This window comes from Mesocricetus auratus, unplaced genomic scaffold (assembly GCF_017639785.1).
Source record: "Mesocricetus auratus isolate SY011 unplaced genomic scaffold, BCM_Maur_2.0 Super-Scaffold_100004, whole genome shotgun sequence".
NCBI classification, from domain to species: Eukaryota; Metazoa; Chordata; class Mammalia; order Rodentia; family Cricetidae; genus Mesocricetus; species Mesocricetus auratus.
The window spans coordinates 53,053,106-53,272,972 of NW_024429189.1; the positions used below are offsets into that span (position 1 = coordinate 53,053,106).

The 219,867-nt window shown below is 43.9% G+C and overlaps 9 protein-coding genes and 1 long non-coding RNA gene across 37 annotated transcripts; 3 read left to right on the plus strand and 7 right to left on the minus strand.

Annotated features, from left to right (window-relative positions):
• Window positions 1–6,252: 6,252 nt before the first annotated feature.
• Window positions 6,253–84,547, minus strand: Ctnnd1 (catenin delta 1). 26 transcript variants are annotated; one of them, XM_013121231.3, is made up of 21 exons: window positions 84,335–84,547; window positions 57,995–58,114; window positions 56,510–56,798; window positions 54,233–54,304; window positions 52,941–53,093; window positions 52,016–52,551; window positions 47,510–47,973; window positions 46,569–46,752; window positions 45,079–45,196; window positions 44,187–44,340; window positions 43,814–43,831; window positions 43,316–43,384; window positions 42,034–42,161; window positions 41,785–41,935; window positions 40,821–41,013; window positions 40,145–40,259; window positions 39,520–39,607; window positions 36,414–36,476; window positions 34,271–34,374; window positions 33,799–33,885; window positions 31,396–33,502 (listed from the first exon to the last, which is right to left on the minus strand). In XM_013121231.3, exons 3-21 carry the CDS (start codon window positions 56,702–56,704, stop codon window positions 33,491–33,493), a joined length of 2,904 nt encoding a protein of 967 aa, XP_012976685.1. In that variant the 5' UTR covers window positions 56,705–56,798; window positions 57,995–58,114; window positions 84,335–84,547; the 3' UTR covers window positions 31,396–33,490. The 26 variants fall into 26 exon arrangements, with proteins under 26 accessions (XP_012976682.1, XP_021087843.1, XP_021087847.1 ...); XM_040745708.1 differs by having other exon boundaries at window positions 31,396–33,499; window positions 33,799–33,882; window positions 56,483–56,798; XM_040745707.1 differs by having other exon boundaries at window positions 33,799–33,882; window positions 56,483–56,798.
• A 6,105-nt stretch (window positions 84,548–90,652) lies between these two features.
• On the plus strand, window positions 90,653–99,308 carry Btbd18 (BTB domain containing 18). 2 transcript variants are annotated; one of them, XM_040745715.1, is made up of 4 exons: window positions 90,653–90,984; window positions 91,669–91,753; window positions 93,004–93,169; window positions 96,674–99,308. In XM_040745715.1, the coding sequence occupies exons 3-4, from the start codon at window positions 93,046–93,048 to the stop codon at window positions 98,725–98,727; spliced, it is 2,178 nt and encodes a 725-aa protein (XP_040601649.1). In that variant the 5' UTR covers window positions 90,653–90,984; window positions 91,669–91,753; window positions 93,004–93,045; the 3' UTR covers window positions 98,728–99,308. The 2 variants fall into 2 exon arrangements, with proteins under 2 accessions (XP_040601649.1, XP_005065155.1); XM_005065098.4 differs by lacking the exon at window positions 90,653–90,984 and having other exon boundaries at window positions 91,663–91,753.
• A 284-nt stretch (window positions 99,309–99,592) lies between these two features.
• Window positions 99,593–101,262, minus strand: Selenoh (selenoprotein H). The gene is made up of 4 exons (XM_005139316.4): window positions 100,971–101,262; window positions 100,736–100,881; window positions 100,487–100,617; window positions 99,593–99,765 (listed from the first exon to the last, which is right to left on the minus strand). Exons 1-3 carry the CDS (start codon window positions 101,066–101,068, stop codon window positions 100,517–100,519), a joined length of 345 nt encoding a protein of 114 aa, XP_005139373.2. The 5' UTR covers window positions 101,069–101,262; the 3' UTR covers window positions 99,593–99,765; window positions 100,487–100,516.
• Window positions 101,263–102,397: 1,135 nt separating this feature from the next.
• On the minus strand, window positions 102,398–109,871 carry Tmx2 (thioredoxin related transmembrane protein 2). Its single transcript, XM_005065096.4, has 9 exons — window positions 109,756–109,871; window positions 109,317–109,620; window positions 107,189–107,249; window positions 106,837–106,950; window positions 106,191–106,267; window positions 104,708–104,814; window positions 104,262–104,327; window positions 104,033–104,162; window positions 102,398–103,543 (listed from the first exon to the last, which is right to left on the minus strand). The coding sequence occupies exons 2-9, from the start codon at window positions 109,503–109,505 to the stop codon at window positions 103,397–103,399; spliced, it is 891 nt and encodes a 296-aa protein (XP_005065153.1). The 5' UTR covers window positions 109,506–109,620; window positions 109,756–109,871; the 3' UTR covers window positions 102,398–103,396.
• Med19 (mediator complex subunit 19) lies at window positions 109,796–120,305 on the plus strand. Its single transcript, XM_005065095.4, has 5 exons — window positions 109,796–110,107; window positions 117,189–117,445; window positions 117,576–117,672; window positions 117,954–118,048; window positions 119,098–120,305. Exons 1-5 carry the CDS (start codon window positions 109,891–109,893, stop codon window positions 119,164–119,166), a joined length of 735 nt encoding a protein of 244 aa, XP_005065152.1. The 5' UTR covers window positions 109,796–109,890; the 3' UTR covers window positions 119,167–120,305.
• Window positions 120,306–120,835: 530 nt separating this feature from the next.
• Window positions 120,836–150,177, minus strand: Zdhhc5 (zinc finger DHHC-type palmitoyltransferase 5). Of its 2 annotated transcripts, none has more exons than XM_040745716.1 (12): window positions 150,032–150,177; window positions 146,046–146,602; window positions 137,338–137,459; window positions 131,108–131,265; window positions 127,638–127,810; window positions 127,390–127,492; window positions 126,229–126,320; window positions 125,625–125,757; window positions 125,152–125,275; window positions 124,001–124,113; window positions 122,539–123,398; window positions 120,836–122,120 (listed from the first exon to the last, which is right to left on the minus strand). In XM_040745716.1, exons 3-12 carry the CDS (start codon window positions 137,402–137,404, stop codon window positions 121,955–121,957), a joined length of 1,989 nt encoding a protein of 662 aa, XP_040601650.1. In that variant the 5' UTR covers window positions 137,405–137,459; window positions 146,046–146,602; window positions 150,032–150,177; the 3' UTR covers window positions 120,836–121,954. The 2 variants fall into 2 exon arrangements, with proteins under 2 accessions (XP_040601650.1, XP_005065149.1); XM_005065092.4 differs by having other exon boundaries at window positions 145,450–146,602.
• Window positions 150,178–156,523: 6,346 nt separating this feature from the next.
• On the minus strand, window positions 156,524–161,232 carry Clp1 (cleavage factor polyribonucleotide kinase subunit 1). The gene is made up of 3 exons (XM_005065090.4): window positions 161,050–161,232; window positions 158,568–159,195; window positions 156,524–157,604 (listed from the first exon to the last, which is right to left on the minus strand). Exons 2-3 carry the CDS (start codon window positions 159,171–159,173, stop codon window positions 156,933–156,935), a joined length of 1,278 nt encoding a protein of 425 aa, XP_005065147.1. The 5' UTR covers window positions 159,174–159,195; window positions 161,050–161,232; the 3' UTR covers window positions 156,524–156,932.
• Window positions 161,233–166,550: 5,318 nt separating this feature from the next.
• Ypel4 (yippee like 4) lies at window positions 166,551–171,156 on the plus strand. Its single transcript, XM_005065089.4, has 5 exons — window positions 166,551–166,797; window positions 169,107–169,431; window positions 169,577–169,620; window positions 169,935–170,043; window positions 170,218–171,156. The coding sequence occupies exons 2-5, from the start codon at window positions 169,291–169,293 to the stop codon at window positions 170,305–170,307; spliced, it is 384 nt and encodes a 127-aa protein (XP_005065146.1). The 5' UTR covers window positions 166,551–166,797; window positions 169,107–169,290; the 3' UTR covers window positions 170,308–171,156.
• A 4,016-nt stretch (window positions 171,157–175,172) lies between these two features.
• LOC121140413 lies at window positions 175,173–176,556 on the minus strand. Its single transcript, XR_005877245.1, has 2 exons — window positions 176,270–176,556; window positions 175,173–175,500 (listed from the first exon to the last, which is right to left on the minus strand). It is a non-coding gene; the product is annotated as an uncharacterized LOC121140413 (long non-coding RNA).
• A 17,385-nt stretch (window positions 176,557–193,941) lies between these two features.
• Window positions 193,942–204,504, minus strand: Serping1 (serpin family G member 1). The gene is made up of 8 exons (XM_013122156.3): window positions 204,424–204,504; window positions 203,861–203,935; window positions 202,175–202,838; window positions 200,630–200,764; window positions 198,048–198,251; window positions 197,724–197,860; window positions 195,821–196,040; window positions 193,942–194,428 (listed from the first exon to the last, which is right to left on the minus strand). The coding sequence occupies exons 2-8, from the start codon at window positions 203,909–203,911 to the stop codon at window positions 194,175–194,177; spliced, it is 1,665 nt and encodes a 554-aa protein (XP_012977610.1). The 5' UTR covers window positions 203,912–203,935; window positions 204,424–204,504; the 3' UTR covers window positions 193,942–194,174.
• Between the last annotated feature and the right edge of the window lie 15,363 nt (window positions 204,505–219,867).

Below are 219,867 nucleotides of genomic sequence, written 5' to 3' on the forward strand. Positions count from 1 at the left end.
GCTTCCCGAGTGCTGGGATTAAAGACATGCGCCACCAACGCCCAGCTTGCTGTGTGCTTAATATAAAACTTCAAACAGTCTCTTTAAAAGTTGTACTGTGGCTGGGCATTGGTGGCGCATGCTTTTAATCCCAGCACTCGGGAGGCAGAGGCAGGCGGATCTCTGTAAGTTCGAAACCAGCCTGGACTACCAAGGGAGTTCCAGGACAGCCTCCAAAGCCACAGAGAAACCCTGTCTCGAAAAAACAAAAACAAAAAAAAAAGTTGTTCTGTGAAAAGGAAACATAAAACTCAGTGGTGGGAAAAAAGAAAGACTTAGAAATATTGGCAAAGCACTGTTAAACAATTATGAAGTACATCTGAATGAACAGCCCACAACGGCCAGATCACAGTAGCACATAAAACAAGAATTCCAGTTGGTAAGGGGAAGGACAAAGGGGCTGGCAGGACTTATGGAGAAATCCTGGGAGTGCTTTGTGGCTGAGTCTCAGAGTACATCTGTGTGGCTGCTAGCCAAGAACACCACAGCTGAGAAGTCTTCATAGGTGTGTTCCTAAAGGAATCAAAGGGCCATCTGAGGATGGGGTGGGGTCAAACCGGATTAGATGGGAACAAAGCCCTGACCATGAGGACAGAGTGAGAAGGGGAAGACTGGGAAGAGGAACAAGAAAAACTCATTTTTCTGCATAGCAGGATCCAGGAACTCAATCTAAAAATATTGCTGCATATGACTTTATGTATGGTGTGTGAACACGATGGGTTGCTATCCTAGCAGAGAAAAACTAAAGCAATGCTGTTTATCATAGAGCAGATACTCATGGGTGGATGGATGGATTTGGGCAGAACTAAAACCCCAGAGAAAGTCAGTAAAGTAAGAATAAACAAAGATGATGCATGAATGCCTGGGTGAAGAAGAAGCCAGAGTGTAGAGCAGAAAGCTGGCTTTGCTAGGTTAAATCTCAAGACTAATACTGGGCTAGGATTCAGCTACTCCATCATCAAGACCCTCGTTTTCAAGGTTCCCATTCTGACCTTTACAACAGCTTGATAGTTAGAAGGTGTGGTGGTTTGAATAAGAATGCTCCACACAAGTTCATGTATTTAATGCTTAGTCAGTGGGGAGTGTGTCAGTGGGGGCGGGCTTTGAGGTTTCAAAAGCACACACTTGTCCCAGTTTCACAAGTTCATGTATTTAATGCTTAGTCATTGGGGAGTGTGTCAGTGGGGGCGGGCTTTGAGGTTTCAAAAGCACACACTTGTCCCAGTTTCCCTTTGTCTTCCTGCTGCCTGCAGATACGAATATAGAACTCTCAGCTACCTCTCCAGCACCATGTCTGCCTGTGTGCTGCGATGCTCCCTGCCATGAAGGTAATGGACTAAACCTCTGAAACTATAAGCCACCCCGTTGAATGTTTCCTCTTATAAGAGTGGCTTTGATCATGGTGTCCCTTCACAGGGATGGAACAGTGGCCAAGGCAGAGCAGATGGAGTATTTCAATGGGTTCTTCTGCGGTCACACAGTCACTGTCAGCTGTGGGAGAAAAAGAGATAACAAGAACAGAAAGATGACTCTGGAAGGTTCAGGGAACTAATTAGTTCTAAGATCTCTGCTTTCAGTCTGGGGCTGTGTTTCCCTGAGATTAAGTAAAGACTCTTTGCAGGGGTCGGGGCACATTGCCAGAACCTCACATCCTAAAGAATGCTTCTTTGACGGAATCACTGGGTTTGTTTCTCCCCTCTCACAATTGCCTTCCTCCACTTTTGGAGAACTTTCTCAGAGGCCTTTCATCACCATACAGAAACTTTCAGGATACCAGACAGAAACATGTGTTTAAATGACTTTAATAACAGACTATTAGGCCTGGCAGTGGTGGCACATGCCTTTAATCCCAGCACTCAGGAGGCAGAGGCTGGCAGATCTCTGTGTTTGAGGCCAGTCTGGTCTACAGAGGGAGTTCCAGGACAGCCAAGGCTACACAGAGAAACTCTGTCCCAAAACCCATAAATAAATAAATAACAGATTATAAAATCCATTAAAGTCATATGGATCTCTCTCAACAAAGAAATCAGAGGGAGACTTCATATGCAGACATGATAAAATATGAAAAGCAATTTCTGATGGTACATCATTACATAATTCTATAAGGGTTATTATTTAAGGGGTACAATGACTTGAGTGTCTTTACCACAATAGACACAATAATATTCATTTATGCTAACAAAGTTTCTCAGAATTTACTATTCTTTACTGTCTGTTGTCTGTTTTTGAGACAGGGTCTCATGTATCCCAAGCTGTCCTGGAACTCACTATATAGCCACCATGACTTTGAGCTTCTCCTTCCCCTGATTCTCCTTCCCAGGTGTTGGGATTACAAATATATACCACCATACCCAGCAGGAATACTACTTTACTTCCAAAATAGTTACATGATATTACTGCTGTGAGTAGCCAAGTATTTGCAGGAAGCTGGACAGCTCTAAAGTTGTCTATTACAATCAAGTATAAAGTATCTTTTCTGTTTGCTTGTTTTTCCAGGTAGGGCTTCTCTGGGTAGCCTCAGCTGTCCTGGAATTTGCTTTGTGCATCAGGCTGGCCTTGAACTCACAGAGATCCACCTGTCTCTGCCTCCCCAGTACTGGGATTAAAGACTACCACCAACTTAGAATGTCTTTTTTCTAAACAATTTTTCTGTATTCCTGGCACACACTGATACAAAGGTCCATACTTAGGCAGGAAGCTGAGGAGCAAGGTAGTCACTGGAAGACCTGATGTGACCTCAAAGATCCTTCATTCCAGACCTTTACTTGGCAGGTGTAGAATCAGAGACATAGAGAATTGTCCAAGGCAACAGAGCAAATAAGTGCAAAACTGAAACGGAAAAGCAGCTCCATCTTTTAGCCCAGGGCTCTTTCTGCCCTCTCCTACACCAATTAAGACAGGTGGGGAAGGTCTTCTCCCATGGTCTGCATGGTAACACCACTTCCCCCTTGTCCTCAAACAGAAACCTGTTTGACATGAATGATTCGGTTAGTGAGGTTCTCCTGTGACTAAATTCAAGGACATATCCCCAACCATTGAAGAGGAAGGTTTGAAGGGTCAGAAGGGAGTGGAAAGTGTGAGGAGCAAGGAGAAGGAAGACATCTGAACATTGCTGGTACTTTCATGAGTTAGCATCAGGCAAACCTGAAGTGCATTTCCAAAGTGATCGCCTCTTGGGTGATCAATAGATTTGCCAAGGACAAGATCAGTGTGGCACAAAGGAGGGCATGTCCTGAAGAATGTTCGAGTATAAGACGGAATGAATTCTGATATGTACCAAACCACAGATGAGACCTGAAGACATTGGCATAAATGGAAAGAAACCAGATACAAAAGATCATATATTATATAAATCCATTTGTGTGACATTTCCAGAATAGACAAATCCATGAAGACAAAAATAGATTAATGGCTAACAGAGAACCAAAGAAAAGGTAGAGTGAAGGACAACTAACAGGTATGAATTTTACTGGAGCAGGGGTGAGAAAACTGTTTTGGAATGAAATGTGATGTTCACACAACTTTGTGGATATACTAACATCCACTGAATTCTATACTTTACAATCATGGATTTTATGGTGGATGAATTATATCTTTATTCAGAAACAGGATGAAATGGGTGTCAAAATGACCTATGGATGTATATACAAAGAAGGGCAAGAGACTAGGGAAGACGCCTGACATTTCTTGATTATCGACTGTACCCTAGAATGCAATTCTTTCACATTTGACTTTCTCATTTAGGGCACAGAGCAACCCTGAGAACTAGGCATATTTTCTTCAGTTTACAGATGAAGAAACCAAGGATTATAGGTACAGTGTAGCCAAGAAAACACAACTAGTTAATGCCACAGCACAGTTAGAAATTAAGTCTCCTGTGCATGGGGGCACATGCCTTTAATGCTAGCACCTGGGAGGCTGAGGCAGGGGGATCACAAGATGGAGACCAGCCTGTGCAACACAGTGAGTTCCAGACCAGCCTGGCACATATAGTAAGACTGTGTCTCTTTATTTTTTATTTTGTTCTGCTTTTTTTTTTTTTTTGGTTTTTTGAGACAGGGTTTCTCTGTGGTTTTGAAGGATTTTTCTGCTTTTTGAGATGGGATCTTATGCACTCAGAGCCAAAGCTTTCTGCATCCTAAGCAAGCACTGTAATAAGCTAAGCTACCCCTGGAGTCCCGGGACCATGAGTATATGTATATTACAGACTCAGGTCTATTTGACTTCAGAGACCTTGTATTTCCCACTCCAGTATGATAGGTCCCATTAGCTTCACATAAAAGAAACCTAGTACTTGTTAGGTGTCCTCCCTCACTGTGCCTTCCACTGCAGTAAACACACTCAGAAAGCACCATCTAACGCCTCAGCAGTTAAGACCATATGCTGCTCTTACAGAAGACCCAGGTTCAGTTCCCACACCTGCAGTAGACGGCTCATAACTGTCCACAACTTCAGCTCCAGGAACATCTGATGGCCTCCTTTGGCTTCCTTGAGTACTTACGGTACGTGATGCATGTACAAACAAGTAGCCGTACACACAATACACATAAATTTTAAGATAGAAAATTAAGAGATGATATCCATGTGGCTATCAAGTGTCACCTCTGCAGATGACACCTGGAGAACTAGGTCCTACAATAACAGGCACACCCCAGTTACCAGGTTCATCTTGCTGGGATTCCCCAGTTTCCCAGCTCTCTTTGGGACCTGTCTGCTCACTTACGCCATGCAGTGGCAGGCAACTTGGGAATGATGACACTCACCTTCACCGACTCCAAGCTCCATTACACTTCTTCCTCAGTGTCCACTGTTTTCTTGGTATTTGTTACTCTTCTGTGATGACATCCATGTTCTTGGTAAACCTCCTGGCCCTGCACAAGTCCATCTCTTCTGAGGCCTGTGCAATCCAGCTGGCCATCTTTGTGGTGCATGTGACAGCTGAGAGCTTCCTGATGGCCCAGGATCATTTCACAGCCATCTGCCAACTCCTTTGTTATGATTCTGTCATGACTAAAGGGACCTGTCTCCAGCTGGCAGCTGCTTCCTATGCATTTGGTGGACCGAACTCTGCTATTCAGACTAGGAATGCCTTTGTGGACTAAAATGCCTTTCTGTGGACTAAACCAGGTAACACTATGTCTGTGACATCCCATCTCTCCTGCCCCTGGCTAGCGCCAACACTGCTGTAACAAGGTAGTCCTTTGTAATTTTTCTGCCCTGGTTACCCTGCTGTGTGCCGCAGTCTGGAGGATGTGTAGTTCCTGGTCTAGAGAAGGCTCTCTCCACATGTGCCTCTCACTTCCTGGCCATTGCCTTTTTCTACGGCACTGTGCTTTTCATCTGTGTTCAACCCATGAATCTGTTGGTGACAAAAATGGCCAATTAGAGCTGGGCAGTGGTGGGGCTCACCTCTAATCCCAGCACTAGGGAGACAGAGTGACGTATTATTTATTAAAGCTTGATTGAGGATTCAGAAAAGCAAAAGCCAGCCTCAAACTATAGAGATTAGGCAGTGGTGATACACACTTTTAATCCCAGCAGCCAGAAGGTGGTGGTACAGACTTTTAATCCTAGGACTCAGGATTAAGAGATAGATCTCTGTGAGCCCAAAGCCACCCAGATCTACGAAAGATCGAATCTAAAAGAGAATTATAGCTCACACCTTTAATCCCAGGACTCATGAGAGGTATATAAATCAGTATTAGGATTCAGTATGAGGCGTTCATTCTCCAGCCACACTGAGGAGAGGCAGCAGTTTGCGACCTGGTGAAGAGCTCGTGCATGGATCGGCCCTTTCAGTCTGAGCTAGAGGTGAGAACTAGTGGCTGGCTGCTTTGCTTCCCTGAGCTTCATCTTGAACCCCAATATCTGTCTCTGGGTCATTTATTTTTTGTGCTACATCTCTGTAAGTTCAAGGTCATCCTGATCTACAGAGTGAGATCCAGGACAGCCAGGACTAGAACTACACAGAGAAACACTGTGACGGGGGGGGGCAATTAAATCTTCTACACCATAACAATACCAATGCTCAATCCCTTTATCTACATAACAAAGAGATGAGACTCCTTGCAGAGGAACCTGGGGATCAGCATCTCTCTGAGCTGAGCCCTATTTGGCTGTCGGTTGGAATAAGGAGGCCATAGCATCTTTCAAGGTACATTGTGGGTTGACCTAACAAGTTCTGAAGAAAATGGAAGTAAGGAAGACAATAAGTAACATATATTATTTAGTTTATAAAGCATGTTCTTATCCATTATCATACTGAACCTTTTCCACCATATAATTAGCAGCCATTGTTACAACAGTTACATTTTACAAATAAAGGATACATGGCTGGGGAAATAAGTTAACTAGCTAAATGCATTAGGAGATATGTATTTGGACTGGCAAGGCATCTTAGGAAGTTCACGTGCTTGCTGCTAAACATTATAACCTAAATTTAATCTCTGGGCCCCACATAGGTGAAGAAGAGAACCAAACGACGGAAAAGCTGTCTTTTTGATCATCCATGTGTCATGTCCCCCATACAAATCCATAAATAAAACAACATGAGAGCAAGAGGGTGTGTGTTCATCATCATGAGTTCCACAGCAAATAAGGGGCATTTCAGTTACACCACAACTACGTTGAGGTTTGCGTTATTGTCTTATCTCGTTTCATTTTGGAGACTAAAGTGTCACTCTAGCTTGAGTGGTCCTAGAACTTATCTTAAGTCTTTATTGTCTCTCTACCACAACTCCCAAGAAGCTTCAGATGAGGGACCACACAATCATTGCTCAAGTAGTGAAGTGGGCAACTCAGTTCTTCCCTCTGCAAAAAGAAAGAACAGCGGGATAAAGGTGTGTCTACATCTTGTCATAGCTGCGTTTTGTCTACATGTCTTATTAGAACACAAGCATCAACAAATTACAGAAACCAAGGTCTTCCGGATTCTTCCTGCTGGCTGGTTCCCACCAGAACTGGCTTGGCCATGAATTGGTGCAGTCTCTCATTTTAAATGAGCAGTAAGTGGCAAGAAGCAATTTTGGAATGACTAGATATTGACACAAGTAAGTGATATAAAGCAGTTGGAGTGAGAACCTGATCCACCCAAGCCACACCATGCCCAGGTTCCTGCATAGCTGGATTTTCTTTCCGAGAGAACAAAAGGAGTCCACCCAGTGGCAGAGTTTGCCTAGAGTGCATGGAGTTCTCAATTCAACTTCTAACACCACAACAAATAAATAAAAGTCAGTATCAGGAGACTTTATCTTGCATTTCTGTTTTCTAGAGAGATGTCTGTGCACGTCTCATAACTGCCAAGGGTGTGGGATGTGGGGCTTGTGTAGGTGTGTGTGAATGGTGTCTGGGAAATGACAGCATTATGTAAGACACTGTGTTTTGGAAGATGACTCAAACCTCTTAATATTTGTATCAGCAATAAATATGTATAATACATATATAAAACATAAATACATATATAGAGAGAAGTGTAAGCATTAGTATTTTAGAGAATCACACAAGTAAACTTGAACTCAAAGATCTAGCTGTGAGTTGAACACTGGACAAAAAGGCACGATCCTAGCTGGGCCTAGTGGCCCACACCTTTCATCCCAGGGAGGCAGAGGCCAGCTTGGTCTGCAGAGTGAATTCCAGGACAGCCAGAGCTACAAAAGAAACCCTGTTTCAAAAAACCAAAGTTGGAGGGTTGTAAAGAGAAGCCTTCCCGCCAGCCTGGTTCCAGAGCCGCATCAGTCCCAAATAAGCACACAGGAGGCTATATTAATTATGAAGCTGTTGGCCTTGCTTGTTTCTTACTGGCTAGCTCTGACTTAAGTAATTACCCCATAATTGTTAATCTAAGTATTTCTCTTACCGGAGAACTTTCCGTGCTTCTTATCCCTATGGCAGTTACATCTTGACTCCCTGTGTTTCTCCTACCCAGAGTCCTCCTGGACTCCTAGTCCCACCTATCTTGCTTCCCTATTGGCCAACAGTGCTTTATTGACATATACACAAGACTTCCGCATCAAAGGGTGAGGAATAATACAATAAGAGGTTTTTTAATTTTTTCTCAAAACTTTTCCAAAATTAAGAAAAATACCAAAATTTAGATTTGGTTTTTTTTTTTTTCAAGACTAGGTTTCTCTGTAGCTTTGGAGCCTGTCCTGGAACTCGCTCTGTAGACCAGGCTGGTCTCAAACTCACAGAGATCCACCTGCCTCTGCCTCCAGAGTTCTGGGATTAAGGGTGTGCACCACCACTGCCCAGTTCAAAATTAGTTTTGATACTTTATTGAGAAAAAAAGAATAATTAAGGCCAGCGAGATGACTCAGTGGGTAAGGGCAATTGCTACCAAGCCTAAATACCAAAATGCAAGCCCCGAGCTACATGGTAGAGAAGAGAACTGTCTCCCAAAAGTTGTTCTCTGACCACCACCACACACACACTCAAAACAGAGAAACGTATGTAATACACAGTTATAAAAACCCTTCCCGCCGGGCGTTGGTGGCGCACGCCTTTAATCCCAGCACTCGGGAGGCAGAGACAGGCGGATCTCTGTGAGTTCGAGGCGAGGCTGGACCGACAGCCTCCAAAACAGAGAAACCCTGTCTCGTAAAAACCAAAAAAAAAAAAAAAAAAAAAAAAACCCTTCCCAGAGCTGAGTAGGCACATTCCTCCTGTGCTGCTGGGGATCAAACCCAGGGCCTTGTGAATGCTAGGCGAGCACTCTGCCACTGAGACCCATCACCCGCTACACTTTTAAAATGTATTTTCCTGTGTATGTGTGTGAGAGAGTATAGATGTGCGTCACATGAGTACAGAGCCCATGGAGATCAGAAGAGGCTCTCAGATCCCCTGAAACAAGGGTTACAGATGGCTGGGAGCGGCCATCTGGGTGCTGGGAATAGATCCCAGGTCATTTAACTGCTGACCCATCCCTCCAGACCCCACCTTTTGGAAATATAAAAGTCAGAAACGGGAAGTTTGGAAAGTTGAATGTGCGTATGACAACTAAGTAGACATTGAACAAATATTTATAGGCATCTAATCTAAGGCGTGATGAATGGTTACTCAGATGGACTCGCCTTCATCACCAAGCCTCATGCTCCTGCACCACCCCCGCATCCCTCACCTTCAGCCCGAGGCAATAAATGAGTGCTAGTGAATTCATCCATTTCTCATAGTTACGCTGCAACCTGATGGACCAGAGACACAATTAAAGCAGATGCACTTTCAGAACCTTGATAGCTTGACCATTTTTACTGATGTGTTTGGGGGTTGGGGCTGCTCTTCTGAGTGGCTGTGACTCTCAGTGCCTCCTTTAATAATACATAATGCTAGCTGGCTACGGGGACGCACAACTGCAGCCCCAGCATTCAGGAAGCAGAGGCAAACGATCAAACCGTGAGGCCAACCTGGGTGACACGGTAAGACCCAGTCTCAGACAATCAAGACACACAGTGGTTCCCAGACATGTTTTTCTAAAGTACAATGCCTGGTGCTTTAACTTTGCGCTTCAGTGCTTGTTTTGGTAAACTAAAAAAGAAGGAGGGGAAAAAATTCAATCCAAAGAATTGAGAGAGATGGAATAAGCCGCAGGAGAAACTGAGTGATGAAGAACTCCCCCACCGTGAATTAGGCCCTGTTTGATCCGTAACACCTGCTACACGCTTTTAAAACTTTTTGTCAGTCTGTTTATGCCATGTGTGCAGTTGCCCATGGGGGCCAGAAGAGGGCATCAGATTCCTTGAAGCAGGAGTTACAGGAGGGTATCTGGGAACTAAACTCTGGTCTGGAAGAACAGCAAGTGTTCTTTACCACTGAGCCATCTCTCCAGCCTCCATACTTCTTGTTTGTGATACCTGAAAGTTCTCTTTTTGACCTCATCATTCGGCAGGTGACAAAAGCATACTCAATTCAGGGCAATCTCATTTAAGTCAATAACTAACCCTTAACACAATCCATACATTTCTTCCCCGTCTTGGGGACTGTGGAGTGCCAAGGAAGAAGGATGGGATGCACAGGGATCCTGCCTGGTTGTCTGCCTCTATCGGCATCTACCACCACATCCTTCCTCCCATTTGGTCCCCAGTGGGCAAATAATGAAGATTATAGTCATAGCACCACATCTGAGTCAGGTCAGTAGTATACAACAATAGTCTCAGTACTTAGGAGGTGGAGGCAGAAAGATCAAGAGTTCAAAGTCATCCTCAGCTACCTATCAGGTTCAAGGCCAGTCAAGGTTACAATCATAAAAAAACCAAAACAACAAAACAAAACAAAAAACTTCCTCATTCCAAACAAAACTCCTGTAGGCTCTCAACTACTCCTTGGTCTCACACAGGGAGCTTACATGTGTCCATCCACACCGTGTTGCCACTCTGGCTCTGAGGGGTTGTCTCAGGCTGTATCTGCCTGACCCTGCCACACACTTTTCTTGTCCTTAGCCTATACCCCTCAAGGATTTCCTGGAGATTTGCCAGGAGTGAAGCTCACTTCTTTGACTTTCTTTGCTTTCCAAGCTTAGAAAACTTTTCATTAAGGCTTTGAGAAAACGCCAGGCACTGGGGAACGGGATCTGACTGATCATATAGTCTTATATGCTTGTGGTTAAGCCATGACTTTCTGCCCTGGGTTATTGACAGATTTGGCATTTGAAGTTCAAAAGCTTTTAATCACAAAGGTTTTATCTCTGCCTTCAGTTTCCAAAACATATTTGTAACCTCAAAGGCCAGAGATTGACTTTTTTGGTATCTGCACTGTGCTATAACAACTGTACCCTAGGTCTGTAGCCAAGAAGTCAGGTTTGAATGAGGAAGGAGCAAATATAAATGTATGTATGTATGTATGTATGTATGTATGTATGTATGCATGTATGTATGTATTCAGGGATAAAAATCAGTATATCACAGTAATTCACCATGTATACTTGTAAAGATCCAGACACTTGCTCTATCATTACACCTTCTTTTTGAGCCACAAGCTCTGACATGTAACATTTTGTACATGTGCTTCAGGTTTGGTTGTTTTTCCTCTATAATTGAAAACAGTCGCCAGACTCAAATTCAAAAAGGATCAAATTTACTGTTTTGGTATAGTTGTAAAATCATTAACATCAGCACTTTATTTTTCCATTTTCCACTAACTTTTATAAATAAAGGCAAATATGCTATAAAATGCCAAGTAATTGCAAAACAATGCCATATCTAGATAGCAAAGCTGCTTGAAGAAAGCTATGGGCTGGCAGGTGGTGCATCATAAGGTAACTTGATAGCTGCTTGTTCACTGAAATGGGAAAAGTCAAAATTTGATACAGAACTTTAGAAGTGTTTGTTGCAAACATGATGCATGGTACTGCATGCCTGTAGAGCCAGACCAGGAGATGAAGGGGTAAGGATAAGAACGCTCAAGGATATTCTCTCAACATGTGCAAAGTCAGCTCAAAGTCAGCATGAACAACATAAGACCCTGTTTCAAAAGAGGGAGGAAGGGAAAAAGGAGGGAAGGAGAAAGAAACAGTGAAAATGCTCAAGGGTATCCTTGTTATGTGCAAAGTCAACATGAACTACATGAGATTCTGTCTCAAAAGCAGTGGGGGTGTTGGTGTATATCTGAAAATGCCAGTTATTATTTGTATTTTGATTTGTTAATTTTGTTCACCTCTCACTCATCCTAATATTCCTGAAATATAACAATGCTTTGAAATTCATTTGTATGTGTATGAGTGTTTGCCTGCATGTATGTATGTGTACCACATGCACACAGTGTCCACAGAGGTCAAAAGGGGCTTCAGATCCCCTGGAAGTGGCCTCAAACTAACAGGTCTGCCCACTTCTGCATCCTGAATGCTTGGATTAAAGGGGTGTGCCACCACAGCCCAGCCTACTTTATTATTTTTAATGCTGCTATAAAGGCAATTGCATTCACACACCTAGATAAATTTTTACTATTATTTGTGTGTGTGTGTGTGTGCACGCGCACGCATGTGCGCACATGCATGGACATATATGCCATACAACATTTGTGGAGGTCAGAGGATAACTTTGTAGAATCACTTGTCTCCTTCCATGTTTACTTGAGTTCTAGGAATCAACTCTGGTCCACAGGCCTGCATAGCAAGTATCTCTACCCAATGACCCATTATATATTCTTATTAACCCATACCTTGGTTATTTTAGATGGGGTCTTGCTATGTTAATCCTGAACTCACATGCTCCTGCATCAGCCTCCAGAATTTGGTATTATAGGAGTGTGTCACCATCGCAGCTGGCCCAATAGTTTTCTTTTCTTTTTCTTTTTCTTTTTTTTTTTTTTTTCGTTTTTCGAGACAGGGTTTTCTGTATTGTTTTGGAGGCTGTCCTGGAACTCACTCTGTAGACCAGGCTGGCCTCGAACTCACAGAGATCCACCTGCCTCTGCCTCCCAAGTGCTGGGGTTAAAGGCATGTGCCATCACTGCCTGGCCAATAGTTTTCTTAATTTCTGTTTCAGGCTGATCATTGCAAATGTGGAGAAATACAGCTAATTTCTAGACCCTTTAAGATATAGTGCACATTTCCACTAAAATCAAGAACAAGACAAGGTTGTCTTAGCTAGAGCAATAAGACAACTGATGAATATTCAGAGGGATATAAATTACAAAGAGGCCAAAGTATCTTTATTTGCAGATGTATGATTTTACATATAAAAGACACTAAAAACTATACCAGGAAAATTCTGCAGCTGATAAACACATTCAGCAAAGTAGCAGGATGCAAAATTAACACACACAAATCAATACAAAGAGTACAAAGGGTAAAGAGGGGGAAAAAAACCAACTACAGCAGCCTGATCTACAGAATGAGTTCCAGTCAGAGTTACACAGAGAAGCTACGTCTCAAGAAACCAAAAGCGGGGGAGGCGGTGTGACTGGAGAGGTGGCTCAGCAATTAAGAGCATCACTGATCTTCCGGAGGATCTGCATTTGGTTCCCAGCACCCACATGGCAGTTCACAACTGTCTGTAACTCTAGTTCTGGGGGATCTGACACCCTCACTCAGACATACATGCAGGTGAGACACCAATGCACATAAAATAAAAAATAAATCTTCAAAAACAAATAAATTCTTAAAAACTGAAAAAAGAAAAAAATCATGAAATTTGCAGGTAAATGGATGAAACTAGAAAAAAAAATCCTGAGTGAGGTAACCCAGACCCCAAAAGACAAATATTGTATGTTTTCTCTTACATGTGGATGTTGACTTTTAAATCTTTGATAGGCATTTAACACTCCATATAGCCACACAAGTTATGTAGAGCAAGGAACTGGGGGTAGGGGTCCTCTAAGAAAATAGTATATATAGTTATGGAGAGATGAAGAAAGACTGGAACAGATTAAATGGACAGGATGAAAGAGAGGGATAAAGAAGGGAATGAGGGGAGAGACAGCTACTACTAAGAGCCATTTGAGGATCATATGGAAATCTACTATAGTAGTAACTTCCTAAATGTATACATATATGAAAGAAATCTAAATGGAGTCACCAAATAATGGGGGGACAATGCTGCAACTAGATATCGAACAACCCAGTAAAACCAGTAATGGGTCACATCTAGTTGAGTTGTTGTTGGCCAAAGGGTCCCCATGAGAACCCCCAAACTCCTCAGTCTATTACAAAGGCTGGTTGCTCTCCACAAACTGATGGTAATGCCCTATTGCTGTAGACAACATTCACAAATCTCATTGAACACAGAGAAGTCAAACTGGTGCTTAAATAGAGGCTTCACCCCTACTAATTAGCATTCATGGTACTGGAAGGTACTTTACATTCTACTCATGGAGAAAGGTAACCACCAACCCCACTAGAAACCTGCAGCATAAAACAGTGATCTGCCTGCAAGACATGCTGATGTAATAGTGGCCTAAACATTGTGGGAGTAATCAAACACTATCTGATTAGATTTAAGGCCTACTCCACTAGATGAAACCCATGTCTGACACTGCTTGGGTGACCAAGAACCCAAGACTGGATAGGCCATAGGCCTAGGGAAAAGAACATAGCAAGTCAGGCAGTGGTGGCGCACGCCTTTAAAAACCGCATGATCATCTCACTAGTTGCTGAAAAGGGCTTTGGCAAAATTCAACACCCCTTCAGGATAAAGGTCCTGGAGAGACCAGGGATAACAGGAACATACCTAAACATAATAAAGGCAATATACAGCAAACTGACAGCCAACATCAAACTAAATGGAAAGAAACTCAAGGAGGTTCTTCTAAAATCAGGAACAAGACAAGGCTGTCCACTCCATATCTCTTCAATATTGTACTTGAAGTTCTTTCTAGAGCAATAGACAACAAAAGGATGTCAAGGGGATACAAATTGGAAAGGAAGACATAAAACTTTCACTATTTGCAGATGTTACGATAGTCTATGTAAGTGACCTGAAGACTTCTATCAGGGAACTCCTACAACTGATAAACACCTTCAACAAAGTGGTAGGATACAAGATTAACTCAAAACAATCAGTAGCCCTACTATATATACACAAAAAATGTGCTAAGAAATCAGAGAAACATCACCCTTTACAAGAGCCACAAACAACATAAAATATCTTGGAGTAATTCTAACCAAACAGATGAAAGACCTGTATGACAAGAACTTTGAGTCATTAAAAAAAAAAGAAATTAAAAAAGATATCAGAAAATGGAAAGGTCTCTCATGCTCTTGGATAGGTAAGATCAACATAGTAAAAATGGCAATCTTACAAAAAACAATCTACAGATTCAATGAAATCCCCATCAAAATCGCAGCACAATTCTTCACAGACCTTTAAAGGACAATTTTCAACTTTATATGGAAAAACAAAAGACACAGGATAGCCAAAACAATACTGCTCAATAACGGAACTTCAGGAGGCTCCACCATCTCTGACTTCAAGCTCTATTAGAGAGCTATAGTCCTGAAAACAGCTTGGTATTGGCACAAAAATAGACAGGTAGACCAATGGAATCGAACTGAAGATTCTGATATTAACCCACACACCTATTTTGACAAAGAAGCTAAAACTATACAATGGAAAAAAGAAAGCATCTTCAAGAAATAGTGCTGGCATAACTGGATGCTGGCATGTAGAAGACTTCAGATAGATCCATATCTATCACCATGCACAAAACTTAAGTCCAAATGGATCAAAGACCTCAACATAAATCCAGCCACACTGAACCTCTTAGAAGATAATAAGATTGATGACTACCTTATATGCCGTCCTAGAGCCTTCATCCAGTAGCTGATTGAAGCAGAGACAGACACCCACAACTAAACACTGAACTGAACTCCTGGAACCCAGTTGCAGAGAGGGAGGAGTGATGAGCAAAGGGGTCAAGACTGGGCTGGAAAAACCCACAGAAACAGCTGACTTGATCAAGGGGGAGCTCTTGCACCCCAGACTGATGACTGAGACCAGCATGCGACTGATCCAGGTCCCCTGGACGTGGATGTCAGTGAGGAGGCCTCGGCAATCTATGAGGCCTCGAGTACTAGATCAGTATTTATCCTTGGCATAGGAATGGACTTTGGGAGCTCATTCCACATGGAAGGATGTTCTCTCAGCCTGGATACATGGGGGAGGGTCTAGGCCCTGCCCTGGATGATATGATGGATGATATGACAGACTTTGGAGATACCCCATGGAGGGCCTTAGTGGGGCTGGGAGGGGTAGTTAGGGAGCAGGGGAGGAGGGGAGGGAGAGGGAGCTGGGATTGACATGTGAAGCAAGCTTGTTTCTAATTTAAATTTTAAAAATGATATGAAAAAAAAAGAAAATAGCAATAAAATTACCCCTAATGACTTTCTGCAATACCCATAGATGAGTGTCTCAGTCAACCCTCACTAGCTTCTTCTTGCAGTAAATTGGAACAAACACAGTGACCCCCAATCAGACAATATGCAGAGAGGGAGACTTTGGAGCACTCAGTCTTAAATGGACGTCTTACCAAACCCCTCCCCTCAGAGAACTATGCGGAAGTGGAGGTGGAAAGAGTCTAAGTCAGAGGGGATGGATGACTCCATGGAAACAGTGTCTTCCAGACACAGTAAAACTGATGCACATATGAACTCACAGAGACTGACGGCACCCCCCAGGGCCTGCCCAGGTTCAAACCAGATGGGGATCCAGCACTGAGAGAGAAGAAAGTAGACATGGGCTCCCACCCTTGCTTGCAATGGAAAAATTTATTTTCTCCAATGGACTCTCACTGAGTATATTAACCCCACTTCAGGTGGGCCCCATGCTCAGGAGCAGTTGTCCAACACAAAACAAATTCAATGGTATTTTTGTATACTTTTACATCATTCGCTCATTTTTTGTCTTACTGGTCTTTTGCTTATATATTTTCTATTCCATTTTTGTTTTTTTGTGGAGTTTGTGTGCTTCTCCCTTTCATTGTTGGTTTGTTGTTGTTGTTGTTGTTTGAGACAGGGTTTCTCTGTATTGTTTTGGAGGTTGTCCTGGAACTCTCTCAGTAGACCAGGCTGGCCTCGAACTCACAGAGAATCACTTGCCTCTGCCTTTGCCTCTTGAGTGCTGGGATAAAAGCCCAGTGTTTGTTTTGTTTTTTAAAGAGAGAGGGGTGTGTGGGATTGGGTGGGTGGGGTGGTGGGGAAAATCCGGGAGGAGTTGCAGGAGGGGAAAAGATAACAGCAACATTCTTGGCACTGATAGGACCAGAGAGGAAATAACAGTAATCAAAGCAGTCAAAACCCTGTCACAGTCACTTAGGCCTGAATGGTCCCTGAAGGTAGGTGACCCAATAGCACTGTGCTGCCAGGACAAACAAATCAGACTTCAAAGGAAAGGCATTCTACTCGCCTTCCATCCCTCCTGATGCAGCACTGCTTCTGTGAGCCCCTTTAGAGCATGTGTAGTTCAGCCTCTAAACTTTGCTAAGATGGACATTTCCACTGAGGTAAGCTTTCTAGAAAACAGCTTGGCAATACTTAACCTAGAGAAGTTACAGATGAATAGCAGGTAGATATGATCAAAGAATATTGTATAAATTATGAAATTCTCAAATAAATAAAAATGTATTTAAAAGGGAATTTAACCAAGCAACCCCATAAGCTCCGAGGTTTTCCTGATGCATGAAGCATAAATTTAAACTCTCAAATTGTAGGCAAGTCACTGTGTATCTGAATTGTTTTAGAAATGTTCCATAACTACCATCAATCAGATTCTCAAGGTATTCCATAACTCAAGAATGCTAAAAACTGTCTAAATGAGTTCAGAATTTCAGAACTGAGGAACCCTCACTCAAGGATCGAGTTGGAGGGACAAGGGAATGATGAAAAGACACACACAGTTATGGAATGGAGTGGAGTAGAAGCAAGCCTACAATGTTGACAGCTTATTCTCACTAGACCTGGGCAGCTTGTCCCATGAAGGTGTATCCATGCACTTTAAAAAAGACACAGGGTCCAAAGAGACGTTAGTGCTAGGAGAGATTAACAAGTCCATGGCTTTTCCAAGGTGGAAAGATTTCAACTTTGAAGAGAAGAAGGAAAGGATGGTCAACTGCTGGAGTCTTGCAGTCTGGAATTTAAACAACTATCAGGTACAGTGGGTTGGGGGAGAGGGAAGGAAATGCAGTGGCGAATGTTACTAAGAGACATGGTAGCGTGTATGGAATTGTCAGAGGCTAACTTTTTTAAAGGTTCAGTGCTATTAAGAAGGTGTGATATGCATGAGAAGCAGCCATTGCTGAAAGAAGGGCGATTATAGTGGGAGAAATTGCTGCAAGCCTACTCACCAGGCACCATTCCCTACCGTCTAACCTGATCAGTCACAGTGCACAGAAATCCATCTTCAAGACTACTCAAAGACACTGAGACACAGAAAACCAGCTGGGGTCCAGCCCATACTACAGCTGCCCAGAGTTTTGATGTTTTGAGATATTAGAACATTTCCATACCAACAACCCCCCTCCTTTACAGAAACAAATTATTATATGCAAATTCACCTCCTGGGCCAAACCTTGATTAGTTAAATTCCTCCTCAAAACTAACTCTCATTCATTTGTAATACTGTGATAGCCTTGTGGCCAACTTTCCTACTTCATCTATTCTCTACTACAATTTGCAGCAGTATGTAGCTCAAGTAACAGCCTTTAAAATATCCGAACGATCTATCCATGGTCATAAACAAAATTTTAAGTCTTCTATAGTCATGCTTATAAGTGAAATGCTATCAACAAACCAAGTTTAACAAAACTTAGAAGCGGGCTGTTCTTGTTAAAATGTGATAGGGAGTCTCCTTGATTCTGCCTCTCTTCCATCCTTATGGATGTTCAGAATTCCTTACCCCAGACCTTCAGTCCCGTGGAAATCTGAAACCTACCCTCTGCCTGCACTTGGCAGGAAAAGAAACTGTATAACCTAAAACCCACCTCTGCTGCCACTGCTGCCCCTATTTTGGCCCTGTTTCCTGATGTTTGCATGGAGATACTAGTTGTCAAATCCATATATTATTAGTATAGGGAATCTCAAATCCACACAAAAAACAAATAAAATACTATATATATTTTAAAAACCCACTTCAACATATATATATATATATATATGCTTTGATGATTAGCTCATAGGCAGCCACATTTCATCTACTCCTCCATAACAATACTTAAGGCAATTTTCCCCATCATGGCTTTTCACCCATGAACATTCCAATTCATTGCTGGAATTGCAAGGATGCAATTAGACAGATGTGGTGGCACACATGTCTAATCCCAGCACTTGACAGGCAGAGACAGGAGGTGCTTGAGTTCAGGGCCAGTCTGGGATATGTGGCAAGACTGTCTCAATAGTGGCATATGCCTATAATCCCAGTTCTTATGTATAGAGGCAAGAGCATCAAGAATTCAAAGTTATTCTCAGTCACAGAACAAGATCAAAGTCAGTCTGTTTTGTTTTTTTGTTTGTTTGTTTGTTTCCAAGTTTTGTAATCCTGTATGTCAAAACCAATAAAACAGGGGCTGAAGAGAGGTAGCTCAGTGGTTAAGAGCACTGGCTGCTCTTCCAGAAGAGCCGGGCTCATTTCCCAGCACCCACAGCTCACAATTGTCTGCAACTCCAGCTCCAGGGGTGTTGACATACAGACAAACATGGAAGGAAAATGCCAATGCACACAAATAAAAAATAAATCATTAAAAAAGTTGTAAGAAAAATCATAAAAATGAAATAAAAACCAACCAAAACATCCTGTCTCAAAAAGCAGAAAATACAAAACAAAGGGGGGATTATAATTCACAAACTCACACTTACAGAATGATCATCCCTTTGTAACAAGTATGTTATGTTTTTTATTTGGTTGGTTGGTTCGTTGGTTGGTTTTTACGAGATAGGGTTTCTCTGAATTGTTTTGGAGGCTATCGGTCCAGCCTGGCCTCAAACTCACAGAGATCCACCTGCCTCTGCCTCCCAAGTGCTGGGATTAAAGGCGTGCGCCACCAACGCCCAGCCAAGTATGTTATGTTTAAATGTCCAATTATCTCATTAAAATGTCCCTTTTTGAGGGGAGGGCATGGTTGAAATATGGTCTCATGCAGCCTAAAATGATCTTGAACTTGATTTACAACTGAGAACAGCTGTGAATTCCTGACCCTCCTCCCTCTTTCTCACAAGTTTATAGGCATTCATTGGGACTACAATCTTGTAATCTATAGGTCTCCCTATATTCTTTTTCTTATTGTAATTAATTTATCAAAGAAATTTGGTCATTTTCATAACATAGTTTAGTATTTCTCCTATCTTATTTCTGGTTAAGAGTTAGATCTAGGGAGGGCACGGGAGGAGGGGAGGGGAAGGGAGAGGGACCTGGAACCGACTTGTGAAGCAACCTTGTTTCTAATCTAAATTTAAACTGGAAAATAAAAAAAAAAAGAAGAGTTAGATCTAGAGGCTTGATCAGACTCAGGAGAGGGTTTTTCTTTGCCCAAATATGTGAGACAAGAACTCCATCACTGAGGCACATCCTCAGATTTTTTAAACTTCACGGGTGGTACCTCTTTTTGTGAAATGGAACACTGATGTTCGGTGCCTAAAAGACTCAGCTATTAGGGGCTCCACAATGATGACATTCTTTTTTGACTACTTCATTTATTAGATGAAATGTCTCTACAAAGAGAATCTCCTCTTGCCCAGTTGGTGCCTAGTGTGCTATATTCTTTTTACATTTCTGTAGTTTTTGCATAGTATTCCATCCGACTTCGATGACTTCAAATCTTCAAGGGGAAGAATCCTAGCTATCCTTTAATAATCCAGTATACCTCAAGGAAGGCTTGCTATCCTTAAAAGGTTGTCATTATAACAGGTCTTCCCTCACTTATTTATAGCCTTCATCATAGAATTGGAACTCTTCGAAACAGGAGTCTTAAGCCCAAGCATCGGAATCAAGTGGTTGTTGGACAAATATTTGCAGGAAAATGAAGTATGAAATAAGTTGGGGTTTTATTTATGAGGTCATTTCCTCTTTCTTTCTTTTTTTACAGACAAGGTCTCTCTATGTAGTTATAGCTGTTTTAGAACTCACCATGTCGGGCGGCGGTGGTGGCGCACGCCTTTAATCCCAGCACTCAGGAGGCAGAGGCAGGCGGATCTCTGTGAGTTCGAGGCCAGGCAGGACCGACAGCCTCCAAAACAATACAGAGAAACCCTGTCTCGTAAAACCAAAAAAAAAAAAAAAAAAAAAAAAAAAAGAATTCACCACGTAGACCCATCTCCCATCTGAGCTCACGCTCACAAAGATCTGCTGCCACTGCCTCCCAAGTGCTGGGATTAATTAAAGGTCTGTGCCACAGCGCCCAGCTCAAGATCATTATTTCTTAAATGGTCCTATTGTAATGCAGTTTACACATTACTGAGATGTAAGTTACCAGAATTAAAGGATACTGTGGGAAGAAAAAGGTAGAATTGAAACCGGGTTATCAAAGTATTCAGCCAGGCACTAACCATGCCCAACAAGAAAAGTGTGAGGCCTCAAAACTACTCAGAAGACAAGGTGAGAACCAGGGTGAGCTGGTGTCCTTCCTAAGGATTCCATCAGACACAGGTTAGAAGTAGATAGTAGCTTTCTAGCAATCAGGTAGGATTCAATGCCCATTGCAAACCCTCTCTTGTCTCTGCACTCATGCAATGCCAGACATGTTAAAGCTGAGGATCTTAGGTAGAGAAACCCTTATTTTCAATGATATAAGGGTTTAAAACAGTTAAATCCCCTTTGAGGGCTGAAAAGATGGCTCAACAGTTAAAAGTACTTGCCACTCTCGCAGAGAACCTGAGTTCGATTCCCAGCACCCACATGGCAGCTTAGATCTCTAACTACAGTTATAAGCAATCCAAAGCCTTCTTCTGGCCTCTATGGTACATAGATATACATGCAAACAAAACACCCACACACACAAAAAAATAAATGTGTAAAAGAAAACTGTTTCCCTTTGTTATGTTCTGAAGGAAGGATGCTTAACATCTCTGACTGGGGGCATAGAACAGAAGCAGGTTTCCTTTCAGTCTTCTGGGGAGGAAAGGAAAAGGACTAACAAGCTGGACCATACCGAGAGGTGAGCAAGAATGGTTACAACCTAACCAGAGGGTCCTGGGTTCCAGAATGAGGAGACCTATCTCCTGAGGACTCAGCCTCTACAGTTTCCATAGTGGACATAAATAGGGTGCTTCAGAAGCAGGAAGACAGCAGGACTACATAAAGATGTGTAAAATAGTCAGTCATCAGGAACATAAAGCAGGAGCATATACAACCATTTATACAGATGTCCATGGCATATTTTATGAGAAAACCAGACCATGGAATATGTAGAATATGTGAAGCCACTGCTCCAAGCAGGTCTATGTTGTGGGAACAGAGAGAAAAATGCCTGAAAGCACAGACAAAAGGACAATGGGAGTGGCACAAACGAAAAATTTTAACTCTCCCATCTGCTATGTTAATTTTCGCTTTAAAAATACGTATGCAAAGCCGGGCGGTGGTGGCACACGCCTCTAATCCCAGCACTCGGGAGGCAGAGGCAGGTGGATCTCTGTGAGTTTGAGGCCAGCCTGGTCTACAGAGCTAGTTCCAGGACAGTCTCCAAAAACAATAGAGAGAAACCCTGTCTCGAAAAAAAAAAAAAAGTATGTAAATGCTTACAAGTAAGAATTTGTGTGTCTGACCTGGGTATTAAACTCAGGGGACCATGCATGATAGACATTTACTCTATCAACAAACTACATTAGCTCCTCAGCCAGAATTCTGCAAAAATAATCAATATATGAAGCAGTGTGGAGTTGGGATATGACAGGTCTGAAGATGCATGCCTTCTGCAGGAGAAGAGGAATCAGCTGATGATGGGCCTGAGAACAGAGGGCACCACACATTATCTCTGCCATCACTGGAGGTTACTGAGCACTGCCATGTTTGGGACCTACTCCACCTTGTGTGGGGTATTGCAGTGGAGAACTACATGGTAAGGGCACACCTGCAGCTGCATTGGTCTCATTTGACCCCAGTAAGTTTTAATTGAGTGGCAATAAGTCTGCTGGGACTCAGATGAAGCACAGATTACAAGTAAGAGATCTGTGAGTCCCTACCCCAGTGTGCCAGCCTTCCACTGTTGAGAAAGTGGAAGAGAAATGAAAAGATGGGGGGGGGTTATAGAAAAAAACAGGATGAAACAGGACAGCCCGGGACATGGCAAGATGGCTATCCCTATTTTGGTCTCTCAGAATTCTAAACCCCAGTTTATATCCAAGGGAAAGAGTAAAACAGGGATTGAAATCATTCCCTCTGGGATTCAAGACCACAGACTGAGATCAATATAGAACAGACTATAGGAAACGCATCACATTCAAACAGGGTGAAGACCAGCTCCCGTTTTAGAACCTCATGTACTTAAATACATAAATATAACCAGAGTTGGAGCCTAAACCCTCTGCTCTTAGGGAACTCACTCGGCACCACAGCTCACAGTACAGCCCAAAGGCTGCCCAGCAAATCTCTACGTAGATCCAGCCCTCTCTTGAGCTCTACACATACCCAACTACCCATTGTTCCTGCTCAGTGTCTCACAGTCACTTCCAACTATTTTTTAGTGGTTGGTTGGTTACAACATCTTGTTAGGTAGCCCAGACTGGCCTCAAACTCTAAAAAAATTCTCCTGCCTCAGCCTCCCTAGGGCTGGGATTAGATATGTACACACTAAGCTTCAAACTCAACTTAAACCTCTTCTAGTCACCTTGTACTCAACACCATTTCCTGTTTCAGTCCGTGGCGAATACCAGCCAGCAACTAGGATATCACCCTTAACTCGTCCTCAGTGCCTCACCATGTGTTCCATTAATTCTGCCTTTTAGGTATCTCAAGCAGTTAGGATTGGTAGTTTTGAAAGACCCCTACCCAGGACCCCCTAGGAAAAGAAAAGCAAGGCCAGGCCGTTGCCTGATGAAAGAAACCCAGACCAGGTGCCTCGCCCAGCTGGCAGGATGTCAAACAGGATCTGTGGTCACCAGAGCAGTCATGGGACCCGGATAATAATTGCTGAAGCGTGCCAGGGTCTTTTATGTGGCAATACCAGGACCCCTAGTCCTTGGCAACTACCCCTGCCCCCAGTTGTGTCTATGATCACCATAGTAGTCATGGGACCAGGATAATAATTGCTGAAGCATGCCGGGGTCTTTCATGAATACTAGGAAACTTAGTCCGTGGGAACTACCCCTGCCCCCAAGATGAGCCAATGAAATGCCTGTTACTTACGTAACCATTAAAACTCTATAAATATTGTACTCCCTGCAAGCCCGGTATGCTCTGCACCTGAGTTGCAGTAGCATCCACAGGCGCCTGTGTACTCAATAAATCACCTCTTGCATTTGCAGCCAGTGGTCTGGCCCTGGTTCTTGGGCAGAGGGTTCGGTTCAGTGCCCGGCGCTTTGATGCCAAGGTCTTTCAGTTTAAAATACAAAGGATTTAGTATTGGGCATGGTGGTTCTGAGAATCTGTTAGGCATGGGAATGAGGACTAGACCAAAACTGGTACTAAGATGTAGCTCTGTTGGTAGAGCACTTGCCTAGCATGCACGAAGCCCTCTTATCCAATCCCCAGCACCCCGAACCAGACATGATAGTGCACATTTATAATCCCATTACTCAGGAGGTGAAGACTCAGCCTTGGTTACATGGTGAGTCCAAGGGATGTCTGGGGCACATGAGATCCAACTAAAATGTGACCTCAGGCAGGTTAGTTGACTACTTTAAATCTCATTTCTTTATCTCTAAGATATGGCTAATCATCAAGTTGTAGTAAATATTAAACAGGAATAAAGCTTTTAACACAAAGCCTAGCCTTAGGATTATTTTGTACTACAGGTTCATGTCATTACCGTCTACATACAAAGGATTTGAAACAGCATCTTACACAGAAAGAACTAACAGGGTGTGTGGGTGCAGGTCTGGAAGTCCAGTTACTACGAAGGATTCAGTAGGAAGGTCACAGCTTCAAGGATAGCCTGCAACTTAATGACATTCCATCTCAAAAGTGAAAATGGGTTGTGGATGCTGGAGAGGTTGCCTAGATTCACTCAAGGCCTCAAATTCAAGTCGAGAGAGAGAGAGAGAGAGAGAGAGAGAGAGAGAGAGAGAGAGAGAGAGAGAAAGGAGAGGAAGACAGAGACAGGGAGGGAAGAAGGAGAGAAAGAGAAGGGGGAGAGACACTAGCTATTACTATCATTTTGCATTGGTAATCATTTTTTATAATGTGCCCCAGTGGCCTAAGGTATCATTATCTCTGCCCCAAATTATGCAGCTTCCTGTAGTTGATTACGCAATCTTTCCCACACTACACTCTTCTCTGTAACATGATCTAGTGATGTTACTGTTTCAAGTTCTTCTTCAAGGTCTCTTAAGGAAGGCACCCTGTGCTCATGATAACCTTTACAACAAGAGTAAGTTCTAGCATATAGCAATATACTTAACATGTAGCTTTTTATGTGACTTCATGAAACTAAATCTTTTCATAGCTCTCATAGGCGCTGTATTCGGATTACTGCCCAAGGATCAGACATCCAGAAAAACCTTGTATCTGAAAAGAAAAAGTTTTTTTTCCATCCTGTTCAAAAGGCCTATTATCAAAAGTACTACTAGACTGAACAGATGCTTCCACATGGCCTTGCCACAAAGTAATCTCTAATCCTTAACTTGAATTCCTGCACAGATCATTTCTAATGGATATTCAGCATAGGACTTGGATGAAAGAAATATATATATATTGGTTTTTCGAGACAGGGTTTCTCTGTATTGTTTTGGAGGCTGCCCTGGAACTCACTCTGTAGAACAGGCTGGCCTTGAACTCACAGAGATCCACCTGCCTCTGCCTCCCGAGTGTTGGGATTAAGGGCGTGCGCCACCAACGCCCGGCTTGAAGTATATCTATTAAATAATGTTATTTCTCCTAGTCCAGGAGCTCAACATAGACGCTACTTATCATTTCAGGTTGTCCTTGAAAATCATCCTTTAAGTAGTTGGACATAACTTAGCAAAATGATCATCTAATTAATATAAACAAATACATATGCAAGCACAGATACAAATAAATGCAAAAGATGTAGCAATAGGTATAATAATAAAGTCATATGCTAGGTATGGTGGCTCATGCCTGAAATCACAGCAGTAAAGAAGCTGAGGTAGGAGGATTATTGTGACTTCAAGATCAGACTGGGCAATAGAGGCTATCTCAAAATAGTAGTAGTAGTAGTAGTAGTAGTAGTAGTAGTAGTAGTAGTAATAGCATACTTGGTATATGCTGATTACAGTTTATGTATTCATAATTTCATTTTATTTTCATCATACATACCATTCAGCTCCATGGTGAGAGGTACAAAAGATTAAGAACTCTGACAAAGAGGGTTGGTTTGGCATGAGGTTCCTTGGTAAGTGTGCTTGCTTAGTATATGCAAGGCTCTAGGTTCAACCCCCAGCATGGAGCAAAAGAAACATACCACAGACCGCACAGCTATGATAGTGAGAATTTGAGTGCAGGAAGCCAGGGCACCAGAGTCTGAGCTTGGTGCTGAGTAGTTTTATATACATTACCATTCTGAATGATCTCAAAAGTTCATGAGCTAGATCTCAGACACTAGCCTCAATAAAGACAAAAGAAGATTTTTTTTTTTTTTTTTTTTGGTTTTTCCGAGACAGGGTTTCTCTGTGTTGTTTTGGAGGCTGTCCTGGAACTAGCTTTGTAGACCAGGCTGGCCTCGAACTCACAGAGATCCGCCTGCCTCTGCCTCCCGAGTGCTGGGATTAAAGGCATGCGCCACCAACGCCCGGCAAGACAAAAGAAGATTAATCAGCATTGAATAAGACATTGAATAGCACAGCTAGAGTCCATATAAAATCTAAGCTAAGCACCATGGATAGGCTCCACTTAGGAAAGTGTCTGTTACACATGTCTCATGATGGAGCATCAGCATTCCAAAATTTCACCTAATGGCCCTGAGAAAGACTTTGGAGGCCAGGAAATGCTGAATGGCGCTGAAAAGACCTGGAACAGCACGATGCTCCTCACTGACCCTCTTACCTTAAAGCCAGCAGTCTCTGAAAGAAGGTACATCTCACAACTGAGGAAAAGTGCTGGTTATGCAAGCATGACAAGAGTTCAGAGTCTCAGCACCCATGTTAAATCCAGTTATACATCTCCCCAGCACTAGGGAATGTAGATGGGTTTTTCTCAGGAGCTCATTGGCCAACCAGTGCAGTCAGTCAATGAGTTTCAGATATAATGAGAGACAGCCAACCAGCGAGTTCCAGGTTCAGTGAGATACTTTCCTCCAAAATAAGGTAGAGAGCAATAGAAGAAGCCACCATGGGTATACATGTACACACACACACACACACACACACACCTCCATCTTGTCAAAGGGCTGCTTACAGTTTTAGTTAAGCTGTAGGATCAAGCCCTGTTAGAATGTGGGAAGCTAGATTTTTGTAATATAATCAATTTAGAAAACGACATAGCAAGACTTCAAGTATTCCATCCTAATCCTGTCTTTAAATTTACATGACCAAGGCACTTGGCAGCTACTGAAGCTTTATTCAGCTAACTTTGCCTTTTTGGAAACTCTTTCAGACTTCTTCCCGATGTCTACACTTGCTTTCCACCCTTACTCTTTTCTGCACACATCTGTTCATTTGTTGGATGCAATCCCAGCACTAAGATGACACACATCCCTTCTGTATTGCTGTAGCCCTTAAGCCTAGCTCATTCCATCAGATGAAATACCAATTTTAAGGACACCTCTGCCCTTCTGTTTTTCTTTGGAAGTTATACGCTCTATTTCTATTCTTTGAACAGAGATAATATGGACACTTAGTTTCACAAAAGTTTTGATCAGTATCTTTACTTTTCTCCCAAATGCCAAGAATCTGAGAATTCTGCTCTAATTACCCCTCAACATACATGTCATTGTCCAGCATTCTGATTTCCTTTTGTCCAGCTCCTAATTACATGCCACCTTTATGTAAAGCTTACATTTGCATCATTTACCAGGGCTTTGAATAGTAAGCCTTCTTGAATCTGCATTCTACTGGGACTCACTGGCCCTCAGCCATGTCTTCTATCCCCATTTATACGCATGTAGCACCTGGTCAAAGTCTGAGTTGTTTCTGAACCCTTAGAGGAAACACACTGACTTCTGGAAACCATCCAGAAATATGGCCATTGGAGTACCACCCGAAAGTTACTATTTACTGTTTTGTGAGTCACACAGGTAGCTTAAATTTGGCTTTCACATCCTCCCACCTTTATCAAGATCAGGGCAAATTCTTTGTTGTCTCCCAAAGTGGGTTATTTGTAGTATAATAAATGTGCACATACTTTGTGTGGTCAGTTTTCTCTTTCCACATTTATATGGGTTCCAGGCATTGACTCGGGTCACAAAGTTTGCATAGCAAATCATCTGATCATGAGTATTTATTCATCCTTGTGCTGGGGGTATTAGCTTTATGTGGATTCTTTCCTTTCCACTTTCCCACATTCTTTAGAAGCTTAAAGTATGCTGTGCTTGGCAATAACTCTGAGTAAAGTTGGTTTATCAGATACTTTCAAGGATTCCAGTCTTGGCTTTGTTTAGAAGGTCAGCTTTCTCTTGTGCCTCTTCAGCAGTGTGTTTAAGCAGTTATCTTTTTTTTTAATACACAGCTAGATGCAGTTCAGTTTTAGAGTGTTTACCAAATGTGTGAAACCCTGAAGTAAATCCCAACAAGACAGAACATTTTTTAAATAAACATTTATCTAGTATGCTACCTCTCTCTGCTCAAAGTTTCTCAGAGAATCTAATCTACCACACTTCCAAAAACAAAAGCCTGAATATTAAAAAGGAATATCCTATAAGGATTAAAATGAAGACAAGGAGGGCCAAAGGGTTGATAAAGATGGGTGAAGAGCATCAATGAAACAATTTGTTTGAAAATGCCATAATGAAACAAAACAAAAAGATGAAGACAAGAGGTATATTGGAAGTGACTGGAACATAATCAGGAGTCCCACCAAAACTCCTTTTCCTCAGGTACATTACAGCATTTGGACTGTGTGTCCATTAGCACTAGAGATAGCAGGGAATGGCAGCAAGACATAGCCTATGTCTTCAAAGTGAAAGTGGCTGTCCTTAGTTGCAACAAAACTAGAAATGGATAGACAAGGGTAGTACTCGAAAGTACTAGAAAAAGACCAATTGTCACATGCTTACAAAAAAACTTGAAATTCCTACAATCACAGCAGCATGAGCTGTCCATGAAGCTCACTTGTGGCTCATTGGCCCTGGTCACTGTACACTACACAAAATGAAAACTCAAAACTGTCTCAATGGCAATTATCTACCTTGCTTCTCCAGCTTTCTTTCATGTCTGCCAGTAATCCTGGGTGGAACAGCTGAAGAATTAGTATTTTAAGGGAGATTTAGGTAGCAGAAAAGTCAAGAAGTCTGCTCTATGAAAAGAAGCTTGCTTCAGGCAGTATCTTATTCTTTCTTGTTTATGTTTTCTTGAACTAGGCCCTCTCTCTGGAATGATTCATTTTCATACCTGACCTCTTTGGCTTTGGACAAGCGTCACTTGCTCCCTAGTTGAAGTACCCTTTTGCAGACAGAAGTAGTTCATTAATTCATTATAATCCAGGACATTCTTTCTGCCTCAAAGTGTACCATATTCAGGGGCAACCTGCCCTTGGAAGCCTGGGAATTACCTGGATGACCTGAAGGATAGAGAAATACTAGAACTCACAGCCTCTGCACTCCCTTTAAAACAAATGTTTCCTTTTATCAATTATCTTCCTATTTTATCATCACCACATTATCTATACTCACTACTATCGCCGAGAGTTAGTCCATCATCCCAGGTTATACATAGAAAATAAGTGTCCTAGAGCAGGGTTTCAAGATAGATAACCACATACATCACATAACCTGTCATTCTACAAGGTTCAGATTCCCAAGACCAACCTATTATTTCCAAAGTGAAACATAGGACTGTGATGTTGGTATAGTACCTATGGTCTTGTGCCTGTAGGCAAGTCCTCTAGTTTAGAGCTACAAGGCCCATCCCTCAGAAGTCTGGGCAGAAGGTTGATCTTTTTTATTTTCTGGGATAAGAATCTGGCAGTACAGCCCAGGACGGTCTGTAACCTATAGGAAGCCTGCTTCAGCTTCCCAGATGCTAGAACTAAAGACATATTTCACCACAGCAAATTTCTGGAATTTATATTTTCAACCAACAGGCCAGGTATTTTTTATGTACTCAGGTTCGCAAAACTAGATCTACTGAGAGGATCTGGTACACACACACACACACACACACACACACACACACACACACACACACACACACACACACACACACACACACGGAAAAAACTCTTTAACATTACTAAAAGGGGCAGAAGTTGAGAGCATTGGCTGCTCTTCCAGAGCACCCAGGTTCTGTTCTCAGCATCCACATGGCAGCTCACAACCATCTACTGTAACTCCAGTTCCAGAGGATCCAACACCCTCTTCTAGTCTCTTTGGACACTGCACACATGTGATGCAGGCAAAACACTCATATAGAAAAAAAAAAACTATTAAGAAGAGCCATGAAGGAACGAATTCCAAAGGTTTCTAATGTAAGCAAGAACTATCAAGAGGCATAGAAAGTACCATGGCGTCTGTCATGAAACTTCAGAAAATCAAGCAACAAGGCACAAGCCCAGAATCTCAGCACTTGGGAGTCAAAGGCTTGAGGACTGATCTACATAGTGAGTCCCAAGTCAGCTAGGGCTAGAGTGAGGCTTTGTCTTTAAAAACCAAACAAACCAATTCACATGATCTAGATCTCTGAAAATGTGTGTAGCTGAACCTAGTGATATTCACCTATAACCCCAGTACTGAGGAGACAGGCAGGAGGACCATATCTCAGGCCAGCCAGAGGTATGGTTTCTATCTGCCATAATACCAATGGCCAGGGTTTTCTACATGGATAGAAATCAAACCTTGCTGCATGTTTTTGACTTTGTATTTTATTCTTTAGATCTATGACTACAGGCATTAGTGCAAATCAAGCCTTAATGTACACAGCTAGTGTGCTGGAGTTGCTTGGTCTCACAAGCAGAAAAAAGTTCTCATACTTAAATTTAGTATAATGTGGTGATCCTAGACAGCCAAATGATTTTAACTGAAGATGTGAGTATAGAATAAGCATTTTACACAAATGCTCTTTAAGTTTTTAAACTATATGACAGCACATTAAGGGTCCTGTAAAAGTGTCTTCCTATGAGTCTGAATCTTTGGCATCTGCCATAAAGATATCCCTCAGTAATCTAGTTTCTGTTAACCAGCCATATACAATTTTGCAGGCTATCCTATCAAACAGTCTGACCCACTCCATGTGGTCTGTGATTAGTGCACATGTGCAGAGGACTTTGAACTCTTTCACATTTACTAAGGTGGCAATTGGGATTGCTGGTTTTAACCCTCTAGATTCAATGCATTTTGAATTCAAGAGAGCCATGCATTCAGTGCTGATCTTTGTCAAATGATGTGAAAAAAACCAAGAGAATGAGGAAGCTATCAGTCTGCACTCTTCAGTTTCTATCTCTATTAGCAATAAGTTTTTCTGCTCTACTTTAGTCATTGATTAAGACTCTGGGGTGGGGGTTGTTCCAAAGAATGTTCCTTGATAAGAATTGGGACCAAAACAAAAGTAAACCCATCCTGAGACAACTTCCTTCTGGTAGCCCTGAAAAGAAAAAGAACACTGATACCAAAATGACTATGATGAAAAAGGAGGGAAGAAATACAGCTCGAAGTGAAGAAACGACACAGATCTCCCACATACACACTTTAAAAACTTTATTTATATAAAAAACTCATTTGTTTTTAAAAGCATTAACAAGAGAGAAAGAAAAAGAGAAGATACAGAGCAGAAGACATGCCCCTTAGTAGTGTTCGGTGGGAAGGTAGGATTTTTGGTTTGCTGAAATTGAATGTTTAGTGTTTTTATAAATGAAAGAGGAAAAAACAAAACAGTTAAAGGTCCCCAAAATCCCATGGCTATTCTAGTACCCACACCCCACCGAAAACAAGAGCACCAGGAAGAGCAGAGGAGAACAAGAGAAACTGAGAACAGAGCCAGGTCTGGGTGGGGGAGGCTCCCTGTGCAGGGTACTGAGGGTCACAAGGAGAGGCTCCTTTTTGCCAGAAAAGGTGGATGGGGGTAGGAAGAAATGGAGGGAAGCAAACAGGAAAAAAAAGGAGGAAAAAAAAGGGATTGGTGGGTTGTGCACTTTTCTCCTACCCCATAGCCTCAATATATTAAGGAACAGGACAAGAGGGATGAAGAATTCCAGTTGCATTGAACAGATTTTTTTTTTAGATTAAGGAATGAGAACAAATAAGGAAAAAAAATAAAAAACAAAACAAAACAAAAAAATACAACCCACATAGTAGCTGATTCTCCAGCCCAACCTGTAACATTCCCTACAATTGGAAAGGGTATAATGGAGGCAAAGGAACTGGCCAGAAAGCCTTAATTCCCTATAAGCTTTCAGAGATGATGGGAACAGGGGACGACTAATAGAGTCATGGCACTCCTTCCTACCAGCCTCACTTTGAGACTTAATCAAGATGGGATAGTCACCAATCCCTACTGTACACCGTTGAGCAGAAGCCTGCTGTGGCTAACCCAGAGGCTATAACAAGCCCCAAAGGGACTTGAGCTTCTTTAGGTCATCACTCCTCTTCTTCCCTTCAGCTACTGAGGGTCAACAGTGGTTAAGAAAATAAAATCTAACTTGCAAAATCATGAGAAATGAGACTGCAAAGGCAAAGAAAGGCACGTGGAAGAGAGGGAGGAGATGCACCCCAGGCCAAAGGCACAAAGAGGAGGCAAAGCCAGGGCAACTCCTACCTTAGAAGGGCAAAGGGGGCAGGAGTTATGTACAAGTCTTGTAGTTGGCCAACAAATCCAGGGAGGGAGAAAAGGAGGGACAAGCCTATAAAGGAAGAAAAGAAAGGGGGCGGGGAAGGTGGGGAGAGCCAGCCTTGAAGCTTCCTGCCAGTCTCAGACTAAGGGCTTCATGTACATTCCTTCTACTTCCTCCTAGAGGTTCATCTTCTCCCCAATAGACAAGCTTTCTGTTTCTTCTCAAGCAAGAAGTGTTCCATGGTATTCTCTTTTCTACATAGCCTCTTGCAAACAGTCAGGTCAAGTTAGCAGATTTATCACAGGGTAAGAGAGGAGGGTTGAGGACAGCCTTGGTCAGGGCAGCACCCCAAGGTTGGCCTGAAGCTGACAGAAGAGATGGAGTCTGTAAGGTCCTTTGTGGTCCCTGTCTCAGACAGGACAAACGAGTTCTCAATCCCAGTTTGAGGAGTACCTCGCTTACTCGAGGGCCCTTGCCAGGTGGAATGTGCCAATATTTCCAGCCTTCTTGGCTTCAAAAACAGCCACTGGATAAGGGAAGAACTCACAGTTCCCATTATCCAAAACAAAATTAAAAGTTACCTCCCCACCAGAAAGATAGTCTTGATTAAAAGTCATCAGTTGGTCAGAATGCTGAATGCAATTTTCAGTTCTTCCCACAGCTTCCAGCGAAGAGTTCCATTCTCTCCCTCCCTCCCACACAGGCCAACAGTCCAAGGAGGGCTGGCAAAAAGAGCTAATCTGCAGCAGTTTCTCAAGATATGCAAATAACTGAGTCAAGTTTCTTGGGGAAACTGGAAGTAGGGGATGGGAGGACAGGACGATTAACTTCAGTGGAAGTTTGGGAATTGATGGAATGAAGGCAGCCACTCTGGGCTTTAAGGGTAGGAGGCAGCCTGGCAGTTGGCACAATAGTCCAGCGAAGAAAAGAAAAAAATCATCAGTCCATTTCACCACCAAAAATAAAAGTAATATATTATATGCTCAGATGGAGCAGGTAGAGTGGTGCTAAATCTTCTGCTGTAGGGAAAAAAAAAAAGAGAGAAAGCTGTTAATAAGGTTGAGAACAGGAAGACCTGGAGGAAAAGAAGGCAACTGAATAAATCTGGAGTCAGGAAAGCAGCACACAACAGAGAACCAGATTACCCACTGCACCCCAGCTCTGTAGAGGTCAGGGTCACAGAAGCAGAAATCCTTGGGCCCCACATGGCTCAGACAAGTTTCTCAGGCCTGATCAGATCAGCATGATTAGCAAAGAGTAGGCACACAGAGGCCACCTTCTTAAGGACCATTTTAGGGGTAACTGTAGGACATACCATGGGGGAGTAAGACACTTGGTCCCCCTCATCATCCAAAACCAACACATCCAACTCTTCCTCCAAAGATTCCTGCCCCTCGTCCTGCTGTGAACACATGCAATTTGTTAGTAAGAGAGCCAAGTTAAGAACCTCTAACTGTGTGCCAGTTATGAATATGCCAAAGTTTGTAAACAAACACTGTTAAAAAGTAAAAAGGTAAACACCCTCAAGGTAAGTGCAAGAACAGGATAGGAGAGAACAGATTAGTTCATGTTAGTCACATCAGTAACACTTGCAAAGACTTTCTCCAACACAATGAAGACCATCCCAAGAAACTTCAAGATGCATCAAAACCTCTACTTTTTTCCTGAAAATACCTACCAAAGAAAGATACTGTCTTTCTCTTTTCTTTCCCCATTTCATACATCATACAGTTTCAAAGTATTATCAGTCTCCTATACACAGCAGTAAGTATATAACAAGGATTTACCATCAAGGGTGCTCCCTTCAATGGCTCCATATCACCCAGATCCCCAGATCGATCCAGTGTTCTATTATGGTCTCCTCTTTCATTCAGTGTGGAATAGTTGTTATCTAGAGAAAAAAGTACACAGAAACAAGATAGTCTCTCTAGTATACAATGTATATGAAGTGGGCATCTCCATAGAGAAGTGAGCTAGCTAACTGGAATATAATGAGGAAAAGAATGTATGTGAAATATCCAGTACTAGGGATGTAGTTCAGTGGTAGTGGTTAGCCTAGACTCAATTCCCATCACTGTAAAAACAACAAAAGGAAAATAATGAATAACAACAATGTATCCTATGGTGGGTAATACTAAAAAGATTGGGCTTGCTTATAGACAGCTCTGAAATTAGGAGAAGACAGAAGTAAGCTGCAATTGGAAGGAACTGACAGAACAAAACACAACTTGAGCTCAGCCTTTGGGAATGAGAAGAAGTTAGAAGAGCAAATGGGAAGGACATTCCAGTAGAAGACTTAATATACCCAAGGTTTTTTTTTTTTTGTTTTCTTTTTTTTGGGGGGGGGGGGGGAGGTTCAAGGGTTTCTCTGTGGCTTTGGAGGCTGTCCGGGAACTGGCTCTTGTAGAGATCTGCCTGCCTCTGTCTCCTGAGTACTGGGATTAAAGGCGTGCACCATCACTATTCAGCTATACCCAAGGTTTTTAAATAATGCAGTCTGTTGGATGTCCTGACGCAAACCTACAGTTGCAGCACTTGGGAGGTAAAGAGATGAAGATCCACAGATGTTCAAGGTCATCCTCAGCTATATAGTGAGCTCAATGTCAGTCTGAAATATGGGCTACCCTAATAATAACAAATAATAAAGTAGAATGATGAGATAGAACAGCAGGTAGGCAAGAGGCTCAAGAATTGAAGACAATCCTCAGTTGTATTATAAGTTCACAGCTAACCTGGGCTACGAGACCCTGACTCAAAAAAAAAAAAAACAAAAAAACAAAAAAAGAGCAAGTAGATCAGCTAAACTGAAAGGAGGGAGGAGGGGAGGGAGGGAGGGAGGGGGGAGGGAGAGAGGGAGAGAGGGAGAGAGGGAGAGAGGGAGAGAGAGAGAGAGAGACAGAGACAGAGAGGGGCACATCAAGACTTTCTGAGAGAGCCAGGCATTGGTGGCGCACGCCTTTAATCCCAGCACTTGGGGAGGCAGAGGCAGACGGATCTCTGTGAGTTCAAAGCCAGCCTGGTCTACAGAGTTAGTTCCAGGACAGCCTCCAAAGCTACACGGAGAAACCCTGCCTTGAAAAACCACAAAAAAACTTTCTGAGAGCATGTTAGGAGGATCAAAAGTTCAAGGTCAGGGGCTGGAGAAATGGCTCAGCAGTTAAGCACACTTGTTGCTCTTGCAGAGGGGTCTGGGTTGGCTCCCATCACTCACACAGTAGTTCACAACTGTACCTACTAAAACTGTACCTAACTCCAGTTCTAGGGAATCTTACCTCTGAGGGCATGAAGCACCACACATGGCAAACAAGCATACCAGCAAAATACTCACATGCATAAAATAAATAAGCCAGGTATGTTGGCAAACACTTTTAATCCCAGTACAGGGCAGGCAAAAGCAAGTAGAATCCTGTGAGTTCAAGGTCAGTTTGACCAACAAATTAAGTTTCAGGACAAACAGGAATATACAGAGAGAATCTGCCTCAAAAAATAAAAATTCTAAAAATGGTTTTTAAAAAATTTTTAAGAGTTTTAAGGAAATTTAAGAAAGGTCATCCCATCCAAAGCAACATGTGAAAATGTAGATAAGAATAGATTGATCAAATTTTATTATATTTCCAGACATCCTTTCAAATGGAGACTATTAATCATAATACTTCAGGGATGGCAAATGATAAGGGTATTTAGGGGGGGTAAAAAGCTACAGAAAAAAATAGGCCAGGCATCGTGGAGCTATCTATAATCCCAGCACTTGGGAGGTGGAGGCAAGAGGATCAAGAGTTCAGGATCAGCTCAACTGCAGTGAGTTCAAGACCAGGCTATGTAACTTGAAACACTGTCTCAAAAAAGAAAGGAAAAAGAAAAGAGGAGAAAATACCTACTCACCCCAGTTAAACACTATTCTGCAACATTAGACGGGAATTCATCACCTACCTAATGATTTTGTGTTTGACCCCATATTGCTCATTGGAATTTCTTCCCGGTCAGGTTTCTTATCTATATGGAATTAGAAAGTTATCCAAATCAAAATCCAATACACCAAAATCTATATAAAGAGTAGACATTTCTCTCTGGCATGCCATTCTTCCCTGCCCTTTCAAATAACATTTTACTCAGCACATACAAAGGGCCAAGTACTAGTCACAACCTACAGTTACAGGAAAGCCCTCACAGAACATTGATCTCTTTCCTACAAAAACCTAAATACAAGAAGATTTCAGAGGCCAGAAGACAGCTCAGTGGATATAAGTACTTGTTTCGAAGCCTGATGGCCTGTCTCCCCTGGAATCAACTTGTGGAAGGAACTGACTCACATAAATTGTCCTCTGACCTCTGTATATGCACCTACATATCTAAACAAAATAAACAAATAAAAAGCACTTCAGCAATCTGGGCCTCTTTAGTCTTCAAAATTATGAAGGTCTAGGTTAAAGATTGGCTCAAAAGTGGGTTAGGCATTAGCCATCAGAAGCTTAGATTCTGCCCCTAATCACACACACAGAATAAATTAAGATGCAAAGGACTTTTATCAGTGTGGAACAAGTACATATTACTATATTCAGAAATGTAAACATCTATTCTACTTAGAAATAAATTTATTGCATAGTCATAATCACCTTCAATTTAAAAAGCATTGTGTGTGGACTGCAAAGGCGGCTCATCGGATCAAGCACTTGCTGTGCAAGCCTGACAGCCTGAGTTTGATTCCCAGAAGCCATGCAAAACTACAAGACCCAGCATCACAGTTGTCCCCTGAGCTCCACTTGAAAGCCAAAGTATATGTATGCTCACAGCACATACCACGTCCACAATAATAATAAAATTGAAAGACAAAAAAAAAAAAAGTAAGGAGCACTGTTTAACATTTTGGTATACCTCTTCTAACTTTGATTAATAAGCACACCCCCATAATTTTAGCACTTAGAAGATAGAGGCAGGGGATCACTGATTCTATATAGTGAGTTCCATGTCAAGGCCCTGCCTCAAGAAAAATCATAAAACATAGATGGGTTAGCCTGTCTTGCCTTTGAATGGAATTATTTACTCATACAGGATTTTGAAAATATCACGGCGTTGTCTCCCTGCAAGATAATGGTTTACAGATATGTAAATGTTATAAAATTAACACATTTTAGTATGCATGTGTATTTTTAAAACATTTATATCATCACTTTGTGTGTGTGTGTGTGTGTGTGTGTGTGTGTCTCAGTCGGTGTCCATCCATACCATGACATGGATATGGTGGTCACTTCAAGAGTCAGTTCTCTTTCAGGGATGAACTCAGGTTGTCAGGCTTGGAACAAGTGAGTTTACCTACTTAGTCACCTTGATGGCCCTACAAAAAGTCTTTTAAGTACTGGGAAATTATCAAGCCCAATGACATGGTTTTAGTCTATTCTGCCCCCCCCCCCCCCCAGTGCCAGGATGAGTCACCACACTCGGCCAAAATTATATTGTTAATTGTTTACTCAGGTAGCAAATACTGTCAGTTTTTTGTTGTTGAGGTTTTTTGTATTGCTTTGTTTTGTTTGTTTTTCTGATACAAGGTTTCTCTGTATAACCTTTGGCTGTCTTGGAACTCCCCTCTGTAGACCAGGCTGGCCTCAAACTCACAAGAGTTCTGCCTGCATCTGCATCTGCCTCTCAAGGACTGGGATTAAGAGTGCGGTGTCACCACCACCTGGTTTTGGCCCCTGTTTTTTAACCCAAGTGATAGTTTCCACATTTATTTTTGAGGAAATGCTTACCAAATAAGCATGTTTCAGCTGCTTCATAAAGTAAAATAGTACTGTAAATAAGTAATACCTACAGTCTGCCTCAAGACAGCCACAGTGGCTCCCTACACAGCACAAGTGCTGCCCATTTCCTCATTAGCACTACACATCTAAACGATGCGTACTCAGGGTATTAACGTTTATGGCTCCATCAAGGGTGCTCCTGAGTGAAGATGGCTTTTTATAGAGTATATGGTAATGAAAATAATTTATTCAGCAGTGTTGCCACCCTTATTCATGTTGAGCAACCAGCAGCAAGCACCACTGTTTTTATGCCATCAGCACGTATGTCCAAGAGTCTTGGGACCCTCACACCACACTCCAAAGCTATGGGCCAAATCAAAAGCCGAAATCATTAAGAAGGCTTACAGTACATACTTTCAGTGAAAGAGAAAAATACATACAATACAAAATATAAAATTCATCTATGGTAAAGTGGTTTGAAAAACTCTAATTCAGTTAAGAACATATAACACTTGCCTAGAAAGCCCTGGGTTCATTCCCCAGTACCACACAAACATAATAACACAAGCGCAGCACGCACACGCGCGCGCACACACACACACACACACACAGAGCTATAAACTAAAATAGTAATGGTGTTTTTTTCTCTAGGTACTAGAAATAATAGATTTTCTAGTTGTCAGTAGTTTTTAGTTAGTAATAACTAAGTACATTAATCAACAGAACACAGAAATTTAAGAAGAAATTAAACAGAAAAACTAAGCGATACTTTCTTTTTTTTGAGACAGGGTTTCTCTGTGGCTTTGGAGCCTGTCCTGAAACTCGCTTGGTAGACCAGACTTGGTCTCGAACTCACAGAGATCCACCTGCCTCTGCCTCCCAAGTGCTGGGATTAAAGGCATGCGCCACCACTGCCCGGCTTAAGCGTTACTTTCTAAATTCACAGGCAAATAAAGGAGCCACACTCAAGCTCACTGATTGCTTTGATTTTGGTTTTGTTTTCTTTTGAGACAGAGTCTCATGTAGCTAAGGCTGGTCTTGATATCCTGATCCTCCTTCCTCCACCTCAGAGTCCCGGACTGAGATTACAAGTGTGCACCACCACACCTTTCCCTGCCTGTTTTAATTTCTAAATTCAAACCTATTCTCTTACACATTATACTCCAGAGGCAAAGCATTACTCTCCTCTTCAGAGTCTAGCTCATTCAGAAATGAATACATATACCACTGCTTAGTTAATAAGACATTAAATAATAGTGGGAGCACTAAAAAGAGAAGGGTGCACCTCTTGGATACTATACCTGGTTTTTGGTTCCGATCAATGAGGGGGAGAGTGCTATCATCATATGAATGGCTGCTCTGGCTTCTAGATGCATTATTTAGATTCACCTGGAGGCAAACATAAAACCCAATATCAGAGAAACATGAATAACCACTTCTTTCTGTCACCTTCTCTTAACCATGTACTTCCTGATTCAGAAGTTCTTAAGGACCACTGATTTCCTTCTCCATCATCTGCCCTAGTCCTCACTCATACATTCTTCCCCTAATAGCTTAACTCTCTAGGTTCCCACTGACAACTATAATTCTTCAGAAAAAGGATCTGAGGCTAGGCTGTGGCACATATCTATAATATCAGTACTCAGTGAACTAGAGGCAGAAGAATCAGAGAATTGTAAGCACACGGAAGGGTCAGAGTAGATGGGAAGGGGATCACAATGGCCACACATCATCACTATTTACCACCGCCAGCATCTTCCACATTGAGAGATTGTGGGCACCACTATTAAGAGCTAGTGTGGCAAATAAAGTCTTCACTATCGAAAAGACTTGGATTTAGTTTGATAGTGAAATAGAAGAAACCAAAGACAGAGGCTCTAGCCAAAGGAGAAGAAAAGTCAAAGCTTTGGTCAAGAGTTATTGCACCTGGAAGTCTGATTTCTTCCATCCTTCTTTTTCCAATGGCTTCCGAAGTTCCTTATAGCCCCAGATCGTCTGTAAGACAAGAGCTGCTGCCCGGACTTCTTTTTCTGAGCGATTCCTATAGTTATAGAAAGCAACACCATACAAAGTTTGGCTGAAGACCAGGGAATCTTGAACCTGTACCCTTTAACACAGCAGTTCTCAACCTTCCTAATGCACAACCCTTTAATACAGTTCCTCATGGTGTGGTGACTCCCAACCATAAAATTACATTCCTTGTTACTTCATAACTGCAATTTTAATACTGTTTTGTATTGTACTGTAAATATCTGTGTTTTCTGAAGGTCTTAGATAACCCCCATGAAGGTTTATTTAACAACCCCAAAGGGGTTGAGAATCACTGCTTTAACAACACAAGAATATAAAAATGTAAAAATGGGTGAAATCAAATTTTCACCAAATTGTATATTCTGTCTGAAACACTGATATAGGCTAATTTGATGTAAGAGTCTATTATCAATTTATAGACCAACATTAAGAATGAAAATAGGTCAATACCTCTCCACAGGTCACAGGGTAATATAAGGGGAAGTAATCTCACAGAACAGAAGAGGAGATCTCCTTTCTGAAAACTCTCTCACACTCAAAATCTTCCAGTTCTGCTTAAGTATAAGCTCACCCTGATTTGTTGATCAACACCAGCTTCTCAATACCCTGGGTCTCTCGAAGCTTTTTGGCAGCTTCCAAGTTCTCCGCAATAACTTCATTGATGGTATTCAAAATGGAGACCACAGTGTCTTCAGAGAAATTCCAGGAGGAGTTCTGCTGACCTCCCGGCAGATTCTTTACCAAGTTAGGAATGGCATGTTTCCCTATAGCAGTGAGACAAAAGTAACACATGCAAGAGACAAGGCAGTTAGGCCAGGAGGGGCCTTACAATATCCTTTACAGTAATCAGACCAAGCGTAAGTTTTGGTCATACAAATCAACTTCACTATTACATAAGACTATTACCAAAGGGGCAAAGGGCATGAGATAGCCATGAACTCACTTCCCCTCCTCCTTCCCTTAAGTGCACTAAGACAATGTGATACTAGATATCAAAATACCCTGCCTGGTCTCTTCACATAGTGAAAACAGTTCAGTACTATTATATGATAAGTCAATGGAACAGATTCTTCTTTATGAATTAAAAAAAAATCAACAAGTTAATTAACTATATTAATTCTGGGCAAATGAAGAAATAGAAAAATTCTTAACAATGCATAGAGAAAGAGAAAAAAAGCAGATATTCAACAAATAATATTTTTGAAGAATCATCACTTCTTGCTTTTTTAAGAATCACTAAACCGCTGGGCATTGGTGGCACACGCCTTTACTTTAATCCCAGTACTCGGGAGGCAGAGGCAGGCAAGTTCGAGGCCAGCCTGGGCTACAGAGACAGCAGCAGGATAGGATCCAAAACTACACAGAGAAACCCTGTCTCGTAAAACAAACAAACAAACAAACAAAAAATCACTAAACCATGAACCTTCACCAACACTCAGATATATAAACTAAGGAAGATCCTATTCTTCAGTGACATCAACAAATGACTAAACATTTGCTGGAATCCAGGCACTGTGCTAGGTTCAAATCCTTACCAATTAATTCTTTGTTCCGAGCATCCACAGCCAGGTTTCTCAGTGCCCCAGATGCAGCTTTCACTACTCGTTCATGTTCACTGGTCAGGAGATCAGCTATGGCCGAGAGAGCCTTCTCTTGACGTAGAGCAGAGCGGATGTATCGACCATACTAGGAAGCACACGGGGAGTGGTGAAAAGATTACAAGTGGCAGCAAACTAGTTAGCTAAGTTCCCTATCTCCAAATACATTTTCTTAGAGGTACTCACTGTCCAGCGCCCAGCACACAAGTTCTGGATAGCTCCAGCAGAGGCTTCTAGGATGGCTGGTGTCTTGCTCTCCTTAAGGAGTGAAATGTATATTCGCACCACTTCTGGCTGAAATAAGAGTTCATAGCCTGTACAAGAAAGGGCAAGAGAGAAGATGCCAATCAATGCCTATAAACCAGACTCTGGCTGCCTACAGTTCTACATCTCCATCATTAGGCTCTTTCGACTTCACTATCAACTCAAGAGCAAACTCAGAGGCTTGATTCCTTGTCTCTTTCTTCTTATGTTTTGTCTTTTGAGACAGGGACTTGTAATGGCACACAGACTGGCCTCAAACTGCTAATCTTCCGGTCTCAGCCTCTCAAGTGCTAGAGTAGCCTTAAGTGCCAGGACTATAAGCATGTACCACTATGCCTAGCTGACCCCATGCCTTAAGGATGGCTAATCTAGCCTGAAGCAGTGTACACACTTTTCATCTCAGCATTTGAGGCAGAGGCAGAGGCAGGTGGATCTCTGAGTTTAAAGCCAGCCTAGTCTATAAAGAGTTCCAGGACAGCCAGGGCTACATAGTGTAACCCTATCAAAAAAAAAAAAAAAAAAAAAAAAAAGACCTAAAATAACAACAACTAGTCCACGGCAAAAATAGAATAGACATCAATTTTATCATATTCAATTCCTGTCTGCTTCCTCCTTGACTTGCACCCCATAGCTAACTGAAGCCTTGTTTTTACCATGAGTAATCAGGCTTAATGATTCAACCTCTCAAACAAATTATTTCTAATATAACTCAGTAATTCTCCCCACCAGGAATATGACTAAACGAAAGGACAGCCTGAGATTTATCATTTAACTAACATCTTTTATATTTATGGAAAGCTAGTTTATATTTATTAATACAATGGGCCCAAAAATCCAAGCTGTGATAGATTTCTTCTAAAAGTAAGGTTCAAGATCCAAAAACATTAGCAACTTAGCTAGCTAAGTTTCTGACTTTTTTTTTTTGAGGTGTTCTCTCACTCTCTACCCCAACCCGACTTTGAACTCACAGCAATCCTCCTGCCTCAGCTGCCCAGTACTAAGTTTGCAGGCAGGTACCATTACACCCAGCCTAGCTTCTGACTTGAGGCTAGATACCATGAAGTTTCCCAATACTTTCAACATCACTTCAAATACAACAAGTCAGAGATAATTGTTAATATAGTGCTACCATGTGCACTAGTGTTTCCACGTCCAAAATCGTTTTATCTGAGATCTCTGGAGACTGAGAAAAAGGAAAACTTACCTCGAGCAGGACTAGTTCTTTTAGGGAAATCCACTGTATCATTTGCTGGATCCTCTGTGGGCTTTTTCCCTATAAAAAGGGGGGAAGGGTAGTGAGAATTCAGTAAAGAAGTTTTAAAGGAAGGAAAGATTTCATCTCAGTTTTTCATCCTTCAGTCAGAATCTTCAGATCAGAGATGCAGTATCGAAAGAAGGGAATCCCACACATACCTGTCCAAATAGGAGTGGTGCAGAAACAAGGACCAAAACCAGGCAGAGATTGGTACAAAAAGGATAACCACTCTTGCTGTTAGCAAGAGTTCTGATAACAGAGACTGCTATCCAGAAATAGCATGTCAAAACCACAACCCAGAAGAGCTACAACTTTCAATGCTTTTCCTCAACTAAAATTTTCCTACATGCATCCACAGGGAAGGGTTAGACAAGGAAATATTAGGGAAGGTAAAAACCAAAACATGCAAATTAGAAGAAGATAAGCGCCTTAAAAGATTGCACTCACCTCTGGAGAACCACTCATCTTCCAGCGCATCACCAAGGTGGAAAGCGAGGAGAGAAATGAAGGAAGAAAACGCAGGAGAAAGATGTCAACAGGATCATGGGCAAGTATACAAGAAAGCAGAGGAGGAGAAGGAATAGGGAGGAAGGCCCCAGATTAGTTGAGTTCTTGTCTTTCAATGTCCCATTTGCCAATACACTAACAACCATCACCACCATCACCATCACCACCACCATCAAAGCATCCAGAACAAGGGGAGCAGCAGCAGAGCAAAAGGACAAGTCACTGCTAGGTAGACTTCCCAACTATTTGTAAGTACCTAAAAAGCTAAGTGTTCCTCCCTGTCCCATATTAAAGAACAGGAACTAAGACTCACCTTTGCCCTTCTTGGCCCCAAAGCAACTGGCAGCATGTGGCCCAGTATTGTTAGCCACACTGGGAAGTGTCTCTTGGTAACGTTCTGCCTGTGGGATTTCTCGGTGAACTTGGTATGATAAGTTCCGAAGGAGGCAAACACAGTTCTCCACAAGCTTAGGGACATAAAACAAAAGGCTCAATTATAAAAGAGAATGTCTATGGTGATTTCCAAGAAATCCTGTCTCTATAATTTGACTATTAAAATATCAATCCCAAAATGCTAACTCAATCCATCTTCTCTCAGGTTGCTTTCTCAGTGTCCCAGGCTCCTCAAAATCCATGTTATCTTCATGCTAAGAGAAGATCTGATTACAGACATATAATTTAACTGCAACTATTTAAATGATGTGACAATTAGGTCACTGTTTTCCCTACTTAGAAAATGTATAACTTAGGAACATTAAGCAGCTTAAATATATATGGGAGAAGAGGAGTAGGCTACACGCATGATCTTGAATGTACCTGTAAATCCAGTGTTATAGAAACAGAGACAGGATTGCTGCAGTATATTTACTGCCAGCCTAGCCAAAGAATACAGCCTCAAGGTGAGACCTTGTCTCAAAGAGTAGGGTGGAGACTGCCTGAGTGACAAAGGACACCAATGGTTTCCTGGTCTCTGTTCTTGTGCACTTGAACACAACAACACACAGCACATACACGCATTCACACAGACACACAAACACACAGACAGACGTGCACACGCGCACACACAAACTTTGCTTCTTCTAAATTCAATGCCCATTTGAAGGAGATGGGGTTGACATAAGTACTTTATATTATCTGATAGCCTGGAGTGGAAGATCTGAACTAGAGTTACTTTGTGAACAAAATTCACTCAGTCATTAACTTACCTTGCTGTCTGAATCCTTCTGCCCAATTTCTGCCTGAACAATGAAAATGAGGGCATCAACTAAGCCATCACATTCCCGAAGTTTCCGGCGAGCTTCACTCCTCTCTGAGCTTACATTTCTAAGGGAAAACACAAAGTTCTGAAGATGACTCAAGTCCCTGACATCCTCTCTTCATCTATATCTAAAGCTTCCTTAAAATCTTTTCTATTGAATACAAATAAACAGTTAATACTTATTAAAAGCAAGGCACTACAATTGGAAACTGACTGATAGTCTGTCTTCTAAACTTTTCATAAGCTTGTGGAGTTATGTTGAAAAATGTATACCAGGGGCAGGAATGGGTAGTCAATCCCCAGCATGACCTGGTAGTTCAAGCCCCAGGGGACCTGACACCCTCTTCAGGACTCCTCAGGCACCAGATACACATGTGGTGCACAGATAAATATGCAGACGAGACACCCATACATATAATTAAGTGTTTTTTAAAATGTATACCACAGCTCAAAATGGTAGTTCACACCAGCAATGCCAGCACTTGGGAGGCAGCTGCAGGAAGTTTGAGGCCAGAGTGGACTTATTAGAAAGCAAAATCCTACCCACCACCACACACAAGCATGTGTGGACTGCATGCATGTGCTCATGTGCATTCACGTGTGAATGAACATTATGGGTAGAGATATAGCTAAGTGGTTGAAAGCTTACCCAAGCACATACAAGGCAATAGGTCCAATACCCAGCACCACAAAAATGGAGGTTTGTGAGAGGGCACACTAACATCAATAAATTCAGACCAAAGAGTCATTTATTATACAGAAGTACAAATATAGGAAATGATAAGGTGAGACAGCAACTAAGACATAGACAAGTCCAGAACCAGATAAGAAGCTTGTAATGTGGGAGGTTCTAAACAGGTATTTACCTAATTAGATGAATAAAGTCAAAGAGGAATAAAAGTGACGAGAACGGGAGGAGGAAGGAAGTAAATACAGAGTGAGTAGGTAAACATGGTGCACACAAGAAAGCAGCAAAAGTAGGTAGGCTGACGTCAAGCACACCTTGAACAGAAGCTTGAAGTAGAGTAGAAGCTTGCCTAGCAAACGCAATGCCTTGAATTTGGTCCTCAGTACAACAAAACAATAACAAATAAAAAGAGCAAACAAATACCCACCCCCCAAAAAACCCCTCAACTTCTAATTTAAAAACAAGAAAAGAAAAATTGTATCACTCCTCAAAAGTCAATATTGGGGTGCATGTGTATATGTGGTATTGAAGACTGGACACAGGCAAGCACTTTACCACTAAGCAAATAAGCTAACTTATCTGCTGATAGAGTACTCCTTTTTTTGAGCTTGTCTTACAAAGCTAGCCTTGTACTCACTCTAGCACAGGCAGGCTACTGACTCAGCCTCAGACAGGTTTACAGGCTTGCACTACCAACCCCAGCAAAAATTCAATCTTTATAAATCTCAAAAGCGAAAACTTTCCCTTACCTAAGGCAGCCAGCTGTGTTGGTGAGCACTGACTCCCATTCAATATGCCGTGGCTTACAGTCCTCATTAGGCTCTCTCTCCCAACCAGAATGTGGAATGATCACTTCATCTGTCAAGGCGTGCAGTGCATGATCCACAATCTCCATTTTGATTGAATCATGGGATGAGAGGTTCCACAGGGTTCCTGACAGGGACAAGTCATCAGAGAGTTCTCCTCCAGTACCCAAGACAGTGTGTCTGAAGAGTATCAGAGAAAGCCCTATTCTATTCCTTCTTAGTTGTCCTCAATAATCACAGAAATGTCCATTATGGAGTCTATATGATCCCATATAGTGTTAGTCAGGCTGCTTTCTGCTTATGACCTATGGTAAGATATATTTTATTCTATACTTCAATACAGATACACAGTCATGAAATAAACTTTACTGAACAGTATTTAATATAATCTATGCCCAATAGTCTACCCCAGTTTCTTTATATCAGCAACACCATCACTTTGGTCCACATAATTCTTTGTTATGGGAAGTTGTCCTGTCTATTGTTGTATCCTTACCAGTTAACCAGTATCCTTAGCCTTTCTTTATTCATTAGATGCCAAGGACTCTCTACCCCACCCCAAGTTATGACAGCCAAAGCAACTCCAACAATGGAGATGTCTTCTGGAGGTCAAAATATCCTGCCAATCAAGAATCAGTATTATTTCTTTTTCTTCCTCCTGGAATAGTGATTATGGTAAACAAAACTGTGCTCAGTTTACACTAATAGATCACCATGCAAATCTGGAAATTTTTCATTCTACAGAGTGAGTTCCAGGTCAGGCTTTAAAGCTACACAGACAACCCTGTCTTGAAAAACCAAAACAAACAAACAAACAAAAAAAGTAATTCTGGAAATCTTTAGATCCCTGCCACGCTCTGAAGTAAGAGTGAACCCCAACTCACCAGTAATGACTTCAGTCAGGTCCATATCGCGAGCCTTTCGGAGCAATCGGACCAGGGCAGGAACACCATCACAGTTTTTTATGGCAATCTTGTTATCTTGGTCACGCCCAAAAGAGATATTCTTGAGAGCTCCACAGGCTCCAAGGTGCACTTCCTTTTTGGGATGGTCTAACAATCCTACCAACACCGGGATACCCTTCAGCTTCCGCACGTCAGTCTTCACCTTGTCATTTCGATAGCACAGGTGCTGCAGGTATGCAGCTGCATTGGACTTAACAGCATCCAAGCGGAAGCCTAGCATGGCAATCACTTCTGGCAACTCAGGCTGTCTCCAGTTTGGAGGTGGGGGAACTCCCTTTCGCAGACTATCCAAGCTTGCTAAACTTCCCCGCTCATGCTGAGCCAAAGGAGCCCAATAGTACTGATCTGGTGGCACTTCCTCTCCAATCATGTCTTCATAGCTCCTGCAGTTTTGAAAGAACCAAGAACCAAACAGTTAAATCAGGATTCTTGGACATTCCTGTTAACCATTATCTTCAAGGGAGGATCAACCCCAGATCTACAAAGAGATCATCTATCTCCTTAAATTTTTTGTGCAAATGTAAGTCTTCTCATTGGCCCTCCACCTTACTTCCGGAGACAGAGTATCTCACCAAATCAGAAGCTTGCTGACTGTCCTGCAAGACCCAGAGATCCTCTTGTCTCTGCCTCACCAGTGCTAGGATCACAAGTGTGAGCCATCACAGAGCTCAGCTTTTTATGTCAGCACTGGAGCTCAAACTTCAGCTCCCATGCTTGTGGGGAAAGCATTTTATTAACTGAACCATCTCCCTGCCCAACTTTAATTTAAAGATCTGTATTTAGACTAAAACCCTCTCTCTTTTTTCTTGTGATGTTTGCTGATTAAGAAAGACAAATACGCCGGGCGGTGGTGGCGCACGACTTTAATCCCAGCACTCGGGAGGCAGAGGCAGGCGGATCTCTGTGAGTTCGAGGCCAGGCTGGACCCACAGCATCCAAAACAATACAGAGAAACCCTGTCTCATTAAAAAAAAAAAAAAAAAAAGACAAATACTTGGAAATATTAATCACAAAAACAACAATCCTGATTCTTTAATATTTACTTGAATGACATTTGACAGCCATTAACTTCTATGCAAAGAATGAAATAAATCCTTAAACAGAAGAGTTAAGCAAGGTGACTGATTCCATGTCACATAAGTAAGCAAGCAAAATCTGAGAACAGGTAAGGCTTATGAGCCCAGCACTGAGGAGGCAGAGACACATGACAAGTCTGAGTCCAGAGAAGTCTGCATAGTAAATTCCAGGCAATCTAGAACTATAAGCCAAAGTTCTATCCCAACACATTCTCCTCCCATCCCCACCCTCAAAAACAAACAAACAAACAAACAAACAAAAAACCCTGAGAATAGTTCTTAAATCTTAACTGAACAGTACACAAGGCATTTGCACACAGGAAACATGAAAACAAGACCACTAAACACATTTCATATTTAATTTTCCTATTTTCCTTGCCCTATTTTGGAAATTACAAAAGAGGAACTGAATTAATCAAGAAAAATGGAAAACTTCTTGCTACATTGTTGAGGACTTGGCTTTAGTACTAATGAGGTATAAACTTGAACATTAATTGTCATAGAGGTCAACAATGACTTCCATCCTCCAATTTGTAAACACGAATTCTGCCAAAATAGCATCTACACACCAACATCTAATCGGAATGTCCCAGCTCTTGGATCAGAGGAAGAAACTAAAAGAAGTCAAATGAAAAGCAACTTTTCTTGGGTCAATATTACCAACAACCACTAGAGGGTGAGCCTGTCATACTATTACTTATTCATAACTACCAGGAAGAGCCCCATTATTTGTGAGCTCATCTCACCCTGTAGGAGTCACAAGGGAGAAGAGAATCTATTGTGTGGGACTCTCCAAGAAGACTGTTGTTTGTCCTATAAGACCACTCCCACTGTCATCAAACACTGAAAGTTAGCCTGATCAGAAGGCCTATCTAACAGGTACAAACCCTGACTGTTAAACAATGAAAGATTCAGTGGGACAAATCATTTAGTTAAAAAAAATCTTAAAAATCACTTTAAAATTTAAAATGTCATTGAAACAAATTGTTTTAAAAGATCACACACACACTTTTTTTTCCTCTTAATGAGAGAAAACAGGACACACCTAAGGAAACCTCAAGGATACACCAAACTGTTCTTCATGAAAGGTGTTTCAATTTTTATTTTTCTTGTGTGTGTTGAGCAGATTTTACTCTTCTTGTTTAAGATAAGCAACTACAAAAATAATTGCCATTGCCAGATTTTTTTTCAATCTCTCAAGGAAATCTATATACTTCCTTCTTTCAGAGGCAATAGATCAAGATTCTTTCCTATGAGGCAGCTCACAAATGTATGTAGCTCCAGTTCCAGGGGATTTGACACCCTTACACAGACATACTTGCAGGCAAAGCACGAATGCACATAAAAATAAATTAATTAAAAATAAGTCTTTTACAAATGACAAAACTGCCCAAATGTTCAAATAACTCGCTTAAGGCTATATAGATAATGGTAGAGGTGCAGCTACAGCCAGTTTTCAAGTTCAGTGGTTTTCCCACTACTCACTGCCTCACTGCTTAAGTTTGACCTTGCAACTGTTCTTGTAGGCCCAGAACAGGAAGCAGAAGATATTCTTGCTAGTCAAGCAGGTTTCTAAGCCCAATGCCATCCTGGAGCAAAGCCAAGAACCAAGCCCCAAATCCTTTCTATGTGAACTGCCACTTCATGGGACAGCGGGAATGGCCTGGCCATCCACACCCATCTGTGTCTAATCTCTCTTTGCTAATGAGGAAGTCAGAGTAAGCAGACTTACATTCCAGTCCCACTCCCTGGGCAGACTATTCCAATGATAGCTGCTATCTACCCCTGGCTAGCTTACCCCAGCTAAGATCTGGTGCCCCATCAGGAATAAAAGGTGAGTCACATGGGAGTTGAATTTGCTAACCATGCCATCTGAAGAGTGTCAATGACTCAGGCTTAGATAATAGGACCTCTACTCTTGTCCTCAGACTAATTCAGTTTATGGTTAGCCAATACCACCTAATATATTCGGAAAATAAATGCCAAGACCTTTGCTTTGGAAGGTCATGAACCTACATTCAGAAATTGAGCAACAGCTGCCAGGGCACCCTCACTATCAAGGTAACCATAAATCTTGTCTGGGAAAATATAGACCCTGATTTATTCTAAAATAATGTTTTCAGCCCAAGACCAAACATGTTTTTTGTATATATCCAGAAATAAGAATTTTAAAAATAACCTTTTGTAAATATGAAAACCAAGTAACAGACATGACAAAGATACTAATGCACAGCACACAAAGCCTAAAATGGGTCCTTTACAAAGTCCTGCCAGCCTTTAATCCCAGCACCCAGAAGGCAGAGGCAAGGGCTATCTGTATGTCAGAGGCTAGCCAGAGCTATATAGTGATACCCTGCCTCAACAACAACAAAAATAAAGGGAAGGAAGGAACAAATGGAGGGAGGGAGGGAGGGAGGAAAAACCTTTCAATCACATTCTGAAATACTCTTCCAAGGCAACCACCACTGATCATCCAAACAGTAATCCTTCATGTCATAAGTACCCTCAGAATAGATAACCTCTTATTGACAGTTGGGAGTATTACTAATATACCAGAGGCCATTCCCCCACTCACCACCTCATAAACTCTAACTAAATACAAAGTGTCAGAGCTTCTGTCAGGTCAAAAGTGATTGTTTATAAACACCAAGATTAGAACTACTACAAGGACAGTTCTAAAAAACAATCTTAATTGTGTTCTTCTAACACCAAAAACATAGCTTAAAAAGTTCTCAGGAACAAGAGCATGAACACTCAGACTCTCTGTGATGTTCCTTTCTCTTTCACCAAAAGGGAGCCAAATCTTAGGCAGAAATTATGGCACAGCAACCAAGTCTCTTCTTTCTTTAGGACATAGACCATCATTAATCACTTTTGGGGTACACAAATGTTCACTGTCCACACAATAAATAGTCCAAAGCAGACTCGAACTTAACTGCAGTCATACGTCTCAGCCTCCTCAGCAGTAGAATTACAAGCGTTAAGTCATCACACCTGGCCACAAATCACTTTCTCACCAACTGTGGTGACACACACTTGTAATCCCAAGATTTACAAGGTGGAGGAAGGAGGATCAAGAGTCCAAGGTCATCCTCTATTACACAGCCAGACTGGTAGACAGCCTGAGTCACTGAGACATCTCAAAAAGCAGTAGCAAACAAACAAAAACAAAAAATAACTTAGTATAACTAAAATATGACTCTAATAACAAGAAAAAGAGAGCAAATCAATATTCAATGATTCTTCTATGAAAAAGAGAAAGGAACCAGTGTCCAAAGGTGTCACTGACCCCTAAAAGCTACACTTTTCCCATCTGGAAAAAGAGTCTTTTTTCCCTAGTCCTGCCCACCTGAGGCGTCGGCGAGGGTCCGAGGGTGTTCCTGTCCGACGGGCAGTGCCATAATCGGACATCATGCCATAATCTAGGTCATCATAGCCCATGCTGCGCTGGTCATCCTCTAGCCCATAAGGCTCTGGATGAAATCGATGTAGATCCACACTGCTCCCACCTACTCGAACCTGGGGCTGGGGACCATAGACATCTTGTCTACTGGGTGCCCGGTAGCCTTCCATGCTGGGTCTATATCGCTCCTCAATTCGGGTCACCCGGGACAAACTGCCATAGTTGTCACTACCACCTGGATAACCATCTTCATAGTGTCGGCCATATCCATCTGGAGGATAGTGGAAGTTTCTAGGAAGGGTTGCAGTGCCTGCCTGCCCCACATAGGGACCAGGGCCCCCACTGCCATTCTTTCGAAAATCACGGCCCAAAGTCTGGATATAGTTGTTGGAGACTGATGAGGCATCCACAGGCAGCCCATCTGGTCCCATGGGGACTGGCTGTACTGTCCGTGTTGTCACTGTCTTTACAACTTTCTTGACCTTCAGTGGAATGAGAAAATGGAAAGCAATTATTGAAGAAAATAAAGATTCTAAGTTTAAATTCCACACTACTCTAAGAAACCCCTACCTTCTAGGTCTTTAGCTAGAAATGTCTCACTGTGTCATCTATACCTTTTTCTCCATCCCATGAAAGCCCTAGGTGAGAAAACTGCCCTGTCAGTAGCAGGCTCTTGGATAACTATTACAGCTGTCATATTCCCTTCTCTTCCCCCTTCCATTACATTTTCCTACATTTCTTAGCTTTTCTGTTTGCCCAGTGATCATTTTCTTTCTGGCAATCAGTAACCTGCACCCATCTACCTGGTTAACATCTCTACTAAAAGACCACATAGGACCTATAACTCTAAGACATGCAAATTTCAGCTCACTGTGGTCTCTGTACGTCTGGTGGTCCCATCATCTGAGGTCTCCACAGAAACAACAGACATGGCTCCTTCAGGGTCCTCCTCTGTGTAGGTTTCCACAATCTGCCCTGGCTCCTGCATCCTGGGGATAGTGCTATACAGAAGGTGGTTGTGATCCTATGAGAGAGAAAGAGTAAAGCCACAACTAAATCTATGCAATTAACAATCCTCCTAATAAGAAACATTAGTGCTTCTAGAGACAAGAAGTCTTCAAGCAAATTCCACTAGGCTGTTTTAGAAAGAGTGGTTGTCATCTTTTAAACTTGTAAAATGGCAGGGCATAGTAGTGTACACCTTTATTCCCAGAACAAGAGGCAGGCATATTTAAGAGTTCTAGGCTAGCCTAATTTAAATTGCAAATTTAGAGCCATCCAGGACAACCTAAAGAGACCCTATCTCAATAAATAAATAATTTGTGTAAAAGGACAGTAAATAGAATCTCCCTGGCATGAAAATAGGTCTAGCCGGGCAGTGGTGGTGCACACCTTTATTCCCAGCACTTAAGGGAGGCAGAGGTGAGCAGATCTCTATGAGGTCAACTTGGTCTACAGAGTGACTTCCAGGAAAGTCAGGATTCACAAAGAAACCTTGTCTCAAAAAAAACAAAAGAAACAACAACAACAACAAAAGAGGAAACTAAAATCACGATGGCTTCCTAGTGGCAGAAACAGCAGATTTAACTTCCCATTCTGGTCACCTACTTGAATATAAACTGTGTTAACTGTTATATCTACATCTGAGTAATGCTTCAAAAGAATAACTAACCCAATAAAAATCTTTCAAGATTAAAAAGATCCACCTGCTTCTGCCTCCCAAGAGCTGAGATTAAAGGCATGCGCCACTCACGCCCAGCTCAGAACCCTCTTCGTTTACTTTGGGACAAAGTTCCAGTAATTTCCCAGGCAGGCCGTCAACTTCTGATCCTCCTGCCTCAACTTCCCAAGACACTGGGATTAGACTTGCACCACCAGGTTCAGCAAGAGTTTCATGTTATTCATCAGATACTACCCAATCAGATTTTGGTAAAGTTTTCTATAATGCAGAAATATGCACATACACCCCCCCCCAAAAAAAAACAATTACAATACCAGAGGGTCAAATGAAGAGACAGGAGTAACATGATAAAAGTCAATGGATTTTTTTTTAAATCAACAAAACTATATATAATTTGGAAGGCACCTTTTACTTTCCTAAATTAAGGAAAGACTGAAGTAAAAAGATATGAAGTCATACAGAACTTGAGTCAAAACAATTACCTGGGGTCCGTTGAGTTTCAAATCTGAAAATTTCTGTCTCTCAAGGTCAGCATCGCCCATAAACCGTCCGTTCTGAAACATAGCCCAGAAGACAATTCATTTTCTGGCCTTCCTTTGTTCTTTCAAACACAAACATCTTTCTTTCCAAACAGAAAAAAAAAAAAAAAAAAAAAGAAAGGGCTTTCAAGAAGGTGTTTGTGTCCTGAAATCCTTGTGTCAGTGTTCATAAAAGACCCATAGCATTCCTTAATCTTAAATTATCACTTTCCTCAACATTGACATCAGGCCTAAAATCTGGCAGACTGAGTCCCTGGAACATAAGAGTGTTAATTTCCATGAGTACACAGGGTTTGAGGTCAGTAGTATTAGGAATGTATCCCTAATGTCTTGAGCAGTGCCTGCCACATGAGAAACACTCAAAAAACATTTGCTGAATAAATAGCACAGAACCCCACACACAACCTTTTTGGAAAGCCCTAAGAACATAAGGAAAGTCAAAAAAGCTATGTTGGGGGGGGACCCAAAAAAAAGCCTTCTTTATTAAGTTCTAGGAATCTTCATGCTCTGCTACCATGGGAAACTCCCATTCCAGGAAGCCTTTTAAAGAAAGAAGAGTTAATTCTCCATTTCCAAATAGGAAGACAAGTACTTGGCAATCCCCTTCAAGAAAAATCTTAATATCTTTATCAAGCTACAGACACAGAACACATTCTAAAATGTTCTTAAATTGCTCCATCTTAAGTGCCAAGACATAGCCTAATGACACTATATACATAAAAGCACATTTCTTGCTCCTTCCCCAGTAGAAGACAGTAAGACCCAACAACCTCTGGGGATTCTCCCTCCACCCATTCCCCCTTTACAGGGAGTATAATGCTGCAGAGGGAGGAAGTTAAACATTGCTTTCAGGAAGGAAGAAGGGTGTGGTTTCATTGCTGAGCAGAGGTTAAAAATAAGAGAACAAGAGAGAAACCACTAAATCCTGGGATTCCCCACCACCTATAAAGCCTGAGCAGTCCTCTTTCCTTCAGTCTGTCTCTTCCCTAACTCTCTACTCAATTCCTGTAAAATTCCCTGAACAGTGCAAACACAGTCTCTTTTAAAATCTTGATTATTGCCCATTCAAATTATGCCCACTAATTTAAGGATTAAACAAGCATCTGGACATGACTGCAATCCTAGCACTAGCGAGGCAGAGGCAAGAGGAACAGCTTCATACCAATATCTTGTCTTCAAAAATTCAAAGGTCTGAAATGCTGTTTAGTGGCCGAGTATCTGCCTAGCATGCACAAGACCCTGGGTTCCATCCCCACCTCCTCATACATTAGTAAGTAACTAGTTCAGGATATATCTCTGTGACACAGCACTTGCCTAGCATGATCAGGGCTCTAGGGTCAACCCCTTCTCACTACAAAATAAAAAAACAAATAAAATAAACAGTCAGTTAAAAAGAGCATAAGCACTGCTCTAATTATACTCATAGACCTCTTCAGAGGCAGTCTACTAAGTGCTTGAGCATGAGCTCATGTGCGCAATACACACACACACACACACACACAACACACACACACACAGAGATAAAAACCTCAAACAGATTACATCGCAGTAAAGTTAGATATAAGCCATAGGAAACACGATATACTTCTTATTACTAACACCAGCCCTCCCAAGTCCATCACAGAGTCAGCCAACCCAGAGACCACCACTGGCTCCTGTGGTTATCTGGATTAAATAACAGCATAATATTCCCTCTCCAACTTCCCAGTAAAGATTAACAATGACCCTTCCTTCCAAAACATGATTTACACACACAACAAAAGCACACAAGGACAATATGGAAAAGAAATATACAATTTGCCAACACTAAAATGCTTCTGAGAACAAACTGTTCCCTGGATAAGACTGAACTGGAGCTAGGAACTCAAGCTGCCCAACTTCCCCAACCACCAAGCAGACATTCTTTCCTAATTTTTGACCCTAAGAAAAAGGATACCTCAAAGAAAACAGAAGTGACTGAGTGTAGCTCCAAACTGCATCCCTGCCCAGAAAACCCACTCTAGCAAAACAGGAAGTCTCGCTGGTTACTAAAGTCCACCCAACTCAGATCAGCAACAAACCTCTTATCTCTTAATCGGTGTTTATCATATCCCTGGAACAGTTCATCATGAAGTGTACACACTGGACAGCCCAGAGCCAGTAGGATCTCATTAAGATCCATAGGCCTCTCTTACGACCATTCCAATGTCCTACCTGCAGGTCTGATGGGGAGAGGGTTACCTGATGCCGACGGGTGAGGGTGCCGTTGGCCATGAGTGGGTTGGCATCTTGTGGTGAGACCCGGACGCGTTCCAGTTGCGCCGAGACATGGCGCCGTTCCTCCTCTAGCGCCCGGGTCAGCTTCTCAAACTGGGCCTCTTGTTCCTTCACAGAGGCCAAGATGCTGGCGGTCGACTCCACCTCTGAGTCGTCCATGAAGGTTAGGGGAGGAGCCGCCGCGGGGCAGGATAAAAAGTAAGGTGGACCACAGAGGAAGTAGAAAGGAGGGAGTAGGACCCCTCACTGCACACTAGGGAGGGGGCGGTAAGAGAGAGAAGAGAAAAGGTCACAGGTCAGAGAAGACAGATGAATTGTTAATCCCCAGTGCCAAAGATGCCCTCTGTAGTTCTACTGCAGTGCAGAAAGCAAGACACCACCAACCAAGCTCGGAGCCCATCACCAATGTCTCAAAAAAAAAAAAAATCCTTTGCCTACTACCCTCTTCTACTATGAAAGAAAAGGTGGCAGCTTGACCAAAGTCTCTCTACACTGTTACCAAGACAAGGAGACAACGGCATGGGATTAAAATTAGATTTTTTTCCTTAGGAAAAAAATTGCAGGCGTCATTTAATCAAAATTTTAACTCCCAGTAAGCATTTACTGTCCTGCAGGGACAAGCTCCTAGAGACAACCTGAACACTATAAATGAGGAGTCATGAACTATAGAAAATTAAAGTACCAGTTAAGGAATGAAAATATGCTGGGTAGTGGTGGTGCACACCCAGCACTCGGAAGGCAGGAGGATTTCTGTGAGAGTTCCAGGGCAGCCAAGGTACAGAGAAACCCTGTCTGAGGGATGGGGGGGGGAGGGGGTGGGGGGCACAACCAAAACCAGCTTTCCAAAGTTGAAAGACAAAAGGCCTCCACCACATTTAATATATTTATGAGGAGGTTTTTTTTTATTTCCAAAACTATACTCCAGTGTAGAGGGCAAAATATGTTAATTGAAACAACCCAGTGGCAAAACCACAAAACACTGTATAATGCTTTGCCTCTAGCCCTGTATATCTGTGGTACACCTGAATCCTACCTTTTCAGAAAGCTGAAGATCACAACCTCTAGGCCTGACTGGGCTACAGAAATTTGTGACTGGCCATCTTGGGCAATTTAGTAAAATGTTATCTCAAAAAGTTTTTGTGACCAGGTGTGGTGGCTCAGGGCTTTAATCCCACCACCTGGGAGACAGAAGCAAATGGATCTCTATGAATTTGAAGCCAACCTGACCTATATATCAAGTTCCTGGACAGCCAGGACAACATAAAGACCCTGTATCAAAACAAAAACAAATATATATATACAATATGTAATATATATATCTTATATTGCTGAACGGCAAACTAGGAGAATTTTTTCCCTCCCATATTCCCTATCCTCTCACCAATCCCCTAAGGAAAAGAAGGTACCTAAAATTATTTTTAATTCTTAACAAACAGATTCCATACACACCTCTTAAGAGAAGGATCGTAATTGATTGGTTTAGCACAGAGAACAACAGCCCAGTCTAGATTCACATAAATCACGGAAGCATCCAGCCACCTCAGAAAGCAGCAAGCAGGAAGGAGAGAGCTGCAGAAATATGTGAAATAAGGGAAAATGAGAATGGGAAGAAAATAAATATACCCTATGCATAAATACAAGTTGTGTAAGGGGAAGTATTTGAAAGACAGGGAGTTATTTAAGATAACAATTTGGAATTAATGTAACAAATACCCTTTAAACTTTGCAGTGTTCAGATAGCTGGGCCTTGGGTGTAAGATTAATTAAATCACAAATTGTACTGTCACCACATAGAGTGACTCTACTTTTAATTTCATGAAGAACCAAACCAGGTTATAATGTAGATAAAACGCCATATATCTTCTGTCCCAGGAAACCAAATTGGGGGGGTGAAATTTGTTGTTGGAATGCCCTTCCCCCTCCTTCCCACCCTTAAGGCAGAAACCTCAAAGCCTAGTCCCAGCATGCCCACAAAGACATTGAGAAACCAATGCAATAGTCATGGTGGGGAAGACATGTGGAGACTAGCCTAGGCTGGGCCTTCTGCTTAGGCTCTCTTTCCCACGCTCCCCAGAGCCCCACCAAACACAAAAGCTTGGGCCTGCTTGCCTTAGAATGTATCCAGCATTCAGCAAGCAAAAGCACCCAGAGGAAACTGATAAACAGGTGCCCAGCAAACTTAATTAATTCAGTCATTAAACAGAGAACATGCTGAACTGTCCCTAAATCCCTCCTACCCAGCCTTGGGCTCCCACCATCACTTATCAACTACTGTTTTCATTCAGCCCAAAGCCCTATGCCACTTTCTCATACTCCTACCCCACATTCCAACAAGCCACTCAAAGGTCTTTCTTTGGTAAGTACTTTTTTCTTTTCTTCACCCCCCCCTTTTTTTTTTGCTTTTGTTTTTTGTTTGTGACAGTCTCCCAGGCTGGCCTCAAACTCACTAAAAGCTGAAAGTGGCCTTAAATTCCTGATGCTCCTGTCTCTACTTCCCAAGTACTGGAGTATAAAATGTACCACCATTCCTGGTTTGCTTTAATTGCTCCTTTTTCATCTCTGTGCGTTTTAAACACTTGTCCTCATCTACTACGTACAGTGACCTATGACCCTTCCACATCAAGAGAAGCCTGCTCAAGAGAGACTCTTTAAACAGGGCCTGCACTGCAGTCACCACTGTGGCAGCCTCCACCCTGTAATCTTCTTGCTAATAAAAGCCCAGGCAACCACTACTAAGGGGCACACAGAAACAACACTCCCTGCCACAGAGAGACATTGTTTGTCACCAGGCCTTAAATGGTCACTTTTGCCCCCAGAACTTTAATTTGAATCAGGGATTTAGAAAGAAAGTTATGGAAAACACTGAGGGATCTAAGTCACAAAGCAGAGTCCAGAGAAACACCAACTTCTCCAGCATCCTGGCTTTAAAGCTGACCAAATGACTCTGAGACAAAAGTACAATTAAGTAGAAAAAGAGGTGGAATTCCTAGGTCTCTATACATGGATAGATTTTCTGCTTTAGAGAGGGAAGTAGAGACAGAATACAACTCACAAGACTGGTCCTAGTCCTGGCTTGTGTGATGGTTATTCTCATCTGTGTGGTGTCGATAGACCATCCTAAGTCAGAGCTGTTGTGAAGATTGAGTGAGATAGTGTGTTCTACAAGGTGAGGTATTAAGTTGTTTCAAGAGTGAGTTTCAATCATCCAATTACATTACTTCATGGTAATGTCTCAGGCCCAAACTATTTTGTGAAGTAGTAGATGAAATTAATCGGATCAAGAACACAACTGGATTCTACAGAGTAGATGAGCTGGTTTCTCTACTCCAGCTCTATATACTAGGTCACAACTAAACTAGTGTTTCTGGAAGAGAGGGTGTTTTTCTAGTACCTGACTGTCACTGTAACACTACAAATCTATTACACTCATTCTTATTTCCTCCTCAGGGCCTTACAAGTTTGTTACCTCAGATAAACAGAACATGTATGTAAAAATTACCAGTGACTAAATGGCTTACAGTTATTGCCCTAGCAATCACAGAAACCATAAAGAAGTTAAGTTTTACTGCAAACGTGAAAACATACTCATAGGTGAAAAAATTAACAAAGTTCCTAGAGTTCATAGCAAATTTAGAATTTAAACCTCAGTCTAGAATATTTTTAAAACCTACATTCTCTTCTATGCCATGCTTCCCAAACAGAAGTCCAAGCAGGGCATACTGGCAAATGCCTATATTCTCAGCACTTTATGAGGTTCAATAAAAGAACCACGGGTTCAAGGCCAGCCTGGGGCTACATAACAAGACCCTTCCTCAAAAACAAACAAAAAAGAATGAATGGATAGATGGATGGATGGATGAATGGCAGGCTCAAGGCCCTCTGACCTATATGTTGAGAACTTTCTTTTCATAAGAAAAGAGGAAGGGAAAGAGAAAAGGAAAGTGCACATGGGAACTGTATCCATGACAAGCAATAGCAGAAAGTCTCAGGACTTGATGACTCCCTCTTCCTGCCACATACCATAAAAAGACTATATTACAGACTACTGACTGACTCTGGCTGGTATCAAGAAAAGTCTTCCAAGTCTTTCCAGGTTCACCAATTAATGTCAAACACTTTCACCAAAAAAAGGATCCTCAAGGGGAGTGTTTAGCTTTGTGATTCTCCTAGGATTATGTTTTATGAGAATAGCTGTGTTTACTTTTAACAAGCCATAGGTCTTTACTGAAGGGAATCCACCCATCCTAGAAAGAGCTTCCAGGTCTACAGCTTACTCATTCAAGCAATGGCAATGATAAAACAGTCAGTTTTTTTTTTTGTCAGAACTTCAAAATAAATTAAATCAAGTGCCCAGAAGGACCAAAGAATTGGACAGTATTAACCAAATAGCAGAGCAATAATATCAGTCACTGATAGCACAGTCCCTGGAATGATTTGTTCTACTATAAACTGGCTAGAGAAATCTATTTGGGGGCCAGTGAGATGATCTGTGGGATAAGACTTTTGTGCACCAAGCCTGATGACCTGAGTTGGATTCCTGGGACATGGGAGAAAGAGAAACCTGCTACTACAAGTTGTCCTCTGACCTCCTCAGAGGAGTTACAGTACTCATGTTCCCAGACACAAATAAATTAGTGTAATTAAATACCTATTTTATAGGAATATAATTTGGGCATAGTGACTCATATCTATAACCTCAGCACTAGGAGGTTGAAGCAGGAGAATTGCTAGCACCAATCATCAAAGAACATGGACTTTTAGATCTTGACTGCATTCAAATCCCAGATCCCAACATTTACACAATACTGAGCAAAGTGCTACTTTAACACTAAACTTCACTTTTTCTCTGTAAGATGGAAAAAACACATAAGGGTCGTTCATTATGAGAACTAAATGAAACAATCTATGAGAAGTGCTTAGAGAAAATTTAAGCATACAGGAAGCCATTGGCAATGTAACTGTAGTAATTACAGTTTGAACTCGAGGAACTAGGAGTATGTCAGTGTGAGAAAACACATGCCTTCCTTGCTCCCATCACTCCACTGAAATTCTTTACTTTCTTTTTTTGTTTGTTTGTTTTTTTGTTTTTGTCTTTGTTTTTCAAGACAGGGTTTCTCTGTATTGTTTTGAAGGCTGTCCTGGAACTCAACTCGCTCTGTGGACCAGGCTGGCCTCGAACTCACAGAGATCCGCCTGCCTCCCAAGTGCTAAGATTGAAGGCATGCACCACCAACACCCGGCTTTTTTATTTATTTTTTTGGTTTTTTGATACAGGGTTTCTCAGTGGCTTTGGAGGCTGTTCTGGAACTAGCTCTTGTAGATAAGGCTGGATTCGAACTCAGAGATCCACCTGTCTCTGCCTCCTGAGTGCTGGGATTAAAGGCATGAACCACCAACGCCCAGCATTCTTTACTTTCTTAATGGCAAAGATTAAATGAAATCCTTGACATCAAAAGATCTAGGATCCAATCACTGCCTCTGGGGAAAAAAAAATCTAGGAACCCTGGGAAAAGTACTAACCCTGTTTAAGCATCAATTTCCATTATCTTCCAGAGCTCCATTTAATGAGTACACCTATCACATACCCCACACACATACTTCCATGAAGCTCAGGTAGATACATCCATACATGGGCAGACCTGGGTGAGCACTCTGGAAGAAACCCCAAGTTTCCCTGAGTTGATTCTCTAGGCTTCAATCTTAGGGCTCTGGGAAAGAGGATACAATCTTCTGTAACTAGTCCCAAAGTCTCCTCCTTTCTTCCTGTTAGTTCATTATAAATCAAAACTAATGCACATATATATGCTCTCCCTCAAAGCAAACTCCATTCCCATGTCTTCTGGGATATAAAATGATTTTTTAAAGCACCAAGCATCGCTAGGCATTGGTGGTGCACGCCTTTAATCCCAGCACTTGGGATCTCTCTGAGTTCGAGGCCAACCTGGTCTAGAGAGCGAGTTCCAGGACAACCTCCAAAGCAATACAGAGAAACCCTGTCTCGAAAAACAAAAACAAAACAAAACAAAACAGCACGAAGCCTCTTACTGAACACCAATCAGTAACATAGAGCAAGCACCTGTAACACTTCAGTACCATATGGCATAGCTTTCATCAAGAAAGGATGTGTCCAAAACTCACAATTTAACGGTCCTGCTCAAGCGCGCATGCACGGATGCGCGCGTGCACACACACACACACACACACACACACACACACACATACACAGAGACAGAGACACAGAGACAGAGAGACCATTCTGCTTCTAAATCTCAAAGAAACATAGTCTGTGAAGATTTTCTAAAACTCCATCCATTAGGAGAATGCTCATACCAGAGTCCAAACTTCCAGCTTCCAACCCAAACCTCATGAGTTTCCACCTTGTAAAAATTCAGTCAGACTAATTATAGTATTTCTCACTTCTCTGTTAAGATTCATATCCATACTAACCCAAGTCCCTGGAAGATCTATGCCTGTAATCCTAATACTTGAGCTGAGTGAGAAATAAGGATCACAATTTAAGGCATACTTGGGCTATATAAAGGAGTTCAAGGGCAGAAAAACCACCTCTCAAAAAAATTTTTTTATTCAAGGGCTGGGATTTTAATTCAGTAATGCAGTACTTGCTTAGGCGTCCTAAGGTCCTAGGTTTAGTCTATAACACACAAACCAAAAGATCCAAACACAGAAGAGCACAGCAGTGTATGCCTATTGTTTAAACCAGTTCTGAGTCAGCCTGGGCAATATAGTATGACAATAATAATATTAGTAATAACAAATAATCTAAAGGGAACTCTGTTTACTTCATAATTTCATCTCAAGTGAGAACTACTGAATCACAAAATTTACATTCTAGAAATAGCCCTGTCTTGGAAGTTTCTGCATTTCCCTGAGGCTCCACTTGATTGAAAAGGCTGCCCAATAATATCTTACCATGTCCACCCTAAGGCTCACTCGGGGAATTAATGGGTCCTCTGGTCCTATCACTTTACCCTGGAGAAAATAATACATCTGAGGCAGTGCCAAAGGAAAAGAACATAAACACATTCTTTTTCCTAACTTGAATTTTTCTTTACATGGGGCTGGAGAGTGAGTGGATGGCCCAGCCCTTAAGAACCAAGTTCAGTTCCTGGCACTCTAGTCAGGAAGCTTACAATTGCCTGTAACTCTAGTTGCAAGGGATCTGATACCTTCTCTTGGTTTCCTAGGGCACCTGCACACATGTGCACTTACATATATACATACACATAAATAAATAAATAAACAAACAAACAAACAAACAAATAAATGGATCCAAGCAGTGGTGCTGTGTACTATGGAGGCAGAGGCAGGCGAATCTCTGAATTCAAGGCCAGACAGGTCTACAGAGCTAGTTCCAGGGCAGCCAGGGCTATAGAGAGAAAGCATCTCCAGAAAATAAATAAATAAACAAACAAATAAGAAAGAAAAGATAACACATAAAAGGTATTCTTGTGCCTCTGTGGTAGCTCACACCCACAATCCAAGCATTGGTGAGGTTGGGGTTGGTGGGGGAGGGATATCCTTGGGAAATGCTGAGTGAGGCCAGCCTAGGCTATATGAGCTCCACAACAGTCTGGGTTATACTGTGTGATCTTGTCCCCTAAAAAAAATAAAACAAACCACCAGGAATTTGATTCCACCTTCCCCTGGATGGCATGGTCAGAGGCTGAGTTCTGTCCTGCACTAAAGGCTCCTTGGACCTGAGAGGATATAGCCATTGGCTTCTTATATATCTATATATCTTAGGGTAACCAGAGCCACAATGGCTTCTGCGTCAGGGGCATCTAAATACATAGGCCATAGGATGGCCAAGGTAACAAAGATTGGCCATCTTGGCCTGACTCGGCTCTAGGTAGCATGTGGCCAAGCTGAGAGAGATGAACTTGGCTTAGCGATACAAACCTGGCTAGCCTAGAGCTCAGCACTTCTCTTCCTCAGCTTTGTACTGACAGGGTTACAGGTGTGCATCACATTCATTTCAGAATTTAATGTTTCTTTTTCATTTTGCTTGTTTGAGACAGGGTCTCTACTCTGCAGTTTAGGCTGGCCTGTAACTCTACATAGTCCAAACTGAAATCCATTATCCTACCTCAGCTTCCATACTTGGTAGACTTGAAATCCCTATGGTAAATTTATAATTTCAAGAAAGTATACGGTGACTGGGGAAATACAGCTGAGTGGTACAAAACTGCCTAGGATACAGGAAGTTCTGGGTTCCATCTCCAGTGCCACAACAAAAACTGGTGCACAGGCAGGACACTCTCTGGAGCCTAAGAGTTTCAGGAAACCATACACAGAAGAACATAGTCTCAAAAGGCCACTTCTACCATCATGACCCCCTAAGTTCAGAAACTATATAAAACATTATTCTTGTTCTTTTTCCCTCCTAAGAAACCCTCAAATGCTAACACATTAACACTGGCTAAGATTGCACTGGCTGAAGCAAAGGAAAAGCGTGACTCTCCTACGGAGGAGCCAAGGACTGAAAGGGCACGGCAAGAAACAAAACCTGCTTCTCTTTGGAGCTGTGTGACACATACACAGGACTGGTCTAACAAGTCCTCCTGATCTCTCTGGCCAGGCCACCTCCCTCTCCTCTCCTCCCCCATTAGCCAGGTGCCTTTCTCCAAGGCCCTCCACTGGGACAAACACTGCAGTTTCTCTCAAGAGACACTGAGACAGCTACTCACCTAGATCCCTCTGCAACTCTAGCAGAGGGACCTTACCTAGCCTTATAAGGAAAAAGCAGGGCCTGGGGAGAAGCCGATAAGGAAACAAAGATAAAAGGGAGGGGTGGGGGAGGTGTCAGACTGGAGGAAGGGGAGAGGCCAAATGCCTATCTCTTTCCTGAAAAAGGAGGGAGGAAAAAAAGAGAAGGCAGTCAGTCTACAAAGAAGTAAGAGAAATCTATCAGAATTCGATGATACTGTTTAACTCTCCTCATTAAAATTAACTGTGACACATTATACCCCCCAGGCAAAAAAAATGAAAAAAATGTAGAGAAAAGCTTAACCTTTGGTTTTAGGTGAGGTCATCCAACTGTTTGAGCTCACATTCTTTGTTTTAAAGAGACAGTGTCTCACCAACCCCTTTACTTCCTATCTACAGAATTTCCCACATCTCTTTTGCTCATCATTTGAAAATAACTTGGAAAGGGTGGAAGCACATAACTGAGTCATATTTACAAAGTCCCTACTTCCTCAAAGCCCTAAAAAGGACAACAGACAACCCTTCTGCCACACTTAGGGAACACTTGCCTTTCTGGACAACAAACAGTGACTATGAAGAAAGCAATGAGAGGAAGCATGAAAGTCTATTTTAGCTAGATTAACAGGTAACAGGATAAAATGCTTTTTCCATATGAATGAAAGATAAAATACAAACCTAAAGTGTACTGCAACCTCCCCCTAGAAATTATCAGTAGAATCATCTCAATACCTCCTGAAGCACACCAGCCTACTTGTGAGAGAGGGTCTAGCTAGTATCTCTGTATGTGTTGCCTCACAGTAGGTATGTGCACTAATAGCCCCTTTTTATGGATGAGTAAACCACTTATCGGAAGTAGCATTGCTGATAGTAGAAAAATCCTGCTCACATACACAAGAAAGTGTATGAGCTTTCTATGCTTCCAGTGGTTATGAGTCATTCTAAATCTACAGAAGTTAAAACAAGGGATTTTTGTTGTTGTTTTTATTTTAAGCAGGATTTGATAGAACATACACACCTGTAATCAAAATACTGGGTAGGCTAAAGCAAGAGAATTTCAAGGCTAGTCTGGGCTATATAGTGAGCCCCTAGCTACACACACACACACACACACACATATACACATACACACACACACACACACACACACACACACACACACACACACACACACACACACACGGGTGTGCTTGAGGAGAGGGTGGGGAGTGGACATGGGCAAGTGAACCCACCCAGAGAGACCTCTGGGTCTTACCTTCACTTTAAAAAGCAAAGTATTCCTTGATTCTGGGGATAAGTGGTTTGTATTCTACTTCTAAGTTTCTTCTTTTTTTTTTTTTTTTAAGACATAGTCTTTCTCTGTAGCTTTGGCTGTCCTGAAACTCAATATGTAGACCAAGCTGGCCGTGAACTCAGAGATCGGCCTGCCTCTGCAACCAAGTGCTGGGATCAATGCTGTGCGTCACAACTGCCTGTCCTAAATTTCTTTTATAAGGAACAAGAACTCAGAGAAGGAAGGTAGTGGACACAAAACAGATTGCTTTGTACCAATCCTTCTTTCCCACTGGCAAGCCTCACCTAGAAATCGTTTTTAATGTGATATCTATCTCACTAAGTCAAAAGCAAAGATCAGAGGTGAGGTGGGAAAAAGTAGGAACTAGAAGCAGGGAAGATTGTGTTGGTCAGCTCAGAACAGAGGGGAAGGATTGTTCTAGTGGTATGTTAGCAATCTGCCTCTAGGGCAGCTGTCCTCCTAGGCAATCAAAAGCAGATCTGTGTGTGCTCAGGAGCTAGACAGCTTAGAAAGAAGATGAGGATTCAGCTACCCAATCAACAAAATCAGAAAAGATGCCTGTTTAACAGCTGTAATAAAGAGCAGGAAAAACAAAACAAAGAAGAAAGGGGTGGGCAGCAGTAGGAGGACAAGGTGTTGAAGTTCAATCCCAGGAAACTACCAACCATCCCCAGGTATGGGTAAACATTGGATATCTGCAATAAGGGATGCTAAAATCAAACTGTGTAGCAGGATACTGAAATCAAATGGGCAGGGTACTCCTGTGTGTAGCAAGGTGCCAAACAGAAGGGTGGGTTCCAGCATTACCAGTTTCTTTGTCCCTTTCAGACCCAACAAGGTTTCTGCACCATACAGACATAGTACATCATCTAACATCTGTGTCCTTCTAGAATTCCATTCTTAATTAAATCCTAAATATCCATAAATAAGCACACACAAAACTCAGTAAGCTCCTCAATGCTAAAAGATCAAGGCCATTTATATAACTCAAGTGTTAAGATGTAAAAGGCCACAGTCAGATCTCATACCCTCTCTAATCCCTCAGAGTAGCTAGATCTCTGAGACCCATTAGACATACAAAGGCTGCTCTCTTCTCTGTAGGGTTCTGTAGCAGGGCTGGTCTCCAGGGACAAAGAGATTTCACAGGAGAACCACAAAGACATCACTCCTCTCTGTTCCCCCACTCCCAGCTTTCTCACTTCCTGTCACAGTAGCACCAGACCACAGTCTCCCAGAAACAAACAAATACAAAGTGCTGGATTCTGGGCTGCGGGCCAACCACATTCCAGGGCATCCTGTCTACCAATCACCAGCTAGAGCTCCTACTTTGCCCTGCTCAGTTCCTTATCATGTTCAGGAAAGCAACCCTCCTCTCAGCCTCAAGCCAACACTACACAGGACAAAGCTCAGGCCTTTAAGAATCAGCAGAAAGATACTATGTGCACAGAACTAAGAAAGAGTCTGGGGGCCATGGGGTATCATTTTAAATTGTACTTGGCAAGATTTCCCACTTTGGAGACACTAAAATGAGGATTTTTAAAACTAAAGCTGCTTTCCAGTCAGCACAACTACAAGTGGCACATCCCCAAGAAAGCACCACCAATGACAAGCTGATCACCAGCAGGAGATCATGCCCTCTGTCACATTCTCTATCACCCATTTCCATTGCTTTTAAAACCTTCAAACTTCTCTACATGTGGAACTAATTTCTAAAGCCAGCCCCACAGAGAACAAACAAAGGCAGCAGACTCCACCCTACAGAACGGCAGTTTATCAAGTTCTGAGGGCAAAGTTCCTGACTTCCCAAGAGAAGAAGAGGAGGGCCACTAGGAACTGCACTGTGGCCCAGGCAGCAAAGAGGTTGAGACAGCAACCTCAGCTTTTCCTATGGCCTACTCAGGAAATAAAAAGCACTGGCTGGCTCAAGAATAGGCTAAACTACACATTTTTCTATTACCTTGTACAGTCCATTGGGAGTTAGTCCTAACCCCCAAAAGCAAAACTAGACAGAGGTCATGCTCCATCAGATTCCTGAGATCCAAAGAAATAGCACCCTTTGCCCAAGGTTCCATTTAGTGTGCATAAACAGCCAAGCTCAGCAGAGTTCTAACCAGAGGAACATTCCAAGCCAAGAACTAGTAAAATGCCATCTTTCTCATCTTCTCTCTCCCTCCTCCTAGCCAACCCCCACCCCCAACTTGCTAGAAACACTACCGGCTAACTCCTGAATCTGTGGCTAAACCTTGATTTCTGCAGCACAAGAAGCAAAAGACAGTAGAGAGCAGCACCACAACTTAGAGAAATGTAGTCCTTATCTGAACCTGGCACAACCAGATGGAGAGTTGGGCAAGAATATACAATAGTCAGCTATTCTAGGTAGACACAAACCAGTATTTAGCAACACTGTTTTATGTTTTAGAGCAGCAGGGTCAAGTCATTACAAATAATGCCACTGAAGCACACAAGGAAACAAAAGTTCATACCTACTTCCAAATTTAATTCCTTTCTTTCTCAAGAATTTTGAATATATAGTTATAAATGTCAGCATTCTTAATGTTCCCTTGCTCATGACCCAAACCAGATATAGGAGAGTAGATTGTATACTATGAGATGAACATGCAAGATGAATTAAAAAAAAAAACATTTAAGGAAGTTTTCTGAAATAAAACAATAAAAATTGTTTATAAAAAGATATCCCCCCAGCCCGGCGTTGGTGGTGCACACCTTTAATCCCAGCACTCAGGAGGCAGAGGCAGGCGGATCTCTGTGAGTTCAAGGCCAGCGTGGTCTACAAAGTGAGCTCCAGGACAGCCTCCAAAACCACAGAGATATCCCCCCAAAACAGAACTAAACACATCCCTATTCATGCTATGATGCTCTGAAAAAGTGTCTGGTGTGTCTGCATCAAACTAAATAGGTGAGATAGGAAAGGAGTGTTGAGTTACAATTGCCATCACTCCAGTGTGAACCAGGGAAGGAGACTAGCACAGTGAACCAATTACAATTGAACTTAACTTCACTAGAGATCCTTAGTCTAACTGTATCTCTGGGTCTTTCAGACATATTTAGAAAACTCAACCAAAAGGATAGTTAAAGAGAGCATCCCAGAAAGACCTCTAGGACTTTAAGTGAAGGATGTAGCTTCCTGCATCATGCTCCAAAGCCAAAGAATTAGAGGGAGGGTGGGTGTGGAGGATCACATCCATAATCCCAGCACTTGGAAGACAAGGCAGGAGTTCAAAGTTAGCCTGTACTACCTAATGACACTGCCTCTCCAAAAAAAAAAAAAAAAAGGCCATCCTAGCATTGGAAGTCAAAGGGAGAAGAGAAAGAATGTGTCTCATAAAGTTAGGCTACACTCCAAACAGACAACATCCCAGAGTGTTAAGAGTGTCTGAGAGGCCAGTGCCCCTCCACCACCCAGTTCCAATTCCTGGTGAGTCCTTATTTCAGAACAATCTTTAAGAAGAATTACAGAGAGGTTTGATGAAGGCACCAGCTGTTTCCACTACTCTCCCTCCCCCTCCTCAGACCACAGTTCAAACTCACATCAAACAGTTAATACAATTGACCCGTCAGTAGGAAGGAGAAGCCTGGACTAAAATAGCAAGAAGAGTGCCAACTGGTTCCACTTGGAATGCTTGCTTGGCTCAATTTAAAAATAAGAAACTTTTGCTATCCACTCCCTGTCCAATTAAGTTCTCTCTACAATCTACCTTTCAGTGTCAAATCAGTTTCAGTTTCTTCCCTAGAACTCCTTGGTCTATTTTCAAATCTCAGAGAATACAAGGGGAGTGCACATAAAAGGCTGAATGTAAAACAATGTCTGAAGGATGGAAGGTTTCCTGAACTGCAAAAACAACCTTTAGTACAGGTTTCCCCATCCCCCTACCAAAACAAACAAAAAAGCACAGAGGCAAAGGGGAACACGAAACTACACAAAAACATAATGGAAACTATGTCTTAAGGTTTTGGTAACCAGGTGAGATCAATAACACAGACTGAATGTAGCTCAGAATGGAACACTTGCCTAGCATGCATGAAATGCTAAATCAATCTGCGACACTGAAGAAGAAAGACTTACAAGACCAGTTCCTCCCCCACCCATATTCCAAGTTGGTCAGAGTTGGCCAAGAAGGAAGTTAAGGAAGCCAGCATTTCCCTTTCAGACAGGAAGTAAATTAGCCCTTCCTGTGAATTTTAAACAAATTGTACAGCTGGGGTTTCAATGCTAACATCCTCTCTGAATTTGTTCCACAATTTCAAAACTGCAAGGGAGAAATGGAGCTGTAGTCTAAGTTTCTCTTAACAGTCAACTTGAATTCTCCACACCATACTACATATTGGCTTATCCTTCAAGTCAGCATTAACATGTAATCCCAAAACAATACTGAGTAACACTAAAGCAGATAAATTTAAATTAACCAGCCCCCACTCCATGTCTACTACCACAAACCAGTTTGGTTTTTGGTTTTTGTTTTGTTTTTCGAGACAAGATTTCTCTGTGGCTTTGGAAGCTGTTCTGGAACTCACTCTGTAGACCAGGCTGGTCTCGAACTCACAGAGATCTGCCGGCCCCTGCCTCCCGTGTGCTGGGACTAAGGGTGTGCGCCACTACCACCCAGCCACAAACTAAACTAAATATCCATCCATCTGAGGCCTCAACCCTGAGAAATTACAATAATTTGGGAATTCAGTTTCAAAAAGGCTACATAGTGATTCTCACAGCCTGTAGCAAACCATGTGGCCTATTCCCGACAATCTAACCACAATATTCCTGACAAAAGGGACAGTAAGTTAGAAAATATATTTGGGCCTGTTTTGCTGCCCACTAGACAGCTCAGACCATTACTTAATCTGGATTAGAAGCTCTAAGAAAAACCGGGCATTGGTGGTGCATGCCTTTAGTCCCAGCACTTGGGAGGCAGAGGCAGGCAGATCTCTGTGAGTTCGAGGCCAGCCTGATCTACAGAGCAAGTTCCAGGACAGCCTCCAAAACAATACAGAGAAACCCTGTCTCGAAAAAAAAAAAAAAAAAAAAAAAAAAAAAACTCTGAGAAAGCATAAGTATAAGATGGCTGAAACAGCATAATGTTAGAGCCTTTTGTGGGGGGCTTGTTGTTGTTTTAGACAAAGTCTCACTAAATAGCCCAGTTTCCTGTTTGCTGGTCTCAAACTCACAGTGATCCTCTTGCCTCAACCTCATGGTTGCTGGGATTACAGACATGTCACTAAGCTTAGCTATGAATCCTTTTTTTTTTTTTTTAACTCAGAACCTAGAAGGAAGAACTATTTTGCTTACCAGTTCTACCATTTATAGGGCTCCTGAACTGCTGCCTATTTTCACTGCAGCCAGATCAAAATTTTAAATGTTTTAATTTCCTGCAAGGAACGAAGGTCTATGCCAAATTCTCAAAGACTGGTTCCATATTCTACTGCAAAAGAGGCCAAATCCTACAACTTCTTGCAAGTACTCTTGACCCCTAGATATTTCTAGCCTACTTGACAATAAATGAGGAATAATCAGAAATTCAGACATCAAGCACTGTTGCTGACATTTCCCAAGCAAGTCACTTTAACTTCTGGTTTGAGATCAGATGAGTAGCAAAATGGTCTTAACAAACTATGGAGAACAGTATTTCTATAGAAAGCATGTGTAAAGACTTAGTTTAAAAAAAAAAAAAGCAGAACAGCATTACATGATACAGTCAATTACAAACATCTTCACCATCTATAGATGCTAGAGAAATAGCATCAACCAGTTACTTAAAGCAACTTGAAAATCTTGCAGAAATCTGTGATTACCTGGAGTACTTCCCACATAAAATGATAGTTAGGAGAAGGGAAATGGAGTGGGGGTGGGAGAGACTTTAGTCAACCCTCAAAGATGGTATTAAGTAACAGGATGGCAATCAGATAATTATAGAGGGAAGAATAAGGAGTAACCAGGTCAAGTACCAGGACTAACGCCTCTACAAAAAGAAAGGGAAAGCTGGGTGTAGCTCATACAGGGTAATGCCAGTCTGGGGAGGCTCAAGTAGGAAAACTGTTTCAAGTTCTTGACTATGCTATAAGCTTGAGCACCCACATACACACAAAGATCAGGGGAGGGAGAGAGGTATCTTTAACTGGATGACAGATTTCTAAGTCAGAAATCTCAAGAGGAAAAATAAATATAGATGATTCAAGACACGGGGTCTCTGGTGGTCAGGTATTATCTGACTTTCCGATAGGAGTTGCAAAAACACTAAATAGCTGGTTACTCTTCTTCAGCTCTCTCAAGCAAAGTAGTTGAGAATGTGCTTTGATAATCCCTAATAAATTCAACTTTCATATCTGGAAATCGAAAATGGAGTCCTATGATTACTTAACAAGGATGATAAACTCTGATATGCAAGACAAAACTATGGATATGGTAATTTTATTTATTAAATTTTTTTTTTTGGTTTTTCGAGACAGGGTTTCTCTGTGGCTTTGGAGGCTGTCCTGGAACTAGCTCTTGTAGACCAGGCTGGCCTCGAACTCACAGAGATCCGCCCACCTCTGCCTCCTGAGTGCTGGGATTAAAGGCGTGTGCCACCAACGCCCGGCCGGATATGGTAATTTATAAAGTGACTGTGATACCCAGTCTTAAGTGGGGGGTTCCAGAAACCATTAAATCCCAACATTAAAAGGAGGAAGGACAAACTTCTAACCAGGCATGGTAGCCTACACCTTTAATCCCAGCAGAGGCAAGCAATCTGTTAGTTTCAGGACAGCTTGGCCTACACAGTGAGTTCCAGAGCTATGTTAAAAGAGCTTTAAAAAAAAAGCAGAAACTTTTAAGTGAAATGAGCATAAGAAGCAGTAGAGGTAAGTGGGGACTCATACAACTAAAAAAAAAAACCAACAAATGTAGACAAAAGGGAACTGTACCAGATTTATGCTGCAATTCTCCTTTTCCTAGACAACTATGTAAATAAGAAAAAATTTTATCTTTATAAACACATGTAAACTTATTCTAACTAACTGCACTGGTACTGTGGTTCTCCAAGACAAGGATCAACCTATAGAAAACCTACTGTTATGAAAATCACTTTCATAGAGTGGGAGCTGGGGCTGCTGCTGCCTCAAATTGGTAGGAACACGCTAAAGACTAGTCACAGCTGTTGTCTCTCTAAAACCTGAAGACAGTTTTTCTTTGTACTTCACAGTGCTAGACAGGATCCTGAACCAGTACTCTATCCTTCAGGGCACACCAGCCCAGACAGGTCTCTACTGATACCCATGCCCCTCCATCTCTCCTGTCCAGGGTTAACAACCAGCCTAGAGTCTGTGACCTTTGTATTCCTCTCATCTGCATGCCCACTCATTCATTTTGTTCTCTTCCAAATACACCTTACACATATGGCCTCCCTGATCACTCTTGTAAAATATAATAACCCTCAGCATTTGAAAAGTACAGGCAAAAGGATCAGAAGTTCATGAGCCAGCCTGGGCTTCATGAAACCCTGTCTCAAATAAACCAATAAATGGATAGATGGATGGTGGACAGATGGATGGCAGCAACACACACCCACAAATTTTCTCCCTTTGGCACCATTTAGCTTTCATTCTATGTACTATGCTTTTTTCAACAAAATTACATATTGTAGCATATGTGCTTATATACTCATTATTAAGTGTATTTGGTTTATGATTATGTACTAGAGCATGGCATGCAGCAGTTTTTTTTTTTATGCTAGGATCAAACCCAGGGATTTGTTTATGCTAGATAAATGTTCTACTACTGAGCTACCTCCTCAGCCCTAGGTTTTTCATTTTGTTTTGTTTTGTTTTTTTCTATTTTGCTTTGATCATTTCCTTTTGGGTAAGAGTCTCAATATCTAGCCCAGCTAGTTCTCATCTCCTATAGTCCTACACTGGCCTCAAGTGCCAGGGTTCAGGTATACCACCACACCTGCCTTCTGTTGCAGAGGTTCTTCTTGTCCCACCAGCCTGGTCCCACCTCAGCCCCAAATAAACTAGGACACTATGTTAATTGTGAAACCATTGACCAGTGACTAGGGCTTATTACTGGCTAGCTCTGTCTTAATTATTAACTCATTTCTATTAATATAAGTATTTCCACGTGGTCTTATCTTACCGGGGAAGATCCAGCAAATCCTATCCTCCAGGTCTCACATGGGTTTGAAATTAAAGAATATCTATCCATTTGACATATATACATATATATATATATAAGCCTAATTGACATAACTATAAATTTTGACTATTAAAGGTGACTACAATCTGTATTTAATTATGCATTACATTTTTTAAAGATTTATTTGTTTATTACATATACAGTGTTCTGCCTATATGCCAGAAGAGGACACCGGATTGAATTGTAGATGGCTGTGAGCCACCATGTGGTTGCTGGGAATTGAACTCAGGACCCCTGGCAGAGCAGTCAGTGCTCTTAACCTCTGAGCCATCTCTCCAGCCCTACATTACATTTTTAAATGAGCTGTATAAACATAATACCTAAACAAGAGTATAATATAACAAAATTGACCTTAAATTTTATAAATAAACCAAAATCCATACCAACGTAAACAATTCATTTCTATATCAGTCTTCTTCTGAGTAAAGATGTTTCACATGTTCAATGAATACAAACAAATTTTAGAAAAATAAATCAACTTCATTTTGTTCTTATTTTAATACTTTTTGTTTAGTTGGTTGCATTTTTGTTCCTTTTGAAACAGGGTCTCATGCTCCCCATGCTAACCTCAAACTCACTACTTACCCAAGGATAACTTAATCCCTGACCCTCCACTTCTCAAATGCTGATATCACTAGCATGCACCACCATGACTAGTTCTTTTTTATTATTTTACACTCATTTTGCATATGCATGTATATGTGGTAACCTATGCTATGAGGCACACATGCAAAAGTCATCAAGTTTGGCAGCAAGCACCTTACCCGCTGAGTCATCTAGCCAGTCCTATGTATCTATATTTTTTGGTAAGATCCACTCTGTAGCACAGGCTGGCCTCAAACTTCAGATCTTCCTGCTCAGCTTTGAAAATACTGGGATTACAGCAATGCCGTGCCAGGTTCTCTACATTTTTTTCTAACTGTGATTCTTAGGTCGATCTATGATTTGGGCGCTCTTAGACACCTACAGCCATACCTACTCCTTTGGCTGACCTTCAGCTGGGTAGACACTCAAGTGCCCAACTGTGTCCTAGTTTACAAAGCCAGCAGTGGAGAGAACAGCAGAAAGGTTACAGAGTTCCCCCATTCCAACAAAGAAGCAGGAAAGAAATCAGATTGGCATCAATTTCCCTTTTAAAATAGACTCCTCTATTTAAAAAGTGGACTGAATATACACCAGCTACTTTATTCAATGAGATTTACTTCACTTGCAATGAGATGGGAACTGCAGGTGCTTTGATAAAAGTACTGAAAAGTTGACCTACTTTCTATAACAATGTCTAGGTCCTCAAATATCAGAATAAATTTTGGTGTCTTAAAATATTAGCTTCTTCAAACAAGTATCTTTTCATTCTACAGTAAGAAATGTGCTTCTCCATTCTAATACAGAACAACATGGGTCACACAGACAAACACGGTCATTTATTCTGTGGAAAGTAAATTTCTTTTTCTCTATTATTAGCTGGGCTATAACTCGTAATTAATTAGGAAAGATGAGAGCTAATAAGTAAATAAATAAATGATAAAGACTAGGGGTCTGGCAGTGGTGTCACACAACTTTAGTCACAGAATTAGGAAGGCAGAGGCAGTTGGCCAGCCTGGTCTACAAAGAGAAACCCTGTCTCAAAAAAAAAAAAAAAAAGGGTTGAGCACTTGGGAGGCAGATGGATTTCTTGAGTTCAAGGCCAGTCTCATCAACAGAGTTCCAAGACAGGGCTACACAGAGAAATCTGAGGTTGGGGATGGGTGGCATTGGCTGAATTACTAAATGGACCTTCATGTCAATTTAACTCAAGTAAACCAGAAGCAGTATTCTAACTTGTCTTTAGCACCAATACAACTGATTAAAATGAAAAGACCATTAACTTAAAGAAGATAGTACAGAGAACGGGAAAGCAAACAAAGGAAGAATCAGGAGAAACAATAAAGAATATAGGGTAGAAAATATAGGAATTTGGGTAATTAGCCATCACAGAAGGCTAAGAGTACCAAATAAATACTATTTAGAACCCTAGTTACATGGGTTGCATAATATGAGGAAAATACATAGCAAGGCCCTGTTTCTGAAAGGTGAGGGATGGGATGAAGAGAAGGAAAATTCTAGGCTGGGGGAAACTTACATACAGGTTTCCTTTCAGACATGCATACATCCCAAGTCCAGCTAGGCTTTTCCTCATATCTGAAAGCATACTTGTCTTAGAACCACTTTTCACAAGAAGCACTCATGAATTCAAATTTTCTACATGGCACAGTTTTTTAAATGTCCATAAATATGGGCTGCAAGTGGAATGTTTCCCAAACAAAAAAGAGGGAACTCATTTCAGTAAAATGGATAGCAAAACACTGCCTTTATTTCTGTACAAGCATTTATAACTCAGCATTAGTTTACTAACTTCTGGCTGGACAAGCTTGAGGTGAAGAATCTGGCTCAAAATGGCATGTGAAAAAAAATGGGGATATGAGGCTACATACCTGTACCAAGCAACTGGGGAGGCAGAGATAAGAAGCTCTTACAAGTTTGGGGACAGCCTGATGTACACAGCAAATTCCAAATCAACCATGGCTATATAGAGAAAGCAAGACTCAAAACAGAAATCTGGTTCAAGTTGATGGTAATAAACTCAAGCAAAACCCTTCTCAGTCCACTCTGATCAAATTACATTTACCCAGAGTTCTGTTTCTGCTAGACACAAAGATGAGAATAACCTGTAGTTCTTTTCTAAAGTCTTTGAAGAAATTACAGATATATTCAGGCAGTAATTCCCATTTCGAAGAGTTGCCACTATTTTTGACAACCCTTCCACACAAAGTTGCTGCCTACTACAAAATAAAATGCCCCCTATCCAACAGAATTTCTCTGTGTAGCCCTGGCTGTCCTGGAGTTCACTCTGTAGACGAGGCTGGCCTTGAACTCAGAGAGATCCATCTGCCTCAGCTTCCTGAGTGCTGGGATTAAAGGTGTGAGCCACCACCACCTGACCCAAAATAAAATGTTTCTTAAAAATAACAGAAGGCAGACATTGATGCTTGAACAGGTCTGTGATTCTATTACTTGGGAGGCTATGGGAGATTTTAAGTATAAGCAAGCTGGGCTACACAGTGAAACTTTGTCTCAACAAACTATTAAAAAGACATTTTGTCTCAAATAAATGAAGACAAATGATGTTTCAGTTAATTCAGTGTTCTATGACAATCACATACAGGTATTACTATGAGCTGTATACTACTGTATGAATCTTAAGTAGCAAATGTAATGACAATCCTATATAAGAAGAATTAGAAGAGATCAAACCTAGGGCCTAGGCAAGCACTCTATCACTGAGATATGTCCCCACAGAAATGATCAAAATGACCACATCAGCCGGGCGTTGGTGGCCCACGCCTTTAATCCCAGCACTCGGGAGGCAGAGGCAGGCGGATCTCTGTGAGTTCAAGGCCAGCCTGGTCTACAAAGTGAGTTCCAGGACAGCCTCCAAAAACAGAGAAACCCTGTCTCGAAAAAAAAAAAAAAAATGACCACATCTTAGACAAGAGTATGACAAAGAGTAAGAAATTTGTCCTGAGGTAGATTGAAGCAGGATTAGAACCCAACAGTCTAGCCCCAGAATCTTTTCTTCTCAACAGGACTTTCTTTTACAGAGTTGTTCTTTTTGTTTTTAAAGAATTAATGCGATAACTACTGTGCTATGCTACTTGGCCTTATAACATTGGGAAGAGGCTCTCAGTAGGAAATTACTTTTTTGGTTGAGAACATTAGAAAAATATGTGATAGTCAAAATATTTGAGGCAAAACAGAAACATCTGGTGCTAGGTGATTAAAGGTAAAGAATTAATGTGATTCTTGAAAATTTTCTTACAAAATTCTGCATGTTTGAAAGAAAAACTTTAAGTACTACTTTCCCCATCATATAATGAGTCTTGCGAAAACTAACAAAATTACCTATCACTGATCACAGAACACTTGAAGAAAAACTCTTTAAGACTAGATGTAGCAGGATGTGGTGGTGGTGGTGGTGGTGGTAGTGTTTGTCCTTAATCCCAATATGAAGGCAACAGGATCTCTATGAGTTTGGGGGCCAGCCTTGTCTACATAGCAAGTTCCAGGACAGCCTGGGCTCCAAACCAGAGACCCTGTCAAAACAAAACAGTCTAAGGATGTATATGTGCTTGCCTAATATACAAGAATCCCTAGGCAAGGTCAAAGCCAGCCTGGACTACTTAACACCGTGTCTCAAAAAAAGAGTGACTAAAAATAATTACATGGGCTGGAGAGATGGCTCAGAGGTTAAGAGCACTATTTTTCCTGAGCCCCGGAGTTCAATTCCCAGCAACCACATGGTGTCTCACAACCATCTATAATGAGATCTGGTGCCCTCTTCTGGCCTGCAGGGATACATGTAGAGAAAACACTGAACATAATAAATAAATAAATCTTAAAAATAACAGCCGGGCGTTGGTGGCCCACGCCTTTAATCCCAGCACTTGGGAGGCAGAGGCAGGCGGATCTCTGTGAGTTCAAGGCCAGCCTGGTCTACAGAGCGAGTTACAGGACAGCCTCCAAAACAATACAGAGAAACCCTGTCTCGAAGAACCAAAAAAAAATGTATTAATAATAATAATTACACAACTAAATAAAAATCACTCATACTTTAATTCTCCCCACCCCTCCTTTTTCTTTTTTGTTTTTTGGGGTTTTTTTTGTTGTTTTGTTTTTCAAGACAGGGTTTCTCTGTGGCGTTGGAGACTTTCTAATACAGCTCCATGGCTGTAAGGGTGATTAATACAGTAATCATAGTAATAATAATGGCTGCCAAGTGTGATAGCTCACATTCTGGTCACAACACAAAGTGACACTGAGGCAGGAGAACTGCTTCCAGTGTGTGTTATCCTATGCTAGCCCTATACACATACACAGAGCTAGCAAAAAAGGACACATGATAAAAGACCAGGTGTGGTAGCCTACACCTGTGATTACAGCACCTGGGAGGCAGAGACAGAGAGATCAGGGGTTAAAGATCGGCCGAGTTACAGGAGACTGTCTCAAAATGGGACTTGGGGGAGGGAGAAAATAATATCAAACACATTTCTTTGAAGCACTTGTGTCTAAAACTATCATCCCAAGCGCTTTGTGTTTTTGTTAGTAGTGGTGTATAAACCACTGATCCAAGCAGGACTGAAAATGTCCTTCCTTGCTGCTGCCCACATTTCTCCCCAGAAAATGGACATGTTGCTAGTTTCCACTGACTGAAGGCAATAGCTGCCTAAGCTATGAAATGCACCATACTTCTTACACTGTTTTTTAGACTGATTGCCAAGAAAAGCTAAACCTTAAAATCTTCCACTATTTCCAGAAACTGTTTAGAAGCTAGCTGTGACAACACATGTCTATAGTACCAACATTCAGAAAGAAGAGGCAGGAGGGTCAGAAGGGGTCACAAGTACAAGGCAATCCTCAGCTACATTGTAGTTTAGGCCAACCTCAGCCAAATGAGACCCCCCCCCAAAAAAAAGTTAGGATTGGTGAAATGTCTCAGTGGATAAAGGCATGTGCCACCAAGTGTAAACACTGGAGTTCAATTCCTAGAATCCACACAAAGAGAACAAACCCTCCACATCCCCAAATTCCACACACCTGCCTAAGGAGGAACAGGTGCTTGCCCCTCCCCCATTCACACAATGATATAAATGTAAACAAAAATATGAGCCTGGCGGTGGTGGTGCATGCCCTTGGTCCCAGTACTCGGGAGGCAGAGGCAGGCGGGTCAGGCGGGTCTCTGTGAGTTCAAGACCAGCCTGGTCTACAGAGCATGCATATATATATATATATATATATGAATGAATGAAAGATTAAACTGCGAGCTACAGTGAAAGTGTCAAAAATGTAATTAATCCATGTTGTTTTGCTTCCTGTCTTTTTTTTTTTTTTTTTTTTTGGTCTTTCAGGACAGTTTCTCTGTGGCTTTGGAAGCTGTCCTGGAACTAGCTCTTGTAGATCAGGCAGGCCTTGAACTCACAGAGATCTGCCTGCCTCTGCCTCCCTAGTGCTGGGATTAAAGGCATGCGCTACCACCGTCCCGCTTGCTTCCTGTCTTAAGCCTTCTCACTCCTCACTAATTCCCATCAAGTACCTTAATTAAACAAGATTTATTGAGCAACTCAATTTGTAGCAGACACAGATAGGCAATAAAGGGATAGAGATAAGACAGTACCTACTCACAAGCAGCTCACATTCTAAAGTGAAAGACATAATTTTTAATACAGTATGATATATTTAATGGATACGTAAAACATTTATTAGAACTACCTCCTACAAGCCTGTCATTAGAAGGTGGTATCATTCAACCCAAAGAGCTGAAAAGTCTATGGAAGAGAAAGTTTCACTAATAAGCAAATGAAGGTTGAGGCAATTCCCAAAAGTTAAAAATGAATAAAGCAGCCGGCAATAGTGGTTCACACCTTTAGTCCCAGAATTAGGGAGGCAGAGGCAGGCAGGTCTCTGAGTTCAAGGCCAGCCTAGTCTACACAGAGAATTCAAGGACAACTGGGGTTACATAAAGAAACCCTGTCCCAAAATAAATAATGCATAAAGTAGAACTGGTGATGAGCACTTGCCTAGGCTGTGTGAGACCCTGAGTTCAAACCCCAACACTGCAAAAGGAAAGAAAAAAAGAGAATAGTGGGACAGCAGTGGCCTGCATATGATTTGATCCCTGCTTTTAGAGCTAAAATAATATCTATGTCAGCATACTCAGCGCTCCCTCTCCCTAAGGAAACAACTGGTCTTTTACATATATCATTCCAACTTAGTCTCTGTTAAGTAACGACTAAAACACTCCTGCCTGTAGCAAGGCTTCATTGGTTTTAGTTCCAGCTGTTATGTCCATTCTCTCTGGGTAATGGCAGTGTATCCCTGGTTAAATCCATTGACTTTGTAGTCAATCAGACCAGGATTAATTCATTTAGATAGTGAGATGTTCAGCAAATCTCAGCGTCTGAGTCCCAAATTCTTTGAAAAAAAAGTGATTATTAGAAATTAGGTAGTCTGTGCAAAATGCTTAGCACACAATAAAACAATGAGAGGGAGAACAGGGGACGGAGGACCTAGACGGTATTAACAGAGGGCCATCTCCTACCATAATAGAAAACCAGAAATTGTACAAAGCAAAATATTTTGCTAGTGCAATTGATACTGACCCAGGCTGAATTTATTTGCCTGCATCCTGTCTCATTCATCCTTAAGAAAGCCAACTATTTGATAAACCTAAGGCTGGGATGTAATTATAGGAAGCTTTCTTTTTTTTTTTTTTTTAAGATCTCCAAGAGTCCCAATTTTAGAGCAGCACAGAACATGTTCTGACCCCTCTGGCTGTTCATACTGGAAACCTAAGAAAGGCACTGGAACTATAACCAGCCATGAGACGCCCCACACACACCTGAAACAGACCACTACCTCACGTAACAAAGAAACTAAGCAAATTAATACAAAGCAAACAAGGAAAGAAAACCTGTACTATTCATACTCATTTGTCATCATTTTTACCCCAAAATCAAAATACAAAGCACAGCAAATAGTAATAATAGCAAAATAAAAGATTATTTATCTGTACCCTTTCCTATTAATTCCTGAAAGAACCAGGGGAGGTGAAGTAAAAGATAAAAATCTTCCATCTTATCACCTCAAAAGGCTCTATATCACACGGCAGGTCAAACAATGCCTTAATATGTAAAAATAGTCCTGGCCTCTACTGTTGTTCAACCTAGCTACACAAAGCCCAGTTTCAAAGCCGGACCCAGATTACCACCAGTCATCCAGAACCTATTTTCAAACTGCCTTTGTACTCCTCCTTCAGACTCTCATTCCTCCCCCTAAAGGTTGAGCGAGAAACAGACACTCTGCCAGCAACAGACCAACCCTCCAAAGACCCACCAAGAAACCTCCCCAGAAAAGCATTTCAAAGGAAAACTAAAGAACTGGACATGAGAACCATGGTCCAACTGACTGAACACTGTCTTTTTTCTTTCTTTTCAACTACTTCTTTTAATCCTGAGGTCTAGATGTGAAATTTCTCCTGAAACCCTCACCTAGACTATATGAAAAGGAAAAGGGGAACAAAAGTTGTTTCCTCCACAAGCCACAACCTCACAAAGACAAAATCATCTTGTAAGGAATGTCTTCAGTGTAAAAAAAAATTCAAGGAAGTATTGCAGTCTAAAAAGAATGGGGGGCAGGGACTATGAAATCAGAAGATTAAAGGTTCGTATGAATTTAAAGGCAATGAGCAGCTTACACGTTAAGACTCATCTTGCTACAATTAGAACAATATCTATACCAGCCCTAATTTCCATACTGAATTCCATTTTAAAAGAAGAGTACCCTATTTTTCAGCTACTGATGAGTAGGCTATATAATTATCTGGGATCAGTACATTTGCAAGAATGTATGTGCAAAAAGCAAAGCCAAACAAATCTTAAGACCAATTATAACACATGAAGCAGAGTCATAGGCCTTTATCTCTAACAGACTCTAACTTAATGGCAAGTTAACCAAACAAACAAAAGACAACTGTAAAAAGCACCTTTTCACTGGCTTAAAAATAAAATTCCCTTTGTGCTTTCTCAAATGCGTTTTGCAAACTCAAGTTTTCATTAAGTGGTTTCTTTTCTCCTCATCATTCACAACCTACGGCTCTTTCCGAAACCAAGAGGGCTGAAAAGACTCTCAGGTGTTTTGCCGCTTTCCTCTGGTCAACAGAAAAAATGGTTAGAATTCCTTACCCCTTAAAGCACCAACATTATCATATTTGCAGGTCTAACACACAACACCTTCACAAATCTCTGCCATCAAAAGTATTTCTAGGCTTTAAAAAAGGGGTGGCAACTCAGTTAACATAGATCCGTTTGGTTTTCAAGGCAAAGCAAAGAGGTTCCTACTAACAGGCAAGGCTCCCACCCACCCACCACACCTGGAAAAGTAAGGGATCCACCCAGGAAGAGCAGAGCTGAAGCCTATCTGGGCGGTTCAAACTCTCAGGAGGAAAAAAAACAATAAATACTATATAAGCTCTAAAGCTCCCTGCAACTTTCCACTGCCACAAATTCGAAGGTGAGGGAGCTGAAAGTTTTGAAACATGGTAAGAGCCATCTGTACAACTTTCTCCCGACCAGGACAAATTCCTTTCCCAACCCACACACAACATGCCAAAAAAAAAAAAAAAAAAAAAACAACTTTCTGAGCTCGGAAAACAGAAGTACATTAGCTTAACCCAGAAAAATAAAATAAAATTCAATAAAAGTACACACAAAAATGTAATTTACACAACTTCTACCCCCAGTTCTAAACCAGCTTCCGGTATAAGGTCTAGTACATTTACCTTTTCCTTAAAATAAATAAAATACCAAAATACATCTAAAGCATTAAAAGTAGAAAAAATAATTGGTTAAAATTCACCGTCAGCATTAACAGTCTCTCTTACCTTTTTTAAATTCCCTCCAGTTACCATTAAGACAAAAATTCAACTTGGATTATCCTTTTCCCAACTAGTTACACACACATTTTTATAAAAGGAAAAAATGAAAAGAGCACACACCTCAAATTGTGGACTTCTGAAGCGAATCCTTTAAGACACAAACCCAAAGCTTCACCAGTGTGCTGAGAAAGACAATCCAGCGAGGTTCAGGCCACCTCTTTCTCTTCCTCGTTTCAGGATCCTTCCAGCCTCTTTCCCTCTCCCTCCGTGTCTGTCTCTGTCTGTCTCCCTCCCTTCCTCCTGCGCTCTCTCCCTCTCTCTCTCTCTCTCTCCCTCTCTCTCCCTCTCTCTCTCTCTCTCTCTCTCTCTCTCTCTCTCTCTCTCTCTCTCTCTCTCTCTCTCTCTCTCTCTCTCTCTCTCTCTCTCTCTCTCTCCTCTCTCTCTCTTTCCCCTCAGATCCAACACCTAAAATGGAAGTTGCACCCAGCCAAAGGCAAGGGAGCCTGGGTGGTGACAAACTGATCTGGCAGCCCTACCCTAGCTTTCCTAAGTGATGTCAGCCCCTGCAAGCTTCCAATAGGAGCTAGGCATAAATCAGGGAGCTGACCTTATCCAATAGGAAACTTTATTATAGGAAATGAAAAAAAAAGAGAGAGAGGAGAGAAAGACAAGGAAGTTTTATATATATTATATATATATTTATATTTAAAGCGGAGACTATACAATCTCCGAGGAATTACTGCAGAGCTCAGGGGGAGGTGGGAGGTGCTAAATAACAAAGCTTTTTAGAACGGCACGCCTAAGCCTCAGTTCTCTTTGATGAGGGTCTTGCTCCCTTTTCCTACCTATCAGGGTGGGTAAACAGAAAAGAGCTTACTTTATTTGCCTGCTGCTGTTTGGTTTCTTGCTTTCTTCCCCAAAGCATGTCCTAATGGAAGCCAGGAAGGAAGGAGAGAGAAATCCCAGAAACAGGACTGTGTTGATTGGGATGGTAGGAAATATCTCAGGCAAACTCTGAATTTCATTGTTTTGATTTAATTGCATTAGCGTTAATGAGGAAAAATAAATGCTTAGTCTTATTACTAGCTTGTTAGCCTCTCTGCTCTAAACTAAAAGGAAGCAGAATCCATAGAGCTGTTGAGGGAAACCACTGTCTTTCCATCAAAAAATGTGGGTTTGCCTGGGACAATAGACAGAATCCAGTAAACAAAAAGTTTAGAATAGATAAGAATATAGTTAAAATAATTAAGGGATTATTTGTGAACTCAAAATTACCTGGCTTTTTTATTTGACCTAAATAAAACATTACCGGGATTTTCCTCTAAATTTAAGATTTAGAAGGGAAAGGGGTTTTGCTTATTGCTGCTTTGTTTTGTTTGAGACAGGGTCTCACTGGACCACTGGCTGGCCTCAAACTCAAAATCCCTCAGCCTCTGCCTTCTCAGTGATGGAAATGCTGGCATATTACCACCTGGTAGGACTAGTATCAGTTACTCACTAATTACTAAACAAAGATGATAAATTGGAAAGTTTCTTTTCATATTTTTTAAATTAAATGTATTTGTGTGTATCTGTGTGTTTGCATATGTGCATAGGTACACATGTACCACAGCACTCATGTTCAGGTCAGGGAACAATTTACAGGAATTCCGTCTCTCCTTCATCTATGTGGGTCCAGGGGGATCAAACTTACGTCATAAGGCTTGGCAGCAAGGCTTTTACCCACTAAGACCTCTTGTCAGTCTTATTTATTTTTATTTTATTTTTTGAGACAGGGTCTCGCTATGTAATTATGGCTGTCCTGGAATTCTTGATGTGTATACCAGGCTGGCCTTGAACTGACAGAGATGCCCCTACCTGTGCCTCCTGATTGCTGGAATAGTAGGTGTATATTCCTACTGGCTACTACAAAAAAAAAAAGAATCTTCATAAAGCTTTCATAATCTAAAATGGTGATACAATAGCTAAAAAAAAGGAGACTGCAGTCAGTCAAGCTGCTGGCTTCCAACTACTCCTGTACAAGTACACTAGCTCAATGCTTACACCACTATGAGACCCTGACCAAATCATATAATTTCTGAACCTGTTTCCTTACTGTAAAATGGAAATAACTATCTCTCACTGGAGAGATGGCTCAGTGGATTACAGGTCCCTTGCTGCTCAGATATGAGAACCTGAATTCAGATGCCAGCACCTATGTAAAAAGTCAGACATGGTCATATGCATGACCACGGGTGAGAGAACAGAGCCGAGAGGATCACTGGAGTTTGCTGGTCACCAGCCCGGCCCCCGGCTCACAGACATAAGTAAGAAGAGAATGCTAGAGCACAACACTGGATAGCCTTCTCTAGCCTTTGCGTGAGCACACATCACACCCATCACATAGACAAATCTGTTGTAAGAAAAAACTAGACATAAAAGTCATTTTGGTTTTTTAGTCAGACTTTGCTGGGCTTGGTGGTGAACACCTATAACCAAGCCTACTAGGGAAGCTATGGTTAGAGGATTGCAAATTTGACGCAGGCCTAGTCAATATTATGAGATCCTGTTTTGTTTTGTTTTTTAGGTAAAAAGAGAATTCAGTTGAGCCTGAGATTTAAATAGCTTAGCACATTAAAGTACATCCTTGGCATATAGAAAGAAGGCCTGCGTTTCAATACTTAGCAGCAAAAGGAAGAAATATTAAAATCAGCACATCGGGTATAGGATAGAGTGCTGTGCAATTATAATAAGTCTAGTTGTTTTTATTCATTTTTAAATCTATTACATTTATTTATTTATGAATGGTGTGCCAGCAGAGGTCAGAGGGCAACTTTCCAGAGTCTGTTCTCTTTTTCTACCACGTGGGTCCCTGGGATGAAGCTCAGGTCAGCAAGCTGAGCAGCAAGCATCCTTACCTGCCAAATGGTCTTACCAGGCAAATTCATTATTGTTATTATTTTAGGGTTTTAAGACAGGGTTTCATATAGATGCAGTGGTCTCATGCTGCCTGTGTAGCTAAGGATGAACTTGAGCTCTGGTCCTTCTGCCTCCATCTCCCAAGTGCTGGATTACTAGTGTGGTGCCATCTCCCCCAACGCTTCCAGGGCACTAGGAATGAAACCCAGGACTTCACATGTGCTAACTAGGCACTCTACTGAGTCAGAGCTCTAGTCCCTTATCATCAGGACTTTTCTCATCCTCCTTTCTTTTCCCTCCTTCTACTTCCTCTTTCTCTTTCCTCCTTCTCCTTTTTTCGAGACAGCTCAAGCTGTCCTCTATCTCAGTTCTCCTGAGATTAGCAGTGTATGCCACCATACCAAAGCTTTGATTCCAGTTCTAAAATAGACCAAACTATAAATGGCATGATGAAATGAAAAAAAAATTCATCTTTCAAAACACTGGTTATCTGTATAAGGAAAAACAAAATATTTTTGTTTCTACCCTCTGGTGGCTATGTACTCCGAGTTAGTCATTTTTGAAGCCCTAGGTAGGACGGTCATGTATCATTCCCTTTACAAATTTTACTACTACAAGCCGGTGTGATGGCACATACCTTTAATCTCAGAGACAAGTGTATCTCTGTGAGTTAGGCCAACCTGCTCTTAGTATCAGGTTCCAGAACAGCCAGAGCTGTTACATAGAGAAACCCTGTCAAGAGAGAGAGGAAGGGAGGGAGGGAGGGAAAAATACATTTTACTACCAAAACAGTACTTGATTAAAGAAAAAAAAAAACAAGCCAACCAAGGGGATAAAACATTTTCCTTACACCTCCACAGTAAGTCATAATGGTATTGTACCTGCTCAATCAAGTCTTAATTCTACAGTCACAGATGCCATAAAAAGGTATTGTTCCCACTTATAGTTTTTGTTTTCCCTTGCTTACTTGTCTCTCTGCTGCTGCTACTAACAATATCTGGAATCTGTCTTGCAGCTAAGCTGTAAGTCTTTTCACAAACTGCTTCCTCTCCAAACCTTGACAACTGCAACTGAAAATGTCCTGCTTCTTGTTTCTTTTTTCATCCTTGAAGCAGAATCCAAACTAAGGGAAATATGACCTACTTGGAAATGTGCTGAACTGCTTCAAATCCTTGTCTTTTTTTTCTAATTTTCAAGACAGGGTTCCTCTGTGTAACAGCCCTGGCTGTCCTGGAGCTCTCTCTGTGGATCCTGCTGGCTTCGAACTCACAGAGATGCACCTGTCTCTGACTTCTGAGAGCTAGAATAAAGGTGTGAACCACTACAACCAGCTCAAATTCTTTTCTTAAAGAAAAAAAAGAAAAGAAAAGGAGGGAAAAAAGGGGGGGGGCTGGAGAGATGGCTCAGAAGATGCTCTTCCAGAGGTTCTGAGTTCAATTCCCAGCAACCACATGGTGGTTCACAACCATCTATATTAGGATCTGATGCCCTCTTCTGGCACGCAGGGATACATGCAGAATACTCATACATGAAATATAAATAAATAATTTTTTTAAGGAGAAAGAAAACAGAACCCAGGTCTTCCTACGTGTTAGCAAAACACCATTAAGTTACACAGGATGCCCCCGATCCTGAAGACACATTTGAACACACTGTCTTTCTCACCCAATACATTGTGTTTCTGCAGGTCGTTTTTCTGCATCCTCTTGGCTACTTCATTTCCTTCAGCACACTTTGCAATCAGTAGCTTTGAATTTGGCCATTTTTACCCAAAGCAGGGTATCATCAAGTATCTACTGAGGGCCAGTCATCCATCCTAATGCATATTGGTAAAGAGGTGCTTTATAGATTTATAGTATAGATTGACTTTTTGTGTTTTTGTTGTTTTTTTTGTTGTTGTTTGTATTTTTTTGTTTGTTGGGTTGGTTTTTTTTTTTGGTTTGTTTTTGTTTTTTGGGTTTTGTTTTGTTTTGTTTTGTTTTTTTGAGACAGGGTTTCTCTGTGTAACAAGTCCTGGCTGTCCTGGAACTCACTCTGTAGACCAGGCTGGCCTTGAATTCACACTGATCAACTTTCCCTGCCTTCCAAGATTAAAGGTAACCATTCCTGGGCCTCATTCTCTGTAATTTTTTTTTCAAGCTCGAAATCATTCTTCCGTTTGTTTTTGTTTTTGGAGACAGGGTTTCTCTGTGGCTCATGGAGACTGTTCTGGAACTAGCTCTTGTAGACCAGGCTGGCCTCGAACTCACAGAGATCAGCCTGCCTCTGCCTCCTGAGTGCTGGGATTAACAACCCCACAGCTGAAATCATTCTTTCTTTATTTTTAAGATTATTTTTTATTACAAATACAGTGTTCTGCATATATGCCGGAAGAGGGCACCAGATTGAATTGTAGATGGCTGTGAGCCACCATGTGGTTGCTGGGAATTGAACTCAGAACCTCTGGAAGAGCAGTCAGTGCTCTTAACCTCTGGGCCACCTCTCCAGCCCAAAATCATTCTTTCTTATACCTCCCCTGAAACCAGCTATTTTTTAGTCAGCAACTGAGCTAAATAAATGGTCTATAGAAGGCTACAGGAAGTCACCACAAGGAGGTGTTCCCACAACTCCCTTGGGTCACCACGTCTATAGATTCAGTTTTGGAATGGAATCCATGGGAGGGTGTGTGTGTGTGTGTGTGTGTGTGTGTGTGTGTGTGTGTGTGGTGTCAGAAACCAGTTCAGTTATCTTTTTTTTCCTGAACTTCTCTAGTCTTAGAAAATATCTATCTTGATTGGCAACATTGCAAGCAAAAACATGCAATATTTTTTCCCTCATAAATGAAGCCTAGCCGGGCGGTGGTGGCGCATGCCTTTAATCCCAGCGCGCGGGAGGCAGAGGCAGGTGGATCTCAGTGAGTTCGAGGCCGGGCTGGGCTACAGAGTGAGTTCCAGGACAGCCTCCAAAGCCACAGAGAAACCCTGTCTCGAAAAACAACAATAACAAAAAAGAACCCTGAGCTGATCTCGGCAGGGCCAAGGTTATTTGCAGCCGTTCAAGGAGAACAAAGACTTGTACCTCAACTGCACTGGAGGCGCTTTACCTAAACAGGAAGTCCTGGCCCTGCCCACTGTGCGTGTGTTCCGGGACAAGGCCGATTCCAGAAGGATCCCGCCCGCGCAGCGCCTACCTCTCCCTCACACAGCCCGGGCGTCTGTCTCCCGCCAGCGGCAACTCCCTCGAGACCTCGCTTCCCGCCAAAGCACTCCTCCTCCTCTGATTGGCTGTCCCGGGGCGCGGCCGTCCAATGGGGATGACGTATTCCGGCGCACGTAGGCAGCGCCGGGCTGAGGAAGGAAGTCGTCGGAGCTCTCGACGCCCGCCCGCCCGGAGCGCGAGGATGGCAGCGCGCGGTGTGTAGCCCGGGCCGCGTGGCCTCAGGCCCTCGTCGTCAGCACTGCCCAGTGCATGTGGGTGCTGGAGGCCCGGGAGGCCCGCGGGCGCCAGGGAGAGACTGCAAAACTCGTGTGGACAAAGCCAGCGGTGTCCGTGAGGGTCAGCCCCGATTTCGGGCCTCCACTAGCTCCATGCCCCGTTCCCAGAAACCCTCGCGCCGAGTGTCCCTCCTCAGAGGAGTTGGGCCCTGGGGTCCAGAGCGTGCGGGGGTGTGACCTGCTTTGCAGGGCCTGCCTCGTGTGACGCCTCCCCGCTAAGCCCCGGTCCCTTGTCTTTGGACTAGGAGGGGAATCGCAGAGGCGGTTGGCCCACCCGCGCTGCTTTGCGCAGCCAAGCCTGGACATTAGGAGGCAGCTGGACAACAGGAGCAAACCCGCTGCCAGGACGACTCCAGGCTGGGCCTGAGCACAAGGCTAGGCATTGGTGTTTTGCAACAGGTACCTTGTTCATCCACGCTTCCTTTGCTAGGCTAAGAATTAGTTGTGTCCCCCCCCCCCTGCAGGCTCCATTCTCAGTATAAGGACTCACACTTGCCAGGCAAGAGTTCTACCCCTGAGTTATACCATCAGTCCCTTTGGGGTGGGGGGCGCCGGGGAGCGGTTTCAAGACAGGGTTTCTCTGTGGCTTTGGAGGCTGTCATGGAACTCGCTCTGTAGACCAGGCTGGCCTCGAACTCACAGAGATCTGCCTCCTCTGCCTCCCGAGTGCTGAGGATTAAAGGCCTGCGCCACCAACGCCTGGCCACCCTTAGTCCTTTTAAAATTCTATTTTGAGGGCTGGAGAGATGGCTCAGCAGTTAAGAGCACTGACTGCTCTTCCAGGGGTGCTGAGTTCAATTCCCAGCAACCACATGGTGGCTCACAACCGTCTGTAATGAGATCTCGTGCCCTCTTCTGGCATGCAGGGATACATGCAGACAGAACACCGTATGCATAATAAATAAATAAATCTTTAAAAAAAATAATTCCATTTTGAGAACGAAGTTTTCACTAAATTGCCCATGCTGGTCTGAAACATTATTCCTGCCTTGGCCTCCTGAGTTATAGCTAGGATTACAGAAGTGGGGTCACCAAGCCCAGCTGATACTTCTCTTTCTTATCTACTTTTTTTTTTTCTAATAGTTTTGACGTGAACTATTTGGACTCTTCAGGGCTACCTGACAGAAAACGCCGTGATTGCACCAGAAAAAGAACACACCGCTGTGCAGTGAGTGGGGATGAGGAAGTGGTCCTGCCCCCCCCCCCAGAAATTTAAGTCAGAATTCTCATTTTATTTGGGTGGGGAAGGGTCAAATGCTTACCCCTCCTTGCTCTACTGCTACCCATGCAATTAACCAGGCTCACAAAGTCCGTATTTTTACAAACTGACGAGATTATTCTGGTTCACTTTGATCAGTCAGCAGTGGTCTTATTGATACACAAGTTCTTCCAAATCCTGTCTTTTCTGGGTTGTGCGCCCTCTGCTGGTTGGTATGATAAGCGAGCTTAAAGCAAGGTGCATCTGGCCTGCCGGAGTCAGTTTTATAGCTAGCAGTATGGTCTTGAAAGCGTGAGCTTGAAAATATGCGGATACCTGGTTGGTGTACAAGAAGAATGTGGGTAGTTGGCACTATAGGAGTTAGGTCTCAGTGCTAATGTGAATGAGAAAGACTGAAGTATAACAATAGCTGGTATTCGGAGAAGATAATTATTTTTTGGTGGGTACTCCATACTAAACAATTTGCCTGTATCGACTTGTTTAAGTCAGAGTCTTCCTGTGCAGCCCAGGCTGGCCTCATATTCACAGTCCTCCACCTTTTCCTCTCAGTTGTTTCTATCACAGACACTTACCACCATGCCCTCATTTGTTTTGTTGTGTTTTAGACAGGGTCTCATATAGCCTAGGCTGGTCTTAAACTAGTTATATATGGGAGGATGGATGTCATTGAATTCCTGATCATACTACCTCTGCCTCCCAAGAACTGGAATTATAGACATGCTCCACCATTGCCTGCCTTGTTTAAATATTTTTTAAAGCCCTACAAAAGGTAAGTACTGTTATTTCCATTTTGTGCCTGAGAAAAGTGAGTCTCTGAGAAGTTAGGTCACCTGCATGATATTATACAGCTAGTCTAGTTAAGAACAGAGCCAAATTTAAAATGTAGGCTTATCTGGGAGCTTTTACATGCAACCACTGTCATAGTAGTCTTTCTTGAGATAATCCTCAGTATAACTTCTCAGATAATGTTTCTTCAACTCACTCTCTCTCACTTTCCCATTTCAAAGACAAAAAATAAATTGGGGGAGGCAGAGACGGGTGGATCTCTGAGTTCGAGGCCAGCCTGGTCTACAAAGCGAGTTCCAGGACAGCTTCCAAGACAATACAGAGAAACCCTGTCTCGAAAAACCAAAAAAATAAAATAAAATAAAATAAATTGGGTATAATCATACCTCTGAAATATATTATCTCACCCACAGGAATCTGAACGAGAAAACCTAGGTTTATTAATCAAATACAACATGTGCTCTCCTGCCAGTTCCAAAATCCTATACAGGAATCCCCGGTTCCTCCGGGTAGCTTTTCTGCAGCTTCATCACCAGCAGCAGAGCGGTGTGTTTTGTGATGCCCTTCTGCAGGCAGAGGGTAAGAAAATAAAGGAAAAGTCATTATAGAAGAAGGTAAAATGAATTTAAGGCCAGAGGTAAACAGTAAACCCTTAGGAATGTTCTTACCTATAAATACTGTAAACTCTTTGAAAAGCTTTTTGTTTCCAGAATAATTACTTTTGGGAGGGGATGGGTTGTTGTTGATGGCTGTTGGTGTTTGTTTTATTGAATAGGGTCTCACTATGTAGCCATGTAGAACCTGCTATGTAGACCAGGCCTATGTAGACCAGTCTGGCCTGGAACTCATAGGGATCTAGAACTTGCCTCTGCCTTGCCACACCTGGTTTAGGATTAGTCTTATTTTTGTTTTTTGAGACAGGAAGTCATTCAGCCTAGGCTTTTATCAAACTCTATATAGCTGAAAAAGACCTTGAACTTCTAATTTTCCTGTTTCTTAAATTTACCACCATCCTAATTTGATGCAGAGCTGAGGATCAATCCTGTGGTTTTTGTGTGTGCCAGGCAAGCACTCTACCGAATAAACTATATCCCCAGCCCCTCTAAAACTGTCCTCAGGAATAAAATTGTTGGGGGCTGGAAAGACAGCATATGGCTAAGAGCACTGACTGCTCTTCCAGAGGACCCTGGTTCCCATACATGTGGCACACAGATGTATATATGCAGGTAAAGCACATAGTAATAAGTAAAAATTTAAAGAGTTGAAGTGTTACTTTTCCCCCCCTAAAATTAAACTAGAATGGGTCTAGAGAGAGATAACTCGTTGGCTAGGAACATTTGTTGCTTTTGTACCCACATGTTGGCTTACAATCATCTATAACTCCCATTAGCAACAGGCACACAGGTGGTACATATATATACATGTGAACAAAATACTCATGCAGAAATCTGGATTTAAAAAGTAAAACTAGGAAGTTAAAGGATCACCAATTCAAGGACAGCCAGGTTACAGAGTGAGGCATACTCATGCGTGCTACTCCTGACAGACTACACTCTGTCTCACACACACACACACACACACACACACACACACACACACTTATTTATTTGGGAGCTAGGAAGTGTGCTGTGGCCTACAAGTGAAGGTCAGAAAACAACTTTCAGGGGTCAGTTTTCTCTTTTCCTCATGTGAGTTTCAAGGATGAACTCAGGTCTGTAGACTAGGTCGGCTGCTAGGGGTCTTTACATTCTCTATGCCATGGGAATGCTGCCCAGACCCATTCTCAAAAACAAAACCAAACAACAGCAAACAACCTGTTGGCACATGCCTTTAATCCCAACATTCATGAGATGGAGGCGTGCAAATTTCTGAGTTCAAGGCCAGAGGGAAAACCCAGGGCTATATAGAAAAACCCTGTCAAAAAAGAGAAAAGAAAGCCAAGCAACAACAGGAGTGGGTGTTGCTTGGAGAAATGGCTCATTAGTTAAAAGTACGTGTGCTGGTTTTGCAGATGACCTTGGTTCAGTTCCCAGCACCCAGCTTAGAGGTTATCCAGTTCCAAGAGAGCTAATGCATCAGGCATCAATGAAAGCAAAAAAAAAAAAAAAAAAACCAAAAAAACACCATACACATAGAATACATAATCTAAAAAAAAGTTGGGCATGGGCATATAACTCAGTTGATAGAGTGTTAGCCTAGTTTTCATGAAGCCCTAGGTTCAATCCCCAGCACAGATTACACCAGGCATAGTAGTACATGCCTGTAGAAGTAGGATGATCAGAAGTTCAGGTCATCCTTTACTACATAAGGATTTAAGTCAACCTAGGTCACATGATATCCAGCTTCAGAATAACTAAAGAGGGTGGTGAGATTGCTTATTGAATAAAAGTGCTAGATGTCCAAGCATAAGGACCTGAACTCAAATTCCTAAAACCTAGACACATAGTGCAACTGTCTGCAATTCCTGCCCCTATACAAGGAGATGGAAAGCAGAAGACAGGAGAACCCTGAAAATTCAAAGGACAGTTAGCTTAGCATAGAGGACAGGTAGAAACAGACCCTGTATCAAAGAAAGTAGAAAGTGAGGACAAACATCCAAGGTTGTTCTCTGACCTATATGCATACTATAGTACACATGCATGTACCTGTGCTCACAAATACACATATTGTACACAAATAAATGGGAGCTAGGGAGATGGCTCAATTGGTAAAGCGCTTGTCTTGTAAACATGAAGATCTAAGTTTGGATTGCTGGCACCTATATAAAAAGTCAGCACTCATATAAAAAACTGAGAATATTGATATGTTCCTGTAATCCCAGTGCTGGGGATTTGGAAACAGAAGGATCCCTGGGGTTTGTTGGCCAGCAAGTCTAGCCAATTGGTGAGGTCCAGGTTCAATGAGAGACCCTTTCTCAAAAGATAAGGTAGACAGTCAACTTCTAGCCTACACACATCCTAAATGAGTATATATAAAGGAACTCTAGGGGTTAGGGAGATTACTATGCAAATGTAAAGGACCTGAGTTTGAATCCTCAGACCCCAGGTAAAGCCAGTACAGTTCTGCACACCTCCAATCTCAGTACTCCTTTGCCTAGATGGAAGGCAGAGGCATGAAAATCCTGGAAAGCTTATAGACCAGCTAGCCTGGCATTATGGAGGGCAACAGAGAGACTCTGTGTTAAAGAAAGTGAAAGGTGGGGACTGACACTTTAAGTTGTCCTCTTCCACATGATACAATAGCAAGAGCACATCAGTCTCTCAGGAATATGCATGCACACACACAAAGAAACTAGAGTGTACAATTTTTAATCACTGTCCTCAAATGGATCATGAATTTGAGCCAAGTGTGGGCTATATAACCAGACCCTGTCTGAAAATAAGCAAAGAAAAACAAACTGGAAATGCACAAAATATGTTAATGGGATAATTGCAAAGGTTTAAGATGTGTCAAGCACTTAGGAAGGCTTTTTTTGTTTGGTTGGGTCTTTTGAAAACAAGATTTCTTTCTAGGTGATAGCTCATACCTTTAATCCCAGCACTTGGGAGCAGAGGCAGGCAGATTTCTGTGGGTTTGAGGTCATCCTGGTCTATAGTGCAAATTCCAGGACAGCTAGAACTACACAGAGAAAGTCTGTCTTGAAAAACCAAAAGGAGGCCGGGCGTTGGTGGTGCACGCCTTTAATCCCAGCACTCGGGAGGCAGAGGCAGGCGGATCTCTGTGAGTTCGAGACCAGCCTGGACTACCAAGCGAGTTCCAGGACAGCCTCCAAAACCACAGAAAAACCCTGTCTCGAAACCCCCCCCCAAAAAAAGAAAAACCAAAAGGAAAAGAAAACAAAACAATCTCACCTATAGCTCATACTGGTCTTGAGAATGACTTAACTCCTGATGTTTCTATCCAAGGTCTGAGGTTATAGGCATGTACTACCAAATCTGGCTTGGACAAAGTTTTTAAAGCCCTAGCTGATGATACTGTTTTTTGTTTTTGTTTTTCTTCAAATTAATGATTTTTGTTGTTATTGGGACTAAAACAGATGAAAAGAAATAAAGAAAAAGCTTAACAAGAGTGCTTTCCCTCCAGGTGAGGCTGTCCCAGCCCACTGCTGCATCCTGTCTGCCTGTAGTCCCTTCTTCACAGAACGCCTGGAGCGGGAGAGGCCAGTTCAGGGTCGGAAGGTGGTGCTGGAGCTGGGAGGCCTAAAGATCAGGACACTTAGGAAGCTGGTGGATTTCCTGTATACTTCAGAGATGGAAGTATCTCAGGAAGAAGCCCAGGATGTGCTTTCTGCTGCCCGTCAGCTCCGAGTATCTGAGCTGGAAACTCTTCAGCTAGAAGGTGGGAAGTTAGTAAAGGCTCCCCAGGGCCGAAGACTAAACAGAGAGTGCTTACAACCACCAATCTCTGCCAGAGTGGTAGCACCCAGCCGCCGCCCTCGAACTCCACTGCCTGTCGCCCAGACTCCTAGTCCTCTTGGAGCAGTGAGGTTGAAGTCCTTAGGGGAAGAAGAGGGACCTCACAAAAAGAGCAATTTACCAAATGTAGATAGCTTATCAGACACCCTTCTCTTCAAGAAGAAAGCCAGGGTTTGCTTGACTCAAGAAAGAAGCTCATCTCCATCAAGCCAGAGAGAGGGGTCTAAGGCGAACAAGAGTGACCCTGCTCTAGGTCCTACAGCACTTTCCCCTCCCAGCTTGTACCCTTCTTCTGTGGATGAGCAACTGTTGCCCAGAAAGATCAGGCTGAGTCGCTCAAAACCATCACCCCATGTCTGTACATCTAAGCCTTCCAGCGTTTTAAGTGGTCCCAGTCCAGTGCCCACAGCCCCTGGCCGGCGTCTTTGGAGGCAGAGAAGTGTAAGTAAAGCAGCACAGGGCGTGGACAAGCAGAAGCCAGGGGAAGTCAGACCTCCACAGAGCACTCCAGACCCACCCGATGTTAGGAAGACGGGTGGGAGCAAGAAGCAGAGCCCTGAATTCAGAGCAGTCACCTCCAACTCTGTGGAGGAGGGGCAGGTTGGGAGAGTAAAACTTAGGAAGATTGTCAATGGTACCTGCTGGGAGGTGGTACAGGAGCCTCCCCTCAGAAACACTCAAGATAGCCCCCAGATCCTAGAACCCTCAGGTGTAGAAGAGCCTCCAGGGACTTTGTTGTCCCCAGTCAATGAGCAGGAAACACCTGCTAGATTACAACTGGGTCAGGACTCCCCAGAGAGCCCTAGGCTACAAGACATTTTGCTTTCCGCTAGCCACTCCCCAGACCACCCTGTGGCAAAGTCAGAGTTTGGATCCAGTCCAATGCTGATGGGGAAGGAACCTGTGTTGAACATTGACTGCAGAGAACCTTACACATTTGACACAACCCTGCTAGGCCAGCCCTGTGAAGCTGAGCAGTATCGAATCACAAGTGCTGCAGCCACCAGTGAGCTGGAAGAGATTTTGGACTTCATGCTTTGTGGCTCAGATGTTGAGCCACCAGTAGGATCTTTGCAGAGTCCTGGGGCAGAAGGCTGTAGAACCCCGAGTTATCACCTGTCAGAAACAGGAAAGAATTGGATTGAAGGGGAAGAATGGTGTTTGCCAGACTTGGAACTCTGGCCCAGAGACCTAACAGGATTGGAAAAGGAACCTGTTGGTGAGAACAAAGAGCCAGTTGAACCCTTTAGTCCCCTTGTCTTGCGCTCTGAAAACACAGAATCAATTGAGCACCTTAGCCCCCTTGTCATGCCCTCTGAGATGAGTAGAGAGGCACTTTCACTGAGAAGCTCTTGGCCTGCAGACCTCGAAATTACCAGCTCCCAGCCACTGGATGGTCAGGGAGAAAAACTTCTCCACCTTGACTCCCCTGACTCTTCCCAAAGGTCTTATAGGGATATCTCACTTCCGTGCTCAAACTGGGCAGAGACGGGGCTGGAAGTATCTCTAGGCATGAATGAAGTATTGTATCCTGCTCCCAAGGCAGTTAGGGAAGTGTCTGCTAACCCTGAACTGCTGGACCCATTTCCTGGCAGTTCTGAAGATGAAGAGATTGATGTGGTAGACTTGACAATGGAAGGTAAGCTAGGGCCCACTAGTGTTCCCTCTGTCTGGCCCGACCCTTCCTCAGAGTCAGAAACAGAGGTAGATATACTAACATAGTGGAGGGGAGGGCAGGTTAGAGCTTCTAGGAGGGTGACAACTGTTGATCAGCAAAAGGCTTTCTTAGCAGAAAAGCAAGCACGTCTCCTCTCAGCACTGATCCCCTACTGAGGTTTGTGCACCAGGCAGAAGTCAAATGGCAATACCATGAATAGAAAATTATGAACTTGAGCTATTTCTTTGTAATCCATTTTTCAGTGACAAAATAATTGTGGTCCCCAACTCTAGTTAAGATATAGGAATAGTTAAGACCTGATAGTCATTGAAAACTCAGGAAAACTTAGAACACTGTTTGTGGTTGGGTTCTATTTAAAGATTGTTTGCAAAGGAATGAAACTATGTTAAGGTGGAACACTGGATGAGAGTGGAATCTCTTAAAATTGCCCAGGCTGGCACTGAACTTTGACTCCTGCCTCAGCCTCCTGGAGCTGGTGTTATAGGTCTGTGCCACTAAGCCCAGCCTATGGGGCTTACTCACTGCCAGTATGAGAAGTCTAGAAAAACTTCCACAGGGGCCTGGAAGATGTTATTTCCATAACCACTTCCAAGAAGTAGATTAAAAGTAGTTGCTTTAAAAAAAGATTTACTTTGTCTCTGGGTTTTTTGTTTTGTTTTATAAAAACAATCTGGTCTTGTAGATCAGCTTGGCTATGAATTCCCAATCTTCTTGTCAGCCTCCCAAGTGCTGAGCTTGCAGGCATATACCACCAAACCCAGCAATATCCATGTTTTTATAAGTGTTTCACATTTTACCACAGACCCTACAATTTCCACATAAAAGTTAACTGCACTATGAAAGATACAAAGACCAACAAGGCTGGTTGTGTCCATCCTCTAAGACAAAATTTAAAATTGACCCTTACTCTCAGATACTTCAACTTTTATTAAACCAATTCAAACACTTTTACAATGCCCTGTTGGGAAGCTGCCTCACAACTGAACCATCATTTCTGGTGAGGAAGAAACTGGCTTCAGGTACATAGCTTAGGTTTGGCCATGCACTATCATAAATGCTTCAACATCTCCAGGGAATGAAAGCTGCAAATAGAGAAGGGAACATCAGAATAGGGTTCCAGGCAATCAAGGACCAATAGAGACATGCCCACCCCCACCTGTGGTTAGCCACGCAAAACTCGCTCAACATGCAAGTTCGGAAAACATACCAAAGCACTGTGTGAAGCACTACAGATAATCAAATACAATAATGGGGGTGAGGGGTGTAATGCCACCTTATCACAGACTACTAGCAAAAACCAGAAAAGTGCAGGTAAAGTTAAGTAACAGCAAAGATACAAGTGAGAAAATTTTTAACTACAGAAACAAGTCACACTTTGTTGAACCAGGAATATTTGCAAGACTCATGTAATTAAAATAGTCTCCAGAGGTGGGAAACGGAAATAGTAAACAAATGCAAAACTTGCTTATACCTGTAGGGCAAGACTTTGGGGAGGGGGGGTTTAACCAGCAGGAATTCTACAATTTAATTCCTTAAAGAATCCCACGTGAGCCGGGCGGTGGTGACGCACGCCTTTAATCCCAGCACTCGGTAGGCAGAGGGAGGCGGATCTCTGTGAGTCCGAGGCCAGCCTGGTCTACAAGAGCTAGTTCCAGGACAGCCTCCAAAGCCACAGAGAAACCCTGTCTTGAAAAACCAAAAAAAAAAAAAAAAAAAAAAAACCCACGTGAGATACGTTGTAATAGTAATGAGACTTTCACCGTCGACCCCAATGTGTATGTATCCCTGTGTCATGATGCAAACCTCAGCATGGAGACTCCCTGCCCAACGTCCTTATGAAAGGTACTTCTTCAACTCTTTAACCACCTCTTGAGGCTCAGGAAATTTTAGCTTTCGTGGCGGGCCCTTCTTAATACCAGTCCAGAGTTCGGCACCTGGAAAGGGATCGGATAAAGCTCAATTATGGTGGCATTCACTGCCACCCCATCCCCTCAGACATAACGTGCCTGGGTTTCGTTTCTCGCCCCTACCCCCAGCGCAGCCTCCACTCACGGCTGTTGTCCGGGCGCAGAAGCGTCACCTCGAAGCTGCCCCTCCGCGGCTTGGATGGGTTCACCTGCACAGGCAGCTCTGGGGCCTCCAGCTGCAGAGCCTGGCTCAGGGCAGCAGCATGGCGCCCGTACACGCGTCAGCTCGTGCTGCGGACGCAAGGGATTGCAGACGGGGCCTTAGGTCCCAGCAGCCATGCCTACGCTTCCCCGCCCCCCGCGACTCCCGGGCTCCGCACCAGTGCTCAATGACCACCGCCGGGCCCTCCGCCAGTTTCTCGCGCTTGTCCACTGTCTCTCCCGGCGCGGCCTTCCGCTTTCTTCCGCTAGGAGCCATGGTACGGACCTCCGGTGGCCGAGACAATGTGGTGATGAGGCGTTGGTAAAATAAGGCAGGACGCAATCCCAGGAACAAGCTCGCAGCCCAGAATCGCAGTTAACAAATTCAAGCCCCGAGCAAAAGAAGCGCGGCTGGCGGCGCCCACGTGACCCGAAGGCGGGACCTTCAAACACAACCACCCAGCCTATCAGAAGAGAGGTGGGGGTGCGGAGGACTGGATCAAACCACCCTGTACCTAGAGGACCTCAACACACACACACACACACACACACACACACACACACACACACACACACACACACACACACACACACACACACACACACACACACACACACACACACACACACACACACACACACCCCTACCTAGAGGACCTCAACACACACACACACACCAAACCACCCTGTACCTAGAGGACCTCAACCCCCACCACACACACACACACACACACACACACACACACACACACACACACACACACACACACACCCCTACCTAGAGGACCTCAACACACACACACACACCAAACCACCCTGTACCTAGAGGACCTCAACCCCCACCACACACACACACACACACACACACACACACACACACACACACACACACACACACACACCCCTACCTAGAGGACCTCAACACACACACACACACCAAACCACCCTGTACCTAGAGGACCTCAACCCCCACCACACACACACACACACACACACACACACACACACACACACACACACACACACCTCTCCCCCTCTCTGTGTCCTTTTCGGCTAGGGGCTTTCTGTACCTCCTACACTGGGATCTATATACCAATTCCAAGTGAAGCTTACACCGCATTTCTGTGCCATTTGTACAGACTACAGAAACGGGCTAAGTCGTACAGAACTTGGAGATCCACGTCCTCACGTGGTGAAACAAAAAAGTAAGGTCTTTGAAGTTAAATGGACTTTGAACCCCAGCCCAGTTATAATTAGGTGAATCAAGAGAATGGTGATTTAATGGTTACTCTCTCCAACAGATCAAGACCCTCACCTGCAAGCTTAAAAAAAAATAAAGATTAGGGTCTAGAGGTGTTTGGTTTATAAAAAAAATTCTGAGTTGAATATCCAAAACAAAAACAAGTAACAACAACAACCAAAAAAAAAAACGGGGCAGTTTCTTTGCAGCTGCTTTCTTTTTTTTTTTTTTTTTTTTGGTTTTTTGGTTTTTCGAGACAGGGCTTCTCTGTGGCTTTGGAGGGTGTCCTGGAACTCGATTGGTAGTTCAGGCTGGTCTTGAACTCGCAGCTGCTCACTTTCTAATAAAGGAGAAACACCAAGGCAATCAAAATAACAATCCCTTTATTAGGGAAAGCTGCGTGGCCAACAGGAGGAAACAGCGGCCCAGCCTGGGGCTTTCTTATTCCAGCCCACCATGCCACACAAAAGAACCTCTCAAGTTGAAATTGCCCTTCCCAGTTTCCAGCGTTTGTTTCCCAGGATGAAAATTCTTCTTCCAGTCCACCATGCCACACAAAAGAACCTCTCAAGTTGAAATTGCCCTTCCCAGTTTCTAGCGTTTGTTTCCCAGGATGAAAATTCTGGTTGAAGGCTTTTCATTGGATCAGTGACACTTGAGGATTAAATTACATCATACCCACCCCTTTGGGTGTTTTGTCTTCATGTATGTGTGTGCACCACATGCATACGGTGCCAGCCAAGGCCAGATGAGGCTGGACTGCTTGGGACCAGAGTTGCAGACAGGTTCAGCCCCCCCGTGGGGCTGTTAGGAATCCAGAGGGTCCTCTGGGACAATAGCCAGTGCTCTTAACCACTGAGCCATTTCTCCAGTCCCTTAAGCTTAACTACCTTAATGAATGCCACAGATCACGCCAGAAAGGCCTAAGGAAGAAAGGGTCCTTAAGGAAAAATGTGTAGTGCTTTATTCTCTGACATCTAATATTAGAGTTTAGTTTAGTCTGTGTTTTGCAGGCTCACTAGGAGGCATAAAGAAACCACAGACTGGTGGTATCCAAGCATTGAATAGCAGTTTACAGGCTGACCCAACCTTGGAGGGATACCATTTCTACCTCTATTCATGAGCTCACTCCCTGGGAGAAACCCTTGGCCAGGGCAGAAAAGCCCTTCCATGGAATGAATGCTTCACGGTTCCCTGGGCGCGCACTTCTTCAGAAATCAGAAGCAGGCACCCTGCCCCAACCCAGGCACAGCCAAATAGGAGAAAACAAACGGCCACAGCCTCAGGCAGGGATTGTGGTTACAGCTGGAATTGGGCCTCAGAAGTGCCAGAAATTGACAGAAGAAGCAAGAACAATGCGGGATCCTATTTGTCCTTCTTGTTTTCCCCATCTGGCACAGCAGCCGGAGCAGAGGCCACAGGCTTCTCTTCCGACACATTGTCTCCACCCTTTGACAGCTTCTTTGCTCGTTGGTACAGCTCATTCAAATTGAATTCTCGAATCACATTCTCCTATGCAGAGAGGAACACATCAGGAACCAGGTGGGAAGGTAAAGTTCAGAGCTTGGCAGCAGGAAGTATTTAACTAAGCACAGTCTAGAAACCAGAGGAATCAGGCAGAATCTGCCCCAACCTAACTTTTCATTGGTAGTTAAGTATTCATTAGAGGCCAGTTTTTGTGCCAAGAATTGTACCTACATGCAACTGTAAAGCAATCCTATGAGCCAGGTGCTACTGCCTCCAATTTACTGAAAAGAAACCTAATTGCCTACAAATTACAGGCACCTCACTGACCCAATCTTATTTATGGTTTTCCTCAGTATTAGCAGCAAGCATATAGTAAATCTGCTGAGTGACTTACTAGGTGACATCTAGCAACTAGTCCACACCCTCAAAAACAGTGGGCAAGTGGCAGAATTCAGAATTAAACCCAGATTAAGAATAAAGCCCATTCACTGTTGTATATCCTTTCCCAAATCATTGTCCATTCTTTTCATGTACCTCAGAAAAGGTCCAAGAGACAGCTCGTCCTTTCTTGTCAATCTGTGGCCGTCGAATTACCTCCTTGCCACCTTGGAACAGGATCAGGGTAGGGAGTTGTTTGGTGAGGGGTGACGTGCTCACTTTGTACCTAGAGGGCCCAGAGAGGACTTTGTACATGATCTGTACCCATCGCTTACACCACTCTAATGAATTCTCAGCTCAGACCCTCTGCCCAACATCCACATACCGTGTGCCAACATCAGTATAGCGTCCAACATCTACTTTCCCGAAATTCAGCCCTGTACAGTTGTACCTGCAAAAACAATATTATTTAACACACTGCAAAATATAGGGATAGATCAAGGGAACTGGAAATATAGATACATAAGCAAGAAAGGGAGAAACGACTTTGGATATGCAAGTTAGGCCAAAGGAAGGAAGTCACAGCATTTTACATATTTACCTTTAGAATTTTTTTATATTTATTTTTTATTTTATGTGCATTGGTGTTTTGCTGCATGTTGTGTCTCTGTGAGGTTGTCAGATCTTAGAGTTACAGACAGTTGTGAGCTGCCATGTGGGTGCTGGGAATTGAACCCAGGACCTCTGGAAGAGCAGCCAGTGCTCTTAACCCATAAGCCATCTCTCCAGTCCCGTCCCGTAGTCCGTCCCCACCCCCCTCCGAATACTTACTTGAGGGACAGGTCAGCATAGATGGGAGCAAATGACTGACAATCATTAGACCAGTTGGCAAAGAACTCCACAATCCAAGTGACCCTCTTGTCCCGCTCCAGTTCTTCCTACCGCACAAAGGGGAGAGAGATTAGGCTGAAATTAACTCCTTCTTTTTTTTCCGTTTTTCCAGACAGGGTTTCTCTGTGGCTTTGGAGCCTGTCCTGACTGGCCAGACTGGTCTCGAACTCACAGAGATCCACCTGCCTCTGCCTCCCAAGTGCTGGCACTAAAGGCGCATGCCACCGCTGCCTGGCAAGACCTGTGATTAACTCCTTATCCTGGGCTTCCTTCCCCACAATGAACCAGTGCCCTGACAGCCTATTCGGGTTTGTTGGTTGGTACCAAAGATTAAATCCAGTGCCTCTTGCATGGGAGGCAAAATGCTCTACCATAAGCAAAATGATCAACTGTTTTTCTTTTCTGAGACAGGGTTTCTCTGGGAAACTGCCCTATCCTGGAACTAGCCTGTAGACCAGGCTGACCTCGAACTCACAGAGATACCCCTGCTTCTGCCTCCAGAGTGCTGGGATTAAAGGTGTGTACCACCACTACCACCACCTGGTGACCAATTTTTAATTAACTTTTTCTTTTTTTTTTCTTTTTAAGTTTTTTTAAGACAGAGTTTCTCTGTGTAGCTTTGGAGCCTGTCCTGGAACTCACTCTGTATACCACACTGGCCTCAAACTCACAGAGATCTGCCTGCTTCTGCCTCCCGAGTGCTGGGATTAAAGGTGTGCGCCACCACCGCCTGGCCAACCTAAAGTTTTTAATTGCAGTTATTGTGTGGGTACAGGCACATGTGCCACAGCCCACTTAAGTCAGACTAAAGACTGAGGGTTGGCACCAAGGACCTTCATTTTACCCACTAATTTTTTTTTGTAAGTTTATTATTATTGTGTATACGCCATGGTGCACATATGGAAGTCAGAGGACAAGTCTGTGCTTCTATCAAGTTCAGGGCGGCAGGACTCATGTGGCAAACCCCCGATGAGCCATCTCATCAGCCTACCAGTCTTTCTTCTGAGACGGAATCTCACTATGTAGCTGGGGCTACCCTGGAACTCACTACGTAGCCCACACTGGCCTCACATATACATCAGTCCACTAGGTGATGGTGGCATACACCTTTAATAGCAACTCCTAAGAGGCAGAGGCAAGTGGATCTCTTCTTTCTAGGCCAGTCTGGTCTATGGAGGCAGTTTCAAGATTATCAAGACTACACAGAGAAATCTTGTCTTGAAAAACAAAACCAACAAGCAAACAACTGGAAAGAAAAAAAGGAAATTCTTGTAGCAATCCTATCCCAGTCTCTCAAATACCAGGGTAACAAGTATGCACTACCAACCCCAGCTGCCAACTTCCCTCCTGAGGCACCATCTTTATGAATGAAGAGCACAAAACCACAAAGCAGGGCCCAAGAAACAGAAAGCAGAGCACTCACTTCAATGGTTTTATCACTGAAGTACTTGATGTACTCAGGACCCATGTATAGGGGGGGCTTGCAGGTCATCAGGAACACTAGACACAGAGAAAAGACGTCAGAGATAACATATAGGACCCATGTATAGGGGGGGCTTGCAGGTCATCAGGAACACTAGACACAGAGAAAAGACGTCAGAGATAACATATAGCGTCTTTACTTGCAAATCCACTCAGGAATTTCAGACATCAAAGAATGCACATGTGTACAGGGATCACCAGCACATATTCCTCTTAAAATACTGTCTAAGTAAATACCTACCAACTACATATAATTAAGAGCTACAAATATGGGCTGGAGAGATGGCTTAGCGGTTAAGAGTGTGACTATTCTTCCAGAGGACCAGAGCTCGGTTCTCGCCACCCATATAACAGCTAACAACTATCTATAACTCCAAGACCTGACACCCTCACACACACATACATGCAGGCAAAACACCAATTCACATAAAAATAAGAATAAATAAATTAGAGCTGCAAACACAAGTCATTAGGTATAAGATAAAGATTGGAATCTGGTCCTTAAAAAATCAAGCCTTTATCAAAAAACTTTACTATTCCAAATTATTAATTATAGAACTGTAATGTAATAAAAGCCATTTCTTTACCTATGCAGAGTGTGAGGTACAGTAGACCCATTCGAATATCCAGGCGGAAGAAAAGAATCGCATTGGCCACTTTACTAAACATGAAGATGTTGCCTACATGTTGCTCCACGGTGACTGGAACACAGAGATACCACAGTCAGGCTGGGCTGAAAGTTCCCACTCTTTGCCCTCTTCCTGGGGTACTTGGAAATGGGAACAGGAGGGAGGGGGTGCAGAAGTCCAAGGTCAAACCAGCCCCTGGCCTGAAATGTGGAACTAGTTCATTAAGCATGCTCCTCCAATAACTCGAAAAAGGAGCTTCTCGGGGCGTGAGGCCTAGCCCAGCCAGAGCAAACAAAGCAGGTGAGCTTACTGGATCTGCGGTTCTTCATCATCACAATGGCACTGAGGAACATCAGGATCTCCACTTCTCTCTGGAAGACAATCAGAGACGGCAATGAATGAAGCTGGTGGGGTAGAGGGCAAAACAAGAGACCCAGCGTGGGTTGTAATAGAGAAAGAGCTGGAGCTGGCTAGGTGCAGTGAGATCAACAAGTCAAAAGAGCCAGGGTGAGAGTCTCCTCCTGGCAACTGAATGGTATCTTTCGGCAAATCCCTGACCGTTAGCTTTTCTCTTCTTTCTCTTTCCTCCCTTCCTCCCCTTCTCTCCTGGACACCTCCCCTCACTCTCTTGCCCAGGCATTTCTCCTGCCCCAGCCTCTAGAGGACTACAATGGCACATCACCATGTCCCACTGGCTTTCTTTTTTAATAACATTTACTCACTTTGTGTGTGTACCCCCATGCAAGTGGCACAGCACACATGTGGAGGTTATGGGCTAACTTCCAGTTCTTTCCTCCGTCTCACTGTGTAGTCCAGGCAGGTTTCAAACTCACCATGCTCCTCCCACCTCAGCCTCTCAAGTGCTGGGTTCTTTTCTGTCATTTGGTTTTGAGGAAGGATCTTACTATATAGTTTTGTCTTTATTTTTTATTTATTTAGTTTGTTTTGGTGGTGGGGGGTTTCAAGACAGTGTTTCTCTGTGGCTTTGGAGCCTGTCCTGGAACTAGCTCTTGTAGACCAGGCTGGCCTTGAACTCACAGAGATTCACCTGTTTCTGCCTCCCAAGTGCTGGGATTAAAGGCATGCGTGCACCACCACCACCTGGCTTTTTCTTGTTTTTTTGAGACAGGGTTTCACTATGTATCCCTGGTTGTCCTGGAACTCAATGTGTAGATCAGTCTGGCCTCGAACTCAGAGATCCACCTGCCTCTGCCTCCCAAGTGCTGGGATTAAAATATTTGCACCACCATCACCCAGTTTACAATTTATAAGGTACAACTCTAGAGCACAGGAATGGAGAAAGTAGGGTATCTGGTGTGGTGTCCTTCTGAGATAGGATCTCACTATGTAGTCTTGACTGACCTGTAATGTGTTATATAGACCAGGAGGGCTTACATCAAACTCACAGAGATCCACCTGCCTCTGTCTCCAGAGTGCTGGGATTAAAGAGGCACAATACAAATCCTGCGAAAGTATAGTATCTTTAATGTAAACAAAGTAAGTAATCTTGTTTGAGAGTCCCAGAAATGTCTGAGGAAAGAAATGAGGCATACCCAAGGTTACAGTAATACCTTCAGTCCTTAAGTCTGGGTCATTGCAATTTGTGTTCCGTCTACATGTATCCCTGCGGGCCAGAAGAGGGCACCAGATCTCACTACAGATGGTTGTGAGCCATCATGTGGTTGCTGGAACTTGAACTCAGGACCTCTGGAAGAACAGCTAGTGGTCTTATCCACTGAGCCATCACTCTAGACCCAGGATCATTGCTGTTTTAACATAAATATTTAAATAGGGGAGGAATACTAGCTCTATGTCCACAACCTTCACAGCAAATGTTAATTGTTCTGAAATTATTGCTTCTCAAACGATGAGAGGCTCCCCGAGCGCTCCTCGTGTTTTTGTAATCTGTTTTTCTATCCCCCCCCCCCGAGGATGACAGTATGTGCAATTACGGTGGCCAGGGTAGTCGTGTGGTTGCTTTTCCACCTAAGTCATTTTGTTGAGTTAGCGACCTAAGTCGGCCGACCAATCAGAGTTGAACAAGATTAGATAGCCTTTTCTGAATGCTGTGTGACCTTGGGAAAGCCGCCTAACAACACCGAGATCAATTTGCCAAATAAATAAATAATAACTACACTGCGATCTATCTGTCAAATAAATAGATAAATGCTTAAGAGTGGTATTTCTACTACTGGCTTGCCGGCCTTCCTCACCGGCGCTCCAGGAAGTTTGGCATCACCGTAGAAGACTGTTCATGTGTGAAGGAAACCCTGGAATCTGCTTCTCCATCTTAAACAAGGAGGTTAAGACTAGTAACGGTCTAGGATCTCCATTCAGTCTGTTAGACGGTTGCGTCCCGAAATCTCCCCCCATACTTCCAGATGCACCTGCAGAGGCAGGGATGCTCAAGGTCGAGAGCTGAGGCAGGGGGCGCTCACCCAGTCAAAGTCACAAGGGTTGCCATCTTCGCGCTGCGTGGGGAGACCGTTGCAAATCGGCGGCAGCTTCCTCACAAGGAGAAAAGCAGCGGAGAGCAGGGCAGACAGAAGGCAGTAAGGTCGAGCCAGCCATCGCGAAAGCCGCGGCACCGAGTACACCAGAGCAATCAGAGGCGCGAGAACAGCCATCTTCCCGGCCTGGTCTCTGGCAGGCTCCGTTCGGCCCCCGACCAGCGAGGCTTCTACTGGGCCAAACTATCAGATGCAACGCCTACGGACCCGGATGTAGATGTCTTATTGGGGGCTACGATAGATGAGAAAATGAGTTAGACAGTCTATTGGTCCACAGAGTTGTCGCTTTTCTACCTGAGTCATTTTATTGGCTGCAAGGCGGCGAACTACTTCCCGAACTGTCGCTTAGGGCGACGGAAGTAATTACCGGAAGGTGGTAGGCGGGGTCTAATGCATCCAATGACGGGAAACTCTTGGAGGACGAGGGTGGTACCCTGTGAAAGTACTGTCCAATGAAAGTCACTAACGCCAGATCCCGGGTAATGCTGGAGCCGAGAGTGCTATGGAGAATTTCACGGCGCTGTTTGGAGCTCAAGCTGACCCCCAACCACCCCCGAGCGCCCTGGGTTTCGGGCCTGGAAAGCCGCCCCCGCCCCCTCCGCCTCCTCCGGGAGGTGGTCCAGGCACGGCCCCACCCCCGACTGCGACCTCGGCCACCGCGGGCGCAGACAAATCGACTGCTGGAAGCGGCCCCTTCTACCTTATGCGGGAATTGCCGGGTGAGGAGTGGGGCCAGAGGCAGCCAATCAGATACTAGATTAGGTGTGGCTCTCAGCCTGCTGTGCGAGGTGCGAAGTAACGGGCGACGCGAGGCCAGGGGGCAGCTCAAGAGTCAGAAGCTCTTGGGCGATTCGTAACCCTAAGAGATAGCTTGGTTTCATGGGATGGATTTGGGGTGGGTGTGACTATCTGGGACTACTTCTGGCGAGAAGTTCTGATCGGGTTCTCGGACCGCCGTTTGTGACTCTATAAAAACGTGAGCCATTGTTTGGAACTCGGGAGACCTGATTTAACATTTGTGGAGACGCTAAGACTTTAAAGTCTGTCGGGTATATAGTCAGTTGCCACCCTCGTCAGGGACTCGGAGGTTAACATGTTCAAAGAAAATATTAAAATTGAACCAATCCTTTCATTCATACAGTTGTTTGGAAATTGGAGACGCGTGGCTCAGTGGTAGGACTCTTGACTGCCATGAGGCGGTGTTTTCACAGATTCTCTCTGAGTAGGTAGTTTTCAAGAGTAAACAAAGCTATCCGTGAACAGAAAAGAGATACTTTCAGATACCAGAGACTTGATCGATCAGGAGACTGGGGGGAAAGCTTGGCATATCTAAGGGGCAAAAGACAGATTGGACTCGAGTAAAACAAATCCAGTAGTGATGGGAGATAGGCAAAGGCCTTTAAGGCAATATAGGGTGTTTAATGGTTTGGACCAAATCTTAGCTGTGGAGAAGTGAATGGATACAGGATACATGTTAGAGGCAGAGCCTACAGAAATAAAGAAATACAAAAAGAGAGAAGATCTGGGGGGGGGGTGTTGTACAGAGGGTAGGATAGTCTGAGAGTTGGAAGTTGTGGAAAGAAAAAGTTTGAAGGCCTCAAAATCAAGAGGTGTTCTGGACATTTTAAGTCTTAGGAATTTGTGGTACTACACACCAGCACTCAGGAGTTGAAGGCAGGAAGATCTGGAGTGCAAGCCCAGCCTAGGTGACATGAGATCCTGCTTCAAAAAAGGTCCTCAGTTCATTCCAGTAGCTATTTGGAAAATAATTTGAATTTCACATCGGTGTGTAACAATATGTAATACTTATTGTAGCCCTTTAAGATGGGTATTGTCTGTATTTTATAATTGAGAAACAAGCATAAAGAAATTAAGAAATTGCAAGCTGGGTGTTGGTGGCACATGCCTTTAATCTCAGCACTCTGGAGGCAGAGGCAGGGCGGATCTCTGTGAGTTCACCAGTCTGGTCTACAGAGCGAGTTCCAGGACAGCCTCCAAAACAATACAGAGAAACCCTGTCTCAAAAAAAAGAAAAGAAAAGAAAAGAAAGAAATTGCTTTAGTGATAGGTGTCTTCCAACAGTTTTATTTTAGTTGTTTTGATTTTGAGACAGGGTCTCACTATGTAGCTCTGGCTTTCCTGGAATTCACTGTAGACCTGACTGATCTTGAACTCGGAGATCCACCTGGCTCTGCCTCCAGGTGTGTGCCACCGTGCCCAGCTCTCTTTATCTTTTGCATTACATGTTCTAATTGTACTGTTTGTGTGAATCAGTTGCACATGCTGATTTCTGTTCTAGGCAAATGCTGGGTATATAGGAATGGAGGGAGGAATGGTGTGAGAAGTGGAGATTACTAAGCCTGGCCTTTAGGTAGCTTATTTTTATCTGAGATTCAAAATACATGGTTTAAGGGTTGTAATTGGTTTGGTTTTTTTTTTTTTGCTTTTGTTTTTTTTTTTCTTTCTTTTTTTTTTTTTTTGTTTTTGTTTTTGTTTTTTGAGACACATTTCTCTGTGGCTTTGGAGCCTGTTCTGGAACTCCATCTGTAGACCAGGCTGGCCTCAAACTCACAGAGATCCACCTGCCTCTGCCTGAGTGCTGGTATTAAAAGCGTGTGCCACCAATGCCTGGCTGTGCTTCTGTTTTTGTTTTTTTTTTGTTGGTGTCAATCTTATTACTTTGTAGTCTTGCTTCAAACATCTTAGGGAAAATGTTAAGAACTGATGGTTTTCAGAATGTGTTGTTAGCCAAAACGACAACAAGAATAGGCTGTCAGCTGGGCAGAGGTGGTGTATTCCTCTAATCCCAGTACTTGGAAGGCAGAGACAGACAGATTGTGGGTTTGAGGCCAACTTGGTCTACAGAGTGAGTTCCAGGACAGCTAGGGCTGTTACACAGAGAGACCTTGTCTCAAAAAGCCTTAAAAAAGAAGAGGCGGAGAGGAGGAGGAGGAAGGAAGGAAAAAAAGAAAAGAAAATTTTTGCATGGAAGAGTAGTACAATAGTGGTTGATTGGGCTCCAAAGCAAAGTTGGCATAAAAATATGAATAGGGCACGCCTTTAATCCCAGCACTCGGGAGGCAGAGACAGGCGGATCACTATGAGTTCGAGACCAGCCTGGTCTACCAAGTGAGTTCCAGGACAGCCTCCAAAACAATACAGAGAAACCCTGTCTCAAAAAAACAAAAAACAAATATATATATATATATGAAAGCTGGGGGTGTAACTCAGTTGGTAGAGTACATGCTTAGTAAGCATGAAGTCCTGTATTCAGTCCCCCATACTTGATAATCAGACATGGTGGTACATGTAATCTCAGCTCTTGGGAAGTGTAGGCAGGAAGATCAGGAGTCCAAGTATCCTTGGCAGCATCAAAAGTTCAAGGCCAGTCTTGGCTACATGAGACCTATCTCAAAAATGGCCAGGGAAGCTGGAGAGACGGCTCCAGAGTTACAAGGTTAAGAGCAATTGGTTCTTCCAGAGGACCCCAACTTGGTACCCAGAACCTACAATGGGAGTCTCACAATTACCCATAACTCCAGCTTCAGGGAACCCAACACCCTCTACCTCCACAAGCACTCAAATAATATGTAGAAGGCATTCACATATCACAAACACATATACAGACAAATGAGGTAAAAATAAATCTTTCAGGCTGAGTTCACACCTTTAATCCCAGCTCTTGGGAGGCAGAGACAGGAGGGTCTCTCTGAGTTGAAAGCCAACTAGGTCTACATAGGGAGTTACAAGTCATCCAACACTAGAAAGAGAGAGACTGTCTCAAAAACATTTTTTTTAAAGTTATTGTGTATATAGCCTTCTGCCTGCAGGCCAGCAGAGGGTACTATATCTCATTCAAGGTGGTTGTGAGCCACCATGTGGTTGCTCAGGACCTCTGGAAGAACAGTCAGTGCTCTTAACCACTGAGCCATCTCTCCAGCCCCATCTCAAAAACATTTTTAAAAATCATTTTTTAAAACACATTAGGCTCAGGGGTGGAGAGTTGACTCGGCGGTTAAGAGCACTTGTTCTTGCAGAGGACTAGGGCACGATTCACAGCACCCACTCAGGAGCTCACCACTTCTGTAGGCATCATGCATGCATGCATATGGCCAACAGACATACATTCAGGGAAAGCACGCATACATACAAAGTAAAGTAAATCTAAAAATATAATAATTTAAAAAAATTAGACTTGGGAGGCAGAGGCAGGCGATTTCTGAGTGTTTGAGGCCAGCCTGGTGTACAGAGTGAGTTTCAGGACATCCAAGGCTACACAGAGAAACCCTGTCTGGAAAAACAAACAAAGTATTAGGCTCAAGTACCATGATTTTTTGTTGTTCGTTTTTCAAGACAGGGTTTCTCTGTGTAGCCCTGGCTGTCCTGGAACTTTTTTTTTTGTTTGTTTGTTTTTTTTTGTTTTGTTTGTTTTTTTTTGTTTTGTTTTTCGAGACAGGGTTTCTCTGTATTGTTTTGGAGGCTGTCCTGGAACTCACTCTGTAGACCAGGCTGGCCTCGAACTCACAGAGATCCGCCTGCCTCTGCCTCCCCTGTCCTGGAACTTATTTTCAGCCTCCCAAGTGCTAAAATTACAATTAAAAGCATGAGCCACCACCGAGTGACTTGAGTGGCTTTTATCATGGGGATTTAAGTAGCAGTTTCTTTGCCTCTCCCCAAACACCCAGTACCTAGAATCACATCCAAGGCCTTCCACATTGCTACACAAGCACACTACTACTGTTTTCTTATCTTGTTTTAACTAAGAAGTATTGTTTTCTATAATTACAGAATGTGAGTTCCAATTGGAATAAAGAGGCTATAGTGATGTGAACAGGATTTAGAATTTCAAGAAAGGGAAAGAAATGAGTTTACATGGTATTGACATTTCAAGATTCGTTTTCAGAAGTCATGGCTTCTGAAGGGGTTTTATAAATAATTATCAGTGAACTAGCAGTTTAAATAGAAGTTAACCTCCTATTTCTGGGTTTGTTTTGTTTTGTTTTTCAAGACAAGGTTTCTCTATGTAGCTTTTGGAAGCTGTCCTGGCACTTGCTGTGTAGACCAGGCTAGCCTCAAGCTCACAAAGATCCACTTGCCTCTGCCTCCCAAGTACTGGGATTAAAGGCATAGATCACCACTGCCCAACTTCGTATTTCTGTATTTTTTGGTGTTTATTTTATTTATTTAAAGATTTATTTACTTATTATATATACTGTGCTCTGAAATATTCCTGCATTCCAGAATCTCATTATAGATGGTTGTGAGCCACCATGTGGTTGCCGGGAATTGAACTCAAGACTTCTGGAAAAACTGCTGGTGGTTTTAACCTCAGAGCCATCTCTCCAGCCCCTAGCATTTATTTTATATGTATGAATGTTTTCCTGCATGTGTATTTGTGACCATGTGTGTGCAGAGAGGAGGGCATCAGATTCCCTGGAACAGGAGTTACATACAAATGGCTGTAAGCTGCCCTGTGGGTCCTGGGGATGGAACCTGGGTCATCTGCTGGGCCGTCTAACCAGCCCCCTGATACTTACTTCCTTAATTTTTCCTCCTTTGATGCAGTCTCATGTCACCCAGGGTGGCCTCCAATTCATGTAGCCAAGGATGAACATGAGCTCATGATCTTCCTGCCTCCGCCTCCTCAGTGCTGGGATTACTGCTATATGCCACTTTGATCAGTTTGAACTCCTTTTCTATAAATTGTGAAAAGCACCAAGTACCTCTCAACTGAGCCTTATACATAACCATCTGGAAGAAGCCCTGGCAAGCAGAAGGCAGTGCCAGTTAGGAGGCATTGTAATGCTAAGGATCCAGCTGTTGCACACCACTCTTCTGAGTCATTGGACAATGAAAAGATGGAAAAGGTGGAATAAGACCTAGACCAGAAGAAAGATGCTTATTTATTTCAGAAACATTTAGTGTATAACCTGGGCACTGACTCGTCATGTAAATAAAGTACCATCTCGATCCTCAAGGACTCACAGTTCAGAATCCGAACTTTCTCAAGTAAATGATCATAAACAAGCCACTTTATCTGTATTTTGTCATAATTATCAGTGAGGTTGTAAGTTAAATATTCTATTTGGTCCTCATTTTAGCATATTTCTATTCTTTAAAAAAAAAAAAGCCAGCCACTAAATATATTGGTAGAGTCTTGTACGTTAAATGCAAGGCTGGCGAGAGAGACCAGTGGTTAAGAGCACTGGCTGCTCTTCCAGAGGATGGGGTTCAGTTCTCAGTATCCACATTGCAGCTTACAACTGTCTGTAACTCCTGTTCCAGGAGATGCCAATACACATAAAATAAATTTTTTAAAAATAATGAAATGCAAAGCTATCATCCCATTACCTAGATAAAAGGAAACAACGGCAGAGAGGACACCTAGTTGCTCATATTGAGTAGTTCTTTCTGGGTAGTCCTTGGTATCATAAAGAGTAAACATGTTGGTCACAAGGTAGTCATAACCACAAAAATCTACTGTTTTCCTATGGTGACTAGTCTTTCTTCCTATTGAAAACAAACAAACAAGAATGCTAAGCATGGTGGCACTCATCCTGATCCAGGCAGAAATGTTTCTGAGACATTTTGTACAAAGTGGAATAATACATGATTCAGCGTCATGTAAGTTATTCTCGTTAGTCTGGTTTTGTTTTGTTGTTTTCAGTCTCTATCTGCCCTACTTTGCTTCATTCCATTTCCATTCCTCTAGCCCATAGTATAGTATTTTGTGTTTATTATGTGTTACTGAGTTGGGGGTGTTTGAGGCAGGATCTCACTATATAGTCCAAGCTGGCCTTGAATGCAACTGTCCTGCCTCAGCCTTCTGAGTGCTGGCATTACAGGTATACACCACCACAACCTGTCTATTATCTCAGAGTTAGTGTCTGTTATCTAAAACTTTTCAAATTTTGCAGCTTTTCAGAATATTTGCGTGGATTTTACTAGTTACAAATCCCAAATACAAAAATGTGAATTCTGGAATGCTCCAAAATCTGAAACTTTTTGAGTGCTAGAATCCTATTATTGTGGTTTGAATAAGAATAGCACCCATGGGCTCATTTATTTGAATGTTTATTGTCACCCGAGAGTGGAACTCCTTAAATAGAAGGATTAGGAGGTTGTGGCCTTGTTGGAGGAAGTGTGGGCTTTGAGGTTTCAAAGGCCCATGTCAGGTCTAGGCTGTCTTTCTGCCTGTGGATCAGTAGGTAGCTTTCAACCCCTCCAGCACTATGCTGCCAGTGTGCTACCCAACATGGTGACAATGAATTAAGCCTCTGAAACTGTAAGCAAGCTTCCAATTAAGTGCTTTCTCACAATTACAAGAGTTACTGTGGTAACTTTTCCAAGACAGGGTTTCTCTGTATTGCTTTGGAGCCTGTCCTGGAACTTGCTCGGTAGACCAGGCGGGCTTCCAACTCACTGAGATCCGCCTGCCTCTGCTTCCTGAGTGCTAGGATTAAAGGCGTGCGCCACCACCACCCTGCAGTTTTGTTTTTTTAATAGAATAACTTCATGGGGCTGGAGAGTTAGGAGATAACAGAAGTATGGTCTACCTTTGACCCAGGTTCAGTTCCTAGGGCAGCTCACAACCATCTGTAACTCCAGTTCTAGGGGATTTAACCCCCTCTTCTGATGTCTGCAGGCACCACACACACACCGTACACATGTGTATATGTAGGCAAATAAACATACAGATAAAGAAAACCCAAAAATTGTTTTTTCCTTCAATTCCTTCTGGGTTAGTGACAAAAAATTATCATCTGCTTTTGGAATAACTTCATTATTGTTGTTTTCTAGGCAGCACAGAGCTGACAGGCAGCACCAATTTAATCACACACTACAACCTGGAACAGGCCTATAATAAGTTCTGTGGAAAGAAAGTGAAGGAGAAGCTAAGTAACTTCCTGCCTGACCTGCCAGGGATGATTGATCTCCCTGGCTCCCATGACAACAGCAGCCTCCGCTCCCTCATTGAGAAGCCTCCTATTCTCAGTAGCTCTTTTAATCCAATCACAGGGACCATGCTGTCTGGTTTCCGCCTCCATACTGGCCCGGTAAGTCCCTTCTTGGGGAGGAAGAAAACAAGTGGGGAGGCCTCAGAGGCATGGAGGTAGTTTTGTCTCCAAGACTGGGAGCGGGGAGTTGCTCTCTCTGCTCACCTGAACCTTCCTTTGGTACCCTCAGTTGCCAGAGCAGTGTCGTCTGATGCATATTCAGCCTCCCAAGAAGAAGAATAAGCACAAACATAAACAGAGCCGTACCCAGGATCCTGTTCCCCCAGGTAAGCACTTTTGTTCAGACTACCAAGACCTGGCCCAAGTCTGCATGGCCTTCAGTTAAGCTTAGTTCCTCTGGACTCCCAGATTTCTCCGAGAAGAAATTCATGTATTGACACGTCTTGGACAAGCAGTGACTTGGCACAGCTGCTCTGCCAGCACCTCTATATCCTTTCTGGACACACAGAAAAAATAAGCAGTCCCCCTGGTGTTAGGTTTTCCTGCAGCCTTAAGAGTTCATAGCAGTAGATCTTAAGCTCAACATCAAACTTAATGTCTTCCACAGAAACGCCATCTGATTCAGATCACAAAAAGAAGAAAAAGAAAAAAGAAGAGGATCCTGAACGGAAAAGGAAGAAGAAAGAGAAGAAAAAGAAGAAGGTAAAGCCGGGCGTTGGTGGCGCACGCCTTTAATCCCAGCACTTGGGAGGCAGAGGCAGGCGGATCTCTGTGAGTTCGAGGCCAGCCTGGTCTACAGAGCTAGTTCAGGACAGTCTCCAAAACAATACAGAGAAACCCTGTCTCGAAAAACAAAACAAAACAAAAACAAAAAGAAGGTAGAGGGTTTTTGTTTTAATTTACGTGTATATTTGTTTCCCTACACTAGTGCAGTGCCCATATCGACTAGAAGAGGGAGGACTTCAGCCCTGGAGCTGAGTCACTAACACTCTGTGGTGGTGCTGGGAACTCAACTGGGGTTTTCTACAAGACAGTACTTGCTGAGAACCAGAGCCGTCTCTCCAGCCCCCATCTCACCCTTCTTAAATAGAACCCTTTGCCTTCAAGTTGGACCCAAGATTGAAAACCCAGGGCAGGGGGCTGGAGAGATGGCTCAGAGGTTAAGAGCACTGACTGCTCTTCCAGAGGTCCTGAGTTCAATTCCCAGCAACCACATGGTGGCTCACAACCATCTACAATTTAATCTGGTGCTCTCTTCTGGCATGTAGGCAGAACACTGTATGCGTGATAAATAAATCTTGAAAAAAAGAAAACCCAGGGCAAACATTTTTCTTTTACAACGCTGGCCAAGGCTAGTTCTTTGACTTTTTCCCTTTGAGGTAGTGCCTTACCATTGAGCCATATTCAGTCTCCTTTTGCTTGTTTATTGACAATTTTTGAGACGGTTTGACTGAGCTGCCCAGGCAGGCCTTGAATTTGCAACCCTCCTAACTCTGCCTCCAAAGCAACTGAGGTCACAAGTCTATGTTAGCAGGCTCATCCTATATTACTTTTTTTGAAGTTTTGAGACAAGGTCTTGAGATACAGCTTTGGCTGGCCTAGAATTCACTGTATAGACTAGGCTGGCTTCTACCTCAGAAGATCTATTTGCCTCTGCCTCTCTCCAGAGTGCTGGGATTAAAGGCATGTACCATGTCTAACAAGGTCATCTTTCAGTTTCTAAATGTTCTTATTCCTTTTGTCTCCTCCAGAACCGACATAGTCCAGACCACCCAGGTATGGGAAGCTCCCAGGCCAGCAGCAGCAGCAGCCTTCGCTAACAGGACTACTGAACTCTGCCAAGGATGGCTTTCCTGTTACATTGAACCTGCTGACAAAAACTGTCTTCCAGGCATTGCCTTGGGGTATCCAACAGCTAGACAGAGACCAGCCCCTGCTGTGCTTGTGACTAATACTTTTAGAGAAGGGTTGTGCTTTTTTATGGTTTAGTCCAGTTGGCTTTTTCATAGACATCCCTTTTCACAATAAGCTGTTTTTTGTTTGTTTGTTTGTCCCTCCCCTTTTGTGTAATTTCAGGACTTCATTGTTAGGGTCTTTTTTTTTTTTTTTAACAACAAAAAAAAAGGTGTCTTTAACAGACTGGCTAGTATGGCTACCTTTTTAAGAGGCAAATGTCATTATGTATGAGGCAGTTTAAGACAAGGCACTGCTAAGATTTTAGATCTTGCCATCACATCATTTCCTTAGGCCAGGAAATCAAAGTTAGAGCAGAGAACATAGTCAAAAAGCAACTTTACAGCTGGGCATTGGTGGCCCACGCCTTTAATCCTAGCACTCGGGAGGCAGAGGCAGGTGGATCTCTGTGAATTCAAGACCAGCCTGGTCTACAGAGTGAGTTCCAGAACAGCCTCCAAAGCCACAGAGAAACCCTGTCTCAAAAAAACAAAAACAAAAAGTACGTTTGCTAATATTTTGCCGATAATGTTCACAGCCAAGTGCCTGGATGATCTTCAGCCCGCCAGGAAAGCTAACCAAATTAAGGTTTATGCCTTTGTTAAAAAATAAGAGGGACTATTAAAAAACAAAACCACCATTACCAGTATATTTTAGCAGGAGGAAAAAAAAACAAAACTGGTGTTTGTCTCATTATGCTCCCACCCTTTTTTCTGGGGACTGACCCCAAGCCTCGTGTATGCTATACAAGTTTATCTTTTCCCTTCTCTTTTTTTTCCCTGTGTTTTTTAAATGAATCTCTGGCAAGAAATAGAACACGTCCCTTATTCTTTAGTTTAAAAAATGGATTTGGTTGGGAAAAACAAAGTTTTGGGTTTGTTTTTTGGAGCAGCGTCTCACCATGTGAACCTGGCAGGCAGCCAATGAGGAATATAAGCTCAAGAGACCCACTAGTCTCCACCCCATGCTTGGCTTTTGATTTCACTTTTAAAAAATAGTTACTTTACTTTATGTGCATTGGTGTTTTGCCTGCATGTATGTCTGTGTGAGAGTGTCAGACCTTGGAGTTGGAGACAGTTGAGAACTGCTATGTGGGTACTAGGAATTGAACCTGGGTCCTCTGGAACAGCAGCCAGTGCTTTTAACTGTTAAGTCATCTCTCCAGCACCCTATTTTACTTTCTAAAGAGGAAATTAAAGGCTGGGCGGTGGTGGCGCACATCTTTATTCCCAGCACTATGGAGGCAGATCTCTTGATCTTGTTCGAGGCCAGTCTGGTCTACAGAGCGAGTTCCAGGACAACCTCCAAAGTAATACAGAGAAAACCCTGTCTCGAGAGAAAAAAAAAAAAAAGGAAATTAAGGAATGACACCAGTTCTCTAAGATTGAAGTTTTTGTTATGAAAAGTTAGGTTTCTCTCACCCAGCAGGTGATAGCCAGAATGAAAGCAGACCAGAGAATGAGGCTTTCCTCTGGACTTCCCATAAGACCATTCATCTTGCCTTAACCAGATAAAACACAAGTCAGGGGGAGCTGGTTAGATCAGGATTTATTTTATTCCTTGTTGGTTTAAAATGGCTAATCAGAATAAAAAATTAAAGGGTCTCTGTATAGAGGCTGGGGTCTTCCCTGTTTAAAGGTTAGAATCCAGCTACCCCCTCTACCCAGCACCATATTGAGGTGGGCTAAGGGGTAAACCCCAGGGGACAATTGGAGGGGCCTAGGCCACTCCTTCTCTCTATCCCATTTTTGGCATATGATGAAAAATATTGCTTTTTGGATTCTTCTCCTCTGGCCTTGGATTTTTAAGATCATTTTAACTGTAATAGGGAAGCATTAAAGAGGCCCACTAAGCCCACCACATCCCTACCTCCCAAGAATGGGGGGAGGGATGTTGCCTGATGTTTTGTAAAGTAGGTCAAGCTCTTTTCCTGATCTCCCATCACCATCATGGAACTGTGACCCCCTTTCCTGGGAAAAAGATGTCAATGAGCCTAGAAAACTCTGCAAGTTCCTTTATCCGACCAAGAACCCTAGACTTACCGAGGTTTCTTTCCTAATCACTTAGCACCAGCAGAGGGTGCTATTTCCTTAGTTGATGACTGGGACAAAAGAGAGGGAACCATGGGGAAAAGGAAGACTTTAATGTCTCTTTTCCTGCTGGTCTAAGGAAAGGGAAGAATAAAATCCCCCTCCTTATATATATCTGTATATTCCTCCCTTGTTTTCCCATCCCAGGATAGATATATAATTTCTTTGATATTTATAATATATATATATATGTACACACACACCTGGTAACGGAGAAGAGGAAAAAAATAGAATCCGTAACAATAATAAAAAAAATTATTTCTGGTTTAAAAATGATCTGGTTCCCTCCAGGGCGAGCAATTGCACAAATGTCCACTGAGTCTGGTCCAGGGATCAAAGAAGGGAAGGTCATAAAAGATCAAAGGGGGGAGGGGTTGCCACCCCTGTCTCAGGGCCCCAACTCTCCTCAACCCCATGGCATTTTGTAAAACAAGCCTCATCCTCTTGGAATCGGTGGTTTAAAAATGTCCATGCAAAGTAAGGGAGCCCCTTGAGGGAAAGAAGGTGGCCACCTGAGGCCCTTTGGTGTAGGTGCAGAGGTGTGGGGGAGGGGAGGTGCCAAGATTCACACAGAAATCTCATAAGTGGTACCACCCACCCCTGACACCTTCTTGACTCCTCCCCTTGTGGGACTACTGAGAGGTGGCTGCCCTGGGCCAGGGGAAGCTGAGCCTATACTCTTGGGCTGCCCATTGGATTTGCTGTAGGTGGTCTTGAGCTGTACTTCATCTCTGGGGGAAAAAGAAAACAGACATCAGGAAAAGATGCACAATGCACACAACATAAGCACACACAAACAGGGTCTAATATGGGGTGGGGGAGCTTTTACACATATTTCCTTACCTAACAATCCAGTCCCTGTTACTTTACTGGCATGCTTAAAATAAAACTGATTCTTTCTCCCCAATTTATTCCTAACCTCAGCTCTCATATACTTAAATCTTTGTCAAATAAAACTTCCAGGAAGATAGTATTAAGGGCATATTATCAATCTTCAATCTCTTAAGAGGATTTGTCCATAAAGGCAATCAAATATGAAAGAGTTCTCAAGATCCCCAATGTCTACCTATACCTAGAATCATGTGTAGCCAAAGACTTGGTACCTTCTGCTAATTACATTGAAGGAAAGAGGAAAAGAAAAATACTTACTTGGGTGTCAGTAATGGCTGCAATGCCACTTCCTCTGTCTCAGAGACACCAGATGGGACTTTTTGGCTGCTATAAGACATTGATCGGCCCAGGTAGGAGGCAGTTGGGCCTGGTTCAGGGGACCCTAGTCCCCGGCCCCTTAGCCCATCTGGTTTGCCAAAACGGGGGACAGCTGGGCGTCCCAGTGGAGTCTTGCTCAAGGGTGATCTCTTTGAATCGTCTGAAGAGGAACTAGTACGAGGGGCATGGCCTGAGCCTGGTGTTGACTGAATGCCTGAGTCTCCCAAGCCTGGTTCTTCCTCACGGCCTGCAAGTGGAGGTGACTGTCGTAGCAGCTTCTCTCGTTCCTGGAGGGAGGCCACAATGTGGCGAGACAGATTGTCGTAGCGGACTGGTGAGGGCTCTCGATGTGGTGGGCCAGTTGGCACCAAACGTGGGTGCCTCTCAGCTTCCCGTTGCTGGGCCAGTCGGGCTGACAGGAAGGGAGAGGTGTAGCCTAAAGGTGGGTCTGGCTCAGGCCCTGCCTGTACTGACTCAAAATCAGGGCTGTCTGAAGGAGTGAGTAGGCTGTCATAAGACAGACTTCCATTGCGTGTCTGATTGGCCAGGCTCTTGTAGGAGGTGGAGGTGGTACCCTCTGAACGAATGGACTGCAACTGGCCCAACTCAAAGCCGGTGCCCTGGGCTGACTTGAGGCTGGAGGATCGTGAGCCACTGGACAACGGATCAAAGTGAAAGCTTTTTCCAAAAGTGGGAGACCGGAAGCTCTCTGGCTCCAAGCTGGGCTCCGAGCGGTAGCTGGGATGGCGGCTACTATCTGCAATTGAGGTTGGTTCCTTCAAGCTATCTCCACGACTCAGCTGTGGAAAAAGTAAAACAGTTTTAGCACTCCTTTTGACAGCTGCCAGATACCAGAGCCCAAAGAGACACTGAAGAACAGAATTACATGCCAGTGGTACATTTCAAACTTGGACAACATATGGTCAGCCTTTAACACAAAGCGGTAACTTGGAAAAAATACCTCATTTTAAGATGCTGGAAATGAGGGCTGGAGAGATGGCTCAGATGTTAAGAGCACTGACTGCTCTTCCAAGGAGTCCTGAGTTCAATTCCCAGCAACCACATGGTGGCTCACAACCATCTACAATTCAATCTGGTGCCCTCTTCTGGCATGTAGGCAGAACAGTGTATATGTAATAAATAAATCTTTAAAAAAAAAAAGATGCTGGAAATGAGGCTTACAGAGACCAACTTGGCAGAAGTGGTTTCTAAAATCAGATTTGTATTAATTAGTGTTTTTATCTAGAATTCATCATTGTTTCTTTTTTGGTGAAAAACACATAAAGGAAATTCAATTCCATTAAAACCAGTAATCAGTAAAATGCCCTTGGTTTTTATGTCCCCCCTCCTTTCCTCAAGATCTGGCATGGGTTATGACCCCACTTCTTAGAATATAGAGTACCTTGGCACTGGACGAATGAGGCATGGCGGCTGATGTACTGCTGCTGCTGTAACCTGGTCGATATTTGTACATGGTAGGAGTAGGGGGGCTGTCCTTGCCCAAGAGACTGCTATCTGTGGGGGAAACCCAGGGAGCACTACTTTACAAATTAATTCTTTCAACTGTCATGGGGTTACTGAAAGTACAGGGAAAGGACATGGTAAAATCAGGTATGCCCAATAAAAGTATAAAGTCTAGGGAACAAGATTTTGCTGTAAGTCTAAAGATTCAGCTGGGTCTGGTCTTTAGATACAGGCCTACAGTCAGCTATTCAGAAGGTTGAAACCGGAACACAAGTGGTGAGCAGAAACAAACATGCAGGCCAAACACTAACACATACAATAAAAAATAGTAAGGCCAGGAGTGAAGTGCACACCTTTAAGCCCAGCACTTAACAGAGATGGGCAAACCTCTGTGAGTTCAACAGTCTCGGCTATATTGTTTCTTTCTTTTGTTTTATTTTTCATGACAGGATTTCTCTGTGTAGCCCTAGCTGTCCTTGAACTCATTTTGTAGAACAGACTGGGATTAAAGGCATGCACCACCACCCAGGTGGGGCAGGTATTTTCTAAAGACTAAGGATCTATACTCGTTTCAGAATTTGTGGTGGGCAAATGCACCAAACATACTAAGAAATTCCCTGATTTAGGCAGACTCATAGAAAGTAAAAGCACTTGCCACAAAAGCCTGATGACCTGAGTTCAATCCCCAGAATCCATAACGGAAGGAAAAGAGCCAACTCCTGGAGGTTTGATCTACCTAACAAGCATGTGCGTGCATGCTCGTGTGTGCGGACGCGCACACACACACACACCATGTACATATACAATATAAAATTGTAAAAAGTAGTTCAAACATACACACACACACACACCATGTACATATACAATATAAAGTTGTAAAGGGTAGTTCTCTGGAAAGTCCAAATCACTGTCTATTGCTAACTGGCAGTCCTCCTTTTAGCTATCCAAAGAACACTCTACTTCCTGAGTGTTGTAAACCATAATTCAAGTATTATCTCCCAGCCCTTGCTCATTCTCTCTACAGCTTACATAGTACCCTCCTCCCCTGTCTTCTATCGCTAGGATCTCACATTTCAAGGCAGCCCTTACCCTCATTAGTAGCCAGGCTGAGGTGTGTTCGAAGCCCCGTGTATCGACTCAGGTCCGGCTTAGGAGGAGGTGGAGGTTCCGCATCTGCAGACTGACTCTCTGTTATCTCTAGGCTTCCCTTAGACTAATAAATAAGTGAAGGGAAATCAGATCGGGAAAATGCATTAAGGTAACATTAAGTTGACAGAAGAAAAGTATTGGAGAACCAGTTATGCTTCTAAACCAGGAAAAGAGTCGGTTTGGGGATCAAAAGGACAAAGAAAAGTAGAACACCTATCATCTAAAAGATGTTATGTCTTACGAAGACATGGAAAGAAATGGACCCAGTGTCTACTGTCACAGAACTTGAAATCTAGTGGGAAAAAGATCTGTATTAAGTGTCTTCAACACAAAGATGTATACTCAATGCAAGTTTCTATTTGCCATGGGTGAAATTCCCTGAGTTTACCTAGCTTTACTTCCCTGTTCCTCACCTTAGTCCTCCTCAGTTCTCCTTGGATGCCATTATCCATGATCTTCACAGTTATCTGCCCATCTGACACTTCTGGTCGAAGGAAAGGAGGTCTGATTACAATTGTCTTCTCTTTCTTTGGTCTCCCCAAATACCTGTGTAGGAAAAGTGAGAAGGCTTTCACTTATATTCATTCAAAATTTCTACTTGCATATCAAGTATGAAGGAAGCATTCTGTATATGCAATAAACAGTCATGGACTAGGGTAAATAGCTCAGTAATAAAGAACAATTTAATCTTCAGCATCAAAAACCAGTCCTATCAGTCTAATGTAAAAGTCAGTGCTAAACTGATTTGATTCATTGAACATCTTCAGCAAGAGTAGGCCTTTATAAACAGGTATAGCACTCTGGAGTTAAATTTTATGCATCCTCAATTCTCAAAGGTAATTAGCCATACCTAAACACCTGAATTCAAGAGTTCACCAAGAGATCAGCATGTCTTCCTTGCAGCACTCACCGTTCTAAGAGCAAATCTTTTCTAAAAGGCTTTCCTTACTGAGAACAAGACCACAGGAGACAAGAGTTTGACCAAGCATAAACACCAACCAAAGGGTGTGGGTGTACCTGGGTGCTGGAGAGCTACAGAGGACACGGCTAACATTGTTACAGCAGCCATTGGTGAAGGGATTCACACCTCCCCGGAATTTGCCTGTAACCTAGGAGATAAAAACAACCAGGTAAACCAGTCTATGCCAAAAGGCAAATTTTTGTGCAGTCATTCTTTCAGGTACAAAAGTAATACTTGTAGTGATTAAAAACGTGGAATCACCAGGTACTGATGGTGCACACCTTTAATCCCAGTGCTTGGGAGGCAGAGGCAAGCAGAGCTCTGTAAGTTCAAGGCCAGCCTGGTCTACAAAGCAAGTTACAGGACAGCCAGGACTGTTATGCAGGGAAACCCTATCTTGAAAAAAACAACAAAAAAAGAAAACAGGGATTCTAGAGTCAGGGGTTCACAGTTAAAATTCTAGGTCTACCTTATGGAAACCAACCCTCAACATCAGATTCCTGTATAAAATGGGACTAAGTAAGTTTCTGAATATTGACTAAAATAATCCTGATTCCCTTATATAAATTGGTATAGTATTTACATATAGCCTATGTACATGTTATATACACTAGTTCATCTTGACATCATTATACTAATATACTCTACCCAATATAGTATGTTATATAAAGAGTTAATATATTATTTAGAGAATAATACCAAGAAAAAGTATATAAATTCAGTACTGATGCGATTTTCCTTCCAAGTCTACACCACTTACATTTGATTAAACCTAAAGAATTCACAGATAACAGAAGGCTGACTATAAGAGTAAAAAATTAAGGTTAGTTATTATGTGTATAAAAATAATCTTTAAGCAGTACTATGTGTTTTCTAAAGCCTGTGCCAACAAGTTTCTATAAACTCACAGCCTAAATATTTGTTAAAAGAACAAAAATAAGGCCATTTTTAAGGGTATGTTTCCTCCTTGCTTTGGAGACAGGCTCCTCAATCCTATTGTCTCAGTCTCTTAAGTAAGATTACAAGTGTGCACCACCATTCCCAGCTCTAATTCTACTTACTGAGGACCTAGGCCTACTTTACCCATTTGCCTACTACTGTTAATCTCTACATCATCACAAAGTAGGGCTGAGGTTGTTTGTGAAAGTGTTATGTTCCTTCACTAGATAAGGGCTTGGCATATGCTCTGTTCAGTCTCCTACCAGTTCTCCTAGTACCTGTTCATTGGTTGTGCGTCCCCTAGCCACCAGCACCACATGAAATCCTGTGAGGCCAGCTACAGGGATGAAAAACAAGCCAGCCACACACATCACTGCCATTCTGATTGCAAGCAGTCAAGGAAAATGAAGCAATATTATCTTGTGACCACTTCCCCTTTAAATTTCTTGACTCAAGGAGTCAACTTGCTGCGCCCCAACACCGCCACCCCGCCCCCATCCCACAAGCCAAAGGCTTCCAAGGATACGTAACAGCAGTGCGGACCCCTGAGAGTTCCTCTATGTGATAAAGGACATAAAGGAGGCCAAAGCCAAATACACCCATAATGTGGGCTGTCAGGGAAAGGAGGAAAAGGAAGAAATATCTGTAGTTCCTGCGACCAATACAGTTGTTCACCCAGGGGCAGTGATGATCAAATTCCTAGGAGCAAAAAACAGACAGAATAAAAGGCATCCCTAAAACAAAGCACTAGAGTTGGCAAGATAGATGGTTCAAGTCTGACCACCTGAGTTCAATCTCTGGAACTTACATGATAGAACGTGGCAATCAGTCCCTGAAAGTTGTCGTCTGACATTCACGTTCACACACATACATATACACACACACACACACACACACACACACACACACACACACACACACGCACGCACGCACGCACGCACGCACGTACGCACGCACGCACGCACGCACAAAGAAAAGCAAACGTTATAAGATCCCTTCTGTTGAAAAGAGGAACAAAGGCTGGGCGGTGGTGACACACACCTTTAATCCCAGCACTCAGGAGGTAGAGACAGGTGGATCTCCGTGAGTTCAAGGCCAGCCTGTCTACAGAGCTAGTTCCAGGACAGCTTGGGCTGTTACACAGAGAAACCCTATCTCAAAAAACAACAAAACAAAACAAACAAAAAAAGTAACAAAATAACAGAACTTAAGATTTACTTTTAGTATTCATATTTACCACTTAGTTACAAAATTTTAAAGTTTTAAAAAATTAAATTTAAAAATATTCAAAGCAGAGCTGGGCGGTGGTGGCACGCGCCTTTAATACCCAGCACTCGGGAGGCAGAGACAGGCGGATCTCTGTGAGTTCGAGGCCAGCCTGGTCTACAAAGTGAGTTCCAGGACAGCCTCCAAAGCCACAGAGAAACCCTGTCTTGAAAAAAAAAAAACAAAAAAAAAATAAAATAAAAATTCAAAGCAGTTTCTGCTGCTCTGTTAACTGAAACAGAGCCCTTCCATAGGCTGGCCAAAACCCAAGTCCTCAAATTGATCAGCATGGTGCTACTAAAGTCTACAACTCCAGTACTTGGAACACAGGAGGACAGCCACAAGTTTGAGGTCAGCATGGTCTTTCTACATTGTATGTTCTAGGTCAGCCAGGGCTATATAACAAGTCCTTGCTTTAAAAAAAAAAATCTATGTGGCCAAAGAGACAAATGTTGACAAAACATTCAAGATTCATGGGAATAAAAATAAGATGACAGCAGAAGGACAACTAGAAAAGCAGAACTAACCGCTTTTTGTAGAAGTGGTAACATTAACCATGGGTTGGAAGGCTGAAACTATAAATCTTGGGGTCAGGAAAGCTGTGTAATAACAGAGTTCATGTTTGCCTCTCATGTGTGTCTCATTCCATTTACCATTTGATGCAGCAGGACCATGCAGACTAGGCGGCTCGCCAGGACTATACTTCAGGAATCTACCATAGGAGCTGCACACGCTACTCTTGCATAGGACCTGAGGTCAGTTTACAGCTGGCTGTGACTCTGGCTGTAGGGGGATCCTAGCCTCTGGTCTCTCCTGTCACTGGCACTTCACATGCAAATACCCACAAACCTTTGAAGAAAAAATAATTTACTCTAGAGTACTTGCTGTTCTTATAGGACCTAGGTTTGGGTCCCAGCACCCAATGTGGCTCACAACCAACCATTAGTAACTCTAGTTTTTTGTGAGATAATTAATTGCACTGTGTAAAGATATGCCACTGTAATTTGTTTAATTAAAAAGCTAAATGGGGAGCCGGGCGTTGGTGGCGCACGCCTTTAATCCCAGCACTCGGGAGGCAGAGGCAGGCGGATCTCTGTGAGTTCGAGGCCAGCCTGGTCTACAGAGTGAGTTCCAGGACAGCCTCCAAAGCCACAGAGAAACCCTGTCTCGAAAAACTAAAAAAAAAACTAAAAAAAAAAAAAAAAAAAGCTAAATGGGGGGCTGGAGTGATGGCTCAGAGGTTAAGAGCACTGATTGCTCTTCCAGAGGTCCCGAGTTCAATTCCCAGCAACCACATGGTGGCTCACAACCATCCATAATGAGATCTGGTCCTCTCTTCTGGTGTGCAGACATACATGGAGGCAGGATGTTGTATTCATAATAAATAAAATAAATCTTTAAAAAAAAAGAGCACTGACTGCTCTTCCAGAGGTTCTGAGTTCAATTTCCAGCAACCACATGGTGGCTCACAACCATCTGTAATGAGATCTGGTGCCCTCTTCTAGCCTGTGGACATACATGCAGACAGAATACTGTATATGTAATAAATAAATCTTAAAAAAAAAAAAAAAGCTAAATGGCCAGTAGCTAGACAGGAGGTATAGGCAGAGAACTCTGAGGAGAAGAAGAAAGGGAGAGTCATTAGCTAGACGCAAAAGAAACAGACATGCAGGAGAAGCAAAAGCCACGAAACATGTGGCAGCACACAGATAAATAAGAATGGGCTAATTTAATTTATAAGAGCGAGTTAGAAACAAGCCTACGCTAAGGCTGAGCTTTCATAATTAATAAGTCTGCTGTTTTTTGTAAGCTGGCGTCCCAAAGAAAAATCTGTCCACAGTAGCTCCATGGGATCTAATGTCACCTCCTGACCTCCTCAAGTACCAGGTACACACATACTTAAAAACAAATCTTTTTTTTTTTAAGATTTATTTATTTATTATGAATACAACTTCCTGCCTCCATGTATGTCTGCACATAACAGAAGAGGACACCAGATCTCATTACAGATGGTTGTGAGCCACCATGTGGTTGCTGGGAATTGAACTCAGGACCTCTGGAAGAGCAGTCAGTACTCTTAACCTCTGAGCCACCTCTCCAGCCCAAAACAAATCTTTCTTAAAGCTATTTTTGCCAGGCAGTGGTAGCACATGCCTTTAATCCCAGCACATGGGAGGCAGAGGCAGGCAGACCTCTGTGAGTCTGAGACAGGCCAATCTACAGAGCAAGTCCCAGGACAGGCTCCAAAGCTACACAGAGAAACCCTGTCTTGGAGGTAAAAAAACAAAGTTATTTTTAAAAAGAGAGCTGTCAAGCTCCTCCAGAGGACCCAGGCTCAATTCCCCACATGGAGGCTCACAGCTGTCTATAACTCTATTTCCACAGATCTGATATCTTTTTTTTTTAAAGATTTATTTATTTATTACATATACAGTGTTCTGCCTACATACCAGAAGAGGGCACCAGATTGAATTGTAGATGGTTGTGAGCCACCATGTGGTTGCTGGGAATTGAACTCAGGACCTCTGGAAGAGCAGTCAGTGCTCTTAACCTCTGAGCCATCTCTCCAGCCCCCAGATCTGATATCTTCTTCTGGCCTCCAACATGCATACAGTACTCAGACACACATGCACACGAACGATAAGACTTTCAGTAAGGAAAACAGAATCTACGCTACAGTAGAAGACACTTAAGATGCGCACAGCTCGCCCATGCCGAGCTCTCACTCACCTCCACACAGTTGTCACAGACACTGCAATGGGAACACCTGGGAGGGCGGTAGAAGCGGCAGGTGGCGCACCACTTCATGCGCACCTGGATGCCCTTGATCTCCACTGTTTTGTAAAGTGGAGCTCGGAAATCATCTTCTTTGTCTTCATCCTCTTCAGCTTGAAAGGAGAGAAAATCAATTTAAAAACAACTATGCCCAAACTATTAAGTACATAACTCCTTAAAACTTATTGTGCGGGTGTGGGGGAGGGAGCTGGGATTGACATGTGAAGCATCATGTTTCTAATTTAAATTAAAAAAATAAAAAAAAAACAAAAAAAAAAGGTATTTGAGGCAACACTCTGGTATTTTCAGAACACTCAAACTGTTATCTAATACATTCTCTTTTAAAATATGTGACTTTTATATATGAAGATATCACAATGAAATACACTATTTTGTATGTTAACCTAAATAAATTTTTTTTTTGTTTTTCGAGACAGGGTTTCTCTGTATTGTTTTGGAGGCTCTCCTGGAACTTGCTCTGTAGACCAGGCTGAATAATAAAAATTTTTAAATGTGGTTTAATAATGCTGAATATAAAATTCATTTTTTTTTTTTTTTTGGTTTTTTACGAGACAGGGTTTCTCTGTATTGTTTTGGAGGCTGTCGGTCCAGCCCGGCCTCGAACTCACAAAGATCCGCCTGCCTCTGCCTCCCGAGTGCTGGGATTAAAGGCGTGCGCCACCACCGCCCGGTAGAAATAAATTTCTTATTAAGTAAAAAAAAATTAGTGTGTGTGTGTGTGTGTGTGGAGTAGAGGACAATTTTGCAGGAGTCAGTTCTCTCTCTACATTCTTCTTATATTAAATTTTTTTGTCAGGCAGTGGTGGCTCATTCGTTTAATCCCAGAAGTTGGGAGGCAAAGGCAGGCAGATCTCTGAGTTCAAGGCCAGCCTGGTCTACATAGTGAGTTCCAGGACAGCCAGAGCTACACAAAGTAACCCTGTCTCAAAAGACAAAAACAAAAAACAAAAAAGGTTGCTGCCTAAGTGCTGGGGAGGCAGGAAAAAATAGAAACAGTATTTTCTTAATTTCATCATCATTCTGTGTGTATGTAAGTGTAGGCGTGTGTGTGTGTGTGTGTGTGTGTGTGTGTGTGTGTGTGTGTGTGTGTGTGTGTGTGTGTGTGTGTGTGTGTAAGTTAGAGGACAATTTCCAGGAGTCAGTTCTCTCTCTACACTGTGGGTTCAAGGGACTGAATTCAGATTTGTTTTTATTTTTTGTATATAAGTGTTTTATGTATATGCACCACATGCATGCAGTGCCAACTGAGACCAGAAGATGGCATCAGATCCCCTGGAAGTATAGTTACAAATTTGTGAACCACCATGTGAGTCATGGGAATAAAACCTGTTCTCTTTAAGAATAGCCTATGCTCAGCCCTTTAATCCCAGCAGAGACAGGTGGATCTCTGTGAGTTTGAGAACAGCCTGGTCTACAGAGTGAGTTCCAGGACAGAGAAACCCTGTCTTGAATAAAAAAAAAAAAAAAAAGGAAAAGAATAGCCTGTACTCTTACCCACTTAGCCTCTCCACCTCTCCAGCTCAAATAAGTCTTTAAAAAAAAACAAATAGCCGGGCATTGGTGGTGCAGGCCTTTAATCCCAGCACTTGGGAGGCAGAGGCAGGCAGATCTCTATGCGTTCGAGGCCAGCCTGGTCTACAGAGCTAGTTCCAGGACAGTCTCCAAAACAATACAGAGAAACCCTGTCTCAAAAAAAACAAAAACAAAAACAAACAAAAAAAAAAACACAAAAAACAAATAAGCCGGGCATTGGTGGCGCACATCTTTATTCCCAGCACTCGGATCTCTGTGAGTTCCAGGCCAGCCTGGTGTACAGAGTGAGTTCCAGGACAGCCTCCAAAAACAATACAGAGAAACCCCTGTCTCGAAAAACTCAAAAAAGAAGAAGAAGAAGTTGTTTTCGAGCCAGGCGTGATAGTTCATGCCTTTTATCCTGGCACTCAGGAGGCAAGACAGGTTTCTATTGAGTTCAAGACGAGACTGAGTTCCAGGACAGCTTAGGCTATCCAGAGAAACCCTGCTTCGAAAAACCAAAACTGGATGGATGGATGGATGGATGGATGGATGGATGGATGGATGGATGGATGGACAGATGGATAAATGAAGTTTTCGACCAGGCATGTGGATCCCTGTGACTTCAAGGTCAGCCTGCACTACACAGTGAGTTCCAGGACAGCCAGGGCTATTGTTACACAGAGAAACACTGTCTCAGGGAAAAAAAAATGTTTTCAGCCAAGCATAGGTAATGAACAATTTTAATCCCAGCATCATGTAGACTTCTTGTGTACCATGCACAAGGTATTGGGTTCAAGTCCCAGAATAGAAGAAAAAAGACATTTTACTACTTTAATAGATATATCATATATAAATAGGCCTAAATAAATAAACATATATATAAAATTATGACTTCTTTGGAGTTTGTTCTTGACATATGGTCTCACTACATAACCCTGGCTAGCATGAAACTACAGAAATCTACCTGCCTCTGCCACCCAAGAGCTAGAATTAAAGATATGCAAAATCTTCAAGGATGGAGATTTGTGACACTTAATGTCTAACAAGTGCAAGTCCCTGGGTTTGATCCTCAGCAATGTAAGAAGAAAAAAAAAAAAAACCCTTTAAAATAAAGAGAATATGCCAAAATGTAAGAAGAGTTCTCTCTGAGCTGGGTAGTGCTAACACAAGCCTTTAATCCCAGCATTTGGAAAGCAGAGGTAGATGGACCTCTGTGAGTTTAAAGTCAGTCTCCACTATAGAGGGAGTTCAAGTAGAGCCAGAGCTATACAAAGAAACCCTGTCTGGGGAAGAGGAGAATCACATATGGTCATTACAGTTTTCCGTGGAGTAAGCCACTGAATAACTGAAGAATGAACAGTAATGACTCAATAAAAGTCTTCCTTAGTTTTGGGGACTTAAAGTGCCCTCTGTCACAGAAATCTCAAAATGGCCAGTAACACTGAGGCAGGCTTTCAGAGCAGAGTGACATTCAGGAAAACCTCAACTCACTTGTTATCCCAAGCCCACTTAGAAAATTTACACTTGTAGCCGGGCGTTGGTGGCGCCTGCCTTTAATCCCAGCACTCGGGAGGCAGAGGCAGGCGGATCTCTGTGAGTTCGAGGCCAGCCTGGTCTACAGAGTGAGTTCCAGGACAGCCTCCAAAGCCACAGAGAAACCTTGTCTCGGAAAAAAAAAAAAAAAAAAGAAAAAAAAAAAGAAAATTTACACTTGTGAGGAAAATATACATTGTAAAGCACACTTCCAGCTTTCCCGTTCTTCAATTTAGGCTTCCTCACATTCTCCTCTGGCTCTGTTTCCTCATGCTACTAAGATAGTAGTCTTCTGTCTTGTAAAAAGTTTGCTTCTCTTGCCAGGCATTGGTGGCAAACGCCTTTAATCCCAGAACTTGGGAGCCAGAGACAGGTGGATCTCTGTGAGTTCGAGGCCAGCCTGGTCTACAGAGCTAGTTCCAGGACAGCCTCCAAAACAATACAGAGAAACCCTGTCTCAAAAAACAAAAAAAAAAGTTTGTTTCTCTCTTAAAATACTACACCATCTTCAGCCTTCTTTGCTTACTTCTTAAAAGAGGAAATCTAATACTTGCTGACTCTGCTTCCTCATTTCCCATTCATGACCTTCAAACAACTTTAATTCAGCTGTATCTTTTCCTAATACAAACATAAATACAGCCGGGCGGTGGTGGCGCACACCTTTAATCCCAGCACTCTGTGAGTTCCAGGCCGGGCTGGACCCACAGCCTCCAAAACAATACAGAGAAACCCTGTCTCATAAAAACCAAAAAACAAACAACAACAACAAAAAAAAAACAAAACAAAAAAGTAAAACAAAAACAAAACATAAATACACTACTTAACTATTGTAAAGATCAATTTTTAAGCTGGGTGTAGTGGCTCGTACCTATAATTCTAGCACTCAGGAGGCTAATGAAAAATACACAGCCAACCTGGGCTACAGATTGAGACCCTGTTTAAAAATAAAAAGTAATTTTTTAAAGAATCGCCAGGCGTTGGTGGCGCACGCCTTTAATCCCAGCACTCGGGAGGCAGAGACAAGTGAGTTCGAGGCCAGCCTGGTCTACAAAGCGAGTTCCAGGACAGCTTCCAAGACACTACAGAGAAACCTTGTCTCGAAAAACCAAAAAAAAAAAAAAAAAAAGAATCAATTCTAAGTAACCAAATGGGAGATTCTGAGTCACTATAGTACCAGTAAGCAGTTGCCTGATGAGTTATCCTTAGCTTTTAGTTTACTTTCTCCTCCTCCTTGTTCAGTCCCCCTTCAATAGCTCCTCTTTCTCCTATACTTACAATAAAAATGGCAGAACTGACCAGGTCTTAAGTTTATGTTTTTCCTAACCTCATTCTACTTTCTCTAGATAATCTTACTCCTGCTGCTTCAAATGCCACAGCTGCATACTCCTAAAACAAAGTATTTAACTCTTACTATTCAATTGCCCACTGGGTACCTGTATCAAGAAGTATCTCAAATTCATTATCTAGATTTGAGAGTATAGCTCAGTGATAGAGTACTTGTCTAGGGCCTGGGATCAACCCCTAGCATGGGGGGGGAGACAGAGAGACAGAGAGAGACACAGAGACAGAAACAGACAGAGAGAGACAGACAGAGAGAGAGAACAGACAAATATACAGCTTATTTAACAATAAGTTTATAAAACTCATCATCATGCAATTTATCTCCCAAGTTCTGGCCTTTGAACCTACCACAATAAAACTATCCTCTGCCATCTAAGTCCTCCACATGACTAGCCTTACTAGCTCTGAGTTCAGACAGGATCAAGCATGTTCAGGGCAATGTAGCAGCAGATCTTTTTTCACTTTGCTCTGCCCCATTAAGCTATCATAAATGATTGTTGAATCTGCTTCTGAAAAAGCTGGAAATCTTGTCTTGAATTCAAATTTTCATATGGTTTATATTATATTTATAATATATATTATATATATATATTATATATATATATATATATATTATATATATATATATATTTTTTTTTTTTTTTTTTTTGCTTTTTCAAGACAGGGTTTCTCTGTGGCTTTGGAGGCTGTCCTGGAACTAGCTCTTGTAGACCAGGCTGGCTTAACTCACAGAGATCCGCCTGCCTCTGCCTCCCGATGGCTGGGACTAAAGGCGTGCACCAGCAACACCTGGGTGGTTTATTTTATATTTTGGTCAAAGCCAAAAGTTGTCTGTACACTCTCAGAAGAATTATTAAGACCCTTTGGTATCAAAGGAAGATGAGTATTTATCAGAGGCTTCCTGTAGAAGATGAAGTTCTTACAACTTGGCTCTGGGTTTCTTTCTGATCATCTTAACACACACTGTGTCCTCCAACCTTGATGAGTTCACCATCCCCTGGGCACAAGCTTCTGTGTACACTTCTTTCCTGAAACTGCCCTCCTCTCTTTCAGTCCTCTAGCTGGTAAAATCTTCTCACCCATTCTTAGCAGTACTTCACTAATTTCTCTATGCAACTATAACTGCACCCATGACCATGTTCTCAAGAGAACCTCACTCATACTTCTACTATAGTTTGCACCACACTGTTACAATTGTCTAATTCATAGTAAATATTACTATCCCTAACACCACTCAACCTACAAGCTCTAAATAAATTTCTCAGTAACAAGAGTCAAAGATTTGACCCAAAGAAGCAGACCAAAGTCCCACCCTTAATCAAGATGCTATTTACAATTGATACCTGCTGAGAAAGAAAAAAAGTCAGTTTTTCCAATGGAGTAACACAGAGTGTCAAGTCCAGAAGCAGTAGTAGGCCAACACAAAACAGATTCCTTTGTGTGTGATTTTTGTTTAGGTTTAATTATGTTTGTTTTGGTTTTCCTTTTTTGTTTTTCAGAGGGAAAGTTGGGTGTGTAGATATGGGCAAGATCTTGGTATTCAGGAAAGGGAAATATGATCAAGCTATAAAAAAAACCTTAAGTAAAATTTAAATAATGAAAAAGGTTTGACCCAAAGTGAGCCAAATAACTATATACTATATGATACGTATTTCTTTAATAGTATTCCAGAATCCTAAGACCTTCCCTCCAAGCCCAAGATCAACTGTTATCTGCCAAAATAATTATTTTTAATGATGACAAAGAGCTTACACAAGAGTATAGAAAGATCTTACCTCGTGGGAAAATTCCTGGGTCCATAAAGGTGGCCATGCTGAAGTTGGCCAGCACAAAGAGAAACATAATTGCATTGTAGATGGGCACTGCAGGTGACACATCCAGGCTTAGTTCTGGACACCTGTAGACAATAAAGAAAATGAAGGGCTGCCTCTAACACTGTGACCCAAGCAGAACTATGCAGAGTACAGGGCTTGCAATGTATCCTATCTCCTTACAGACAGACACAAGAACCAGGGATTGACTGTATAATGAATAGCAGCTACACTGTCTCTGGAGCAACCTAAGGTTTCTGGATCCATGTCCCACTGACCTGCACAATAGCCCAAAGCATGTGGATACCACCTGCCTCTCTAGCTTCCCTTCCATTTCCACAGTTAGCTTTGAACCAATCTCAACTATCTTAGGTCTCTCCACTGTCAGCTATGTAGAAACTAATTCTAATGGCTGAAAACTGAAAATAGTAATGCTGAGCATAGTGGCACATGCCTTTAGCTCCAGCTAGTCCAGGCACTCAAGGAGGCTGAGACAACCGGATCGCTGAGTTTGAGGCCAACCTGGTCTACAGAGTGAGTTCCAAGACAGCCAGGTCTGTTATGCAGAGGAAGCCTGTCTTGAAAAACCAAAATAATAATAGTAATACAGACAAGAATTTATACCAGAACACCAATACTTGAAATGAGGAAAATACAATTGCCAGTTCAAGGTCAGTGTGGGCTCTACAGACAAAAACAATGTTTACTTTGGCAGCACATAAAATTAGAATAATACATATGGCCTCTATGCAAGAATGACATACAAATCCCAACATCTAAAAATGGAGCAAAGAAGAAAAATTAAGAGAATATCACATCAAAGTAATGCTAAATCCTTCAAGGGAAAAACTGGTCATACATATCCAGTATTCATAGCACTCAAATCAAGAGACATGCTTTAGATACCACTTGGCAAGGAAAAAGGAGTGCTCATGTAAGTTTGCATTCAGATTCTTTCAGAATCTAATTCTTCATAGAGGAGCTGCCCTTCTCTGCTGATTTCCCAGGAGTTCAAACCTGTGGTGTGAACCTTACTTTATCAGTAATATCTCCTGTTTCAGCTCTGAGAGAACTTCCTACTCACTACAAGACAGTGGTTAAGTACCCTAATCTGCTTTGTGGCCGAGAATTTAATCTCCAGAATCAGGACAGCATCTGTTCTTGTCCCTTTTACCTGGACAGCCAGAAGACAGGAAGAGTCTGATGAAGGAAAAGACAGGCCTATGATATTAAGACAACATTCAAGTCTGGAATACTAATTCATAACAGTCAAGAAAGGTGGTCAGTTCCCATTCAAACTAAAAACACAACTCTAAGTGGTGACCCAAGACGGTTTAAAAGCAGTGAGTTTCATAATAAAACATAAATAAACCAATGAGACACAAAATTTTTAGCACCACTATCTAGTTTTTCAAATTCAGTCACCCATTTAAAAATTAAGGTAAATACTACTTATGTGTTAGTGTTTGCAGATAGTAAATATCAATAAACTTCACTGCTTCTCTTTATTGGGCTATACACAATTGGGAACCAAAATAAGAGAGACAGATTTCAAAGTCAAAACATCCCTTCACCCACAGTTCCACACGATTATCACACAAAGTCCTCTATGAAGCCTCTTCCTCTGCGAACTCTTTGGTTCAGAAAAGATGTTCTCATATCTTGGCATGAACTGGAGTAGATTTAAGAAGGAAGAACCCCTGTAGGGCCCCACTGAGTAGCCTACTGCCTAGGTTTCTTAGGAGGGAAGGAGAGAAACTGAAAACCAGTCATCCAGGTCAGAGCCCCTCCCTGGTACTTAGCTGTCCCTTCAATTTCCGCCTGAGGAAGAAGAGAAAGGGTGACTCACTTCACTCCTACAGCCTGAGAAGATAATTAGAAGGGAGAAATAAGTTAAACCTTTAGAACACCAAGGTGCTTGTGACTTCAAGTCCTTAGAACTGGCCACCATAGCCCTCATCTCAGAGTCCAACCTAGGTCTTACTTTTCTCCCCACCCCCAACTGTTTGTTTTGTTTTTTAAGACAGGGCCTCTTTGTGCAGCCTATGCTAGCCTGGAACTTACTACGCACCTTCACGTTAACTTTGGAACTCCTAATATTCCTGCCTGCTTTCTGAGCTGTGACGGTATAACAGGCTCTGCCACCACACCTAGCTTAACTCTTTTTTAGATCCCTCCTTTTCTTCAGTTTCATTTCCGAACTAAACAGATCACCTAATTCCTTGTGTATCCTGCCAAACTTCACCTTTCAACTCTCTATCAGCACATCTCAGTGAAGTGTATAACGGTGGAACTGAGTCTATTACCAAATGAAGACTGCTTCCACAATGGCAGAATGTCTAAGTGACTCAAACAATTCAACTTCATGAACAGTATCTTCTACTTTCATAGTCTTACTGTTTCCAGCCTTAGGACTGGAAAGAAGAGACTTCTGCACTAGCAGAAGAAACAATCCACCTCTACAAGTCTGTGTGCAATGCCTGTTTCAGCCACAGCCTATATTCTACTTTTCTTGAAAAAAAAAAAAAAGCTGTCTATTGCTTTAGCACTATGCCAGATCCAAGATGACCACCACAACTGGTCTATTTGAATTGGTTGCCTTTGATGGAGAGAGATGCAACCAGAGAAGGACAGAAGTCAGGACTTGTCCTTAACTCTGTAAGTAATAATCATAGACATAAGAAGTTTAGGGAGTGGCTGCAGCCCAGAAGGCTGACTCACTGATGGGATTCCCAGACGTAAACCACTCCAGGTAGAACAGGTTCTTCTGCCCACCCATTCATTATGCCTATTTTCAATGCCAAGGAAAGTGGGGGTTTCAATATACACTCTCCCGAAATCCTGTTCCCTAGCATTTCTAACACTTTCTACTACTTATAAAAAAAAAGTTAAATTCCTAGAAAAAGTCAATCAAGAAGTTGTAGAGTCTAACCCTGTCTCAATTCACAGGAAATGCTTAAGCTTGCTACTTCAGTTGCGTAATATACACATGAAAATGAAGAATGTTTGAAAAGATGCTAAAATTTGGGGGTGAGAAGAGGATTGTTCTTTGTCTTTGAGACAGGTTCTCATTATGTGGACTAGGTTGTTCTTTTACTCAGAGATCCATCTGACTCTGCTTCCCAAATGCTGAAGTTAAAGGCACATGTCATGCTCTGCTACTAAAGTTCTTTTTAAACTAGCATGTGTAACATTGAGGATTCACTAAATAGAAGACACAAGGAACCATTATCACTGTCATCAATTATCACTCCCACCCCACCCCCATCTGAGGCAGTACAGATTCAAGGACACTTAAACTCAAGGCACTAAGCTCCTGAACAACAGGGCCATGCATTCCACTCAAGCCTAGCCTCATTGCTTGAGCACTGTCTAGTGCTTCTTGATGAGAAGGCTGGAATGAATGCCCCGTTTCCTGCCTAGAATTTCATCCAGGAATGCTTTCTTCAGAATTCCATGGGAAAACAATTTGTACTCTGACAGGTTCATAGGTTTCTCTTAAAACACTTGGTTTTGCCGGGCATTGGTGGCGCAAGCCTTTAATCCCAGCAGTCGGGAGGCAGAGGCAGGTGGATCTCTGTGAGTTCGAGGCCAGCCTGGTCTACAGAGGGAGTTCCAGGACAGCCTCCAAAACAATACAGAGAAACCCTGTCTCAAAAAACAGAAAAAAAAAAAAAAAAACCACTTGGTTTTTTTGTACTTCTATACCCTATGATTTCCAGCAGCTAAGTCACATATGCTGTGGGACCTGGGCATTTATTCCTGGATGAGGAAAACCATGTGGGAAGGAAAGGAACAACCACTACTCAACCTGCCAGATCACGAGGCTGTTCCCACTCAAATCAGGTGCTAACACCTCCACAGGTATGAAGCCTCGAAGGTAGGGGGGGCCTCAAGGGTGGGGGGGGTCCTAATTCTGTGGACCAAAAAGTTGGAAAGGACCTAAAGCAGAAACCAATTCCCAAGGGTGTTGCCAGGAGCTCTGAAATCTCAGGCACCTCGGGAAGGTAACGGGAAACACCAAATAACTGGACTTACTTAAATTTGTCTCATTTGAATGACAACATTCCCACTGTTTGTTTTATGTACTAAGATTCCATGTAACATGCCATCCAGAAAAGTTCACACAGCTGAAATAAGCTGTTCCAGTTAAACTTCTTTGTAGATAGAAAGGAAAACTGAGATCCAGAAACATTAACAAAGTACCAAACTCAGTCTCCTGACCTCCAAAGCCAGCCATGGTGACACCCACCTTTAATCCCAATACTTGGGAGGCAAAGGCAGGTAGATCTCTATGAATCTGAGGTAAGCCTGATCTACACAATGAGTTCCAGACCAACCAGGGCTACATAGTGAGAATTTGTCTTACAAACAAAGCAAAAAAAAAAAAAAAAAAAAAAAAAGTAGCTGGCTGTGGTGGCAAATGCCTTTAGTTCCAGCACTCAGGAGGGAGAGGAAAGCAGATCTCTGTGAGTTCCAGGCCAGCCTGGTCTACAGAGTGAATTCCAGGACAGCCAGAGAAACCCTGTTTCGAAAAATTGACAACAAAAAAGTATTAAACTATGACAGATGGAACCTAGATGCATTATCTTAGATGCAAATTCTGGTACCTAACCAGGAAAAGATGTGTTAACTTAAGCAGATACTCTCCTACCCAAACAGTGAAGAGAAAATGAATAAGGAAGGATGCTTACCGCCCCTTTAGCTTTAGTACCGAACAAATGAAGTCGATGAGGAGGATCAGCTCTAGGTTGACCCTGATCTATTCTTTCTAGACTTCTCTGGGGCAGAAAGGCATCATTATTTCTTTGATGACCAGACCTAACTGGTAATTTCTGCTCATAGCTTCCCCGACTTAACAAAGAAGCATGGAGGGTAAAGTGTTCCTAATTAGTTGAAGCCTACATGCCTCTACTAATTATGTCTGCCAGCTGAAAGGAACTCTTCCTCCTGCTCCCATTCCTCCAGGTCCCAGAGTAACTATCACCTGGGACCTAGAGTGATGTAAGAGCCACTTGCAACCTAGTGAAAAGAACAGGAGGAGACACCACAGAGCAGTTACAGAATTATGGCCCACAGAGGTAGGTTCAAAATGAACCTTCTTTATCTCTCCATTTGAAACCATGAACTCTATTTCACATGGCACAGTTTTAAACAGTGTTTTCCCAGGAACTGAATCTTAAAGGGAGGGGATGCACAAAAGGACCATTCTTAAACAGTGCCACAGACGTCAGTCAGATGAAAAAGAGATAGGACTTTCAGAGGTAGCAAGACCTAAATGATGGGGATGTAGAGACAGCCCAATGATTAAAGCAACTCTTATTCTTCCATAAGGCCTAAGTTGGATTCCCATCATCCACATGGCATACAACCTTCTGTAACTTCAGTTCCAAGGTATCCAACACCCTTTCTTGGCCTCTGAAGGCACCAAAAACAAACAAAAAACCCAGCTAGGTGATAGAGTACAATCAAATGTATATAACTCCATAGGGTGGACAAGTGAGACTTTGGTAAGAAACAGGAGCCCAGAAATTTATCCTGTAGAAATTAATGATAGAGGAATCTCACCTATGATAAGACTCTCTTAAATTTGTATTAGACACAGAAATTCCAAATAGAGTCAATAATATCCTCTATTTTTTTCCCCAAGCTAATGATGTAGTTTAGTGTTAAAAATACTCATTAAAAATACTCATCTACTAGGCACAAGACCCTAGAGTCAATCCCCAGGACCACAAAAAAAAAAAAAAAAAAAAAAAACACAACTTTTTGCTACAGCTGACAATCTGACACAAGATAAAGAGGGACCCAACTCAACTGGCACCAAAGAAAGAAGAGTATCTAGAAAGAAAGAAAGAAAGAAAGAAAGAAAGAAAGAAAGAAAGAAAGAAAGAAAGAGAGACAGAGAGACAGAGAGAGAGAAAGAAAGAGTAGGTTAAATAACTTCAACTATCAGTAAGACAATGCCTGTCAGGACAATTCTTTGTGGGCAAACTGGTATAACAAGCCAAGCACTTCAATGGTTCCAGATTAACAAATTAATAATAAGGGTTCTCAACAACAGTTTGAAAGAGAAAAATCACTTACTTCCCTGAATACTTTAGCTACTATAAGAGCTTGACTCCCAAAGGGAAATAGACATCCCCATAAGGTAGATCTAAATGTATTAACCTTATCCAGTTACATATCTTTCCTGACCCAGCACAAATGCTACTAAAGCACAAAGATAGACTAAATTTTTTATTCTGCTTACACCAAAACAGCAAAAGTCAAAACACATTCTGACAATGAAGACACATTCCTCCTTTTGCTACTCAACATATCAAGGGCAATATGAGATACACAGGGGAAGAGAGAATGAAAAATGAAGATCTTGGTACCCTGATTACCTCAAGAGGTGCAACTAGAATGCTAACTCAAAGACTCAAGAGTATAAAGCTCAGAAGGCTGGTATAGACTCATTATAAATTCCTAACAGAAAACATACTTGCTAAGTGGCCACAGCTACACACTGAGGACAGGAGAAGGGGAAAATCAGTCTCCTCCAGTAAAGCAAGAATATAAACAGTCTTAAGATCCTAACTAGAAAGTCTAAGTGAGGTGGTATCTTTGAATGCCAACTACCTTTCCCATCAGAATGAATAAGCACAAGAACTCCCGTTCCTTTTAGTGGGAACTAATGCAAATGACTCTTCTAGTATTTTCTTCCTAAATAAAGCCCCCTCATTCCCAGGAGTTTTTCCATTCCCAGGGGTTTTTCCATCCCCAGGCCTTAGCTCTTAGAAGTACAGAGAAAAGTATCTGGGTACTATATACCAAAACTGTCTCATCAGCATATCTTAAATCAATTCTCACAATGCTCAGAAGGCTAAGGCAGAAGGATCATAAATTTAAGGCCAGCCTGAGCTACAAGGCAAGATCCTTTCTCAAAATTCTCAAATCTCAAAACCAATTCTGGGGACTGGAGAGATGGCTCAGTGATTAAGAGCACTGACTGCTATTCTAGATGACCCAGGTTCAATTCCCAGCACCTACATGACAGTTCACAACTGTCTCTAACTCCAGTTCCAGTGGATCTGATACCTTCATACCAATGCATATAAAATAAAGTTAACTAAATTATTTAAAAAAAACAAACAAACAATTCTGGCATAGCAGGCCAGGTGATTGCACACACCTTTAATCCCAGGCAGATCTCTGTGAGTTCGAGATCAACCACAAAACAACAACAGCCGGGCGTTGGTGGCGCACGCCTTTAATCCCAGCACTCGGGAGGCAGAGGCAGGCAGATCTCTGTACGTTCCAGACCAGCCTGGACTTCCAAGGGAGTTCCAGGACAGCCTCCAAAGCCACAGAGAAACCCTGTCTCGGAAAAAAAAAAACAAAACAAAACTGTATTTTAGCCGGGCGGTGGTGGCCCACGCCTTTAATCCCAGCACTCGGGAGGCAGAGGCAGGCGGATCTCTATGAGTTCGAGGCTGGGCTGGACCGATAGCCTCCAAAACAATACAGAGAAACCCTGTCTCAAAAAACCAAAAAAAAAAAAAAAAAAAAAAAAAACAACAACAACAAAATCTTCCACACTCTCTAACCTGTGTGCAGATATCCCAGGTGTGAATGATTGTTATTTGAAAAGCCTTAAGTCAGCACAGCCAGGTTGGTGATCCCAGCACTTGAGAAGCAGAGGCAGGAGATTCTATGAAAATTCATGGCCAGCCTGGTCTAGTTCTAGGATGCCAAGGCTCTGTGGAGACGCCCGACTCAAAACACCAGAAAGAAAAAACAACAACAACAAAGCTTTAAATCTAATCTAGTTCTCTTTCTTTCATGTAAACTTCAGGCCTCACTGAAGGTGTTTTCCTACTTCCTTCCTAGTTTATATCACCTATGGTGGAACTAGATAGGAAACCATGAAGACATCTATGATTCCAAAAGTAAGGAAGCAGGAAAGTAGAAAAACACCAACAGAGTAAAGGACAGGCAGTTATTGGCCTTCCAAATACTAAGACAAAAAAGTCTTCCCGTCCATGGCAGGACCCTCCCACCCGCAAATGCCACTGCTAGGAGAAAACTCACGTAAAGGCAAAGAAGAGTGTTGTAGCTCCCACTAGAAATATGGCGGCTGCTGAGACCGGTACATACTTGCTGGGTTTGAACCTCTTTCCAGACTCTGCGGGCATGTTGGAGCTCTGATGAAAGATGTGCCCTGCCGCATAGCCCAGGCCCACACAGCGGCAGAACAGACAAGAAAATGGGATGAGGGAAAAGGAGAGGAAAGAAACTGGGGAAAACAGAAAATGCAAAATTATCACCCTTCCCCCTCCCAAACAAAAATAAAGTTCAAAAGATCTCAAATGAAGGAAAGCACATGGGAGGGGGAAAGGTGATTTCAACTGATTAGTAACCAACTCCCCAGAATAAAGCAGAAAAGGAGATTAAGAAGCACAGCTTGAACAATTTAAAACTAGAAGACAAACAGTAGGCTGTATGCATGCAAACAGTTGCAGGTGGAAAACATGGAGAGCCAAGCAGATCAAGGTATAGCTCATGGATGGAGGCAGGTCTTCAAAAGAAATGAAGGAAAGAATATAGGGGACAGAAAGCTTTAACTCTTCTGAGAAGATATAAGAGGCCCTCCACAACACCCCACTTTCACAAAATATAAGCAGCACCTAAAAGGCGTGCACTGGGTTTCTATCTTAATCCAAGAAGGAACTAGAGGTCCCTTCTGGTTTTAAAGAGAAGTTGACTTTTGTCAGTCCTTGTCCCTTTTGGCAGTCTTCTCGATTCCACCACTCTCACACCTTGACTTCACCAGGGCTGGTCGTCTGGCAATGGTAACTGAATTCTATTTATTTCTCTCTTGATGGCCAAAGTTAGACAACTGCTGTTACAGGGGTGAGTTGTAAATCCTTTTCTTTGAAGAGGGAGAAAAACAGGCGGCAATACTGTCCGCTTTCAATCTCTTCTTGTTATTCCCAAGCCCTTTAAGGGCTCCCTTTCCCAGAGAGTTCATGAAAAACTAAAAGGAAATTTAAAATCCTTGAAGCCATGTTCTTTCCAATAAGCAGAACAAGATGAAGTCGATTTCACCTGATGATATTTTAAAGATTACAGTAGATAAAGTTCCAAAGATGTCCCTGTTTCCAGGTTAGTCAATGTCTCTGATCTTTTGTCTTCAATCTTGAGCTTCCTGGATGCAGAATTCAACTGGGATATGGTGCTTTACCTGGAGAAAACAAAAAATGTTTATCAAAGAAATTCTTTCATGTTATTTCTTAAGAACCCCGGGTGTTGGTGGCACACACCTTTAATCCCAGCACTTGGGAGGCAGAGGCAGGTGGATCTCTGTGAGTTCGAGGCCGGGCTGGACCGACAACCTCCAAAACAATACAGAGAAACCCTGTCTCATAAAACCAAAAAAAAAAAAAAAAAGAACTCCAAGGCTAAAGCCCCACAGGTAACTATTAAAAAGGGACTTTTGAAAGAAAGACTATTTTCCACTTCACTTCTATGTATGTGAGAATGAACTCTAAATGGAAAGAAAAATACATTCAGAGTCTTTCACCTTTTTAAGGGCTATGCTGTCTAGAAGGGGGAGAACCTAGTTTTATCTGACCTTAGCTCTCATAAGTCCATCTCTCCTGACAAAAGTGCAGTAACAACACACACAAAGAATATAAAATCTAAAAGCAAACACGGCATAGAAGTGAAGGGCACTACTAACACGGATATTTCTCTTTGGACAAAGAGAATATTTATTCCCACAGTGAAGAAAGGAAGCTTAAAAATAGGACAGCAACTAGCATTTCCTTTTTGTGTGTCTCTTTCTATGCTTATGCCTTTTAGTGACACCACCAAATAAGCAGAAGTTCAATTTTTTGCCTTTTGTAGTCATTCATTAAGGGTCCTGGGTAAGAAACTATCTTGCACTAAAAGGTGAAATATTCTCTATGAAAAACTGAGTCCAGCACAGGAGCTGGTCCTTTTCTTCCAAAGTCAATAGTTTTTAATTCCTAACACAGGCCTATTAGGAGGTAAACTAAGCTGCTAATAATCTAATATGATTAGAGTAGCAATTATTTCTGTTGATCACAGTAACAAAACAACACAAGCACTTTAATTTTATAGGATGCTTTTCATCTGGTGATCTCAAAGCACTTTACTCGCATTATCTGGTGACAGAGTCCCTTATCCTATTTTGTAAAATTGAAGGTTAGAGAATGCCTGAAGCCATTCCACTGAATCACTTGGGTAGTCAAGTTCAGAACCCAAAAGTTTAATTGCTGACATAAACCCTTTCTACCACACTACATGCCTAATGATAACTTGGAATCTACAGACCAAGATTTTTGCTTAAGTTAGAATTTTAAGTGAAAGCAGTGGTATTCCCCAAGTAGTATGCTATTTGATACAAACAGCAGCTATTAAAAACATTAAAAGAACCACATACTGAAATACAAATGTGTCCTGGGATTTATAACTTCTTCTCTTACCTAAGACACAGAAGGCAAAGGATCCTGCTACAGTCACCACTCAGGAATGGTGGTGAACACCTTTAATCTCAGTACTCAGGAGGCAGAGACAGAGGCAGGTGGATCACTCTGAGTTCTAAACCACTCTGTATGTATGGCTTCCAGGCCAACCAGAGCCACACAGCGAGACTTAGTCTCAAAAAAAAAAAAAAAAAAAAAAAAAAAAAAGGAGGGGGAGCAGGCAAGAAACATTTGAATGAAGAGCCAATGATTTTAACAAGTTTTTACAGTCCTAAAAACAAGATCCTATTTAGTTCTAATTTTATGATTATTTCTGCTTGCTAAATTTAGGCCTAAGTATCATTATTAACTAGAAATAGTAAATTTCATGATCTGTAGACAATATTATTAAAGCAAATGTTTCCCCCAAAACTCCAAAGATTAAAGAAGATCACATTACTTAAGTTTTATGTAAAGTTAGTTTATCAGTTTGAATCCTATACTATTGCAGACCACATTTACAACAGAATAAAAGCTATAAAAACTAATACTGCCATGGTACAGCAGTTATGGAAGCCCATTCAATTTTGGAACCACATACTGAGATATAAATGAGACCATCATCTGAAATGTTAGGATATTAAAGGAACAAGATAAAATGATTGATTGGGTATAAATAACAACGCATCAAGTCCCAGCAAAGGGCTGTGGTGCAGAAAGAGGAGACATGAAACCGGAAGAGTGAGTGTGGTTCATCAGTCACACTCTGGTGGATCCACCAGGATCAGCAAAGTGTGCAAGAACGTGTATGACACATGCTGACAGAATGGGGGAAATCATGGAGTGAAAATATTTATGTATAAAACAAATACAGAGCCAGGTGTGGCGGCCCACACCTAGTCCCAGCACTCTGGAAGTAGAAGCAGGCGGACTTCTGTTGAGTTAGAGGCCAGCTTGGTCTACAAAGTGATTTCCAGGACAGCAGAGGCTATGTACAGAAATCCTGTCTCAAATCAACAACAAAAAATCTTATAAAACAAACAACTTAGGATATTCAGTTTGAAGGCTTTAGTAAGATTTACTGTAAGTAGTTCCTTAGGAGCAGTGCCACTGATAGCACATGTATTATTATTTGTTCAAATAACTAAGCATTATAGCACAATATATTGCATATATGTATATAGCTTGACTATACTGTAATGGAGATGCCATATAGAATAATGCACACAAGCTATGAGGTAAAGACCTAAGCCTAAGTTTAAAAACTTATCATCATCACAGACTGAGGTAGGTTCCCAAGTATCTATCGATAGAATGCTTAAACATTAGGTGAATTTCTATGCGGAGCATGAGAGATCTGTCTGATACAGAGCAGACACACACTGGTATAAAAGGATGGAGATGCAAACCTAAGATTACCCTGGACAAAATGGCATTAACCAGGAAGTAAACCTAAGACGACAAGAATGGTCTGCAATGTAACATGTATCTGATCTACGACTATTTCTAATAACTTTAGTCACTTTCTAGCTTTCTCATTTTAGTGGTTTCATTTGGCCAACTGGTTAAGGAACTTTAGACTTCCCTATGAATAGACTCCTACAGATAGATAAAATATTGTCAAACACATTCAAGCTCCACTCGTAAGAAGTACAAAGTACTTAAGGCATGGAGCACCTGGCTGGTGGGGGTAGGGCGAAGCAGCAGACTGATGGGAGGAAGAACAGGTAACCACAGGACGAAGCTCTAGCCAAAGTAAGTATCAGCGGAGTGTGGGGCACGGGGCCTGAGCCACCGAGCAGCTAAAGGGGAACAGGACTCAGTCGCCACCCGGCAGCTGGAGTAAGGAGAGTCGACACTGGGGGCAGAGCTGACAACCCGTGGGCCACAAAACACGGAATCCACCGAGCAGGGCCCGCCGGCGCTCAGAGGATCGCGGGCCGGGGACGGAAGGGGCGGCGGCCCCGCAACTGGGCAGCCCGGCACCAACCGGTTCCGAGCCCCGGTGGTCGCGGCTCTCCGGACTCTGCGACCGACAGTTTCGGGGCCCATGGAGCCCGAGGAGGGGTAGGGCCTTAACCTCCTCCCCTCCGCGGTCCCCTTTCCCTAAAGGTCACTCTCCCCTCCCACCTCACTAGCCCGGCACTTCCGGTTCCGCAGGGGCCAGCGTCCCCGGTACTCACCCCCGGCGCGGTGCCCGTCACCACCGCCGTCGTTGTCGCCGCCGTCGTTGTCGCCACCGCCTCCCAGCAGTGCCGTCTGGCCTCTGAGAGGCAGCGCGCGGCCCCCGCACGCTCCACGCCCGCCCCGCCGCCGCGCGCTCCCGCCGGCCGACGCTCGCTTCCGAGCCGGCGCGCGGCCGTTGCCCTCAGCTTAGGGTCTCTCGCCCTCGCGGCGTTCCCATTGGCTCCCGGGCGCGGGCGCGGGCGACGTCTCTCGCGGGGCACGTTCTTCTCATTCATGCGGCTCGCGTCGCCGCGCCCGCCCCCGTTCACTCTTCCATTCACCCCCCCCTTGCCCCCGCCCCCACTCCGCTCTCGGGCGTGCGCGCGACCGCCGGCGACCGCGGCGACCTCGCCTTCTGATTGGCTGCAGGGGCACGGCGCCGCAAACACGTAAGGACGCGGGAGCGCGCCCGTTAGGCCGTCGTGTCTGGCCGATGGCCGGGAAAGGGGCATGGCAAACTGCGCAGGGTTGGGAACGAGGAAATGGGCAGGCGAGATCTTTCTCCTCCTTCTCCTGCTTTCCTGTTCGTAGTGTATCGAAGAAGAACTCTTAGGCGAAAAGTTCTGCGTCCGTACCGAAAAACCCAAGCAGATGCCCTTTCTTAGTCCATCAACCTCTCCGAGTTAGCATGGTACAGTCCTGACAAGCGTCTACGATAGCCAATCCCCGGTGTGCCTTTCCGGCTTCCTGCCTCACCTCTTCATCCATTGGTCAATCGTATGAGGACCAGTTAGGACAACCCCCTCTTTTTTTTTTTTAAAGGGAAGAAACTTTATTTAAAACAATCCGTCGGCGTAAAGTCTGCTGTGGGGCAAGTTCCAGTGCCCCGGCAGCGTTCCTGACGGGTGGTATGGCCTGGGCTATGGCTCGCACATGGAGGGAGGAGGCGGCAGAGCTAATACAGCCATGGGTCCTGCCAACTTGGCCAGGTTGGATGAAAGAGGGCGGCTGACGGCTCTGGAACTGTAGGGAGCGAAGCGTTATGAGTGCGTTAGACACCACGACTTCACTAGGGATGGGCGCCTTGACCTCACCCAAGTGGAGAAAACAGGCTGAAAAGAAAAGCTTTCTAGAACAGCTCTCGTCCCTGGCGAGCTGCTGGCCAACTCTCCGTAGATCACGGCACTACATTTTGCCCTAATTAGCACGAGACAGCTGTGGACCCTGTAGCTTTGCCATAGGGCTCTCCTCTTACAGCTTCAGGCCATCTCTCTGGTTTGCAAAGCAGCTCTGTTATATAACAGCCCTTCAAAAAGGTGTCCCACCTGCCACCTCCCTGAAGCCAAGGTCTCTCATGTGTGATTTCCAAGTTCTGCCATTGTCTCCTCGGGTTGACTTCAAATATTGTTGGTTTAACTTCGACACTTTAACCTTAGGCAGCAGGTTAATGCAAAAATCTCCCTTGTTCTTTAGAGTCTAGTTTGTTTCCTTCTCTGACATGGCATGTATTATCATTTGTACTCCATTTTTACTACTGGCTTCAATCCAGCATTTATTACAACTGATTCGAGTTTATATAGACTGCTTTTAAAATCTTCAGCTACATGAAAGATAATTTTAAGGTACTAGATGGAGTTTCAATATTTACCCTACCAAGTGTATTCTACTTATAAAACAATGTTTCCTTAAGATGAGCCAAATTTCATTTATTTTTCTTGGATTTTAAAACTTTATTTTCTCTGCTTCACAAGTTAAGCATTTTTAGCTTTCTTACTCTTTAAAGTAGGAAGGTGTGTGTGTGTGTGTGTGTGTGTGTGTGTGTGTGTGTGTGTGTGTGTAAGAAAGAGAGAAAGACGGGTGGAGATTAGACAGCTTTCAAGTGTTGGTTCTATCTTGACTTCCAGATATGAAGTCCAAGTTGTCAGGCTTGCCCAGCAAGCATTTTCACCCACTGACCCATCCTGCCAGCTCAGTTTTTCTACTCAGAACCTGTATGAATAATCGTGTCTCTTGGCCAGACAGCACTAAATGGAAAAAGCATTCCACCATCCAACCAGAGGTACTGAATACCTCAGAGTCACTAGGGACATTAAACTACTGGATTGTCAAACTCATTTTTAGCTGAATGAGCACTAACAAAAGCATAATTACTGTCCCAAGGATTAACAAAGATTCTATTTTCCTAACCTTAGGATCACGAAATGTATACCCCAGAAAGAATGTTTAATAGACTGGAACACAAAAACTGCTGGAAAAGTAGTCTAGAGTAAAACGTAGACTAAAACAGCCAGACAGTGGTGGCACACACCTTTAATCTCAGCCCTCCAGAGTCAGAGGCAGGCTGATCTTTGTGAGTTTGAGGACAGTCTGGTCTACAAGTGAGCTCCAGGACAGTCAAAGTTACACAGAGAAACCCTGTCTCAAAAAAAAAAAAAAAAGACTAAAACAATGTATTATCCAGATCATCACACTTGAAATAAATTTGACAATACCTGGTGCTTTCTCTAGGGCCGCTTATCTATGCTGTGTCAAATCCCCTACACTTGAATTTTCGAAGCCTATATATGGCAAACCAGTTCAACTTAGCAAAAAGAATGCCTTCCTTCAGCAGTGTAACAAGCAGCGCATTTTTTAAACATCTCCATGTTAAAATACTATCTTTACTCCTTATTCTCGTGAAATATCTGTTAGGAGCTGGGGGTGAAGTTCACTGAAGAGTTTGGGCTTAGCATTTGCAAGGTACTGGGTTGGATCCTTAGCATAGCTGCCAAATGTAAGCCCTTGTTAAAAGACACAGTCTCTGTGTTCTCTGGATCCTATGATTTTCACACACATAAGACAGAACATGTATAGAGGTCAGAGCACAATGTATGGGAGTCAGTTTTCTCCAGACTGTCATGCTTGGCAACAAGTGCCTTTACCTGCTAAAAACCATCCTGCCAGCCCTCCACCCTCTTTCTTAACAACGCTTCTTTTTGTTTGTTTGGTTTTGTTTTGTTTTTTCGAGAAAGGGTTTCTCTGTGGCTTTGGAGCCCATCCTGGAACTAGTTCTGTAGACCAGGCTGGCCTGGAACTCACAGACATCCGCCTGCCTCTCTGCCTCCTGAGTGCTGGGATTAAAGACGTGTGTCACCACTGCCCGGCACAAGGCCAGTTTTGAATCACATCAATGCTTCAGAATCCACAGTGAAGTTTCCTTTGTTTTTTTTTTTTTTGTTTTGTTTTTTTCCCCCTAGTGCTGAAAGTGGAATCCAAAGCCTTATGCCTGCTAAGCAGAAGCTGCACCACTAGAACTACATCCTAATCCCATTGGGCCTCTAAATTCCCTCCTTTGTTCCTCATTTCCATTTTCACAGCTCCTAAATCACTAAACTGCACTGATTAAAGTGCTTTCTGTATGTTGGGGGATATTCAATCACACTGTGAACCCCGAGTTGGCATTTGCATTAAATAAATAAAATTAACCTTGGGTCAGGAGGTTGAGTTAGCAACTGGTTGACAGAGAGTTGTCACAGAGCATCAGAGGGCATCTGGAAGAGACAGAGAGATGCACTAGAATAGTAGGGAGGGATTTTGAGTGGTACGGCTTTGTCTTGGTGGAACAGGACAGGCTTTTTGGGAGACATCAGCAAGGAGAGAAGGTTAGCTGGCTGCTACTTAACCTCTCTGAACTAGCAGGTTTTCATTCCAGCCTTTGAATCTCGAGTCCTACTTATAATAGAATAATAGAATTAGTCAGTGCTACCTATAGCAGCTAAGACAGGGCCAGTGCCTCTGGGAGCAAAATTTCTGGCTGCTTCCAGAGAAACAGGTAACTGTGGAGTCACAATTGCTGGCTAAAATAGCAGTAGACTGAGGCACAGCCACTGTGCTGAAGATAAAACATCTGCAAAGTTCAGTGGCTGTTGTGAACTTTCAGCCCTAACCTTTTCTAAGGCTCCAGATGCTGTCTATGCTGTATCTCCAGATAATGAATAATGGCTCAGACTTCAACAATGCCAAAACCCAATTGCTAGTCTCTTACTCCTTCCTTTAGTTTCCCACAACTGCAACCCCAACACTTAGGAGAGCTTAGTAGGAGAATCTCAAGTTGGAGACCAGCTTGGGATACACAGTAAGACCCTGTCCAACAGCTGGCGAGATAGCTCAGTTGGTGGGTAAAAAGGATGCTTGACTCCTCAAATCTGGTGACCTGAATTCCATCCCTCAAACCCACATAAAGGTGGAGAGGACTGACACCACTCCATAGGTTGTCCTCTGACCTCCACACATGTTCTGTGGCAAGTATTCCACAATGCACATAGATACCTACACAAAAAGTTATAATAAAAATTTAAGGGGCTGGAGAGATGGCTCAGTGGTTAAGAGCACTGGCTGCTCTTCCAGAGAATGCAGGTTAAATTCCCAGCACCCACATGACAGGTCACAATTGTCTTAACTCCTGTTCCAGGGGAATCTGTTACCCTCACACAGACATACATTCAGGCAAAACGCCAATGCACATAAAATATGAATAATTTTTGTTTTTTTGAGACAGGGTTTCTCTGTATTGTTTTGGAGCCTGTCCTGGAACTCACTCAGTAGACCAGGATTGGTCTTGAACTCAGAGATCCACCTGCCTCCGCCTCCCGAGTGCTGGGATTAAAGGCGTGTGCCACCACCGCTCGGCGAATAAATAATTTTTAAATGTTTTCTTTGTCTGGTTGGTTTTTTTTGTTTGTTTGTTTTTTGAGACAGGGTTTCTCTGTGTTGTTTTGCAGGCTGTCCTGGAACCCGCTCTGTAGACCAGGCTGGCCTTGAACTCAGCAGCCTGCTTCCCAAGTTCTGAGATTGGATTCCATTTTCTTTTCCTTATCACTTTTATCAGCAATTCCTGTCCATTTTACTTTCAAAATATCCCAAAGCACAGATGGTAGCCCTTCCCATCCCCCTCTGCAGCCCTCACCCAGTCCCCACCATTTCACACCTTGATACTGACCCCAAAACATCCCATTTGTTCCCGGGCTTCTCCAGAGGCTTGCCCTCTGTAATCAACTCCGTACAGCAATTATCTTTTCAAAATGGGTTAGTACAATATATGTGTGTGGGGAGGGGTCCTGGAGGTAGACGGGTACAGAGGAACAGAGGACCCGGAAGCAGGGGAGAGCAGTAGGAAAATCAACCAAAGCTAACTATGAAGAACCAGAAGGAAGTCTGTCACATGTCAAGAGCATTGTGCCATTTCTCTGCTCAATGACCGGAGTCCTATGACCTCTCCCACTGCTGTGGGTAAAACCTGCTTGACTGCGGCTCATGAACACCACACTTTCTCTGATCCCTCCGTCCCTCCAGCCTCCTCACCTTTCCTTTTGTTAGGTTCATAACAAACACCCAATTACAGTGCTTTCTCATCCACCCAACTCAAGGCTTTCTTTTCTAGGGCTTTGTAGTTTCCTATACTGGGAAGCTTTTGCACAAGCACTGTTTAACTTTTTCAGGTCTTACTGGTATGTATTCTCAGAAAGGGCCCTCCTTGACTCTGTTCCATATCCCCAAATTTAAGATTCTGTATACTACTTGCCCGTTTTTACTTTTGCTGCAAGCTCCGTAAAACTGTATTTTGTTCCCCACCTAGAACATTTTCTGATGAGTATGTACTCAATAAAGAATTGGGGGATAGGGCTGGAGAGAGGCTCAGAGGTTAAGAGCACTGGCTGCTCTTCCAGAGATCCTGGGTTCAATTCTCAGAAACCACATGGCTGCTACAACCATCTGTAATGAGATCTGGTGCCCTCTTCTGGCATGCAAGCATACATGCAGGCAGAACACTGTATACATAATAAAATCTTTAAAAAAAATCGAGGAATAAAGGAATGGATAAATTTATTCAATACTAACTAAAGACCAAACCAGAAACACCAAAATGGGCTTTCCCAGCTTAATACCCAAAACTCTAGTACATCTGGACACTGGAACCTGATTCTATACAAAGAGACAACAGGAAGGATAGTTTTAACAAAATGATTGGGGCTTGGAAAGATGGCTCAGCAGTTAAGAGCAGTGGCTGCTCTTCCAGAGGTCCTGAGTTCAATTTCCAGTACCCACATAGTAGCTCACAGCTATATGTCATGGGGTCTGGTACCCCGATGCCCTCTGCTGGCATGTAGGCACGCAAACAGAGAGCACTCATACATACATAAAACTAAAAAAAAAAAAAAAGTAATGGGCTATCTCTAGGAAATAGAGATGAGAAATCATCCCAAGATTATCACTAGTTTCTTATCTTGAGTACACCTAGCACTGAAAACAGGTTTACCATCTAAGTGTGAAGCAAGAGGGGACCATCATAAACATATGCTTGGCAGCCAGGCAGCACAACCCTGTCTTAACAAAAAAACTCAAAAACAAAAAACATACTCAGATCACAAGTAGGTTCTTAGGCTTCTCCTCACAGATTTTTAGCAATAAATTATTCCTATAGTTTCTATAAGGCTATAATGCTTAGGTGGGAAAGTAAAATAAGAATCATACCAACTTAATATTATTTATTAAAATAACTGTTTTCAAGTTTGAATTTTAATCTCACTTTCATCCTGGTTATATAACAAGAACTGTATATGGACTAGAAAGCAGTAACAAAAAACCTCTCATGGTAGCACAGTGAAGACATGGAATTCTCCAGGGTCTTGGAATATTTAAAAGTGGCACCTGGTGCAATCTTAAAAAAATAGTCAAATTTTCCTTTTGTAGTTTCTCCCTTTGGTTCAGAGTTACAGGAGTCCGGCTGGCTACTACCGTTGTCTTAAGAGGTAGAGGTGTACTTTCTTGTTTCAAGTTGTTCCTTGTCAGCTCCTTAATAAGCCTCCCAAATCTCATTCCATCTGCCTTTGGTGATGGCTAGATTTCTATGGCCCAGAAAGGGAGGCTCCTTGCTAATGACTACTTGAGATCCATGAACCGGATATCCATGATGAGAAGAAAGTTCTTAGGCAGTGGGCGGGGGGCTGGAGACAGGACAGTAAACACCTGATGTTCCAGATCCACACTGGTCACGACAATGAATCCAGCTACACTTGTCTCAGAAAGGTTTTCCTCTGTCCCCTCAGCAGTGCTGACACTCAGGAGATGGTGCACCATATCTCTGCCAGGGGTGACAGGTACTAACTTGAGCTGATTGTCTTCCTGAGACATGCCCAGAGGTAGGCAGGAGTCTGGGATGGTGGGTGCCCCAACTTTGTAGATTTTCACATCAGAAAATTTGACATTGAAGGCATGGGGATAGAAACAGCCTCGGAATCCATAGAAATACTCACGGATACGTTCATCCCTACATTCCCGACGGAAGTCCTTGGAGCGTTCTACCACGCCCCCTGATTTTGGAAGCAACACAGTTCGAACAAAATGAGGCAGGTCCCTTTTCAATTCGTTGTACAGTCGTTCTTGATCCAGAACCACAACCACGTCTACTTCAAAGGCGGAAGCAGCATGCACCAGGGCCTGGTAACCAGAGCTCTTGACCCAGCCACAGGTGTTAATGACACAGCCACTCACAGAAGCTCTTCTGTTCACTTCACACCTTTGGTTGAACACATCGGCTAAGCGTGATGTGATCTGGAAAAGAATCAAAATGAGAACAAAAACCAGACAAACCTGCCTATATTATTTACTTGTTTTTATTTTATGTGCACTGATTTAGTGTTTAGCCTGCATGGATGTCCATGAAGGTGTCAGATTCCCTGGAACTGGAGTTACAGACAGTTCTAAACTGTCACGTAAGTGCGGACCCTGGGAATTGAACCCAGGTCCTCTGGAGGGGCAGCCAATGCTCTTAATCACTGAGCCATGTCTCCAGTTCCTAAATCCATCTATTTAAGTTCCCCTTTAGAGAAATAGGTACAATCCTGTGTAGAGGGCTGGGAATCCAACCACAAGCCTTGAAATGTGTTTGGCAAGTGAACTACATCCCAAGCCCACCACCGCCCACAGTACAAAACAAAACTCTAGTCTAAAACCAGAAAAATAAAATAAAGGTGGGCAGTGGTGGCAAACACCTTTAATCCCAGCACTCCAGAGGCAGAGGCAGCCCAATCTCCCGAGTTCAAGGCCAGACTGGTCTAGAGAGCAAGTTCCAAAACAGACAGGACTAGAGAAACCCTGTCTTGAAAAACCTAAATAAATAAATAAATAATAAAAATTCTTGGTTTCCTAGGGGAAAAAAAGAATAGGGCCACAAAATGTGTAGCAATCTGAAGCTGGCTTAAGTTTAAAATGGATTCTTCTAAATTCAAAGCAATTAAGTCAGAGGCAAAAAATTCTTCAGTTTTAGGCCAGGCGTTGGTGGTGCACACTTTTAATCCCAGCACTTGGGAGGCAGAGGCAGGTGGATCTCTGTGAGTTCCTGGCCAGCCTAGTCTACAGAGTGAGTTCCAGGACAGTCTCCAAAACAATACAGAGAAACCCTGTCTCGAAAAACAAAAAACAAAACAAAAAAATTCTCGTTTTAAGTAACAAAATTCCCTACTTCCTACCCTGATTTCATTTTTCCCTCCACCCCATCTTAGCTCCAGCTCTGACCTTATTATAAAGCTTGATGTTGGTGCCAGGAGTGGTGGAGCCAAAATGATACACAAGAGGGGCCTGGATGGAGAAACCTTCTTCCACATCTGCCGGCCGTTCAATATAGAGGGCCCCCATGGTACCAGGGATGGATACAGAGCCCTGCCCCACATCCAGCTCCACATAGGTAGGGCGGCGGCCCAGACGCACTGCATAGTTGAGCAGCAGTCGACACACTGTGGACTTGCCCACATCAGTAGGGCCCACTACCATCACTCGGGGGCCTCTCTCTTCTTCCTTTTCTGCCTGCCTCCGCATCTGCTCCAAAGCCGTATGAGTGTTGAGGTAAAGCAACATAGGGGTGTCCTTAGAGACATAAGCCACTTCAGTCCGGCCACTCAGTTGCAGAGAACAGCCATGCCAAGTGAAAACAGCCACCTTGGCACCAGCATCGAAGGTGAATTTCTTGTTTCTGGTAAGCTCTGTGCCAAAGATCTCTGCCATGCCAGCCAACAATTCCAGCTGAACTGACTGAGACGCCTCCACCTCAAACCGAAGCTCTGTTTCTCGCTCGAGCTCATATTTAGCTGTTTGCTTCTTGTCGTCATTGGACTCCTCGCTCATCTTTTCTGTATAGCTGATGTGTCTAGAACCCAAATTAAACATTAGATCAAATCATTACATAAGGCCATTGCTTTGGGACAATCTCTGAACACTGTAAATGTGTACTATTCACGTTGTTACTGATAATTTTAAAACAACGCTGACTGGCTGATAGCTGGGCAAGAAGAGATTAGGTGAGACAGCCACACACAGGGAGAATGCTGGGAATAGAAAGGGCGGAGTCAGAGCAGTCACAAGGAGCCAGACATATAAAACGGGGTAGGGGTAAAAGCCATGAGCCTCGGGACAGCACACAGATTAACAGAAATGAGTTAAGTTGTAAGAGCTAGTTAGTAACAAGCCTGAGCTATCCGGTCAAGCATTTATAATTAATATTAAGCTTCTTTTTGTTTATTTGGAAGCTGCTGGTGGGACAAAAACTTCCGCCAACAAACATCCAGGGTCACTTACATTCACATAAAGCCTGAAAAAGCTTCTTTTCAAAGGTTCTAAACACATATAAACAGAGCCAGACGCAACTTCCTAGTCTTGTGTCTCTCGTGCCTGCTGTGGTACAGAGATGCATCTCCTGGCAGCTGCCAGCATGGCAGGAGCTAAGCCACATGGTGGGTTCGGGCCATCTCTCATATGAGCCTTGGTACAGAGGTATCCCCCAGTCTGAATGGGCTACAGTGTTTAAAAATTTACATAGGTTGGGAGAGAAAAGAAAAAGGGTACAGAAAGGCCTTTAAAAAGGAATAGAGTAATAAAAAAAAATACAATAAGCCACATACAGATAGGAAACACAGCCAGGCAGTGATGGCACACACCTTTAATCCCAGCGCTGGGAAGGCAGAGGGGGATCTCTGTGAGTTCAAGGCCAGCTTGGTCTACAGAGAGAGTTCTAGGACAGACTCCAAAGTTACACAGAGAAACCCTATCTCAAAAAAACAAAAAGAAAGCCCGGCGGTGGTGGTGCACACCTTTAATCCCAGCACTCGGGAGGCAGAGGCAGGTGGATCTCTGTGAGTTCGAGACCAGCCTGGTCTACAAGAGCTAGTTCCAGGACAGCCTCCAAAGCCAGAGAAACCCTGCCTCGAAAAACCAAAAAAAAAAAAACAAAACAAAAACAAAAAACAAAAAACAAAAAGAAAGTAATGTGTAATTAAAAAATAAAGATTAATAGTCATCTATAATAGTCAGGCCATCGTTCAAAATCTTCCAATGATTTCATCCCTTTATCTTTTTCTGCAGAGTTCTTATTGCCTTCCGACTCACTGGGTATTGGTTTGCAGGTCTCCCCACAATTAGGAGAGAGACATTTTTGTTTGCTACTCTATCTCTAGTAGGTAGAACAGCAGTGCACCTCAACAGAAAACAGTGAATGAATGGCAGGTTATAAAGAAAAAAACTCACCGGGCGTTGGTGGCGCACGCCTTTAATCCCAACAATATAGAGAAACCCTGTCTCGAAACCAATAATAATAATAATAATGAAGAAAAACTCCCTACAGATGAAACTAACAGAAAACTTGATTGCGTGGTCTTCCTTCCATCATCCTATCGGAAAAGAAATAACTCCAACTCTCTTAGCCAACAAGAAACTAGAATAGTGGGTTCGGACTAAGGAAACAGTTGTATGTCAGGATGTGGGACTCCTACACCGAACCAACTCCTCGGCTGTCATATGGTGGGAATTTACACTGTCCTCACCTAACAGTGTGTTAAGAGCTACCACACTAGGAAAAACAAAACGAAACACCGTAAATTAGAATCTTGCAAAGAAACGCAAGTTACTATCTCTGATTCTGAACCCCACTTCTAGTCCAGTATTTGTCGCAGTTAGCTCCAACACAAAACTCTGCCCAGGCCTCGCAGAAGTGAATTGGGATCCTTACCTGCACAACCGCAGATCCTAAATCAGAGCAGCAGAGTTCTTTGGACAGGACTGCAGCACAAACACAGACAACGCTCTCTTAAAGAGAGCAGCCGGAAGGCAAGTGCGGTTCCGCTCTTGCGCGATGGGAGGAGGCGCGGTCGCGTAATGCCTCTTGGGACCAGCAGTTAGGGTGAGTGAGCGCGCGCTGACGCTAAGCCCTCTGGGAGTTGTAGTTCCAGGATTGTGCCGTGACGCGCGAGGTGGGCGGGGCAGCGCCGTCGTCACTTTGTGCGGGAAGACCGCAGGAGGCGGAGAGGAGGCGTTGCCGGTGTGCCCACGCGCGGAAAACGATTACATGGTCTCTCCCCATCTGCTGTCCAGGAAAGCTAAAGGCGACCAGAAAGGGAGAGGCCTCGCTGTCTGGATCCTCTGGTCGTCTAGATCACAAGCCAGAAACTGGCGAAGTTAGCAAAGCCTAGCTTAAGCAGACCGAGGCAGAGGGAAATTGACAGAAACAGTCCCCTTTGAGGCTACACAGAGCTGACAACCTCTGCCTGATGGTGCCGGACGTAGAAGGAACCAAGTATAAATTTTTGTTTATTTTTTCTTTTCTTTTCTTTTCTTTTTTTTTTTTTTTGGTGCCACTGTAGCCCACCCCCACCTCCCCAGGCTATGCCTCAGCTCCTAAATGTCGGAATTTACACGTTTGAGTTACCAAGCCAGGATGGCTGTTGGGTTTTCAGGGTGTTTTTTTTCCCCCTTTAGTAAACGTAGAATAAAAGCCTAGTGATTTTCTTCCATTAAACTTATAAACCAATCATTATTCATCAAACTCTTCCAGAGTCTGGACTGCTTCTCTTTGTAAATCAGACAGTTATACAAGGTCAATCATTTACACCCTGCTAACCGGTTTCCACCATGTCTATAATCCACTTTTCATGAGCATGGCCTTTGGAATCTTGTATGGTTGGCTCATTGCTTGACTGAATAAATCACAGGCTTCCTTTCCCTGAGACGTCTCTTGTCTGTAAAATGGGAATAATAACAGTATTCAACCTCTTAAAGTTGTTTTGAAGATCGGATGAGATATATGTAAAGCACTAAGCACATTGCCTATAATTTAGCAAGTGTCTGATGTTAGCCTTTAAGTTTGTATTATAAGCTGGAGAGACTGTAGTCATATCATCTGTTCATATACCATGCTTTACATTTTTCCAGTTCCTCCAGGTGTCTTATGTCACAACACCCTCAAAACCAGGTGGGTATATTATCTCCAGTTTCATTTTGGGAGGAAACTAAGATAAGAGGCATTTGCTGAAACATTCAGTTTTAGAAGAGGTAGGCTTTTTTTGTTTTGTTTTTCTGTTTTTCGAGACAGGGTTTCTCTGTATTGTTTTGGAGACTGTACTGGAACTCGCTCGGTAGACCAGGCTTGGTCTCAAACTCACAGAGATCCGCCTGCCTCTGCCTCCTGAGTGCTGGGATTAAAGGCGTGCGCCACCACCACCTGGTGGCTTTTTTTTTAAGGTTTATTATTTGTTATGTATAAAGTATTCTGTCTGCATGTATCCCTGCAGGCCTGAAGGGGGCACCATAGCTCATTATGTATGGTTGTGAACCAACATGAGGTTGCTGGGAATTGAACTCAGGACCTCTGGAAAAGTAGTCAGTGCTCTTAACCTCCGAGCCATCTCTCCAGCCCGAGGTAGGCTTTTTGTTTTGTTGTTTTTGTTTTTCAGAGACTGTCCTCACTGTTCTGGAACTCACTACATAGACCAGGCTGGCCTTAAACAGAGATCTACCTGCCTCCACCTCGAGAGTGCTGGGTTTAAAGCTTGTGCCACTATGAGGCTTAGAGGTCGGCTTTTTGATGGTTAATTTCATTTGTCAACTTGATTGGATTAGTAAACACTGTGGACACCAATGGGGCACATTTGGAGATGTGTCTGTGAAAGGGTTCCAGAAAAAGGTAACGGAAGAGGAAAGATTCACCCTGAATGTGGGCAGCCCCGTTCCAGGGACTGGGGTGCTGGACTGAGTCAGAAGAGGAAGAGGAAAAAGCCACCTAAGCACCAGCATGGCACTCTGTCTGCTTGCTGATGTGCCCAGATGTGAGCAAGTGGTTTCCACTGCCGCTCTGTCCCTGTGCCGACGCACTCCGTCTCCTGAACCACGTGTCAAAACGAAAACCCCTTCCAGTTGCTTTTTGTCAAGTATTTGATTGTAGCCATTTGAAAGCCAAAACATATCCAAAACAAGAACTTAGGGAGCTGGATCAATTTATACTAACGGGGAAACAATTACATAGTATGAACCTGTTAGGTCTTGTTCCATGGCTGCACAGGCACAGAGGGCACGCATTCATCGAACTCCAGCTAGAACCCTGTGCCGTAGTTACAACCGATACTCCCAGTTTGCTTTTTTTGTTTGTTTGTTTTTTGTTTTTCGAGACAGGGTTTCTCTGTATTGTTTTGGAGGCTGTCCTGGAACTTGCTCTGTAGACCAGTCTGGCCTGGAACTCACAGAGATCCTCCTGCCTCTGCTTCCCAAGTGCTGGGATTAAAGGCGTGCGCCACCAACGACCTGCGCCACCAAAGCCCAGCGCAGCTACTGCTTTTCTTCCTTTCTTTTTTCTTTTTCTTTTTTGTTGCTGCCTGTTTTGATTTTCAAGTTCCAGGTGTAGCCTTGGCTGTCCTGGAACTCTCTCTGTAGACCAACCTGGCCTTGAACTTACAGAGTTCCATCTTTCTCAGCTGGGACTAAAGACGTGTGCCTCCACTGGCTTTTTTTTTTTTTTTTTTTTGGTTTTTCAAGACAGGGTTTCTCTGTAACTTTGGAGGCTGTCCTGGAACTCGGTAGTCCAGGCTGGTCTCGAACTCACAGAGATCCGCCTGCCTCTGCCTCCTGAGTGCTGGGATTAAAGGCGTGTGCCACCAACGCCCAGCTTTTTGAGACTTATGAATGTGGGTTTTGTGCCTGTGTGTATATATGTGCTTCGTGCCAGTAGAGGTCAGAAGACATGTCGTATCCCTTAGAAATGGAGTCAAGGGCCTGGCGTCAGTGGCGCACTCGGGAGGCAGAGACAAGCAGATCTCTGTGAGTTCGAGACCAGCCTGGTCTATAAGAGCTAGTTCCAGGACACCCTCCAAAGCCACAGAGAAACCCTGTCTCGAAAAACAAAAAACAAAAAACAACAACAACAACAAAAAAGAAATGGAGTCAAGGGTGGCTGTGAGTAGCCCTGTGGGTGCTGGGAATCGGGGGACCTCTGCAAGTGCAACAACTGCCTGTCACCCATCCCATGAGCCATCTCTCCAACCAGCCCCCCATATGGTTTGTTTTTTCTCCCCCCAGGGGGCTTTTCTGTGTAGCAGCTCTGGCTGTCCTGGAACTCACTCCATAGACCAGGCTGTCCTCGAACTCACAGAGATCCACTTGCCTCTGCCTCCTGGGATTAAAGGTGTGTGCCACCACCACCCGGCATATTTTGTGTATACGATCGTTTTGCCTGCATGGCATGTACATGCATCACATGCATGCCTAATCCCCTCCTAGGTCAGTTATAGCCACATTGTTCTCGACAATGTTTTGGGGGTTTTTTGTTTGTTTGTTTGTTTTTGTTTTTTCGAGACAGGGTTTCCCTGTATTGTTTTGGAGCCTGTCCTGGAACTCGCTCGGTAGACCAGGCTTGGTCTTGAACTCACAGAGATCCACCTGCCTCTGACTCCTGAGTGCTGGGATTAAAGGCGTGCGCCACCAACGCCCGGCACTTCTTTTTTTTTTTTTAAGATTTATTTATTATGAATACAACATCCAGCCTCCATGTATGTCTGCACATACCAGAAGAGGACACCAGATCTCATTACAGATGGTTGTGAGCCACCATGTGGTTGCTGGGAATTGAACTCAGGACCTCTGAAAGAGCAGTCAGTGCTCTTAACCTCTGAGCCACCTCTCCAGCCCTCCACTTTGCTTCTCACACACAGAAAAAGGACAGAGCATTGAAAGCACCTGTGCTTGCCCACTCTCTTCATTCCTGTCTCCCTAGGCTCTTGCCTTCTCCAACCCACCCCCAAATCATTCTGCCATGTGTCCTGTTCCTTCTCACCAGCTAAAGCTTTGATCATTTTGTTCCTTTGTTGATTGAAATTTATGAATATCCTTTTTGCTTCCAGCTTTAAATCCATACCCTAAAGACCTTTCCTTTGTTTCCCTCAAGGCTGGATCTTCAAATTCATCCTCCTTTGTTTGTTGTTTTTAGAGACAGAGTTTCTCAATAGCTTTAGAGCCTGTCCTGGAACTAGCTCTGTAGACCAGGTTGGTCTTGAACTCACATAGATCCGCCTGCTCTGCCTTCTGCTACCACCGCCCAGCATGAGGTTTCTCTTTATTTATTCCCGATCTTACCACGAAGCACAGGCTGGCCTGGAATTTGCAGTCCTTCTGCTTGCCTCATTGCTCCATGTAGAGAATGCTGTTCTGAAACAACACTAACTCTAACAAAACTCCTCAATTTAAATGCTAACTTAAAAAGTTAACAACAAAAAAGAGGGAACTAAAGAAAATTACATTGCTCTTTACTCAGGACCTATTGTGTGATAGGCACTCCTTTGGAAATTTACATGCTATCTCACACAGTCACTTCTCCATGAGGTAAATATTATTAGCTTCACTGAGCAGAAGAGAATCTGTATGGCGCAGGAGGATTAGTCACTTGCCCGTGGTTCCTGGTGAATAATTGGCAGAGCTAAGATTTCAACTCAGATCAAAGCCAGACACTTGGCCAGTGTCTGAAGATGCAAGCAAACTCCTGTTTTGTAAGTCTCTTCTACATGCAGGGCTTTCCACTAGATGATGTGGTCTTGGGGCACAGTGAGGTTTGCCTGAGGATCTGCCTCGGAAAGTCTACAGCACAGTCAAGAACCTCATGTCATATAAGTGTCTCATTCACAGCACAAATATTTTGGAGGCAGTAGTTGATAAGAGGTTCCCCGTACAAGATATCATATTTGACCTATGGCTTCTTTGGGAGGCATTAAACCGAGTTGCTAAAGCTTCCAAGTGCTCAGTACTGTACACATTCGAGAGCCCAGTTTGTCATCCGCGACAATTAGTATATCCTCCTTTACCCTTTATGAGAGCTGACGTCGAGTTGAAGTGGAAAGATGTATGCTGTTGAGTGTGTGTGTGCTTCTTGGCTCTCTCCCTATCCATCTCTCACTTCCCCAGCCTCCCTCCCTCTTTTCCCCAGTCCTGCCACCCTAACTCCATCGCTGTCCTTCCCTCAGGTTCTGTTTCCGTGGTCACATAGCCTTGCTCCGTAGCAACCTGTCTTTTGCCTACCACCAGTATCGACACCCCAAAGCCAGCCATCCCTCTGCCTCCACTCCCTAACATCACTCCTCTAGCCCGGTCCCTTGATGCCTGCCCCCTCCCTCCCTCCCTCCCTCCCTCCCTCCCAACCCGCCTCCTGTGTCTCCCAGCCCTGCTCTGACGTGGGAGGTGAGGGGGGTGGGGGGTTGGATGACTCACAGTGTTATGATGCAGTTCCACAACACACAGCCACATTTACCCACAGACCGAGGTACAGAGCAAGAGGCAACCTCTGGCCCCAGCCGCTGTCCACCCTGCAGCCCCAGTCCTCAAACCCCCAGCTACCCACCCCCAATACCATCCCCTTCCCAGTTGAAGGAGCGGAAAGAGAAGAGAGAAGAGTGAGCAGAGAGATTGAGAGAGATAGACGGAGATCTCTGGAGCAGACCTCAAGGTGAGGGGGGGGCAGCCCTTCTCCAAATCAATTTTTCCCCTTTGCAAATTTCCTCTTCCTGCTGCGTGTCGCTTTCTCCTCTTTGCAGAAGCATTATTCATCCACCCTTTGTTCTCCCTTCCCCCTCCCTGGTGCCTCCGCTCCTCTCTCTCGGCTCCTCCATCCTTCCCCCAAGCCCTGACGATTCTCTCGCACTTATTTCCTGGCAACTTTGGCTCCAGCATCAGACATCACTGTTTGTTGTTTTTGCTGCTGGTGCAGACCCCCGAAGCCCGCCTTGGGAGCTGGCTGCTCCGCTAATTATTCGGACCATACCATACTGAAAATGCTGGCCCAGGGGGAGGTAAAACCTCAAAGCGACTGAATGTATCTTTTGTGAGCACAAGTCCCTCTCCCCTTTTCAATTCCCCGAGAGGCACCGGATTCGCACCTGGTTCCACGGGCGTCTGCCTCATCACCACTGCTGTCAGTTGCCAGTCTTCCCAGCTGCAAGCCCTTCAGCTCCCCCATTTCTACAGTCCAGCCCCGGCTCAGCATCAGGGAATGTCCTCTTCTCAGCACTCACCTTTGCTCTCGTTTGTTTGGTGTTTTTGTTTTTGTTTTTTCTGCCCTCAGTCATTTGCCTGATTTGCTTCATTCACCCCATGACAAGAGATGGGAGAAGAAATGACCCCAACTCTCCTGTTTTTATGATTTTTTTTTTTTTTTGGCCTTCTTTGCAGCTTCTCTTCTGCTGGACAGAGAAGCAGGGGGCAGAGAGGGAGGCGTGACAATGACAGAAGGACGGGGCTGGGGAAGCAACGGAAGACAGAGGGAGGGGATGAACCTGGCATCTCCTAGTCTCTTGAAGTAGGTGTCTCAAGGTGGAACCTTGAGAGGAACTCAAAAGCAAAGTTGAAGGCAGATCAAGGAAGTGATGCTGAAGTGTAGCAAGGAGGGCCAGAACACAATGTCACCCTGAATTTAGCCCAAGGTGTCTTCCGGGGACTCAGCAGAAACTGAAGATGGTCTCACTCAGGGGCATTTGTGGAAAGACTGCTCGGCAGCCCTTGGAGAGAACAGAACAGTTGGGGTGCTCATGGCCACCACGGAGGACAGGAGGATAGCCTGTCTGTCCTGGCAACTGGAGCCATACTGCCTCCTCTGCGGGGTGGTCTAGCATCTCTAGAGCAGTTAGCGGGCATTGCTGAAGGAGACACAGGCTACCCCACCCAAGGCTGCAGGGTAGGGCACCTCATCTGCTTATCAGAGTTAACAAATGACTCCCTGCTCCTTATCCTCTGCCTGCAGTACCCTCAGCCACGCTGGGGCTGGAGTGTGAGCCGATACCAGCGTCTTAAGATTCTTAATCAGAACCCTGCAATTATTTCATTTGCTGCTGCCCTGTCACTGGTGTTCATTCGCCCTAGCTCCTGGGAGAGGAAGCATTTTTCCCAAAGCCCAGCTCTTAAAAATAAGGAGTCCCCTTAGCCTGACGTTTCCTGTTAATGCTGCTCTCACATTATATCACACAGCCCGGGAGTCTGGCTTTCTGATGTGCTGCTTATTTTCCAGCGGCCCAGCTGTCAGACTTGCTGGAGGGAGGAAGGACAATTTTTCTCCCAGGGCTAGGTGCCTGTGTTTAACTCAGAGCTAAGGTAACAGTAAGTAAAATAAAGATGGGACCTGAGGACCAGAGGCTAGGAAGACAGCAGCAAGTGCTGCCTCAAGCCTGAGAGCTGTAGCAGCCACGCGTAAGGGTTGAGATAACTGAAGGAGCTACCAAGTTTTATGGAGTTCCAGGGCTCAGAACTCAGTTCCAGAAGGCTGAAACGGATGTATGCACCCATCTGCCTGTTCCTTCCTTCCCAAAGTGCGGGCCAGTTGTATTGCAAACAGAGACCCTGAGACAGAGAAAACCACAGGAAACACAAACAAACAAAGCAACAGCTCGGGAAGACTTCACTGTTAAAAGGTTCTGAGCATGTTAGGGGGCAGTTTCTCACAGAACTGGACACAAGGGGTCTCTGCAGGTGATGCTGATCCTAAGGCAGTGTATGTGCCAGCAGGCTGCTCAGTGGAAAATGCTGGAGGTTGCTACTGCCTCTGGAGAGAAAGAGGCACCAACTCCCTGGCCATGGCACAAGACGCCTGGAACCGCTGCCAGAACAGAATGGGACTCTAGGGGACAGAAAGTGCAATGGGAAGCCGAGGGCTGGCTGTGCTGAGGTGGGAGGGTACAGGTGAGCCGAGCCCCATCGTCCTTAGCCACGCAGGAGCGGCTCCTCATGAGGTCACATCTCCCCTGATGCACCTTCGCTTCTTACCAGGTGACTTCCATTTCTATCTGGTTCTCGTCTGGGGGGGCCCTGGCCGGGCAGCCCCCCCACCCTTCCACTGTCCTGAAACACGGCTCTAGCCAACCTACTCCGCTGCTTTACCTGCGACCGTCTCTGTGGGGGCTGCACGGCACCAGCCCCTCCAGCCCGCCAGGGCATCGTCCTCCAGCCCGTCATGCCCAGCTGTGACCCCGGCCCGGCCCCTGCCTGTCTACCCACCAAGACTTTCCGCAGCTACCTGCCCCGCTGCCACCGCACTTACAGTTGTGTCCACTGTCGAGCACACTTGGCCAAACACGATGAGCTTATTTCCAAGGTAACGCTGAAGCGTGGGCCTGCCACTCCCCCAGGCTTTCCCTCCTAGGCAATGGGAGCGCCTGAGGTCTCCCGCCACTCCAGCGGGGATTTACGCAGTGGGGCTGAGGCATACCCAACAGTTACTGTCTGTCCTGTTTCCACAGTCCTTCCAAGGGAGCCATGGCCGGGCCTACCTGTTTAACTCCGTGTGAGTCTACCGCTTTCTTTGTGTGTGTATGTATATGTGCTTGTGCGCCAACAGCTTTTCTCTTTGCAAAATGGGGGGTAAGACTTCAAAATGATTGGGTACCTCTACTTTTACCTTCCCCTTCGCAGAGGGGTTCAGAAAAACAGTCTAAGTTGGGGGGGGGTGAAAGACGACCCAAGCACTGATCCTGAAGGGGTGGACTTCGGAAGGCTGTTGCTTCTAGTTCTCCCCGGGTAGAAATCCTTTTGTGTAGGTTGGGGGATGGACTGACAGAGCAACCCTACTGTGTGCTGGCTCCTTGTTTCCTGAGACAGGGTCAACGTGGGTTGTGGGCCAGCTGAGCAACGCCTCCTGCTCACAGGACTCCACTCGGTAGCTGACATTTTCTGTGAAAGCTGCAAGACCACACTGGGCTGGAAATATGTAAGTATTTGAAGAGGGCCACTTCCCAGGCAGTCCCCGCGGCTCCAGTGTCCACACGCCAGGCCTTTGCACGGTCCACAGAGGAAGCTTAGAACTGGGTCTGCCTAGGTGTGGGCAGAGGAGCCTGGAGAGGAGACATTTTTCCCCCATGGTCGCCACTTTACTCCCCACCAGGAACAGGCTTTTGAGACCAGCCAGAAATACAAGGAAGGGAAGTACATCATTGAGATGTCACACATGGTGAAAGACAACGGCTGGGACTGAGGGGCTCAGCAGGCTGCGACCCTCCTCCGCATGCCCCACCTTCCTCTCACCAGTCCCCTGGCCCTGTGAGCAGTCCACACCAGCATGAGCACTGCCCACCCCTGGGGAAACCTGGCTCCAAATGACCACGGCCTTCCCCCATCCCCCCACAGCAGTACCAGGTCCCTTTGGAGCAGGAGCCTGCGATACCCCAGGGGTGGTTAAGGCTCAGGTAAAGGCTGTGGGTAGCAGTCAGGGAAATACAAGACCGAGGAGAGGAGATCATTATGGCAGGGCGTGAACTCAGGCAGACAGAACTGTGAGTTACCAAACTGTGAATGGCCTTTTCTGAATGAACAGGACAAACGCTGGTGGGGGGGGGGGGGACGACGACCACAGAATAGCAAAGACTTAGGTTGGAGTGAAATTTTGGTCTCAGATATCAGGGGCCCAGAGTCTGAGGGTAGTTTACCCAACCCCATTCTTGGTAAAAGGACTAGGGATGGGGCCAATATTAGAAAAAAACACAAGCCCTAGACCCTGGGAAATCAGCGGCAGGGGCTTCCATTTCACTCCACCGTTTACCTTGGCACTAAAGAGGCACTTTTAAGTATCTAATCTTTGCCATTGGGTGGGGTGGGGAAAGCTGCTCCAAGAACAGCCCCCACCCCCAGCTGGCTGTTGCCAGAGAGAGCAGTCTTTATGGGCATTCCCCGAGGCTCAGCCACTGCTCCCTGGGACCCAGTCCCTTGGAGGCGGTGGCTCATCGGCGCTGCGGGACCAGTCTTTCCAGTGACTGCCACCAGCGAATGAAACTTTTGTATGATACAAAGTGTTTGGGTCTATTTTTAATAAAAAGGGGAAAAGCGAGCGTGAGGTGCTGTCCTGGCTTTCCTTCCGGTATGGACCTTGTACCGTCCCCAGCATGCACACCAGCAAGGCCCCCCTTTTTAACCGGTAGGAGGCAGCAGTTGTTTCGTCTATGGCAAGATTTTTCCATCTGTTACATGAGCGGTATGCATCCAGGTGAATCATGAGGCATGGGCTCTGATGTCCACAGGGACCATCTAATGTTTTCAGTCCCCTGGACTTTTCCCCAGCAAGGCTACTTTTTAATCTGTACTCAGGGTAAGCAGCTAGTGCAAACTTATCCCACAAGTTAGTGGTTTGTGTCTCCTTGTTGGGTTTTTTTGGCCTGGTCCTAGAATGTTTTAATCAACTCGTGGATACCCTCGAGGCTAAAATGAAAATCCATGGACCGAGAAGCTGCTGGCAGTTGATCCAAAGTGTGATGCAGCTCAAAACTATAGCCATCAGCACAAAAGTGTGATGCCAGGAACATGGGTGGGCGCGCTGACGTGAAGTTTCAACTCGGAGCAGCTCAGACCCTATGGGGAAAACTGTGTGCATGGTAAAAACCATCCATTAGCTTACATCCTTAGTACCAGATCAGGTCATGGGTATTGCAAATACTTATGGCTACGCTATTACTTGCCAGGCATTGTGTTGAACTCTGGGGATGCATGGCAGCCATGGATGGAGTGATTTCTTGGAACTCCTTAGTGGCCAGAAGGCCCACAGAAGATAAGGGATCTAGTCCAGTGGAAGCTTGAGGAGGAACTTCACCTAGATCTGAAGAGTCAGGGATGGCTTTACAGAACAGAGAGACCATGATGGAAAGATGGGCAGACAAAGGGCAAGACCAGGGAGAGGAATTCAGATGGAATTGTGTGATGTGACCCAAACTTGATTAATTTGAGGAAACTGTGTTTTTCTATGGCTAGAAGCACAAGAGAATGAGACACAGGAGATTAAACAGAAGAGCTGTACACCTTAGAGCAATGGTTCTCAACCTTTCTAATGCTGAAACACTTTTGTACTGTTCCTCATGCTGTGGTGACCCCCAACCATAAAATTATTTTCATAGCTGCAATTTTGCTGTTATGGATCAGAATGTATTTTTTTGGAGACAGAGGTTTGCCAAGGGGGTCAGTGTGAAAATAATGGACAAACTACTGAGATTCCTAAACAGTCTTCTATAGTCTAGGCTGGCCTTCTAACTTGCTATGTGACTTTGAACATCTAATTCTTCTGCCTCCACCTTCCAGGTGCTGGGATTACAAGCATGCTCTACCATATCTGGCTTTAGGTTGTGTTGTCCAGGGCTTCCTGCATTCTCTGAAAGGTCTCCGTCCCCAAACTTAAAGAGTGCAGTGACACTGTCAAACAGCTGTTTTGTGTCAGACATGAAGCTTTTGTTCAGGGGAGGGGCCCGCAGGCAGATGCAGCCCTGGCTCGCCTGGAACTTCCCATATAGATCATGTTAGTGTCGAGTGCATTTGATTTTACCTGCCTCCCAAGTGCTAAAACTGAAGGCTTGCACTTCTATGCCCAGGGAGGCTCAGATAACTTTATATTTTTGGTTGTGAGCCTAGCCCTTAACAGCTGAGCCATCTCTCCAGCCCCTCAGATGACTTTAATCGCTGGAAGTAATGGATTTAATATTATCTATCTATCTATCTACCTACCTACCTATCTTCTCAAGCACTGTTAACATCAGAATGGGGAGACAGTGGCAGGACAAAGAACTGGCAGGCTCAGAAGGGCAAACACAAGCCAGAAACGTCTCGGTGCTGGGGACAAAGAACGCCTGACCCATTGTTCAGTTCCACTGATACCAATTTTCTTTCCTTAAACTCTAGTAGAGACTCAATTCCATCTCTTGGTCACACTTCCTGTACCAGAGCAAGCTCAAAACTGCTCAAGGAGAGTCCTGTGAAAGACAGAAAAGTAAATGGCATGGTTGCGGAGCGTGAGAAGACTCTGGGTCTGGCCTAAGAAACTAATCTTTTAAGATCCTAAGTAGCCGGGCGTTCCTGGCACACACCTTTAATCCCAGCACTCGGGAGGCAGAGGCAGGTGGACCTCTGTGAGTTCGAGGCCAGCCTGGTCTACAAAAGCTAGTTCCAGGACAGCCTCCAAAGCCACAGAGAAACAAACAAACGAAAAAGTAATGCTGCCCAAATCTTGGATGCCCGGGCAGGGCTGTCCTTGAGAGCCATCACTGTAAGTGATGTGCTCGGCAGGCCACACTGAAAACTATGGGTGAAGAGACCCCCTTCCCACACACAGCAAGAGGCTGGGGATATGAAAGTCTCTTTGCCCAGGCAACTGTCCTTTTCTGTTAGCGCCTTCCTTCCCTGCATACCTCCTTGTTCCCAGGGGTCTTCCGTGGGCCTCAAAACATTCCTCCCACACCTCACCATCAACTGTCCATCCCAAGCTTCTCATGAAACTCAGACCTTCATTTAAGAAGCTGCTCCCAGGCTTATCCTTAAAAACTGGAGACTTCAGAGGATACTCTCACATGGCCAGCAGGTGGCATCAAAACCTTTCACTCCCTCAGTTCAAATCTCTCCTAACTGAAAAGATGGGTACCTTCCTGTTGGGCTCAGGACAGAGTCCTAACTCATCAGCCTTAGCCAAACAGCCTAAACTTTTTCATCCCTCCGTTTTGTTTTTTTCTTTAAATCCAACTAACGGGGATGTTACTTGCCAGTGAGTAACAGGCTCATGGTGACGTATGCAATGTCTAGCCTATGAACTGCAGCACATGTAAACGGCTCCATAAATTGAAGACTTTTCGCCAGGGTAGCTGACTGGTGCCCAGACGGGAGAAACAAAGTGGCTCTGAGGAGGCTGCCGGCACGGGGTAGCACTACAAGGCCGATGCCCTTTTAACATTGCACTGCTCGTTACTGGTGAAGACAGTAGCACAATGTAAAAAGAGCTCCGGCCAGCAGCAAAGACACGCCGGCCCTGCCTCCTCACCCTTCTCCCAGCCCCTGGCCCACCCAGCTCACAGCCTTCCTCTCTCCCCCATTTCCCTGAGGGGTGGTGGTGCAGGCCCGAATGAGGCGGCTAAGGGATCCCCAGCATTTAAAAGTGACCCCTCAAAGGAAATGCCTTTTGTTTTGTTTTCGAAATAGTCCAGCTGGGAATAGCATGAGGTTGCACGACTGCCTGCAACCTTTCAGCGGGAACCTTCGTATCCAGTCTAACGCTAGCTTAAGTTTTGATAAAGAAGCCGTGGTGATGTCTCGGGTGGTGGAGCTCCAGGACCCGAGTGATGGGATATAGTTACAGGTGCTTAGGCAGGAGAGAAGCTCCCAGATCCGGAGGTGCAAGCACTGTTCCCTTTCTGAGGTCGTCAAAGCAATCTATAAATGTGGCATTAAGCAAAATGGCCAGCGATTTGGCTCTTGAGTTAAGGATAAGCTTTCATTGATAGTGGGATTAGAAGTCAAGTTTCCTGTCCGCCCCCAAGCGGAGACTTCACACTTGTTTTCATGGTCCTAGCTCATCGTCCTTAATCCCGGGGCCATGGAGACTGATAAAAAAAAAAAAAGCCAGGTGCACTTGGAAACCCAAAGACTAGGCTCTGGAGTCACACACCAGCTAGAGCTACTGACCAGAAGCCAGCTACAGTTTTGACCAAAGGGACAGAGGCTGAGAGGCGACTCCGCCCTGTGGAGAGATTCATTCCAATCATGGAGCAGCCTCAGGGAGACCCCCCTACCTTCTGGAGCAGGAAAAATGGAGGATTGACTTCCACTCGGGAGCTCTTCCTCTGGGCTTCCCCCTCCAGCCTCCTCCCACCCCCTCAGGAAGGAGAGGTTCTTTCCCGCCTTCCCAGACAGAGTTTGTTCTTGTAATCTGCAAACACGGGGCCCTGGCCCAGTTTGCACAGTTCTAATGGACGGAAACCAAGGCCCTGCTTGGGTCAGTCGCCAGGCCTCTTTGCTCCTGGAGTTGGGCAAGCCAGTTGGGAACTGGACCAGGCCAACATGGGGCAAAGGGACAAAGACTAGCCAGTACGCTTCACGGTAGCCAAAGAAGATTCTTCATCAAGGAGTTCCCAAATCTTTCCTTAAGGAGCGAAGGAAAAGGCAGCTGGGACACTGAGTCCCTTGGAGCTCACGTGCTCAAACCATTCCTGAGAGGGGAGACCAGCAATTCAACAGCCAGCAGGACCCCTCCCCCACCTTGGGCCTAGGAGCTACCCCCCCCCCAAGCTCCTTCCAGAAGCGGGTGTAGAAACAGAGGAGGAAATGGGGGAGGGGAGGCCCTGGCTCAAGTTCTCTCCACTCCCCCTCCTCATTGGCCACCATCTTCCGGCCCCTGCCCGCCAGAGCAGCAGGGATGGGGCCCAGCCTGTGGAAAGGAGAGAAAGGGCAGGTGGGGGTTAGCTGGAGCAGCAGGGGCAAGGGGCTGGCTCCAACTGTCTCCCCATGCAATCCCCCCACCTCCTCCTGCAACCATGGCGACGGGAGGAGGAGACCAGGAGGGTCCTGAAAGCCCTGTTCTGTGAATGGGATGAGAGGGGCAGCTGGGAAGTGTGGGGTGAGGGGCGCTTTCCCTCGACACCCAACTGTGCCCCTGCCACACCTCGAGGCTGGACCACACGCGCTCGCACGCACAAGCAAACTCTCAGCCATACTTGCTACACAACTCACCCCTCAGTCGACACTCACCCCAACTGGAGGGTGGGGACACAGCTCCCCACGTCCTCGCACCCAACCGCTACTAGCCAAAGCCAGCCTCAACACCGCTACAGCAAATGGGGCTCACCTCCTAAGTTCTGGGGGTGATAGGTTCCCTGCAATGCTCTAGCTGCTCTCGGAACACACCCGCCAGGTCCCCCCGCGCCCCCACACCCTCCCAAACCCAGGGACAGGCAGACGGCTCAGGCTTAGAGCCCCCCACCCTTTCCCACCACGCCCCCATTGGAAAATGACAGGGAGGCCACCTCAGGGAGACACGCCTGGTGCTCTCCAGATAGCGTTTCGAAAGGAAAATTAGAGAAGATGCCTACGAGTGGAGAATGAGAAGGGGAGGAAAAAGCAGAGGAGAGAAAGAGGCGGGAGCCCCCCCTCCCCTCACCGAGAAGAAAACCGAAAAGCGCCGAGCTCCCAATACCTACGCATCGCTCTTCTTAGGTTCCTCTGCCCGCCACCTCCTTCTTCCCGGGCTCTTTCTCTGCCTTTCCCTCCCTTTTGGCTCCCCTTCCTGGCCTCGCTCCCCTTCTCACGCCCTCTCGTACCCAGCCAGCCTCTCTCTGTCCCCGCCGGGCTCGAGTCCCCGCCAGCTGCCCCTCCACCCGCCGGCCGGGACCGAAGCTCCGGGATGGGCTGGCCGCCGCGCTCCGCTCCTCTAGAGATCTGGCTCTTCCCCCTGCGCCCCCTTTCTCCTTCCACACTCCCTGCCGTCCATCTTGAATACTTGGGATTCTTGAATGGAGTGAGCAGGATCCGCTCCCCCAGGCTCTCATTGGCTGTGGGTTAACCCTTTTGAAACGAGATCCTCCCTCCCATTGGCTGCCAGGCTCCCCTCTTCTCCCCCAACCCCCATCCTCCCCGCCTCTCGACAGTCCTCGAGGTCAGGGCGCTCCCGGGCGCCCCCTCCCCTGGCCTCTCGCCTCCTGTTCCCTATTCCTACCCCATTCCAGGACGCCCCTCTCCCAGCCTTTTTTCCACCACACACAGACACTCGCGCGCGCGCGCGCACACACTCACACACACACACACACACCACTGCAGGTGTGCGGGTGAAGGCAAATCCAATTCCCGCCAAATGCAACTCCCGGAGGGGCTGGCCGAAGAAGCCCTGTTCCCAGATGCCCCTGGTGCTGGACTTGGAGACCTCTGAAAGATGCAGCGGCCAATTTCCTGCCTCTCTTCAAGGCCCTCTCTGACCATAAGTACTGCCCTAGCAGGGAATTTTCTCCCTGTTTTAGCCTCACCCAACGCAGTGCGGGAGCCTCCGAATATAAGCGCCCCCTCGGCTGGGCAGGAAGCTGGTAACTCCAGAAAGAAGAGGTGTGGCTATTCAGAAGAGCTAATCCCGAGTGCCTCTGGGCAAGCTTGACCTGATCAGGAATGCGCAGCATCTGAAGCCCTGGTCAGTCACAAGCATCTCTCTGAACCAGCCTCGCCCCCACCTCTATCCCGCCTCCTCCAACCACCAGCACCAGCACCAGTTAGGATCTTTGAGCTGGGGGTATCCTAGAGTCTCAGAAGCAAGGAGGGACCAGGAGGATGTGTCCCGAAGTAAGATAACTTGGATCTAGACCCATGTTTTTCTGTAACAAGCATTCCTTCTCTAGGCCTAAGTCTCCGCTTTCGTAAAAGAGTGATCCAGAACAGAGCTGTCATATGGAATTTTCTGGATAAGAAAAGGAAATGGTTCTATATGTGTGTCATCCAAGATGGTAGCCACCTGACACAAGCAGCTACTGAGCATTTGAAGTCTGGCTGGAGTAGAGGAACTGACTTTTAATTAGCTTAGTATCACTTTAAATTTTATCAGAATATATTGATTGTAAAACGAGTCTCCTTATGACTTTTTGTTCTTTACATTTATTTTGTGTGTGTTTATGTTTTGTTTTCCTTTAAGACAGCGTGTCACAACCTCAGATTTGCTGTAAAACTGAGGTGGCCCTTTATTTTCATACAGTGGCTACTTTATTTGACAGTATAGTATACATCTGGAATCTTTGTCCTGATGAGTAACAGAGTAGTCTTGGATGTTTGTTTCTTTGGAGGGTGTGTGTGTGTGTGTGTGTGTGTGTGTGTGTGTGTGTGTTGTTTGGGGGATTTTTGAGACAAAGTCTTGCTATGTGGTCCAAATCCAGTCCCAGCAGTCCTTATCTTTCAGTCTTCCCAATGTTGTGATTAACCCACCATTTGCCACCACTTTGGGTTTTGATTTTTTTTTTTTTTGTCTTTTGTCTCTTAGTGAAGAAATCCTTTTATTTTGTTAGGAGTTGTGCAGTTTCCAGACTCCCATCGCACATCATCAAAGGCATCAATGCAAGGAATGAAGTTTAAAATCCTTGTCCAGAGCTCATTCTGTATAGACACAAGTCCTTTTTTTTTCTTTTGTAATGTTGTCTAACATGAAAGGTATATGGGCCACATGCATGGACTTCAGAAGACAACTTACTAAGATTGATTCTCTCCTTCCACCATATAGGAATCTTTGGTTTTCACAAGGCTAAAAACCAAGATGTTGCTGGGCCTGATGAAACAAGCCTATAATTTCAGCACTTAAGAGACAAAACCCTGAAGATCAGAGGTTCAAGGCCATTCTTGGCTGCATAATGAGTTTGAGGCCAGCTTGGGATATGTGAGAATCTTTTTCCAACCACTATAAAGTAAAATTTTTTTTTTTTGGTTTTTTCGAGACAGGGTTTCTCTGTGGCTTTGGAGGCTGTCCTGGAACTCGCTTGGTAGTCCAGGCTGGTCTCAAACTCACAGAGATCCGCCTGCCTCTGCCTCCCGAGTGCTGGGATTAAAGGCGTGCGCCACCAACGCCCGGCTATAAAGTAAAATATTGTTAGGGATGGAAATGGGGCATGTCACTTGAGGGTAAGGGCACAGGCAGTATGGATGTTTGTTCATGAGTTAACATACACCAGTACGAGCAGCACGTCCCTCAGCATACACACAACGCACATGCACACACATATCGTTAAATTCATTCAGCATATGCTTTTTAACCAAGGCCATACGGGAGCTGGTGTAGAAGTTAACCACAGTGACTGATATTTAAGGATGGTCAGTTGTGGGATGATTCAATAGGCTCCTCCAATCAGCACATGAGATCCTTGAGTTCCAGGGCATGCTAGAGCTATAAGAAAACAAGCAGAAGCCGAGTGTGGCGGTGTATACCTGCAATCCCAGTACTGGAGAGGCTGAGGCTGGTGAATGGCTGTAAGTTTGAGACCAAGCTGGGCTACCATAGTAAGACTATTAAAGGAGGAGAGAGGAGAGGGAAGTAAGAAAGGGAATCAAGAGCTCAGCACTTACTTCTTGAATTAATGTTGGTGAAAGATCTCATGGCATCTCCTACCATGAGAAGCTGTTGAGGGAATGAAATAATGACGGAATGTCTTCATTCCTGAGCAGAAACACAACTGGCTGGGGCTTGTGGAGAAGTGGGGACAGAGGATGCCAAGTGTTCACGTAGCTACAAGCTAGGACCACGACATATAGGCCTCTAATGTAGTCCAGATGGAACTACCACTGGACATTAGAAGAGAGGAGAGCTGCACAAGTCTGAATTTGTAGAATATTTGTTCAATTTCTGCTTCTAGAGGGTTCTGCCAGGATAATACGCTGTTTGTCAGAAGTCAGAGAGATACCTAGGAAACGGCTCTGTCTTCAGCATCCTTTTATTCCCAGGTGAGATTGCTAGATGACTTCTTTGGTGGAAGACAGGTAGCTTCAATGAAGGGAAGACTTGGAATGGAATTCAAGAGGGCTGCCTGGAAGTAGCACCTGAGACTTGGTGATCCAAAGGATTTAGTCAGAAGATAATGGTCAAGGACGGCAGGGGCACTCAAAGGAGAAGGAACAACATACAAGCTGAAAGGTAGGGATATGGTGGTATGTTCTCTGGACTGTGTGGAAATAAGTCAAAAACCCAGAGCAGGAGCAGCAGGAAAGCAAGCTAGAAGCGGACTCTTAGAGTATGTCTTTGAAGCCACTGCTCAGTTCCAAAGACATCGTTTTCCTCTTAGCCTTTTCCTTACCAAGCGACACAGCCCATCTATTCATCTAGCTGGCTTGGCACCACTGCTGTCCTTAGCTCTCTGCTTCATTTATCTTGGTCTGAAAGTTCTCTGTTCAACAAGACTTCTCCCTGCAGACAGAGGAGACTCTCGTTCCGCATTGGAGGACTGATTCCTTTGCTCTGCGTTTCCCAGTGCCCAGGTATAACGTGCATGAAGGCTTTCCTTTTCCATCTCCAACCTTCCAAATCCCTGCTTGACCCATCCCGTCTCAGAAACCAGACCAGCCCTACTTGTTGTGGGAGTATAAACAACAACAACAGTGTACCCAGGGCGCTGTTTGGTCCTAGCCACCCTACCCTATCTCCACAGCTTTCTCTCCCATAGGAGTTTCAGAATACACCTGGCTGCGTGTTCTCTCTTCCCACCACCCCATAAGGATTTGGGCATCTCAAAACAGCAACAAAAAATCAAAACCAAACTTCTAAATGTGAGACAATAATACGATGTGTACCAGTCCTTTGCTTTCTGGAAGGACTGGATCAGAAATGTTGGGATGAGAGTCACCCTCACTGCTTAAATGTCAGTGGAGGTTACCATGGCTTTGGACTCACTGAAGGAGGAGTGTCAGTGAGAGCCTCTTCAGTTTCCCCTCCTCCCTCAACAAGGTGCCTTTTCATCTTCACTGTCTTGTTTCTCTCCTGTGCTTTTGTTCCTGGCAACTGACTGTGTGGAAGGCTTTGGAATCATGGCCTCAAAAATGCTGCTGGTTCATAGATGTGCAGAGCAGAGAAGTCCATAGCGGCACATCAAAAGGAACATGTTCAAATAGACAGGAGAACCTTTGTTCTGAGGTGCATTCCTTTCTCTTGATGCTATCCTTGCTTCAGCAATAGTGATTGCCCTAGTGATGCTGTCTTCAACCCCTTTCCCTACGCTAGGGAAAGGGTCAGCAGGGCACGGTTCACAGCCCTATCCCTGAGTCTGCCTATCTTCACTGGAACACAACTGTACTCATCCGTTTAAGCACGGCCGGTGGTTACTTTCTACAGCCATGGCATGGCCAAGCTGACTGATTACAGCAGAAATGTGGCTAGCAAAAGGTCTAGCATGCTTACCACCTGGCACTTTCCAATAAAATGTTGGCCATATGCCTAGGTTTTGGGAAGTTTTAGACGTTGCTTTAGAGAAATACACTAGAACGTAAGACAGGTAGCTAAGAAGGACCTGGAAAGATGGCCATGCCTGTCATCCCAACTTAGGAGGCTGAGGCAGGACGACTGTTTGTCACTAGTTCGAGGCCAGCCTGGGCTACATAGTGAGTTCCAGGCCAGCCTAACCTGCATCATAATGACACCCCTTTTCAAACAACACAACAAAAACGAAAGAGAACAAGGAAAGGGAAAGAACTGGAGAAGAGGAAAGGAAGGAAGTACAGGTAGGCGGCAGAGATGCTGAGGAGGGACAGTGGAAGGATGGACTTTTCAGCTCAGTCTGCAGACATTGTATCCACATCTTCTCTCAACCTGCCCCAAAGCATCTGTGGTACTGTCTTTACTCTCTGCTTCTCCCTTGCCTCCCGACCGTTTATTTTACTTCAAATTGATGCGTACGTTTATGTGTGTGCTATGACAGTCAAGCACATGTTACAACATGTAAATGATCAAATCAGGACAATTAACAAACCCATCTCCTTTTTCTCTAGTTTTTCACAAACTGTACAAGTTGTTCTGACCCCATAGTCCTGTGTTATGATGTTTAACACTAGATTATGCAAGTAAGTATAACCTAGGTAAGTGCTCAGTGTCCATTTTTTTATACAGCCTCTATTTTTTCTGTGATCACCCCCCAGCATTTTTTTTTAGTTTTGTATTTTTTTTTTGAGACAGGGTTTCTCTGTGTAGCTTTGGAACATGCTCTGGAATTAGCTCTTGGAGATCAGGCTGGCCTAGAACTCACAGATATTCACCTGCGCCATCACTGCCCCCCCAGCATTTCTATCACCTAATAATCACTATTCCACTCCCTTCTACTTTGAGACCGAAGTTTTCAACTTCCACACATGAGTTTCACATACATTAGAGAAGGTACAGTATTTATGTCAGTATGTCAGGTATGATTCATTTACCTATTCATTTTAAAAAATACTTTTAAAATTATGTGCATGTGACGAGTGGGTATGTACACATGAATGCAATGAATGCAGGTATGCAAGGAGACCAGAGGCATCAGATCCCTATGGAGTTGGAGGTACATGTAGATGTAAGCTATCCGATGTGAGCATTGGGAATTAAACTCAACTGCAGATCAGTACACACTTTTAAGTACCGAACCAGCTCTCTCCAGCCCTACTTACTCACTGAAATCTTTTTTGTTTTCCAAGACAGGGTTTCTCTGTGTAGTCTTGGCTGTCCTGGAACTCACTCAGTTGACCAGAGTGGCCTTGAACTCTCAGAGTTCTGCTTGCCTCTGCCTCTCAAGTGCTGGGTTTAAAGGTGAGTGCCACCACTGCCCAGAAAAATTATCATTACTTTTTATAGCCAGGTGTGGTGGCACTTGTCTTTAATCCCAGCACTTGGGAGGTAGAGGCAGGCAGAACTCTGAGAGTTTAAGGTCAGCTTAGTCTACATAGTGAGTTCCAAGACAGCCAGAGGTATATAAAGACCCTGTCTTAACGTTTTTATTACATTTATTATGTATGTATATCTGTGCATTATGCATACATGTCATGATCCTCATGTAAAGATGAGAGGCAGTTCTCTCCTTCGTCCTTGTGGGTCCGAGGAATTGAATTCAGGTCTCCAGGCTTGGCAGCTGGTATCTTTAGCCACTGAGCCATCTCCCCAGCCATGTGTGACCATTTTTAGATCAATGTGGTCTGCCTCTGGTCCCAACCCTGCTGAAATAGTTCCAATAGCACACACATTGCTTCCCAAGGCCTCTTTGTTATTCATCCCCTATTCTCACCTCAGTTCCCATCACACATGGCCTCTCTATCGTTTGTCATTGTTGACTGCGTGTATCTTGAAATATCCATGGTGTCTGGGAGATTAGTCCCTTATCTCCAGCTGTTGCTCACCACCCTTTCTGTGGGTCCCTTTTCTTCTCTTGCACCTAAGCACACAGATTCCTGCAGATTCTGCAAGAATTTGCCTTTAGTCCTCTTTTCCATGCATACTTTCACTGTTTGCTTTGTGTGTTTTTTGTTTTGTTTTGTTTTGTTTTTGTTTTTGTTTTTTTGAGACAGGGTTTCTTTGTGGATAGCCCTGGCAGTCCTGGAGCTCACTTTGTAGACCAGGCTGGCCTTGAACTTACAGAAATCAGCCTTCCTCTTCCTCCCAAGTGCTGGCATTAAAGGTGTGCACCACCTCAGCCTGGCTTTGCTTTGGTTTTTGAGACAAAGTCTTGCAGTGTTGCTCAGACTGGCTATGCACTCACAATCCTGTTGCCTCAGCCTCTCAAGTGCTGATGTCACAAGTGTGCAGAACCATGCTCAGCTCTCCAGGCACCTCTGTAATGACAGTTGCAAACATATAACTTCTGAGGTGTAAGTTCAGATTTCTAACAGAAGACTACAATTCCTTAGATATATGTCTTACCTGCCAAACAAGCTCAATTTGTTTACTGTTAAACCCATGTCTTTCTGCACTTCTGCCTTTGTCTATCCCTTTGGGCTCTTTTTCCATCTGTTGTTTAATTGTTGCTATTCCCAAGAGAGCTGCTCTTGACTCTTCTGTCTTTAGTGGTGATTTTATCCATTCTTAGTTTCAACAATCATTGCCAAATCTGTGTCTCTGCATGTGTTACCAGCTGTCTTCTTACTTTGCCAAACAGATGTGGGAGGTTAACAGCTGTTGATTTTGCTTGAGCAGATTCCACCCTGCCTCTGGCAATGGCATTTTACTTTTGTTTTCAGGAAATACTGCCCCCCCCCAGCCACAGACATGGTTTCTCTGTGTATCCCTGACTGTCCTGGAACTCATTCTGTAGACCAGCTGGGCTGGCCTCGAGTTCAGTCAGAGACCTGTCTGCCTCTGCCTCCCAACTGCTGGGATTAAAGACCTGAGATACCTATTTTTTTTAGAGATTTATTTGTTGTTTTTTTTTGTGCATTGGGTATTTTGCTTTGTTTTGCCTATGTGTATGGCTGTGTGAGCGTGTCATATCCCCTAGAACTGTAGTTACGACAGTTTTAAGCTGCCATGTTGGTACTGGGAATTGAACCCTTTGGAAGAGTAGCCAGTGCTCTGAACTGTTGAGCCATTTCTCCAGCCCAAAACACTTATTCATATGAGACTGACCCCATCTGGCCCTTCAAGGGCAGTTACACAACTGAAAAGTATTAGTTGTCTATTGCTGTATAACAAATTAGCACAGACTTAATGGCTTAGAACAGCACAAATTTCTTCTCCTCACAGTTTTTGTGGCCCAGGAGTCTGTGTAAGACTTAGCTGGGTCCTCTGATCATGGTTTCTCATGAGGCCATAATCAAAGTGTCTTTCATGGCTGGGGTTCCATGGAGGAAGGATCTGTTTGCCTGCTTACTTTCATCATTATTTTAAGATTCAATTCCTCCAGGGCTGATGGACTAAGAGCCTTTTGTTTCATGGTGTTGTTAAGTTCTTTGCAATGTGGGGCTCTTCAACACAGTAACTTGCATCATTCAAGCCAACAAGAAAGAGAGCCTTCTGGCAAGACGAAGGTCACAAGCTTTGGTAACTTAATCATGAAAGTGACAACCCCTCAACATTGACAGCCTATTGGTTAGAAATCAGTTACTCAAGAGAAGGAAATTACACAAGAGTCTGGACACCAGGAGACAGGATCACTGGGAGCCACCCCAAAGGTTGTTAATCACACAAGACTTAGCTAATCAAATCATAATGATTGATTCAAGGATGAGTGTACAATCAGAGTCTATCATAGTTTTGGCTTGAAAGGTTGGACTTGAATCTTTGGGAAAGCCTCATTGCTGGGATTGTATGTTAGTAGAAGGCAAACTTGAAACTGCTACTGGTATAACTACTGTCATGTGTGGGAAACTCTGAATAAAGTGACAAGGTAGTAAAGAAAATCAGAGGCAATTGATGGAGAGGGACCATAATAAAACCATGCCTACAACCTAATCCCTCAAGGGCAGTTTGTGACTCCAAACTTGCTATGTAGCTGAAGATGACCTTGAACTTCTGATTTTCCCACCTCTGCCTACCTAATGCTGAGATGACATCAATGTACTTCCACAGAGGCTGGAGAGGACCTGGGATTTATCCCAAGCACCCACATGGTGGTTCACAACCATCTGTAATTCTGGGGGTGTGGGGGTCCTGTGTTGTCTTTTGATTTCTGCAGGTACAAATCATGCACTTGGCACACGTACATACATGCAAGGAAAATACTCACATGTAAAATAAAAGGAATAAACACCGTATTTTTAAAAAGAAAGAAAGCAAAGAAAACAAACTGATCAAACCAGAAGGAGCAATCCAATAAGCATTGTGTCTCCACGGTTCCTGCCTCCAGATTCCTGCCCTGGGTGAATTCCTGCCCCAACTTCTCTCAATGATAGAATGTTCCCTGGAAGTAAAACCTGAAATAAAACCTTGTCTACCTCCAGTTGCTTTTGGATATGGTGTTTTATTGCAGCAATAGAAGCCCTAAGACAGGGAACCATTCCCTTTCTGGTTTCTCATACATTGTATTCATCTCTACTCATACATTGTATTCATCTTTTTTTTTGTTGTTGTTGTTGCTATAACAAAATGCCCAAGCCTGTTGTCTTAGTCAGGGTTTTCTATTGCTTCGAAGAGACACCACTACAGAAACTCTTATAAAGAAGACATTTAACTGGGGTGGCTTGTTTACACTTTCAGAGCTTCAGTCCATTATTATCATGGTGGGGAACAAGGTGGCGTGTAGGCAGAGCAGGAAATAGACTGGCACACTGGGCAGTATCCTGAGCACAGGAAACCTCCATAGTGACACACTTCCTCCAACAAGGTCATACCCACTCTAACAAAGCCACACCTCCTAGTAGCGCCATTCCCTGTGAGGTTATGGGGGTCAATGACATTCAAACTACCACTCCTGTGTCTTCGTTAAGAAAAAATGTTGCTTAGCTCCCAGTTTTGAAGGCTTAAAGTCCAAGAATGAGTTTCCCTGTTAGGTCAGCCTCTGGCAAGGACCCCTTGGGTGCATCAGAACATGGTAGAAGTTATGAGAGGGAGCAATCACATAGTGAGACAAAAAGCTTTATAGCAGCTAGCTCTTTCAAGCACTGACTTGATGACTCACTGCACAGGGCCGGTAGGAATCTTGTTTGCTTGAGTCGAGGTCTTGCTATGTACCTCAGGTTGGCCTCAAATTCACAACCCTCCTGCCTCCGTCTCCCCAACTGTTGAGACTGCAGGTGTGAGCCACCATGGCTGACTTAGGACCGTTTTTTTTTCTTACAGTGATATTCTCAGTCGCCCCACCAACTTCCTCTAAAATGCCAATCACTTTCTTTCTTTTTTTTTTAAGATTTATTTATTTATTACATATACACCAGATTGAATTGTAGATGGTTGTCAGCCACCATGTGGTTGCTGGGAATTGAACTCAAGACCTCTGGAAGAGCAGTCAGTGCTCTTAACCTCTGAGCCATCTCTCCAGCCCCAATGCCAATCACTTTCACCAAGTCTTTGTTTGTTTGTTTGTTTGTTTGAAACAGGACTTTGAGTAGCCTAAGCCGGCCTATGACTCCCTATGTAGTTAAAGCTGGCCTTTAACTCCTGCTCCTCCTGCTCCTCCCTCTCCAGTCCTCTCTTGAGCTCTCCTGGTTGATGTAATTATAAAACAGGAACTGTGCTTCTAATCATGAAGGCCTTGTTTGTTTTGTAATCTGTTTTTGTGTATTGAGACAGGGCCTTATTATGTACCCCAAGTTGGCCTCAAATTCATTCTTAGCTTAGTTTGGTCTCAAACTTGTAATCCCCCCGCTTCTAAACACATACCCTTGACACATGTTGGAGTTACAGGTGTGTGCCACAATTCTGGGCTACCTCACTAAACATTCATAAGAATAAGTGGCACCACTGGGCATGGTGACACATAGCACTTGGTAGGCAGAGGCAGGCAGATCTGTAGAGTAAGCTCCAGGATGCCTGAAACCCTGTCTTGCAAAGAAAAAGAAAAGAAGGAGGAGGAGGAGGAAGAGGAAGAAGAGGAGGAGGAGCAGAAGGAGAAGGGGAAAGAGGAGGAGGAAGAGGAAGAGGAGGAGGAGGAGAAGGAGAAGAAGAAGAAGAAGGCGGAGGAGGAGGAGGAGAAGGAGAAGGAGGAAGAAGAAGAAGAAGAAGAAGAAGAAGAAGAAGAAGAAGAAGAAGAAGAAGAAGAAGAAGAAGAAAGAATAAGTGGTATCAAAATAGCGAAGTGTGGTCTGAATTAGGTTCACAAAGGACCCCTTAGTGCTGGGATAGCAGTTACCTAAAATGAAGTCCTGGGCTCAGACCCCAGCACTAGAAAAAAATGAAATGAGATTATTAGTGACTGCAAATGAAAAGACCCAGATCCTTGTGAGCATGTTACCAATTTGATAAGTCAGTGTCTGCAGTGTACAAAGGTTCTCTTTGGAGGAAGACAAGGAAACATGTCAGGGGGTGAGGTTTGCACTAGATGCAGAAGCAGAGACATGTAAGTGCACAGAAAGCCTTTTTTTCTCTCTTTGTTTTGTTATAAGCACTTTGCACCCAAGGTGTCAGACATTGTGCTTGGAGCTGAGGACAGTGATAAAAGATGGATAAGCCTTCTGGGAGGTTTTCAAAATCATTTCAGCGTCATCAGCATCAGAGCAAGTTTCTCTCATGTGGCCAGTCCTAACCTCACCCTGTGAATGAGCTCTTGGGATGTTCTAGGAAACCAGCCTGCTCCACAAAGCAGAATTTCTTGGCTAAGGGATTGATTGGGGGTAGTTTGGTTGAGATAGCATAGTTGGAGGCTTCACTTTAGTGCTGGAGCTCGGAGCCAGGCAAGAGAGCAGTGACTGTGACCATACCAGCGTGGGCCATTGGAGGAATCCTTGCCCCACTGGCTCTGCTGCTGTGCGCTTCCTGCTTACGCACTGCTCCAGCACCCTTAAGGTTCGCATCTGGTCCCTCCTGGTGGGGCTAACACAGCTTTGGGATCTTAAACTGCAGTAGAAGACAGGTGATGTAGAAGAGGACCCTGTGGAGCTTCCAAGCACAAGTGTTGAACCACACACCCCTCGACTAGCTCTCAAGCCTGAGCTAGTGTGTTGTGTACAGATTCAGAATGTGACGGGAGAAGCAGTCGGGACCCTGGTGTGAATTACATTTCTAGTCTTCCCTGCTGGCTGACCCCTCATGAATTAATCCTTAAAAGCTTATTTTTATTTGTGAATGTGGCAAAAGTCAATCTGAGGTCACGGGATTGTTGCAATGAAATACATGAACACGTGTGGACCAGTTGAAAGGGAGTTTGGCATGGGTGGTGGGGAGGGAGAGTCCACTATGAGTTCTCTAGGTGGTGGCGCAGAGGAGCAAAGGACTAGGTTTTGGAGCCTGAACATGCCCACACTTACATGTTTTTGAAGAGGATGGGAAATGCGTTATGCTTGGTGGGACAGATCTGTGGTCCCTCAGGCAGAAAGGGAGAAACAGAGTGTAATGGAAAGAGAACTCTGTGGCCTGCCCGTCACCACAGAATGATGGATGAGGATAATTCAAGGTTTGCATTTAGTGACAAGAAGCTCCTTGGGGCACGGATGTACTCTTCTTACTCAAGAGACCCTCCTCAGGAGCTGGGGCTGGGATATAAAGTTTATCCCTTTGCAGACAGCAGTGTGAGTGTGTGCATTTGGTACAAGAGTGAATGAGGGCTGGGCGTTGGTGGCGCACACCTTTAATCTCAGCACTCGGGAGGCAGAGGCAGGCGGAGCTCTGTGAGTTCGAGGCCAGGCTGGACCGACAGCCTCCAAAACAATACAGAGAAACCCTTTCTCGTAAAAACAAAACAAAACAAAAACAAAACAAAAAAAAGAGCGAATGAGAACGTCTGCGCATGTCTGTGAGTCTTCTACCTGTGTCCCCGTGTGCATATAAGTAAACATGGGTGGCTCATACGCACTTGTGTATAAGAGGGCATGTGTGTTAAATTGCTAGTCAAAGAGTAGAGTGAGAAATATCAGGCATTCATCTGTGTCACTTGAAGAGACTCAGAGAAGTATGGGCCATCTCAGTGATGCAGATAGCAGTCCCTCCATCCTGTGCCCACCCCAACCCCAATCTGAAAGCAGCAGACCATTGTTCTAAATGCATCTATGGTGGTTGCACCCGAGGGCCCTGTTATGGAAAATAGGGAGTCCATATTTTTCCATATCATTTCTTCCTAAGATTCAAAATCACGCCGAGCTTTTGGGTATATTTGTAACCACAACTTAGGGGGAATGGCAGTATCTTCTAGAGGATAAAACTACCTTGGGAAAAAAAGAACTCTTGTATATTGAGCACAAGTTCTGGAATTAGACACTGGAGTCTACTTCTAATGCCACTGCTTGTCAGCTTACTTTGAGTAAGTGCATTACATTAATAAAAGCTTCATGTTTTCATCTATGGAAAGGAGAGAATAATGCCTGATGCTACTTGTATATTATGTAAATTTTAGTGGTACTTCAAATCTCCCACAATTATTAAAAAATCATCAAGGATTGCATAATTTCAAAATTGTTGGCAGAGGGGGTTATAAACTATCCTTAACAATTATTGCTAATGACGGAACCACTTGAGTTAGCAACAGTAAATAACTGTCATCAACACTCGTCTTATGTGAAATTGAGCTGTTGTTTAAGTACATCATAACTTCTGACAGTGGCATTAATGATGATGTGATGTGATTTTAACATCCAGAGTAATCATTTAAGATAGCTTCTGCATCCTGGATTGATCTTATCTAAGTTCATTAAGTGAAGGTGTTAGAGCCAAAAAGAAATCACCTCCAAAATCAATAACTTTTTTTTTTTTTTTTGGTTTTTTGAGACAGGGTTTCTCTGTAGTTTTGGAGCCTGTCCTGGAACTCCCTCTGTAGACCAGGCTGGCCTGGAACTCACAGAGATCCGTCTACCTCTGCTTCCTGATTGCTGGAATTAAAGGCATGTATCATCACAAAAACCAGCCCAGGTTTTTGTTTTTGTTTTTCTGGTTCGTTGGTCGTTTTTTGTTTTGTTAAAGGCATGTGCCACCAACGCCAGGCGTGGTTTTTATTTATTTGTTTATTTATTTATTTTGAGACAGGGTCCAGATTATCCCAGAATGCTATGTCCTTGAACTCCTGATCTTGCCTTTGCCTCCAAAGGGTTGAAATCAGAGGCATATGCCACCATGTGCTAATTATCCCAGAATGCTATGTAGCTGATGCTGTCCTTGAACTCCTGATCTTGCCTTTGCCTCCAAAGGGTTGAAATCAGAGGCATATGCCACCATGTGCTAATCGAGTACTTACTAAGGAGTTGGCTCTCATGGTTGTGGAGGCTGAGCAGTCCCATGCAGGCCACTAATAAACTGGACACTCAGGAAAACTGGTGATACAGCACAGTCCAAGGTCAAAGGTCTCAGAACCAAGGAGGCTGTGGTGTAACCATCAGAGGCCGAAGGTCTGAGAACTGGGAACTGCTGGTGAAATTAATGGGCTCTAAAAGCCAGAAAATCCATCCTTCTAATGATCAACAGTAGAAGTGTGTCCCAGCTCTAGAAAGAAGAGTGAACAAATTCATTTCCTTTACCTGAGTTTTAAAAAAGATTTCTATTTTATATTTCTGTTAAAACTTGTTATCACATTGCATATTCATTCAGTATGCATGTGTATAGGCAAGTGTGTGTTATGACAGGTGTGTGGAGCTCAGAGACGGGAAGAGTTTGGTTTTCTTCTTCCACTTTGTGCGTCTAGAGGATTGAAGACAGGTCCTTAGGTTTGGCAGTAGGTGCTTTCCCCCAACTGATTTGCCCAGTGTGTGGGTGTAATTTTGTTTGCATGTGTGTATGTGTACTCTGTGCATGTCAAGTGCCCACAGAGGCCAGAAGAGGGCATCAGATCCTCAGGAACTGGAGTTATAGACAATGCCAACCACCATGTGGGTGCTGGGACTCAAACTCAGGTCCTGTGCAGCAGCAGTCAGCGCTCTTATCCAGCCCCTCCCTTTGCCTTTTTTGTTGGGGGGGGTTTCCAGACAGGGTTTCTCTGTGACTCTGGAGCCTGTCCTGGAATTAGCTCTTGTAGACCAGGCTGGTCTCGAACTCACAGAGATCTGTCTGCCTCTGCCTCCCGAGTGCTGGGACTCCACCACTGCCCGGCCTACCTTCTTTTTTTTTTTCATTTGTGCTTGCGGCCATCTGGGTAGTGCCCATTTATACCAAGGGCACGCCTTCCACACTGGGCCATTGTATTTACATGTTGGTCTTCTCTGAAACACTCTCACAGACATATTCAAAGATAATGGCATAAACCAGTTAAGCTGGCTCCTGAGATTAAATAGCACTGGGCTTACTTCAGGTAGTTGTTGATACTACTATGGTTTCCATCCACAGCTTAACACAAGGCCCTAGACATTGATGGACGCCAGGGTGGTTCCAACCCGGAAGTCTGGAGGCTTCCAGAGTCTCATCAAAACCTGAAGGTGTTGCAGTTGAAACGGCAGCTGAGCTGGTGAAAATTGTAAACTTTATAAAGTTGTTTGTTGCTGTCTGGGGTGGAACTCCAGCCCTTTGTGTTTGGGTTCTAGATAAGCACTCTGTTACTGAGCCGTACCTTTGTCCAGGAATCAAAGTTTAAATCCATACTGGGCAGCTTACCATTCTGGATCACTGTCAGCTTCAGCAGCACATACAGAAATACTACAACTATTATAGTTTGTAGAGATGGCTTGGTGGGTAAGAACACTGAATGATCTTCCATAGGACCCAGGTTCGATTCCTAGCATCCACTTTCTGTGACTCCAGTTCCAGGGTCCTATTAATCCCAAAGATGGGAGGATAAAGACCATTGACCTAAATCATCAAGACCATGATCCAAATAAAATAAAACAAGCAACTAATTAAAGCAAGGTTTTTTTTTTTTTTTTTGTGGATTACACAGGCTGCTTCCCCCTAAGGTGGGGTTTGAGAGGTCAGCACTGGACGTGAGGAAGACAAGGTTTTTATAGGTCATGGGCAGGGGTTTCCAAATGGGGGATTTGGCAGGCAGAATAGGTGAGGACTCAGGAGCAGAACATAAGCATAACAAGTTAGTCATAACGACCTACTTTTTGAAACAAAGACGGGATTGCCATTCCTGGAACAGGCAGGTTACAGGTGGGGTATAGCCCAATCCGGAGAAACAGAGGTTTAATCATAAACAGGAATGGACTTAGTTTGTCTTTACTAAGATGGCTTTTACACCTAAAATGGAGGCAAACTTCAATCTAACACCCTCTTTTGGTCTCTGTAGGCACCAGGCATTTGTGTGGTACACAGACATACATGCATGCAGACAAAACACCCATACACATTAAAAAAAAATTGGAACTGCACAAAGAAGATTGTCATGGCCCCATGCAAAGACTGTATGCAAATTCCTGAGACGTTTCATTAGGAAGAAGAGAGAAGGAAGTCTGGACCAACAAAAATTCAAGGACAGTGTCCACGTGGCTATGCAAGACAAAGCATCAATAGCGCCACCATGTGGTCAAAACGTCAATTGTACAGGAACCAAGATCACTGATATTTATTAGAATTTCACACAGGTGGAACCATGTGTAGTTGGGGACAGGATCCTGGTGGATCGCAGGAACTAGGTTTGCTGACTTACAAGACTATCTGCTCTACAGTAGGGCTTTAGGGTGGAGACTTAGGATGTCTAGGATGCCACAGAGTCAGCAAAAAAAGAAAAATAAAGTGCAACCATCCTGCAAATGCATGCAATAAGTTTGTTCCTAGAATTATGATGTAGACAAATATTTTTAAATCCCAACTGTCCTGGAGAACCCTTTGTAGACCACGCTGGTTTTGAACTCCCTGCTTCCTGAGGAATGTTTTGTGTTGCTTCTGAGACAGGGTCTTACTGTAGCCTAGGTTGGCCCACAGTTCCCTATACAGGCTTCTCAATAATTCTATCTCAACCTTTTCAGTACTGTTTTTACAGACTTGCAACCAAGCCCAGATTTCTCTTTGGTTCTTTAAAAAAATATTATTGTTATTCTTACTGTTACTGTCTTTATTGGGGTGTGTGTGTAGCTTATGTGTATTTGTATAGTGCACTATGTGTGTGTATGTAGGATGTATGTGTGGTGTGTGTGTATGGTATGTGCATGTGTGTGGGGTGTATGTGTATTGTGTGTGTGTCTATGGGTAAGTGTTGTGTGTGTGTATGTATGAAATGCGTAAGTGTGGGGGCATATGTATATTGTATGTGTGTATGTGTGTGTCTATGGTATTTGTGTGTGTGTGAATGATATGTGTATGTGTGTGTCTATGGGTAAATGTTGTGGTGTGTGTAGGTTATAGAAGAGCTTTTGAAAGTTGGTTCTCTCCTACTGTGGAATCAGGGGATTGAACTTAGGTTATCCGGCTTATGCAGCAAGCATTTTCCGCTGCTAAGTCATCGCCTTGGTTTTTCTTAAGGAAAAGCTCAGAGCAACAGCTTTCTAGGGAGAATTGCTGAAAGTCTCTCTACAACCACTTAGACAGACTGGAAATGTGGGAGAGCCATTCATGTGTTCTTACATGCACTCTTTGCAGAGTGACTTTGAGGGTCTTGTCCTTAAGAGGCAGAGAGTCTGTCCTTCCATGAATTTGAGCTGGGTAGACCAACCGATCAGTGGAATTAAGCAGCTGTGATGCTACTTTTCTTCCTGGCTTCACATTCAAGAAGCCTTGTAGCCAGGTGGTGGTGGCTCACACCTTTAATCTTAGCACTTAGAAGGCAGAGGCAGGTGATCCTTGAGTTCAAGGCCAGGCTGGGGGAGGGAGGGGAGGAGAAAGAGAGGGAGAAGAGAGAGAGACAGAGAGAGGGACAGACAGAGACAGAGAGACAGAGAGAATAAATGGCCACAAGGCAAGTAAGAGAAGAAATGTCTGCACGTTTTATTGTAGAGTCTGGTAAACTTGAACCATAAAGCTGCACACAGTGGTTTAGAGAGCATGTTGGTGCCATGGGGTTGGTGGATGAAAACAGTTCCCTCTGCCTGAGCCTAAGTCTGGCAGTGGCTAGGGAAGGAAGGCAGCGGCAAGGCATTAACTGGCTGAGCTGAAGCCTGGGTAGCAGGGCTTACTCAAGCCTCCTGCTGCCTGTCTCAGGCCCTGGGGTCATGTATCCGACCCATGAAGACTGGGAACTTGTGCTGCTGGTCCCAGAGCAGGAAGAGGAAGGGTTGCTGCACTTCGAAGATGATTAAGTTTCGGGCCACAGAGACGGCTGAGGCTGCAGCTGCCTCCACACCGGTCTCTGTCAGCTCTAGTGCGGTCTGGTGCTTCATGGCAGACACCTGAAGATCTGGGTCCTCAGTTAGCCCACAAAGGTTGAGATCGTAAGTGAAGTCAAAGAATTCTAGGGCAAAACAAGGAAAAAAACAAAACCAGAGGTCAGTAGGAGCTGGGTGGACACACACCTTTAATCCCAGTACAGGCAGGGGCAGGCAGATCTCTGTGAGTTTCAGGACAGCCAGGACAGCCAGGGTTACGCAGAGAAACCTTATCTTGGAACAACAACAAAACAAACTAACAAACAAACCAGAGATCAGCAGTAAACTCTTGGTGGGTGGAGATTCTGCTCTTAAATTTTCTGGGTTAGTCTTAAATTCCTCTAGTCTCTTGCTTCTCAGTGTCTGCGTCATCCCTCCTGGTCTTGGAAGTGGATATTGTGTTAAGTGGGAACCCCTGTTAGCAGGCCCAACTACCACTCTCAAGAGGTGAGAGGCTTCAGTCTGCCCACCACAAACTGTCCACTGAAAAAAAATGACATATTATTTCCTTGTCTCCAGGGACTTTGAGAAACAAATAGAGATGGATAATATGCTAGAAAGTGAGATCATATAAGGGTATAATGCTAGTAAGAAATATATATTGGTCTCCACCCCAAATTCCTGACAAAGAACTCCTGAAACCTTAACATTTCCTTAGCAACAGGCGTGCTGGCAGCACATTGTGTGTGTGTGTGTGTGTGTGTGTGTGTGTGTGTGTGTGTGTGTGTGTGCGCGTGTGCGCGCGTGTTTTGTTGTTTTTCCTGAGACAGGGTTTCTCTGTGTAGCTGCCCTGGCAGAACTCTGTCTGTAGACCAGACTAGCCTTGAACCCTTGAACTCACAGAGATCTTCCTTCCTCTGCCTTCTAAGTGCTGGGATTAAAGGTGTGCATCGACGCCACTACCACCCCAGCTAATATTTGGTTTTTGATCCCTGTTTTTAAAGCTCTAGCAATTCCTCAGTACTAGGCTTATCTTTTAGTCTATTATTTGGTTCCTGATCCTGACTTTGGAAAAATCAGATTATACATTAGGTGATTAAGTTGTTAGGACAGAAAATGAGTTACAGATCTAGCTAGGGATGAAGCCACAGGTTAGAAAGGGGTGCTTCCAAAGTTTCACCCAAACTCAGGAACCCCAGACTCATATCTAGATGGATCTGAGTTTATTCTGTGAAGTGGTTGACGAGTAAATGTGGCCAGGAAGTAAATATCCACAATTCACAGCCCATCTGGGTCACCTGTTCCAGTGAGCCCCAGCAGAAATATCCCAGAGAGCTGGAGATCTGGTTTGACTCCAACTAGTTCAAAGGTAAGTCACATATAGTTTCTGTCTTCTCAGTGACCTTTGACTCACATGGTTGAGGGGTAAACTCATGTTACAGGTGAAGAAAAGTACTCTAGACTAACAGCAACTTTTTAGCATCCCTTTCCCCCTTCTGCTCGTGACCCAGGAGAAACCTCAAGTGGCCAGGGCTCACCCATTTTCTCCATGACTGACAGCATGTCTTGGCTGCTCTTTACTTTGATTCGAGGCATCATCAGGTAGGTGGGCTGGTATTTAGACAGTGCCAGCTTCTTCATGATGGCTTTGAAGACAGTGGGGGTGAGTGCCTCTTCCATGTCTTCAAGTTTGTGCTTCTGGCTCTGGGGCACCATGATCACAAAGCTCAGGTTGTGAGAGAGCTGCAGCTGTCCCACCTAGAGAGTATGAGACAGACTGCATTAGCTCTTCCAACCCAAGCTCTTTGCTGTCCTCCCCCATGCCCCGCGCTCCAAGACTGTCTTCTAGAGTGTGCTGCTTCAATAAGCACCAGCCGGACCTGACTGCCATGATGTGCCATGAAATGGGGCTGCCAGTCGGTCAGACTAAAGTGCACCGGTCCTGCTGAGGGCTCAAGGAACGAACACAAGTTTTAGATTATACTTCGGCTAGCTATGTAATAACAACACAGAGGGGTTTGCTTTCCCTCTCTCCCTCTTTCCCTGCCTCCCTTCCTTCCATAGGGTATTATGCAACCCAGGATGGGTTCAAACCAACAGAAGATGATCCTGAACCTTCCTCCTGTTCTTCCTCCCCCTCCCAACATGCTCCCCCCCCTCTCTCCCTTTCCCTCTCCCTCCCCCTTGTTTTTTGAGACAGGGTTTCTCCGTATAACAGCCCTGGTTGTCCTGGAACTTGTTTTGTAGACCAGGGTGGCCTTGAACTCACAGATATGCGTCTGCCTCTGCCTCCTGAGTGCTGGGATTAAAGATGTGAGCCATCACCGCCCAGCTGACCCTAAACTACTGATCCCTCTGTCTTCACCTTCTACATGGTAGGATTACAGGTACATACTACCACAGTTAGTTTTATGAGGTGTGGGGGATCAAACCTTCTTTTTTTTGACAGGGTCTTATATAATGCTGGCTGTCCTGGAATGTGGTATGTAGACTAGGCTGGCCTTGAACTCACAGAAAATTATCTGCCTCTGCCTCCAGAGAGCTAGGATTAAAGGCATGCACCACCAAGTCCAGCTTGGTTGAGCTCCCTAGTCTGTCTTTTCTCTCTCCCTACCCACTAGAATTATGTTGTTCAGTTTCTGCTAAAGAACTTAATTCAGCTTGCCATGGTTACACACATCTTTGATCCCAGCACTCGGGAGGCAGAGGCGGGTGGATCTCTGAGTTCCAGGCCATCCTGGTCTATGGAGTGAGTTTCAGGACTGTCAGGGCCACACAGAAAAACCTTGTCTCCAAAGAACAAAAAACAAAACAAAAAATTAACACCCGTTTAGACATATACTTAACGCATATCTGCACATATACAATGATATTGCTATGAGTATACTTATACATATACATAACTGTACATACAACAGTGTACACACACAGAGGACATAGAGAGCTACCAGTGTACCCAACGTGGTGGCTGCTAAGAGAGAGAGATGCACAGAATTTAAAAAAGACTCACTTTGCCGGGCGTTGGTGACGCACACCTTTAATCCCAGCACTTGGGAGGCAGAGGCAGGTGGGTCTCTGTAAGTTTGAGACCAGCCTGGACTACCAAGCAAGTTCCAGGACAGCCTACAAAGCCACAGAGAAACCCTGTCTCAAAAAACCAAAAAAAAAAAAAAAAAAAGACTCACTTTTTTGCCATTTGATGCAGTAGAGATGAGTGAAGAAACTTTAGAATCATGTCTAGACTCCTGTCTTCCAGCCTAAACTTCCCTGCCTCCAAAACTAGAGAGAGGAGAAGGAGAAAAGAGGATGGGACTACTAGATGGACGAAATAGAAACGGGAAATTTGCAAGCAGACACTTCATAATGATAGGGCCATTGCAGAAAGGAAGTCAGGACACTCTGATATGTCTGAAGCAGGAACGGGAAGAGTCAAGAACTTACTTTGGCCTTCAAAGTCTGGTCACTGAAATGGGCCATCGGGTACTTTTTGCTACTCATCATGGGCACTTTAATCACAGAGTTTTTGTAGCGGAAAGATGCCTTCCCAGTTTTCTCTTCAAACGCTTTCTTCCACTTGGCTAAAGGAAGAAAGGGTAGCTGGAATGGCGGTGGGGACAAAGAGTGTAAGGCCCTGTTAGGGAAGGGTCGGGCAGTGGCATAGGAATGCGGCCACCGTGGAACTGTGAGTCGGGCAGGATGTGAAGACAGGACTGGATGGGAGGCAGAGCTGTGTCAGGCACACTGCCTGCCTGACATTTTCCTTACCATTCAAGTAGACAGCATTCAGCAAGACAAGGCGGGTGTCAGAGGGCAGGCTGTCCAGCAGCTTGATGATCTTGTGGTTGGTGTTCTCAGCCACCCAGGTGTTGATGAGTTCTAAGTTAGCATCACTGTCCAGGCCCAGGACTCTGGGGCTGCTTCCATATAGGCTCTGAGAGGCATTCACATAAATGTCCCTTATGGCCAGGTCTGAGGGGCAGGACAAGAGAGGGAAGTATGAGTCCTCTAGACAATCCAAGCCACCTTCAAAGAGCAAGTGTGAAGTGGTCACATATGTTTTAGTTTTCCTTGTTTAGTTTTTTTTTTTTTTCTTTTCTGAGGCAGGGTCTCACTATGCAACTCCGGCTAGCCTAGAACTTGTATACACCGGACTGGCCTGGAACTCACAGAGACTTGCCTGCCTCTGCCTCCTGAGTGCGGAGATTAAAGGCCATCACATTTGTTGAGGTTTCCATGGTTCTTCTTGCTCACTCCAATAAAGACAAAATGCTAGTGCAGGGCCAGCCCACTCCTCCATTATATGCAAATTTATTGTAAGCAAATCAGACTTAAGAAAACAAATCTCGAGCTCAGAACAGCAAATCCACTCCTAGGTATGTCTGCTGCTTCTGCAGCTAGTGACAGTACTTAGCTAGACAACTTCCTATGACACAGCTTGCCCTTGACTGTCCCCTCTGTCCTTTCCATGTCCCACAGGAATAGACTCGACTTTGAAGCCTCAGTGGAAGTTCATGACAAGACTTCCTGACTGTGCTCTCATGGCCCAAGTCCACTGGAGAAAATGTGAGAGCTTGGAAGAATAGACTGTTTTACTGCACTAAATAGATCAAAGTATTTTTCCAGGCTTGGTTGATACTGCATGCAGTCTGATATCCAGACCTTAGCAGAACTATGGATGTGATGAAGGTAGCTCTAAAATACTGAATGTAGTGGAATTGTTCATTAACTGGACAGGACAAAAGATACCACTGGTTGTTAGTAGATAAGTAAAGTAGTATGTATTGAAATCTCTGAGCCAAATTTTTTTTCATATCAAAAAGATACATTTTAATGCCGGGTGTGGGGGAACATGCCATTAACCCAAAAACTTGGTAGGCAGAGGTATGAGGAGCTCTGTGATGTCAAGGCAGGCACAGTTGACATAGAGAGGTCCAAGATAGCTAGGACTACATAGTGACATCCTGTTGAGAGAGAAAGGAGGAGGGACTGAGATTTTAGGTAATCTCCTTTCCTATTTTATTTCCCTATATCTTCTCAGTTTTTAACAAATACAACTTTCTTTCTTTTAAATTGTTTATTTATTTATTTATTTATTTTTATTTTATATGCATTGGTGTTTTGCCTGCATGTATGTCTGTGTGAGGGTGTCAGATCCCCTGGAACTGGAGTTACACACAGTTGTGGGCTGCCATGTAGATGCTCGGGATTGTACCTGGGTCCTCTGGAAGAGCAGCCGGTGCTCTTACCTGCTGAGTCATTTCTCCAGCTCAAATATGGCTTTCATAGTTAAAAAATAAAAGAAAAAGCCAAGCATGATAACACATGTCTATAAGCTCAGCAACTTAGACCAGAGACTTGCCAAAAAGTGAGGTTATACCTTTAATTCCAGCACTCAGAGGCAGAGGCAGGCTGACTCTGTGAGATCGAGGCCAGCCTGGTCTATGTAGTGAGTTCCAGGACAGTCAGGGCAGTTACACAGAGAAACCCTGTCTTGAAAAAAATGAGGCTACAAAGCAAGGCTATCTCAGGACATAAGTAAACAGAGGAAGAGGACTGGGAATGTAGCTCACTGGTAACACCATGTGGCATGCACACGGACCTGGGTTTAATTCCAAGTACCACAAAGAAGAAAGGAAAGATAGGAGACAATATTTTCATATACATATCAACACCAATCAGACAAACAAAAATCCAAAAGCGAGGGGTTAGATGATTCTGATTTTTAACTTTGAAAGCAATCGAGCTTTGTTTTCAAAGTCATAAGCGGGCTCCCGTGAGGCAGGCAGGAGTGCTGAGTCCTGCAGGTCCACCTTCCTCTCATAGGAAGGGTGCCTCCCACCCCATACCAGCCATTCTGATACCCCATCCCCACCACCTCCTGAGCAGCTCTGCAGAAATGGCCAGCTCTAGGGTCCCAAGTTTAAAAACAACCACGCCAGATTATCTGTGAAGTTTCTTCTCCTTATTTACTGCTTGCTGGTATCATCTACCTAACACAACCATGTGAATGGTAACAGCATAGAAGTACAAAGAGTGAGTCTGAAGACTTAACCTATAACTTAGCAAAACACATTGTTCTATGCTCCTAACTCTAACCTTCTAGCTTCTAACCTCTAGAGGTGTCTAGCCCTGCTGTGAACAGTTAGATAGGACTTTCTTACTCTAAAGAACGGACAAATGCAAATGATTTGCCCAGGTCTCAGAGGGAGGAGAGTCCAGCTCTTGGAGTCACTGAATGTACTGCTGAGACCCCCATCTACTCACCCCCAGTATAGTCCCTCCACCCTCCTTCCCAGGCCTTCTCCTCCAGAATCCTCCAGAACTTACTGTCTGTCCTGTACGCTCACCTGGGTTGTGGAAGATCTGTGACACAGAAGTCACACCTTTGGACGAAAAGGCTCTCAGAGCCTCGTGGACGCAGGCAAAATCCTTGGGGTAGGAAAGGACATCCTCTAAATTGCTCTTGGTGCTGTCTCCAGCCCCTACAACAGAGATAGAGAGAGATAAGGGTTCTTGGGGGAGGTACGGGAGGCCCACTATTTGGTGCTAGGGCCTCGGACTGGCGAGAATGGAGGGTGTTTCCTGCTAAGGTGGGGTTCCAGAGCGTCAGAACTGTATTCTGGAAGACAGTTCATGGGTCAGGAAGAAGGTGGTGGGAGGTGCTGAGTCATCCTGCTTCACTTTCCCAGGGCTTCAAACATCCTCCTTCCCTGCTTCTCCTCCTTTGTAAGCCACACACATCTTTCTAAGCACTGCTCCACCATTTAGATGGTCTGGATTTACAAAGGGGCATCCTATAAGCAGAGGTATTTAATCACTGTTATAAGAGACCATTAAACACTTAACTGTGCATGTCTTCTCTGCTACAACAGCTAAAATCTGTCTAGAGCATTTCTTCTAGTCCAGGTACTCCAAAGCTTCTCCTATGCTATTAAATGATTACCCAACTTTTACATAAGATACTCACTTTCCTATTAGATAGAGGGGGCCTTGAAGTTTCAGAGATTGTGTTATTAATGCATTTAAAGCCACAGAGCTAATAAGTGAAAGATGAAGGCAGGATTTAAACTGAAATGAATGGAACCAACTGACTAGAAAGGACCTCCCCGGAGATTTTAAGGATGTCTGAGGACAGCCTGGTTGTCATACCTGGAGAGTCAGGTGCTACCAGCATCTCACCCACTATGGTGAGATGTTAGGATTTTGGGATGTCAGGAGAAGGGGTCTTCCGTGCGCAGTCTCTAAGAGCCTTCCTGTAATTTTCCTTGCTGGGATGTGAGGGGTGCCATCTCTCTCTCTCTCTCTCTCTCTCTCTCTCTCTCTCTCTCTCTCTCTCTCTGTGGTAATTTGCCTTTCCTAGAAGAATCACTCTATTTTTTTTTTTGAGACAGGGTTTCTCTGTGTAGCTTTGGAGCCTATCCTGGCACTCGTTCCACAGACCAGGCTGTCCTTGAACTCACAGAGATCCACTTGCCTCTGAGAATCACTCTTACGAAGGCAGAAAGTTTTTTACCTCCCAGAGAGTCACGGCACCATAGTATCAGATATCACCATCTCTACTTAACATTGAGAACGCCCACTCAAGAGAGCTAGAAAGTGCATTATCATGATTCCATCTTAGGTTTCATCTCCCTTATCACCTTCCATTGCTTTGAACGGTGACTGGTGAATAGGGCCTGATTCTATATGTTGTTAATGAGCCCATAGCATTTTTATAAGCAATAGTACGTAATTAAATTATTGCTAAATAAAGCAGCATTTAAGAATGAAGACCTACCACCCCACCCTGTAGACTATTTTACAGCTCCTTTCCATAGGCTCGCAGAGGTGTGAGATTGGTGATCCCTATGAAAGGGTCCCATGTACATCCTGGGTGGAAGTCAGAGTCTTACCAAGAAGGACCTGTGTGAGGAGGCTTGCAATGCTGAATGGCGAGAAGGCCATGTTGGTCTCAGCCTTCTTGGTGGCTGAGAAGGCATGATAGAGCCTCACAGAAAACTCTGTCAAAGCCTCTGCCAGCGTAACCTCTGAGGAGCCTCTGTCTAAATCAGAGCACTGAGCCAGGGGCCCTGGGCAGAAGGGCTCAGTGGGAGCCTGGGTGGGAGAATCCGTGGTTGTGGAAGGCTGGCTGGTGGGACCCATGGGGAACTGTCTGGAAGGATCTGTGGCTGTGGAAGGCTGGCTGGAAGGATCCATGGAGGACTGGCTGGAAGAATTTATAGGGGGCTGGCTGGGAGAATTTATAGGGGGCTGGCTGGGAGAATTTAAAGGGGGCTGGCTGGAAGGATTTATAGGGGGCTGGCTGGAAGGATTTATAGGGGGCTGGCTGGGAGAATCCATGGGTTGCTGTGCAGTCGGTTGACTGGGCTGGATGAAGGACTGGGTGGTGTTGGCTGTGGATTTGGTGGATGCATTGGTTGTTGGCCCGGTAGAAGACTGTACTGTATGCTTGATGGGACTCCATGGATCGTCTCTCTCAGGAAAGATGTCTCTGCTTTCCTCTTGAGTGACCAATGGATCCTGGGTGCTGTGGCTGGTATCTGAGAAGGCTCTATCCTATGATTCAAGAAAACAGGGTTTCATTTCTTAGTGATCCATATTCCCCTCAACCACTCCAAGCAGGAAGACTGTGAGAACACAGTACCAGTTGCTTTTGGTATAGCCTGGCAGAAATAGGCAATGCTGGGGGAATTCTCAACAGGAGACATGAGGTAATTCCAATTTGGTTATCAGTTATCTGGGTCAGTGACCACCGTGAAAGAAGTTGTTTCTTGTAAATATCTACTTGTTTTGACTCACTTGCCAGGGTAGTATGAACATTTGCATTTGTGAGCCTTCTTTTAGGCCTGTGGACCTTCAAAGAGTGGATGTGGTATACCGGTGGGTATTGAAAACAATTAGTATAGGGAAAGGGAAGACGGGAAGGGTGGAAATTAGGTGTAATGGCACAACCCATAACCTCAGTCATCTAGGCGTTTGGGAGGTGGAGACAGAAGGATCTCTTTATGGGCAGTGTTTTCAGAAGCGGAAAGGAAAGTGTGTAAAATCCAGATCCCTTGCTCAACCGGACATCATGTGCTGACTCCCAAAGGTCACCCAGGATGCCAACTTCCAGCATAACACCCTGCTCATCCACCGGAAGCAAGCGCTCACTCTTTTCATGAGTTTGCTTGGTATCCTTTTCCTCCTAGGCTACTGGGACCCTGGCGCCGGCCCAGGTCTGTCCTAGCCTTCTGTCCCTGCACCCCACTTTCTATAGACCTGGCCTGGAAGAGCCTGTCACAACAGCGGCGGTGGGGGGGTGCTTTCCATAACTTGGGGCTTGTCTTGCCTTCTATGACCCAGACAAGTCTGACTGGTGAGCTGGGTGGGGTCTGTGTAGTTTCCCTTTTATATATTGGGTTAAGGAAGCCTGGAGAAGCGTCTGGCCCAAGGCCATTTAGCTAATGTATCTTCTGATATAGAACCCTCCTGTGCCCGAACTTAAGAATTCCAGAAGCTTTCCTCCCTTGCCAGGGCCTGAAGGGTTAATCCTCCCTCCTCACCCCCCCCCCCAATCTCACAGAGGGACCACTTACCCCAGCCAGCAGCAGCAGCAGGAGGGTCAGCGGGGTCAGCCTGGAGGCCATCTGGGCAGCGATGTCAGCTGCGACCTGCAAAGCCAGTTACCCTTAGAGCCAGCTTTGAGCCTAGGAGCTCAGGGGGTCCACCCCATCCCCAAGCCCGCCCCCATTCCGTTCCAGGCCTCGACCCTACTTGATGTGTTCCCGCCTCCTCCCTCTGGGGCCACCTTCTCCCTGGCTCCGCCCTCTGTTTTGTTTTCCCCAAACCGCTCCGCTTTCCCGGCACCGGCTGGCCCTTCTCTCCCTTCACGCCCAGGTTTCAGTCCATCTGTTCAATCTCCTGGGTCCTGCTTAACTAAACAATAAATCAGGGGCAGCCGGAGAGGAGGGCCAGGGCGAGCTGGGCAGCTTAGCTTTGAGGGAGGAGGAGGCAGAAGGCTCAAGTGGAAGGAAGCCTTTGGAAACTGCAGAGATAACAAACGGGGGAGGGGGGGCTGGAAAAGTGGGGGAGAAGGAGGCTGGAGACCTCCCTGCCAAGCCCTCTTGACTTTCTGTTCCTTCCCCAGAGCCCCCATTACCAAACTTGGTTCCAGTTCTTGGTCACTAGGCAGCTTCAGGGCAGACTGAGTGGACAGGCGCAGAGGATCAGCGAGGGGGGGGGGCGCTGTTTCAGCTATTGGCTGGCTCAGGACACTGCCCAGTTAAAATTTAAGGATGATTGATCACTAGTGTGAGTTCCTGTACATCAGGATGGGAAAGGTGTGGGATACACCGGGTCTGGCACCGTGGGCTAGACTAGGAGTTTAGCCTGGAGCTCCTCCCGGAGTGGGGTGGAAGCAGGGTAGGATGCAATGGGATGGGATGGGGAAGCTTGAGGGCGGCTCTCAGCGATGCACAGCCAACCATTCCTCCTGTGTTTCATCAGGACAAGAGCAGAAGAAGCATAAGCGTGTCCAGCATTTTACAGGAGATGAGCTTTTTGGATAAATGGGTAAACTAACCCCTTGGAAATAGGCCGTTTGAGAGTTAAGACACCAAGCCGTAAAAGCAGTTAAATGTCTGGTCTTTCCATCGCCGTCATTTGGAGATATGTCAGGCTTGGACCTAAGTCTCCTTAAGCCCTAATGGCTGTGGGATCATCCCCATCCCTACACATAATCAGTTGTTTCAAGTTTGAGAACAAGGAATCTGATGTTCTACCTGAGCCCGGGGTTTCAATTTCTAGTGCTATAACAAACCAAAACAACCACAAAAACCAACAACCAAAACAGAACAACAACAGTTCCAAGCCAGCCAAACAAACAAGTCCTGCCGTGTATGTATTTGTGGTTGAGTTGTCACCATGAGCCTGTTATGGGAGACCCTGGCAAGGAGGAATCCACTTAAATGTGAATTTTAAGTAAATCTCATGCAATCTTGTAATCTGCTTGTGATAAAACTTTTTGCCATTGTCGTATATCTAAAATCAGATTTTACTCAGCGTCTGTATTTTATTTGCTAAATCTGACAGTCCTACATCCCCTGCAAAGCAAGGCTGTTCTCTCCGACAACCTGATGTAGCTATGAAGTCCTGTGATCATCTAACTGCAAGCCTGACCTCTATCTGGGGTTTGCCTCCTCCAGGAAAGTTTGCCAGTGCCAAGGTTAAGTTTGGACCACATCTGGCTGATGTTGAAATTCTTGTAGTTATTAGCCCATGCTAGGGGCTAATCTATAAGCAGCCAACAGAATGAGATCCTATGTCCCAGCACTTTCTGGCTGAAGTTTCAGGGTGAACAGTAGAGAAGTAGAGAAATTTTCTTGGGTTCTAGGTCTCTTTCCTTGAGTATTTTGGTCACCACTGCCTGTGTGTCCTGGCCATTCACAGGTATCTGCATTGTAGCAGCTTTCATATTTGATGAGGCTGGAGCTGCAACTGATTGCACCACTATGTTGACAGAATTTCTTCCCTGTGTGGATCTAACTGGTGTAAAGTTGTAAATTCAGCCCTCCCCCACCAGGGGCTGCGGTGTTTATGCTCTGGATATTAGTGCTTTGCATGACTGAGCTTTGCCTCTGATTTCCTACCACACACTTCTTGCTGTGGAAGCCACAGCGTTGACAGCCACAAACAAGTGTTTGATGTGGCTCCTGGTGTCATTGCACCACAGATAATATCTGCATTTAATACTTGTATGTATCCCTATCGCCTCACATGGGCATTTTTCTGTTTAGCTCTACAGAGACTGAGCCTTTCTGGAAATTGTACTCCTAGCCTGCTCATTCACAACCCTTCTGCTAAAACTCCTATTCTTTCTTCCTGGCAGTCTCCAGCTGGTGCCAAGAGCTGGATGGAGATGAGGAATGAAGCCTGGAAATTAGATCCAAATATTTGTGGAGAATAAACATAGTAAATACTATAAAGGTGACATCTATGAACCATTACTCCGAGTAAGAAACAGGATACTGGGCTGGAGAGATGGCTCAGAGGTTAAGAGCACTGACTGTTCTTCCAAAGGTCCTGAGTTCAATTCTCAGCAACCACACGGTGGCTCACAGCTATCTGTAGTGATATCTGATGCTCCCTTATGGACTGCAGGCATATATACAGATAGAACACTAGTAATAAATAAATCTAAAAAAATCTGCTTAAAAAAAAGAAACAGGCTACTATTGACACTCCAGTTCTGTCTTGTTAGTCACAATTTCCACTGCTGTAGGACACCACCATCCTAATGCTACTGAAAGTATCTCCCTCACTCCCTTTCTTTTTCCCCTGTGGTGATAGAGATTAAATCTAGGGCCTGTATGGTAGACAAGCACTCCGCTATGCTTGTGACCGAGTCTTCAGTAGCCCTGGATGGTCCTATGACTGACTGTAAGCAAAGTTGACCTTGAACTCCTAATGCTCTCCCACTTCCCACGTGCTGAGAGTACGGGCATACACTACTACACATGGTTTGGCCCTTGAGTTTTTTGAGACAGGATCTCCCTATGTAAGCAGGCTGGCCTCAACCCCTCAAGCCTCCTGCTTCTGACTCCTGAATGCTGGAATTATAGGAGTGGACCATTGTGCCCAGTTTATGCAGTGCCGGGAACAAAATTCAGACCTCTGTACATGCTAAGCAGGTGCTGTCCACTGAGCTATACCCCCAGCCTTCACTTTGAAGTTTGTACCCTAGATACCTGACTTCTCTCACTGAAAATTACACTTTTATGTATGCATGTTCATGTGCATACATGTGTGTGAGTGGATGTGTGCTTTTGTGACACACACATCAAGACCAAAGGAAAACTTCAGATGTTGTTCCTAAGGAACCATGTGCCTTTCCTTGCCTGCCTGGAACTCTCTAGCTAAGCTGTCTGGCTCGTGAGCCCTGTGATCATCATGTTTCTTCCTCCCTAATGCTAGGATTACAAGCATGTGCCTCCAAACTGGACTTGTTCTTAAATTGTTTTCTCTTAAAAAATCAATAATCAATTAAAGTGTGTGGTGTGTGTGTGTGTGTGTGTGTGTGTGTGTGTGTGTGATGTGTCTGCAGAGAGCAGAAGAGGGCACCAGAATCTACTGGGTCTGGAGCTACAGGTAGTTATGAACTGCCCGCATGAATGCTGGGAACCAAACTTGGGTCCTGAGGACAACTTGAGGGAGTTAATGCTCTTCTACTAGTGGATCTTAGGAATCAAACTCAGGTCATTAGTCTTGGCAGCAACCTCCTTTGCCCCATTGATCCATAATTGGCCCCATGCCTATTTTTAAAAAGTGGCTTCTGGGGATTGAAGTCAGGTCCTTATATCTGCAAGGCAAACACTTTACCAACTGAGCCATCTCCAAGCTAGCTTGGCTCTCTCTGAAAAAGAAGAAGAAGAAGAAGGAGGAGGAGGAGGAGGAGAAGAAGAGAAAGAAAAAAATCAATTATAGCATGTGGCGGTGGTCTATTTTCATTTCTGCATAGTTTGCAGCTACATGCTTTCTTTTTAAATTTGAAGAAGTAAAATCTCACTGTTTCTCAGGCTGGCCTTCAGCTTCTGTACTCTTTCATCCTGCTTCATCCTGCCTCGGAGCTGGCACTGATGCATGCCATCCATTACACGTTGTTAGTTTTCAGTTATTTTGGTGTTCTGTAATTCTATTTGTTCTACTGTTGATAGACATTTGGGTTGCTTCCAGTTGCAGCCTGTTCCAAGCAATGCTACTCTAGACCTAATTGTCTTCAGTCTGTTTCTTAGGTCTTATACACAGGATTATCATGGCTAAGAGATGTTGTGCAGCCTCAACTTGACTAACATTTTCCAATGCGTCTTTACCAGGGTAGACTCTCCCAGTTTACAAAAGTATTGTGGTCATTCTTTTTATTTTTTCCTTCCCCTACTTTTTATTTGTCTCAGGCTGGTCTCGAACGCCTGATCCTCCTACTTCTGCCAGTTAAGTGCTGGGATAGTCACAGTCTATCACCCCACCCCGATAAACTTGTTTATATTTTGAGATGTCTTTCAAGACAGAATTTCTCAGTGTAGCCCTGGATGTCAAGCTAATCTCGAACTGGAGATTCCCCTGCTTCAGTCTCTTCGGTGCTGGGTTTACAGGTGTATGCCACTACAGCTGGTGTTAAATGATGACGAATTTTATATCTTCACTTGGTTATGCCAGGGTTCTGCTACTTGGTCAAACATTCTGGAGGAGTCTATATGGCTAATTGTTAAAATTATATATATTTATTTATTTTGAGGCGGAATCTCACTGTGTAGCACTAGATGGCCTGTAACTTACTATGTATACCAAGGTGGCCTCACACTCACATGGTTCTATCTGCCTCTTGCCTCACGGTGCTTGGACTAAAGGCTTGCACCATCATGCCCGGGTTACTTACTTACTTACAAGATCATTTATGTGTGTGTGTACCATGTATGTGCCACGTGTGTGCAGGTGCCCACAGAGAGCCAGAGAGGATGTCAAGTGCCTTGGAGCTAGAGTTACAGGCAGTTGTAGGCTTCCCCACATGGGTCATGAGAACTGAATCCCGTCCTCTGGGAAACAGAATTTCTTTTAACTGCTGAGCCACAGCCTTTTTTTCTTAAATTTTATTATGTTTATTTATTTATTTGTATGTACATGCAAAACTGTTTTTTTTTTCTTCTACCAATGTGGATCACAGGGGCAAAATGACCCTCTGAACCATCTAGTGTAGGGTGGTTTTTTGATGAGCTTCATATCTGAGGAAATCAAGTTGTCCTCCATGATCCAAAACGGTCTCATCCAGTCAGCCGAGGTACTAATAGAACAACCCCCGCACCCCCACTTCTCCAGCAAAGAGGAATTTTGCCAGGAGACTGCTTTTGGGTTAGCGTCCCCAGTCACATGAGATAATTCCTTAAAATAAATTTCTTTTCTATATATACACACCCTGTTGGTGCTGCTTTTCTGGAGAAAATGACTAATAGAGGCCAAACACTAAGGCTCAGTATTATGTGTTTCAAAGGCTTGTGGCAAGAGTCCCTTTCCTCTGCTCCCTGGGGTAAGGCCTCTAGCTGATAGCCTTCCTTGTCAAGACTATCAGGTATATTCCTGCTTATCAGTGAGAACTGGGTTTCATTTCCCTGGCAGCCTGGAGAATTAGCCAGACAAGAACCACCCCAAACTCTTGTTATTATGATGCCTGAATCCCACCACCCCTATGTTTATTCTGTTCCTGAGACTTCAGCCCCTGTGTGGTCCACTATGATATTCGTTATCTTCAGCATACGTGTGGCTAATTAACCACCGCTCATTTTATTTGTCCAGTGTCTGGTAGTGTATGTTAGATCACCCTCTAACTGTAGGATGAGAATCTCCCATCCCCAGGGTGAACAGGAAAGGAATAGGACAAAAGCTGCTGTTTCTGGGGGCTGGAGAGACGACTCCATGGTTAGAACAGTTACGGAATTCAGTTCCCTGCACTCACTCTGGTTGCTCATAACCACCTGTAACTCTAGCTCCGGGGGGTCCCATGCTCTCTTAGGGCCTCCACGGGCACCTGTGCTCATGTGCACACAGACAGACGCACATGCCGACGTAAAAATCACACCTCTCATCTCAAAGGGAATAAAAAAGATAGTTTATACTGGAGCCATTTTGAGTGAGTGACCATGGCCCGGGAACACAGATTTAGATTACTCCAAATTCCATGTTCTAACATGGAAGCAGTTTCACAAATGTTTTTATGGTTTTACAGAACAAAGAAAGTCATGGATGAAGACAGGTATAAGATGCACGGTGGAGCCGGGCGTTGGTGGCGCACACCTTTAATCCCAGCACTCGGGAGGCAGAGGCAGGCGGATCTCTGTGAGTTCGAGGCCAGTCTGGACTACCAAGCGAGTTCCAGGACAGCCTCCAAAGCTACAGAGAAACCCTGTCTCGAAAAACCAAAAAAAAAAAAAAAAAAAAAAAGATGCACGGTGGGCACACTCGAGAGGCAGATCTGTGGAGCTGGGGGAAGCTTTGTTTACAGGCCTAAGATGTTACCTGATGACATTCTCAGCTCGGGGATTGGAGGAAGCCAGTGTTCCACGGTTAATAGCTTCTAAGAGGTTTAATTTATTACCACGAGGTGTTGGTTCAGATACAGAATGAGCGGGGCAAGGACTGGCTGTTCCAAAAGGCTAGAACTTTCCCAGATACAGTAATGAGCTCCCGAATCTACAAAATTCCAATCCCTCTCTGCAGACAGTCTCCTTCCAGGTTTTTACTGGCTGCTGTACACAGCCAGGCACAGCTTCTTTTCAGGAATTATAATCCACACACACAAAAGTAAAACCTTTTTTTCAAAAGCTACTGTTTCTTTAAATTCTCACTAACTTCTGCTGGTGCCATAATGAAAACTCTTAGGCAATCTATTGATATCTCATTGTGGCCTTAATTTTCATTTCCTTGCTAACAAATAAGTTAGGCAACCATTCATGTTTATTGTCTGTTTTGTTTCTTGGTTTTACTGCTCATTACAATTGTTTCTGTTTCCTCCTGGCCATGCAACTAGGCACAGCCGCAGCCTGGCACAATCTTCTTACCCAGACCACTGAATCTTCCGCTTTCCCCTTCCATTTGCTCTCCAGTCCATACGTAGAATCATTAAAACGTGAGGTGGCTTTAACGGGAAACCACTCTACTGCAAAGACCCTTAAAAGGATGTCTTACCACATGAATGAGACAACCTAAAGTCTCTTCTCTGGTCTTTGAGGCTGATGTCCAAGCTGCCTCCCTGTCTAACTTCCTCTGCCTTACTCAGCTCTACTTATGCCTCCCTCCCCCAACTTCTGGAAGATTCTTGACTTTACCTTTGCTGTTCTCTGTGCCAACACTGCCTCTGCATTAACTTTCTGCATACAGGTTGGATTTTTAATTCTTGAGACAGTGTCTTACTATTATAGCTCTAGCTGACTTTAAACTTAGAGAAATCCACCTGCCTCTGCCCCCAGACTGGCATTGAAAGTGTGTGCTGTGGGCACATGGGGGAGGGCCTAGGCTCTGCCTTGGATGAAATGACAGACTTTGAGAACCCCCCCATGTAGGACCTCACCCTCCCTGGGGAGCAGAGGGGGAATGGGGTGGGGGTCTGGTGGGGGTTGGGGGAGAAGGGGAGGGAGAGGGAGCTGGGATAGACATGTGAAGCAGGCTTGTATCTAATTTAAATAAAAATAAATTTAAAAAAAAAGTGTGTGCTGATATGACCAGCTGGAATTTCTTTTTGTTGGTATTTTGTAGTGCTGAGAATAGAACTTAGAGCCTCCAGTATACTCAGCTACATCCCTAGCCCCAAGGATGGAAACTTTACTTCTTTTTAAGACTTGTTTTTAAATGTGTATAAGTGTGTGTCTGCATGTGGGTATGTGTACATGACTGTAGGGGCCCTCAGAGGCCAGAAACATCTGATTCCCCTGGAGCTGGAGTTACAGATGCTGTGAGTCCCTGATGTGGGTGTTGGGAACTGAACTCCAGTCCTTTGGAAGAACAACAAATATTCTTAACTACTGAGTCTTCTCTCCAGTCCAGGGTGGGCATGGTGGTTTGAATGACAAAGGTTTTCCATAGTCTCTGGCATTAGAATACTTGGTTCCCATTAGGAACTGTTCGGGGAGGCTTAGGAGGTGTGGCCTTGCTGGGAGATGTATGTCACTGGGGGTGCACTTTGAGGGTTCAAGAGCTGCAGGCCATTTCTGGTGCACTTTCTGTTTCCTGCTGTCTTGCCTTCTTGCTGTGAGGGTGATGGACACTTACCCTTCTGGAACTGTAAGCCCAAATAAATGCTTCCTTCTGTAAGTTGCCCTGGTCATGGTGTTTTATCACAGCAAGGAAAAAGTAACTAATACATTTGGGAACTTTACTTTTTGATTTAATTTAGTTTTTCTAGGGCAGAAATATTTCTGTTAACAGGACCAGTTTTTACTTGGGATTTTATTCCTTATATAAATTAGAGAGAATGAAGAGGAAAAATAGGTTACTTACAGAAAATAATATTCACATATGTACTCAGGTAATTTGGTGACCACAAAGATTTCAGAACATGGTAGCATTTCAACTGCATTTCTCAAAGGCTTAGTTTTATTTTCCCAGAGTCTATCAATGCCTGCTCTGCTAGACTATGAACCATGTGTCAACTTCACCACTATCTAAAAAATAGATGTATTCGTTTTCTTTCTTTTTTTCCTTTTTTTTGGTTTTTCGAGACAGGGTTTCTCTGTATTGTTTTGGAGGCTGTTGGTCCAGCCCGGCCTCGAACTCACAGAGATCCACCTGCCTCTGCCTCCCGAGTGCTGGGATTAAAGGCGTGCGCCACGAACGCCCGGCGATGTATTCGTTTTCTAAATTAACAAATACATCTTGTTTCATTGGAAGAAAGAGCAAGAGCCCCTGATGAGCAATCCCAACAATCGCTGAGAATGTTAAGCCATTGTGCCTGATAATCAGTAGTGACAACAGAGACTAGAAGAGGGTATGTGTGAACTACTTGGGACTCCACCAGTATTGAAATGCAGGGCCTTAGGGAAATGGTTCAGCGGGAAATCTGATGGCTATGCAAGCATGAGGACCCATGCTTCCCTCTCCAGCACCTACGTACAACTGTATGTATCTGTATCTTCAGCACTGGGGATGCCGTAGTGGAGATGGATGGATCCCCAGGAGTCACTGGCTAGCTAGCGATTCTCCAAAATGGCATGCTCCAGTTTCAATGAGTCCCTGTCTCAAAAAGTATGGCGTAGAATGATAGAGGAAGACATTCATTGTCAACTTCTGACGTCCTTATGTGCATGCACAGGTGATGACAACAGCACACACATGAACTTTTATGTATTCAACACACACACATTTACCTAGTTAGGGGCAGCTCAAGAATCCCCTCTGATGACCTCTAACAATTTAACAATTCCATCTTTCTGATACATCCTATCTTTCATCTGAATAAGTGAAGGGAAGAACACCAATAGCTAAGGAGAATCGAGTGATTTATTTGTTTTCCATATGGGTTTCTTATATCCTAGGCTATTCCTCAAACTTGGTATGTAGCCGAGGATAGTACTGAACTTCTGACCTTCCTGCCTCTACTTTCTAATTGCTGAGGTTACAGGTGTGTACCACCATTCTCACTCTATGTGGCAAAGGGGACTGAGCCAAGGACTTCCTGTATGTGCAGAGAGCACTCTACCAATCAATCTTACATCTCCGCTTTGACAAAGAGGTATTAAGAGAAGCTGGCTCCCCCAAATCCTCCCTTTTATCCCCTCCAAGTTTATCCATGAGATCTTAACTATTTTCCTTTCCTGGGGTCCTCCATGTGTGTCCCCCCTTTTACCTAGTTTCTCTAGTGCTGTGGATTGTAGTCTGGTTATCCTTTGCTTTATGTCTAATATCTACTTATGAGTGAGTACATACCGGGTTTGTCTTTCTGGGTCTGGGTTACCTCACTCAGGATGCTTTTTTCCTAGTTCCATCCATTTGCCAGCAAATTTCAAGAAGCCATTTTTTTTTTTACTGCTGAGTATTATTCCATTGTGTAAATGGACTACATTTTCTTTATTCATTTTTTGGTTGAAGGGCAGCTAAGGTTGTTTCCAGGTCCTGGCTATTACAAATTTTGCTGCTATGAACACAGCTGAGCAAATGTCCTTGTGGTGTGAGTGTGCATCCTTTGGATATATGCCCAAGAGTGGTATAACTGAGGTAGACCAATTCCCAATTTTCTGACAAACTGCCATGCTGATTTGCAAAGTGGTTGTACAAGTTTACACTTCCACCAGCAATGGAGGAGTGTTCCTCTTACTCTACATCCTCTCCAGCATAGGAGGGACAGAGGGGGAGAGCAATGAAAGACGTATCTCAATAGAGGGAGCCATTATGGTATTAGGGAGAAACCTGGTACTAGAGAAATTCTCAGGAATACACAAAGATGATCTCAGCTAAGACTCTTAGCAATAATGGAGAGGGGGCCTGAACGGGCCTTCCCATTTAATCAGATTAGTGACTGCCCTAATTGTTATCATGGAACCTACATGCAGTAACTGATGGGAGCAGATGCAGTGACCCACAACCAAGCACTGGGCTGAGCGCCTGGAGTTCAGCTGAAGAGAGGGAGGAGGGATCATATGAACAAGGGGGGGGGTCAAGGGCATGATGGGGAAAACCACAGAGACAGCTGACCTGAGCTAGTGGGAGCTCATGGACTATGGACTGACAGCAGGGGAACCTGCATGGGACTGAACTTGGTCCTCTGAATGTGGGTGACAGTTATGTGGCTTGATCTGTTGGGGGGCCCTGGCAGTGGGACCCAGACCTATCCCCAGGTTCATGAACTGGCTTTTTGGGGCCCATTCCCTATGGTGGGTACCTTGCTCAGCTTTGATATGGGGTAGGGGTGGGGCCTTGATCCTGCCTCTCAGCTTGGCATGCCAGGCTTTGTTGACTCTCCAGGGAAGTACTTGCCCTCTCTGAAGAGTGGAAAGGGAGGGAAGGGGGGAGGTGGGGCTTAGAGGAGGGGAGGGAGATGGAACTGGGGTTGTGAAATGGAAAAAAAATGTTTAATTAATAAAAGAAGCAAACTAACCATACACAGGTTTTACCTTCTGAGTTCTACCATGGCCAAGGGCTGCTTTGAGTCAGTAATGGGAGGCCCACTGTGACCCACTGTCAGAGTTCATGCTACTTCCTGCAAAGTTCAGATCCCATTCCTGGTCTGTGCAACTTCCTGTTGTGTACCCCCCATACACATTCACACACACACACCCATACCCACACCCATACACACCCATACCCACACATACCCTCCACACATACCCTGGCTCCAGCATCAGGACTTGCACAGGACCTAAGTTCTGATCCCCAGCACCCACATAAAAGATAGACTGCGTCATAAGTGTCTATAACCCTAGCACTGGGTAGGGCCAAGACAGGGGATGTCAAGAGCTTCCTGATTAGCTGGTTTAGCCAATTAGTGACCTCTGGGTCCAATGAAAGTGGTACTGGAAAACACCCAAAGTCAACCTCTAGGCTCCACTTGCATGTGTGAACACACATACAAAACATACACTCGCATACACTACACAGTGGAAATTACATATATTCAAAACCTGGCTGTGATTTTTTCACTTAGCCAGAGCTTTATAGAAACTTTCCTGGGTATTGCCTTGAGATACACAGCAACTGAGACTCCACAAAGACCCTTACCTTCCACAGTTCTTCCTCTGCCTGCATTTTCCTTCTTTTTTAAAAATAAATTGTATTTAAATTAGAAACACTCTTATTTTACATATCAATCACAGTTCCCTCTCCCTCCCATCCTCCCATGCCCCCCACCAACCCTCCCATCCCATTCCCTATCCACTCCCCAGGGAGGGTGAGGCCTTCCATGAGGGATCATCAAAATCTGTCAAGTCATTTGGGGCCAGGCCTAAGCCCTCCCCCCATGTGTCTAGGCTGAGACAGTATCCCTCTGTGTGGAATGGGCTCCCAAAGTCTGCTTGTGCACTAGGATACATCCTGGTTCCATTGCCAGAGGCCCCATAGACTGCCCAGTGCTTCTAACTGACACTCACATTCAGGGAGCCTGGTTTCGTCCTATGTTAGTTTCCCAGCTGTTGGACTAGGGTCCATTCATTCCCACTTGCTCAGGTCAGCTGTTTCTGTGGATTTTCCCAGCATGGTTGGTGGGTCCCCTGGTCAGGATTGGTTACCTGGGTGACTGAAGTCAGTCTCTGTGGATGGAAATTTCTGTCTCCCCCGGTCCCACAGCTGTTTAGTCCAAAATAAACACACAGAGGCTTATATTAATTATAAACTGTTTGTCCTGTTGCTCAGGCTTCTTACTGGCTATCTCTCTTAATTATTAACCCATTTCTATTAATCTGAGTGTCACCATGTGGTCTTGGCTTACTGGTGATGTCCAGGCCTCTTTCTTCCTCGGCAGCTACATGGTATCTCCTTGACTCCATCTACTACCTTTCTCTATCCCTGTTGGATTTCCTACCTGGATAAATCCTGCCTGTTCATTGGCCAAAACAGTTTTATTCATCAACTAATAAGGAAACATATATTCACAGCATACAGAAGGACATCCCCCATCTGGTCTCCCTCCCTCCAAGTCAGAAAGTTTTCTTGTTTTACATTTCATATATGGGCAAGTGGGTGTTGGGAACATACCTCTGAGGCCTCTAAGAGAGCAGAGTTGAGCCTTCATTGTAGTTCCATTAATTTGTCCCTCTCTAAAGTTTCTCCGCCTGCTCTGCTTCTCTTCTTCAATAAACTGTGGCAGTGTGGACTTGAAGGTGCTCCGTCTTTGGCTTGTCATCTCTGAGCAGTTTAAAGAGTGATCTGTTGGAGACAAAGACAGTCTGGAGCAGTTTCTCCACAGGGTCCTCTGGGAAGCTGACTCCCCAGGTCCTAGGGCTTGGCAAGAACAGGTTATGTGGTAATTCAGGAACTTCCCAAATCCCGAGAAAATGGGCCACTGGGGACAGATCAGCCCTTCCCGGAATGTTCTGGGGTGGCTGAGATACTCATCACAGAAGGGTGTCCTGAAGGGTTGGGATGCTTGCCCCAGCTCCACCAGGATGTGTGTCTCCAGACCCCAATCTCCTCTCCTATGCAACGGAGGGCTTTGATCTCCCATATTTTTATCTGCCCTGCCCATAGGATCGTTTACTTTCATATTGTTTAATGGCTACACTGATCTGAAAACAGAGCAGGACGTTGTCTCTATAAATGGAAAATCAATAGTGCTCACCACAAATAGAGTGAGTCTGGGCCAGCCAGGCTCAGGGCCTTGAGCCCAGGATACTTTTAGGGGCCTATGAATATGCTTTAACTTAAATTTCTTTTAAAGTTAGAAGAAAAAATAAATATAGTAACTGAGTATTGTTACTCATACCCCTTGCCTGGATTGTGTGTGTGTGTGTGTGTGTGTGTGTGTGTGTGATGTTTGCAAGCTTGTGTGGAGGGCAGAGGACAACCTCATATGTCTCTGAGTGGGGTCTCTGTGATTGTTTTTCCACACTGCTCAGGACGCTAGCTGACCTGTGAGACATGGATTCTTGCTTATTCTGATTTAATAATTTTTTTAGATTGAAGATTTTTTGTGTTCTCTCTTTCTCTCTGTGTCTCTGTGTCTCTGTCTCTTTGTCTGTCTGTCTGTCTGTCTGTCTGTCTCTCTGTCTCTCTCTCCTGGAGACAGGGTTTCTCTGTAGCTTTGGAGCCTGTCCTGGAACTTGCTCTGTAGCCCAGACTGGCCTCAAACTCACAGAGATCCACCTGTCTCAGCCTTCAGAGTGCTGGGATTAAAGGCGTGTGCCACCACCGCTTGGCTTTTTGTTTTTGTTTTTGTTTTTTTGTTTCGAGACAGGGTTTCTCTGTATTGTTTTGGAGCCTGTCCTGGAACTCAAAGGTGAGACTACGGTGGTCTCGAACTCACAGAGATCCGCTTGCCTCTGCCTCCCAAGTGCTGGGATTAAAGGTATGTGCCACCAATGCCTGGCCTTGGTTTTGGTTTTTAAAGACAGGGTTTCTTTGTGTAACAGCCCTGGCTATGCTGGAATTCACTCTGTAGACCAGAATGGCCTTGAACTCAGAAATTTGTCTGCCTCTGTCTCCTGAGTGCTAGAATTAAAAGTGTGGACCACCACCACCTAGCCAATTAAGAGCATTTATTGCTCTTGCAGAAGACCCAGGAGCCTCACAACCATTCTAGGGGATCCAAAACCCTCTACTGACATCCTCCAGCACCGGGCATTTATGTGGTGTCCATACACACAATCACATAAAACACTCATGCACATAAAACACAATGGAGCTTAAAAATTTAAATGTTTATCTATAACCTTTAAAAAATGTAGTTGGGTATAGTTTTGAATGGATAGTTATTTTATTCAAAATTTCTATTTAAATTGTATCACATAGGTGGTGGATGTCATAAATGAAATAAGCCAGACACAGAAAGACACATGCTACATACTGTAACTCATCTGTGGGTTTTCTGTTCTGTGTGTTTGTTTGAGATAGTGTCTCATGTGACCCAGGCCAGCTGCCAACTCCCAACGTAATCCAAACTGACATTAAACTCCTGATTCTCTTGTCTTCACCTCCTAAGTGGGAAGGTGTGTGCTACCACAGACAGCTCTTTCCCTACTTGGAAGCTTTAAAATGATCTTGCGGAAGCAGAGAATAGAATAGGTATTACTAGGAAATGAGGAAGAGTAGCAGAGAAGGACGGAGGGAGCTGGGTAATGGATATCAAATATGCTTAGATAAAAGGAGTGAATTCTAGTGTTCTTTTTTATTATGGTGTGTGTGCGTGTGTGTGTTTGGGAATGTACTGTGGTGTTCATGTGGAGGTCAAAAAACAACCCAAAGGATTCAGTCCTCTCCTTTTCTCCTGCCGTGTGGATTCTGGGAAGTCAGCTTTGGCAGCTCTCAACTTTGCTTGCTGAGACATCTCTCCACCTCTGAGTTCTTTCCTTTTTACATTTTCAAGAGACTTTTTATTTTATATGTATGATTGTTTTGCCTGCATATATGTGCACCATACGTATGCCCGGTGCCCACAAAGGTTAGAAGAGGATATCTGATCCTCTGAAATTCTGAATGGTTTGTAAGCCACCATGTGGGTAGTAGGAGCTGGACCCAGGTTCCTGGGAGAGCAACAAATGTGCTTAGTTGCTGAACCATCTCTCCAGGCTCCCAGCAGCCCTGGGTTCTTATGTTCTATAGCACAGTAGGGCAGATTTCATTAACAATTATTCATTATATATTTCATAAAGAACTAGAAGAGTTCATAGATCCCAACACAAAGAAATGAGAGAGTTTGCCATGCAAATACTAATTACTGTAATTTGACCATTGCATACATGTGTTGGATTGCCACACTATGCCTATCAGTATGTACAATTACTGTGTTCCATTTAAAATATTTATTTATTTGCGTCTCTGTGTGTAAGCTCTTATATGCTGGTTCTGGACCCTTCCCAGAATGCCTGAATTCACTTCAGCATGCAAGGCTATAAAGGAAGGAGGGACCAAAAGACTACTGAGCTCCACACTATTGACCCATTCAGGTTCCTCACACCGTTACCTTGTCAATACGGTTCCTTTCCTGTTATTGGAACACCTTCCTTCTGTGTTCTTCCTGGGGCTAACTGTCTAGTCTCCCTCACTTAGATTCTGTCATCTAGATAACCCCTATCCCTTCCACAAGGAGATCAAGTGAGTCTCCTCCTACCCTCAGAGGACTGAGTAACTCTTTATGTTATTATCATTAAAAAATCAGAGACTGAGTCGGACGTGGTGGCGCAGCTGTCTAATCCCAGCACTTGGGAGGCAGAGGCAGACAGATCTCTTGAGTTTTAGGCCAGCCTGGTCCACAGCAAGTTCCAGGCCAGTCAGAACTACATAATGAGACCCTGTCTCAAAAAACTACAAACATCCAAAAATTCAGAGGCTGAATTCTCTGTGTTTCAACTGCCTGAGAGTTTCTCTGAGGACAGATACCACATTTCTCAGCCTGATGTGTCCCCTACATAGTGCCTGG

Coding starts and splice junctions, on each gene's coding strand:
- Ctnnd1 (XM_021232188.2), bottom strand. CDS start 56,704: ATGGACGACTCAGAGGTGGAGTCGACCGCCAGCATCTTGGCCTCTGTG. Junction 52,552..52,940: donor CCAGACGTACAGAGACCACA/GTGAGCTGAAAT, acceptor ATTCCACTGAAG/GTCAAGAAAGTTGTAAAGAC. Junction 42,162..43,315: donor AAGAACTAGTCCTGCTCGAG/GTAAGTTTTCCT, acceptor TTTCTTGTACAG/GCTATGAACTCTTATTTCAG.
- Btbd18 (XM_040745715.1), top strand. CDS start 93,046: ATGTGCTCTCCTGCCAGTTCCAAAATCCTATACAGGAATCCCCGGTTC. Junction 93,170..96,673: donor TGCCCTTCTGCAGGCAGAGG/GTAAGAAAATAA, acceptor CTTTCCCTCCAG/GTGAGGCTGTCCCAGCCCAC.
- Tmx2 (XM_005065096.4), bottom strand. CDS start 109,505: ATGGCTGTTCTCGCGCCTCTGATTGCTCTGGTGTACTCGGTGCCGCGG. Junction 106,268..106,836: donor GTACCTCACACTCTGCATAG/GTAAAGAAATGG, acceptor CTCTGTGTCTAG/TGTTCCTGATGACCTGCAAG. Junction 104,328..104,707: donor TATGCTGACCTGTCCCTCAA/GTAAGTATTCGG, acceptor TTGTTTTTGCAG/GTACAACTGTACAGGGCTGA.
- Med19 (XM_005065095.4), top strand. CDS start 109,891: ATGGAGAATTTCACGGCGCTGTTTGGAGCTCAAGCTGACCCCCAACCA. Junction 117,446..117,575: donor TCCGCCTCCATACTGGCCCG/GTAAGTCCCTTC, acceptor TGGTACCCTCAG/TTGCCAGAGCAGTGTCGTCT. Junction 117,673..117,953: donor CCAGGATCCTGTTCCCCCAG/GTAAGCACTTTT, acceptor TGTCTTCCACAG/AAACGCCATCTGATTCAGAT.
- Zdhhc5 (XM_005065092.4), bottom strand. CDS start 145,553: ATGCCCGCAGAGTCTGGAAAGAGGTTCAAACCCAGCAAGTATGTACCG. Junction 127,493..127,637: donor GGGGTCCGCACTGCTGTTAC/GTATCCTTGGAA, acceptor GCTTGCAATCAG/AATGGCAGTGATGTGTGTGG. Junction 125,758..126,228: donor TGTAGCTCTCCAGCACCCAG/GTACACCCACAC, acceptor TTTCCTACACAG/GTATTTGGGGAGACCAAAGA.
- Clp1 (XM_005065090.4), bottom strand. CDS start 159,173: ATGAGCGAGGAGTCCAATGACGACAAGAAGCAAACAGCTAAATATGAG. Junction 157,605..158,567: donor ACATCAAGCTTTATAATAAG/GTCAGAGCTGGA, acceptor ATTCTTTTCCAG/ATCACATCACGCTTAGCCGA.
- Ypel4 (XM_005065089.4), top strand. CDS start 169,291: ATGCCCAGCTGTGACCCCGGCCCGGCCCCTGCCTGTCTACCCACCAAG. Junction 169,621..169,934: donor GCCTACCTGTTTAACTCCGT/GTGAGTCTACCG, acceptor TTCCTGAGACAG/GGTCAACGTGGGTTGTGGGC. Junction 170,044..170,217: donor CCACACTGGGCTGGAAATAT/GTAAGTATTTGA, acceptor ACTCCCCACCAG/GAACAGGCTTTTGAGACCAG.
- Serping1 (XM_013122156.3), bottom strand. CDS start 203,911: ATGGCCTCCAGGCTGACCCCGCTGACCCTCCTGCTGCTGCTGCTGGCT. Junction 200,765..202,174: donor CCTCACACAGGTCCTTCTTG/GTAAGACTCTGA, acceptor TCTCTGTTGTAG/GGGCTGGAGACAGCACCAAG. Junction 194,429..195,820: donor GTCAGTCATGGAGAAAATGG/GTGAGCCCTGGC, acceptor GTTTTGCCCTAG/AATTCTTTGACTTCACTTAC.